Source organism: Vipera ursinii (genome assembly GCF_947247035.1).
Source record: "Vipera ursinii genome assembly, chromosome: 6".
Taxonomy (NCBI): domain Eukaryota; kingdom Metazoa; phylum Chordata; class Lepidosauria; order Squamata; family Viperidae; genus Vipera; species Vipera ursinii.
This window is the reverse complement of record NC_139515.1, coordinates 25,147,448-25,402,865: the sequence shown is the minus strand read 5'-3', so window position 1 is coordinate 25,402,865 and position 255,418 is coordinate 25,147,448. Positions and strand designations below refer to the sequence as shown.

Below are 255,418 nucleotides of genomic sequence, written 5' to 3'. Positions count from 1 at the left end.
ATTCGACCATCTGAAGTAATCACAGCAACAGTACCTAAAATTCATGTCAAAGAATGACCTTAAGTTGTGTGTCTTTGTGTACATATTTATATTAGCGTGTGTATGCTCCTCTTGTTCCTGCCAAATGAAAAGGTTAAACTCACACTTGCTAATGCTACATATAGAGCCCTTTAAGAGTGTGTGTGTGTGTGTGTGTATGTGTGTGTTGAATGCATCGAAATAATTGGATAGCATTGCAGGTTTTTCCAAAATCTCAGAGTTTAAATTTGGCTGCAAGATGCCATCCTGCATTATATTATTGTTTATGGGACTGAAAAACTTCAGTTCTAAGCAGTTGTAACATAATTTAGGAGGAATGAGTGGCAATTAACTTTATAGGTACATGTATCCAAATAGTTAAATTTTCAAGTGTAGGAAATAAACTCAGGAAGCAATAAGCAGCCTATACTGGCAATGGGCCAAATACAAGTAGTCCTCAACTTACAACTCTAATGGAGCCACCCACATGACCCACCTGATTTTTGCAGTGATCGTTAAGCAAATGTCATAGTCATTACATCAACCAATTGTTTGCTATGGGTCAGTTTTACCAAAAACCGGAAGTAAATGCCAGGCTTTGGCAAAAAAAAAAAAAAAGTTGTAAAACATGGTCACATTATCACAGGACTTTGCAAACAGCCACAAATATGGGCTAGTTGCTGAGCATCTTAAATGTGATCACATGATTGCAGGGAGCCGTTGGAACTATAATGTGTCCTAAAGGCCCACCCTATGTAAATCATAGTGTTAATAGAATAAATAGTGCTATTGTCCCTATCCCCAAGGATTTTTGCTAACAAGACCCAGGTGACTGGTGCACTTATTCTCAGTTTTGATATAATGGGAGAAAATGAAGATGGATGTTATATTCATCACTATTAGCTCCTTGACAATAGGTGAGATAGTAAATAAACTAATTGCAGGTTACTTCCTATATTTCCTCAGCAGTTCTGTTTACTCTTCATTATATACACATGCATGTTGATTTTATTGGTCTTTTTGTAATGCTGTGATCTTCAACATTCACTGAAATGTAATAAAAATAATTTAGCAGCTTCTTGGTGAGTTGATCTGTAATGACTTAATCTTACTTATTGCCCTGGAAGCAGAGTTTACAAATTAAATGTTGCTGTCAACTTAAATAAGGAACCCCCAAGTAGCAATTATTTTATAGCACAAGTCTCTGAGGATGACAAGTATATTGATCTGGTGTGCCTGATAACCTGGTGCTGCCAGCATGCATGTTATCTGCCAGCTGTTAGTCAAAATGAATAATCAGGAACCAATGCAATGTCCAGAAGTTGCATTTATGCAAAATAGTCCAATGAGCTTAGAAACCATTGCAAGATGCAATGGTCCTATGATTGCTTTCTGCCAATTGCTTTCTGAAAATAGTTTAAAACATCTTTATTTACATTTTATTCTATATATCTAATTTAGAAACTGTCCATCTCACTCACAGAACAACTCTGTGTGGTATACCATTAAATGCATTTGAGTCAATATAAAAGGGGTGGGGGAATGACACTGCCATAGGTGTATATTATATAGGCCACCCAACCAAACAGAGGAAATAGATGAACTTTTTGCTAGTCGGCTAACTAAAATATGTAGGGAGCACATCACAATAGTAATGGGGGACTTTAATTATCCTGACATCAACTGGGAGACAAACTGCACTAAGTGGAAGATCAAACAGATTCCTGACAAACCTAGCAGACAACTTTGTCTCCCAAAAAGTAGAGAAGGGAACTAGGGGATTAACCATATTGGATCTAATTCTCACTAACAGAGATGAAATGATAGAAGGTGTTGAAGCCACAGGAACCTTAGGGGGACGTGATCGTGCCATATTGGAATTCAACATTATGGAAGCATGAGCATTAGAACAGAGTCAAACTAGAGTCTTGGACTTTAAGAGAGATAATTTCAATAAACTTAGTGAGGGCTTGGGAAGTATTCCATGGATGAGAATCCTCAAGGGGAAAACAACTCAAGAAGCTTGGGAAATTTTGAAAAGTGAGATAATAAAAGCCCAGTCTAGCCCAATACCAGCAAAGAAGAAAAATAACAGCTCTCAAAAGAAACCAGCATGGCTTCATAAAGAACTCTCTGATAAATTGAAAGATAAAAAGTACAAGCATAAAAAGTGGAAAGAGGGGCACATAACTAAGGCCGAATATCAGCAAATGGCCTTAGCCTGCAAAGATGAAGTGAGCAAAGCTAAGGCTCAAAATGAACTAAGGCTTGTGACCAAAGTCAAAAATAACAAAAAAACTTCTTTCAACATGTAAAAAACAAGAAAAAAGTTAAGGAAATGATTGGTCCATTAGTGGAGGAAAGTGGTAAGAAGGTGACAAGCAACAGGGAGAAAGCAGAACTATTTAACTCGTTTTTTGCATCTGTCTTTACACAAAGGGGAAAAAAACAGTCCAACCTATCAAAAACATTGCCATAAAAAACAGAATAGAAACCCAAGTTAAGATAGGCAAGAAAATGGTAAGTGAGCACCTGTCCAGCCTAGATGAGTTCAAATCACCAGGACCAGATGGACTACACCCCAAGGTTCTCAAGGAACTGGCAGATGTGATCTCAGAACCATTGAAATATATTTTTCAAAGATCCTGGAGCACTGGGAAAACCAGAGGACTGGAAAAGAGCTAATGTAGTTCCCATCTTCAAAAAAGGGAAAAAAATGGATCTAGGAAATTACAGACTTATCAGCCTGACCTCAATACCTGGGAAGATTCTGGGAAAGATAATCAAACAACAAATGAGCGAACACCTAGAGGCAAACAAAGTCACTACTAAAAGCCATCATGGATTTGTCAAAAACAGATCATGTCAAACAAATCTTATTGCATTCTTTGACTAAGTGACAAATTAGTGGACCAGAGGAATGCTGTGGATATAATTTACGTGGACTTCAGTAAGGCATTTGATAAAGTAGATCACAACCTACTACTTGATAAGATAGAAAAATGTGGGTTAGACAGCATCACCACCAGATGGATTCGAAGCTGGCTGACTGGCCATACTCAGTGTGTGGTCCTCAATGAAACTGCATCTACATGGAGGAAAGTGTGTAGTGGGGTGCCCCAGGGCTGTGTTCTAGGCCCAGTGCTCTTCAACATCTTCATCAACGATTTGGACGAGTGGGTAGATGGGGAACTCATCAAATTTGCAGATGACACCAAGCTAGCAGGAATAGCCAACACTCTAGAAGACAGGCTTAAGATACAGGAGGATCTGGACAGACTTGAACACTGGGCGCTACGTAACAAAATGAAATTCAATGGTGAAAAAAAGTAAGGTTCTACACTTAGGCAAGAAAAACCAAATGGACAGGTATCGTATAGGTGGTACCTTGCTCAATAGTAGTAACTGTGAGAGGGATCTCGGAGTCCTAGTGGACAATCAGTTAAATATAAGCCAGCAATGTGCTGCAGCTGCCAAAAAAGCCAACACAGTGCTAGGCTGCATTAACAGAGGGATAGAATCAAGATCACGTGAAGTATTAATACCAATTTATAATGCCTTGGTAAGGTCACACTTGGAATACTGCATCCAGTGTTGGTCACCACAATGTAAAAAAGATGTTGAGACTCTAGAAAGAATACCGAGAAGAGCAACAAAGATGATTAAGGGACTGAAGTTAAAACATATAAGGTGTCAACGCTGCAAAATTGGATGTTTTTGCTCTGACAATATAAGAGGCAGCCTTTTCTTTAAACTGTTTTGCTCTGAATAAAATGAAGCTGGGGGGAGGAGAATGCTAACCCGGTTGTTTAAATAAGATAAGGAATGGCGCATATAACAGAAGTGAAGCTTGCATATTAAGCTAATTGGAGAATGTGATTTATGACGTTTAAATTAAGGGAGGGAATTGTGTTTGATACAATGTGTTCAGGGGAGGAGAAATCAGATTTTGGCATCCATCCATGAGTGCCGATGCTTCGTTCTCATTATTACAGACTTTTTAGAACAAACAATGCCTGAATGTTCTTTGAACTATCTCATTAGCCGGAACCATGACATAAGAAACGGTTGCTGGAATTGGGTATGTCTAGTTTAATATCTCAGAGGCTGTCACAAAGAAGAGGGAGTCAAGCTATTCTCCAAAGCACCTGAAGGCAGGACAAGAAGCAATCTATGGGGGAAAAAATCAAGGAGAGAAGCAACCTGGAACTAAAGACAAACCTCCTGACTGTTAGAACAGTTAACCAGTGGAACAACCTGCCTCCAGAAGCAGTGAATGCTCCAACACTGGAAGTTTTTAAGAAGAGGCTGGACAGCCATTTGTCTGAAATGGTATAGGGTTTCGTGCCTGAGCAGGGGGTTGGGCTAGATGACCTCCAAGGTCCCTTCCAACTTTATTGTTGTTGTTGTTGTTGTTGTTGTTGTTAAAAATATAAAAAACCATATAAAATATTGTATTTCAGAAAAAAGAAGGCAGTTAAAACGAGGATAGAATAAAGTTAAAAAGGGAGGGCAGGTCCTTCAAGGCACTAATCAGTCCTGAAGTTGTGTGTTCCTCTGCCCCATGAAGCCTTCAAAATTGTCCAGAAGGCCAGGAGAGTGAATCTTTAATGCTCTGAATATGCTCTGTCCGAGGGACTTTTCTCCTATTACTTGTCTGACCATTAAGGTCTTTAAGAAAAAGAATTCGGTCTCTGAGGTCTATTTATCCAGCAGTAGAAAATAGCCTTGCACATTGTTGCCCTTGGAGGGTTGTGTTTAAATCTTACTTCCTCTGCATTTAGAATAGTAGCCAAGATGCACAGCTTTGGGCGGATTTTAAATGTAATGTTTGCATTTGATTTACTATTTAAAATGTTTTCATATTTGCTGCTGTAAATACTTGACTAAGTATTGGTGGTAAGTTTTGGTGGTAGACCAAATAAAATCGTCACTGTCATCATATTGTCGTCGTCATCATCATCATCATCATCATCATCATCATCATCATCATCATCATCATCATCTACTTATGCTTCTCAGTGCCAAAAGGCTGTTTTACATCTTTGTTGTGGACGATTGAAAGTAATGTCCTCACAAATTAAAACTACATAAGAAAGCAAGTAAATAATCTGAACTGTATTTATAGCTGTTGGCTATTCATTAAAATAACTATACCCTTGCAGTATTGATCAATACTCCAGATGCTGTTATTCAGTTATGTGTCATGGTTCCAACAGACAGAGACAAATAAAGCAGAACTCTGAGGCTTGCAAAGTCCTCAAAGAACTTTGTACTAAGTTTATTAGTAGAAAGTATCAGCACAATCAAGAGTGAAACCAAGTCTGGATACACAAGTAACAATTTTCCAATACATATTTCCAATACAATTTTCCACCCATAAAAGCTATGCAAGCAATTATGTTCCCCAATATGATTATTTGACGGCCTTTTTATGCAACGCCCAGTCCCTAGTCTCGGGAGCAGAAATGACCTTGGATCCCATGGGACAAAAGATTATTTTGACTAGCGAAGCACTTGGGCAACCCCCCTCCCTCCATTCTCTGTGGCAACCTAGAATGAGAAGGAAAATGGCTGCAGCCATGCTCATTTGTAGAGTTGACATTATCTATGTTAGTTATGTTTTCCCTACCCTTCCATTGCTTGTTTTAAATTATTTTGACAATAATGATATAATAAACAGAAAAAATGAGTTTGCCAATCCTGCTTTTTTTTAAAAAAATGTAACTGATTAAAACTTAGTTTGTTATTTTAAATTCCAATCATAGTTCCACTATAACTACAGAATAAAATAGAATTTGCTTTTACTGCCCTGGGAATGCAGAACATTTAACTAGGAATAAGGATTTTTTAGCAGTACAAGGAAATATGTTTTTAAAATCACAATATTGATGAGTATTTATATTCCTTGCTGGATGTGATGACTCCCTCAGACACTTCCCCAGATACCTCTTCAGATGTCAGATCAGGGGAGGATGAACCAGCTCCTGGCACTTCAGGAGGGGAGTTGGCCAATGGTTCCAAGCAGCTGTCTGAGAGTGATTTGGCTAAAGTGCAGCTGCAGCAGGACAGCCCTGAGGATGTCTGATGGGGAAAGCATGCAGCTGCAGCCAGTCAGGGATGAGAAAGAGGAACCATCTTCTGCACTTGATCCAAGAGCATGTAGGGCAGAGAAAAGGCAGGAGCAGCAAAGGACAGCCAGATTACCATGAGGAGAAAGCCTCACCCTTCTTGATGGGCTACACCAGAAGCTGGCTATTTAGCACAGCAGACAGACGGAGGTGATGCTGGGAATGTGTTCATTTCCTAGCTGTGTGTTTTCTGGTTGTTGTGATTCCTGCCTTGTTTTGGATTGACACCGTGGCTTGACTTGGACCATGCCTCGTGAACACTCTTGTATTGTGGATTTAATTTTGCATGGTAGATTTATTTTGATTGGGAAACTTTCAAGTGCCTTCTTTATCTTTATCTTTATTAGACATATACCGCCCTTCTCCCGTAGGACTCAGGGCGGTTCACAAGGTTTTTAAAATAACAATACAACAATTACAAAAATTAAGAACAGTTAAAATGATTACATTTAGACCTTGAATAAATATAAAACCCCAATTAAAATCCAATTAAAACCCCAATTAATACTCTCAGTCCAGGCCAGAAATCTCAAAGAGCCAAGTCTTCAGGTCCCGGCGGAATGAGCAAAGGTCAGGGGCAGTCCTAAGCTCTACGGGCAGCTGGTTCCAAAGGGCAGGCGCACCCACAGAGAAGGCCCTCCCCTTGGGTATTATCCGCCAGCAATCTTTTACCGGCGGTACCCTGAGAAGACCCTCCCTGTGGGAGCGCACAGGACAAAGGAAGCTTGATGCCGGCAGCAGGTGTTCCCTCAGATATCCCGGACCCAAGCCATTTAGGGCTTTATAGGTCATCACCAGCACCTTGAATCTCACCCGGAGAGCAACCGGAAGCCAGTGCAGCTCGCAGAACAGAGGTGTTACATGGGAGTATCGGGAAACCCCCATCACAACCTGCGTGGCTGCATTCTGCACCAGCTGAAGCCTCCGAGTGGTCCTCAAGGGCAGCCCCATGTAGAGAGCGTTGCAGTAGTCCAATCGGGAGGTCACGAGCGCATGAGTGACTGTGTGCAGGGCATCTCGGTCTAAGTAGGGCCGCAACTGGCGCACCAGGCAAACCTGGGCAAAGGCCCCCGTGGTCACGGCTCCTATATGGTCTTCAAAATTGAGCCGTGAATCCAGGAGGACGCCCAAGTTGCGAGCCCTATTGACGGGGGGTAACACCTCACCCCCCATCATTAAAGGTGGAATGAACTGGTTAGTCCGAGATGCCGGTATGCACAGCCACTCAGTCTTGGCAGGATTGAAACGAAGCCTGTTTCTCCCCATCCAGACCCGGACCGCCTCCAGGCAACGGGACATCACGGCAAGGGGATCACTGGGTTGGTTCGGGGTGGAGAAAAAAAGTTGGGTATCATCAGCGTACTGATGATACCCCACCCCGAAACCACGAATGATCTCGCCCAGCGGCTTCATATAGATGTTGAACAGGAGGGGAGAGAGAACCGACCCCTGAGGAACTCCACAAACGACAGGCCTCGGGGCGGACCTCTGCCCTCCCATCAACACCGACTGCGAGCGGCCCAGGAGATAGGAGGAGAACCACTGCAAAACAGTGCCTCCCACTCCCAACCCCCTGAGACACCGCAGTAGGATACCATGGTCGATGGTATCAAAAGCCGCTGAGAGATCTAATAGAACTAGGACAGAGGAACAACCCCTGTCCCGAGCCCGCCAGAGATCATTCACCAGCGCGACCAATGCCGTCTCCGTGCTGTACCCGGGCCTGAAACCCGATTGGTACGGATCCAGATAATCAGTTTCCTCCAGGAACAGAGGAAGCTGATGCGCCACCACACTCTCAACAACCTTTGCCAAAAAGCAAAGGTTGGAGACCAGACTATAGTTGTTTAAAATCGCTGGGTCCAAGGCAGGCTTCTTGAGATGGGGCCTCACCACCACCTCCTTCAAAGCGGCGGGGAAGACACCCTCACTCAAAAAGGCAGATATTACTGCCTGGAACCAGCTCCGTGTCTCCTCCCGAGCCGCATAAATCAACCAGGAGGGACACGGGTCCAATAAACAGGTGGTGGAACTCAGCCTCCCCATAATCCTGTCCACATCATCAGGGGAAACAGGATCGAACTCAGTCCAGATAACATACTCAAGACCGTCCGATTCCTCCACATCAGACTCTGCTCAGTTAGAGTCCAAACCGTCCTGGATCTGAGCAATTTTGTCCGTCAGATGATGACTAAACTCCTCGGTCCACCCCTGCAAGGGCTCCTCCCTCACCTCCTGATTAAGGAGGGAGCGAGTCACCCTAAACAGGGCGGCCGGGCAGTTATCTGCGGACGTGATGAGGGCAACGAAGTAATTAGCCTTCACTGTCCTCATTGCTGCAAGATAAGACCTTATAAAGGTTCTTAACTGCAATCGGTCAGATTCGGAATGGCTGGACCTCCAACCGCTCTCTAGACCCCATCTCCGATGCTTCATCTCCCGGAGCTCCACAGAAAACCATGGAGCCCAACGGGATCTGCACCGGGTCAGGGGTCGCAAGGGTACAACACGGTTGAGTGCCTCAGTGGCCCCCCTTTCCCAGGCACTCACCAAGGCATCAACTGGGCTGTGAGTGAGGGCGATGGATATAGACCCAAGTGCCATCTGGAACCGTTCTGGGTCCATTAGGCGCCTGGGGCGGAACCACCTGGTCGGTTCCACAGCCCAGCGGTGGGGGGTGGCATAATGGAAGACCAGCCACAGGAGATGATGATTGGACCATGACAGGGGAACAATGACTGGCGAACCCCCTCCCAGATCATCCAACCACTGTCCAGACAGGAACACCAGGTCGAGAGTGTGACCCCCCCACATGAGTCAGGCCTTGAATTACCTGAGTCAGGTCCATTGCCATCATGGAAGCCATGAACTCCCGGGCTAACTCTGACGACCCTCCCAGGGAAGGCAAGTTGAAGTCACCCAGAACTATAAGCCTGGGGAACTCCACCGCCAACCCTGAGAGGGTGTCGAGCAGCCCAGGCAGGGCTGTTGCCACACAGCTGGGCACCAGGTATGTGAGCAACAAGCCCATCTGAGCCCAGGGGCCGCATCTCAGGAGGAGGGACTCACTCCCGCCAATCTGGACAATGGTAGTCTCCCGCGGACATAAAGTCTCCCGAATAACCACCGCCACTCCTCCACCCCTACGCTGAGCCTGTGGCCGGTGTAGCACACGGAATCCTGGGGGGTATAACTCGGTCAGAGGGACCCCTACTTCCGAGCCCAACCAAGTTTCCGTAATGCATGCCAGATCCGCACATGCATGCCTTGTGGAATCATTGGCCATTACTCTTTGGACTAGCATTGATCTGCTTGTGACTGGACTTAATTGAGACAGTTCTGAGTTTTTGATGAAGGGAATTGCTGGGGAATATTAATAAACCCACTAAACCACAGTTACTTGTGTGAGTGAGTAGGACAGCACACTGGATATCCCTCTTTCTTTCAATCTGTGTGTGTGTGTGTGTATGTGTGTCAAACCAAATTATTCCTAATCTGGCATGCCTGAACCAGCCCAAAGTATGGAAGCCATTCCTATCCCTTTAATGCTGGTCTCAGGTGTTTATATAATCTCCTGGAACATAAACCCAGAAAGTGAGATTTGCTTCCATCTTGAGTAAAATATCAATGCTGCCCATTGTAATTAGTAACAGTACTTTTTTAAAAAAACCAAAATGCTGTATTAAAAATATTCTCTAATAATGGAGATTGTTTGCAAAGGCTGCTATGGGGGTTAGTAAATCTTTATTTGTTCTATTTTGAGTGCTAATTTCACACCTTTGCTCCATTTTAAATGAGGATTCAATTATAAGAATTAAACAAAAAATAAATGAGCAGGCACATGTACTTGTAACAAAACAAGTAATTTCTGAAATGGTTTCTATATAATATATTAAGAAAATATTTTCTCTCTTGTCCTTGTTGAAATAGGATAAATAAACCTGGGATGAGTATAGATTGGATATACCAGAACCTCTGGCCTAACATTTGAAATCTCATGAAATTAAATTCAGTCCCAACATCTACTAGTCATATTTGAGCAGCAAACTATGTCCTTAAGCCCAGTGGGAATCTGAAGCAGTCTCTGCAATTTTGTTCAGATCCAGTAACAGCTAGATGGTAGCTGCTAATGCACAGAAAATACTCCAAACTTTCTTTCTCAGCAATGTTTTTTTTTCTTTTTAACAATTGGCTCAGTAATTAGAAACCCCTACGCAACAGCAGGACTACTATGCACCAACAAAAATGTGTTCAATATAAATTGACTTTTTTAAAATGGTAGTCTTACTCTTTTTTTAAAACTACAATGATTTCTGAAGGTTTTAATTGCCTACCATATGAGGTTGGCGGTGACTGCATTGTAGCTGTTAAATTGCATCTATAAACCCATTCATATGTGTTAATGTCCTTCATTATCTTGCTTATCCTCACAACAGTAGTCTTATTTTTAAAGGACCATGCCAAGAACTAGTAATTGATCAAAATCAGAAAATGGTAGAATACCAGATAAAAAAGTTAGCTCATTTATGTAACATTCCATTTTAATCTTTGCCATCTTTTGTTTCATCAAGATCTAATAGCGAAACTGCGCCTACCCCATTGCTGGCAGCGGCAAAAAAGTTGTGATGCGTTGTGACACTTCACGTGACGTTGGAGTTTGACACCCCTGATCTACCTCCTCAGTGGATATTGCAATCAATCAATCAGTCAAACCTTTATTATGACCATAAAGCCACCAAAGTAAAACAGATAAAAAGAAACAAACAGGCTAAAAATAAATAGAACAAATTTCAGACCCAAGGAGAAGTGGAGAATCCCTATAGTGGTGCAGACCTGAGCAAAACAAAAAGATCTTCCAGAACGATATTTAATCGGAAGAAGTCACATTCTCTGCCAGGGAATTTTTTTCATGATAGGATAAATAAAAGTTATCCAAAATTGTCAGACCCATGCCAAGAGAAGAGACAATGAGATCCAATGGAATCTAATTATTTGCTTACAGCTAATAACATCTTGACAAACTAAACCTGTAAGTTTATATTGAAACAAACTTGGAGAACAAACTACAGCCTAAACCTTTAAGTTTCTAAACTAGTAGATATACCTTGAGAGATTCTAGGGTGTGGTTACCCTGAACATCTTCCCCCTTCTTTCCTTACCCCTTAGTTTGCAATTGTGCAGTCTCTTGATTCAGGTCTCTTTCTGAGAAAACTCTGGAGTTGGTCCCCTCCTGCTGCTGCAAGTGCATTTTCCATCCCATAAATTCCCTGCAGAGAAGGCATCAAAAGAACATTTAAAGTCTGTGAGCAAGTCTCCTTAAGGCGTGTATGCTGGTATAGTGAAATATTACTGGAGCACTCCAAAAGGACAATGGAAGGCAATCCAAGCTGAACAAACTGAAAGGCCTGGTAGAATTTCAGAACTGTGAGATAGAAGAGTTAAAAGGCTAGCACGTACTTATTTACAAAAATCCCACATGCTTCAAGGTTATGAACCAGACTGATTTGAAAAACCAATGTCCTTGATATGTTGTCTAAAATTGCTTCTCATGTTTCCAAGGCCTAATGAGCAAGAAGAATCCAACATATCCTACAGAATGATGCTTGCCAATGTATTTTTTTAATCGTGGACTTAATGTGGTCTTTAAGAACTTGTAGGCCTAGTTGCTTTCAGAAAAAAGATAACTCTTGCTTTGATAAGCCTCTATTTCAGAATGGGAACAAAAGCAGCAGACAACAGAAAATTGAATTAATCCTATTTTCTTTCTGTGTTAAATACTCCTGAATTTACTTAAATAATTTTCCTCATGTAATTTTGAGTTAAGAATGGATACATGTGGACTGAGGTATTATGGCAGTTAATTTCATTTTACAGTTTTATGAATGAGATTATTTATGCAAATATATTCCAGTATTATAGCAGTATATTAACAAATTAAGGCAAAGCATATACATGTTTAAAACAAAAGCCAAAGCCGAAAGGACGCTCAGCTGTGGATGTGTCTGGTGGTGAAAGGAAAGTCCGATGCTAAAGATTTTTTCTCCATAGGAACCTGGAATGTAAGATCCATGAATCAAGGAAAGCTGGACGTGGTCAAACAAGAGATGACAAGACTGAACATCGATATCTTAGGTATCAGCGAACTAAAATGGACAGGAATGGGTGAATTTAATTCAGATGACCATCAGGTATACTACTGCGGGCAAGAATCCCTCAGAAGAAATGGAGTAGCCTTCATAGTCAACAGTAGGAAAAGCAATACTGGGATACAATCCTCAAAATGACAGAATGATCTCAGTTCGAATCCGAGGCAAACCATTCAATATTACAGTAGTCCAGGTCTATGCCCCAACCACCAGTGCTGAAGAGGATGAAATGGACCAGTTCTATGAAGCCCTACACCACCTTATAGAACTAACACCAAAAATGATGTCCTTATCATCATGGGGGATTGGAATGCTAAAGTAGGAAGCCAAAAGATAACTGGAATAACAGGCAAGTTTGGCCTTGGAATACAAAATGAAGCAGGGCACAGGCTGATAGAATTTTGTCAAGAGAATGGTCATAGCAAACACTCTTTTCCAACAACCCAAGAGACGGCTCTACACATGGACATCACCAGACGGTCAACACAGAAATCAGATTGACTATGTGCTCTGCAGCCAAAGATGGAGAAGCTCTATACAGTCAGTAAAAACAAGACCAGGAGCTGACTGTGGCTCAGACCATGAGCTTCTCATTGCAAAGTTTAGGGTTAAACTGAAGAAAGTAGGGAAAAGCACTAGGCCACTCAGGTATGAATTAAATCATATCCCTGTTGAATATACAGTAGAGGTGACAAATAGATTTAAGGAATTAGATTTGATATTCAGAGTGCCTGATGAACTATGGACAGAGGTTCGCAATATTGTACAACAGGTAGCATCCAAAACCATCCGAAAGAAAAAGAAATGTAAGAAAGCAAAATGGCTGTCTGAGGAAGCTTTGCAAATAGCTGAGGACAGGAGGGAAATGAAAGGCAAAAAGAAAAAGAAATATACTCCCAATTGAATGCAGAATTCCAGAGAATAGCTAGAAGAGATAAGAATGCCTTCTTAAATGAACAGTGCAAAGAAATAGAAGAAAACAATAAAATAGGGAGGACCAGAGATCTTTTTAAGAAAATTGGAGATGAAGGGAACGTTTAATGCAAAAATGGGCATGATAAAGGACCAAACCGGCAGGGACCTAACAGAGGCAGAAGAGATTAAGAAGAGGTGACAAAATTGCACAGAAGAACTATACAAGAATGAGCTTAACGTCCTTGATAATCACAATGAGGTTGTCACTGACCTCGGGCCAGACATCCTAGAATGTGAAGTGAAGTGGGTCTTAGAAAAGCTGAGCAACAACAAAGCTAGTGGAGGTGACAGTATTCCAGCTGAGCTATTCAAAATCTTAAAAGACAGTGCAGTAAAAGTGCTACACTCAATTTGCCAGCAAATTTGGAAAACTCAACAGTGGCCACAGGATTGGAAAAGATCAGTTTACATTCCAATTCCAAAGAAAGGCAGTGCCAAAGAATGTTCAAACTATCGCACCATTGCACTCATTTCTCATGCTAGTAAAGTTATGCTTAAAATTCTACAAGCTAGACTCCAGCAGTATGTGGATCGAGAACTACCAGAAGTACAGGCAGGATTTTGAAGAGGCAGAGGAACTAGAGATCAAATTGCCAACATACGCTGGATCATGGAGAAAGCTAGGGAGTTCCAGAAAAACATCTACTTCTGCTTCATTGACTATGCTAAAGCCTTTGATTGTGTGGATCATAACAAACTGTGGCAAGTTCTTAAAGAGATGGGAGTACCAGACCATCTTATTTGTCTCTTGAGAAACCTATATGCGGGTCAAGAAGCAACAGTGAGAACTGGACATGGAACCACTGATTGGTTCAAAATTGGGAAAGGAGTCCGGCAAGGCTGTATACTGTTGCCCTGCCTATTTAACTTATATGCAGAGCACATCATGAGAAAGGCAGGGCTAGATGAATCAAAAGTTGGAATTAAGATTGCCGGAAGAAATATCAACAACCTAAGATATGCAGATGATACCACAATTCTTATTTTCAACTAAGTAGAAACATCTTTGTTACATTTATGAATATTTTTAGCCTATACATATCTTAATTGCATTTGCACTTAATATCCTTGTATGAACAATGTCCTGTTATTGATTTTTTTCTCCCCCCCAAACTTTAATTTCCCATCAATATTCAAGAAAACACTATTATTTATGATTTCCGAGTATTTTATGTTTAGGTGACTAAAAGCTTCCCTTATCTCAACTTCTCCCTTTTCCCCTTTTCATACCAAAGTCTAATATTCTAGTTACACATCTTATCTATTTAATTATAATGATACTCTATTTTCTAAAAATTATCTATTTTCCACCATATTCAACCATCTAATTGGTGATATAATATCCCCTCTAATAAGTCAAACCATTATTTTCTTACTCTGCCTTTCTTCCTTTGCCAGCTAACCTTCCTGGTGTTTGAATCATCAAATAGTTCTCCATGGTTTTTTGGAAGAATAAGCCCATTGGTATTCCTTAAACCACTTCCCTGTTACTCCAATTTCCCACAATTGTCCTAATAGCTTTATCTTCCATTCAATCTGTTCTTCTTCCTTTTCCTCAAATATATTCTGTTTTTTTTATTATTTGTGCAAAGTCTTTTCCATTTTCAATGTTGTCACTCCATTTTCTGATTTTTCAGTTGCCTGGGTCTGTTGGTCAGTTGGGTCCTTTGTCTTAGCATTTAGTTGTTCCAATTTTCCTTTTGTTTTCTGCATTTTAATTCTTCATTTATAATCAAGATCTGGGTTTGTATATTTAAGCTAGAACATTGTTCCTGTGTGTTGCTTCTTATTTTATCACAAGCTGAAAGAATAGTTTCATGTATTGATTTCAATATGGAAAGGATTTTTCCTGATCTTCATCCATCTTTTCTTTTTTTTATTGAAAAGTTTTACAGTACATTTTATTTTTAACAAAACAAAACAAAACCCCTCCCAACCCCCTCCCCTCTTCCCAACCCTCCCCAACACCTCCCTCCCTCCCCCTCCCCCCTCCCCGACTTCCCAGAGCTAAATACAAGGTATAAAAGTAAAAACAATCATAGTCTACCATATGCAAACAACAATAAACTATTAAATCTATCGCACTTTAACTCTTATAAAATAACTACAAGCAATATAAATATCACATCAATACTTATTCAAATGCTAAGTGAAACTTTTTAGTCCCATATTTATTTTGGTTATAATCAATCCATTTTTTCCACTCCACAATATATCTCTGTTGCGAATGGTCTTTCAAGTACGCTGAGATCTTTGCCATTTCCGCCAGGTTGGAAACTTTTAAAGTCCATTCTTCTATAGTCGGCAGTTCTTCCTTCTTCCAATATTGCCCTACTAAAAGTCTTGCTGCCGTAATTAAATTCAACATCAACTTAGTGTCCACAACAGTAGTGTCAGTAATAATACCCAGTAAAAACAATTGCGGACAAAACTTTATCCTTTTCTTCAATATCTTCTGCATATTCCACCAAATTTTAATCCAAAATGCTTTAACCTTTTTACAGGTCCACCATATATGAAAATACGTTGCATCTTCACCACCACACCTCCAACATTTAGGCTGGCAGTTCCGATACATACTTGCTAATTTTTTAGGATCTAAATGCCACCTATAAAACATTTTATAAAAGTTCTCTCTTAAATTTTGAGCTTGCGTAAATTTTACATTTCTCACCCAAATCTTTTCCCAAGTATCCATTGTAATGACTTTTTGAAAATTCTGAGCCCTCTTTATCATAGTCTTTAACAAGTTCTGTCTCTGAATCAATTTCTATCAGTGCAAGATATATCCGTTTGATATGTGCTTGACCTTGATCTCTAATTTGCTTTACCAAATTCATATTTTCTTGATAATATGTTAAGTTGAAGACTTTAGAATCAAACATTAAATTTTTTTTTCCTTTTGTAACTAGGTATGGGACATCTATTTCATGTTTTATAATATAAATTGTTTCTCAAGTAAGAGTTTATAATCCAAGGTGTTCCAGCATCTCATGTAATAATATTTGGTTCTCATACAGTTCCCTAAGCATGGCTCTGAGAGTCAATAAAAGTTTAGATTCATAGTTCAAGCAGGCCAGCTTCCAAAACAGTACATCATCCCTGCCGCACAGATAAACTGCCCAGAAATCCCTTCTTTGCAGCTGGGTTTTTCAAAGGTGGCAGCTGTCATGACCAAACAAGTGCCAATGCCATTTTATAGCTTAATATGGCTGGTCATTCCCCCACCAGTTTGGAGGACTTCCCCAGATCAAACAGAAGGGCCACCACCCTCCTGTGATCAAACAGGGGTCCCCTCCTTGCTTATTGCCTCTATGGGGTGACTTTCGACCCTTTCCAGGGTCCCCCAACAGAGTAAATTCAGACGTGAAAAATGGAGCCCTGTCTTCCTGCGTTTGTGGCTCCACAATGTCAAGCCGGAAGTCTATCTGTTTTCTTTTAATAGAGTTTACACAGCTTTTGCTACACAAGAGGCAGCTTTAACTTAGATCATAAGATTTCTGATAACTTGTTTCCATATGATTTATTAAAGATTCCATCCATTAATTTCTCTCACTAATGAAGATGCTTTTATCACCAGAACAAAGGAGTATCTTTAGAAAGAGTGGGAGATCCATTGGAGCAAATTGTGTTTATTTGTTAGATTTATATGCAACTTGTTGTAAAGGTGTTCAGGGTGGCATAGCATTCCCACTTCTAATTTTTCTGCACAACAGCCTTGTGAAGTATTGTAGACTGAGTCTGGCCCAAAGTCATCCAGTTAGCTTCTGTGACTGAAGATGGACACTAACGCTCAGAAACTTTTAGATGCCTGTAATGATAGAGAGAGGTGTATGTACAATTCACTTAGACAAGAGATTTTAAAACATTTTCATGCCATAGAAAAAAAAAGGGGAAGAAGGAGAGGGAGAATGAGTCTTTGAAATCAGAAAATTGGCTATTTGGGTGAACTTTATCTATCACAAAGCCCAATGTATGGAATTCCAACAATTTGAAAAACCCAGACTTAGATTAAAGTGATTTGACTACAAGTTTGCTTCTTATCTTAAGTGATTATGTAAATTAAAAGCAGGCAGTATCTGGGAAAATACTGGAAAAGATAATAAAAAAACAGATCTGTGAACATTTAGAAACAAACTTATAGATAGAAGCCAGCATGGGTTTGTTAAAAACAGGTCATGCCAAACCAATCTTATTTCATTCTTTGACAAAATAACTAAATTAGTAGACCAGTGGAATGCTGTGGAATACAGTAATATACTTAGATTTCAATAAGGCATTCGACAAAGTAGACCACTACCTGCTTCCTGGTAAGCTAGAAGAATGTGGGATAGACAGCATCACCACCAGATGGATTTGTAATTGGCTGACAAACTGTACTCAACAAGTAGTTCTTAATGGTACTATATCCACATGGAGAATACTGCAGCCAATTTTGGTCACCATACTACAAAAAAGATGTTGAGACCTTGGAAAAAGTTCAGCGAAGAGCAACTAAGATGATTAAAGGCCTGGAGACTAAAAGAGGAAGAATGGTTGCAGGAATTGGGTATGGCTAGTCTACAGAAAAGAAGGACTAGAGATGGCATGATAGCAGTATTCCAGTATTTGAGGGGCTGCCACAAAAAGAGGAGGTCAACTTATTTTCCAAAGCACCGAAGACAAGAAACAAGAGAAGAAACAATGGATGGAAACTAATCAAGAAGAGAAGCAATCAGGAATTAAGGAGAAACTTCCTAACAGTGAGAATAATCAACCAGTGGAATAGCTTGCCTTTGGAAGTTGTGGGTGCTTCATCACTGGAGGTTTTAAAGAAGAGACTGGACCGCCACTTGTCTCAGATGGTATAGGGTCTCCTGCTTGAGCAGGGAGCTGGACTAGAAGACCTCCAATGTCTCTTCCAGCTCTATTCTATTTTGATGACTTGAATGAAGCCATATATCACCTGTAGCAAGCCTGTTTTTAAAGATTGTAGACAAATTAAACCACTATACTTTGTGATCTTTCTCCCCTTAGAGGGCAATTGGGCTGAATAAAATAGGTTATAGTCACTATGTCCTCAAAAAGTAAGCAGATAATTAAAGGATTAATTCCTAGATCAGTTCTGAAGAAAGGCATTAATGATCTAAAAACGAATTTCAGGTTTGAGAAAGACGTAGACAGATCTTTGGCTAATTCTCTTGTTTCAATGCTGGAGACTAAGATGGAGGAAGGGTTTAACAAATCCTATGGATAGTGTATTCTGTTAAAATATAACACAGAAATCACAAATAAAAATGCTTGCCAATTCTCTTAGGAATAAAAAAAGGCTCAATAATATTTAAAACTTAAAATTAAAGGGCTTCTTAATCCAGTGTATTGCCAGAGGAGGATGCTGTCTGTCTATGACTGCTCATCACTCTTTTTACATTCATATATTCAACCCTATCAGGCCACAACCTGTTCAATCTGCAAAGCATCCCCAGGACACTATAAATTCAGCCTCTTCACTTTGTTTTATCCTCACCAATGTCAGATTGCAGATGCTTTCAAGAACTCCCTGAAGCTACCTGAGGGAGAGTGAAATGTGAGCTGCCAAGACAGTGTGTACAGTGAACCTTCTCTGACAAATAGAAAAGCTAAACAGGAAAAACATGTCGGCTTGTTACATTTATAAGTAGTCCTTGACTTAAAACTAGTCATTTAACAACCACTAGAACAGGCATGTCAAACTGCCGGCCCACGGGCTGGATGCATCATACTGAAACCGCGCCCATCCCATTGCTGGCAATGGGGAAAAAGTCACGATACGTTGCGCTACGTCACATGACTTTGCGAGTTTGACATGCCTACACTAGAAGTTACAAAAACTGTTATTTCAGAGCCATCCTTGAAGTTACAACTGTGAAACTACTCCTGCAGTCTCATGGTTGTATTTTGGATGCTTGGTAATCATCTCACATTTATGACCAGTTTTAGTGTCCTACAGACATATGATGACGTTTTGCAATATTTTTTGCCATTTTCCAGCAAAAAATTGCAAAGATGCCCTTTGGATAAGCTGGATTTGGACTTACAATCATGATACATTTAATGACCACATAATTCACTTAACAATTGCAGTAGCTCACTTAATGGCTGTTGTAGAAACAGTTGATAGTTTGCTTAACAATTGCACGATTCACTTAATGACTGTCATAAAAATGATCATAAAACTGGATTCTGGACTCTTGGTAAATTGACTTATAATCACAACAACTTACAAATAAAATTCTGGACTCAGTTGTGGTCAGAAGTAGAGGACCAGAAGGAAAAGAAGGTGAAGAAAAAAACAAACAAAGATGGTGTTCTGAGTTGCAGACAAACTTTTTTCCTGTTTTCAAAAACACAACGCTAATTTACCATAGGTGTCATGTATTGAAAAGGATGCAAAATGTGTGATGGTTTATAGACCTGACATTGAGAAGGAGGAAGAGAACAGTTAAGGGAGGAAAAAGATTACTCAGTCCTGAGAAAGTGTTAAGCATGAGAAAGACAATAATTCCAACTTAGTTTTGTATGGTATAAAATAGAGCAGAGAAACTTCAGCAACCTTTCAAAATTTTGTTTCTGTATCCAATAAGAAGCATTCCTGCTGTGCCCCTTTCTTATCATTTTGTACAAGGGCTGACAAGATGTGAGGTACTCTCTTCCCTAGTAACCTTCAGAGTACAATTCAAAATGCTAGTTTCAACTTTTATAGCCTGGTGCCTAGGTATTTTCAAGGCCTAAGTGCAACAGCCCATTGAATATTTTCAGCCTGGGTGGAGATGTTGAGAATTTACCCCCTAAGTGAAATCAGAACAGAGAAGACTGAAGGATAATGCTTCTTTCTTAGGCTTTGCCTCTGCTCTATAGAACATATTATCTCAAGAAGACTGGATGAAATGCAAGTCAGAACTTTTTTTAATAGAGCTTTTCACTGTTCAAGACTGTTGTAGTTCCTTGGAATTTGTTTTGCTGGAGGGGTGGAACTGTTTTATGTTTTTATGGAATTAATATGGTTGTAAAGTGCTCAAAGATTGTATGTGATGTCAGAAGTACAGGAATGCTATAAATAAATCATGCCATAGATGTCATGGGATGATTAAAACAAATAGTGTAGCATTAGTGCTATGTCATGTTAAATCATCTTTCTAATTCTGTTTCTGACAACACAAAACATACTAAATGGAAATATGACAAGGCTTCCATTTTTGTAAATTAAAATATGCAGTTTCCAGCCAGTGGATTGAATAAGATGTGGGCTCAGTTCCCCAAGTCTTATCCTTCCCCATAGTGAGCTTGGCAGTAGCTCATTTGCAAAGAACCGTTTTTCATGGGGAAGAAGGACTAAGAATATTGTAGCTCCTCTGAATTTACTGTCTTTGTTAGCAATCCCCTCTCCCCAAAATGAAAAAACAACAACATAGCAATCTATTGTCTATCAATGGACAGAAGAAAAGAGCAGATTTAATCATGACGCTGGTCTCTGTTTTGCAGTGAAGTAATGTGTAGGTGGACAGGGGTTCTGTGGTCTCCATGTGTATGTATTAAGCGGCAAGAAGATTTGTATATGTGTTTGTACAAGCATGGCTCTTTGCAGATTTTCCGCATGTGTGTTAGTATTTCCTTTTTTATCTACACATTTTATTGATTTTCTAATATTACATTCACATATTTGAAAAGCAACATGGTGACTGAGTAGTAGTGATTCAATTACATATAGATATCTTTAATACAGATTTCAGTTTGCTACCATAAACATTTCCTCTTTTTCCCTTCATATATACTGTCTATTTGTAAATTAAAAGACAAATTTTATCTTATCAATCACATAGAAAATAGCTTTCTTACATATATCCAAAGTTTTTAGTTTACACATATTCTAGATGTTTTAACATACAATCTTTTAGACAGTGCTTTTTTTGTAAAAGAAAAAGGTGCCGGAACTCACACATGCCTACCCTACAAGGTTCCATTCAAAAAAAGGTGCTGGAACTTTGTTCTGAGCGTTCTATGAGAAAAAAAGCCTTGCTTTTAGACAATCAATGACCTAATAGATTTTTCAGTTTTAATTTCCACTAACATTTAGATTTAACGTTTGATATTTATCATTCCCAAAATTTTTAATATACTCCCAATTCATCTATCATCATTCCTCACAAAGTCTAATATTCAAAATACTCATCCTGTCTACTTAACTTCTCACCCTCTATGTCAACAAATTAAGGATACAATATGATATCCTTCCTTTTTGGTAGTTTTCAGTTTTGTTTTGTTTTTTGAGTAATAATCAAAATTGCTTTTTCTTTCAGTATTTAACCCTTCCTCTCTCTTCCTCTTTGTATCTGCTATCTCTTGCTTAAACTAATAATTTTCATTTTTAATGTTCCATATAGACCTATTTATTACTTTTAACAATACGTTTTTAGCTTATCTACATTGTTCACACTTACATGACCTTTATACACAAATCAATATTCAAATTAGCTATTAGTATTTATACTGCTAAATTTTAATGACCAAAATTTTTTCTTTATCTCAGTTCATAACAATGTCTTGTGTTCAACATGCACATCTTATCTATTTAAGTACGTTCTGTTTTAGATTTCAATAAGATGGTCAAAAATCTATTCTTCTTGAGTCTTATTCTGGCTTTTTTCCTTTGCCAAATCATCTTCCATGTCCTTGTTTTTGGGTCATCAAACCAGTCTCCTTGTTATATCATGTATATTAATTGATATTGGCAAAACCATTCAATCACTATTTTTTTGGAGGACTTGTAGCTGTAGTGGATCATCTCTTTATTCTTCCATGTCGACATGGTTGTTCTGAATTGTTTATCTTCTCATCGAACTGTTCTTTTTCTAGATTCTCTTGTTCCTTCTGAGTTGTATAACAAACCTTTTCCTTTTTCCAAGTTGTCAATGTCTTCTGAAATTTCAAATGTCAATATTTGTTGAATAGTATATTCTTCTTCTGTCATAGTATTTGAATGTTTCATTTTTTCTGTTGTATTTTGTACAGATGGTTCTTTAGTTGTAGTCAAAGTTTGGGCTTTCATATCTGGGCTGTCTTCTTGTTCCTTCACTTAGCCTCTTAGTATTTCATTGGTTGTGGTAAGATTTTGAATTAGTGTTTTCAACATACAGAGAGTTTGTTGATCTTCATCCATAAATAAATTTTGTTCCTGGTCTTCTTCCATATTGGTATTTTAAACTAAAGGCTTTATGTTTAGAAAATGCAAAAGAGAGAATTTTTTTTCTCTAGGTAGGGAACACAAAGCCTTTCACAGCTGTAGTTTCAAAGTTCTCAAGGTTATGTATCTTATCTATTTCCCTGGGCAGTCAGCCAGGCCCCTTTTAAAGTTTCCCTTCGAGTCCCAAAGTTATCTTAATCTTTTCAGTTTTTCTTTTCTTTTTTTGATAAGAAGAAACCCAGATTTCCAACAGAAGTAAATAATGAAAAATAAAAAATAAAAAAATCTTTCAGGCCACATGCTTTAAGAAATAAAGTTCCAATTGGGATTCAGTTACTTTTACAACATTTAAAACGCCCCTGGGTATTTAGTTGTCACTCTTTCTGGAGGGAGGGCAAATGTCCCCCTTCCCTCACCACAGGGTGGAAAATGCTTAGCAGCTTAAGGAGGTACAGAAAGTAATTAGGGTGTAAAAGAGGTAGATCTCACCCAGTTTCCATGCTACTTTAAGAGTTGCCTAGTGGAAAATGTGACTTGGCTGTTCACAGCCTAGGGACGAGCCATAATGGCCAGTCCTTTCGTCTGCTAGTTTGGAGGGATTGCCAGGTCCTCCTGTGATCCAGCGAGCACACCTCCTTGCTGGTCACCTCTTCGGGGCAACTTTTGGCCCTTTTCAGGGCCCTCCAGTGATGCAAAACTGGATGGAAGAGAGAGAGCAAGTCTCCCAGCTATCCATAGAGGCTGTGTGGCAAACCAGAAGTCTCAGTGTGTCAGTATTTCCTTGAAGAGGTTTGTATATTGTTGGGAGATGCAGACTCAGAACCACAGTTTAGCATCTTTGTTGCTTAAAAGTCCATATAGGAGCTAAAAGCAACAAAAAAGAATCATGAAGGACTAGACAATCTTAATATTGCTCCTTATGCCAAGCCTTCTATCTGTGTAAAAGGTAACTTTTTAATTATGTATCTAAGAAATTATCTCTAAAATATCTCTTACAGTTTTAGGTATATTGGTTTTAGCAAGATCTTATTTGCTGTTGTTGAAGATTTACCCTGACAAAACTCTCATATTTTCATCCCTATTGTGTCAAGCCCTGTGGGCTCAACATCGTGAGGGGTGTCCAGGGAAGGCCACGCAAACCGCCTGCCCACACACCCCCATTGCTGTACTCACCTGGGACCAGCAGCCGGCTGAACGCCAGACGCCATGGGCAGCTGCGCAGGAGCCGCAGCCATTTCTCCGATGAGCAGCTGCTTCGGGGCCTTCAGGCGCGCCTGCAGCGATGGGACTACCAAAACGACCCGCAGGCAGTCAGGAGGGCAGCCACCGGGCCTTCTACGTCTCCCAAGCTGCCTGTTCCTCGGCAGAGATGCCGGGCAGGCCAGGATTCAGTCCGGATAACAGACTGTCGTGGGAGTCTGCTATGGCACCTCCGCGCTGGGTGGTGGAGGGAAGCACATTAGGGGGGCTGGGAAGCACGTCAGGTGGGTTAGGGACATACACTTACCAGATGCTCGGCAAGAAGTCATTGTGGGAGCTCAGGTGCAGGGAGACAGGAAACGCGCAAGGAGACGGAAAGAGGGTGGGATTTATTCAGAGCCAGGCGGATGCTGGTTTGCATGGGGAAGGGTGGGGCTAATTACCCACACTGTATTAAAGACGTGTTGGGGCGGCTAGCTCCCAACGCTGACTTTGTAGATACCTGGAGTTCTCATGAGTCAAGAAATCCTCGTTGTCGACCGTACCACGTTTTGTCGTCTGTTTCTTTCAGCGTGGACAGCTTTGACATATTGGAGAGAACTCCTTGCCCGGCCCCTGATGGGATTAACTCCCAAAATAGAAACTGGACAAAAGCAATATCTCTTAAGACAAGAAGGGGAACTCCGGACCACCATTAAAACACAAAAGAAGGAACCATTAAACCCCATAGCCCAAGGGTAGAAAAAGCCTATAAAAATCACAACTCAGCACCTGAAAACCACCTTGCAAGGCAGGAATGCTGAAGCCATTTCTCTGTCACTCTACTGCCTTCCTGTAATAAAGATCTGCTTTGCGATGGCTGCTGTCCTCAAATTTCTTCATCGTTGGCTTTTCCTAGCTGGAAATGAACTGGGAAATTCTTCTGACACTGTGGTTGTTATTACTGTAATTCTTATTATATTTTGATGTTTTATTACGGATTACAGTTGTTGTTGTATTGTTATATATTCTAATATTGCATTCTGGAAGTTATATTGCATTTTATGGTTTAGTTAACATGGATGTGCTGTGCAAAACCTAAGAACCAAAATAAATCAATATAAAAAATGTCAGCTTATATATTATGTTGGCTGAATATAGAACAGTAGAAACCAGAATGGCCATCTATATGCCATTTTGTGGATGGAGCCTGTAATTAAGAGTACATAATCATGGGAAGTCTGAATTTTATTAATGCTGATTAGAAGTGAAATTCTTTAGGTTTCATTAATGTTGGCAATTTTTTTCTTAAAAAAGAAGCTGTTTTTGTGATTTCATGCCTGTTTCCAATTTGAACAGTCAACAAACCTGAGCATAGTTAGATCTGGGGTTCATATATTATGTGGTTTATGCCCAACATCTTAGAACTAAGCCATCTACTTCACTTTTCTCCATTTATTGGATAATGTCAACGCTGCTAACATAGGATGTTCTTGCTTTGCTAACATAGGATGTTCTTGCTTTGGCCATGGACCTAACGCAAGTAATTCTTGGACCGACTCATGAGGGAGGCCACACCCTTGACTTGGTTTTCTTATCTGGACGGTGGTTAGATGATCTTGGTGGGGGCTTCCCAATTGTTATACCCCTGTCATGGTCCGATCATCACCTCCTGTGGCTGGTCTTCCGTTTTGCCACTCCCCACCGTGGGGTTGTTGAGCCAACTAGATGGTTCTGCCCCAGGCGCTTAATGGACCCTGAGAGGTTCCAGGCAGCACTGGGGTCCCCACCTGCCTCCTCAGCTCACAGCTCGGCAGATGCCTTAGTGGAAGCCTGGGAAAGGACGGCCACGGAGGCACTTGACCGAGTTGTACCCTTGCGGCCCCTGACCCGGTGCAGATCCCAGCGAGCTCCATGGTTCTCCGTGGAGCTTCGGGAGATGAAGCGTCGGAGACAGGGCCTAGAGAGCTGTTGGAGGTCCACCCGATCCGAATCCGACCGATTGCGACTAAGAACCCACATTAGGTCTTATCTCGCAGCAATGAGGGCGGCGAGGTCTAATTACTTCTCCGCCCTTATCACGTCCGCAGATAACCACCCGGCCGCCCTGTTTAGGGTGACTCGCTCCCTCCTTAATCAGGAGGTGAGGGAGGAACCCTTGCATTGTCGTGCTGAGGAGTTTAGTCAACATCTGTCGGACAAAATCGCTCGGATTCGGACCTGTCTGGACTCCAACTGGGCAGAGTCTGACGATCAGGACACGGGCGGTCTTGTCGATGTTATCTGGGAGGAGTTTGATTCTGTGACCCCTGAGGAAGTGGACAGGATTATGGGGAGGTTGAGCTCCACCACATGTTTATTGGACCCGTGCCCTTCCTGGCTGGTTTATGCAGCTCGGGAGGGGACGCGAGGCTGGTTCCAGGCGGTTATATCTGCCTCTTTAAGTGAGGGTAGTTTCCCCGCCATCTTGAAGGAGGCGGTGGTGAGACCTCTCCTCAAGAAGCCTGCCTTGGACCCAGCTGTGTTAAATAACTTTCGTCCGGTCTCCAACCTTCGCTTTCTTGCGAAGGTTGTTGAGAGTGTGGTGGCGCATCAGCTCCCTCTGGTCCTGGATGAAGCGGATTATCTAGACCTGTGCCAATCGGGTTTCAGGCCCCGGTACAGCACGGAGACGGCATTGGTCGCTCTGGTGAATGATCTCTGGAGGGCCCGGGACAGGGGATATTCCTCTGTCCTAGTCCTATTAGACCTCTCAGCGGCTTTCGATACCATCGACCATGGTATCCTGCTGCGGCGTCTCAGGGGATTGGGAGTGGGAGGCACAGTTCTTCAGTGGTTCTCCTCCTATCTCCTGGGACGTTCACAGTCAGTGTTGGCAGGGGGGCAGAGGTTGACCCCGAGGTCTCTCGTTTGTGGAGTTCCTCAGGGGTCGGTCCTCTCGCCTCTCCTGTTCAACTTCTACATGAAACCGCTGGGTGAGATCATTTGTGGTTTTGGAGTTGGGTATCATCAATATGCTGATGATACCCAGCTTTTCATTTCAACCCCAAACCACCCCAGTGATGCCCTCGATGTGATGTCCCGTTGCCTGGAGGCGGTTCGGGTCTGGATGGGGAGGAACAGACTTCAACTCAACCCCGACAAGACTGAGTGGCTGTGCATACCAGCATCCTGGGATATTCAGAATATTCCACCTCTTTCCATGGGGGGTGAGCTTTTGCCCCCCGTAGATAGGGATCGCAACGTGGGAGTCCTCCTAGATTTGCGGCTTACTTTGGAAGATCATATAGTAGCTGTGACTAGGGGGGCTTTCGCCCAGGTTCGCCTGGTGTGCCAGTTGCGGCCCTATCTAGACCAGGATGCCCTGTGTACGGTCACTCATGCACTCGTGACCTCTCGTCTGGACTACTGCAATGCTCTCTACATGGGGCTTTCCTTGAAGACCACTCGGAGGCTCCAGCTGGTACAGAATGCAGCTGCGAGAGTTGTCCTGGGAGTTTCCCGATATTCCCATGTTACACCTTTGCTCCGCGAGCTGCATTGGTTACCAGTTGTCTTCCGGGTGAGATTCAAGGTTTTGGTAATGGCTTTCAAGGCCCTACATGGCATGGGTCAGGAGTACCTGGGGGATCACCTGCTGCCGGTGTCAACTTCCCTCCGCCCTATGCGTTCCCACAGAGAGGGCCTCCTCAGGGTGCCACCGGTCAGAGAATGTTGGCTGGTGGCCCCCAGGGAGAGGGCCTTCTCTGTGGGCGCCCTGGCCTTATGGAATCAGTTGCCGGTTGAGCTCCGGACAGCGCCTGACCTTCGCTCCTTCCGACCTATCTATTTGAACAAGCCGGCCTTGCCTGATGGGGGATGTGTTGGGGTTTTTATTGTGGATTTTTATACTATTATCTATTGTTTTAGTTCGGGCTCCTATTTAATTCTCTTTTAATTTTTGTACTCTGTATTTTTATATGTGCCCTGTTCACCGCTCTGAGTCCTTCGGGAGAAGGGCGGTATACAAATATAATAAACTTAAACTTAAACTTAATATATGAAGATGCAGCCATTTTCTATTATTTGAGTAGCATAGCGGATGCTATGCTACTCAAATAAAGACTCTTTAAGGTAAACAGTGCCTCAGAGTTCTTTAAAGAGTTCATCTGTCGGAACCCTGACAAATAAATCCTATGCTATATATTGTAATAATAATCCTTTTTCTTACCATAGAAATCAGATACCAGTTTGAACTTAGTTCTACCTTTGATGTCAGTCAGAAAGGGTTTTTTTTTAAAAAAAAAGTCTCTAAACATATTTGGCATGTATATTATATACAGTTTTTTGTGCTTTATAGTTTAATTTAAGGGGATTAATAAAAATATCTAGCTTGAAATCTATTGTAGACCCAAACTGTGTTGACAAAATACATGTAAAGCTATTAGTCTGCACAAATCCACATGGTCACTAGATGGCAGCACAACATCAAGACTTTTCAGCATATTTTTGCTGCCATTGAATGGCCATCTGGGTTTTTGTAATCCAGATTAGAGAGCTCTGCTGAAACAATGGTCCTGAATTGGTGTTCTTCAAATATAATGTCCCAAAGGTGCTTTTCAAAAGGCAACTGGACGTTCTTTGTTTTTTCTTGAAGATATTTCACTTCTCATCCAAGAAGCATCCTCAGTTCTGACTGAATGCTGGGGAATGAAAGGATTTATATTCCATGCAGTCATCTGGTTAGACATTGAGGCTCCTTGGGGGTTTATCTGTGCCCTCAAGGTCACCTGAATCATGCTTCTTGGATGAAAAGAATAAAGTCTTCAAGAAAAAACAAAGTCCAGTTACCTTTTGAAAAAGCAGCTTTGGGACAACCATGACCTAGATGACTGAGAATCTCTGTAAACATTCAAATATTGTGCAGGCTGAGGTTTTGGGGAGCCCACTATATTTGGAAAGAATCAAATTGGAAACAGCTGGTATTGTTGGGGAGGCAGTACGAAGTAAGCTAACTAGAAATAACTAGAAATTAACCAGTGGAATAGCTTGCCTTCAGAAATCATGGGTGCTCCATCACTGGAAGTTTTTAAGAAGAGACTGGACAGTCACTTGTCTGAGATGGTATAGGTTCTCCTGCTTGAGCGGGGGGCTGGACTATAAGGCCTTCAAGATCCCTTCCAGCTCTATTCTATTCTGTTCTGTTCTGTACTATTCTAAACTACTTAGTTCCATTGTGCTAAATGGCAACTAAGTAGCTAGCCACACCCATGGTGGCAACTATTTTGTGAAATGGGAGCATTAAGGTGAAGTCATGTCATGTAACCCACAATCTACTCTTAATATTCTGTAACTGCTCATTAGCCACAAATCATTGCCTACTTCTGGGCTAAAATTCGCCATGTATCATACATGCAGCAAAACAAATCATTTCGTTGGATGGCCCATTCAGTAACCTGAGAATATTCTTGGTACTAATATTTTTAATATCTAATTAGAACAAAAGTATTAGAAACCATGGCTTGGTGCCTGTACATATGGCAGATAGATGGCTGTACTTAGGGACAGGATAATCCCCCTTTTTAAAAAAAAGTACTAGGGAGTTGTAAGGTTATTCTAAACACTTTATGGAATGTATAATGCTTAAAAAAACAAGTTAGGAGAAGGTTTCAGATAACAGAACTTACCATTTGAGCTTCCTTTGTATGCCTGAAGCTTGAAAATATACTAATTTATCTTCTTTATATATACATACATATTATACATACATATAATACAAATCTTATTTCCTGTTTCAGCCTAGCCCACCCTAGCTTTGTTAGCAAGCCAAAAAAAACATAGATACATACATACACACACACACACACACACACATATATTGAAAAGTTTTAACATACAATTTTTCCCTTAAAAAAAAAAATCCCTTCTCCCTCCCCCCCTTCCTCTCCCCCCTCCCCCCCTCCCCCCCTCCCCCCCCCGACTTCCCAGAGCTAAATACAAGGTATATAAAAAAAAGAACAATCATAAACAACCATATACTAACAATCATAAACTCTAAAATCTATCACTCTCTAGCTTATATAGGATAAAACAAACCTTAGTAGTATTAAATATATATAAAATAATAATAATAATAATAATATAGAAAAAGAAACAAAGAAAGAAGACTTATTCAAATATGAAACTTCTTAACCCTATACCTATTCTGGATAAACTCAAGCCATTTTCTCCCTTCCATAATATAACATTCTTGCAAGTAATCTTTCAAATAGGCCGAAATCTTCGCCATTTCAACCAGGTCGGAAACCTTTAAAGTCCACTCTTCTATAGTCGGCAGTTCCTCTTTCCAGTACTAACCTATCAAAAGTCTTACTGCCGTAGTTAAATTCAACAACAACTTAGTGTGTTCCACCAGACTTTTATCCAAAAAGCCTTAGCCTTTTTACAAGTCCACCATATATGAAAATATATTGCGTCTTCATCACTGCACCTCCAACTTTTAGGCTAATAATTCAAATACATACTTAGCTTTTTAAAATCTAAATACCATCTATAAAACATTTTATAAAAATTCTCTCTTAGATTTCAAACTTGTGTAAATTTTACATTCCTCACCCAAATCTTTTCCCACCTCCCACTACTTGACTGTAAGTACGTTGTGAAAGTTCCATAGACTTCTGCTGATCTTGTTCTTTTATCTTTTTTGATCGTTTTAAAGCAGTACGCGTCACCCTCTGTTCTCTGGGATCATCCAAAGGTGTTATATCTTGATCTCCTCCAGCACCATTCTCCTCTGTCTGTCCATCTTCAGCCTCTTGATGTTCTCCTTCTCCAGATCCCTTTGCAGCTTCCAGAAGTGTTAATGGGGTTGCTTTTAAAACATTATTGTAAAAATCACGTGCTTGCATCACAGTAACCAGACGGTACCTTTTACCTTCATACATCACCATCAACCCAGCTGGGATCTCCCATCTGAACCTTATATCTCGTTGTTTGAGCTCTTGCACAAGAAATGTAAAATCCTTCCTTCTCCTTAAAATCTTTGGAGGAATTTCTTTTAGAACCAGAACTTCTTGACCAGCAATCACGACTTTAGTATCATAGGCAGCTCGTATAACTTCATCTCTAATTTCCCTTTTTGCAAAATAAACCACCACATCTCTAGGCAACTTTCTCTGTCTAGCAATCCATGAGTTCACATGAAACACTTTATCCATGCCTCCTTTTATTTCAGATGCTGGCTGGTTCAATACCACTTCAAGAGCCTCAGAAACCAGCTGCTTTAGATCTTCTTTAATATTCTCCTTTAAACCTCTGATTCTAATGGCAAACTGCATCTGGAAATATTGAGCAAGACTCAGTTCTCTATCCAATTTGTCTCTTAAATCTTCATTCTCCAATACTTTTGCTTCTAATATAGCATTCTTTTGAGTCAAATCTTCCACTTTTTCCTCCAGATCTTCCACACATTCAGCCACTTTATACACTGAAGACAAAATGTCTACCTTCATCACACTGAACTTCTGTTCCATCCTCTCCTCCATTCTCTCCTCCAACTTCTTCAATTTCTCCTCCATCTGTGCAAATTTATCACCCATTGCTTCCAAAATTACCTGGGCAAGTTTTTCCAGAGCATCTCGTAAGTCCTTCGGTGTCAATACATCAGGAGGATGCAACGCCTGTAATGAAGATTGTTGCACCGGAGAAGTTCCAGCACTCTGAAGAGTTTTAGGGGGAGGTTTAGCCGCCATCTTTTACTTTCAATTGTGACGCACTTTCACTTTAAGTTTAAAAAAACCATCAAGCTCGAGAGTAAAATAAAATAATCCTCTTCACCTTTTCCTCTTGTACCGCTCTGCCTGCTCTTATTGCTCCATAGTCCTTCCTTCAGGCAGGGGTGGTCGCAGACGCCTGGCTCCGCTCCATGAAGTCAGGAGCAGAGGCGCTGGCCAGCTGGGAGCGACCCAGGCTACGGGGGAGTTCGATCCTTCGGCCGCCCAAGCTGCAAGCTCAGGCGGCCCCGGAGAACTCGACCCCTACCTGGGGCCTCACCCCCTCCTCTTCTCCCGAGGAGGGGGCTTCAAATTCGCCCGAACAGCTGATCGGCGCTGTTTCGGGCGAAAGTCACACAGCTGAGCCGCGGGCAGCCCGGGAAGGCTGTCTCTGGCGCCGCGGAGCCACCGGAAGTCCACACATATATATATATTTACAGTCAAATAGTCATAATAGTACTTCTATTTCTAGCAATTATCTATTCTCCACCATATTCAGACATCTAGTTAATAATATAATATCCCATCTAATGGATCAAAACCTCTATTTTCTTCAGTCCTAATCTAGCTTTCTTCCTTTGTCAACTAACTTTCCAAGTCAATGCATTTGAATCATCAAGTAATTTTTCCTCTGTTTAGTGTATATTGTGTGGACTAAGAAAGACCATTTGATTAAAGTATTTTTGGAAGAACGAACCCATTGATATTCATTAATTTAATTTAATTTAATTTAATAACATTTATATACCGCCCTTCTCCCTGAGGACTCAGGGCGGTTCACAGCCTCCCTCCTTCTCCAGTACCCCAAAGTTCTCCTAACAACTCTATCTTCCATTGAGTCAGTTGTTCTTCCTTTTCTTCAAATGTGTTCTGAATTCTTGATTAGTAAGATGTCTTTTCCATTTCTGATATTATCGCTCCATCTTCTAGTTCTTCAGTTGTCTGAATCTGTCTGTTAGTTCCTTCTTTTAGATCCTCCATCTTTAGATCTGCTTCTTCTAGATTTCCTTCTATTTTCTGGGTTGCTAGTTCCTTCTTTGTAGTCATCTTCTGGGTTTGTAAATTTAGATTGGAAATTGTTCTTTTATCTCCTTTATCTTATTTCTAATCTCATCATGAGCTAAAACAATAGTCTCTTGTATTGATTTCAACATGGAGAGAATTTCTTTCTGATCTTCATATTTTGTTGGTGGTATATCAAACTGAAGATTTAGAGATGGTTTTTTTACCATTTAAAGCTGAGTATGGGACATCCATTTCATTTTTTGTAGGTGATCTTTATAATAAAAATTGTTCATTAATCAAAGATTTGTAATCCAAAATATTCCATCATCTCAAGCAATGATGTGTGTTTCTCCTGCAGGGAAATAGTTCCACAACACAGCTTTGAAAGTCAGTTAATATTTATATTTGTAGTTCAGGCAGACCAGTTTCAAAGTAGTTCATCATCTCTGCCACCCAATAAGCAGCCCAAAAGTGTTTTTCCCCCTTTTCCCAGCTGCAGTCTTCAAAAGTGAAAGTTTCCAAGGACAGTAAGAGACTTATTTAAGCTTCAAGCTAAATGTCCTTTAGGCATAACAAATTGTAGTGCCATAACTCACCACTAGATGTCAGCGCCATTTTCCAGCTTTTAAAATCCAAACTTATATTACAAGCTTTTGAAATCTTTTTTTTAAAAAAGTCTCAAAAGTACTTTTAGCCCCCAAATTTCAAAACCATATATGTGTATTAATTCCAAATTAATCTTGTAATTTTCTCTGTTTCTCACAAGTAATTAGTTCGCCGCTTTTCTTTTCCTAAGGGAGGGTGGGAGGGTGCTTTGGGCAATTTTTTCCAGGAAGAAGTCTTAATGTCATAAAGAGAGGATAGAGTCTCACCCAGTTTCATTCAACATTGCTTATAAGTGCTTATTGTCTTCCTTTGTCAGCAGCTTCTTTTTTTTTTTTTTTTTTTTATTGAAAAGTTTTATAAAATACAATTTTCCTTTAAAAAAACCCACCTTCCCCCTCCCTCCTCCCCTCCCTACCTCCCCCCTATCTCCCCCCCTCCCCCACCCCCTCCTCCCTCCCCTACCTCCCCCCCTCCACTTCCCCTCCTCCTTTGTCAGCAGCTTCTGACTGGCTACATGAATGTGGCCAGTCTTTACCCCGTCGGTTTGGAAAGCTTCCTCGGATCAAACATAAGGGTTGCTGCCTTCCCACAATCAACGAGGGTCCCGTCCTTGCTTACTGTCAACCCTTTCCAGAGTCCCCAGCAGGGTGAAATCGAACACAAAAGATGAAACCCCATCTTCCTGCATCTGCCTTGCTGCGACATCAAACTGGATTCCAAAACATGCTAATTTATCTTCTCTTTCATTGTCTCTGCTAAATTTGCTCAGATACCAATGCAGTGGCTGCCTGTACTAGCTTTTTATGACTTCTAGAAATGGCATTTGTATTGATTTAGGCATTGGTTGTTAAGGAAGGATGGAGAGGTATTGTTGAGTCCTAGTGGATGATCACTTAACCATGAGCCAGCAATGTGCAGCAGCAGCCAAAAAAGCCAATACAATCCTGGATTGTATAAACAAAGGTATAGAATCAAGATTACGTGAGGTATTAGTACTGCTTTATAAAACCTTAGTAAGACCACACCTGGAATACTGCAGCCAATTTTGGTCACTATGTCATAAAAAAGTTGTTGAGAGTTTGGAAAAAATTCAGAGAATAGCAACTAAGATGATCAAAGACCTGGAAACTAAAACATATGAAGAACGGCTGCAGGACTTGGTTTGACTAGTCTAAAGAAAAGAAGAAATAGGGGAGACATGATAGCAGTATTCCAGTATTTGAGAGGCTGCCACAAAGAAGAGGGGGTCAAGTTATTCACCAAAGCACCAGAGGGCAAGACAAGAAACAATGGTTGGAAACTGATCAAAGAGACAAGCAACCTAGAATTAAGGAGGAACTTCCTGACAGTGAGGACAATTAACCAATGGAACAGCTTGCCTCCAGAAATCATGAGCGCTCCATCACTGGAGATTTTTAAGATGATGCTAGACAGTCATTTGTCTGAGATGGTATAGATTCTCCTGCTTGAGCAGGGGGCTGGACTAGAAGGTTCCTTCCAGCTCTATTCTATTCTAAATCTTCCTCCCTCCCCCTCCTTTATAATGAATTGGGTGCACTGAAATTAACTGAGGACTTTTGCAGGAAAAAGATATTAACTAAATGGTCTAGCTAATAATATCACTTAGACTTGTATACTGCTTCGAAGTACTTCACAGCCCTCTCTAAGCAGTTTACAGTGTCAGCATATTGCCCCCCCCCCAAACAATCTGGGTCCTCATTTTACTGACCTTGGAAGGATGGAAGGCTGAATCAACCCTAAGCTAGTGAGAATCAAACTGCTGGCATTCAGCAGAATTAGCCTGCAATACTGCATTCTAACCACTGCACCACCACAGTTCATTAAATGGACTATTTAGTAAAGTAGGTAGATTGAATGCTGTAAATTTCATTGCTAAAACTTCGTGAGTTGAGTTTTAATAAGATGGGTTAAAGAACTGAGCAACAAAAACCCATATGATCATTGGATGGCAGCAAAAATAGTATTTGTGAATATCTTCAACTTCATCTAATTGTTGCTTTGATTCTTGAAGGCTGAAGAGAAGACAGAGAGGGTGGGAGGGAGGAAGGAAGGAGTTTTTTCTGAGAGATCAGAATATTTTTTCTAATGTTGATGCTGCAGTGGAATATTGTTCTCTCTCTCTCTCTCTCTCTCTCTCTCTCTCTCTCTGTGTGTGTGTGTGTGTGTGTGTGCGTACATAAATTTAAATTTAAAACTAACCTAGCTATACCACTGTATTTATTTAATAGAAAGTTGAGTTGATTTTCTTGAACTGCTGAACTTTGGATAAACAACATAAAGCTATACAGAAATCAATCTAGCATAATTTATGGATGCTTGAATCATCTGTTCAACCAGTGAGTATTAACACAGCAACTTCTTTTACTTAGTTCCACTCCTTAAATTTCCATTAGTGTACTGCATTATCTTAATGTTCCTGATATGTGAGTTGTTGGATGTAGCAGGCCTTTCCATTTTATTAGAAATACAAATGTATTTTCTTATATCATGTTATATTTTATAATTGCTATTTGTTTTTCCTTAGTGGTGTTGCTTGCTTTTTTACTAATTTGCATAATTTAATAAAATCCTATAAATCATCCCATCATTAGCACAGATAGATAAGCTTCAATACTAATAAGGAAATTATTTAGTTTCCTGTTGGGACTAATTTGGATAAATGAATTACTAGGGAGATTCAATGTTCATCTATTTCTTTTCCTGTTAATTAATGCATGAAAGTTCCCAATGTAGATTTTCTTTATACTAGATTTTTAAAACCATCATATTTAATTTTTGCCCCAGTAAGTAGTGTTACAAATATTATATAGTTTGGGACTCTAGAGTTTATTATGTAAAGTAGATGAATATTGTGTGTTTGCTGACTTATTTATTGTTTTTTTTAATTCTTATTCCACCTTATTTCCCAGAACTTTGTTGTTTTTACAGTAATTTAACAATTAAAAATAGCCCTCCTGTTTAAATAAAATGCAGAAACAAAACAGCTAAAAAACAGCAATAATCAAACTGACAAGATGTAAAAAAAAATCAGTTCTACACTTGTGTGTTTAAATATGTGCTGGCCACAAATAAGCAGGCCCTGACACAGTTTTCTGAGTTAATCTAGCACAGTGTTTCTCAACCTGTGTAACTTTAAGATATGTGGATTTCAACTCTCAAAATACCCTGGGAATTCTGGGAGATGTAGTCCACTCATCTTAAAACTGCCAACACTGAAGAACCTTAATCTAGTCCACTGTCTATCAGCATGGTATAAATAGTTCCTTCCTTAAAAAAAAAAGAGAGAGAGAGAGAGAGAGAGAGAGAAAGAATATTTCCAGGTGATTAAACAAAAATTGTTTTTAGTGCTGTCACATGTATCACTTTGTAAGATGTGTACTACTAAACCACCTTGCCAGAGTTTCTATGGAACAGCATCTTCCTATACCATTTGGATCTAATGTCATGTGGAAAGAAGAATCTTCACCAGGGTCCAATCCAGCCGGGAATAATCAAAATGGAGACTGCTTTAGAAAGAAGGTTGTACTTTATTGAAGAGAAGAGCCAGATAGAAAGATGGATCTGGAAAAAGTGACTACATGTAGTATGGAATGGTGGTTTTTTACACCTTCTGGGGCTCTTGAGGTTGTTTCCTGTTCCTGTTTGAGGCTTTGTATTTCCTGTGTCATGTACTTTGACCTGAGTCTGAGTGTGCCCTTTTGGTAGTGGTGGGTTAATCTTATTATGTCTCCTGTCCTTAGAATTTGGGGGCGGGGGTGGTGTATGTAGATTTTAGGTGTCTTGGTCTTCCTAATAGCTTCCTGGCTCCAGCCTTCCTGAATGGATTATTACATCTGTATTTCTAAAAGCTGGCCTCTGCCTAGTGTCTGCTTGGGGGAGAAGGGCTGGGGCTAGTTTCTGGGGCTGGTTTCTGTCTTTTTAAAAGATCTTCTCCATTATTCCTTTGGGGAAATATATTCTGCCTTTTTAATATTTCACAAAATATTTCTTTCTCTGGATTCTTCCCACAGTCGTTTTCCTTGGGTGCCTGCCGTCTTCCTATTTTCATCACATGACACTGAATCACTGATAGGGATCTGCACTTTAGAAAGGATTGATCAGGCTCCAGCTTGCAATCAATCAGTTCTTCATTAATTTGATTAATGGGTGTTCATGAAAAATCATGCTGTGAAATTCTATCAAGAACCAAGAGTATTTCCTTATTGCCACTTCCTAGCAGTCAATCCATCAGAAATTTCCTATTTGAAATGTGGCAGTGTGTATGTATTTGCCACTTGTTTCAAATGAAGAACACATCTAAGAATTGGGTAATTAGTAAGCATTAATGCATGGAAAAAAACAGATATAAAATGCCCACCTGTTTTTTTAAAAGAGCTACATAATGCTGTGTAATGTAGGGTGGTCTGAATAGTAAGGTGGTTCTTTATGTTTCAGGCCTCTATTTCTGGTGTTTGGAAGATGCATAAATCACCCCTGTAAATTCTGTAATATAAGCAAGCTATGGTTGCTCTTTTGAAATCTAATCTTGAAGATATTCAATTATCAGTCCCATTGAACTCTAATCTTTTATGTACATATGCACAGAGAGATAAACATGGGAGAATTTAAATTGGTTGGCCATGACAATAGCTAGAAGAAGATACTAATTCTTAGAATATCCATTTGTGATGTTTTGATTATGCCTAATAGAGTTATTATCTTTTTAAAAACAAGCATGCTTCTTTTCAGTAAAAATATATCAAATGTATGAATGTTCATGCCAATAAATTTTCTATGTTATAAATATTGCACACACCTTCAGAGACAATGAGCATAACAAAGATAGTCAAATGTAGGTAAAAATATTAAGGAAGGTAAAAGTGGAAAATTAAATCAATTAATATTTAAAAGGTGAACATGGGAAAAATTAAACACCCACCTGCTCATAATTGCCAAGCAACTTGAAACAAAAACCTGTCCAAGTAAGGTTTTTGTTCTAAATATGATGGGTTTAGAACAGCAATCTGTTGTAAATTTTCAGCCTTAAGGAAAGTTGACACTCCCACATTGGAATAGCAATTTTGAGGGTTTTTTTCCCCTATAAATAAAGCTTTTCAGGGAGAACAAAAAAAGACCTCCTACCCTGGCTTAAACAATAGGACATTTGTACCCAGATCAATAAATCAATGTGCACCACCTTGAATTTGGAAGAACTTTTCACTGATGGCACAATCTATGTGGAATAGTCTCTTTAGAGAAGTCCAGCTAGATCTAACTCCAATTTTAGATGTCAGTTGAAAAAAACACATATGGGCCTTTTTTAACATAAAAAATTAAGGAGTTAAAGTCATGTAGGTTAGGTGAATGGATAAATATGAATGAAAGAAAACAGTAGAGAAATATTAATGCCATGACCATTTTGAGACATAGCAAACAATAAGAATGGTGATTGCTAAGTATTGCATTGAAAAATGTCTGCTTGATCCAGAGATGTGACTTAAATATAAGTTTGATCATGGATACTCATAGCAAAAAAAAGGATTTAAAATTATTGTTGATTTTATTTTTTGTGAAAGTTATATCCATGTCTTTTCCTTCTGGTATGAGATGATTTTGGAGATTGGCAATGTTATAAATCAAAGAATTAATATGTGTCCGCAACTTGTTTTGGTGAATATATTAATACAAATATATACTCCAAAGAATTAGTAATATTTTTGGTGACTGCTGCTAGAATATCCATACCTAAACACTGAAAAGATGATGTTCTGGTGCCAAAATGTGATCTGCACTCTTCACCTGGGTTCTAGTCAAGCTAAAATTAAAGCCTTCTCAGAGGCTTTAATTTTGATTTTATTTTTATGGTAATCAGGGGAACCATAAATGGTTTGCCCTATTGTCCTCCGTTTTTCCTTTCCCCCTGGGTTGTGGAAGGTGCCGGGTGTATAACCACTGTGAGAGAGTGGTTAAAAGTTAAGAGTTTCCATCTGTTCCGTCTTAGAGGTGAGAGCTCTAGGCGGTATCTCTCTCCCCTGCTGTATATCTCAGGCTGCTCCCGGGTTCTGACCGTTGTGAGAGAACGGGGATTGTCCCGGGGTTACCCAGCTCTAGTGGCAGAAGAGCTGGGTTTGCAGTCTGGATATTCTCCTTCCATTTTAAGATCCTCCCATTTTATTTATTTATTTTGATCTGGGTCTGTTTTTGCTGTATTACCCAATTATTATCATGGTTTTGAGGTACTCCAGCACGGTTTTACTCGCCCTCAGGGGTGCCCCCCCATCCTGGGTGCGACCCGCCTTACCTTTTAATTTGCCTCTTGATGACGGGCCCGATTGCTGGGACCCTGAGAGATGGCCGGGCAGGAACAGGGGCCTAAGATATAAATTTAATAAGAGGCCCCTGATTACTTTTTTAGCCAAATTTTTTGTAGGGTTAGGGAGGGGGGAGGGTTGTGGTTGGTTGGAGATGGGGGGTAATCCGCCAACTGTTGTTCAGGCCAGGCCCAGGATAGATCGCGTTGAGGGGGAGCCGGGGTCGGTCATCTCCGGAGCTCTGGAGCGGGTCGTGGGATTACCAATTCCCACGACGATAGGGAATGGCAGCAGGTGTAAGATCAGAGGGCCGTATCGACCTCTGGGAGGGCTTCTCCGCTATTTACAAGCGGTGAGGCGCTCCGACCCTCTGTCTTCGACCCAAGGTTCTGGGAGCGGGGATGTGCAGCCACCTGAGCTCCGGCTGGTGTACCTGAATGCCAGGTCCGTTGCTAACAAGGCTCCTCTCGTCCGGGATCTGGTCGAGGCTGAGCATGCGGACCTGGCCTGCATCACGGAAACCTGGTTGGGCCCAGAGGGTGGTATCCCCCTGGTTGATCTTTGCCCACCAGGCTTCCGGGTGCTACACCGGCCTCGGACTCAGGGTAGGGGTGGGGGAGTGGCTGTGGTTATGAGGGAGACCTTATGTCCGCAGGAGGCCACCGTTCCTCAGATAGTCGGGTGTGAATCTCTCTTATTGAGGTTTGGTCCTAGGGCGCAGTTGGGCTTGCTGCTGGTGTACCTTTCGCCTAGTCGCGCAGCAGCAGCCCTGCCTGAGCTTCTCGATATCCTCTCAGGGCTGGTGATTGAGTTTCCCAAACTTATGGTTTTGGGAGACTTCAATCTACCATCCCTGGGAGGAGCATCTGAGTTAGCTCGGGAGTTCATGGCTTCCATGACGGCCATGGACCTGACGCAGGTAATTCATGGACTGACTCATGAGGGAGGCCACACCTTTGACTTGGTTTTCTTATCTGGTCGGTGGTTAGATGATCTTGGTGGGGGCTCCCCAATTGTTATGCCCCTGTCATGGACCGATCATCATCTTCTGCGGCTGGTCTTCCGTTTTGCCACTCCCCACCGTGGGGTTGTTGAGCCAACTAGATGGTTCCGCCCCAGGCACTTAATGGACCCTGAGAGGTTCCAGGCAGCACTGGGGTCCCCACCTGCCTCCTCAGCTCACAGCTCGGCAGATGCCTTAGTGGAAGCCTGGGAAAGGACGGCCACGGAGGCACTTGACCGAGTTGTACCCTTGCGGCCCCTGACCCGGCGCAGATCCCAATGGGCTCCATGGTTCTCCGCGGAGCTCTGGGAGATGAAGCGTCGGAGACGGGGCCTAGAGAGCGTTTGGAGGTCCAGCCGATCTGAATCCGACCGATTGTGACTAAGAACCCATATTAGGTCTTATCTCGCAGCGATGAGGGTAGCGAGGTCTAACTGCTTCGCTGCCCTCATCGCGTCCGCAGATAATCGCCCGGCCGCCCTGTTTAGGGTGACCCGCTCCCTCCTTAATCAGGAGGTGAGGGAGGAACCCTTGCAGGGTCGTGCCAAGGAATTTGGTCAACATCTGTCGGACAAAATCGCTCGGATTCGGACCGGTTTGGACTCCGACTGGGCAGTATCGGACGATCAGGACACGAGCGGTCTTGTCAATGTCACCTGGGAGGAGTTCGATCCTGTAACTCCGGAGGAAGTGGACAGGATCATGGGGAGGCTGAGCTCCACCACATGTTTATTGGACCCGTGCCCTTCCTGGCTGGTTTATGCAGCTCGGGAGGGGACACGAGGCTGGTTCCAGGCGGTTATATCTGCCTCTCTGAGTGAGGGTAGTTTTCCCGCCGCCTTGAAAGAGGCGGTGGTAAGACCTCTCCTCAAGAAGCCTGCCTTGGACCCGGCTGTTTTGAATAACTTTCGTCCGGTCTCCAACCTTCGCTTTCTTGCGAAGGTTGTTGAGAGTGTGGTGGCGCATCAGCTCCCTCTGGTCCTGGATGAAGCGGATTATCTACACCCGTACCAATCGGGCTTCAGGCCCGGGTACAGCACGGAGATGGCATTGGTCGCGCTGGTGAATGATCTCTGGAGGGCTCGGGACAGGGGATATTCCTCTGTTCTAGTCCTATTAAACCTCTCAGCGGCTTTCTATACCATCGACCATGGTATCCTGCTGCGGCGTCTCAGGGGATTGGGAGTGGGAGGCACGGTTCTTCAGTGGTTCTCCTCCTATCTCCTGGGACGCTCGCAGTCGGTGTTGGCAGGGGGGCAGAGGTCGACCGCAAGGCCTCTCGCTTGTGGAGTTCCTCAGGGGTCGATCCTCTCGCCTCTCCTGTTCAACATCTACATGAAACCGCTGGGTGAGATCATTCGTGGTTTTGGAGTTGGGTATCATCAATATGCTGATGATACCCAACTTTTCATTTCGACCCCAAACCACCCCAGTGATGCCCTCGACGTGATGTCCCGGTGCCTGGAGGCGGTCCGGGTCTGGATGGGGAGGAACAGGCTTCGACTCAACCCTGACAAGACTGAGTGGCTGTGTGTACCGGCATCTCGGGATATTCAGGATATCCCACCCCTCATTATGGGGGGTGAGTCATTGCCTCCTGTAGATAGGGCTCGCAACTTGGGAGTCCTCCTAGATTCACAACTCTCCTTAGAAGACCATATTGTAGCTGTGACTAGGGGGTCCTTCGCCCAAGTTCGCCTGGTGCGCCAGTTGCGGCCCTATCTAGACCAGGATGCCTTACGTACGGTCACTCATGTGCTCGTGACCTCTCGTCTTGATTACTGCAATGCTCTCTACATGGGGCTACCCTTGAGGACCACTCGGAGGCTCCAACTGGTACAGAATGCAGCCGCAAGAGTTGTACTGGGAGTTTCCCGATACTCCCATGTCACACCTTTGCTCCGCGAGCTGCATTGGTTGCCAGTTGTCTTCCGGGTGAGGTTCAAGGTGTTGGTAATGACCTACAAAGCCCTTCATGGCATGGGTCCATAATACCTTGGGGAGCACCTGCAGCCGGCATCAACTTCCCTCCGCCCAGTACGCTCCCACAGAGAGGGCCTCCTCAGGGTGCCACCGGTCAAAGAATGCCGACTGGTGGCCCCCAGGGGGAGAGCGTTCTCTGTGGGTGCACCGGATTTATGGAACCATCTTCCGGTTGAGCTCCGGATGGCGCCCGATCTCCGCTCCTTCCGGCGCGATCTTAAAACCCATCTCTTTAAACAAGCTGGCCTGGCCTGATGGGACGGGGTGGGATTTTTATAAACGATTTTAATTTTAAATTTGTATTAATTTTATGGACATTGTTTAATCATGTTTTAATAATTTTAATTTTTGTACCTAGTTTTTATGTATTGCCCTGTTCACCGCCCTGAGTCCCCCGGGAGAAGGGCGGTATATAAATTAAATAAATAAATAAATAAATAAATAATTGTTCATAATTATTAAAATATTAATACACTGGGAAGTATTGAACAATTATTATTATTAGTAGTAGTAGTTTTATTTTTTTTTCTTCCCCCTTGTTCACCCATATATTTGTGCCTTGAATTTTATTGCATTGCTTATTATATTTCTTTGTAGAAATTAGAAAACAATAAATAAAAAGTATAGATTTAAAATAAAGTTGATGGAATTATTTGAGATGAAACCATCATGGAAGAATGCTGGAAGGAATATTTTAGAGAATTGGATAGGAATAACATCAATATATTGAAGAGTGAGTCCAGGAAAACTTTCAGTTCATGTGCTTATTCCTTCAAGGGGAAGGAATAATGACCCAACTGTATTAAAAACGGGCTGAACTCAGAAATGTTTTTTTTCAGGAGCAGATGCATCATTGCCACTTTAAGGTGATATCTATTGACTCTAATCTAAAAAAAAAAGATCACCTCTGAAATCCAGCCTGACCCCCTAAATGAGTTGGTTATGGGATGTAGGTGGTAGAATTCATGGTGCAGAAATCCTTTTCAGTAACATACAGTTCTTCAATAAAATAGATGTGACTTTGTAAGTGTTGCCCAGATCGTAACCATTTCCTAGAGATTGAACGTAAAGGTAATTCAACAAAACAATGGCTTCAACAGAACAGAATACGCCTTCTGGAGTGGCCCAGTCAGAGTCCTGACCTCAACCCGATTGAAATGCTGTGGCATGACCTTAAGAGAGCGATTCACACCAGACATCCCAAGAATATTGCTACACTGAAACAGTTTTGTGCAGAGGAGTGGTCCAAAATTACTCCAGATAGTTGTGCAGGTCTGATCTGCAACTACAGGAAATCTTTGGTTGAGGTTATTGCTGCCAAAGGAGGGTCAACCAGTTATTAAGTCCAAAGGTTCACATACTTTTTCCACCCTGCACTGTGAATGTTTCCATCTTATCTTCAATTAAAACATGACAACAGCTAATGTTTGTGTAGTATTATTTTAAGCAGACTGTGTTTTTCTATTGTTGTGACTTACATGATGTTTAGAGCGCATTTTATGGCCAATTCATGCAACACTCCACGTAATCCCAAAGGGTTCACATACTTTTTCTTGCAACTGTATATTGTGGATGTCTGGAGGCTGCCCTTGCACTATGGTAGATTGATATATGATTTAATACAGATGCAGCTAAAGATCGTTGAAGCCTATTTCCATTCATGGCTGGGGATGAGACAATGTTTCTGGAAGATGGAAAAAGGCCACGTTTTGCCATGGTTAGGTGCAAGTCAAGAAGAACTTCATCATTTCTGGTACCCAACTAAATGGACCTCTGGCCCAGTTATTTTCTGATTAGGTGATTGTGTAAGCCAAAAATGTCATATTTTATGAAACCCTTTAAAATGGCCAAGTAAAGATACTGAGTGAAATTTTGACAATTAAGAAATTATGTCTCTTATACTGTAGTGGCCAATATCATTTCTTAAAAATTAATTTTTGCATTTTAGCATCTTTCTACATTAACCTGCTTCATTACAATCCCACATCCATTTTGTTGTTTTTAAAAATTTGTATTATTGAAATAGAAATATTAAATATATTTGTCCTCAAGTGTATTATTGTGTATTTTAATACTGCTGTACTTTGAGGCTTTGACACATTGAACTTTTTACAAATGCATCTTATATATTTGTTTTTCATTGTTACTGAAACTAGAAAAAAGGCTAACAGTTTCAAAGGTATTTTATCTCACTGATCATGCTGTTTCTTGATTTAATAAGTGGCACTTCCAAGATAGTTTTTTTTTTTTGTTGATAAAAAAAATTGGCCATGTCCCATGTTTTTCAGGCACTGCACACTCCTTATTTCTGTCTTCTTTTCTTCTTTGTTTAAGTAGTCACAAACATCTTGTTGGTGGCTGATTCAAGGAAATAATCCTCACAGCCATTAGCTCTTTTCAAACAGGCATGAAGAGCTGACCAGATTAATAAAGGAATACTGCAGTTAGGCAAAAACCAATGATACGTTTGGACTTCACAGTAGATCTAGCTGTCCAAGAACTGCTAAAGGCCAGCTTTCCCCGCTATTATTCCTAAAGTCAACATCTGCTTCAACTGTTTTACATCTCTATGTCAATCCAGATGGAAGATATTAAGAAATTCTGATTATGACATAGCTCATTGTTAACTTCAGGTTATTACCAAATGATGGTGGAATTTCTATCAGCTGGCTTCTATCCTTTGGCACAGAAGTATTTTAAGGAGAAAACAAGACTAGTATCCTGAAGAACATTTAACATAAAGAACAATGATCAAATTACAAGCATCATCTGGTGACTTTCGATATTATTGCTCAGGAGCCTTGATCTTCTTTCCTACCTCTAGCTGCATTGTGCCATTCTCTCCTTTATACCAAAATCTAATAGCAACACATGGATTACGTGTTCAGTGCATGCTGTAGAATTGAGTCCCTGGAATAGAACAGTATAATCCTATGTAAATGTTGTTGGTTTTTATTAAGATGATTTTGTGCTACTTCAGTGCCGCTACTTTGAGTAGTATACAGCAATTCATACCTTGGGGCCGGGTTGTTCATGGTACTGTCTCTCCCAAGTGATGTCTACCTATTTTGTTAGATTCAGCAGTTCCAGGTCCTCTCTGACTAGAGAAGTTCCAGGAAGAGAGTTTTTTCTGTTGTAGTACCCTTCCTCTGGAATATCATCCCCCTGAGATTAGGCTTGTCCCAAATCTGCTGGCCTTTCATAAGGTATTAAAAACCTGGCTTTGCTTTCTAGCCTGGGATCCTATCAGTACGATCTGCCCATCTTGGATAGTTAATTTCAATGCAGGATGTTGTGAACATTCTAGACAACTATTCTATGCTATTGATGTTGTTTTTTTAGCTACCCAGAAACATGTATATGAGATGGGCAGCCATATGAATGTATTAAATAAGTATTATATACATCTGTACATTATAATATTTCAAAACTTATCAACATTATCAAATGATAGTAATAAATACCATCAAGATAAAGTCAATATTCGTAACTATAGAGCCATAACATTACTCCAGTGCATCCAGACTCACCCCAGTTCAAGTACATCTCTCATTATCATCTCAGTCTCCACATTTAAGAAGCCATGTTTCTAAATACTACAAGTGAGGGTGCCGTTTTTATATCTGGTGGAAAGACATTCCAGAGGAGCCCAGTTTTTGCAAATGTAAAACCAAAGATGACTGTGTCTGTTCCACAATAAATGATTGAGGGGTTACTTCACAGAAAGTAAAAAAAATGAATTCTAGCTATCATGGAATCTCAAGAGCTTGCAAAAAGAATTTGTCAAGAAAAACCAAATACTTTCCAGGAGGAAATGCTCACTATGTTGCAACTAATCCAAGCAACAATGGCTCTAAACCACAATGAAATTAAAAACAACTTTGATGACATAAATGGATATATTTTTATGTTAACCTCACAACATAAGAATTTTCAGAAAATGAAAGAATCTACCAATGGAAGGGATTGTGATTTAACGCAGATGGAGGAAAACACACAAGACATGACTGATGCACTGGAACTGGAAGAGATAGCCCACACCCTAGAATCACAAAATAAAGCCGAAGATAAGAAGAAAAGCCTGACAAAATGGATTACAGAGATACCAAAAAAATCTATGACTTGAGAGACAAAAAAAGATAAAAGAAATCAACATTTTACCTAATTTGTCTCTCCCATCCTTAACAACATCCACAAGAAAATGGCAAGACTTTTTAACTAAGTGGAATAGATGGATGAGAAAAGCCATTTGGTGAAAGAAAAAGACTAAAATCAGATTCAAGGGATTAGAAGATTGGATCTGTTAGAAGCAATTTTTAAAGATTAAGCATTTGTTTGAATATGGTTAAAATATAATGTGGTCTGCTCAACTAGTAACGATAGATAGATAGATAGATAGATAGATAGATAGATAGATAGATAGATGAGTGAAATGTAACTTTTATCAGATGCAATTTTTAAAGTTTAAGTATTTGTTTGAATATGATTAAAATATAACATGGATTACTTAATTAGTAAATATCAAATGGAATAGTGTTAAAAATGGGGAATATAAATGAATTTTAGTTTCAGAGAGATATGTTTTTCTTTTTCTTCTTTATTATTCTGAGCAGTATTGTATTTTTTATTATATGAGAATTGTAATTGTTGGGAGGATTATTGTGAGGGAAACAGCTTAGTTATTTACCTGTAAATTAACTTTGAGAAAATCTTAACAGATAAAAATTATTTCAATTTTGTGGGGGAAAAGTCTAAATGAGAATGTTGAAAACAGGACACATAATGCAACCAAGAGGAGTAACTAGAAAAGAAGTTCTATATTGATGCTATTACTAATTGGATAAATGTTAGAAAAAATGTTTATATTTAACCTCTTTGTTACTAAAATACTAAGAACTGTATTAACCTAATGTCTGCAGAAAAGAACAATATGGCAAGAAGAGAAAATCAAGGAAAGCTGTTATGTAGAGTATGATAGGATAGAAATGGACTATTATTGATTGTTGTGAAATCTGAACCCAGACAACATGCTGTTTACTAAGCACCAGGTTGTTAGTTTTTTTAAAAAAATAAATAAAATATATATTAAATATCTTTTAATCTCATTATCATTTACTTCCAACAGTTTTATAAAATTCAGTAGAATAAAGAAAATACAGCTATAATGTAATAGTTAGTGATAGAAGTCTTAAGTGAGGTTTCCATAACAATCCTGCTTGGACACCAGAAGCTTTGAAAACTTTCCTGAAATAGAAAAGTACTAAAGCATTGATAGATTGTATTTTATGGGGAGATTTTCAAGTTAGAAGACAGACATATTTATGCATTTAGCTCCCAAGAACTTTTGAAGCAGTTCCATTGGGATGTTTTTGATCACTCCCCCTATAGCCCAGATTTGGTGCCGAGCAACTATTACTAAGGAATTTCAAACCTTGTAAGATGTTATAACGTGCCTCAATTTGAATGGCGATTATGTCAAAAACTAATGTAATGTTGTAGTTGTCTAATGTGTATAATAAAAGTTCTGTATCTGTGAGTGTCTGTCATTGATAACCAAACAGAGGTTTATTTCCCAACTGCCATCATATTATATAATGGGGTTAAAACTTTCCATCTTGAATCGTTGCACTTCATATAACTATCCGGGAGCTCCAGAGCTCAAAGGTCCAGGAAGGGATATCTTAGAAGCATCAGAATAGTATCTACAGTTCACTTTAAGCTGTCAGAGCAGAGAGATGCAAATGTTATACAGCTAGTCCTTGACTTACAACAGTTCAGTGCTGATCAGAATTACAACAGCACTGAAAAAAGTGACTTAGAACCAGTTTTCACACTTATAACTGTTGTAGCATCCCCATGGTCATGGGTTCAAAATTCAGATGCTTGGCAATTTACTCATATTTATGACTGTTGCAGTGTCCCAGGTTCACATGATCCTCTTTTGCAACCTTCTGACAAGCAAAGTCAATGAGGAAGCCAGATTCATTTAACAGGAGTTTGATTAATTTAATAACTGCAGTGATTCACTTAACAACTGCACCAAGAAAGGTTGTAAAATGGGGTAAACTCACTTAAAAAATGCTTCACTTAGCAACAGAAATTCTGGACTCAATTTTGGTCATAAGTCAAGGACTACCTGTATTGTGTTATTCCTTCATGTATGGAATTTTGCATGACTTCCCCTCCTACTCTTCTTGGAGATGGAGAAATTTTCTTTTATTATACAATGTCTATTCTGTGTGGTGTTTTCATTTGCAGTGACCCCCAGGAGTCATTGTATTAGTGGGAACTGAACTTAGGGATCTTTGCACTTAGATGTTGTGATTCAGGGTCAGCCTGTGGGTTCGGCAGTTGGGTCGGACGACTCAGAGGAGGAGGAGGAGGGGGGTGTTGAAGAGCTTGCTGAGGGGATTGGACAGCTTGATGAGAGTTCTCAGCCAGGCCCCTCTCATCTGGTCATGATGCAGACCCAGCTGTGTGAGCCTGACAGCGTGGATGAAGATGACCCACAGCTGGCCCTGTTCAAGGATGCCCAACGCAGGAGGCAGTCAATCAGGAGTAAACAGAGGAAGGCAATGGGGCTCCTCGGAAGGAGGCAGAGAGAAGCCACGCCCTGAACTGTATTTAAGGGGGAATGCGTGGGAGGGCTGGTTTGCTGAAGGCAACCGCTTGAAAAGCTCCTGTTTCTTGGTTCGTGTCTTGTTCTATTTGTTTTTGTAGCAATAAATTTGGCAGGCGTAATTCCAGCCTCTTGCCTTCTTGTAAAAGGGGTTGTCCCTGCCTTTTCTGCAGGGCCGGTAGCAGGCTGGTACAGAACATTAGATGATTATATATGGTATATTAGATGTAGGCGTTTTCTAGGTCCTGGCACTCAGCAGTTGCGGGAAGGCTGCCAGCATCAAGATTCCCAATAAGTTGCATCTTTCACACCTCTTATCATTACAGATAATCCTCAACTTACAACAGTTTGTTTAGTGAACGTTCAAAGTTGTAACAGCATTGAAAAATGTGACTTATGACCATTTTTCAGAGTTACAACCCAGAATCATGTGATCAAAATTCAGATGCTTGGCAACTGGTTCATATTTATGACCTTTGCTGTGTCCTGGGGTCTTGTGATCCCCTTCTGACAGGCAAAGTCAATGGGGAGGCCAGATTCACTTAACAACCAGGTTACTAATCAACTGCAGTCATTCACTTAACAACTATGGCAAGAAAAGTCGTTAAATGGGGCAAAACTCACTTAACAAATGTCTCACTTAACAACAAAAATTTTGGGCTCATAAGTCTAAGGCTACCTGTATCTACATTACTTTCATATCATCTGTCTTACAAGCAGTCAAAGAGAATGCTCCAGCTCTACAATTATTAGTTAGCTCTATGAGTCCTGTGCTATTTGTTAAAATCAATTCAGTGGTTACTATGTTGCCCCAAACTATTTCTATCACATTGAGCAGAAATATTGTCAGTGAGAAAGCAATATGGCAAATTAATGTTTTGTAACAGGCCAGTCATGGGTAGGAGGTGGCAAAAGCAGGCAATGTTGTACAGCATGCAGAGTCACTTTCTGTGAGAAATGGCAGCCATATAAATTTGATAGATAGATAGATAGATAGATAGATAGATAGATAGATAGATAGATAGATAGATAGATAGATAGGAGTGATGAAATATGTTTTATGATGTCACTACATGCATATCTCCATATTGGTGTCATTATAGTTTGTTGTGGATGCCACTGAACAGAATGTTTACTGGTTCCTCTTATTGGGCCTATTTCTCAGGAGAAATATATTATACTGCAGAAAAGAAGCAAGACTGGTGAACCACAAGAAGAAGAAAAAAACAGCTTTTGGTAAAACATCTGAGGCAACTAATGCTCATATTAGCTATTTATAGCAAAACCTGAACATGATTCAGACACTACCAGGATTCATGTTTAAAATGGCACAAAAAGACTGAAATCAGAATAAAATAAAAAAATAATTAAAAAATCAATACCTATTTAGTCCTGAGGATTGTTTTATATTTAAGAAAGGTAACATTACAATGAGAGTAGGGTTACAATATGTCTGGATTTTCTCAGATGTATCTTACTTTTCAGGTGTTAAATTTCCATCAACTGGGGATTTTAAAAAAATCTAAACATTTCAGAGACAGCTTGGTAAGAGCATTGATGCCTCACTGGCTTCACTAGTGATAGGAGAAGGGATGATAAAAGGACAGTAGTGGTATGATTGTATCAGTCTGTTTTAAGTTTTTAAATCCTACCTTCTTTTATTGTGAAGCTTCACTGATTAAGTCAGAGATAGTCTGACACAGAACAGAGTTTCTCCTCACAATATTTTACTCTTGCAGGATCTATAAACAGAAAGAGCCTTGGTGGAGCAGTGGGCTAATGCCTCCTTAAGTAACACCAGCTGCCTGCAATTAGTGCAGGTTCGCATCCCACCAGGCTCAAGGTTGACTCAGCCTTCCATCCTTCCGAGGTAGGTAAAATGAGGACCCAGATTGTTGGGGGCAATTAAGCTGACTTTGTAATAATGCCGCTTGGGGGGGGGGCAAAAGCCCTAATAAGCAGGCATATACATAGAATGAAGGCTATTGCTAAGCACATTGATTTGTGCTTAGATTGTAAGCCGCCCTGAGTCTTCGGAGAAGGGCGGGATATAAATGGGATTAAAAAAAAAATCCAGCAAAAACACAAAATATTTTATTTATTTACAGGTAGTCCTCAACTTTCAACAGTGCATTTAGTGACTGTTTGAAGTTACCACAGCATTGGAAAAAGTGACTTATGATCATTTTTCATACTTATAACTATTGCAGCATCCCCATGCTCATCTGATCAAAATTCAGGCTCTTGGCAACTGACTCATATTTATGATGGTTGCGGTGTCTCAGGGTCAGGTGAGCAACTTTTGTGACTTTCTGTCAAGCAAAGTCAATGGGGAAACCAGATTCACTTAACAACCATATTACTAACTTAATAACTTCAATGATTCACTTAACAACTATGGCAAGAAAGGTCGTAAAATGGGGCAAAACTCACTTAACAATTGCCTTTCTTAGCAATGGAAATTTTGAGCACACTTGTGGTTGTAAGTCGAAAACTAACTGTATTTGTTTCTTTCTTTATTAAATTATATACTGTCCATCTCCCTGATAATGCAACCCTGGGCATGAATGCTACTGAAATAACATTTGCTTCCTCATAACTGGCCTATCCCTATACAGAAATCCCAGTAAAAACAAAAAATAATGTCTTAATATCTGGCATAGAGCAGTGGTTTCTAAGTCTTTCCTGAAAAATAAAATGGTTTCTGTGAAATATATGCCTCTGTCTCTGTCTTTTATCATGCCCATTTTTGCATTAACCGTTCCCTTCATCTCTCCAATTTTCTTGAAGAGATCTCTGGTCCTCCCTATTCTATTGTTTTCTTCTATTTCTTTACACTGTTCATTTAAGAAGGCATTCTTATCTCTTCTAGCTATTCTCTGGAATTCTGCATTCAATTGGGAGTATCTTTCTTTTTCTCCCTTGCCTTTCATTTCCCTCCTGTCCTCAGCTATTTGCAAAGCTTCCTCAGACATCCATTTTGTTTTCTTGCATTTCTTTTTCTTTGGGATGGTTTTAGTTGCTACCTCTTGTACAACGTTGCAAACCTCTGTCCATAGTTCTTCAGGAACTCTATCTATCAGATCTAATTCCTTAAATCTATTTGTCACCTCTACTGTATATTCGTCAGGGATATGATTTAGTTCATACCTGAGTGGCCTAGTGCTTTCCCCTACTTTCTTCAGTTTAAGCCAAAACTTTGCAATGAGAAGGTCATGGTCTGAGCCACAGTCAGCTCCTGGTCTTGTTTTTACTGACTGTATAGAGCACAGGTCGGCAACCCGCGGCTCCGGAGCCGCATGCGGCTCTTTGAGCCATCCCATGCGGCTCCCAGGCCTCCTCCCTCTTGAAAAAAAAGTGGCACTAAAAAAACTTAATCAATTTAAACTTCTCACAAAAAAACTTGAAAAGTTTAAATTGATTGGTTGGTTTGTGGGACCGCCCACAAACCGTTTGTGGGCTACCCACAAACCTCTTTTGTTTTTTTACTGCACTTGGCAGAGTGGAGGAAGAGACGGGAGAACTAAAATGTAAGTAGATCTGCTTCCTTCTGCTTCCTTACCCCCCCCCCCCGTTCCCTCTCGTCGCCGGGGCTAGCAGCCAGAAGGCGCGCTTCGCCCCCCCGTTCCCTCTCGTCGCGGGGCTAGCAGCAAGAAGGCACGCTTTGCCCCCCCGTTCCCTCTCGTCGCCGGGGCTAGCAGCCAGAAGGCGCGCTTCGCCCCCCCGTTCCCTCTCGTCGCCGGGGCTAGCAGCCAGAAGGCGCGCTTCGCCCCCCCGTTCCCTCTCGTCGCCGGGGCTAGCAGCAAGAAGGCGCGCTTTGCCCCCCCGTTCCCTCTCGTCGCCGGGGCTAGCAGCAAGAAGGCCCGCTTTGCCCCCCCGTTCCCTCTCGTCGCCGGGGCTAGCAGCAAGAAGGCGCGCTTTGCCCCCCCGTTCCCTCTCGTCGCCGGGGCTAGCAGCCAGAAGGCGCGCTTCGCCCCCCCGTTCCCTCTCGTCGCCGGGGCTAGCAGCAAGAAGGCACGCTTCGCCCCCCCGTTCCCTCTCGTCGCCGGGGCTAGCAGCAAGAAGGCGCGCTTTGCCCCCCCCGTTCCCTCTCGTCGCCGGGGCTAGCAGCCAGAAGGCGCGCTTCGCCCCCCCGTTCCCTCTCGTCGCGGGGCTAGCAGCAAGAAGGCACGCTTTGCCCCCCCGTTCCCTCTCGTCGCCGGGGCTAGCAGCCAGAAGGCGCGCTTCGCCCCCCCGTTCCCTCTCGTCGCCGGGGCTAGCAGCCAGAAGGCGCGCTTCGCCCCCCCGTTCCCTCTCGTCGCCGGGGCTAGCAGCAAGAAGGCGCGCTTTGCCCCCCCGTTCCCTCTCGTCGCCGGGGCTAGCAGCAAGAAGGCCCGCTTTGCCCCCCCGTTCCCTCTCGTCGCCGGGGCTAGCAGCAAGAAGGCGCGCTTTGCCCCCCCGTTCCCTCTCGTCGCCGGGGCTAGCAGCCAGAAGGCGCGCTTCGCCCCCCCGTTCCCTCTCGTCGCCGGGGCTAGCAGCAAGAAGGCACGCTTCGCCCCCCCGTTCCCTCTCGTCGCCGGGGCTAGCAGCAAGAAGGCGCGCTTTGCCCCCCCCGTTCCCTCTCGTCGCCGGGGCTAGCAGCCAGAAGGCGCGCTTCGCCCCCCCGTTCCCTCTCGTCGCCGGTAGCAATGTGATAAATTCAGAGTATTTGCAGTCTGCAATCATTGCAATGCAAACATCGTTTGGGAAGCGATTTTGTGAGTTCAGAGAGGAAAAAAATACATTATCTTTATGACTGCATTATGACTGCATTTGCAGGTGTAAGTCAACCTGATCTGGAGATGGAACTTGCAGACATAGCCGACAAAGAGATATGGGCATCAAAGTTCCAATGCTTGACAGATGCTCTTGAAGATGTTGCCCGTCAGAAGGCCAGTCTTGCACTGAATCACAAATGGAGTGATATTGAAAACCTTCCCAAACAGGACAAGCTTATATTTGATACATGGAATGCCCTCCCCAGCACGTACAGAAATATGAAGAAATATGCATTTGGAGTCCTGTCAATCTTCGGATCCACGTATGTATGTGAACAGGTCTTCTCCAATATGAACTACATTAAAAACAAATATCGCTCACGCCTCACAGACAACAGCCTGCAATCTTTTTTAAAAATGAAGGTGACGTCTTACAGCCCTGATATGCAGGTGCTGTGTGCTGATGTTGAGGAGCAAAAATCACATTAACCATGTAAAATAATTATTTTAATTTGCTATTATTTTGCAAATATATATTTGATGTTCTTCAGTGAAAGAGTGCTTTTTTTATTCCTTGCCAGCTGACTGCACACTCCACTACAGATGGACTGGCAGATGGGCACATGGACTGGTGGACAAGCAGACAGACGGACAAGCGGACGCATGGGCAGATGGACTGGCAGACGGGCACGGACTGGTGGACAAGCAGACGGACGGACAAGCGGACGCATGGGCAGATGGACTGGCAGACGGGCACGGACTGGTGGACAAGCAGACGGACGGACAAGCGGACACATGGGTAGATGGACTGGCAGACGGGCACATGGACTGGTGGACGAGCAGACGGACAGAGAAGCGGACACATGGGTAGATGGACTGGCAGATGGGCACATGGACTGGTGGACGAGCAGACGGACAGACAAGCAGACGCATGGGCAGATGGACTGGCAGGCAGACGGGTGGACAGATGGACAAAACGACAGAAGCAGACAGCATTTTGGGTTTGCTGCAGGTGGATAAGTTAAGTTTGGATTTTTATTTCATAAATATGAGGACTCAAATAGACATTGAGTATTATATTTGAAATTAACATTTAACCCAGTGTCTTTTTTTGGAGTTCAAAATCTTTCTGTTGCATGCTGAAATAAAAATTGGCTATTATTTTGCAAATATTTATTTGATGTTCACTGAAACAGACCTTTTTTATTCATTGTCAGCTGACTGGACACTACAGTACAGACATATGGACTGGCAGATGGGCAGATGGACAGGTGGATGGGCAGACGGATGGACAGATGGACGGACGGGCAGATGGACGGATGAGCAGGCAGATGGACTGGTGGACAGATGGCAGATGGACTGGCGGGCGGATGCGCGGATGGACAGACAAGAGCACGATGGGCAGATGGACTGGCAGACAGGCAGATGGGTGGGTGGACAGATGGGCGGATGGACAGAATGACAAGCAGACAGCATTTTGGGTTTGCTGCATGGGGAAAAGTTAAGTTTGTCTTTTTATTTAATAAATATGAGGAGGACTCAAATGGACATTGAGTATTTTATTTGAAAGTAAACCTTCGACCCAGCGACTTTTTTTGGAAGTTCAAAATGTTTTTGATGTATACAGAAATAAAAAAAATTCTTTGTAGAAGTTCATTGATTTCATAAATTTTGCAGCTCCCAATGTTTTGTTTTTGGTGAGAAACGGGGACGCCAGGGTGTTCAAATCTGGGTGGGCTCCCAGCAAACACGCACCAAAGAAGTGATGGGAAAAGGGGGGGAGCGCCCCGTTTCTTCTTCAGGCAAAAACTCTGTGCTGAAGCCAGATTGGGGATGTCACTGCGTTTTTTTAGTTTTGCCAGCTTCGCTCATTCCTAAGTGTACATCTTTTTCTGCTCTGCAACTGTGTATTATCTTATCTTGTAACCATAGTAACTCCAGCTATGTCCAGCCAATGTTTTGGTTTTAAACTGTTTTGTGCGCAGGCCTAAAAAAGTTCAGTTTCAGTTTTATTTTCTTCTTCTGCCTGATGAAAGAATGTGGTCAGTCTAGGTCTTTTGTTTTCTCATTAAAAGTTTTACTATAGAATATGCCTTGGATTTCTTTCTTTGATATTGACCATGCAAATGAACCACGGTCCATCCACCTCTGGTCGGACTGTTAATTGTTCCGTGACATTTGGTCCCCGAGGATGGTTTATTTTTATTTTCAAGATTTATTAACCAGGCAGTCCAGCACTGAGGAGGCTGTGATTAATATGCCAAGGAACAGGAGAAAGAAAAAGGCCGTTTATCCCTCTGCTGAGGAGGAGGCAGCCGTTCCACAGAGAGATCTTCCTTCAAGTTTACAGACTCCGTTGGCATCGGCTACACGTCTTGGAGAAGCAGCCTCTGAGCCAAGGTCAGTTTCACCATTTTCTGTTTTTACAGACTCTCAAGCTGATGCCCCAGTTGTAACCTCTGCTCATGGGGATCAGGCTGATTATGAGAGATTTGGTGCTAGACCTAAGGCTTCACTAGGGAAGGAGGTGAGCCATTATCCTTCAAGCCCTGAGCAAACTGTGCATGAGAAGACTTTGCACAGTTAAGGTAAAGGTAAAGGTTCCCCCGCACATGCGTGCTAGTCGTTTCCGACTCTAGGGGCCGGTGCTCATCTCCGTTTCAAAGCCGAAGAGCCAGCGCTTGTCCGAGGACGTCTCCGTGGTCATGTGGCCAGCATGACTAGACGCCAAAGGCGCACGGAACGCTGTTACCTTCCCACCATAGTGGTCCCTATTTTTCTACTTGCATTTTTACGTGCTTTCGAACTGCTAGGTGAGCAGAAGCTGGGACGAGTAACAGGCGCTCACTCTGTTACGCGGCACTCGGGATTCGACCCGCCAAACTGCCGACCTTCTGATCAACAAGCTCAGCGTCCTAACCCACTGAGCCACCGCGTCCCTCTTTGCACAGTTATTATGAACAAATTGAAATTTTAGAGAAGGATCTGCTAAACGCAAGGTTGTGTGCAGCATGGTATTGTTCTGAACCAGCCCTCTTCTAGCAAGCCCCTATTCAAAAGAAGAGACTGGAGAGCGTCCAAGGCTAAAAGGCTTCTGCCAAGATTTAATTACGCAGTTAACAAAAACACTAGAGCTTGTCTTCTCAAGCGGAAAAGTTGCTTTCAGCAACCAGCCCCTCCCCAAACACTCCTTTTATAGAGAGCTCAGGGCGTGGTCTCCCTGTGCCTCCTCCCGAGGAGTCCCATAGCCTTTCTTTGTTTGTTCCTGCTCGACTGCCTCCTGCGTCGGGCGTCCTTGAACAGGGCCAGCTGTGGGTCATCATCCTCCGCACTCTCGGGCTCACGCAGCTGAGAAGAGGTCCCCGGCTGAGGACTCTGCAAAGCCTCCAAACCATCATCAGCCGGTTCGTCTCCCTCCTCCCCCTCATCTGAGTCCTCCGATACATCGGACCCGGCTGTCGGACCCACAGGCTGGCCCTGAGTCACAACAGGTATGAAAAGCATGGGAGAGCCTCTGCTGGCATTCAGTTTACAGAATCGGCCATTTTGCCTCCCTCTTCAGAAGCAAAGCCACACCCACAAGGGATCGCCATTTTGCCTTCTCCCTCAAAGACAGAGGCACGCCCACAGTGGAATCTTGTGTCAGACGAATGGGAGCCTGACTGTTTTCTGTTTCAAAGAATGCAGAATGCAGTTTCACAGATATCCCTTCAGCAGGCATCGCTCCAAGCTGCCACACCTCCTCATTCATTGGGAGCTTCAGTTAGAATGCCTATTAATACTGCTACTATTAAAGTTCCTGTCTCAGATGGAGCACAGCAGCCTTTACCCCAACTGCAGCCTCCACTGGTTCCTCAAATACAAAGGCCAGTGCTAACTGCAGGCCAACTTAATGTAGCATCTCATGCACCAGCATCTTCTGCTGGCCAGGGTGGCATTGCAACTCAAGTACAGCCACCCCCAGCACCAGTACCTGTAGCAGCTTCAATGCAACTGCCACAGGCCTTGGCACAGGTGCCACTGGTGCCCCCTGCTGGTTATGTCCGGATGGCACAGCCTGCACAACCAGCGCCTCCGGCAGGCCAAGTCCCAATTGCACAACCTGCACAGCCAGTACCCCAATTGCATGTTCCTCAACAGGCACCCTCTATTGTACCACTGGCTGGTGATTTAAAACTGAAGCAGTCAGGACAGAATTACAGGGCATGGGTCAGTCAAGTTGGACTTTTGCTTCGTAGAGAAGGTACCCATGTGATGGTTTTTAATCCTCCTGCCCAGCCATGGCCTCCTGACATATGGGACTTGAATAATAGAGCATGCACAACGTTATTGATGTCCATGGACACTGAATTGCAGCTCACATTTTCACAAGATGCAACTGCCCAACAAATTTGGGCTCAATTAGAAGCATGCTACCGGCCTACGTCCATTGAGTCTACATGTTTGCTTTTGTCTGAGTTCCATGGTTCTAGATTAAAACCTGGTGAGCATATTGGAGAACACTTAACTAAAATGAAAGGAATAAGAAAAGAACTGAGTGAAAGAGGCTATCCTATTGATGACTTTCAAATGATCAGCATTATCATTAACTCTTTTAATTATGACTGGAAAGATGCTATTTCTAAGATTAATCAAGTGCCTATTGCTCAACGCACAGTGGATCATGTATGCAGAATTTTAACTGAAGAAGAGGCACTTATGCAAGCCGCGCCACATTTAAGGGAACCACCTGCATCAAAAGCTTCAGCGAGGCGTTCTTTCCATGGAAGGGCCTACGTTCCAAGGATGCCAAGATGCTACAACTGCAATCGTGTGGGACATGCCACCCGGGATTGTCCCCAACGGTTTCCAGCGCCCGCCATGTACCAGCCCAGAGGAACAGATTCCAGAGAAGGCAGAGGTAGAGGCGGATGACAAGGTCGTGGTCGTGGTCCCAGGCATGATCCTCAAGCTCCACTTGCCACATTGGTTGTAACCAACGATCCACAGCCTCAACCAGAGTATGACAGACGCCTACTTTGGACTTTGGACAGCGGAGCAGCATTACATGTTACCTACAGAAAAGAGCTTTACACAGAGATGCACGAGCCTGAACCTGAACTTCGTGAACTGTACTCTTTTTCAAATCATCCTGTTCAGGTCATGGGAAAAGGAACTGTCTACATTGAAGAGCTCGGTGCATTCATTCCTGATGTTTACTACGTACCATCAGCTAATAATAGTTTGCTTAGTCAGAGTCACTTGTCTAGGGTGTCAAAATTCCAGGTACACCATCTCGAAAAAGCAAGTTATGTCGTTAAAGATGGAGATATTGTTGCTGAAACCATGTTGATTGGTGGTGTTTATTACTTAAAACCAAAGTCTAAGCCGCAAGAGCAGGCAAGTATACAAGCTCCAAAAAGGGAGAGCACAGGCCCAGTGAAAGATGTCCCAGAGAGAGATCCTGTTGCTAATTCAAAGGCTCCTAAGGCCAATAAAAGGACAAATAATACACAGGTTGCTCACAGCAAGCCTGAGGTTCCTAATAAAAATGCTAATGTTGAGAATTCACTAACAGGTAAACCTTTGCATTCTAGGTGTATCCATAAGTGGCATAGAAGATTGGGTCATGCCAGTTTCCGTGTTCTGAAGAAGATGCCTGAGTTCGCAAGAGGTTTGGATCTAAAGGGGTGTAAGGTGTTCTTGGACTGTGCTGTCTGCAAGAAAGCCAAATCCAAAGCAGCAGCAATTCCAAAATGCGCTACAAGCCTGTCAACACGCATTTTTGATTTGGTACACACCAACATAGTGGGTCCTTTTGCATCAACAATTGGTGGTAAAAGATATTTCTTGACAATTGTTGATAATTACTCTAGATATGGTTATGTATTTCCTATGAGAGAAAAATCTGAGACCTTTCAGATCTTTAAAGACTTTGCCAATCTTGTCTATACCCAATTCGAAGTCAGCATTGCCAGAATTCAGAGTGATCGTGGTGCTGAATTCATGTCTCAGCGTTTCCAGGACTGGATGCGTAAGAGTGGGATACTACACCAGACCTCAGCTCCTTACACTCCAGCTCAGAATGGAGTGGCAGAACGCAGAAATGGAGTTCTGCAAACCATGATACGTTTGCCTTCTTGAAGATGCTAACCTCAGTCTTCCATACTGGGGTGAAGCTATCAAATATGCTAACCATATCATCAACCGCACTTGGAGTAGTGTGATAAATCAGACCCCTTATTTCATGTTATATGGACACAAGCCTGACCTCTCACGTCTCCATATTTTTGGTTCCTATGCTATGGTCAATATTCCTTTAGCCCAAAGAAAGAAAGGGGGTCCTGCAGCAAAAAGGATGAGATTTATGGGCATTGATGATAATTCAAAATGGAGCAAATATATTGACTCTCATCACGTCGTAGTGATTTCACAATCTGCTATTTTTGAGGAAGATGCTGACTGGTCCAGGATTCATTCTAACGATCCTGGAGTTTATTTTCCTAGAGATGATGCTGCTGATGCCACGCAGCCTGATGGTCAAGATGTACAGGCGAATGTTCCTTCCACGAGTTCTTCTCAACCTACTGTTCCGTCTCCGCAAGACGCCAATGCTGCTGGCGATGAAGACGAGGACGAAACGGAAGAAGAATGGACGGTTGGTCCGAGACGTTCCAAGAGGACAACAAAGGGAATTCCACCAAAACGGTATTCGTGGCAAGTAACGAAAGCACCTTTACCTTTGATCTGTAATGTTACACTTCCTCCTGAGACGTTCACACAAATCAAACATCTTCCTGAAGCAGAGCAAGATAAATGGTTTGAGGCAATGCAGGCTGAAATGGACAGTCTAAAGAAACTTCAGGTGTTTACGCCTGCAAGCCCTCCAGCAAACAAGAAAGTTATTGGCTCTCGATGGGTCTACAGAATTAAAAAGAAGCCGAATGGTGAATCGCTGTAGAAGGCCAGACTTTTAGCCCAGGGTTTCGCTCAACGTTATCCTGAGGACTATACAAATACCTATTCACCCACAGTGCGGACTGAGAGTGTGAAAGTTGCCTTAGCCACTGCAACTATCCTTGGCCTAGAAGTTTTCCAGTTTGATGTTGAAACAGCTTATCTACACACTGATCTTGATGAAGAAATTTATGTCAAAGGTCCTCCAGGTTTCCGACAGCAAGAAGGGGATACTTGGTTTCTACACAAAAGTCTTTATGGTCTGAAACAGTCTGGTTTAATGTGGTATTTATGTCTTTCTGACAAACTAAATTCAATGGGCTTTATTAAGTCCGAAACAGATGAATGCGTGTTTACAAAAAGATCCGATAATAGGTATGAGATAATTCTTGTTTATGTTGATGATATTGTTTATATTGGTCCAAATAAGCAGATGAGTGAATGTTTTGCTAACGCTTTACAACAGTTTTTCACATTGAGGTTTTTAGGACATATTAACACTTATTTAGGTGTTCAAGTTACCAAAACTCAGAAGGGGTTCAGTCTTACACAGGAAGATAAAATTGAACAACTATTGCATCACTGCAACATGAAGGATGCTAAACCTGTGAGTATACCCATGAAAACTGACTTTCACAAATTGACACATGAACCGAGTCCTGAGTTCGAGGATCAAACACTTTATCGCTCAGTCATTGGGTCGCTGCTATATATTAGTAGTTGGACTAGACCTGACATTGCACTTAGTGTTAATCTCCTATCATGACATGTAGGAAAGGCAAAACAGTTTCATTGGACATGTGTTAAGAAATTATTGAGATATCTAAAACACACCAAAGACATGAAGTTATTGTTAGAACCCACACATACTGACTGCAGAGTTATGTTGTTATGCAGATTCAGATTGGGCAAGTGATAAGAAATCACGTAAAAGTACTTCAGGTTATATGATGTTTTTGAATGGATGTCCTGTTTACTGGCATGTGCATAAACAGAATTTTGTTTCTTGTTCTTCTACAGAAGCTGAGTATGCTTGTGTTTCAGATGCATGTAATTCTCTAACGTGGTTTGATGCTTTAGTCACAGATATCTGGACACCTCCGGTTCAACCAATCACTGTGATGGAGGACAACGAATCTGTGGTCTATGTACCTGAGAATCGCTTTACAGGTTCCAGGTCTAGACACATTGACATCCGTTACCAAAATATAAGACAAGCAGTCAAACAAGGTTTTGTCAAATTGCAGTATGTGCCTACACATGGCCAAATTGCTGATATGCTGAACAAACCACTTCCTACAGCCCAACACGAGTATCTGCGCAAGAAGATGTGTCTTATCTGATTTTCTGCTTCGCTGACAAAAGAAGGGGATGTCACTGCGTGTTTTTTTTAGTTTTGCCAGCTTCGCTCATTCCTAAGTGTACATCTTTTTCTGCTCTGCAACTGTGTATTATCTTATCTTGTAACCATAGTAACTCCAGCTATGTCCAGCCAATGTTTTGGTTTTAAACTGTTTTGTGCGCAGGCCTAAAAAAGTTCAGTTTCAGTTTTATTTTCTTCTTCTGCCTGATGAAAGAATGTGGTCAGTCTAGGTCTTTTGTTTTCTCATTAAAAGTTTTACTATAGAATATGCCTTGAATTTCTTTCTTTGATATTGACCATGCAAATGAACCACGGTCCATCCACCTCTGGTCGGACTGTTAATTGTTCCGTGATAGGGGAGGGGGATGATGAGGAGGAAGAGCTGTGATTGACAAACTGCCAGCCAAACTCTTTGGGAGTGGGGGCGCAGGATGGAGAGGAGGGCAGCTTGCCTTGGAGAAGGAGGGAGGAGCCAATTTTAAAGGTTGTCCAGCTAAAAGGGAGCAAAGAATCTGGGCTGGAGTGCCTTGGAAAGGCAAGCAGGCAGCGCATCTGCACGGGCTGGTTGGGCTTTCTGCAGGTTTTCCCTGCAATTAAGGCAGGGTGAGTTTTCTGGCTCAGGGGAGGCTGGGGGGAGGGGGAGCTGCTTGTGGGGGGGACATGCCTGCTCACATAAGTGCAAATGTGTTTCTTCTGCATGGAAGCTGCTTTGCTGAAGGTTATATCTTCTTTCCTTCCTTTCCTTCCACATTCTTTGCCTCTCTGCTTTGTTCCGCCTCTGGGGATGGAGGGGGAAATTTACTCTGCACCTTTTCCTCGTGTTTGTGTGTGTGTGTGTGTCTGTGTGTGTGTGTTTGAAGCCTCCGTTTGCCTGCCTGGCAAGGCAGGGGAAATTTGCTCGGCCTCCTCTCTGGTGTATGTCTTGCTTAGGTAAGCTCCACTTTAATCAAATCCTGTTCTGCACACGTGCGTGCACGTGCGCATGCGCATGCGTATTTTGCGGCTCCCAGGGTTTTTTTTAGTGAGAGAACCGGTTCCAAGTGGCTCTTTCACCGATTCAGATTGCCTACCCCTGGTATAGAGCTTCTCCATCTTTGACTGCAGAGCACATCGTCAATCTGATTTCTGTGTTGACTGTCTGGTGATGTCCATGTGTAGAGCCGTCTCTTGGGTTGTTGGAAAAGAGTGTTTGCTATGACCATCGTATTCTCTTGACAAAATTCTATCAGCCTGTGCCCTGCTTCATTTTGTACTCCAAGGCCAAACTTGCCTGTTATTCCGGTTATCTTTTGGCTTCCTACTTTAGCATTCCAATCCCCCAAGATGAAAAGGACATCATTTTTTGCTGTTAGTTCTATAAGGTGCTGTAGGGCTTCATAGAACCGGTATGGTCTGCCCATCTTGGATAGTTGATTTGAATGCAGGATGTTGTGAAAATTCTAGACAACTATTCTATGCTATTGATGTTGTTTTTTAGCTACCCAGAAACATATATATGACATGGGAAGCCATATGAATGTATTAAATAGGTAACATATACATCTGTACATTATAATATTTCAAAACCTATCAACATTACCAAATGATAGTAATAAATTTGTTGTTGTTGTTGTTAGTTGCAAAGTCGTGTCCGACCGATCGCGACCCTATGGACAACATTCCTCCAGGCCTTCCTGTCCTCTACCATCTTCTGGAGTCCATTTAAGCTCACGCCTACTGCTTCAGTGACTCCATCCAGCCACCTCATTCTCTGTCGTCCCCTTCTTCTATTGCCCTCAATCTTTCCCAGCATTAGGCTCTTCTCCAGTGAGTCCTTCCTTCTCATTAGGTGGCCAAAGTATTTGAGTTTTAGCTTCAGGATCTGGCCTTCTAAAGAGCAGTCAGGGTTGATCTCCTCTAGGACTGACCGGTTTGATCGCCTTGCATTCCAAGGGACTTGCAGGAGTCTTCTCCAGCACCACAGTTCAAAGGCTTCAATTCTTTGGCGCTCAGCCTTTCTTATGGTCCAACTTTCACTGCCATACATTGCAACTGGGAAGACCATAGCCTTGACTATACGCACTTTTGTTGACAGGTTGATGTCTCTGCTATTTAGTGTGCTGTCTGGATTTGCCATTGCTTTCCTCCCGAGGAGCAAGTGTCTTTTAATTTCTTGGCTACAGTCCCCATCTGTAGTGATCTTGGAGCCCAGGAAAATAAAATCTGTCACTACCTCCATTTCTTCCCCATCTATTTGCCAGGAATTGAGAGGGCCAGATGCCATGATCTTGGTTTTCTTAATGTTTAGTTTCAACCCAAGTTTTGCACTCTCCTTCTTCACTCGCAACAAGAGGCTCTTTAGTTCCTCTTCACTTTCTGCCATTAGAGTGGTATCATCTGCATATCTTAGGTTGTTGATGTTTCTTCCGGCAATCTTAATTCCAACTTTGGATTCATCTAGCCCTGCCTTTCTCATGATGTGCTCTGCATATAAGTTAAATAGGCAAGGCGACACCAATCAGTGGTTCCGTGTCCAGTTCTCACTGTTGCTTCTTGGTCCGCATATAGGTTTTTCAAGAGACAAATAAGATGGTCTGGTACGCCCATCTCTTTAAGGACTTGCCACAGTTTGTTATGATCCACACAATCAAAGGCTTTAGCATAGTCAATGAAGCAGAAGTAGATGTTTTTCTGGAACTCTCTAGCTTTCTCCATGATCCAGCGTATGTTAGCAATTTGATCTCTAGTTCCTCTGCCTCTTCGAAATCCTGCCTGTACTTCTGGTAGTTCTCGATCCACATACTGCTGGAGTCTAGCTTGTAGAATTTTAAGCATAACTTTACTAGCATGTGAAATGAGCACAATGGTGCCATAGTTTGAACATTCTTTGGCACTCCCTTTCTTTGGAATTGGAATGTAAACTGATCTTTTCCAATCCTGTGGCCACTGTTGAGTTTTCCAAATTTGCTGGCAAATTGAGTGTAGCACTTTTACTGCATCGTCTTTTAAGATTTTGAATAGCTCAGCTGGAATACTGTCACCTCCACTAGCTTTGTTGTTGCTCAGCTTTTCTAAGGCGCACTTCACTTCACATTCTAGGATGTCTGGCTCGAGGTCAGTGACCACCTCATTGTGATTATCAGGGATCTTAAGCTCATTCTTGTATAGTTCTTCTGTGTAATTTTGCCACCTCTTCTTAATCTCTTCTGCCTCTGTTAGGTCCCGGCCATTTTGGTCCTTTATCATGCCCATTTTTGCATGAAACGTTCCTTTCACCTCTCCAATTTTCTTGAAAAGATCTCTGGTCCTCCCTATTCTATTGTTTTCTTCTATTTCTTTGCATTGTTCATTTAATAAGGCATTCTTATCTCTTCTAGCTATTCTTTGGAATTCTGCATTCAATTGGGCATATCTTTCTTTTTCTCCCTTGCCTTTCGCTTCCCTCCTTTCCTCAGCTATTTGCAAAGCTTCCTCAGACAGCCATTTTGCTTTCTTGCATTTCTTTTTCTTTGGGATGGTTTTGGTTGCTACCTGTTGTACAATGTTGCGAACCTCTGTCCATAGTTCTTCAGGCACTCTTGTCTATCAGATCTAATTCCTTAAATCTATTTGTCACCTCTACTGTATATTGAACAGGGATATGATTTAATTCATACCTGACTGGCCTAGCGCTTTTCCCTACTTTCTTCAGTTTAAGCCTAAACTTTGCAATGAGAAGCTCATGGTCTGAGCCACAGTCAGCTCCTGGTCTTGTTTTTACTGACTGTATAGAGCAGGGGTGTCAACCTCAATTTCATTGAGGGCCGCATCAGCATTGCGGTTGCCCTCAGGGGGCCGGGTGGGTATGGCCAGGGTGGGTGTGGCCTACTGGGTGGGCGTGGCTAGAGTGCGTATGGCCTACTAGGTGGGCATGGCCAGCTCTACATCATTCACATCAAGGGTGCCTATGGGGCCCTGGGCAGGAGTGGGACAGATCTGAGGGTCTCTGGCAGAAGGAGGGTCTCTGGGCCAGGGCCAAGGCAGTGGGGGCCGTTCCCTCACTGTTTGCAGGATGGCTTTGCGGGCCACATGAAACTACTTCGCGGGCCGGATCTGGCCCCCGGGCCTTGTGTTTGACATGTCTGGTATAGAGCTTCTCCATAGTCAATCTGATTTCTGTGTTGACCGTCTGGTGATGTCCATGTGTAGAGCCGTCTCTTGGGTTGTTGGAAAAGAGTGTTTGCTATGACCATCGTATTCTCTTGACAAAATTCAATCAGCCTGTGCCCTGCTTCATTCTGTACTCCAAGGCCAAACTTGCCTGTTATTCCGCTTATCTTTTGGCTTCCTACTTTAGCATTCCAATCCCCCATGATGATAAGGACATCATTTTTTGGTTTTAGTGCTATAAGGTGCTGTAGAGCTTCATAGAACTGGTCAATTTTCGTAAAGTCAATATTCGTAACTAAAGAACCATAACATTAGTCCAGTGCATCCAGACTCAGCCCAATTCAAGTACATCTCTCATTATCATCTCAGTCTCCACATTTAAGAAGCCATGTTTCTAAATACTACAAGTGAGGGGGCAGTTTTTATATCTGATGGAAAGACATTCCAGAGGAGCCCAGTTTTTGCAAATGTAAAACCAAAGATGACTGTGTCTGTTCCACAATAAATGATTGAGGGGTTACTTCACAGAAAGTAAAATAAAATGAATTCTAGCTATCATGGAGTCTCAAGAGCTTGCAAAAAGAATTTGTCAAGAAAAACCAAATACTTTCCAGGAGGAAATGCTCACTATGTTGCAACTAATCCAAACAACAATGGCTCTAAACCACAATGAAATTAAAAACAACTTTGATGACATAAATGGATATATTTTTATGTTAACCTCACAACATAAGAATTTTCAGAAAATGAAAGAATCTACCATGGAAGGGATTGTGATTTAACGCAGATGGAGGAAAACACACAAGACATGACTGATGCACCGGAACTGGAAGAGATAGCCCACACCCTAGAATCACAAAATAAAGCCGAAGATAAGAAGAAAAGCCTGACAAAATGGATTACAGAGATACCAAAATAATCTATGACTTGAGAGACAAAAAAAGATAAAAGAAATCAACATTTTACCTAATTTGTCTCTCCCATCCTTAACAACATCCACAAGAAAATGGCAAGACTTTTTAACTAAGTGGAATAGATGGATGAGTAAAGCCATTTGGTGAAAGAAAAAGACTAAAATCAGATTCAAGGGATTAGAAGATTGGATCTATCAGAAGCAATTTTTAAAGATTAAGCATTTGTTTGAATATGGTTAAAATATAATGTGGTCTGCTCAACTAGTAACGATAGATAGATAGATAGATAGATAGATAGATAGATAGATAGATAGATAGGTGAAATGTAACTGTTTTATCAGATGCAATTTTTAAAGTTTAAGTATTTGTTTGAATATGATTAAAATATAACATGGATTACTTAATTAGTAAATATCAAATGGAATAGTGTTAAAAATGGGGAATATAAATGAATTTTAGTTTCAGAGAGATATTTTCTTCTTTTTCTTCTTTATTATTCTGAGTAGTATTGTATTTTTTATTATATGAGAATTGTAATTGTTGGGAGGATTATTGTGAGGGAAACCGCTTAGTTATTTAACTGTAAATTAACTTTGAGAAAATCTTAACAGATAAAAATTATTTCAATTTTGTGGGGAATAAGTCTAAATGAGAATGTTGAAAAAAGGACACATAACGCAGCCAAGAGGAGTAACTAGAAAAGAAGTTCTATATTGATGCTATTACTAATTGGATAAATGTTAGAAAAATGTTTATATTTAACCTCTTTGTTACTAAAATATTAAAAATTGTATTAACCTAATGTCTGCAAAAGAGAACAATATGGCAAGAAGAGAAAATCAAGGAAAGCTGTTATGTAGAGTATGATAGGATAGAAATGGACTATTATTGATTGTTGTGAAATCTGAACCCAGACAACATGCTGTTTACTAAGCACCAGGTTGTTAGTTTTTTAAAAGAAATCAATAAAATATATATTAAATATTTTTTAATCTCATTATCATTTACTTCCAACAGTTTTATAAAATTCAGTAGAATAAAGAAAATACAGCTATGGAACCATAATGTAATATTTAGTGATAGAAGTCTTAAGTGAGGTTTCCATAACAGCCCTAGTTGGACACCAGAAGCTTTGAAAACTTTCCTGAAATAGAAAAGTACCAAAGCATTGACTGATTGTATTTTATGGGGAGGTTTTCAAGTTAGAAGACAGACATATTTATGCATTTAGCTCCCAAGAACTTTTGAAGCAGTTCCATTGGGATGTTTTTGATCACTCCCCCTATAGCCCAGATTTGGTGCCGAGCAACTATTACTAAGGAATTTCAAACCTTGTAAGATGTTATGACGTGCCTCAATTTGAATGGCGATTATGTCAAAAACTAATGTAATGTTGTAGTTGTCTAATGTGTATAATAAAAGTTCTGTATCTGCGAGTGTCTGTCATTGATAACCAAACAAAGGTTTATTTCCCAATTGCCATCATATTATATAATGGGGTTAAAACTTTCCATCATGAATCGTTGCACTTCACATAACTATCCGGGAGCTCCAGAGCTCAAAAGTCCAGGAAGGGATATCTTAGAAGCATCAGAATAGTATCTACAGTTCACTTTAAGCTGTCAGAGCAGAGAGATGCAAATGTTATACAGCTAGTCCTTGACTTACAACAGTTCAGTGCTGATCAGAATTACAACAGCACTGAAAAAAGTGACTTAGAACCAGTTTTCACACTTATAACTGTTGTAGCATCCCCATGGTCATGGGTTCAAAATTCAGATGCTTGGCAATTTACTCATATTTATGACTGTTGCAGTGTCCCAGGTTCACATGATCCTCTTTTGCAACCTTCTGACAAAGTCAATGAGGAAGCCAGATTCATTTAACAGCAGTTTGATTAATTTAATAACTGCAGTGATTCACTTAACAACTGCACCAAGAAAGGTTGTAAAATGGGGTAAACTCACTTAAAAATGCTTCACTTAGCAACAGAAATTCTGGGCTCAATTATGGTCATAAGTCAAGGACTACCTGTATTGTGTTATTCCTTCATGTATGGAATTTTGCATGACTTCCCCTCCTACTCTTCTTGGAGATGGAGAAATTTTCTTTTATTATACAATGTCTATTCTGTGTGGTGTTTTCATTTGCAGTGACCCCCAGGAGTCATTTTATTAGTGGGAACTGAACTTAGGGATCTTTGCACTTAGATGATTATATATGGTATATTAGATGTAGGCGCTTTCTAGGTCCTGGCACTCAGCAGTTGCGGGAAGGCTGCCAGCATCAAGATTCCCAATAAGTTGCATCTTTCACACCTCTTATCATTACAGATAATCCTCAACTTACAACAGTTTGTTTAGTGAACGTTCAAAGTTGTAACAGCATTGAAAAATGTGACTTATGACCATTTTTCAGAGTTACAACCCAGAATCATGTGATCAAAATTCAGATGCTTGGCAACTGGTTCATATTTATGACCTTTGCTGTGTCCTGGGGTCTTGTGATCCCCTTCTGACAGGCAAAGTCAATGGGGAGGCCAGATTCACTTAACAACCAGGTTACTAATCAACTGCAGTCATTCACTTAACAACTATGGCAAGAAAAGTCGTTAAATGGGGCAAAACTCACTTAACAAATGTCTCACTTAACAACAAAAATTTTGGGCTCAATTGTGCTCATAAGTCTAAGGCTACCTGTATCTACATTACTTACATATCATCTGTCTTACAAGCAGTCAAAGAGAATGCTCCAGCTCTACAATTATTAGTTAGCTCTATGAGTCCTGTGCTATTCAGTGGTTACCATGTTGCCCCAAACCATTTCTATCACATTGAGCAGAAATATTGTCAGTGAGAAAGCAATATGGCAAATTAATGTTTGTAACAGGCCAGTCATGGGTAGGAGGTGGCAAAAGCAGGCAATGTTGTACACCATGCAGAGTCACTTTCTGTGAGAAATGGCAGCCATATAAATTTGATAGATAGATAGATAGATAGATAGATAGATAGATAGATAGATAGATAGATAGATAGATAGAGTGATGAAATATGTTTTATGATGTCACTACATGCATATCTCCATATTGGTGTCATTATAGTTTGTTGTGGATGCCACTGAACAGAATGTTTACTGGTTCCTCTTATTGGGCCTATTTCTCAGGAGAAATATATTATACTGCAGAAAAGAAGCAAGACTGGTGAACCACAAGAAAAAAAAACAGCTTTTGGTAAAACATCTGAGGCAACCAATGCTCATATTAACTATTTATAGCAAAACCTGAACATGATTCAGACACCACCAGGATTCATGTTTAAAATGGCACAAAGACTGAAATCAGAATAAAATAAAAAAAATAATTAAAAAATCAATACCTATTTAGTCCTGAGGATTGTTTTATATTTAAGAAAGGCAACATTACAATGAGAGTAGGGTTACAATATTTCTGGATTTTCTCAGATGTATTTTACTTTTTAGGTGTTAAATTTCCATCAACTGGGGATTTTAAAAAAATCTAAACATTTCAGAGACAGCTTGGTAAGAGCATTGATGCCTCACTGGCTTCACTAGTGATAGGAGAAGGGATGATAAAAGGACAGTAGTGGTATGATTGTATCAGTCTGTTTTAAGTTTTTAAATCCTACCTTCTTTTATTGTGAAGCTTCACTGATTAAGTCAGAGATAGTCTGACACAGAACAGAGTTTCTCCTCACAATATTTTACTCTTGCAGGATCTATAAACAGAAATTCCAGCAAAAACACAAAACATTTTATTTATTTACAGGTAGTCCTCAACTTTCAACAGTGCATTTAGTGACTGTTTGAAGTTACCACAGCATTGGAAAAAGTGACTTATGATCATTTTTCATACTTATAACTATTGCAGCATCCCCATGCTCATCTGATCAAAATTCAGGCTCTTGGCAACTGACTCATATTTATGATGGTTGCAGTGTCTCGGGGTCAGGTGAGCAACTTTTGTGACTTTCTGTCAAGCAAAGTCAATGGGGAAACCAGATTCACTTAACAACCATATTACTAACTTAATAACTTCAATGATTCACTTAACAACTATGGCAAGAAAGATCGTAAAATGGGGCAAAACTCACTTAACAATTGCCTTTCTTAGCAATGGAAATTTTGAGCTCAATTGTGGTTGTAAGTCAAAAACTAACTGTATTTGTTTCTTTGTTTATTAAATTATATACTGTCCATCTCCCTGATAATGCAACCCTGGGCATGAATGCTACTGAAATAACATTTGCTTCCTCATAACTGGCCTATCCCTATACAGAAATCCCAGTAAAAACAAAAAATAATATCTGGCATAGAGCAGTGATTTCTAAGTCTTTCCTGAAAAATAAAATGGTTTCTGTGAAATATATGCCTCTGTCTCTCAATCCCACAATGGGATTCATCAAATAAAAACTGTCAGAGACACTGCAAAGAATAGGAAAATAGATGCATTTGGGTTCTATCTTTTCTAACTGCAGCATTATCATGTGTTTTTTAGCTTAAAAATAAACTGGTAGTCATTAGTTGGCACTATGCAGAAGTATATTTTGGTCTATAAACAGGAGCTGAGTGGCAAATAGTGCCTTAGTTTAATTCATATTTTGTTACATAGGACTTTAGGATTGCCAGACATAATGCATGCTGTGGGAAGAATACAAGAAGGGCAATGCATTCCATACTGGGGGTGGCACTTCCCATTGGATCTGTTTTGGTCTTGCCTCATAGATTAAATAGTAAACTGACAATGCTCTAAGAATTGTAGAATTACAATCCCCAGTGCTTTTCCTCAGTTGCCCTGGCCATGCTGGCTGGAATTGTAGTTCACTGGTATCTGGAGACCACAGATTTTACTTCCCTAATTTAGGGAAATTGTTGTAAAATTCCAGAATGCTTTGTAAGAGATATATATTTTTTAAGTTGCGCAAAGTCATGTTGAGTAGGATAATCATATAAAATAATGTTCTTAATAAATAAATAAAATTAAAAATATTATGCTGTAAATATCTTCCACAATTATTAGCAGAATTAATGCTCACATAGACAGACAGACACACATACACACACAGAGAGAGAGAGAGACAGAGAGAGACAGAGAGAGGAAGAAGGAGAGAGAGACAGACTAATACATATATAGTATGTACATGCACATATACATACATGAGAGCCTGTTTGGTGTAGTGGTTAAGGCACCAGACCAAAACCTAGGAGACCATGAGTTCTAGTCCTGTCCTGAGTATGAAGCCAGTTGGGCAACCTTGTACCAGTCCCTCTCTCTCAGCCTTAGGAAGGAGGCAAAGGCAAACTACTTTTCAAAAACTTGTCAAGAAAACTGTAGGGATTTGTCCTTATAGTTTTTAACATTTGAAAAGAACAGAATACATACATACATACATGCATGCATACATACATACATGCATACATATAAACATACATTTGTTGTTGTTAGCTGCAAAGTTATGTCCGACCGAACGCGACCCAATGGACAATGTTCCTCCAGGCCTCCCTGTCCTCTACCATCTTCTGGAGTCCATTTAGGCTCACGCCTACTGGTTCAGTGACTCCATCCAGCCACCTCATTCTCTGTCGTCCCCTTCTTCTATTGCCCTCAATCTTTCCCAGCATTAGGCTCTTCTCCAGTGAGTCCTTCCTTCTCATTAGGTGGCCAAAGTATTTGAGTTTTAGCTTCAGGATCTGGCCTTCTAAAGAGCAGTCAGGGTTGATCTCCTCTAGGACTGACCAGTTTGATCACCTTGCAATCCAAGGGACTTGCAGGAGTCTTCTCCAGCACTATAGTTCAAAGGCTTCAATTCTTTGGCGCTCAGCCTTTCTTATGGTCCAGCTTTCACAGCCATACATTGCAACTGGGAAGACCATAGTCTTGATTATATGCACTTTTGTTGGCAAGATGATGTCTCTGCTTTTTAGTGTGCTATATAGATTTGCCATTGCTTTCCTCCCCAGGAGCAAACATCTTTTAATTTCTTGGCTATAGTCCCCATCTGCAGTGATCTTGGAGCCCAGGAAAATAAAATCTGTCACTACCTCCATTTCTTTCCCATCTAATGTATTTGCCAGGAATTGAGAGGGCCAGATGCCATGATCTTGGTTTTCTTAATGTTCAGTTTCAACCCAAGTTTTGCACTCTCCTTCTTCACCCGAAGCAAGAGGCTCTTTAGTTCTTCTTCACTTTCTGCCATTAGAGTGGTATCATCTGCATATCTTAGGTTGTTGATATTTCTCCCGGCAATCTTAATTCCAACTTTGGATTCATCTAGCGCTGCCTTTCTCATGATGTGCTCTGCATATATGTTAAAAAGGCAGGGCGACAATATACAGCCTTGCCGGACATGTTTCCCAATTTTGAACCAATCAGTGGTTCCGTGTCGCGTTCTCACTGTTGATTCTTGGCCCTCATATAGGTTTCTCAAGAGACAAATAAGATGGTCTGGTACGCCCATCTCTTTAAGAACTTGCCACAGTTTGTTGTGATCCACACAATCAAAGGCTTTAGCATAGTCAATGAAGCAGAAGTAGATATTTTTCTGGAACTCCCTAGCTTTCTCCATGATCCAGCGTATGTTGGCAATTTGATCTGTAATTCCTCTGCCTCTTCGAAATCCTGCATGTACTTCTGGTAGTTCTCGATCTACGTACTGCTGGAGTCCAGCTTGTAGGATTTTAAGCATAACTTTACTAGCATGTGAAATGAGCACAATGGTGCGATAGTTTGAACATTCTTTGGCACTGCCTTTCTTTGGAATTGGAAAATAAACTGATCTTTTCCAATCCTGTGGCCACTGTTGTTTTTTCCAAATTTGCTGGCAAATTAAGTGTAGCACTTTTACTGCATCATCTTTTAAGATTTTGAATAGCTCAGCTGGAATACTATCACCTCCACTAGCTTTGTTGTTGCTCAGCTTTTCTAAGGCCCACTTCACTTCATATTCTAGGGTGTCTGGCTCAAGGTCAGTGACCACCTCATTGTGATTATCAGGGATGTTAAGCTCATTCTTGTATAGTTCTTCTGTGTATTTTTGCCATCTCTTCTTAATCTCTTCTGCCTCTGTTAGGTCCTGGCCATTTTGGTCCTTTATCATGCCTATTTTTGCATGAAATGTTCCCTTCATCTCTCCAATTTTCTTGAAGAGATCTCTGATCCTTTCTATTCTATTGTTTTCTTCTATTTCTTTGCACTGTTCATTTAAGAAGGCATTCTTATCTCTTCTAGCTATTCTCTGGAATTCTGCATTCAATTGGGAGTATCTTTCTTTTTCTCCCTTGCCTTTCATTTCCCTCCTGTCCTCAGCTATTTGCAAAGCTTCCTCAGACAGCCATTTTGCTTTCTTGCATTTCTTTTTCTTTGGGATGGTTTTAGTTGCTACCTCTTGTACAATGTTGCAAACCTCTGTCCATAGTTCTTCAGGCACTCTGTCTATCAGATCTAATTCCTTAAATCTATTTGTCACCTCTACTGTATATTGAACAGGGATATGATTTAATTCATACCTGACTGGCCTAGTGCTTTTCCCTACTTTCTTTAATTTAAGCCTAAACTTTGCAACAAGAAGCTCATGGTCTGAGCCACAGTCAGCTCCTGGTCTTGTTTTTACTGACTGTATAGAGCTTCTCCATCTTTGGCTGCAGAGCATATAGTCAATCTGATTTCTGTGTTGACCATCTTTAGCATTCCAATCCCCCATGATGATAAGGACATCATTTTTTGCTGTTAGTTCTATAAGGTGCTGTAGGGCTTCATAGAACTGGTCAATTTCATCCTCTTCAGCACCGGTGGTTGGGGCATAGACTTGGGCTACTGTAATATTGAATGGTTTGCCTTGGATTCAAACTGAGATCATTCTGTCATTTTGGGGATTGTATCCCAGTATTGCTTTTCCTACTCTTTTATTGACTATGAAGGCTACTCCATTTCTTCTGAGGGATTCTTGCCCGCAGTAGTATACCTGATGGACATCTGAATTAAATTCACCCATTCCTGTCCATTTTAGTTCGCTGATTCCTAAGATGTCGATGTTCAGTCTTGTCATTTCTTGTTTGACCACGTCCAGCTTGCCTTGATTCATGGATCTTACATTCCAGGTTCCTATGGAGAAAAAATCTTTACAGCATTGGACTTTCCTTTCACCACCAGATACATCCACAGCTGAGCTTCTTTTCGGCTTTGGCCCAGTCGCTTCATTTTTTCTAGCGCTACTAGTACTAGCCCTCTGCTCTTCCCCAGTAGCATATTGGACACCTTCCGACCTGAGGGGCTCATCTTCCAGCATCATATCGTTTTGCCTTTTGGTACTGTCCATAGGGTTTTCATGGCAAAGATACTGGAGTGGGTTGCCATTTCCTTCTCCAGTGATCACGTTTTGTTAGAACTCTCTGGTATGATCTGTCCGTCTTGGGTGGCCCTGCATGGCATAGCTCATAGCTTTACTGAATTAAGCAAGCCCCTTCGCCACGACAAGGCAGTAATCCATGAAGGGGGCCTAACCAGTACACCAGTCTAAATTTCTTTTTCCTTCCTTCCTTCTTTCCTCCCTCGCTCCCTCCCTCCCTCCCTTCCCCTTGACATTAAGCAAGTAATTTCTATATTTTTTCCGTTATGAGATGAATCATTTGGTAGCAACATCTTCAGGGAAGAAACTGTGTCCATATCTGATGGTATACATTTACATCTGAAACTTATTTTTTTCTATAGATTTTGTGAAATTCCAATATTGTTTTATGTCAAAGATCAGAACATTATATCTGCTGTCAAGATTATAGAATATTTGTGTACATAATCAAAAGTTCATCAACCAAGGATTTTTTAATCATGTTATAAATCAGTTCTATAAACTTACAGCTTTTCTACTTATATATAATTCTAATAAACTCTTTTGCTATCCGTATTTCAAAAGCAATTGAGAAAGCATTTGTCACAAGCATTGACTCATACACTCAAAAATAGCTTTGAGTAGGACGATTCAGCACCTACATCACTTTAGCATACTTGATTCATTACTAGTTGTTCTTTGAAACATCAGCACAATGGAGAACTAATGGATTCTAGTACTTTGTGTTTCATTTTAATTCACAGCATTTTAAAAGACCATGGATTTGAATATATAGCATGATGTGTTCTTGAAGTTCTGTGAAATAATGTTTCAGTTATCTCTGCTTGATTCTTAAACAAATATCTTTTTATATGATTTATGGTGATGTTCAAACTAAGAAGTCAGTAATTCCAAGAAACCAGAAATGTTAACAGAAAAACAAAGTGTAACTTAAAGCTGTGATTTAAGAGTAGAACAAGCTAGAATTGCATGGTTTGAGTGTTCCTATTGACAGTTGACATCAAACAAGAAAATATGTGATCTATGGATCTTTCTATCTATTAATAGTAATTCAGGAATCTGAAAATGCTTTTGTTTTAAACATGTATATGCTTTGCCTTAATTTGTTGAATATACTGCTATAATACTGGAATATATTTGCATAATCTCATTCATAAAACTGTAAAATGAAATTAACTGCCATAATACCTCAGTCCACATGTATCCATTCTTAACTCAAAATCACATGAGGAAAATTATTTAAGTAAATTCAGGAGTATTTAACACAGAAAGAAAATAGGATTAATTCAATTTTCTGTTGTCTGCTGCTTTTGTTCCCATTCTGAAATAGAGGCTTATCAAAGCAAGAGTTATCTTTTTTCTGAAAGCAACTAGGCCTGCAAGTTCTTAAAGACCACATTAAGTCCACGATTAAAAAAATACATTGGCAAGCATCATTCTGTAGGATATGTTGGATTCTTCTTGCTCATTAGGCCTTGGAAACATGAGAAGCAATTTTAGACAACATATCGAGGACATTGGTTTTTCAAATCAGTCTGGTTCATAACCTTGAAGCATGTGGGATTTTTGTAAATAAGTACGTGCTAGCCTTTTAACTCTTCTATCTCACAGTTCTGAAATTCTACCAGGCCTTTCAGTTTGTTCAGCTTGGATTGCCTTCCATTGTCCTTTTGGAGTGCTCCAGTAATATTTCACTATACCAGCATACATGCCCTTATGGAGACTTGCTCACAGACTTTAAATGTTCTTTTGATGCCTTCTCTGCAGGGAATTTATGGGATGGAAAATGCACTTGCAGCAGCAGGAGGGGACCAACTCCAGAGTTTTCTCAGAAAGAGACCTGAATCAAGAAACTGCACAATCGCAAACTAAGGGGTAAGGAAAGAAGGGGGAAGATGTTCAGGGTAACCACACCCTAGAATCTCTCAAGGTATATCTACTAGTTTAGAAACTTAAAGGTTTAGGCTGTGGTTTGTTCTCCAAGTTTGTTTCAATTTAAACTTACAGGTTTAGTTTGTCAAGATGTTATTAGCTGTAAGCAAATAATTAGATTCCATTGGATCTCATTGTCTCTTCTCTTGGCATGGGTCTGACAATTTTGGATGACTTTTTATTTATCCTATCATGAAACAAATTCCCTGGCAGAGAATGTGACTTCTTCCAATTAAATATCGTTCTGGAAGATCTTTTTGTTTTGCTCAGCTCTGCACCACTATAGGGATTCTCCACTTCTCCTTGGGTCTGAAATGTGTTCTATATATTTTTAGCCTGTTTGTTTCTTTTTATCTGTTTTACTTTGGTGGCTTTATGGTCATAATAAAGGTTTGACTGATTGATTGATTGCAATATCCACTGAGGAGGTAGATCAGGGGTGTCAAACTCCAACGTCACGTGAAGTGTCACAACGTATCACGACTTTTTTGCCACTGCCAGCAATGGGGTGGGCGCAGTTTCGCTATTAGATCTTGATGAAACAAAAGATGGCAAAGATTAAAATGGAATGTTACATAAATGAGCTAACTTTTTTATCTGGTATTCTACCATTTTCTGATTTTGATCAATTACTAGTTCTTGGCATGGTCCTTTAAAAATAAGACTACTGTTGTGAGGATAAGCAAGATAATGAAGGACATTAACACATATGAATGGGTTTATAGATGCAATTTAACAGCTACAATGCAGTCACCGCCAAACTCATATGGTAGGCAATTAAAACCTTCAGAAATCATTGTAGTTTTAAAAAAAGAGTAAGACTACCATTTTAAAAAAGTCAATTTATATTGAACACATTTTTGTTGGTGCATAGTAGTCCTGCTGTTGCGTAGGGGTTTCTCATTACTGAGCCAATTGTTAAAAAGAAAAAAAAAACATTGCTGAGAAAGAAAGTTTTGAGTATTTTCTGTGCATTAGCAGCTACCATCTAGCTGTTACTGGATCTGAACAGAATTGCAGAGACTGCTTTAGATTCCCACTGGGCTAAAGGACATAGTTTGCTGCTCAAATATGACTAGTAGATGTTGGGACTGAATTTAATTTCATGAGATTTCAAATGTTAGGCCAGAGGTTCTGGTATATCCAATCTATACTCATCCCAGGTTTATTTATCCTATTTCAACAAGGACAAGAGAGAAAATATTTTCTTAATATATTATATAGAAACCATTTCAGAAATTACTTGTTTTGTTACAAGTACATATGCCTGCTCATTTATTTTTTGTTTAATTCTTATAATTGAATCCTCATTTAAAATGGAACAAAGGTGTGAAATTAGCACTCAAAATAGAACAAATAAAGATTTACTAACCCCCATAGCAGCCTTTGCAAACAATCTCCATTATTAGAGAATATTTTTAATACAGCATTTTGTTTTTTTTTAAAAAAAGTACTGTTACTAATTACAATGGGCAGCAGTGATATTTTACTCAAGATGGAAGCAAATCTCACTTTCTGGGTTTATGTTCCAGGAGATTATATAAACACCTGAGACCAGCATTAAAGGGATAGGGATGGCTTCCATACTTTGGGCTGGTTCAGGCATGCCAGATTAGGAATAATTTGGTTTGACACACACACACACACACACACACACACACACACACACACACAGAGAGAGAGAGAGAGAGAGAGAGAGAGAGAGAGAGAGAGAGAGAGAGAGAGAGAGAGAGAGAGAGAGAGAGATTGAAAGAGGGATATCCAGTGTGCTGTCCTACTCACTCACACAAGTAACTGTGGTTTAGTGGGTTTATTAATATTCCCCAGCAATTCCCTTCATCAAAAACTCAGAACTGTCCCAATTAAGTCCAGTCACAAGCAGATCAATGCTAGTCCACAGAGTAATGGCCAATGATTCCACAAGGCACTTCAAAGTTTCCCAATCAAAATAAATCTACCATGCAAAATTAAATCCACAATACAAGAGTGTTCACAAGGCATGGTCCAAGTCAAGCCACGGTGTCAATCCAAAACAAGGCAGGAATCACAACAACCAGAAAACACACAGCTAGGAAATGAACACATTCCCAGCATCACCTCCGTTTGTCTGCTGTGCTAAATAGCCAGCTTCTGGTGTAACCCATCAAGAAGGGTGAGGCTTTCTCCTCATGGTAATCTGGCTGTCCTTTGCTGCTCCTGCCTTTTCTCTGCCCTACATGCTCTTGGATCAAGTGCAGAAGATGGTTCCTCTTTCTCATCCCTGACTGGCTGCAGCTGCATGCTTTCCCCATCAGACATCCTCAGGGCTCTCCTGCTGCAGCTGCACTTTAGCCAAATCACTCTCAGACAGCTGCTTGGAACCATTGGCCAACTCCCCTCCTGACGTGCTAGGAGCTGGTTCATCCTCCCCTGATCTGACATCTGAAGAGGTATCTGGGGAAGTGTCTGAGGGAGTCATCACATCCAGCAAGGAATATAAATACTCATCAATATTGTGATTTTAAAAACATATTTCCTTGTACTGCTAAAAAATCCTTATTCCCAGTTAAATGTTCTGCATTCCCAGGGCAGTAAAAGCAAATTCTATTTTATTCTGTAGTTATAGTGGAACTATGATCGGAATTTAAAATAACAAACTAAGTTTTAATCAGTTACATTTTTTTAAAAAAACCAGGATTGGCAAAGTCATTTTTTCTGTTTATTATATAATTATTGTCAAAATAATTTAAAACAAGCAATGGAAGCGTAGGGAAAACATAACTAACAAACATAATGTCAACTGTCAACTCTACAAATGAGCATGGCTGCAGCCATTTTCCTTCTTATTCTAGGTTGCCACAGAGAATGGAGGGAGGGGGGGTGCCCAAGTGCTTCGCTAGTCAAAATAATCTTTTGTCCCATGGGATCCAAGGTCATTTCTGCTCCCGAGACTAGGGACTGGGCGTTGCATAAAAAGGCCGTCAAATAATCATGTTGGGGAACATAATTGCTTGCATAGCTTTTATGGGTGGAAAATTGTGTTAAAAATATGTATTGGAAAATTGTTACTTGTGTATCCAGACTTGGTTTCACTCTTGATTGTGCTGATACTTTGTACTAATAAACTTAGTACAAAGTTCTTTGAGGACTTTGCAAGCCTCAGAGTTCTGCTTTATTTGTCTCTGTCTGTTGGAACCATGACACATAACTGAATAACAGCATCTGGAGTATTAATCAATACTGCAAGAGTATAATTATTTTAATGAATAGCCAACAGCTATAAATACAGTTCAGATTATTTACTTGCTTTCTTATGTAGTTTTAATTTGTGAGGACATTATTTTCAATCGTCCACAACAAAGATGTAAAACAGCCTTTTGGCACTGAGAAGCATAGGTAGATGATGATGATGATGATGATGATGATGATGATGATTGTGATGATGATGATGATGATGATGATGAAGACAATATGATGGTGACAGTGACGATTTTATTTGGTCTACCACCAACTTTCAACTTAGTCAAGTATTTACAGCAGCAAATATGAAAACATTTTAAATAGTAAATCAAATGCAAACATTACATTTAAAATCCACCCAAAGCTGTGCATCTTGGCTAATATTCTAAATGCAGAGGAAGTAAGATTTAAACACAACCCTCCAAGGGCAACAATGTGCAAGGTTATTTTCTACTGCTGGATAAATAGACCTCAGAGACCGAATTGTTTTTCTTAAAGACCTTAATGGTCAGACAAGTAATAGGAGAAAAGTCCCTCAGACAGAGCATATTCAGAGCATTAAAGATTCACTCTCCTGGCCTTCTGGACAATTTTGAAGGCTTCATGGGGCAGAGGAACACACAACTTCAGGACTGATTAGAGCCTTGAAGGAACTGCCCTCCCTTTTAAATTTTATTCTATCCTCGTTTTAACTGCCTTCTTTTTTCTGAAATACAATATTTTATATGGTTTTTTATATTTTTAACAACAATAAAGTTGGAAGGGACCTTGGAGGTCATCTAGCCCAACCCCCTGCTCAGGCACGAAACCCTATACCATTTCAGACAAATGGCTGTCCAGCCTCTTCTTAAAAACTTCCAGTGTTGGAGCATTCACTGCTTCTGGAGGCAGGTTGTTCCACTGGTTAACTGTTCTAACAGTCAGGAGGTTTGTCTTTAGTTCCAGGTTGCTTCTCTCCTTGATTTTTTTCCCATCCATTGCTTCTTGTCCTGCCTTCAGGTGCTTTGGAGAATAGCTTGACTCCCTCTTCTTTGTGGCAGCCTCTGATATATTGGAACACTGCTATCATGTCACCCCTCGCACCTCTCTTCATTAAACTAGACATACCCAATTCCAGCAACCGTTTCTTATGTCATGGTTCCGGCTAATGAGACAGTTCAAAGAACATTCAGGCATTGTTTGTTCTAAAAGGTCTGTAATAATGAGAACGAAGCATCGGCACTCATGGATGGATGCCACAATCTGATTTCTCCTCCCCTGAACACATTCTATCAAACACAATTCCCTCCCTTAATTTAAACGTCATAAATCACACTCTCCAATTAGCTTAATATGCAAGCTTCGCTTCTGTTATATGCGCCATTCCTTATCTTATTTAAACAACCGGGTTAGCATTCTCCTCCCCCCAGCTTCATTTTATTCAGAGCAAAACAGTTTAAAGAAAAGGCTGCCTCTTATATTGTCAGAGCAAAAACATCCAATTTTGCAGCGTTGACACCTTATATGTTTTAACTCCAGTCCCTTAATCATCTTTGTTGCTCCTCTGTATTCTTTCTATAGTCTCAACATCTTTTTTACATTGTGGTGACCAACACTGGATGAAGTATTCCAAGTGTGACCTTACCAAGGCATTGTAAAGTGGTATTAATACTTCACGTGATCTTGATTCTATCCCTCTGTTAATGTAGCCTAGCACTGTGTTGGCTTTTTTGGCAGCTGCAACACACTGCTGGCTTATATTTAACTGATTGTCCACTAGGACTCCGAGATCCCTCTCACAGTTACTACTATTGAGCAAGGTACCACCTATACTATACCTGTCCATTTGGTTTTTCTTGCCTAAGTGTAGAACCTTACTTTTTTTCACCATTGAATTTCATTTTGTTAGGTAGCGCCCAGTGTTCAAGTCTGTCCAGATCCTCCTGTATCTTAAGCCTGTCTTCTGGAGTGTTGGCTATTCCTGCTAGCTTGTTGTCATCTGCAAATTTGATGAGTTCCTCATCTACCCACTCGTCCAAATCATTGATGAAGATGTTGAAGAGCACTGGGCCTAGAACAGAGCCCTGGGGCACCCCACTACACACTTTCCTCCATGTAGATGCAGTTTCATTGAGGACCACACACTGAGTATGGCCAGTCAGCCAGCTTCGAATCCATCTGGTGGTGATGCTGTCTAACCCACATTTTTCTATCTTATCAAGTAGTAGGTTGTGATCTACTTTATCAAATGCCTTACTGAAGTCCATGTAAATTATATCCACAGTATTCCTCTGGTCCACTAATTTTGTCACTTAGTCAAAGAACGCAATAAGATTTGTCTGACATGATCTGTTTCTGACAAATCCATGTTGGCTTTTAGTAGTGACTTTGTTTGCCTCTAGGTGTTCACTCATTTGTTGTTTGATTATCTTTCCCAGAATCTTCCCAGGTATTGAAGTCAGGCTGATAAGTCTGTAATTTCCTGGATCCATTTTTTTTTCTTTTTTGAAGATGGGAACTACATCAGCTCTTTTCCAGTCCTCTGGTTTTCCCAGTGCTCCAGGATCTTTGAAAAATATATTTCAATGGTTCTGAGATCACATCTGCCAGTTCCTTGAGAACCTTGGGGTGTAGTCCATCTGGTCCTGGTGATTTGAACTCGTCTAGGCTGGACAGGTGCTCACTTACCATTTTCTTGCCTATGTTAACTTGGGTTTCTATTCTGTTTTTATGGCAATGTTTTTGATAGGTTGGACTGTTGTCTCCCTTTGTGTAAAGACAGATGCAAAAAAATGAGTTAAATAGTTCTGCTTTCTCCCTGTTGCTTGTCACCTTCTTACCACTTTCCTCCACTAATGGACCAATCATTTCCTTAACTTTTTTCTTGTTTTTTACATGTTGAAAGAAGCTTTGTTATTTTTGACTTTGGTCACAAGACTTAGTTCATTTTGAGCCTTAGCTTTGCTCACTTCATCTTTGCAGGCTAAGGCCATTTGCTGATATTCTGCCTTAGTTATGTGCCCCTCTTTCCACTTTTTATGCTTGTACTTTTTATCTTTCAATTTATCAGAGAGTTCTTTATGAAGCCATGCTGGTTTCTTTTGAGAGCTGTTATTTTTCCTCTTTGGTGGTATTGTGCTAGACTGGGCTTTTATTATCTCACTTTTCAAAATTTCCCAAGCTTCTTGAGTTGTTTTCTCCTTGAGGATTCTCATCCATGGAATACTTCCCAAGCCCTCACTAAGTTTATTGAAATTATCTCTCTTAAAGTCCAAGACTCTAGTTTGACTCTGTTCTAATGGTCATGCTTCCATAATGTTGAATTCCAACATTGCACGATCACTTCCCCCCCTAAGGTTCCTGTGGCTTCAACACCTTCTATCATTTCATCTCTGTTAGTGAGAATTAGATCCAATATGGTTAATCCCCTAGTTCCCTTCTCTACTTTTTGGGAGACAAAGTTTTCTGCTAGGTTTGTCAGGAATCTGTTTGATCTTCCACTTAGTGCACTAGGTCTCCCAGTTGATGTCAGGGTAATTAAAGTCCCCCATTACTATTGTCATGTGCTTCCTACATACCTTAGTTAACTGACTAAGAAAAAGTTCATCTATTACCTCTGTTTGGTTGGGTGGCCTATAGTATACACCTATGGCAATGTCATTTCCCCCCCCTTTTATATTGACCCAAATGCATTCAAGATAGTTTTCATCATTGTTATGCTCTATTTCTGCAGAGATGTGCTTATTTCCCCCCCTTTTATATTGACCCAAATGCATTCAAGATAGTTTTCATCATTGTTATGCTCTATTTCTGCAGAGATGTGGTTATTTCTTATATAGAGAGCAACTCCATCTCCTCTTTTATTTGGACTGATTTTTTAAAATAATTTAAATCCCTCTAGCTGTGAGTTCCATTTATGGGTTTAATCCCACCAAGTTTCCATAATGGCAACAATATCGTATCTGCTCTCATTTACCGGAATTTCTAATTCACCCTGTTTGTTGCTTAAGCTCTATACATTGGTGTATAGACATTTGAGTCCTTTATGACTAACACTGTGTTTACTTTCTACATAACTTGTGTGGTGCCTGAGTTCCCCTATTTTCTTACCACCTGTTTGATTAGTGTACTTTGTGTGGCACTCACTATTAACAGCTTGATTTTGCTTGACAGCAAGGTTGATATTCTTGTCCACACACACACCTATGTTACATGTACTGATAACCCTGTAATTTTTAGATTGCAAGGGACAGGAATATGTCAATTAACTCACTGTCCCCATTGTTCATTGTTGTTTCTTGAATCCAACTGAGTACTCACAAATTAATTACTCAAATGAGCCCGATAGAATATGGGTCAGGTGGAAGATTCACCTTCAGAATCTACAACAGAAGCATAATTCTATTATTCTGGTAAGTTATTATCAGTTACCCCATTTGTTTCTGCCAATATGGAACTTAAATGGGAGCAATATGTTGATTTTGAAGCATATATTTTTGGAAGAATGTCACAGCAGCCTGGACAAAGATTGTTGTATTATTCATCAACAATAGTGTATGGGGCACCTTAAACAATGTCATCCCCTTCCTGGATTACTGCCTTGTCGTGGCGAAGGGGCTTGCGTAATTCAATGAAGCTATGAGCTATGTCATGCAGGGCCACCCAAGACGGACAGGTCATAGCCTAGAGTTCTGACAAAACGTGATCCACTGGAGAAGGAAATTGCAACCCACTCCAGTATCTTTGCCATGAAAACCCTATGGACAGTACCAAAAGGCAAAACGATATGACGCTGGAAGATGAGCCCCTCAGGTCGGAAGGCGTCCAATATGCTACTGGGGAAGAGCAGAGGGCTAGTACTAGTAGCGCCAGAAAGAATGAAGCGACTGGGCCAAAGCCAAAAAGACGCTCAGCTGTGGATGTGTCTGGTGGTGAAAGGAAAGTCCGATGCTGTAAAGATTTTTTCTCCATAGGAACCTGGAATGTAAGATCCATGAATCAAGGAAAGCTGGACGTGGTCAAACAAGAGATGACAAGACTGAACATCGACAGCTTAGGTATCAGCGAACTAAAATGGACAGGAATGGGTGAATTTAATTCAGATGACCATCAGGTATACTACTGCGGGCAAGAATCCCTCAGAAGAAATGGAGTAGCCTTCATAGTCAATAAAAGAGTAGGAAAAGCAATACTGGGATACAATCCTCAAAATGACAGAATGATCTCAGTTCGAATCCAAGGCAAACCATTCAATATCACAGTAGTCCAAGTCTATGCCCCAACCACCAGTGCTGAAGAGGATGAAATTGACCGGTTCTATGAAGCCCTACAACACCTTATAGAACTAACAGCAAAAAATGATGTCCTTTTCATCATGGGGGATTGGAATGCTAAAGTAGGAAGCCAAAACATAACTGGAATAACAGGCAAGTTTGGCCTTGGAGTACAAAATGAAGCAGGGCACAGGCTGATAGAATTTTGTCAAGAGAATACGATGGTCATAGCAAACACTCTTTTCCAACAACCCAAGAGACGGCTCTACACATGGACATCACCAGACAGTCAACACAGAAATCAGATTGACTATATGCTCTGCAGCCAAAGATGGAGAAGTTCTATACAGTCAGTAAAAACAAGACCAGGAGCTGACTGTGGCTCAGACCATGAGCTTCTCCTTGCAAAGTTTAGGCTTAAACTGAAGAAAGTAGGGAAAAGCACTAGGCCACTCAGGTATGAATTAAATCATATCCCTGTTGAATATACAGTAGAGGTGACAAATAGATTTGTAGCAGACACTGGTGAGCAGGGCATCCTGTCATAGGCATTTGTGTAGAAAGGATAGTTGTTCCTTGGAAGAAGTTTGCCTACATGCAAATTTCTCTCATTGTGTGCTTTCTGAAGTGTTTGGTGCCCATAGGTGTTTCCAATAGAAACGAAGAGTGATGGATGAAAAGCAGTGACCCCATCCTCCCTCACTCTATGGATAGCTCAAAATATGCCAGCCCAACATATCTCTTAGCCAACTGTATTGTTACCAGGGCCCCCACGTACAATGTAGCCAAAGAACTTACAAAAAAGCTAAGACATCTCACAGAGGGGAGTGAATCAACTCCCCACTACAATGCTTCAAGAAGATGGAATTATGATTTCATTCAATGTCACAACACACTTTTACATTCCTAAATGGAGAAGTAGTGGTAGAATTCATGGTAGAAATACTGCACAACATAGCTGACCTAGCCAAATATACTAAGGTTGAAAGGTTGATGATGGGCCTCATCAACCTCTGCCTCACTGCCTACTTTATGTTTGATGGATAAACATACCAACAACCATGTGATTACCACTTTCAGGACTCAAAGCAGAGTAATGTAGCATTTAGATATAGCACTCCTACACACAGAACTAAGTGTATGGATTCAGTAGGCAGATGATACTTTCATACTAATAAAAAAGGAACTATAGAAGACACCTGAAACAATCAACAACATCTTTTAAGGCACAAAAATCACAAGGGAAAAAGAAAATGACACACTGCTTTTCCTAGACATCATCATCATGAGAAACAATGGCAAATTAGAAATGCCAGTGTATAGAAAACCAACCCACACTAATCAAGTGCTCCATTGCCAAAGTAACAAGCCAATCTCCCATAAGAGGAGTTGTGTAAGAGCATTATTCAAATGAATTGCAGTAACCCAGAACAACAGAAAAAAGAAACAGCCTACATAATCCTTCCATACTAATAAAAAAGGAACATCTATAGAAGACATGTGAAACAATCAACATTTTTAAAAGAAAAAAATTTACAAGGGAAAAAGAGAATGACACACTGCTCTTCCCAGACATCAAAAACTGCCTCAGTACTCAATCCACTAATAATCAGAAAACTCCCTAATTTCACAATGGAGAGACTCAACCTGATTCAAATGGGATACTGTGAGCATCCAAGACCAAATTCAATGTTAATATCCTAGACCAAAATGTTAGTGAATTCCTGAAAGCTTGACATTCAGTCAAATCAGCCATCAATAAATACACAGAAATAAATTATATTTGTAAACCATTTAAACAACAAGCTAAAAAGGAAACAAAAAAGACTACAGCACCTCCCCTCCAGCAGTCAAGGACCCAGATAAGCCAGGATTAACACCAAACAATTAAGTAGAAAACAATATCCTAATCAAAGAAATACGAAAGAGAAAACCTCATCTCCACCAAAACTGGCAGGGCAAGCTACAACAAACCCCACACTTATCTGCACTGATATTACATAGTTAGATAATGAAACATCTGCAAGCAAGCAACGAAGCTCAGAGAGCACCAATGACTCTTCAGCAATTTTGAAATACAAGTATCCTCAATTTAGGACTACAAATGAGCCCCAAATTTATATTGTTAAGCAAGACATCTGTTATTTGAGTTTTGCCCCATTTTACAAGCTTTCTTACCACAGTTGTTAAGTGAATCGCTGTAGTTAAGTTAGTAATATGGTTAAGTAAATCTGGCTTCACCAATGACTTTGCTTGACACTGCAACTGCCATAAATGCCTTACGTAGGATGCCTTACGTATGGTCACTCACGCGCTCGTGACCTCTCCTCTGGACTACTGCAACGCTCTCTACATGGGGCTACCCTTGAAGACCACTCGGAGGCTCCAACTGGTACAGAATGCAGCCGCGAGAGCTGTGTCGGGAGTTTCCCGACTCCCATGTTACACCTCTGCTCCGCGAGCTGCATTGGCTTCCAGTTGTCTTCCGGGTGAGGTTCAAGGTGTTAGTAATGACCTACAAAGCCCTACATGGCATGGGTCCGGAATACCTTGGGGAGCACCTGCGGCCGGCGTCAACTTCCCTCCGCCCAGTACGCTCCCACAGAGAGGGCCTCCTCAGGGTGCCACCGGTCAAAGAATGCCAACTGGTGGCCCCCAGGGGGAGGGCGTTCTCTGTGGGCGTGCCGGAGTTATGGAACCATCTTCCGGCCAAGCTCCGGATGGCGCCTGACCTCCGCTCCTTCCGGCGCAATCTCAAAACCTACCTTTTTGAACAAGCTGGCCTGGCCTGATGGGATGGGGTTGGGTTTTATAAATTGATTTTAACTTTTTAATGTGTACTAATTTATTCATGGGCATTGTTGTTTAATCGTTTTTAATTTTTGTATCTTGTTTTTTAATATGTATTGCCCTGTTCACCACCCTGAGTCCTTCGGGAGAAGGGCGGTATACAAATTAAATTAATAAATAATAAATAATAATAAATAAATACATGGCAGTTGAACAAATGTCTGAATTTTGATCACATGACTGTGTGGATGTCACAATGTTTTTAAGAGTGGAAATGGTTATAAGTTCCTTTTTGCAGTGGCATTGTAACTTCAAACAGTCACTAAATAATAATAAACCTTTATTGTCAAAGTACAACATGTGTACATTGAGATTAGCTGAGCCTCCCCCCCCCGTGCTCTCTCCCCCCAACACACAGTGACAACAAACCCTCCATCCTACCACACCATGTGAACCAACTACACCACACACCGGCCTCCCAAGTCAATTCTGCATACGTTCACAGAGATTATGTCCCATTTAAAAGCCTAACAGCCCACGGATAAAAGCTATTTTTCAGCCTGTTGGTACGGCTGGCTATATTCCTATATCTCCTACCGGATGGTAGGAGAGTAAAGAGATACCGTCCAGGGTATGAGTCATCCCTGAGAATCTTCCTCACTCTTCCAAGGCAACGAGCCCTGGTGATGTCATCCAGTGGTGTCAGGGAACAGCCCACAATGTCTTGTGCTGTGCTCACTACCCTCTGTAATACTTTCCTGTCCGCAGCTGTCAGACCAGCATAAATGAATGGCTGTAAGACCAAGGAAACTCTATGGACTGTGGGAACCTTGGTGCTCTCTGAATTTGGTTGCTAACTTGCAGATGTTTTCTATTTGGATAATCAAACATCTGCAAGCAAACAACCAAGCTCAGAAGCACCAATGACTCCAAAACAATTGGAAATAAGACTAACAAAACTCTATGGCAGGGGTCTTCAAACTTTGCCCTTTTATGACTCATGGACTTCAACTCCCAGAATTCCTCAGCCAGGCATGCTGTTGTTTATTTGCTGACAATTCCTTGTTGGGTAATGAAGCATCTGCAAGAAAACAATAAAGCTTAGAGAGCACCAAGGTCCCCACAGTTCATCCTTGAGCTACAAATATTTTCTTCTATTGAAACTCTAGGAATTTCTTTCTAAATTTCACATACGTATGCTGATATTCACGCATTTCTTCCTGTCTACATTACACACTTTCCAGATAAGCATGTATTTTGGATTATATACTCTCTATTTCCAGTGTGCCAAAATATTTAAAGTCTTTTAAAGTATTTATTGAATATTGCTGATCAAGAAAAGACTTCAAGGAGCTGTGTTTAGAACATGAACAACTGTAACCAGATCCCCAGAGTAACCCTTGCAGGGATCAAAACACCAACAGATCTTCTTAACATTCTGCTTTGTCACTTTTAATTTGTGACTAAAATCTGCCTCCCCATGGCAGTCAAAGCATTTGCAATTTACTTTCAAAATTCCACGTGTCTATTGGCCAAAATTTTGGTGATCTGACAAATTCCTAGTTGGAGTATGGCAACAAGATGTCCCTTGAAGCAACATATTTATCTCATGGACATGTGCACAGTACTGTTTTGGACAGTTTTCTAAAACTATCCTGGTCAGTAAATGAGGAAATGTTTCTTAGCTTCCCAGTGTCACATTCAGATTTCTGTCAAACCATAGCTCCTAATACAAATTTATGCAGTAGCAAATATTGCTTTAGCCTCAAATACCTGTTTTATTCTGGTGAGCGCTTTTCAGCTCAATGCAGACGCATTCATATATTCCTTGCATACTGAATAAGTGTACTTTCTGCATTTCCACGATAAACTGTAAAATAATGGACCAGGTCTATTGAATATGGTACACCACAAAAACAAACTGGTCCCAAATCCCCACCCGGCAAGGTTATAATCAAGCAAACTTTATCATACTGTAAAATGCATCTGGGAATGGAGGTGTGCGCACCGCCAAAAAACGTTTTTCCTTTGCGTCTTGTAATACACGGACTTTATTGTATTTCTGTGTCAGCCAGACTGTGAAAACAAACCTATTACTTCTGATACTAAAATGCAACTGCGAAAATAAATTTACGTTGGATTTGATTCGGTGCATAATCCTTCAGCGACAGATTCTTCCACCGAACCGTGTCTCCCCACTCAAACAGACCACCATACCCTGCAATTGGGAAGAGAGTGAGGCAAAGGATCCAAGCTGGAAAAATCCGGCCAAGCACTGAATAGTGGCAGACCAGCTCCCGCTACCATCGATAGCCCGGAATTTTGCAGCCTGGTCGGGCGTCAGTCTTCTTCTGAACAACACAGAACCCGTCATCAGAGCGCTCGGACTCCCGCAGTCCTGTTTCGCCCCGCGTATGATCGCGAGAAAGACTGATAATCCGGCCACCATAGACTCGTCCGAAGGCTAAGCCTTTCTTGAACTCTATAACTTTAACCGTGAAGGAATGCGGCTTCCAGATATCCTTGGCGCCAGTTTTAAATAAACTCCGTATTAAATTAACATTCTAAGGCTACCTTTCTTTTCAAGTTGAAGAAAGGTGTATAAAACATATAGGTTGGCTAACCAACCATTTTTGTGTGTGCAGCGAACCGTGACTTCCCTGAAGAAAAATGGAACCTGAAGAGCCTTTTCCTAGCGAATATGTGACTACTCTACATCTTTTCTACATCTTAAGAACCCACATAACGCATGCTCTGCAGAACGTTGCCCCCCCCCCCTCTCTCTCTCTCTCTCTCTCTCTCTCTCTCTCTCTCTCTCTCTCTCTCTCTCTCTCTGTCTCGCGCGCGCGCGCGCGCGCAGTGAACAAAATCCATGCCCGGATGCCACGTGAGAGGATTTTACTGTAATTTCTTGCTTGAGATCGGGAAACCTCGCGATAGCTTATCCTGTGCGACCGCGCGTAGGATTTAATTGGAACCGTCGCTATGACCTCGGCTTTGGAAAACTACATCAACCGTATCCTTCCGTTGCACGAACACTACAAAAGCGGTGAAAAATACGCGAGTGCTAAAGAGTCGAAGCTAAAGGGGAATGGGGTGGGAAAATAAGTCTTTGAGGGGCTTCCGTCCAATTTCGCATTTCGTTACTCTTTGCCTTTGTTCCGCGCGCGAGCGGGGATGTTCGGCGGCCTGCAGTTGGCCATTCTGCCCTTCTCTTTTTTTCAGAATCGGCTCCGTTTGGATGGCTTGATTTCGTGCGAGGGGGCGGGCTTTGCTATAGAATGAAAGCGACGCCCTGCTGAGGGCTGCAAAAGACTCGGGAGGTTTTCTTGAAAATGTATCAGTAAGGTATATGCATATACAGACGTCAAATCTCCATGTGAGGAAGATGGTATAATTGTTGGTTTTGAATGGGGAGAGATCTAGTTTCTTAAAAGACTCTATATGTAGCATTAGCAAGTGTGAGCTTATCCTTTTCATTTGGCAGGAACAAGAGGAGCATACACACGCTAATATAAATATGTACACAAAGACACACAACTTAAGGTCATTCCTTGACATGAATTTTAGGTACTGTTGCTGTGATTACTTCAGATGGTCGAATGATTGTGGTGAGATTTCCTCATAAACTCATTTATTTTCTAAAATGTTTGACTTGAATCAAAAGTGGGCTGTTGTGCTGTTTTGCCTGCCACTAGTGTTAAAGTCTTATTCAGGAATTTTTTGTCCACTGTGGAAATAATCGGGTGTGACGTCCTTGTTATCACAGCATGGATATCTAGATTTGCAGAGTTGGTGGGAGAAATAAGTGGATATAATTGATTGGTCATGGTGGCCTAGCAGGTAAGACATTGGGTTTGTTGACTAGAATGTTGGCAGCTTGAGACCCAAGTACCAGGTAGTGCTGTGAGCTTCTGTTCTTGATCCAGCACCCGCCCAACCTAGCAGTTTGAAAGCATATAAATGCAGGTACCATTTCAAAGGGAAGGTAACAGTGTTCCGTGTGCCTCACTGTATAGTCAGGCTGGCCACATGATCATGGAAGTGTCTTCAGACAATGCTGGCTCCCTTCGCTAGGAAACGAGGTGAGCGCTGTCCTCTAGAGTCAGACTTGACTGGATAGGAGAAATCTTTTACCTTTTAAATTGATTGGTGCAGAAAAACTCACTGGTGAGGGGGGGAAAAGAACAGTAGTCCAGACCTGGTTTGATGTCAATGTATAATTTATTGTTATCCATATCATTTAAATATGAATTGCTGTTCAGATTTTAAAAAGTTAAGAAATAAAGAAATGTAACAAATATACTTTACGAATGAAAATTTGATTGCACTTATGTATTTATTTTAGGGAACTCTCAAGGGCTTTGATCAGACAATCAATTTGATTTTGGATGAGAGCCATGAAAGAGTATTCAGTTCTTCACAAGGAGTGGAACAAGTAGTTTTAGGATTATACATTGTAAGAGGAGATAATGTGTAAGTTTTATCATTTTGAAGATAATCCCAGATGCAGTTAACATGAAATCACCTGTTTTTTGAGAGCCTATCTGGAAACAAGGTTATTGGTGTCCCTCTAAGCCAGACATGTCAAACTCGCAACATCACGCGACATTGTGCGATGTATCGGAGCTTTTTCCCCATTGCCGGCAATAGGGTGGGCGCGGTTTCCTGGTGATGCGTCCGGTCCACGGGTCGGCAGTTTGACACCTGCTCTAAGCTGTGGTTCTTAAAAGTTTTTTCCCCCATCACATCTCCCTTTAGTATAAGCTTAAGGTATACACCATTTCTTAAAAATCTAAACACCAAATTATTCATCAAATGAACAATTAACACAGTACATTGAAACTTTGGAAAAGGTCGATATATTGTAGCAATGTAATTAAAAGGCCTTCACACCTCCCCTGGACTCTGTCGACACCTCCCCAAGAAAGGTACCTCACAGTTTGAAAAGTCTGCTTTAAAACTTTTCATGCTATTACTCATTAATGAAAATTCACTTTCCTTTGCCTCTTCCAACTATTTGATACGAATATTTATATAGAATTTCTTTTATAACCCAACCCATATGCTTTCTTTATTCCTGTGTTCATTAATAGCATATCTTATCTAACATTCATAACCAGGTATTATTTCTTAAGCAGCCAGGTTATGCCAAAATTTGATATTCCCTCTGAACCTTCTGTACGTTTTCTTGAACTTATTTTTCTGTACATGTATATGACTGCATTCTAAGAGAGAAAAATAATTGCTTATTTTCTTTTTAAAATTATTTTTGCATAAAATACTTTTCTATATTGTTGGGGCAAGGGTTTTTTATGTGGTAACTTTCAGTACAATCCACACCCTTGGGCTAGATATTATATCCTTTTGTAGAATTTCATTAATACTTTTCAGTTTGCTGTGAAGTATGAAAAGAATGTTAAGTAGAAATAACTTATTTTTGTAATAAAATGGCACGCAGGTTCTGTTGGTATTTAATTTAAAATATATGTTTAGAGCAATCAAAAATTTCTTTTTCAGAGCTGTAATTGGAGAAATAGATGAAGAAACAGATTCAGCCCTTGACTTGGGAAATATTCGAGCAGAACCTTTGAACTCAGTTGTACATTGAAAGACAAAATAATGACTGCTGTACAATTATTTCTACAATGGCATGACTTCTTTTTAAAAATTATATAATTTGGATCATTTATACTTATTTTTACTGTTATAGCTTTATGTAAATTAAAGTATACATTTTATTACTGACTCATGTATTTAGAACCCCAACATAGCAATGGGAAAAAGCAACTTTAAAAGCTGTTATCTAAGTGTTATAGCTTACAACATAGGGAAAAGAAAATTCTAAATGTTGACACAAAAGGAATATTTTCCTGGGAAAAACAATTCAGAAATAGCAATGATTTTTAAATTTTATTAAATAAATCACATTAAATACACTGCATAAATAATAAAAATATTTTTAATTTCTTTAAAAGTGGTTGGGTGATTTATGCCATTGTAATTTATTATATGCCATTTTAAATCATTGAATGTATTAGGATGCATAATAATAAAAATATTTTATTTTTTATTTTACAGCATAATAATGAAAAATATTTTTAATTTCCTAATAAATGACTGGGCAGTTGTAATTTACTATGCTATTTTAAGTAACTGAATGTATTCATGTTAGTAGGGATGATTTGCAACATTATGAATGAAACTTCCCTTTCCATCCCCAACCTGTAGTTCAGGGTGCAAGATCCTTCTAATCTTCCAGCTGAGATTAGGAAACAGAATACCACTACCAGCTACCATTCTTCTAATGAATGGAGTCGCTAAAAGTTGTGATACATCTTAGGGCTTTTGTATATGTGTGGAAGCTTCCTATGTGCTAACATTCAAAATTAATAGAATTTCCAGAAATTATAAATTTAGGACACACTATCACTTGAACATATGCTATCTCAATGGCACCTGATACCCTTGAAAAACTAAAAAATAAACAATACCCTGAACCATTAGTTCAAGATATAGAAAATGCTTAAGATTTTGTTATAATCAAATCTTCAGTGCATTTTCAGCACTACTTAAAAATACAGATCAGAAGTCTCTTGGCACTACTGCAGGAATAGCGTATTATCAGTATGGGATGCCTAATGCTGTACCTATGCAAAAGTGATTAATAACACGAGTAGAAATTGCATGTATATGGAATGCATTTGAAGGCATAAAGTAAATGCATCAGCAAAACAGTAACTTAACTGACAACATACAAATTAAAAGGCAAGAGTGGATCTAGGAAAGACATGTTTATACTGTACATATAACTACAAACTTAACAGGCAGTTTTATAAGTCATAGGCTAGTGTGAATTTATTAAAGAAAAATGGGGGTAGTGAAGAGAACATAAAAGTAAGGGGGGGCCACAGGACTATGAACTATTTTCTCTACATATAAGTGCACAGTGCTGGATATGCATTCTATTGAAAAGTTATGTAATCAAGGCACATCTACAAGTTTGCAGACTATTCAAATCATATAGTTTTTCTTTAAAACATCTCGATACTCCTGTCTTGCCTTGGAAACTTCATCTTGGTCTATATTTGATTTTTTTGAAGATCCATCAACTGATCCTACAGGGGAGACTCTAACAGATTCAGCATCAAATTCAGCTTTAGCTGAAAAACAAGAAGTATTTTTCACAGGTTTCATAATATCTGAGGATAGTGACAATGGTATCAGAATACCAATTTTGTTGGATATCAACACTTTTTAAAAGTTTGTTTTGCTATGAAAGAAAAAAACAACTTTCTAGCCACGGTATATACCTTTGCAAACATGCACATTTTAGAAATAAGGATAACAGTTTTACTCCAAATTACCAATGTGTTCTATGCAGAATAAATCATAATGGAACAGCCAAAGGAAATCCTTTGAGGTTATATATAGCAGAAATCAGGCTACAAACTGCAATAAACCCAATAATGTAGGCTTGCTTGAATGCTTTTAATTGAGGCATTCCAATAGAAGAGAATATATGTAGCTCAGGATTGAATTGTGGAATTCTTAGTGCCTGTTTACTTGCAAACATTTCATCAACCAACAAGGGAACAACATCACTGCTAGTGAGTGATTTGCTACATTTATATACAGGCAGGGTGTGTGTGTGTGCGCGCGCACACACACACACACACACACACACACACACACACACACAGAGAGAGAGAGAGAACAAAGCTCCACACTCAATAGCACTGGTCTTACATAGTTGGGTAATGAAATGTCTACAAGCAAACAAACAAGCCCAGAGAACAAACACCACAGACTCCACAATGGAGAATTTTCTGTGGTCCAAAAATCAGCATGGTTATTTGATGAAAGTACTAACATTTACATGCCTTGTAGGAATGTATCATTAAAGTATCATTTAAAGTATCATTTTCACATTTTTAGTTTAATTCTATATGTTATTTTTTCTATTTCATTTGGATAATCCAAAATGAAATGTGCATACTGTATAGATTTAGAAAATCTTTCCAATATGCAATAAAGTACATAATGTGAGTAATATAAGCAATTTGTAACTTTGGTTCAAATTCCATCTCAAAATTGAGTCTGTATGACTTTATTAAAGCAATTCATCCATTATAAATTGGCATGCTACCATGTTTAAAATCAATGGAATAAGTTACACCTCACTTAAATTTCATTAGTCTCAGTGGAGCTTTACTTTTCATCTATTGAATACATAGTTCTGATTGTTTGAGGCTCTAAAGCAATTGCTTATAATATTTCTATGATCTAATAGTATATCTATTAGATATTAGACTCCTTATTTACATTTTTATATTATACATTAGAACTATATTTCTATGATGTAGATTATTTTCAACAAGTAATAATGGGTTTTATATTTTTATATTCTAAAAATAAGTCGCTAAAGTTTTACTGTGGCCACATTTACGTTCTAAAATGTAATTGATGAGGTGCAGTGTCTCAAAATTGCAGTATTAGTATCACTTTCTTTGGGGGAGGGAAATGATGCAAACAGCAGAATGCATATGAGATTTGTCAGCCTATAATTTTTGTATCTTGTTTTTATTATGTATTGCCCTGTTCACCGCCCTGAGTCCTTCGGGAGAAGGGCGGTATACAAATTAAATTAATAAATAAATAATAATAAATAATTTGCTATTTACCTTGGTCCAGTTCTTTGGTGATACTTTTTTCTAATTCCATCTGCATCTGAAATTATATTTAGATTATGATTGAAACACTAAGTATAAAATAAAAATATATTAACACAGTATCACTTAAGATATTTTAGCAAATTTCACATAGCCTAATATTTTAGTTTTTTAAAAAATATATCCCAGTTTTCAACTATCATTGATCAAAACTATATATTATCATGAATTAGCATTGATAATATGATAATATCCAATCAAAAGTACTTCATAGATCGCTTAAAATGCAAAATCAAAATGTTTTAACTAAACAACTCCAGATCTTTAGCTATAAATATTGATGGACGTATAATGTAGCAAGCATTGTCTGTGTTTCAAAGGGAAAAACAAATTAGGCAAATGGACGTTTTCAAGAAGACATGGCTAAAGTTCGTACAGTGTTTTGGACACACATCTTGTAAATAATGATAGTCTTCTTTTAATAGCCAATCGAATCTCAAAAAGAATCAAGCAAACAAAAAACAAGGGGTGACATGATAGCAGTGTTCCAATATCTCAGGGGCTTTCCACAAAGAAGAGGGAGTCAAGCTATTCTCCAAAGCACCTGAAGGCAGGACAAGGACCAACGGATGGAAACTAACCAAAGAGAGAAGCAACCTAGAACTAAGGAGAAATTTTCTCATAGTTAGAACAATTAATCAGTGAAACAACCTGCCTCCAGAAGCTGTGAATGTTCCAACACTGGAAGTTTTTAAGAAGATACTAGACAGCCATTTGTCTGAAATGGTATAGGATTTCCTCCCTTAGCAGGGATTGGACTAGATGACCTCCAATGTCCCTTCAACTATATTATTGTTATTATTTTATTGTTAATAATAATAATAATAATAATAATAATAATAATAATAATAATAATAATAATAATATCATTAAATACTTTCCCTGTCTTTTCTCCAATTTAATTTTTATTTTTATTTATTTGTATCCTGCCTTTATTATTTTTACAAATAACTGAAGGTGGCAAACATCCAGCACTTCTCAGAAAGACTGTCCAGAAAGAGAAAGAAACCAAAATTTGTAATCTAACTTGTGTTACCTACAATTCTGCTTCAGTTCTTAATAAATTCATCTGCTCAGTGTTGTCTACTCAGTCATTATGCTTACTTTCTGAAATATATCTATAAAAAGGAACTTTACAAATAATAATAATATATTACATTTATATGCCACCCAATTCCCAAAAACTTTGAACTATTTGGAAAGTAAAAATAAAAATCTTTATGATCCTTTATAGTTATTTCTCCCCTTCATAGATTACTGCCTTGTCGTGGCGAAGGGGCTTGCGTAATTCAGTGAAGCTATGAGCTATGCTGTGCAGGGCCACCCAAGACGGACAGGTCATAGCAGAGAGTTCTGACAAAACGTGATCCACTGGAAAAGGAAATGGCAACCCACTCCAGTATTTTTGCCATGAAAACCCTATGGACAGTACCAAAAGGCAAAACGATATGACGCTGAAAGATGAGCCACTCAGGTCGGAAGGTGTCCAATATGCTACTGGGGAAGAGCAGAAGGCTAGTACCAGTAGCGCCAGAAAAAAATGAAGCAACTGGGCCAAAGCTAAAAGGACGCTCAGCTGTGGATGTATCTGGTGGTGAAAGGAAGGTCCGATTTTTTCTCCATAGGAACCTGAAATGTAAGATCCATGAATCAAGGAAAGCTGGACGTGGTCAAACAAGAGATGACAAGACTGAACATTGACATCTTAGGAATTAGCAAACTAAAATGGACAGGAATGGGTGAATTTAATTCAGATGTCCATCACGTATGCTACTGCGGGCAAGAATCCCTCAGAAGAAATGGAGTAGCCTTCATAGTCAATAAAAGAGTAGGAAAAGCAATACTGGGATACAATCCTCAAAATGACAGAATGATCTCAGTTCGAATCCAAGGCAAACCATTCAATATCACAGTAGTCCAAGTCTATGCCCCAACCACCAGTGCTGAAGAGGATGAAATTGACCGGTTCTATGAAGCCCTACAGTACCTGATAGAACTAACACCAAAAAATGATGTCCTTATCATCATGGGGGATTGGAATGATAAAGTAGGAAGCCAAAAGATAACCGGAATAACAGGCAAGTTTGGCCTTGGAATACAAAATGAAGCAGGGCACAGGTTGATAGAATTTTGTCAAGAGAATATGATGGTCATAGCAAACACTCTTTTCCAACAACCCAAGAGACGGCTCTACACATGGACATCACCAGACGGTCAACACAAAAATCAGATTGACTATGTGCTCTGCAGCCAAAGATGGAGAAGCTCTATACAGTCAGCAAAAACAAGACCAGGAGCTGACTGTGGCTCAGACCATGACCTTCTCGTTGCAAAGTTTAGCCTTAAACTGAAGAAAGTAGGGAAAAGCACTAGGCCACTCAGGTATGAATTATATCATATCCCTGACGAATATACAGTAGAGGTGACAAATAGATTTAAGGAATTAGATCTGATAGACAGAGTGCCTGAAGAACTATGGACAGAGGTTCGCAACACTGTACAAGAGGTAGCAACTAAAACCATCCCAAAGAAAAAGAAATGCAAGAAAGCAAAATGGCTGTCTGAGGAAGCTTTGCAAATAGCTGAGGAAAGGAGGGAAGCGAAAGGCAAGGGAGAAAAAGAAAGATACACCCAATTGAATGCAGAATTCCAGAGAATAGCTAGAGAAGATAAGAATGCCTTCTTAAATAAACAGTGCAAAGAAATTTAATTTTTTAATTTTTTAATTTTTTAATTTTAATTCCATTTATATCCCGCCCTTCTCCGAAGACTCAGGGCGGCTTACAAGCTTAGCAGTAGCCTTCATTCTATGTATATGCCTGCTTGTTAGGGCTTTCACACACACACACCAGCGGCATTATTACAAAGTCAGCTTATTGCCCCCAACAATCTGGGTCCTCATTTTACCTACCTCGGAAGGATGGAAGGCTGAGTCAACCTTGAGCCTGGTGGGATGCGAACCTGCACTAGTTGCAGGCAGCTGGTGTTACTTAAGGAGGCATTAGCCCACTGCTCCACCAAGGCTCTTTTAATAGAAGAAAACAATAGAATAGGGAGGACGAGAGATCACTTCAAGAAAATTGGAGATGAAGGGAACGTTTCATGCAAAAATGGGCATGATAAAGGACCAAAAGGGACGCGGTGGCTCAGTGGGTTAGGATGCTGAGCTTGTCGATCAGAAGGTCGGCAGTTTGGCGGGTCGAATCCCGAGTGCCGCGTAACAGAGTGAGTGCTTCTTACTCGTCCCAGCTTCTGCCAACCTAGCAGTTCAAAAGCACATAACAATGCAAGTAGAAAAATAGGGACCACTACGGTGGGAAGGTAACAGTGTTCCATGCACCTTTGGCGTCTAGTCATGCCGGCCACATGACCACTGAGATGTCCTCGAACAAGCGCTGGCTCTTTGAAACGGAGAAGAGTACCGGCCCCTAGAGTCGGAAACGACTAGCACGCATGTGCGGGGGAACCTTTACCTTTTAAAGGACCAAAATGGCAGGGACGTAACAGAGGCTGAAGAGATTAAGAAGAGGTGGCAAAATTACACAGAAGAACTATACAAGAATGAGCTTAACTGCTCGTCCCTGATAACCACGATGAGGTGGTCACTGACCTCGAGCCAGACATCCTAGAATGTGAAGTGAAGTGGGCCTTAGAAAAACTGAGCAACAACAAAGCTAGTGGAGGTGACAGTATTCCAACTGAGCTATTCAAAATCTTAAAAGATGCAGTAAAAGTGCTACACTCAATTTGCCAGCAAATTTGGAAAACTCAACAGTGGCCACAGGATTGGAAAAGATCAGTATACATTCCAATTCCAAAGAAAGGCAGTGCCAAAGAATGTTCAAACTATCGCACCATTGCACTCATTTCTCATGCTAGTAAAGTTATGCTTAAAATCCTACAAGCTAGACTCCAGCAGTATGTGGATTGAGAACTACCAGAAGTACAGGCAGGATTTCGAAGAGGCAGAGGAACTAGAGATCAAGTTCCCAACATACGCTGGATCATGGATAAAGCTAGAGAGTTCCAGAAAAACATCTACTTCTGCTTCATTGACTATGCTAAAGCTTTTGACTGTGTGGATCACAACAAACTGTGGCAAGTTCTTAAAGAGATGGGAGTACCAGACCATATTATTTGTCTCGTGAGAAACCTATATGCGTGTCAAGAAGCAACAGTGAGAACTGGACACGGAACCACTGATTGGTTCAAAATTGGGAAAGGAGTCCAGCAAGGCTGTATACTGTTGCCCTGCCTTTTTAACGTATATGCAGAGCAGATCATGAGAAAGGCAGGGCTAGATGAATGAAAAGTTGGAATTAAGATTGCCGGGAGAAATGTCAACAACCTAAGGTATGCTGATGATACCACTCTAATGGCAGAAAATGAAGAAGAACTAAAGAGCCCCTTGTTGCGGGTAAAGAAGGAGAGTGCAAAAGTTGGCTTGAAACTTAACATTAAGAAAACCAAGATCATGGCATCCGGCCCTCTCAATTCCTGGCAAATAGATGGGGGAAAAATGGAGGTAGTGACAGATTTTATTTTCCTGGGTTCCAAGATCACCGCAGATGGGAACTGTAGCCAAGAAATTAAAAGACGCTCCTGGGGAGGAAAGCAATGGCAAATCTACACAGTACACTAAAAAGCAGAGACATCACCCTGTCAACAAAAGTGTGTATAATCAAGGCTATGGTCTTCCCAGTTGCAATGTATGGCTGTGAAAGTTCGACCATAAGAAAGGCTGAGCTCCAAAGAATTGAAGCCTTTGAACTATGGTGCTGGAGAAGACTCTTGAGAGTCCCTTGGACTGCAAGGCGATCAGTCCTAGAGGAGATCAACCCTGACTACTCTTTAGAAGGCCAGATCCTGAAGTTGAAACTCAAATACTTTGGCCATCTAATGAGAAGGAAGGACTCACTGGAGAACAGCCTAATGCTGGGAAAGATTGAGGGCAATAGAAGAATGGGACAACAGAGAATGAGGTGGCTGGATGGATTCATTGAAGCAGTAGGCATGAGCTTAAATGGACTCCAGAAGATGGTAGAGGACCGGAAGGCCTGGAGGAATGTTGTCCATGGGGTCGTGATGGGTCAGACATGACTTCACAACTAACAACAACATAGTTATTTCTATGAGGATAGCGAGAACAGAACATAGTAGAGGAAGCATAGCAAACATGCTAATTGTGCTGTTACATCTCTATTAAAATCCTTCCTAGAATCCTAATTTTGAGTCATTGTTTTTTGCTAAGTTTTTAAAAAACTTTTACCTAGAATGAAAATAAATGGAAAGTTGTAAATCTGGGAAAATTGCTATCTGTGCTTCAAGGGAGATAAAAGAGTATAACTGCTTGCCCTGTAGATGCTCATGATTAAAATAAAGCTGCTGAGTCATAAGACAAAGTCAAAGTTATTTAATTGCTCTGAAATTTGTAAGTGTGGCAGAGAAAACTGAATTATGGAAAAAGCTGAAAGTCCATAAAGGTTGAAGTTGTCCGTGATATTTCTATAACAGAGATTATTTCACTAAACTAATTTTAGTTTTGGTTAATTTGCATAGGAAATTAGCCATGAAAATTAATCAGGAACATAGTTCTATAGATCTCCACCCAGAACAGCCATATTCTCAAATCAGATTGATTTGCAATTTAGATTACTGTGGAACTATGAACAAGGGAATTTCTAATTAGAAAGTTAAATATGAACCATATTGAATTACTAAAATGACTGTAATTTTCAATAATCTTTAAATACAATAAAACACATTAAATACATAAATATGTTGTAATGGGTTATTTATTATTATTTTCCTCATATCTGTAATTTTCAGTGTTATTTTCTTATCATGTAATGTGCATATTTAACGAATCAGACACAGAACAAATAATAGCTCAGCACAAGAAATTACATGGTATTCAGCAATACTGACTACACACCTTGTTAAGTCTCTGGTTGCAGAGAAGAGAAGGGAGAATTAGATTTTTGATCAAGGAGCTGAAGAAGTAAAGGGCAAGCCCTAAGTGTATGGTTTTTGATGACAGAAATTAAAGTGACTAATCTACAAAGGAGTATCGGAAAAGAAAAACATTCTCTACTATATGAACAGAAATGGTAAACTACTTTGGAGGAGGCAATCATGCACATTTAATTAAGTCCAACAGAATTCAATTTGACTTATTTCTAAATAAATACATAAAGTATATCATCTGTCTGGTCTACCTAGAAAGCTGACTTCACAAGACATTATTCATACTGGTCCTAATTAAAATTAATCAGATATGTTAGTCAAGATCATTGCTAACTATTTGAAACTTCAATGAGATTAAAACATGGCTAACCTCTTCTAGATTCTAGCAAGAATTTCTACCTAGAAATATGCAACAATAAACTAGATAACTCTAAACTCTGATTGAATATTTTGTTATCTTTCAAATGGCAAGAGTTCAGCAATAATTTGCTATAAGTTGATACAAGGTTACAGTTAGGAAAAGAGGAAAAAAACAAAACTTTTTCTAAATTATTATTTAAATGGTATAAAAAGCAAAATAACTTATATAAGTAATACATAGTTTGCAATGTATTAATGTTTATGGTAGTTTTTCATTATTTATTAAGATCTGCATTCTGACAAAAATGTTATGGATAAACCAGGAAATGAAACCTATAAGAAAATTGGAAATATAATTTGTTGTTGTTAGTTGCGAAGCCGTGTCCGACCCATCACGACCCTATGGACAACGTTCCTCCAGGCCTTCCTGTCCTCTACCATCTTCTGGAGTCCATCTAGGCTCACGCCTACTGCTTCAGTGACTCCATCCAGCCACCTCATTCTCTGTCGTCCCCTTCTTCTATTGCTCTCAATCTTTCCCAGCATTAGGCTCTTCTCCAGTGAGTCCTTCCTTCTCATTAGGTGGCCAAAGTATTTGAGTTTTAGTTTCAGGATCTGACCTTCTAAAGAGCAGTCAGGGTTGATCTCCTCTAGGACTGACCGGTTTGATCGCCTTGCAGTCCAAGGAACTCGCAGGAGTCTTCTCCAGCACCATAGTTCAAAGGCTTCAATTCTTTGGCGCTCAGCCTTCTTATATAATTTATAGTGAGGGGAAAAATTATTTGATCCCTTGCTGATTTTGTATGTTTGCCCACTGACAAAGAAATGATCAGTCTATAATTTTAATGGTAGGTTTATTTTAACAGTGAGAGACAGAATAACAACAAAAAAAATCCAGAAAAACGCTTTTCAAAAAACCTGTAACTAGATTGTTTACACTGGAATGATCATAAATCTCAAAGGATATATTGCATTATGCTGCTCAATAATCATCACATGGATTTTTATTTGATTTCTTATCTATGGGAAGTGATGGACATTAACTATATGTTGAGAAGCTTAGTTTAAGAATCTATTTATATTAAAAATATGCAACTGTATTATGAAGTATATATCAGAAAACTGTATGTAAATTTCAGACATATTCTATAATATTTATTTCTATATTTATTATATTTAAAAGATTACAAGTATTTATATTTATTATATAACCCCACATAACATGTGACACTGGGTCGTTTATAATAAAGTAGATTAAAAAAAACCCAGCCACACCAGGCATCATCCAACTAATTAACTACAAGGCCAGCAAATGGGCTCTGTTTATAAGTCCAGAGCTCCAGGCCCAGGCGCCAAACTAAATTCTTAGCAAATTCAAGATGGAACTGAAAAAACCTCTACTATCTTTGAATTACATTAATGTATCTGTGATCATTTTCAGAGATCACTGAATCTAAAATATAATTTAATATAATTTTCCTTCCCCATAAACAATAAACATTGATAAAGTATATTTATTTTTGAATTACTTTTGTTGGTTTTGTTTGAACACATATATCCTTTCATTGGCTACTTACATTTTATTCATAAAATGATATAATTACCAGATTACATTATGGTAATAAATTATTTTTATGCTATAGGAAGAAACTCATACATGATGTAATTTTACTCTATACCACTTCCGGAATCTTTTCCAGTACACAGTATTTTCCTTTTTTCTCAACTGGAAATCCTACCAAATTAGCCTGGCATCCCAAATGTAGACATCTTCTCCAAGAGTATAATATAGGTAGTTCTTGACATGATTTAGTCCTTAGCAGCTGTTCAAAGTTAAAGTGGCCGACCAAAAGCTATTTTCAGCTTGGTCCTGAGGTTATAGCCGCTGCAGCATCTTTGTAATTGTTCCCCTTTATGACCAACTGCAGGGACATTGTGGCTTCCCCCACCTATCTCCCCTCTAGAGCTCTACAGGTCTTAGGCCGGCTTCCCACCCCACTGGGCCCACGCCTTCTTCCCCACTTACCTTTCAAAGATCTCTGGAAGGACAGGCTGCCTTGTTTCTGGACCATGTGACGCAATCCCATTTTCTGAGCAACTGCACTGAATTGTGGAAAATTGAAGACACTTCTGGGATCATGCCACATAGCCCAGCAACTAAGTGGCTTGTCATGTTTTCCTAATGCGAGCTCCACAATATTCCACATCCTTCCCTAACTTGGGTTACGGAAGCATAGCAAGCTGCTTTGTTGCTGAGCTGCACAGAGGGATTCCAGAAGCAGCCATTTTACAAATAGACATGTTGAACTGTGGACTTTGGGAAAGTGGTGGCCACTTCTAGGATCACACTCCATGGCTCAGCAACAAAGCAGCTGCCTTTTTCCCCTAATCAAATTCTGGAGCTCTGGAGATCATTGATGTGATTGGAGGAGCGTGTGGGGTTTGGTGGGTGGGAGGCAGACACAAGGCCTATAGGACCCCAAAGAGTACTGAGTGATCCAGAGGGTGGTGAAGGCCTTGGGAGATCCAGGGCAGAGCTGTATTCAGCTTCCCATAGCTTCCCCTGGGGCTCAAGGCATCCCATGCTACGCTTAATGACTCACAAGTTAATTTAATGACCGCACTGGGAAACCAGGGATGGAGGGCTTTAAATGAGTTGATCACAGGGGTGCTTCACTTAACAGCCATCACAACTTCTGACCGTAATGAGCGGGCTCCATGTGATTCGAGGACTACCTGTATTATTTCTGTTCTTCAGAAAGATTTGACACTGGAAAAAATTAAAAACTATTCCTTGATATTCAAGAGATCATCTGATATAATTTAAAAATTCTAGCACAATAATTGAAAAGAATTGTTGTTCAAAACTACCATAACAATAGCTTAATAATCTATTTTATTATTTAAGTAGTCCTCAATTTACAACAGTTCATTTCGTGACCATTCGAAGGTACAACATCACTGAAAAAAGTGACTTATGGCCATTTTTCACATTTACAGCCATTACAGCATCCCCATGGTCCTATGATCAAATTCAGATGCTTGGCAACTGACTCGCATTAATGGCAGTTGCAGTGTCCCAGGATTATGTGATCATCTTTTGCAATCTTGTGACAAGCAATGTCAGTGAGAATCCAGATTCACTTAACAGCCATGTTACTAATTTAACAAGTGCAATGATGCACTTAACAATTGTGGCAAGAAAGGTTGTAAAATGGAGCAAAACTCATTTAACAAATGTCTCACTTAGCAACAGAAATTTTGGGCTCAATTGTAGTTTTAAGTCAAGGACTGCCTGTATTTTAATTAATTAGTATTCAACCAATCTGTAACAAACTTCATCTCTTGTCACATAACTATTAAACAGGTACTAAAAAAATTCATCTGAAGCACTCAGTAACATATGGTTATCAACTGAAGGTTGCTTTGAAATAAAAAATACCCTCTTGCAAAATGTTCTGAAAAATCCACCTATATTTTGAAAGGCTGTTTTTAATTTGAAAAAGGAGTAGTTTGAATCTGAAATAATCTGTTTACAATCTGAATAAAATATATTTTAACATTATTATGATATACCCACATATGCTAAATGGTAGTGGGAATCTGAAATATAAGATTTTCTTTCCTTGTACAAATGGTGAAAAACATATAATGCTGGTCTTTGACCATAATAAAAATTGATTGATTGACATAATGCATGCTATACAGTAACTGTTACTTAGTAGTATCATGAGAAATTTATAAAACAATAATAATCCAAAAATTAAGTAATTCTTGCAGCAACCTAGTATTTTGCTAAATGTTTCATTACAAATCACCTTTGTAAACAAATGTTTCCTTGTATATTATGAAGTGAACAGAAAAATACTAACTATCAATACTACAAGAAAGGGAAGCCAAATAGGGACCTTCCAAAGGATAAAATATCTTCAACAACTGGGCAACTTAATTCTAGGAAAGGCCCTCAGATAATGATGCCTAAGTCTAAGCCATTTAAGGTTTTAATGGTCAACACCAACATCTTCATTTGTAATCAGTGTGGAGCACAATGGAGATGGAAATGTATACTGCCTTTGAAGCTGGTATTAAACTGTTTTACTAAATGCAACGGAAGCAAAACTTTTAACAATATAAGTAAAGTTCAGAACAGAACAGAGAAAAATGCTTCTTTCTGCCATCCTGTGAGCATATGGGTGGCAGAAATTTGAAGAAGGAAATCCACAGATTTTCCCAAAAGTCAGAGGAAAATTCTTCAGAGGAATTTTTTTCAGAGAAAAAATTATAACATATGCAATTACAAAAATAAAAGTCTGAATTTTTCCTATTTTCTTGCAACCTAAAAATCATGGTTTGACATTCCAGATCAGATGAAATAGAAAACTGTGGCTATAGATGTTTTCATCCAATTATCTCCTAACCTAAAGAGGAAAGTAAGTTAAGGCAAGGTTAGTTGAATACACCTTGGTATTTACAGGCACACAATTGTATTCACCTACTGAACACAATCTTCCTAATACATCAGTTTGAGAATTACTATGTTCCTTTATTGATTTGCCTGAATGCCCTGAATCTCAAGGCACTTTACTGGCAGAAACTTGGGAACTTTACATTAAACAATCATTGTATTTTTAAGAATTTCTTTCAGCCAAAACTGCAGTTTGGTAATACGATAAATTCAGCAAACATGGATTTAACCTCCTTTTAAAATATATATGTAATGAAATTTTAAAAAAAATACTAACCTACTTGTCTTTTCTCTCCCTCTTTACATGCCTTATTCTCATTCTGCCTCCTTCCACATCGTTTCTTCCTCACTCATGTCTAGTTTTTCTTTACCTTCTCTGTCTCTCTTTGCCAGTTTCTTTAAAACAAAGCAAGAAGCTTATCTATTTTGTCTATCCTAATAGCAAGTATTCTTTCCATCATCTACTTCTTTTGCATTATTTACTCTTTTCCCTATTAGCTCATTTGGAGTACCTTTCTTTTATGACAGATTGCTTACCTGTAATGAACATTGTCAAGTGATCAAATGACTTCATAGAATATGTTGAAAAGGTCTAGAACTTTACAACAGACAGCGAGATATTCCACTTTCTTTGTGTATAGATACCTACACTATGCATATATATCTTAATGTCTTCCTGTCCAAATTTTATAGTTTGAAAATTAATAGGTGACTACTTATAACTACAGGGAGTGCAGAATTATTAGGCAAATGAGTATTTTGACCACATCATCCTCTTTATGCATGTTGTCTTACTCCAAGCTGTATAGGCTCGAAAGCCTACTACCAATTAAGCATATTAGGTGATGTGCATCTCTGTAATGAGAAGGGGTGTGGTCTAATGACATCAACACCCTGTATCAGGTGTGCATAATTATTAGGCAACTTCCTTTCCTTTGGCAAAATGGGTCAAAAGAAGGACTTGACAGGCTCAGAAAAGTCAAAAATAGTGAGATATCTTGCAGAGGGATGCAGCACTCTTAAAATTGCAAAGCTTCTGAAGCGTGATCATCGAACAATCAAGCGTTTCATTCAAAATAGTCAACAGGGTCGCAAGAAGCGTGTGGAGAAACCAAGGCGCAAAATAACTGCCCATGAACTGAGAAAAGTCAAGCGTGCAGCTGCCAAGATGCCACTTGCCACCAGTTTGGCCATATTTCAGAGCTGCAACATCACTGGAGTGCCCAAAAGCACAAGGTGTGCAATACTCAGAGACATGGCCAAGGTAAGAAAGGCTGAAAGACGACCACCACTGAACAAGACACACAAGCTGAAACGTCAAGACTGGGCCAAGAAATATCTCAAGACTGATTTTTCTAAGGTTTTATGGACTGATGAAATGAGAGTGAGTCTTGATGGGCCAGATGGATGGGCCCGTGGCTGGATTGGTAAAGGGCAGAGAGCTCCAGTCCGACTCAGACGCCAGCAAGGTGGAGGTGGAGTACTGGTTTGGGCTGGAATCATCAAAGATGAGCTTGTGGGGCCTTTTCGGGTTGAGGATGGAGTCAAGCTCAATTCCCAGTCCTACTGCCAGTTTCTGGAAGACACCTTCTTCAAGCAGTGGTACAGGAAGAAGTCTGCATCCTTCAAGAAAAACATGATTTTCATGCAGGACAATGCTCCATCACACGCGTCCAAGTACTCCACAGCGTGGCTGGCAAGAAAGGGTATAAAAGAAGGAAATCTAATGACATGGCCTCCTTGTTCACCTGATCTGAACCCCATTGAGAACCTGTGGTCCATCATCAAATGTGAGATTTACAAGGAGGGAAAACAGTACACCTCTCTGAACAGTGTCTGGGAGGCTGTGGTTGCTGCTGCACGCAATGTTGATGGTGAACAGATCAAAACACTGACAGAATCCATGGATGGCAGGCTTTTGAGTGTCCTTGCAAAGAAAGGTGGCTATATTGGTCACTGATTTGTTTTTGTTATGTTTTTGAATGTCAGAAATGTATATTTGTGAATGTTGAGATGTTATATTGGTTTCACTGGTAAAAATAAATAATTGAAATGGGTATATATTTGTTTTTTGTTAAGTTGCCTAATAATTATGCACAGTAATAGTCACCTGCACACACAGATATCCCCCTAAAATAGCTATAACTAAAAACAAACTAAAAACTACTTCCAAAAATATTCAGCTTTGATATTAATGAGTTTTTTGGGTTCATTGAGAACATGGTTGTTGTTCAATAATAAAATTAATCCTCAAAAATACAACTTGCCTAATAATTCTGCACTCCCTGTAGGTTAATATTTTTGAAGCTTGTTCCAAGTTAAAAAATAGAAAAATGCTTTCCATAAAATAATTAACTTGGCTGAATTACCATAAATAAGCAGTTGCTTGGCTATCTGAAGCAATATGTTACCATTACCAAATTAAGATTTTATTGTATTGGGGTGGTTACTTCCAAATACCTGGGGAAAAATATTGCTAGATATCCTTATATAGAACTATATCGTTCTTTCAGTCAGGGCAGCTTCTGAGAAGAGAAATGCCCATCCCTGAAGAATACAAAAATGTCCTATTGAAGTAACAGATAGGGTTGTGCTCCATTTTTCTTCATTTTACCAAGAAAGCATGAATTAAATGGCTCCAATTTGAATGTAATAATTTAACAAAAATTAAGAACTAATTCTAGAAAATGCCAGAATATTTATTTGTGCAAAACTATGCAAAGTAGTAATACAACTTTAATTTTTGTAGTGTCTGCCACTAAGTAGGCAATATTTTAACTTTCTGAGGAAAGTAATGTCAATAATTCCTGAAACCTCCTTTCTATCAGGTGTAAACAACTGGATCCACATGTGTTGTGGTCAAACTACTTTATTATATTCTGCCTATAAAATAGGAATCTCCCCAGATTGCTTGATAAATAAAGCTATGGAGCTGCGGAAGGAGGGATGAGATCTGGATGTTTTGCAGCTGTGCAACGATTCAAGGCAAATCCCCCACTTAAGTCCTCCTCACTGCTTGGCTGGGCATTTTTCAACACTTTTTACCATACCTTCTGCAGGATTTTCTTCAGACTGGTGAACATGTTGCACAGAGGATTGAAGAATAGAAAGTATCCCTACCTGATGAGCAGGGGAAGGGGAAGGGGATGCCTAAGCAGCAATCCATTACATTTAAAATCTCCTAACATTCTATACTGGATTTTGTGGGAAAGGAGCTGAATAGGAACCTTTAAGAAGAAGCAGAAAAATTGCCCATATCAATCCAGCATCACAGACCCAAATTTGAATCCATCATCATCAGCATCATCATTAGCCATTGTCTGTGCACTGCAGGATGAAGGCCTCTTCCACGTTTCCAACCAATACGGTCGTGAGTTTTCTTTTGCCAATTGGGTCTGCAATACTTGTTGATGGACGCTTTTTATCAAGTGGGATTCATTCTATGACTGCCTTGGTCCACCTGCCACCAGTTCTTTTTGCTACATGACCAGTCCATTTTGATTTCAATTCTTTTACTCTCTTGATGATATACTTTCGTTTGTTCTCTAATCCATGTGCAGGTCTTTTTATCTTACCTTGTAATGCCAAGCATGTATCTTTCCATGGCTCTTTGCGCCGCTCATAGCTTTTATCTCGATTGTGAAGTTAATTTCCAGGTTTCACTGGCTTATGTTAGAGCAGACAGCACACATGGATTGAAAACTTTTCTCTTAAGGCATAGGGGGAAGTTGTTCTTGAAAATTATGCTTAGCTTGCTGAATGCCTGCCAACCACATTTAACATGCCATTCAATTTCCTTTATTGTATCACTTTCATTGAGATCCATTGACCAAGGTATATGTAGCGGTTTGCTACATCTAGTTTCAGTTATATATATTTTTCTTTCTTTAGTGAATTTATTAAACAAGACCTGGCTCTTTTTCAGGGTTACTTTTAAGCCAAATGGTTCTCCTGCTTTGTGCAGCTTTTGTATGCATCTTTGTAGCTCTTCTGGGTCTTGTGAGATGAGAACAATAGCATCTGCAAATCTTAAGTGATTTAAATAAGCTACACTGATTTTTATTCCATCTTTTGCCCAATCTAGTTCGCCGTTTTGATTCCAATCCAGTGTTTATAAAACAATGCAGTATTGCTCAATTTTATAGAACTATTCATTTTTAAAACTGATAATACAGATTAAGAAGGAGAAGAGATGATTAAAAAAACAGAAATAGGAAAGGTCCACTAGGAGAATAGGACCTAAATGTAAGTAAAGAAGATGGAGAAAGAAAGTGGAATTCTTTCAATGAATATAAATGGATTGAACTCCCCATCAAAAAGAAAAAAAGGTTTTTGCATGATTACAGAAATTAAAGATAGATACAATTTGTCTCCAAGAAACACATACAAAAAAACCACACTATAAATTGCTAGAATGCCCCCAAATTGGGAAACTTTATTTCACATTAGCACATCAAAAGAAAAGAGGAGTCGCTCTATATATAAACGAGACATTGGAATCCAAACAGGTCTATTCAGATGACAAAGGAAGAATCCTAATGGTAGAAATAATGATAAATCAAAAACAGATACTGATGGTAGCAATATATGCACCAAATAATAAACAAGAAGAATTTTACCAAAATATTGGAAATGGAACATCAAAACATTTGCTTAATAGGAGATTTTAATGCAATTGTAGATAGAAAATTAGATTATAGAAGCAGCAAGGAAGGGAAAAAGGGAAGAAAGACATTCCCTAAGGCATTTTTAGAATGACAGAAGTAATTTCCATACAAGATATTTGGAGAGAAAGAAACCCATAAAAGATCCAGTACACATTTTATTTGAACAGACATAAATCTTGGTCTAGAATTGATATGATATGGATGTCCCCTGAGCTAAGTACTAATATATATGAGATTGAGGTAGAACCTAACATTTGGGTAGATCACAATCCCGATAAAGCTGTTCTGGAAATTGGTGAAGAAGAAATCAAGATGGACTTTGAATCAATCTTTGTTAAAAGAGAAACAATTTGTAGAACTAGCAATAAAGGAAATGGAGTTTTTCTTTAAGGAAAATAAAAAGGAGGAGACATCAATTCAGAATGTATGGGACACAGCCAAAGCATATTTTAGAGGGTTAGCTGTAACATATATGGCTAAAAGGAACAAAAAAAAACAATTTACAACATTAAGAGAAGAATTTAAAAAATTGGAACTAGAACTACAAATACATCCACAAAAGAAAATTGTGAAGAGACAAATGGAGACAATAAAATATAAATTAAATCTAATAGAGTCAGAAGAACTGGCTCAACAAATAAAAAGGGTAAAACAAAACTTTTTTGAAAATGCAAACAAGCTGGGAAGATGGTTGGCATGGAAACTGAACAAAGAAAGAGAGAAAAAAAATGATAAATAAACTACAAGATGAGAAGGGTGATCTATAATTTCAAACTGAGGCAATAAAAAATAGTTAAAAGAATTTTATGAAAAATTATATGTAGAAGGAATTTCTCGGGGGAAAAATGATATCATACTTGGAAAACGCAAATCTACCAAAAACCTGAAAAATATACTAAATGAAAAAATTACAATGATGGAATTGACAGAAGCTACAAAAAACATAAAAATGATAAAACCCCAGGATGTTTATAAATGTCTACAAGATACATTAAGCCTACCAATGAAGGAAGTGGGTAATGAGGTATTACAGGTAATCTCCAAGTTACAAGCATTCACTTAACGCTTGTTCAAAGATACGTGATGAGTGCCCCCTAGTGCTTATGAGCAAGTCCCGAAGTTACAAATACTGCAGCACCACGGCAGTCATTCGCCTTTATGAGCGACTGCAGTGGCTCTGCAACATTCACCCTGGTTATTCCCTCCCTCCTCACCCCTGCCCGGGTCTCCCTAGGCACCAGGCCTTCAATACTCACTTGGCGAAAATTGTGATTCTTTGCTTTCTTGGCTGCTCCACGCCTTCTTTGTATTCACAAAGAATGGAGGCCTAAAGTAATGCAAGATCACGTGAGATCAGTGGGGCAAGGTTTCACACTACTGATCTCGTGTGATCTCATGGTACTTTAGGTCTCTGTTCTCTGCAACAGAAAATGGAACCAAAGCTAGGGGACATTTCCACATGCCTCTGGAAGCTGAATTAAGAATTAGCTAAAATTTAAAACAGAATCTGGCTGTGTATAAATAGTTGTAGATTGATAAACATAGGTTGTGGTCCTGTCAGTAACGTGTGATGTATTAGGATGTGAAACAGACAGTGTTTATTAGGTAGAACATAGCCACTCAGCCACTATGTACATGTTAGATGCTATAGTTTTTGCTGTAATGGAATAAGGGAAATTTGGGTTGTGAATATTATTTGGGATGTTAAAGGCTAAATTTGAATAATATAATTAAAATCAAAATTAGGTAAAATTTAATAACAGGACATAGATATATCTCAATGAAATTGAATTGACAAATTTTTTAATTGACCATGCTATTTCTAGAAATGTATTAGTTTGAACTGGTTGTATGAAATGTTAAGGGAAATTGAGAAGGACATTTTGATAATGTAACCTGAATTATGTACTGAAAACTCTGTTATTGAATTTCCGATTACCCAGTCACCATGATGCTTTCTAAATATGTAGATTTTAATTGAAAAACCAATAAAACTTGTTTAAAAAAGAAAAGAAAAAGCAAGATAGAGAGTAATAACTTAATCTTTTGTTGTTGTTAGCTGCGAAGTCATGTCCGACTCATCGCGACCCTATGGACAACGTTCCTCCAGGCCTTCCTGTCCTCTACCATCTTCTGGAGTCCATTTAAGCTCACGCCTACTGCTTCAGTGACTCCATCCAGCCACCTCATTCTCTGTCGTCCCCTTCTTCTATTGCCCTCAATCTTTCCCAGCATTAGGCTCTTCTCCAGTGAGTCCTTCCTTCTCATTAGGTGGCCAAAGTATTTGAGTTTTAGCTTCAGGATCTGGCCTTCTAAAGAGCAGTCAGGGTTGATCTCCTCTAGGACTGATCGCCTTGCAGTCCAAGGGACTCGCAGTAGTCTTCTCCAGCACCATAGTTCAAAGGCTTCAATTCTTTGGCGCTCAGCCTTTTTTATGGTCCAGCTTTCACTGCCATACATTGCAACTGGGAAGACCATAGTCTTGACTATAAACACTTTTGTTGACAGGGTGATGTCTCTGCTTTTTAGTGTGCTGTCTAGATTTGCCATTGCTTTCCTCCCCAGGAGCAAGCGTCTTTTAATTTCTTGGCTACAGTCCCCATCTGCAGTGATCTTGGAGCCCAGGAAAATAAAATCTGTCACTACCTCCATTTCTTCCCCATCTATTTGCCAGGAATTGAGAGGGCCGGATGCCATGATCTTGGTTTTCTTAATGTTTAGTTTCAACCCAAGTTTTGCACTCTCCTTCTTCACCCAAAACAAGAGGCTCTTTAGTTCTTCTTCACTTTCTGCCATTAGAGTGGTATCGTCTGCATATCTTAGGTTGTTGATGTTTCTTCCGGCAATCTTAATTCCAACTTTTGATTCATCTAGCCCTGCCTTTCTCATGATGTACTCTGCATATAAGTTAAATAGGCAGGGCGACAATATACAGCCTTGCCGGACACCTTTCACAACTTTGAACCCATCATTGGTTCCATGTCCAGTTCTCACTGTTGCTTCTTGGCCCTCATATAGGTTTCTCAAGAGACAAATAAGATGGTCTGGTACGCCCATCTCTTTAAGAACTTGCCACAGTTTGTTATGATCCACACAATCAAAGGCTTTAGCATAGTCAATGAAGCAGAAGTAGATGTTTTACTGGAACTCCCTAGCTTTCTCCATGATCCAACATATGTTGGCAATTTGATCTCTAGTTCCTCTGCCTCTTCGAAATCCTGCTTGTACTTCTGGTACTTTATTACTTTTATTAAATTTGTATACCGCCCTTCTCCCGAAGGACTCAGGGCGGTTAACAGGGCATATATAAATAACAATACAAAAATTAAAAAGGAATTAAACAAGTGCCCAAATAAAAATTACAATAATAAAAGACCCATTAAAAACCCTAAGGTTCCCCATCAGGCCAGACCAGCTAGTTCAAATAAGTGGGTTTTCAGACCGCGCCGGAAGGAGCGAAGGTCCGATGCCATCCGGAGCTCAACCGGCAGTTGGTTCCATAGCGCCGGAGGGCCCACAGAGAAGGCCCTCCCCCTGGGGGCCAACAGTCGACATTCCCTGACCGGAGGCACCCTGAGGAGGCCCTCTCTGTGGGAACGCACAGGGCGGAGGGGAGTTGACGCCGGCAGCAGGTGGTCCTCGAGGTACCCAGACCCATGCCATGTAAGGACTTGAAGATCATAACCAAAACCTTGAATCTCACCCAGAAGACAACTGCTAACCAATGTAGCTCGCGGAGCAAAGGTGTAACATGGGAGTACCGGGAAACTCCCAAGACAACTCTTGCGGCCGCATTCTGTACCAGTTGGAGCCTCCGAGTGGTCTTCAAGGGAAGCCCCATGTAAAGAGCATTGCAGTAGTCCAGGCAAGAGGTCACGAGCGCATGAGTGACCGTACACAGGGCATCCCGGTCCAGATAGGGCCGCAACTGGCGCACCAGGCGAACCTGGGCGAAAGCCCCCCTAGCCACGGCTACTATATGGTCTTCCAGAGTAAGCCGTGAATCTAGGAGGACTCCCAAGTTACGAGCCCTATCCACGGGGGGTAAGGACTCACCCCCCCATAAGAAGAGGTGGAATATTTTGAATGTCCCGGGATGCCGGAATGCACAGCCACTCAGTCTTGTCAGGGTTGAGCTGAAGTCTGTTCCTCCCCATCCAGGCCCGAACCGCCTCCAGGCAACGGGACATCACATCGAGGGCATCACTGGGGTGGTTTGGGGTCGAAATGAAAAGTTGGGTATCATCGGCATACTGATGATACCCAACTCCAAAACCACGAATGATCTCACCCAGCGGTTTCATGTAGATGTTGAACAGGAGAGGCGAGAGGACCGAACCCTGAGGAACTCCACAAACGAGAATCCTAGGGGTCGACCTCTGCCCCCCTGCCAACACCAACTGCGAGCGTCCCAGGAGTTAGGAGGAGAACCACTGAAGAACTGTGCCTCCCACTCCCAATCCCCTGAGACGCCGCAGCAGGATACCATGGTCGATGGTATCGAAAGCTGCCAAGAGGTCTAATAGGACAAGGACAGAGGAATGCCCTCTGTCCCGAGCCCTCCAGAGATCATTCACCAGAGCGACCAATGCCGTCTCCGTGCTGTACCGGGGCCTGAAACCCGATTGGCACAGGTCTAGATAATCCGCTTCATCCAGGACCAGGGGAAGCTGATGCGCCACCACACTCTCAACAACCTTCGCAAGAAAGCGAAGGTTGGAGACTTGATGAAAGTTATTCAAAACAGCTGGGTCCAGAGCAGGCTTCTTGAGGAGAGGTCTCACCACCGCCTCCTTCAAGACGGCGGGGAAATTACCCTCACTCAAAGAAGCAGACATAACTGCCTGGAACCAGCCTCATGTCCTCTCCCGAGCTGCATAAACCAGCCAAGAAGGGCACGGGTCCAATAAACATGTGGTGGAGCTCAGCCACCCCATAATCCTGTCACTTCCTCAGGGGTTACAGAATCAAACTCCTCCCAGATAACATCGACAAGACCGTCCGTGTCCTGGTCGTCGGACTCTGCCCAGTTGGAGTCCAGACCGGTCCGAATCCGAGCGATTTTATCCAGCAGATGTTGACCAAACTCCTCGGCACGACCCTGCAAGGGTTCCTCCCTCACCTCCTGATTAAGGAGGGAGCGGGTCACCCTAAACAGGGCGGCCGGGCGATTATCTGCGGACGCGATGAGGGCAGAGAAGTAATTACACCTCGCTGTCCTCATCACTGCGAGATAAGACCTGATAAAGGTTCTTAGTCGCAACCGGTCGGATTCGGATCGGCTGGACCTCCAACAGCTCTCTAGGTCCCGTTTCCGACGCTTCATCTCCCGGAGCTCTGTGGAGAACCATGGAGCTCGTTGGGATCTGCACCGGGTCAGGGGCCGCAAGGGTACAACTCGGTCAAGTGCCCCAGTGGCCGCCCTTTCCCAGGCTTCCACTAGGGCATCCGCCGAGTTGTGAGCAACCGAGGCAGGTGGGGACCCCAGCGCTGCCTGGAACCTATCAGGATCCATTAAGCGTCTGGGGCGGTACCATCTAATTGGCTCCGTACCCCCACGGCAGGGGGTGGCAAAACGGAAGACCAGCCGCAGGAGGTGATGATCGGTCCATGACAGGGGCATAATGAATGGAGAACCCCCACGAAGATCATCAAACCACCGTCCAGATAAGAAAACCAGGTCAAGGGTGTGGCCTCCCTCATGAGTTGGTTCAGAAATTACTTGCGTCAGGTCCTTGGCCGTCATGGAAGCCATGAACTCCCGAGCTAGCTCAGATGAACCTGCCAGGGATGGTAGATTGAAGTCACCCAAAACTATAAGTTTGGGGAACTCAATCACCAACCCAGAGAGGACATCAAGTAGCTCGGGCAGGGCTGCCGCTGCGCGACTAGGCGAAAAGTACACCAGCAGCAAGCCCAACTGCTCCCCCGGACCAAATCTCAAAAAGAGAGACTCACACCCGACTATCTGAGGAACGGTGGTCTCCCGCGGACATAAGGTCTCCCTAATAGCTACCGCCACCCCCCCACCCCTACCTTGAGCTCGAGGCCGGTGTAGCACCCGGAAACCTGGTGGGCAGAGGTCAACCAAAGGGACCCCACCCTCTGGGCCCAACCAAGTCTCTGTGATGCAAGCCAGGTCCGCATGCTCACCCTCAACTAAATCCCGAACAAGGGGAGCTTTATTAACCACGGACCTGGCATTCAGGTACACCAGCTGGAGCTCAGGAGGCTGCACATCCTCGCCGCTTGCAAGTAGCGGAGACGACCCCCCCCGGTAACGATACGGCCCTCTGTTTATGCACCTACTGCCATTCCCCAACGTCGTGGGAATCGGTAGTCCCACGACCCACTCCAGAGCCCCGGAGGCAACCACACCCTGTTCTCCCCCCGCGCGGCCAGACCCAGGCCTGGCCTGAACCACGGTTGATTGACCACCCCCATAGCCAAACAACCCCCACCCACTCCCACCCCTCTCCCTAACCCCATAAAAAAATTTGCTAAAAAATTAACCAGGGGCCTCCTATTAAATTTATATTGAAGGCCCCTGCCCCTGCCCGGCCATCTCTCAGGGTCCCAACAATCGGGCCCTTCATCGAGATTGGAGGTATTAGAAAAGGCGGGTCGCACCCAGGAGAGGGGGGCACCCCTGAGGGCGAACAAGTCTGTGCTGGTATATCGATGCATATAAGTTCGGCAAGTCCAGGAAAGGCAGTCCCATAGTTGTTAATTTCCATAGGAGGATCGAAACAAAAGGAATGAATATCTGGACCCTCACCCAACTTCACTGCCACTCAGTTGGGTGCACTTGGTCCATGTACTGCTGGAGTCTAGCTTGTAGGATTTTAAGTATAACTTTACTAGCATGAGAAATGAGTGCAATGGTGCGGTAGTTTGAACATTCTTTGGCACTGCCTTTCTTTGGAATTGGAATGTAAACTGATCTTTTCCAATCCTGTGGCCACTGTTGAGTTTTCCAAATTTGCTGGCAAATTGAGTGTAGCACTTCTACTGCATCGTCTTTTAAGATTTTGAATAGCTCAGCTGGAATACTGTCACCTCCACTAGCTTTGTTGTTGCTCAGGTTTTCTAAGGTCCACTTCACTTCACATTCTAGGATGTCTGGCTCGAGGTCAGTGACCACCTCATCGTGATTATCAGGGACGAGCAGTTAAGCTCATTCTTGTATAGTTGTTCTGTGTAATTTTGCCACCTCTTCTTAATCTCTTCTGCCTCTGTTAGGTCCCTGCCATTTTGGTCCTTTATCATGCCCATTTTTGCATGAAACATTCCCTTCATCTCTCCAATTTTCTTGAAAAGATCTCTGGTCCTCCCTATTCTATTGTTTTCTGCTATTTCTTTGCATTGTTCATTTAAGAAGGCATTCTTATCTCTTCTAGCTATTCTCTGGAATTCTGCATTCAATTGGGCGTATCTTTCTTTTTCTCCCTTGCCTTTCGCTTCCCTCCTTTCCTCAGCTATTTGCAAAGCTTCCTCAGACAGCCATTTTGCTTTCTTGCATTTCTTTTTCTTTGGGATGATTTTGGTTGCTACCTCTTGTACAATGTTGCGAACCTCTGTCCATAGTTCTTCAGGCACTCTGTCTATCAGATCTAATTCCTTAAATCTATTTGTCACCTCTACTGTATATTCAACAGGGATATGATTTAATTCATACCTGAGTGGCCTAGTGATTTTTCCTACTTTCTTCAGTTTAAACCTAAACTTTGCAACAAGAAGCTCATGATCTGAGGCACAGTCAGCTCCTGGTCTTGTTTTTACTGACTGTATAGAACTTCTCCATCTTTGGCTGCAGAGCATATAGTCAATCTGATTTCTGTGTTGATCGTCTGGTGATGTCCATGTGTAGAGCCGTCTCTTGGGTTGTTGGAAAAGAGTGTTTGCTATGACCATCCTATTCTCTTGACAAAATTCTATCAGCCTGTGCCCTGCTTCATTTTGTACTCCAAGGCCAAACTTGCCTGTTATTCCGCTTATCTTTTGGCTTCCTACTTTAGCATTCCAATCCCCCCATGATGATAAGGACATCATTTTTTGTGTTAGTTATATAAGGTGCTGTAGGGCTTCATAGAACTGGTCAATTTCATCCTCTTCAGCACTGGTGGTTGGAGCATAGACTTGGACTACTGTGATATTGAATGGTTTGCCTTGGATTCGAACTGAGATCATTCTGTCATTTTGATGATTGTATCCCAGTATTGCTTTTCCTACTCTTTTATTGACTATGAAGGCTTTTAATATGGCAAAATAGGCATGAAAATCTCAGAGATGGTGTCATGCCTCCGTCTGAGCCTGAATCTGAGGAGGAAATGGAGCTTGAACAGGACCCTATGGAGGCCGAGGGAGAGGTGTCTATGGCTTCAGAGGACTGTGGGGAAGAGCAGGCTGAGGCAGGCCAGGGCCCTTCAGGATTGGAACAGGGGAGACAAGAGTTCAGCTGGTGAGCAAGAGATGTCAGCTACGAGCCTGCCCCACGAAAATAACCTCATCTGTTGGGAAACACCCCAAGCACGACCTAAAAGACATTTGCGATCGGGCCTCCCCCAACACCGAGTGACATCTTTCAGATGCTGCACTTGGACCTCCATGGCATTTGATACTGGAGGCATGCTTGATCCTCCCCAGGAAGCCACAGTTGATTCCAGTACATGCTTTGGTTGACTCTGGGGCTACCACAAACTTTATGGACGCAGCATTTGTGGCCAAGTGGGCTGTTCCCCAATGCCCGGTGGAACCACCTCTGTTAGTGGAGACTATTGATGGATGAATGCTCCTGTCTGGGCCAATTAAGGCCGTCACACAACCGTTATGTATGGCCATCAGCTCACATGAGGAGGCTATTCAGTTTTATATAACCTACGACCTGCATTTCCCAGTGGTCTTGGGACTGGCATGGCTCTGGACGCTTGACCCGCAGATTTATTGGTCCCAGAACTTGGTCACCTTTCCAAGTTTACAGTGTAGATCACACCCACCAAGTGTGTGCCAGCCAGGTGGTGAGTCCCCCAGGGGTCTTCCTGCCCTCCAAACTGGTGACTTATGCTGATGTGTTCAGTGAGACTAAGATCGATCAATTGCCTCCACATAGGCCACATGACTGCCCCATCGAATTAGTCCCTGATGCGCCTCTCCCAGTGGAGCATTTGTATTCCATGTTGGACCCTGAGTTGGTCGCGTTGTTGGACTTTCTGGACAAAAATTTGGCTCGGGGCTTTATTCAGCTCTTGTCTTCCCCAGTGTCTGCACCAGTGCTCTTTGTCAAAAAGAAGTCTGGAGAATTGACGCTTTGCTGTGACTATCAGAAAATAAATGCCATTATGGTGCGTAATTGATATCCGCCGCCCCTCATCCCCGAACTCCTGGAATGGCTCCAGGAGGCAAAGATCTTCACAAATTTGGACTTGAGAGGAGCCTACAACCTCGTCAGGGCACCCAGTATGGGCACTTCAAGGATACAGTGATGCTGTTTGGGCTGACCAACGCCCCTGCAGTGTTTCAACACTTCATGAACAACATCCTCCGGGACCTGTTAGATCAGTTTGTCATGATCTACTTAGATGACATTCTGATCTACTCGTTGCGGGAGGTGCACCACCAGCATCTCCATCAGGTCCTGTAGTGGCTCCGAGATCATCATTTGTATGCCAAACTGGAGAAGTGCCAGTTCTATCAAATGACCATCGATTTCCTAGGTCACCGCATTTCTCCTGAGGGCATTGCCATGTAGCCGAGGAAGGTCAAGTCTCTGTGTAGTTGGCAACCCCCACATCGCGTTAAAGATGTCCAGCGACTCCTTGGGTTCACCAACTTCTATAGAACCTTCATCCCTGGTTTTGCTTCCATGACAGCGCCCCTCACTCAGTTCCTACAGAAAAAGACCAAGTTTCATTGGGACGCCCCAGAACAAGCTTTCCAGGCTTTAAAGGAAACCTTCACGAAGGAGCCCATCTTGAAACATCCTGACCCACAATGGCCATTTGTCATGGAGGCGGATGCCTCCAACATTGCCATTGGAGTGGTGTTACTCCAGGCTACGGCGCCCAGCGGTGACCTCTTCCCTTGTGTGTACTATTCGCGGAAACTGAATCTGGCCGAGCGCAACTACACCATCTGGGAGAAGGAGCTACTGGCTATCAAAGTGGCATTCGAGGCCTGGAGGCATCATCTGGAAGGGGTGCAGCATCAAATTGATATCCGGATGGACCATAAGAATTTGGAAAGCTTGCAGACTGCCCGGAAATTGAACTGACAGATTTGGTGGTTTCTCTTCTTCGCTAGGTTCAATTTCCACGTTACCTACATACCCAGCAGTTGCAACCAAAGAGCAGATGCTCTGTCAAGGAAGCCAGAATATTCCTGTGAAGAAAACAAGCTTCTGCCCAGGACAGTTCTCCCTGTTGAGTCTTTCTCTGCAGTGTGGGAGCTGATACATATATGGGCTCAGATTTGGGAGGCCCAAGTGCATGATGCGTGAGTTGCTCAGCGAAAGGAGGAGTTGGGGCCAAACTCCCCATGGACCGTAACGGATGGACTCCTCAACTATCGTGATTGGCTCTATGTTCTGGGAAAGGCCACTCAGAGGGCTCATTCTCAGCCAATGTCACGATAATCTGGCGGCAGGGCATTTTGGCCTGTTGAAGACCCTGAACGTGGTCTCCCGTACATTCTGGTGGCCCCGAGTCCAACACGACGTCCAGGCCTATGTCACATCTTGTATCCAGTGTAGGCAGGCCAAGTCAGTGACGGGGCCCCCACCCGGTCTACTTCAGCCCTTGCTGATGCCCAAAAGACCCTGGGGGGCTGTGTCCATGGACTTCCTGACAGACTTGCCCCCGTCTTCTGGCTTCACAATGGTGTTTGTGGTGGTGGAAATGCTGACCAAGATGGCGCATTTCATTCCTTGCTGTGGCTTGCTGTCAGCCCGTGCCACCAGTTGCATGTTCATCCGGCAGGTTTTCCAGCTGCACGGCCTCCCAGATAGGGTCATGTCAGATAGAGGGGCCCAATTTACAGCCCATTTCTGGAAGGGGTTGATGGAAGGCGCTGGACATAAAAATCTGCCTATCATCAGCACATCATCCTCAAACCGCTTACCGGCTGAACTCCGGATGGCCCCCGACCTTCGCTCCTTCCGGCGTGATCTAAAAACTTATCTATTCGAACAAGCCGGCCTGGCCTGATGGGTTTGGGGTTTTAACTAACCTACTACATTGGGCACAATCGTTTAACTTTAAATCTTGTATCCTGTATTCTTATTTTTATTGCCCTGTACGCCGCCCTGAGTCCTTCGGGAGAAGGGCGGTATATAAATCAAATAAATAAATAAATAAATAAATAAATAAATAAATAAATAAATAAACTGACGATGGGACCGAGAAAGTCATCGGAATCTTCGAGCAATACCTGCTCTGTTATGTAAATCAGCAGCAGAACGATTAGGCAGACTATCTTGCGGTAGCCGAGTTCGTGTTTAACAACTCGCAGTACACCTCAACACAGATGACACCATTCCTGGCCAATGTGGGATATCATCCCCAGCTTTTTCCCCTCTCGCAGCTCAACTCGCCAGTTACTGCAGCAAACAACTACCTGACCAAGTTATGGGCAATCCATCAATTGGTGCGGCAACAATTAGATAAGGCTAAGGCAATTACAAAAAGGTTGCTGATCAGTTGGGGCAAGATACACCTACATTAACAGTGGGAGATCAGGTGTGGTTGTCCATCAGGAACCTGCCGTCCACCCGGCCAACCAAGAAACTAGACCACCGGTACCTAGGACCGTTCCCTATCAAAGCTCTCATCAACTCGGTCGCTTATCAATTAACTTTGCCACAGTCATTACGGGTACATCTGGTCTTTCAACGATCTCTGTTAGTCCCCAAGCAACCGGTGTGTCCACTCTGACGAGCAGAACATTCCCCCACTGGAACAACATGATGGAGACAGCACTCCCAAGTATGAGTTCTCCAGTATTTGAGACTCCCTTTGGCTGAAAGGTCACTTTCAGTACTTGATCAAGTGGAAGGGCTACAGACTGGAGGTGTTCACCTGAGAGGATGCAACCACCATCCATCCTCCTGCCTTGGTGACAGTGTTCCATAAACAGTTCCCGTCATGACTGCATCTGCCCGACAGACCCAAGGGAAGGGTCCTGCAGTGCGGGATAGTGTTGTGATTCCTCGCGGCTCCAAAGGCAAAAAAAAGGCGTTAGGAAAGCCATGCCTTAGCTGCATAATAAAAGGGAAGGTGTGGGAGGTGCTGGTTGCCAAAGGCAACCATTCGTGTTGAGGATCGAGTTTCTGTGAACTGTGTGTGTTTGCCTTGGACATTGACTCAGGTCTGTGAATAATAAAAAGGGCTTGGGTTTTTCCTGCGGTTCCTGCCTGCTTGATTGGAAGAGGGGTTTCTCCTTTTGAGCATAACAAAGACTCACGTGGGCTGGGACAGAACAGTGGCTACCTGTCAAGCCTCGCAGAGTGACCAGGCTGGTCCAGACATAATTGCTTCGTATCTTGCCAAGACCTTAAGGGGAGGGGAAAAGATTGGAATGTGAGCTGTTAGCACTTACTGGCTACTTCAGGAGAAGCAAGGACACATGGAGATATGTTTATTGAAGATTGTGGATTCTCTCATAACAATTACCTAATTTGCAATTGGGCAATGTGACCTGCGCAAAGAGGGGAGGGAGGCTTCTATTCTTTTACTATAGCAAAATAGGCAGGAAAACCTCAGAGCTGGTTTTCACTTTCATCAGTGCCCAAATGGTGCACTCAGTAAAGTTTTGCATTAGATTTAATCGTCTCAGCTGTGTTTACTTTGTTGGGTTCATCAGTTGGAACCTTGACAATAACAAAACATACAATATTGAGAAGTCAATGTATCAGTCCCTTTAAGTAGCAAACTTGGCTTAGGAATAAGGAAGAATATTGCCCCCACAATCTAGGTCCTCATTTTACTGACCTCAAGAAGGATGGAAGCTGAGTCAACCTCACTTCTGATAAAAGCATATTATGCCATGTACTAAGGAAGCAATCCCCAACCTTTCTGGTTCTGTGGATCAGCGGTAGTGGGGGGCGGTGAGGGGATAATTTCCAGTGTGCGCATGCCATTTGCACATATACAGCTTCACATGCATGCACTCACTGCTTGCGTGGCCTGGTTCCCAACAAGCCATGGCCTGGCACTGGGCTGTGGCCTGGGGGTTTGGGACCCTTGTTCTAAGGACATAGACAAATTGGAAAATGTTTCTCTTACTATAATTAAGGCATCGATCAGATATCTTAGTTCTTAAATTTTAGATGGTCCACATACAGGAACTGAGTTTATGTGATCTTCAAATATCTTTCCCTGAATTATTCCAAGCTAGCTTTATATATTATATCAAAATATAATATATAAAGCTTTCTTCCTTCATCCCTCCTCCCTCCCTACCTTATTGTGCTAAATCTTCTAGACTCACAATGGCTTAGAACATACTATGCACAATAAAAACATTTCCATAATGTAATAAAATGTTAAAAGCTGTGTTATTATCTCTTCTATTTTTTGTTTAAATTATATTATGTGGCAGAAGTTCCATTCTTAAGGCACAAATTAGCATAATTTAAATGTCAGTGTCAAGGTTTCATACATTTATCAAGGTAGTAACTGTGCTATAACAAAAAATAGAAAAAATTGTACTTTACAGCCACATAATTTACTGAACATCACATTAAAGTCATGATTTAAAAGTAAGTAGCTTTTTAGGATACTAATACACCTTTCTCAAGTTTTCATCTTTAAATGATTATTAAACAGATATGTTCTCAATTTATAAAAGGTTTAATAATTTATTTTTAAGGAAAAATGAATAGAAGGCATGCATAATCAACTGAAAGAAAAATAATAAAAAAATAAGGAAGAAGCAAAATCATAAAACAAAATATTTTGAAAAGCATCACATAGAAATTATACGTCTACAAGAATAACCACATAGAATAGGTGGTCATTATGGTCTTTAGTATCCTTAACATCTTGATTTAAGAGGCAACATCATTCGAAAATTTCAATGCATTTGTCCAGTCTGCTCCAAAAGCCCCACATTTTTAAATAAAGTTTGTTTTAGTGGTGTTGTGTAATATTTTTGTATATTGGGTGAGGGAAGAGGGAGAGCAGGGAAGGGTAATTAATTCAGCAGTCACTTTTAACACAAATAGACCTTAGATAGCAACAGGCTAATAACATCAATGTGTGTGCTTTGGAGAGATTTTGTGAGTTCATAACACATAAACTAGAACTGAATTCAGACTTATATGAAATAATTTGAGAAACTGAATGCTTGAGAAGACTGCAGAAAACAACTTGCAAAAGCCCCTATTCTTTTTTTTAATTTGAAAGTATCATGGTCAGAAAGATCAATACTTTACTTAGGGGTTTCTGATTAGAATGCTTTTGGGAAAAACGCTTTATAAAATGCGTTGTGTTGTTTTCTGCTATTATTTCTATTTTAATTAAACAGTAATATTTAAAAAACACCATGGGAATGAAAAAGCTGTGATTTGCATACAATTCCCTTGTTCCCTTACCTTTTCAACCACTCTTATTCAACTTCCCAGTTCTTTTTATGCTATCTTTCATTTTTTCTTGAAATTCCATTAATTTACATTCAGATTCCTTTTTAGACTTTTTATTACTGCTACTTCCTTTTCTTCCCCTTTCATTTTGGACTAATTTGTTCACTACTGAACTTGTTGTAGGAAGTTTCAAACTCACATATTCTGTTCATTCTTTAATTCATTATGTCTTAGCAATTTATTATACACTTCTCTATTTTGTTTCATTGTTCCTTTCTTATTGTTAAATGAAGTGTTAAATTACAGTACAACTTATTACCAGTTTCTAGTGATGGCAAACCAATGGAGAGAATTGTTGCTGCTATAATCATCATCATCATCATCACCATCCAGCATCATTAAAGTACAATTGTATAACTGTGAAACATCTCTCCCTATCTGCCCATCCCAACAGAAGGAATAGGGTAGGCTCATTTCATGTCCTATTCCTTAAGCATTGCCATCTTGGAGTCTTTGGAAGTACACCTTTTATGCTGAAGCCTCTGCCCTATGGTATGGCTTTTCCCATGAAACTTGACAGGTCCCACGCCTTCTGTCTTTCAGGAAAGCCCTTAAAACTTGACTGTTCTCCCAAACATTGGAATAGGGCAAGATAAAGCTAGGATGAGAATGTGGCTATGGCGCCAGCTTTTTTTTGTTTTTATATTGTTTAACTTGTTGTAAGCCTCCCATAATTGATTTATGATGGGAGGTTATCTAAATATTTTAAACAAACAAACTGAAAAGCAACATAGGCTACAAAAGTCAGAATGTAGTATTTATAGGAAGAAGCAGCAGCAAACACTGAACTTTCACAGAAATGTTTGTATCAAAGTTGGAGTCTTTATTTCTATCAAAAGTGCTATTATATATGCAAACATAAGAATTCCATGCTTTTTTAAAAAGGCAGGCATTTTGTGCCTTTGTGATGGACTTTAGATATCATCTGGTCTATTAAGTTGCAAACCTTACTTTTTTGCAGCTATTTGTAAATTCTCTAAAGCTGGGGCGAGTACTGTATTTTTCCATGTATAAGATGCTATTTTTTTCCTGCAAACACCCTGTTCAAAAATCAAGTGCATTGTCTTATACACGAAATAATAATGGTAACCTCCGCAGCCCAGGACATGCCTGTGTGGGTTCTTTACATGCCGCTGCCATGCGACCTGGTGCAGGAGGATATCGCTGGCCCGAGATGCTGCCTGGATGGGGAGAAAGCCGGTCCGAGATGCCGCCTGGTGCTAGAGGATTGTGCTGCCCTAAGGATGCCGCCAGTCCCACTGAAGCCACCTTCTATGACCCGTTTTTCACTGGCAAAGCTCGGGCTGAAGCTGCAAAAGGCCCTGGGAAGCCGCCTCAGTACAGTGATTGACAGCCGAGGGGGTGAGCGGGACTAAGCCCACAGAGCGCCATCTGATTGGAGAAAGTCGCCTCCCTTGTGTGATGGCATGGCCACTTGTTTTATTGCCACTAAAAATGTGTTCTGTTTTCATTGTTTTGATTACCAATAAAATAGAAAATATGCGCAAAACTAAAGGTGTGGTTTGTTTAATATTTAAAATGTTGATTTCTGAATTTTTGTTTAGAAAATTGGGGGCCGTCTTATACAAGGGTGCATCTTATAGACGGAAAAATATGGTATCATGTTTCTAAAATTTGCTACACATTTGGCTCTAAATTTAACTGGTTAACCACAAAACAATCAAATTTGACTTTTAAATAATATTCAAAATTTCAACCAGTATTTTAAGCATTCCATAGAGCCTATCTATGCATAATTTTATTGTTAAACTTCCATAAAAGAACAATAGAAATTAAGTTGTCAAGTATTTGGGGCTTTCATTGTTTTTCTCAGAAAAGCGCTATGCCTAAGACAAGGTAAGGAGTTAAAGATTGTTTGCAAAATGAAATAACTATTCACTTAAATATAACCTAAAGTTTGAACAGAAATTACAGTTTAGAATGACATTCGCAATTACTAACCTTTGCTAAGTAAGCTTCCACTCTGTTTTTTGATGCTAACGCAGTTCCATTTGTGTTCAGAAATCCTCCTCCAAGGTTAAGAGATTTATTTAATGCTAAATTGTTGCCAAGATTTCCTATGTGAACTGTTTCCAGGACAGGACTTGAAGAAAGGCTTCCACTTAAAAAGCTGTTGGCGAGTAAAGATTTCTTTTTCTGACGCTCATGATAGAGTTGAGTGTTGGCTTCTGCTAGTTTTGCATTAGCTCTGCAAAAGGTTTGAAACAAATCAGTAGTTAAACAAGATATCATCTTAGAATAATGATACACTTTATTTCATAAAAAGTCAGAACTCCAGGCAAAATGTAATGTATCTCTAACCTGTTCCAGAAATGTATCTATCCAGGGCCTTAACAAGTCTAAATAGAGGCCTCATTATTCTGTTCCGAGTTCTGGAATGGTAATTAAAAATCAATATTTGTTTTTTCCCTCAATTCTCCTGACAGTTTTCTCTATCCTCCTGTACTAAAGTAAGCTGTATGTCCAGGCATAGTTAGCACCCTGTAACACTTAAAATCATCGTTGGAGGATTTTGGAAAGCAGAATATGAAGTCTTTCTTTTCCTTGATTTGAAGCCTCAATAGGATGATTGGACTGGACACATCCCAAAAGACTGGAGTTGGGCTGACTTGGTAAAGATGCTTAAAAGCACCCTGAAACTTTGTCAAGGACACCAGAACAGGTGTGGATTTGAAGAAGACAGTTCCAATAACAAAGTGAACTTGTTGATATGAATTATGTAAGACGTTGGGGGTTTGGCTGGGAAAATTGTTTAAGTCTACAAATTGGTGTTGGAACCTCAGGGTTAGTTTTGCTTTGACATAACCATGCTGTCAGGACCAACCTCAATCCACATCTTAGGAAATAAGAACTCTTGGATGCAAGTTTAGTCCAAAAGGAAAATGTTTACTAGGAAGGAATCGATTGTGGGAATACAAGACGGAATCTGACAAAGGTTACATTTCAATCATATATAAACCATTCCCATTTCAGCCCCTCCCCTCATCCATTTGGTCAGGCTGTCGTCAGTTGCTAGGTGTCAGGTCCTTCCATGGGAAAGGGAACTCTCCTTGGTTTTATGGTTATTGCTTTCCTTTTCAGTAGTAAATGAAGATACAAACCAGATCTGTCTGTCTCCCTCCCTTCCCCCGTTAAAACATCCCCTGTTGTTTGGAAATCGCTTTAGTAACCATCCTCTCCCCCCCACCTCGGAGAGATGGCAGAATCCCCAGTAATAGCACGTTGTTCTACCTATACAATTATGAAATGTGATATAAATGGATTCTGACATTCGGCTCTCCTTTCAGAAAAAAGATGAGTCCATCTGTGGGGAAAGAAAACATATAAATGTTAGCCTGGTTTGTTTGGATATTCTGTATGAAACCTCTTAAGCAACTTAGGTGCTTTAACATGGAGTTTGTTAACCCACTCATTTTCTGAGGAGGGGAGGTGTTTCCATGCCACTAAATATTGTATCGTTCCATGGTGTTTTCTGGAATCTAAGATTTCTTTCACTTCAAAATGTTGTTCTCCTTCCACCATGATGGGGGGGGTGGTGGTGGGATTTTTTCTCGTAGTGGAGATTGTTGTTCTCTCTTTAATAGACTGCAGAGGAAGGTTGGGTGTATTCGTCTAAGATTTTTGGGTAGTTCTAATTCAACTGTTACTGGGTTTATGATTCTTTTAATTGGAAAGGGTCCAATATATTTTGGTCCTAGTTTTTTACAGGGTTGGAGTGATTTCAGGTATTTTGTGGATAAATATACCATCTCTCCTACCCTAAATGGTGTGGGATCGGTTCTTTTTTTTGTCTGCCTGTGTATTGTATGCTTTTCTGGCATCTTCCAACGCTTTCCTAACGATTGGCCATGTATTTTGTAATTGAGCCATCCATTCCTTCAGATCAGGGATAACCGGTTCTTTTGGGGTTAGTTCTGGTATTGGGTTGAAACTCTGGCCTGTAGCTACTTGAAAAGGAGTGTAACCTGTGCTTGAGTGGACTGCATTATTATATGCTACTTCTGCAAAAGGCAGTAGGTCCGTCCAGTCGGACTGCTGAAAATTAATATAGCATCTCAGATATTGTTCAAGTATATTATTAAGTCTTTCAGAAGCTCCGTCTGTCTGAGGATGGTGACTAGATGACAGTCCTTGGGTGGTTCCTAAGAGGGATAAAAATTCCAAAATGCCGACGTAAATTGCACCCCTCTGTCAGATATGATGCGTTGTGGTACCCCGTGCAATCTGTAAATATGCTGTACAAAAAGTTTTGCTAATGCTTTTGCAGTCGGGATTTTTTGGCAAGGTATGAAGTGTACTTGCTTAGAGAACAGATCTGTGACAGTCCAGACTACGGTGTTTCCATTACTTTCTGGCAGTTCTACGATAAAATCCATGGCTATTTCTTTCCATGGGGCTGAGGGGTTTGCCACCGGTTGTAACAGACCTGGCGGTTTCCCTTGCAGTCTTTTGGCCATCGCGCAAATTTGACAGCTACCCACATAGCTTTCTATGTCCTTTTTCATAGATGGCCACCAAAATTGCCTTTTAGTTAAGTGTAAGGTTTTTACAAAGCCAAAGTGTCCTGCTGATTTTGTATCATGGCACAGTTGCATGAAATTGATTCTCTGTGTGGCAGGTATATATAGCTTCTCCCCCACCCACGGCAGTCCATCTTTAATTGTGCACACATGTTTATTTTTCTGGAACCATTCATCACTTTCCAAAGATTTCCTGAATTCTATTCCAGTTTGGCTATCTACCTTCGGCTTCATTTTTTCTTGTGCCCTGGTGGTGACTGGTGCTGCCAGTTGTTGTTCCGGTACAAGTGGTTTAAAGTCAGTAACTCTTGTGCTGTTATATTGGGGCATGCGGGATAATGCATCTGCAAGGAAGTTCTTTCCCCCCGGTAAGTGTTTGAGAGTGAAATTGAATCGGTGAAAATGTTGGGACCAGCGGGCTTGCTTAGGAGTGAACTTCCTGGGCGTTTTTAGTGCTTCCAAATTTTTGTGGTCTGTCCAGACCTGGAAAGGTATTTTATTTCCTTCTAAAAATTGGTGCCATGTTAGTAATGCCCACCTCAACGAGAATGCCTCTTTTTCCCATATTGGCCAGCGTTGTACTGTTTCTGTGAGTTTTCTGGATGTGTATGCGCATGGTTGCAATGTCCCCCCATCATTTTCTTGTAATAGTACGGCTCCTACCGCTACATCACTCGCATCTGCCTGTATTACAAAAGGTTTGTCGGGATCTGGGTGTTTTAGGACAGCTTCAGCAGAAAAAAGTCTCTTTAGCCTCTCAAATGCTGCTTGACATTCCATTGACCATTTCAGAGGCTGGCTGGGTTTCACGGGTGACCCCCCCTTCGTTTTCAACAAATTTGTGAGGGGCATGGCTATTTGGCCAAATGCGGGGATGAATTGGCGGTAGAAGTTTGCAAACCCCAGGAAACTTTGCAATTGCTTCCGTGTGCGGGGGGGTGCCCACTCTAGTACTGCCCTGACCTTCTCAGGGTCCATTTTGATGCCCTCTGGAGATATGCGATATCCCAGGTAGTCGATTTTTTCCTGATGGAATTCACACTTCGATAATTTAGCATATAAGTGGGCAGCTCGCAACTTCTTCAGGACTGCTCTGACTAGTTTGATATGTTCCTCTTTGGTTTCTGTGAAGATAAGGATGTCATCGAGGTAAACCAGGACCCCCTTATATGGGTGCTCTCTCAGCACGTCATTAATTAATTGCATAAAGACTGCGGGGGGCCCTTGCAGTCCGAATGGCAATACTTTGAATTGATAGCACCCCATTGGGCAGTTGAATGCAGTCTTCCATTCGTCTCCTTCCTTAATCCTAATACGGTAGTATGCTTCCCTCAGGTCTAGTTTGGTAAAAATCTTTCCTTTCGATAGGTGGGATAACATATCCTTCATTAGGGGAAGGGGGTACAGATTACATTCACTAATTGTGTTCAAATTTCTATAGTCCACAACCAAACGAAAGGACCCATCCTTCTTCTCCCTGAACAGAACCGGGGCGGCCACTTTGGGTTTGGCAGGCTCAATAAATCCTCTTTCTAAGTTTTTCTTTATGAATCTCTCCATTTCTGCCATTTCCCTTGGGCTCATGGCATACATCCTGGGTTTTGGGAGTTTTGCCCCAGGTTTGAATTCTATGGTGCAGTCTGTGGGGCGGTGGGGGGGAAGCTCATCTGCTCTTTCCTCACTGAAAACCTCAGCCAGGTCCCTGTATTCCTCCGGTATCTCTGGTAATCCCTTCTCTTTCCCCACTGCTGCTGTCTCCTCCCTCTGGGTTGGGGGGGTGCTTTTGGAGTCTAAGTTCTTCTGCCCCCCCTTTGGGAAGTTGAGTTCTGCTGTCCTCCAGTTTATCCCGGGGTTCCATTTCTTCAGCCATTCCAGTCCTAGGATCATTGGGCATTCCATGCCTGGGGCCACTATAAACGTTATGTCCTCCTCATGGGGCCCCAGTGATAGGTGGATTGGTAAAGTGGCTAGGGTGGCTGGTCCTCCCCCTGCTATTGTCCCATCTAATTGACTAAAAGAGATTGGATGTTTTAGCCTCCTCACTGGGATGCTTAATCTCTCCACCAGCGTTGGGCTGATAAGGCAGCGGATGCACCCAGAGTCTATCAGAGCTTTTATTTTGGCTGCTTCAGGCATAGGGGAAGCTAATATAGTCACTGTCTTAAGTATGGGTGGAAGGGGTCCACTTACCAATGGTTCTCCCTCTGAGCTGTCTTCCGAGTTGTCCACCGTCCCTGCGGTGCAGGCCGGAGTCCAGTCCCAGTTCCTGGCAGGAATTGTGGACTCTACAGCCTCTGTCCCCTTCATGGAAGATTCTTTTGTGTTGCCTTGGGGCTTCCCCGGCTTCTTGGAGGATGATGCCTCTGGTTTTCGTGGGGGGGGCTTTTGAACGACATTCTGCAGCACGGTGGCCCTCTCTCCCGCAGTTGAAGCAACTTGTTGATTTTTTGGCTGTGGCTGGTGGTTTTTCCCCCTCGCGTGTTTGCTCGGGTGGCAGGCGGCCCCATGGTTTTCCTCTGCGGTGTCTCTTCAGTAGGTCTATTTCCACTTCCTCCGCCAGGATGTACCAGTCGTCGAGGTGGGGTGGGTCTCCTCGAGGCAGGCAAGCATCATACAGGTCGTAGTTCAGACCGTCTTTGAAGTGGCTAAGGAGGATGTCTTCTGGCCAGTTCAGCTTGCTGGCAATGGCTCGGAATTCTTGGGTATAATCAGCCACTGCTCGCCTGCCCTGCCTCACCGTTTTGATTCTCTCCCGGGCCTTACGGTCAGCCAAAGGATCCTCAAACCGCCACCTCAAAGATAACATGAATCGGTTGAAGTCGTTGAGTTCTGGGGCGTTGGAGTCATGCAAGCTCACCACCCAGTCTGCACCCGTCCCGTCCAGGGCAGATTGCACAATTCGGATGCGTGTTTTGTCAGTGGGGATGTCCCGTCCGTACTCTTCCATGTAGCTGAGGACTTGGGTTAGGAAAAATCCCAGTCGTGATGGCTCCCCCTTGAATTTGACTTCCAGGGGCGGGAGTCTTTGGCTGGAGCGTTGTCTGCGCGGTGGCCGGTATCGCTCCTCATCCTGGTCCCCATCTGTGGTTCTGGGGGGGGTGGGTACTGCTGAGGCAGCAATTCCTGTTCCATTGGATGGCCCCGGGGTTTCAGGTGTTGGATCCCTTCCGTTACCTTTCCAGTTGCGTCCCCAGGCGCTGCCTCGGTTGCGATTTTCAGCTCTCTCCTCCCTCAGTGAACTCAGGGTTGCTTTCATCAGATCAATGGCCTTTTCCAGGATCCGCTCCTCCTCGCTGGCGTGCAGGGAACTCTCCATCTCTTGCCTCCATTCCGGTTGGTGGTTACTACGCCTCAGGGTCTTTCCTCCCGAAGCTTTTTCCCACTCACTTTTCCTTCCAACGCCCATCGACCACCGGGGTTTTCGGTCGTACTGCTCCACCGCTTCTTCCCTGGGGGAATATGCTGCTTCAGCTTCCCATTGTCTCTGGGATTCCATTTGGGGGGAAGACTCCCCCTCCATGGGGCTTCCCTCCTCTCTTGTTTCGTCGCCAGACATTTGTATTTGTTGCAAAGTCCCCCGGTAAGGTTTTCCCTTCCAGGTTGACTCTTAAAGCAGATTCCGTCTACTGTCAGGACCCACCTCAATCCACATCTTACGAAATAAGAACTCTTGGATGCAAGTTTAGTCCAAAAGGAAAATGTTTACTAGGAAGGAATCGATTGTGGGAATACAAGACAGAATCTGACAAAGGTTACATTTCAATCCTATATAAACCATTCCCATTTCAGCCCCTCCCCTCATCCATTTGGTCAGGCTGTCGTCAGTTGCTAGGTGTCAGGTCCTTCCATGGGAAAGGGAACTCTCCTTGGTTTTATGGTTATTGCTTTCCTTTTCAGTAGTAAATGAAGATACAAACCAGATCTGTCTGTCCCCCTCCCTTCCCCCGTTAAAACATCCCCTGTTGTTTGGAAATCGCTTTAGTAACCATCCTCTCCCTCCCCCCCTCGGAGAGATGGCAGAATCCCCAGTAATAGCACGTTGTTCTACCTATACAATTATGAAATGTGATATAAATGGATTCTGACACATGCAGTGTATTGAATAAAGAATAAGATTTTTGGAAATGGAATGAACCTGGAGTTTTATTTGGATTCTCGAGCTGGATGTTGACAGGGCATCACTCTCAAACAGCTCAATCTATCCCAAAATCATGGAGAGAAAAAAAAAGAGAGAGAGAGAGTGATATGTACATTGCCTTTTGAGTTCCTGGAGAAAAGGCAGGATATATATTTAAAAATATATATCAATAAAGACAAGGAGAGACATTTTTATTCTTAATGGAATGTATCTCCTGCCACAAAATATTAATCAAAATGTATTGGGAGTCCTTAACATAGTAATTGTTTTTCCTTCTAATTTTTTCTTTTTCAATTAATGTTCAATTTTTCATGTTACATTTAATTTGCAAAACAAAATACTCTGTGCAAATTTTAAGTATGCACTAATCAATAATTTATGTAATGGTACAAAATCAAGTGGAAATGGAAACAAAGTTAGCAGAAGATTACTTGGGAGGGTGGGTGATATAATTTATACTAAATCAAACCTAACCATCACTTTATACGGTAGATGAAATCTATTTACCTTTCTCTCATTCACAGCAAGAAAGCAGCAAGGTTCTGTTCATTTCATACATTAATTAGGATTAGCAAAAATACCTTATCTCTAATTCTAATTTTATCAACCCCTTCTCCCTCAAAGCTGTCAGGAGTTTAAAAGAATTACCCTTGCTTTGGAGAAAACAGTACATCTGAAAGATACAAGCCTGATAGAGTGCATCCCCAAGTTCTAATCCAGTATGTGGGTAAAATCCATCTGAACAATGATACAATATTAGGGACTCATTTAGCCAATCTATCCCAGTTCAATTTTCTTTTATATTTCTATAAATATTTATATTTATATTTATATTCTATAAATATCTTCATGATATTTGTTTTCTTTTCATAAGCTTAGACACATTATACATATTTTTGTATGTAACTGGAAAATCTTCCTTCACTCTGTTATTCAGATGATAATTCAGAACCACCAATTTAGTATTAAAATGGGTAACACAAATGACAGGCTTATTGGAATTCATAATTTTAGGAATATGAAATATGTGAAAAAGAACTTTATTTGCAGAATTATATTCTCAGAATACAAACATAAGTATAAACAGAAAGGTTATTTTCTTAATGTATTTAAACACTAATCTGAAAAAATATTTTCCCCTTTACTGTTATATTTAATATTAAATATTAAATATTATATTTAATTATAAATTCTATTTTAATATTACCGTATATACTTGAGTATAAGCCGAATTTTTCAGCCCACTTTTTGGGCTGAAAAATTCCACTTCGGCTTATACTCCAGTCAACAAAAAAACTTACCGAGGACTTGTGCGCGGCCGAGGCTTTGGTGCTTCCGGGATCGCGCGCACCTCTCCCAAGCCACCGCCGTCCGAGACCTGCCGAAGTTTGGGGAGGTTTGGGGAGGTGCGCGCGCACCTCCCCAAACCTCCCCAAACGTCGGCAGGTCTCCGTTCCTCCGCGCCCTGCCTGCCTGCTTCTTTCCGCAGCGGAAAGAAGCAGGCAGGCAGGGCGCGGAGGAACGGAGACCTGCCGTTTGGGGAGGTTTGGGCGCCTCCCCAAACCTCCCCAGGTCTCCGTTCCTCCGTGCAGACCTGCCGACGTTTGGGGAGGCCATTTAGCTGCCATTCAAAACAACCAACACCCCAAAACTACAAATAACCTCTTTCAAATTTATAACAAATGCAGCACTCCAGTGGTCATTCACACTTACCACAGACCCTGGGGATGTTGCGCTGTCCTCCCCTGCCCGTCTTCCCCTGCAGCACTTAGGCCTGCTCCCCAGGACTCCTGGAAGCAGCTGCGAACAATTCCTTGCTAAAATGGCGGCTACTTTCAGAGCCTTCTCCGCTAATCAGCTGTCTGCCCATCAGCTGTCCATAGGGATGCTGCAAAGCTCTCCTTCTCTAGGCCTTGGACTCCCTCCTGGCTGAAGAGTAGATGAACCAAGCCAGCAAGGAGACAAAATGTTTCTGCAGCTGTTTTTCCTCTGAAGTTTTTTTTTTTTTTTAAAGTAATCTCCGAAGGTTATGCCAGAAAATGGAGGACGCTGGGTCTTTGCAAGCTTTAGCTGTCCGCCTGGCTGCCTGAAGGCCACCCTTTTCAGGCAGTCTGACAGACAGCTAAAACTTGCAAAGACCCAGCGTCCTCCATTTTCTGGCACAACTTTTAGGGATTTATTATTATTATTCCTACTACTACTATTACTACTACTACTACTTCAGGAGTAAAAAGTTGCAGAAAAAATTTCTCTCCTTACTAGCTTAGTTCCTCTACTCTTCCATCTGGAGCCAAGGTAAGATTTTAAAAAGGGATATTGGTTGGAAGGCAGAGGGAGAGTTTAGTTTTAGCATCTAAAAAAAAGGGGGGTGAAATCAGCGAGTACATCCCAACCAGCTTTTTATGTTTTTGTTATTGAAGAAATATGGGGGAGGGGGAGGGGTTCTGGGGTGGGTTGGGGAGGGGATAATATTGTAACTTCAATAAAAATTTTCAATAAAAAAAAAGAAATATGGCTTTCTGGGGGAAGGTGGGGAGGGCGTTAAGGAAGGAAAGGGTTTTTGGAAGCTCGTCCTGAAGCTGCCTTTTGTGCAAGGGGCCTTTTCTCAAAGCCTAGAGAGGCAGCTTTGTTGCCTCCCCGTAGACAGCTGATGGGCGAACACCAAAAGCTCCAAAAGGCTAGGGAACTAGTCCCAGAACAAAACGGAGACCTGCCGTTTGGTTTGGGAGGCGCCCAAACCTCCCCAAACGTCGGCAGGTCTGCGCGGAGGAACAGGCGTGTTTCCTCGCCTGCTGGGCGCCGCGATTTGCCCGGGGAACGCGCGGGCCCCGAATGGCAGCGTGGAGTGAGGAAGCGGACAGCCAGGGCTTCCCCGAGAGCCGCGGCCACACAGGGTATTCCTGTGTATTCAGGCTTGCAAAATGGCGGATCGAGCCTCTGCTGGCGGCAGAGGCTTGCAGAGCGCCGATCCAGCCTCCGAGGCATGCAGAACAGCGGATCGGCTTATACTCGAGTCAACAACTTTTCCCAGTTTTTGGGGGTGAAATTGGGGGTCTCGGCTTATACTCGAGTCGGCTTATACTCAAGTATATACGGTAATTGTAATAATTCAATTTTTAATGCCCAGTGTTATAATTTATTTTATTCTGTTATTTATGGGATTGTAAGCCACCCAGAGTTGCTTGGTAGTAAAATGGGTAGCAAATTTACTAAGAAAAAATACAAGTTTACAAGAATTGAAACTTTTTTACTTACCTATCCAATTTGCTCCCCAAAGATTTCCGTATTTTTAGTTCTTCTGAATACAATCCTTTATATCTTTCCAATTCTGTATGTGTAGATTCTTTTTGTAATATACTATCTTGCTGGTTGTTTTTAAGTTTGGCCAACTCTGATTCTAATTCTTTAATTCTATTTTCCAATTGATTTCTCAAAGAAGCATTATTAGTAGCTCTTATCTGTTCCAAAGTTTCTTGAGAAGCAGCCTGTGTCTAAGACACAAAATGTATTAATTTAGAAGAAAAGTCCTTTCTGTACACTTAATTAAATCATTAATATATTGTCTGAGTATAGCAACCTGATTTAATGAAAATATTAAGCAATTTTGTCAACAAAATAACTTAGTTAATACTTGTCAATTATTTAAAAGAACCAGTCTGGTCTAATGATTAATTCACCAAACTAGAAACCAGGAGACTGTGAATTATAGCCCTGCCTTAGGTATGTCAAAGCCAGCTAGGTGAGTTTGGGCCAGTGATTTGTGGTTGTGGAGAAAATAGGAGGAAAAAGGAATAGCAGATATGTTGTCTGTCTTGAATTATTTATAACAATAATAAAGACAGGAAATAAGTAAGTAACCTGCAAAAAGAAATTGACTTCTTCCAATTTTTGTCTTATGTCGTTTCTAGCTCGTTCTTCGATCTCTCTCTTGTATTGTTCCACTTGGCTGAGATCTATTAAGTTACCCTGTACTTGGCGTTTGAGGTTAGCTAATTCTTCTTCTAGTTGCAATTTGCTTTTTTCTAATTTTGCATGATTCTTTTGGAGTGATGCTAATTGTTCACGCAGTTCACCATTGGTAGATTCCAGCTGGGTACATCTTGTTGACTCAACCTCCAAATGGCGAGAAAGTTCATCAACCTGAACAAGCAAGTAACATTTAAAGAAAAAGACTACCAACTTTTCAAAATAAAGAAAAAGGCTACAAACTTTTCAAAATAAAATAGTTATGTATCTGCTCATAGATATGAAGAATCATATTTGGTGGTAGATATAGAGAGGTAAGAGCTAAGTGCACCAAAAACATTTTAACTAACACTTTATTTATTAAATTCACATGCCTCCCCACCTCATCAACAAAGTTACTCAAACAGCATATACATTTAATAAGTAAATAATAAAGTTTTAGTTAACATATTCTATGTTCAGATGATTAAAACAATCCAAAAAAATTCCAAATGGAATACCAAATACTAACACAAAAGTATAGAGACATGTATAAACAGTTGCCAGGGGTCAACACTGATTCGAAGGCACAGAATAAATAGATAAATAAATACTTCTATCTCAGGTAGAATAAATTTAAACATTATATAAAGCAGTCAACAGGGCACCAAATGAAAGTCTAAAAAAGGCAGCCCAAATTACCACTACCCACTTAAATGAAAGATTTGTTCTATTATAGAGGGCCAAGAAGAAAGGGACCCAGTTGTTCAAAAGCCTTGAGATTTCCATAGAAAGAGACTGCCCCCAGGTCCAAGCCTAAGCAGCATCTCACATAAGAAGCAATTTAAAGAGGAAAGTCAAATAACCCATTTCCCACTGTACTGTTTTATTTATAAATGATGACCAATACTCTTGGCTTGGAGCTTATCATTCATTAGTAAAAGGACTATGTAAGTATTATCATGTAACCGTGAAATTTAAATGAATTAAAGTAATAACTGGTACATACCCTTTTTCTTAGTTTTCCAACTTCATTATCAATTTCTGAATATTTATTCTTTATTTCTCCATGTAAGCTGATTTGAGATGAACTTTCTCCACTCTCATAGCCTTTTAACTTCTTTTTGGTTATTTTTAGAAGTTTTTTCATACTGTAAAGAAAAATAAATTTTACTGCAATTGCTTAAAGTATTCTATAGATGCTATTTTGCTGCACAAAGAAAGAATTCTACTAGGCTGAAAGAGTACAAAGAATGTGAAAAATAAAGATTTTTTATTTCTCAAACCTTGTTCATTATTCTACAAATAGCCATTTTAAAATGACCAAAACTTCAATTTAACATTGTTTTCCGATTTTGTACATTAATAATTCACATAGTCTGCACTGCTAAAGCAAACAACATTCTCTTCATGTTTCTACTCAACAAGTAGTCCTCAACGGCACTACATCCACATGGAGAGTAGTAAGCAGTGTGATACCACAAGGTTCCGTCTTAGGCCCAGTACTCTTCAATATCTTCATCAATGACTTAGATGAGGGAATTGAAGGGGAACTCATCAAATTTGCAGATGACACCAAACTGGCAGGAATAGCCAACACCCCAGGAGACAAACTCAGGATCCAAAATGATCTTGACAAACTTGAACAATGGGCCCTATCCAACAAAATGAGTTTCAATGTGGAGAAAAACAGTTTTACATTTAGGCAGGAATAATCAAAGGTACAAGTACAGATTGGGCAACACCTGGCTTAAAAACAGTAACTGTGAGAGGGACCTTGGAGTCCTAGTGGACGATCACTTAACCATGAACCAGCAGTGTGCAGCAGCAGCCAAAAAAACTGATACAATCCTGGGTTGTATAAACAGAGGCATAGAATCAAGATCACACGAGGTATTAGTACCACTTTATAAGATCCTGGTAAGACCACACCTGGAATACTGTAGCCCATTTTGGTCACCATATCACAAAAAAGATATTGAGAGTTTGGAAAAAGTTCAGAGAAGAGCAGCTAAAATGATCAAAGGCCTGGAAACTAAAACATACGAAGAACAACTATGGGACTTGGGTTTGGCTAGTCTAAAGAAAAGAAGAAATAGGGGAGACATGATAGCAATATTCTAGTATTTGAAAGGCTGCCACAAAGAAGAGAAGTCACATTATTCACTAAAGCACCAGAGGGCAGGACAGGAAACAATGGTTGGAAACTGATCAAAGAGAGAATCAACCTGGAATTAAGGAGAAACTCTCTGACAGTGAGGACAATTAACTAGTGGCATTGCTTGCCCCCAGAAATCGTGAGTGCTCCATCACTGGAGATTTTTAAAAAGAGGCTAGACAGTCACTTGTCTGAGATGGTATAGGTTCTCCTGCTTGAGCAAGGGGCTGGACTAGAAGACCTCCAAGGTCCCTTCCAGATTCTATTCTATTCTATTCTATTCTATTCTATTCTATTCTATTCTATTCTATTCTATTCTATTCTATTCTATTCTATTCTATTCTATTCTATTCTATTCTGTTATATTCTTTTATCTGTTTTGCAGCAAAACTGTTGTTACTGCCATTGTAGTTAATTCCTTTGGGTATTGTAATTCTATTAATGTATAATTCAATATATATTCTTTTTTTTAACTGTGCATTTGTTGCTCCTTGTTTAACAACTAGTTGAAGTTACAAAGAAGTTCCAAAAAGTTACTTATGACCAGTGCTTTTTTTCTAAAAAAAAAAGTGACGGAACTCAGAGGTGCTGTCACTGGGAGCGATGCTGGTGTCTTGCTATGGTGTCGCCGCCTGTCCTTTGCATCCCTGCCCCTGTGGTTTGGAGCCACATGCCGCGGGGATTCTCCTCCCCACAGCCACTGTGGGGATTCCCCTCCCCGCAGTTGCCACGCCACAGCCCGTGCTAATCCCCCACCCGAAGCTGCTCCGAACCCCGACCCAGAGCTGTGTTCCTTGTGGCAGTGGTCTCTGGAACCAAACAGCTTCTTTCCAACCACATCCAGAAAAAATTGTAACAAACATTGGAATTCTCAAGGCCATGTTTGGTATTTCCTAGCAATCTGTTACTGGAAGGAAAAAGCAATCCCTGCTGCGTTACTGATCCCAGAGAAGCATTTGCATGTATGCAGATATCCTTAGGGTGCCATAGTTATGGATGTGAAATATTGGTTGCAAAGTTGGCAAAATACAGATATTTTGGACTTATTTTTGTTTCTTTGCATGTTTGATATTTTTAAAAAGGCATATGCTACTGACTACACTTATGCACATATGTAACATCTTTTGCTAGGATACATGACCACTGCTTGTCCAGAATGTGAAAAGTGAAAGATTGTGACTAAACAAAATTTTAATGTACAGATAATACCACCAGAAATTATTTTAGCCTTTTTAATAAATGTTGTTATTGATGTTAAGCTCACCATGGAAAACATTATATATTGTTATGTATATACTAGGCTAATTATTTAAAGACTGAAGTGCAATATAACTAGATTCTAAATAATCTATTTTTCAAAACACACAACAGTCCAAACAGTAAAAGTAAAGTCCAAATTAAGAATATTTCATTCTTAAGAATTGTTTAATTTGAAGTGGTTTTGTTGTAATGGTTATAGATTCAAAATAGTTTTCAAGAGTGTACAAAAGATAATATTTTTTTCTAGCATCAGCTAAATTAGACATATTACATTGAGAAAAATGTTTCTCATTTCTTTCCTGTTACCTTTATTGATTTCATTCCAGAGATGTTAACATAGGAAATAGATTATTTTGTTATCTAATTTTACCTTCCAAAAGACAGAAGCAGATGAAAAATGTGAGGTTCTTTCCTGTTGACTTTTTTGAATTAGCTGTTTTAGATTCTAAAAGTTTAGTTCCTAAAGAAGTAACCTTGTAAATAATTTTAATGTCCTCCTCTAGTGCAGGGTAGGCAACCCTGGCTCTTTTATGACTCAAGGACTTCAACTCCCAGAATTCCTGAGCCAGCATGGCTCAGCTTGGAAACCTCTTTCCCCTCAGCGTGGCTGGCTCTGGGAGCTGAAGTCCACGAGTCATAAAAAAGGGCCAAGATTGCCTACTCCTAAAGCCAATAGAGGGAGCTTTCCCCCCCCCCCCAAAAAGGTGCCGGAACGTCGTTCTGAACATTCTATGAGGAAAAAAAGCCCTGCTTATGACCCCTACTCAATGTTATGATTGGCACACCCTGTTGCAATCACGTGATTGCATTTTGGGTATTTGACAAACTGCTCAACCTGCTATTAAATGAGGACTATGGGTAGTTCTTGACTTATAACCACAATTGAGACTGGAACTGTCATTAAGTGAGTTGTGTCCAGTTTTAAACTGTTTTGCTATGATCTTTAAGCAAATTCACTGATTTAATTTGCTTTTCAGAAGTCCCCTGGGAAAGTCATAAATGGTGATCACATGACCCATGGCCCCTGCAACTACTGTAAATGCATGTTGGTTGCCAAGCACCCAAGTTGATCACATAAGCATAGGAACATTGCCAAAGTTGAAAATGCCAAGAACTACTAGTAAGTCACTGCTTTCGGGTCTCTCGTAACCTTGAACAGTTGTTAAACAAATGGTTATAACACGAAGACTACCTGTTCCTATATTATAAATCAAGAGATAGTGCATAACATGCAGAAAAAATAGGTCACGGAAACAGGGATATTAGCTGTTATATGTAAGATTTTTTCATTATAGCAATGTTAAATATATTCAAAATAAAATTCTATAAACAGAAAGCAGCTAATGTCTTCACAACAATAAGTTACCCATGATATTCTTTTTGTAATTCACTGTTCCTTTTCATTTCTTGATCCAGTCGTAGTTCCACTGATCGTTTCAATTCTAGTGCTTTCTTTACTCTTTTCTTTTCATTCTCAAACTGTAAAAGAATAAGAACATAATTTCCAGACTTGACAACATTTCAAACAGCATACATTATAATGCACAGATAAATCTGTGATGGTATTCCACCTTCACTTTGAGCTTTGTGAAAAAAATGATTATATTGAAATATATTTTATTTCTTCACATTCATATTTATTTCCTTAATTTTCAAAATTACAGTTTTATTAAGACCCTGCTGCTCTGCCCAGATTTTAAATGAGCTTCCTGATGCTATAATGCAGCAGCAATCTCTAAGAAAATTCCAGTGTTGGTAAAACTCTCTGGAAAATATCAGCTCTGCTAAGAAGCTGAAGCTTGTACCATGGAATGAATAAGATAATTTGGAACAATGTTTTGGGTTTTCATGAGCTTTTCAAAGGAAAAGTCTTCATCATGGTTCAGTCCAAGCTGGGAATAAACAACATGGTGACTGCTTTAGAAGAAGGTTGCAGTTTATGGAAGGAGAGCCAGATAGAAAGATGGCTCTGGAAGAAAAGAGAGCGAGCACATGTAGGGAGTGGGTTTTTATACCCTCTGGGCTCTTGAGGTTGTTTCCAGTTCCTGTTTGAGGCTTTGCATTTCCTGTGTCATGTATTTTGACCTGTGTCCCTTTGGCATCTGTGGGTTAATCCTATTATGTCCTCTCTTAGAGTTTGGGTGGGGTATGTAGATTTTAGGTGTCTGTCTTCTTTATCTTCTAGCTGGGGGCCGCTAACCTTCCTGAATGGATTGCAGTATTTACATCTGCATTTCTATAGAGCTGGTTTCTGCTTGGGGGAGGGAGACTTGGGGCTATTAAGAAAACTAGGCATGCTTTTCTGCCTCTTTAAAATCCTTTGAGGAAATATATTTTTCTAACCTTTTAATATTTCCTTCTCTGGGAGGCTGACTTCCCACAGAACACTCATCTGTGAAGACTAACAGATACCAAACCACGTAAAAAAGGATTGAAATCTCTTTCACTGTCAATCAGTAACCCATGAGATCAAATTATTAATGATTGCTGCAATCACAGAATTTTAGGAAATACAGGTATCTTGAGAATTGAAAAATTCTTAATTTTATTTTTGCTTCATCTAGCTGTTGCCCTAAATAATTTTGTGACCTTTTTTGCAAGCTGCAATAGCTAAATGTCTTGGTCAGGTGATTGAAATATATTATGTCAAAGGCACTTAGACAGCTTTCTCAAGTCCAGCAATTTCTTTTACACTTATTTATAAAATTCATAAAGAAGTATAATTTATCACTTTTGTACAAAAATGTAGATTTCATCATTCTCTCTCAAAACTGAAAAATTCAGGCATCTTGACCTTTATTTATTTTATTTGATTTAAAGTTAAGAATTTAAAGGAGTCTAGTTCAAAAGCCCTTGTATTAACAGTTTCCTGTGCTTTGTCAGCATCTTTGTCTTTGGGAGAATTCAAAAAGGATAAGGAGTAAAAAGAACTTTACTCAATTTTTTTTCAGTTTTTATACTGTATTTATCTGAACCTTATGATGTATTGTTTTATTTATTTATGATCTTTCAAAATTCTCAGTACAAACTTATTATTTAAATAGCTAGTAGGATTTAAAAATGCTGCTTCCTAAAAGCATTGTGAATCTATCAGTTAGATAGATCAATCAGGCAGGATAAGCAGATAATATAAAAACATTAAAAAATCCTCATCTGCCACATTAAAATCCATGCCCACGATAAAATCTATGAGATAAAAGACATATCACACTTTTACAGCATGTTGTTCCATATCTGAATCAGTTACGACTGCTTCTCTCATCCAGATAACTTCTAGTTCTGATCTTATACTTAATGAAATCCTTAAGGAATTCTGAATCCAAGATATTTAAGGCTTATTTATTGTTTATTGATTTCAGGAGCTCATATGAATACTTTCTTTCTCCAATTTTCCCTACCACAACGGTCCTGTGAGCTAGTTTGAACTGAGTGACTTAGTGACTGGACTAAAGCACCCAGATTCAGTGAGTTTCCCATGGCTGAATGTGGACTTAAAGTTGCTCTTCCTAATCCGAGTCTGATACCTGAACCATAATACCAACTGTTTCTTCATCATTTCCAATACAATGAATTGTTGATACTGAACCTACCTGAGATATTATTTCTGTCTTTTCCTTATCAAGCTCAGAAAGGCGAATCCCAAGTTTTGATTTTAATTTCAGTTCTTCTTCCCACATATTCTGAGCACCTTGTGCAGTTACTGAAAGCATATTTTCCTTCTGGACCTGAGGAGAAATTGAATTCCTTCTGAATAAGAATCACTACAAAGGAGCCCTTGAAATAGCCAGGACACCTTTATGTAAAGATAGAATTTAATTCAGATAACAAAGATCAGATTTCTGTGTGGAAATGGCGAATTGAAGACAGTTCCAATGATCATGGTAAATGGAGAGCCAATAAGGATACTTGCTCTGTAATTCTTCTCTAGACAAGCAGAAAATTTGAGATTATCCACAAGCACTTCAGACAGATGGATTTACAGCTCTGGGAGACAAGGTTATAGCCGTCTTGCTGAAATCACAATCAGACCCTTTAAAAGGAGACTGGGTTGGTATACTTTCTTTCCTAAATTTTATATTTCTAATATAAGAACAGGATTCACACCCGTAGAAGTTTAGTCTATGTTTGAAATCTATTTCAAATGCTATTATTCATATTTCCTTTAAATCTTTATTGCTAATTTGACATATCAATGTATAAATGATTTTTTTGAAATTTTTTTATTAGTTTTTATAGGGTTAAAAAGTGGGGTAATAGGATGGGAGTTTGGGATAGGGTACAGGAAAGGTTGGGGGTGGGGTTTGGGGTTTCCCCTAATAACATTCAATATTTGGCAAACAGCATATTGTCTGCGTAAATATATATATAAATAAAAGTAGTAAAGCTAATAACAACAATGGTAGTTATAGTAGATTACCATAAACAATACTAAGTTTTCAATGTATAGTATTTTTCTTACTCAAATAAATTCAAAACTGCATATCGCATTCCTTTCTCACTAACTCACTTATCTAGCCATTGATAGAATTTGTTCCAAGTTCTATAGTAAACTGAAAGTTTTTTCTTTAATCTCTAGCCATTGATAGAATTTGTTCCAAGTTCTATAGTAAATTGAAAGTTCTTTCTCTTTAATCTCTAAATCTCTATCCATTTCTGCACAATCCAATATTTTCTTGATTAATACTTCTTCAGTTGGTAACTTTTCATTTTTCCAATATTCAGCATACATAATTCTCGCTGCTGTCAATACATGTAACATTAAGTATCCACTCTCCTTGTCATAGTTGGGGCCTATCATTCCTAACAGAAACACTTCTGGTTTAAATTCTATTTTTTTTAATCATCTTCTCCAACCATAGATGTATCTTAAGCCAAAACCTTTTTGCTTTAGGACATGACCACCATACATGATAATAAGTACCTGGTCTTTGATTACATTTCCATCAGACATTTGAAGTATTTTTAAACATTTTGGCTAGTCTCACTGGTGTCATGTGCCATCTATAAAACATTTTATACAAATTTTCTTTATATGGCACAGCTTTGGTTAATCTAATATTTCTGTCTCATAACTTTTCCCATTCTTCAAGCTCTATGGTATGTCCAACATTTTTTGCCCATATTATCATTGTTCCTTTAACTTGTTCCTCCTCCATCTTAAGTTAAGCAGTAATCTATAAAGTTTTTTAATCAGCTTTTCATCTGTGTTTAGCAATGTAAGATCAAGTTCTGTCTGTTATTTATAGAGCCCCGTCGTTTTCACATCTTTTTCATATCTTGATTGGATTTGTAGGTATGGCCACCATGATAGGTCAATACCTTGTTGTTGTAAGTCTTGTCTAGATTTCAATCTTCCTTCATTGTCCAGTAAGTCTTTATATGTTACAAGTTTATCATAGTTAATTAAGTTTGGGTAAGCAAAGGCTTTCATTGTTGTAAGCCATTCAGGTATCTTAATATAATTTTTTTCTTTTAGTTTTTCCCATTCTAAGAGAAGTGAGTTTCTTATAGCATGGTTCTGGAAATATCTATGCGCTTTATTCTTACCATACCACAGAAAGGCATGCCAGCCAATCTGCAGGTCATGCCCCTCTAGGTAGAGTATAAATGATTGAGTGTTTTTATTTGAAATAGATTCCTATTCTCAGAAGAGAACAATATTAAGCAGATATAACAATAGGCTCTTAAGAAAATCCATACATTAAGCATGCATTCGTATCCAAAGACATCCACAGAATCATACTTTCATTAAAACAATAAAAGCAATATCATATCATAAACTCTGCTTCTTTTGTATCCCCACAAGGTCACAACACATACTAAAGTGACAGACCTTGTCTTATAACAGGGTAACACCAAAAGTCATTTGTCATTTTGTCATTTTCACCATCTTTGTGCCTGACTTCAATATTATTTTTTTAGCAATTCATTTAATGTTCTCACAGACTTTTTAGGTTCTGTTTCAAATTCTAGCATATGTCTAACATTTTAATTCTTGTACTTAGCTTTAGTTCTCGATGAGCATTAATCTTTCTAGTTTTTATATATTTTTATTTTATATATTACTGTTACATTTCTGTAAATATTATCATAAAGTTTATATATAATTTTATAAAATGTGTCCACAAAGCACAGTACAAGGCTGTGTTTGAGTATAATTAATATTAAACCCTGCTTAGAATTAATCTTTATGCAGTACCAACTCCCATTTAAAGTCATTAGAAAGTAATTCACACTTTTTGGCAAATTCACATTTTTGACAAAACTACAAGTCTTAAATGTGGCTGACAAGATCATGGTCTCTTCTGACATAGTATCCCTATTTACATCTATCTCTCCTCACTTAGCATACAAAGTAATGATAAAAAACTAGAAGAATTCAACACAGATTAGCACAACCTAATCAGGACACAAATCATGAAGCTACTCCAGAGTACTGCCAACATACCTACTTCACATTCAAAAGTGAACTATAAGACTGTACATTTCAAAACTACACACCTAAATTTTGGCGCTGCTATGTGGACAACACATTTGTCATCATCAAAAGAAATGCAATGAAAGACTTTCATATCCTATTAAACTCCATCTTCCCAGCCATACAATTCACAGTGGAGGAAGAAACGGCTGAATATTTACCGTTTTTGGATGTGCTTGTCAACAGACAGAAAAATGGAAGCCTAGAAATCACCGTTTATTGCAAGGCCACAACACTTCACGCCTTCTTAGTAACCATCCACTGTCACCCCAAAAAAAGTTGCGCGAGAACACTATTTGACAGGGTGAGAACCCACTATAGTACCCAGCAAACTAAGCAACTGGAGAGAAGATATCTATATGAACAATTCAGGCAAAAAGGGTACCCACAACCACCTATTACAAGATGCATGTGCAACATGCAAGGAAATGAAGAAAGAAGGTATAGGACCAACTATATGGCACACCCTGCCTTACATCAGAAACATTATGGAAGCAGTAGAATGCAGCTTCCGACATCTGCAAGTGGGCAATTGCACACCACCCAGAGGCTACCATACAAGGGCAAATCATGCATTGCAAAGATTACTTAGAAGTGGTAATACTTCTAGTGTAATCTACTGGACCCCTGCATGGATTGCCAATGTGACTATGTAGGACAGATTGGGAGGAAGCACCAGACTGCAAGAACACAAGCAAGTGGTCAGACAAGGAGACCAAACTCATTGGTAGTTTCATATTGCAACAAATAAGGCCATACATTCAATTTCATAGCTACTAAGATTGTTGGCCGTGCAGGTACAAAGATAGCCAGGGAAATGATTGAAGCTTGGGAAATGGGCACCTTGTCAGTCAACAGAAGTGCTGATTTACCACCAGCTTATCAGGGACTTAGGAGCTGAGGACATGGCAGCACAAGAAAACAATAGCCAGTCGCCGGCTATCCACACACCCATCAACCAATAGGAAGGCACCACATAAATATGATGCATCAAATAGCCCAAAGCATACATTCTGGCAGAAAGAAGTTCTCTGAAGATGGGCTCTAGCACAAGTCCGAAGCTCGGAAGACTAAACCTCTGGTCCCAGATTGGATCTTGCAGCAATTCACACTGCTTAAAATTTTTCATTTGGCTATGCTACAGTCTAGTTATGATAAAAAACAAAGTACTTTCTCAAAGATTTATGATTTTTAACCCTGTTTTTACAGCTGATAAATGTATATCTAATAGTAACAATTATATTCTAATTTTGCAAAATATTCTATTAGTCACAACTAGGTTCAGAACACTAATAACCCTCAAAGTGAATACATTTTGGCAAATTATCAATAATACTACCAAGCCTCCACTCATATTTTTTTTTTTGGCCATCAACTAAATAGGGTCAGACCTCGTTAGTGTTTGGGATGGGAGTTCACAGAAAAATCCCTGAATTACAGGTAGTCCTTGATTTATGACTGGTTGTTTAATGACCATTCAGAGTGATGACAGCCTCAGAATAGGCGCTAGTTTGGTGGTTCTAGCAGGAGAGTGCAGCTATCATACAATTTTCACCAAAGATTGGTATACTTGTTTTATCTGGGATGGCTGTCCTCTTCTACCAAGCTCAGGAGGGATGCACATGGAGCAGTGAGGGAGGAAGAGGATACTTGACTATCCAGACAGATCAGCCAAATCAACACTAGTGATCAGATATCGCACCCAGATTGCTCTCACATCCAGAATGGGTGTTTATGGCCCAATGATTTGTGATGTCTTTTGCCAGTTTCCATACAGTACAATGAATTCGGACTTCCAACTGCATGACTTGCTTAATGACCCAATGATTTGCTTAATGAATGCCATAAAAATGGTTGTAAAATTGGGTCTGGGCACATGGTAACTTGACTTATGACCATCAAGACTTAAACCCAAAATTCCAATCTAAACTGCATTCATAATTCAAGGACTATCTGTACTGGTGGTCTTTAACTTAGAAAAGTTCATTTAGTGTCCGTTCAAAGTTACAATGGCACTGAAAAAAATGACTCATGACCATTTTTCACACTTATGACCATTGCAACATCCCCATACTCATGTGTTTTACATTCGGATGCTTGACAACTAACTCACATTTATGATGGTTGGAGTGTCCCAGAGTAACATGATTCCCTTTTGCAACCTTTGGACAAGCAAAGTCAAGGGAGAAACCAAGTTCACTTAACAACCATGTTACTAATTTAAGAACTGCAGTGATTCATTTAACAAATGTGGGGAGAAAAGTTGTAAAATGGGGCAAAACCTACTTAACAAATTTCTCACTTAGTAACATAAATTTTGGGCTCAATTGTGGTCGTAGGTTGAGGACTACCTGTGTAGGCTAGAATACGAAACTGAAAAACATCCTGAAAGAAGGCAATGACAAACTGTATTTTAATGCCGCAAACATTTATATGGACATACCCATAAAATCTCCAAAGCTAATAACAATTTAAAAGAGAATTTACATCTCAATATTCCTAGGCTATAAGTCTTAGTGAATACAAAATAAAACAATTAAGAAACTGTTTCACATGTCACTATTTTTCCACTTTAAGACTTGCTTTTAAAAGTAAAAAATGAAATGAAAAATAAAATTTAAAAGTTGGCAAGAATGTTTAAAAAGTTTAAAAAGTCCTAAAAAGATTTTTAAAAGGTTCAAATAGTAAAGCAAGTCTAAGAAGAATATTTAATTAATAATCACAATTAAAACAATAATAATAAAATAACTGTCAACTCTACAATGAGTGTAGCTGCAGCCATTTTCCCCTCTCATTCTAGGTTGCCACATAGAACGGAGGGAGGGGAGTTGCCCAGGTGCTGTTAGTCAAAATAATATTTTGTCCTGTGGGAACCAAGGTCATCTATTGCTCCCGCGACTAGGAATTGGGTGTTTCATAAAAAAGCCTGCCAGATGAAAACATTGGGGAACGTAGTTGCTTGCATAGTTTTGTGGGTGGGAGATTATACTAATTGGGTAATTGTTACTTGTGTATTCAGACTTGGTTTCACTTTTGACCGTGCCGATATTTGTAACTAATAAACATGTACTTTGAGGAATTTTCAAGCCTCGGAGTTCTGCTTTCTTTGACTCTTGTCTGTCAGAACCATAACATTAAACTAAATCTCCTAAAACTTTTGTTTTTTGGGGGTGCTGGGCCCCGCCTGCCTACCCATCATTTGGGAGAGTGGTAAAGACTTGGTGAAGATTTGAAGATTGAGGAAAAGAATGGAGCCATTGCTGGCTGCAAGGGAACTCCAGCTGACGGAGCGCAAGCAGCCACTCCAGCTGAGGAGGCGTCACTGGCAGGGGTTCAGCCAAAGTCCAGGTTGATCCAACCTGGAAAGCTGGTACTGGAGGGGGAAGCCTTGGTGGAGCAGTGGGCTAATGCCTCCTTAAGTAACACCAGCTGCCTGCAATTAGAGCAGGTTCGCGTCCCACCAGGCTCAAGGTTGACTCAGCCTTCCATCCTTCCGAGGTATGTAAAATGAGGACCCAGATTGTTGGGGGCAATAAGCTGACTTTGTAATAATGCCGCTGGGGGGGGGGGCGAAAGCCCTAATAAGCAGGCATATACATAGAATGAAGGCTATTGCTAAGCACATTGATTTGTGCTTCTTAGATTGTAAGCCGCCCTGAGTCTTCGGAGAAAGGCGGGATATAAATGGGATTAAAATAAAAAATAAAAAACTACAATCCTGGCGGACATCTATCAAGCCAAGGCTGCCCCTCAGTGCAGGAGCACTCCTGTAGCCGCTGAAAAGGAACTCCTGTTGCTGCCGTCCCAGGGGTTTTCATCCGCGGCATACCATAAGGCAGGGGTCGACAACCTGAATGGGTCAAAGAGCCACTCGGAACCAGTTCTTTCACAAAAGCAAAAAAACGGGAGCCATAAAAAGCACACACGCACTCGCGCATGCGCAGAACAGGGGACTGAATTGAAGAATGAAAGAAGCAAAGATTGGGAACTGCCGCGCTTGCTCTCTTTGGCGACAGGAGCAGTGGTGTGTCCGGGTAGCACCGCCTGCCTGCCAGGCAGTAACAACAGGAAGGTGGCAGCGGCAGCGGCGGCTATAGTTGGGGCGGCCTAGTGCCCTCGTCGAGAAATGCTGCAGGTGCTCCAGGCCCAGTGTGGGAGCATCCGTGCTTGCTGTCTTTGGCAGCTGCGCCAGCAGGAGCAGCAAGTGTGTCTGGGCAGCACTGCTGAGCGGATGATTAAGGAAAGCGAGGGCTTGCCATCTTTGGCAGCTGTGGCGGCAGGAGCAGCGGTGTGTCCAGGCACCACCGCCTGATACTTGGAGGGGCGGGAGCTGCCGGCGCATCACCCACGCCCGCTTACCGAGTACTGCCTACCGAGCACAGGAAGGGCACTAGGCTGCCCCAACAGTAGCTGCCACCGCCTTCCTGTTGCTGCTCCTGCTGGCGCAGCTGCCAAAGACAGCAAGCCCTCATTTTCCTTAATCATCCCTTCCACTTCCAACTTTTCCAACGAACAGCTCCCTGCCACACCCTAAAAACAAGCTCTACACCTAGGTTCTGGCGCTTCAATGCTTCCGAACTCCCCCCCCCCCCACTTCGCCCTATGCCGGCTACTTTCCATATTAGGAAGGCGAAGCCTACCAGCTCCAAGGATGGCTTTTCCAGGGAAAGCTGCGCACGGTCGAACCATCGGGCCAGGCATCCCTCCCCACCCCTTTAAGTGGGTGTAAGCTGGGGAAAGCTGATTCAACCTGGGACTTGATGGGAGACCGGACTCGTCACTCTGCCTTCTGGGCTGGGAGGGAAAGGACTCTGAGGAGAGGCTTCAGCCTACAAAGTTCAGCCAAGGAAAGGCGTGGATGCAAGAGCCCTTCGTCCCGGACCGTGCGCCGCACTTGCCCAGATGGCATCAGCTTACCTATCTCTCGCACCTCAGCTCCCGGCTCCGCCAGTCCCACACAAACTCCCGAGCCAAGTGGGAACTGCATGGCGCAGCCATCCCTCCCGGCTTGCTTAGCCCAGCGTCCGCCGCAGGAGAAGCCAATGGCAGGCACGGCCTCCCTTGGTGGCAGCAGGCAGGTGCTTCTCGCTTCCCTGTCCAGTTTACTTCGTGAGGAGGCGGCAGGTGGGACTGGTAGCACCGTGCTTGCATGTTATTATGTCCAACTGCCAAGAGATCACGGAATATGGGAACCCCCCCCAGCGGGGAGCCACCGCACTTGCCATCTTTGTCGGCTGTGTCAGTAGGAGCAGCGGTATGTCCGGGCAAAGTAAACAAAATTCTGGCGGCATGCCGGAGCTTGCCCAGCCTCGGCTGTTGGGCCACGGTCCGCTCATTGGGCAGCCTGGCTTCCTGGCGGCATGTCCTGCAGGGGAGGTCTGCTAGGGAGGCGGCAGTCCGGCATTGTTTACCTCCCTCCTGTGTGTGTGTGTCAGACCCGCGGGGAATGGCTAGTAGAGGCGGCGGCAGTCTGGTGTTTGCGTCTCTCTGTGTGTCGAGCCCCATGGGCCCGACACAAACACACACAGGAGGGGGGAAGCGCTGGACTGCCGCCTCCCTACCTGCCGTTCCCCACGGGTCCGACAGACACAAACTAGAGGGGGGAAAAAGGCCAGACTCCCGCCTCCCTACCAGTTGTTCCCTGTGGGTCACACACACACACACACACACACACACACACACACACACACAAACAAGGGGGGGTAATGCCGGACTGCCGCCTCCCTACCAGCCGTTCCCCACGGGTCTGACACACACACACACATACACACACACACACATAAACGAGAGGGGGGGAAAATGCCAGACTGCCGCCTCTCTTCCAGCCATTCCCCGCGGGTCCAACACACACACACAAACGAGGGGGAAAAAATGCCAGACTGCTGCCTCCCTACCAGCCATTCCCCACGGGTCCGACACACACACAGACATAAAGGGGAAGAGAGAGAGAGAGTGGGAAGGGGGAAAAGAAGGAGGGGGTCTGACAGCACCTGACACTCCATATGCTGTCAGAAACACCATCACCACACCCGCACAAACTAGAGGGGGAAAAAAGGCCAGACTCCCGCCTCCCTAAAAGCTGTTCCCGTGGGTCCGACACGCACACACACACACACACGAACAAGAGGGGGAAAAATGCCGGACTCCCGCCTCCCTACCAGCCATTTCCTGTGGGTCTGACAGACACACACACACACACACAGACACACACACAGACACACACAAAGGAGGGGGGGGAAATGCCGGACTGCTGCCTCCCTACCAGCCGTTCCCCACGGGTCTGACACACACACACACACACACACATAAACGAGGGGAAAAACATGTCAGACTGCCGCCTCTCTACCAGCCATTCCCCGCGGGTCCAACACACAAACACACACAAACGAGGGGGGGAAAAATGCCAGACTGCTGCCTCCCTACCAGCCATTCCCCACAGGTACAACACACACACACAGACATAAAGGGAGTGAGAGACAGAGAGTGGGAAGGGGGAAAAGAAGGAGGGGGTCTGGCAGCACCTGAGACTCCATATGCTGCTCAGAAACACCATCACCACACCCGCACGCCCCATTTGACCGACCCACTAACTTTTCCAGCAGTCCTCCTGTCTCTTCCTCTGCTGCCGCCATGTGTAGTCTGAAGAAGAAGAGATTTGTGGGCAGTCCCACAAACCAAAGAACTTCAACCAATCAATTCAAACTTCACAAGTTTTTTCCCCCCTGAGAAGTTTGAATTGATTGGTTGAACGTTTTTCGTCCCACTTTTTTTTGGGACTGCACATGGTGGAGCATGAGGCTCCGGAGCCGTGGGTTGCTGACCCCTGCCATAAGGGAAAGGGATCGATCGGAGGGGATGACTCTGATGACTGGAAGTTCCAGTCTGCAGTCCACAGCCTCTCACTCAAGCAGCTGAAGAAGTTAGGCAGGTTGCAGGTAAAAGAGATGGGTCCCGTCGCCAGGATGTGTGTGCTGTGGGGAGGGGAATGCCAAGGGCTACCCATATCTTCCCCCCCTCACATGTTCCCCAGCCAGCTGTGCTGTCAAGCCCTGTATTCCAGCCAAGCCCACTGTCGCAACCTCAGGCTGCCAGTCCAGGAGCCTGGCAAAGGGAAATGCAGAGTGGTTCGCCCCGTCCCCAAGACCAACAAGCAGCCCAGCAGCAGGTGCAGGCAGCCCTGACGAGGTTTGAGCCGCCTCCCATCAAGCCCACCTTTGATGGGGACCCCAAGAATCTAACCTTCCTAAATCAGGTCTGGACTCATCTAGATCGCTATGCTTATGCCTACCAGGATGATGCCATGATAGTGAATGCTGTGGCGGCCAATTTAGAGGGGGAAGCAGCCGACTGGGTAACCATGATGAAAGGCCTCCTGAACTGCAGGATGCTAACCTATACATGGAGCAACTGAGAGGCCATTTTGAAGATGAACCTCAAACCCTGCTGGCCGAGAAGGAGATCCATTGTCTGAAGCAAAAAGGCTGCTCCGCTAAGGAACAAGTTCGTGAATTCAGAAGAGTTGCTGGTTGGCTGGGGCAGTGGCCGGAATGATTGTTGATCAATTACTTCAATCAGGCGCTAGACCACAACTTACTCCAAGCCTGCATCTATCGGGGCTTTCCCAACCAATTGCGTGAGTGGTACAGCATGGCGGTTATGCTCGACATCAAATTGGAACGTCCCAGAAAGCCAGGCACAGCCGAACCCAAGCCGCCGTGCATCCAGGAAAAACATCTCTTTGGCTGATGTTCCTAAGCCCCTACGACCAACAGTGTCCCCCAAGCGCCAGCCAGGGCTTCTATCAAGTGCTACCAATGCGGTCAAATGCGTCACTGTCCTGTGGAGTGCGTGGCTCCCAAAACCCAACCCAGAAGCACGCCAGTTGCCACCACACACCCGCAAAAAGCTCCCAGAGGAGGAGGAGAGAAGACAAACTGGGCACGTTAAGACCCAGTCGTCGAGACCTCCCCCCCAATCGAGCTCGAGGCGAAAGCCTGGTCTGAGCCACAGCAGATGCCGGCACCCTACAACAGGGATGAGGAAGATGAGGAGGATCTGATAGTAAATCAGCCCATCCCACCTTTTGCCTCCCCAAGATAGTAGTACCCAAAACCGGGACCCAAATGGACTTAAACGTTTTAATAGACTCAAGTTGCACTAGGTGCCTAATTAATTTGCCCACAGTGCTCAAGTTGGGAATTCAGGCAAGGCTGTTACCCCTAGCCATGAGATTTAAACAAGCTGACAGATCCTTTATTGGTGGTGCACCTGCCACGCACCTGACAGAACCAGTGCGACTGGAATTGGGTCAGCACTTGGAAATCATCCATTTTGGCGTAGTCCCAAAAATGACTGAGACTGTGATTTTGGGTCTGGCCTGGCTCAACAAATGGCACCCAAACATCTGGTGGGAGAACCGAGTGAGGAATTTAAGATTGGGAATAGGCCCTTTTCCCACCTGCCACCACCAATGATACAAAGGACTATACCATAAATGAGGATCAGGAAAAGCACCCTGAGACACTAAAGGCTGTTGTAGAAAAGCTGCCAGGAATCCAGTTTGTCCCAACTGAATACCGTCATTTAGCTGAGGCATTTAGTGAGAGAATGTGACGTCCTTCCCCTCCACCGGGCTACGAACTGTGCCACTGAAATCTTACCCAGGGCCAAGCTCTCGAAGCCAAAAATGTATTCAATGACGCCCAGAGAGGTGAAGGAGTCAAGAGAGTACATTGATAGGAAACTGGCTCAGGGTTTTATTTATTGATTGATTGATGGGATTTATATCCCGCCCTATCTCCCGAAGGACTCAGGGCGGCTAACAACAAAACATATAATAAGTACAGAAATCAAGATAAAAATAAAATTGAAATCATCTGTGCAATAAATTAAAATTAAAAAATAAATTAAAAATTCTAAATACAAATTAATTAAAATGCCTGTCAGTCCAGGTCAGCCTGGTGGAACAGGAGTGTTTTGAGGCCGCGGCGAAAGGATTGGAGGTTTTGGGCCATCCGAAGCTCAGGGGGGAGCTGATTCCATAGGGCTGGCGCTCCCACAGAGAAGGCCCTCCCCCTGGGGGTCGCCAGCCGACATTGCCTAGCTGACGGTACCCTGAGGAGGCCTTCTCTGTGTGAGCGTACTGGACGATGGGAATTTGTTTTATCCAATCAGAAAAATCATGTGTAGTAGCCCCTGTATTGTTCAAAGAAAAGATGGGTCGTTGAGATTATGTTTGGATTTTAAAAGATTAAACACTGTCAGCATAGAGAAAATGTACCCCCTTCCCTTAATGAAGGACATGTTGGCCCACCTAGCAAAAGGGAAAGTTTTTACAAAGTTGGATTTAAGAGAGGCTTCTAACCGTGTCCAGATTGAGGGGGGGGGGACTAATGGAAAATCACCTTCAATTGCCCCCTGGGAAGCTCCCAATTTAAAGTGATGCCTTTTGGACTACAAGGAGTCCCTACCGTATTTATGCAGTTAATCAACCAGGTGCTCCATGATCACTTGTATAAGGGGGTTTTAGTTTATCTTGATGACATTCTCATTTATACTGAGACTATGGAAAAGCACATTAAATTGGTCCGCAAAGTGCTGAGGAAACTACTGAAGGTTAAACTATACACAAAGCTATCTAAATGTGAGTTTCACCAGACACATCTTGACTATTTAGGGTACCGAATTTCAAATTAGGGAATAGAAATGGATCCCGCAAAAGTGAAAGCTGTATTGGAATGGCAACCCCCTCGCACCCATAAACAACTTCAAAGCTTTCAGGGGGTTGCTAACTTTTACCGCCAATTTATCCCCTCTTTCACAAAGATAGCCATGCCAATAACCAACACTGAAAAAGGGGGGGGAGAACCCCGACTTGTCAGCCGTTGCCATGGTCCCTAGAATGTCAAACTGCATTCAAGAAGCTGAACCTGTTCTCAAGCACCCTGACCCTTGCATTCAAGCCGATGCAAGTGATGTGGCTGTCCTCTTACAAAAAAATCACCGGGGGAAATTACAACCCTGTGCTTACACTTTCTGAAAGCTGACTGACACAGAGAGAAGTGCCGTTTGGGAGGAGGAGGCTTTTGCAGTGCGATGGGCATTACTAACGTGGCGCCACTTCTTCAAAGGGGGGAGATACCTTTTGAAGTGTGGACTGATCACAAAAATCTGGAAGCTCTGAAACACCCCCCCCGCGTAAATTATCCCCGAAACAAGTTCAGTAGGCTCAATACTTGAACCGTTTCAATTTCATCTTAAAGTATCTTCCAGGGGAATAATTTTTTTGGCTAACGCTTTGTCTAGGATGCCTCAGTTCAAATGCCACCATTAGAAAATCATTAATTCTATCATTTCTCTACAGCTTGGGTGTCAAACTCGCTGCGTCACATAATGTTATGCAATGTATCAATTTCTTCATATTGCTGGAGCTGGGGTGGGCACGGCCTCCATATGATGCAACTGGCCTGTGGGCCGGCAGTTTGACACCTCTGCTCTACTACAATCTGCCTCTGAGATAACCACTAGAGCTCAATTGCGAAACCAATCCATCGGTCCTGATGACTGCTTACTGAAAAGACTTAAAGAGCAATTAGAGACTGACACCTGATTCAAGGACAATAAATCTCTATTAACCCTTCGGGGAGGGCTAGCCTGAAAGGGTTTGAAGCTATACCTCTGAAGTGTCCTCAGGATCAAAGTCCTTCAGTGGTCATGATGCAAAGCAGGCTGGTCACTTTGGGTTCCTGAAAACATTGCATTTGGTACAAAGACAGTTTTGGTGGCCAGGCATGAAAAAAGACATTGAGAGTTATGTGAAAATCTGCACCACCTGTGCTGCTAGAAAAAGACGTCCTGGAAGGTCTCCAGGGCTCCTGCAACAAGTAGCGGACCCTTACCAGCCTTTTGAAGAAATAGCTATGGATTTTTTAGTGGACCTGTCTGAGAGCAAGGTACATACCGTCATATGGACTGTGATTGATCTATTTTCCAAACAAGCTCATTTCACTGCTTGTTCAGGGCTCCCCTCTGCTCAGAAACTGACCAAGGTATTTTTGAAGTACATCTACTGTCTCCACAGAGCTCCTAAGCGGATTATTTCAGACAGAGGGGTTCAATTCACTGTGTAGTTCTGGAGGGAATTTGTTAAGCTTACTGGGTGTACTCAGGGCCTTTCATCAGCTTTTCATCTGAGTACTAATGGGGCAGTTGAACGTGTGAACTCAATGGTGGAGCGGTACCCCAGATGCTATGTTATTTACCAGCAGACTAATTGGGCCAATCTTCTGCCTTTCACTGAAGTAGCTTATAATAATACTGTACACAGTAGCACTGGTCTTACACCGTTTAAGATAGTTACCGGGAGGGATTTTGTGCCTATGCCTGAGTATCACCAGGCGCCACCTGCCTCTCAAATTTTGGATTAATGGGTGACCTCCTTCCAAAGTGTTTGGGCGAATGTAAAAAAAGCCTTAAACCAAGCAGCTAAGGTTTACAAGGAGCAGGCTGATAAGAAACGCTCCCCTCAAAGACCATTTTATATTGGGGAAAAGGTTTATCTTTCAACTAAGTATTTGAGATTGAGGTTACCCAGCAAAAAATTGGGGCCAAAATTTCTGGATCCTTTTCCTATTATCAAAATCATAAATCCTGTTAATGTGGAGTTAAAGCTTCCACGGCTTTTGGGCAAAGTCCATCCTGTGTTCCATTGTAGTTTGTTGAAACCTGTGTCTGAATCGTCTTTAAGACCTATTCCAAAGAAGCCGCTGGGTCCAATAGTGGTAGAGGGGGAAACACATTATGAAATAAAACAAATACTTGATTCTAGGTTGTACAAGGGGAAGTTACAATTCCTCATTCAGTGGAAAGGCTATCCACTGTCAGAAGCTACATGGGTGAAGTGTACAGATGTGAAAGAAGAAAGGTTAATAAACAAATTTTACAACAAACATCCTCACAAGTCTCAAGGAAATACCTAATGTGCTTTTTATTTCCCCTATAGGAGACTCTTTCCTTTTAAGAGGGGCCGACTGTCAACTCTACAATGAGCGTGGCTGCAGCCATTTTTATCTTTCATTCTAGGTTGCCACATAGAATGGAGGGAGAGGGGTTGCCCAGGTGCTTCGTTAGTCAAAATAAACTTTTGTCCCGTGGAAACCAAAGTCATCTACTGCTCCTGCAACCAGGGACTGGGTGTTGTATAAAAAAGCCTGCCAGATAAAAACATTGGGCAACATAGTTGCTTGCATAGTTTTGTGGGTGGGACATTATACTTTCTATTGTATTACTTGTGTATTCAGACTTGGTTTCACTTTTGACGATGCTGATACTTTATAACTAATAAAAATGTTCTTTGAGGAATTTTCAAACCTCAAAGTTCTGCTTTATTCGTCTCTGTCTGTAGGAAACATGACAATAACACTGATTGACTGTTTTCTTCCATATATGTGATTACATTCAAAATTAACTAGTTCTGAATATGCTACACTAGCTATATTACTCTCTCAGAAATAATTGATAATAACTATATGAACACCTTTGTTCTCCCTTTATTCTGCAATGTCCTTATAGAAAAAGTGCTAGCAAGAGCATTGAAGCGCTCGAGTCCAAATATCACTAGCTTTTGTTTCCTGCACTCATTCACACATTATGAATTACTGTAAGATCATGTTTCAGTTTATTTTAGTTCCCTGTATTTGTGAATAAAACTGAGTATACTTTATATCCACGAGACACCCAAGCTGCACAGCCAGTGCAGTTCTCTTAATCAAACTGCCTAATATCTATGATTCCAGTACCAATCTTTCTTGTGCAATATATAAAGATCAACAGAAGTCAAAGGGAATGATCTACAAGTGAAATGTGTCAAATTTTTGTGAATTATCCTTGTCTTGAAAATACTGTTGCTTGTTTCATTTTTATGAAAATATTCAGAATACCTGGTGGTTTAGTTGCTCCTCTAGATTGATTTTTGCTGCCTGTAAACTGGTTATCAATTCCTCAAGACGATTATGAACCTAGATTTCCACAAAAGAAATCGAGAGTTATTATGCAAGTTACAAATGTCTTCAGTCTTCAAAAATTCTCTAAAAATATTTTTTTATTTATATTCCTTACTATTGTTATTCATGATTTCAATAATTTTAATTAATTTATGACTTCTGAAAATAAGAAAACTAATTCACTATGCTAATTAGTTGTCTGAAATATTACATTTTTAAAAATTATAAAATACAGCAAAGCAATTAAACATGAAATCTTATTTCCCCAAAATATTATGGTTGACTTACAGAAACACTATCCTGTAGGTCTTTTTGAAGTATCTCAATTCTATTACTTTGCTGGCTTGTCGTAGCTTCCAATCTGGCATTTTCTATTTCAAGTCTTAAAAGAAAAACACATAGTCTCAAAACAGAATACAAATTAACTATATTTCTCCCTCTTTATGTGTTTCAATGATTCTAAACCATATGAAAGTATAAATTGCAGAGGAATTTTTTTATGAGTTCTCATAATTTAGTACATTTAAATTTCAGCACGTTTTACCTCTGTATGTGCTCTTCTAATTGTTTTATAGCATTATTTGTTCCCGATGATGCTACCAGAAAATCCTGTAGTTTCTGAGATGCCGCACTTGCTTCACGCTCCTTAATATCCAAAGCATGTCTTAATTCATGAGTAGATCTTTCACACTGGATAGTCTGTACTTCTGAATCTTGCAACTGTAAAATTTGAGAGCCAATGTGGCTTAGCTAAAAATAGGTGCAATGTGCTCCTGCTATGATAAAACCTACCATGCACAGCCTAGTCCCCTCATCCTAGACTCTTGTAGTTTCTAAATCTCCTCAAAGGGATCTCTATACAGTGCATTGAAGTAATTTTACTGGGAAATAACTAGTGGGTAGATCACAGAAATAAGATAATCTCATTTCATGCACAATGAAACATCATGAACAAATGGCAAATAGGCACTTTTTATCAAAGAGCATATCCACAACTGATCCTTTGAAGAAAGAACAAAACAGGAAAAGTCCATTCCCATTTGCATTATCTTCAATCTGGTTCAAGTAGCAACTCAATAATCTTAGCATACTTGATCACAATGGAAAGAAGAATCCTGAATATTATCTGCATAGAGGGCACCCAGACCTATAATTCCTGATAATCACTATTGCACTGATTACATACAGAGGTTGAGTAGCCTGGGGGACACCATAACCTCTATGCATCCCACAGTATAAATGCCAGAGAGCTGAATGGTATTCTATTTTCTGGAAGGTATTCTCAATGTAGGAACAGAATCATGGCAAAACTATTTTAAAACCTAATGCATCAGAAAGTGTTAGATGTCATCTCTTCTGCTCCCACAGTAGAAGATATAAAGCATTTAATAAACTGTTGCAAGCATACCTTACATTTCATCCTTTCTATTTCCTTCAGAAGTTGCTGTTTATCCTCCTCCAAGTCAATACGATAACGTGTTGAAACTTCCAATGAAGCTTCTGTCATGGATTGCTTTTTGAGGGAATCTGCAAGCTCTTGCTGCAATTGCCTTATTGTACTCTAAAAAGATTTTTAATGAAATAATTAATACAAAATAGACTGAAAGGATTGCATTTTAATTCATCTAATATTTATACTAGGTACAAGAATGTTCAATTACATATATTTTTGAGTTTGTGTGTGTATGTATGTCTATGTTTATATGTACTCAATATGCAAGTATAGTTTTCCTTCCTGACCAATATCAACCGAAGCAATGAACAACCATTTACTAGCAGAAGGAAGGCAAATATAAATTATTTAAAATAAAGTCCATCATTACCATATTCAAATAATATAGTGTCTCTGAAGGAAAATCAAGCTTAATTTAGAAATCTGTATCCTGAAAAATGATTGTATTTATGAAATTGACAGAACATAAATCATGCTTACCTCTCTATCTATTTTCTCAGATTCATATTTAATGACTTGGTCCTTTAAATTATTACATTTTGTGATTAATTCTTTATTTCTCTCTTCCATCATCTGAACTTGCTTTTCAGTATCAGCTCTAAGTTTATTAAAAATATCACAGAATTTATCTTGAACATCAGTCACTGCTTTTTCTTTGATAATGCCTTTGTTCTGAAAATCTTCAAGCTGTTGTCGAAGTAAGAGATTTTCACTTTGGACCTGTGCTAAACGTTCTTGCAAAGATTCCTGTTTTATTACAAATTTGCTTATTTGATCCTTTGCAACTTGTTGTGCATTTTCAAGTTCTTTCACTTGGCACTGTGACTGGTTTACATCTCTTTGAATACTATCTAACAGCAAATTCTTTTCCCGGAGATTGTGAGTTGCATGGTGAAGCTCATTTTCTAGACTATTAGCTTTACTTTCAGCTTTCCCTAACTGTTGAGACAAGCTACTGTTTGTTTCTCGTAGAGTACATACATCATGATTCAATTTGTCTTTTAAGTGGAGCCATTCATCCCTCTCTCGCTGAAGCAATCGTTCAAGATCACTTTTTGATACCTGACAACGATCAAGTTCCTGAAGAGCAGAAGTCAAACGAGAGCGTAGTGAATCAAGTTCTATTTCCAATCTTTCTTTATTTTCCTTGATATGTTCCAATTTGGATGCTACCATTGCAACCTCAGTTTTTGATACATTTATTTGTCCATTGTATTGAAAAACTGTTTGAGTCAAAGTGTCTTCATTTAGTTTCAGTTCTTTTTTAAGTTCTTCATTTTTTTCTTTCAAACTTTCATTTTCTTCCAAATATTTGCTTTCATCCTCCTGATGCTGAATCCTGATGCGATCAAGTTCTAATTTTAATGCACCAAGTTCATCTTGGAGTATTTGATTTCTGTGTAATAATTCTTTTTCATGGTCATGATTATCAATCATCTGAATATTTAATAAGCAGAAGGATAACAAATAAATAAACTGATAGAATCCAGAGATATAAGCTACATTCTAGGAGATCAGACAAATTTATGTTGGATAAAAAATATCAATCAACAAGTAACACTCAGAATGTCTAAATATTACCTCCAAAATGGACACATTATGTCTCTCATGAGTTCCTAAAAGAAATGATGTGGAAGGTGCTGCTACACACACATTCTGCTTGTGGCTTTCTAACCCATTCATCAAACACTTTGGGAACAGAAATCTGGATAGTTTTTGTCTGAACAATAATTATTTTTCATTCTTATAGGGCATAACAGATGTGTCATTGTATGGCAACTATGTATTTTCTTTTCAAAATAGTATAGTCTTTTCAAATTTTCTTAATTTTGGTCTACCATAGAGATCAGTTAAAGAGAAAAAGGTTGTAGAATCCTCTTAGTTCCTTAACCAAAATTTTATTAGAAATTACATTTATTAAGTTTATTTATAAACCACACTTCTAAAGCCATCCACCTCATAGTCTGTCTATAGAACTTGAGAGACAACTGAACTAACAAAAGTAAAAAAACAAATTCCACACTGTGCCTTTTTCTTTAACAATTATGTAAAAATGTGTTCCTTGCAGATTATACTCACAAAGTTTTAAATACAGGTAGATCACAATTTATGACCATGCATTCAGCAATGGTATGATGTTACCCTGGTGCTAAATGAAAGGTCTGATAACTCATGACTGAATGCAGTGCCCTACATAATTGTAATTTGGGCACTTGACAAACTATTCATAGAGGAAGCTGGCAGGGAAAGTTGTAAGCCATCACCACCTGCCAGGATGACTTTTGCTAATCTGTGAAGGCTGGTTGAAAAAGATCCAGGCTAAAATCCAAGTAGGATTTTGAGCCACAGAGCAAAGAGGCTTCCAAAATCTCTCCACTTTCTGGCTGAAAATCCTGCTTGGATTTTGGCATGAAGGATTTTCAGTCCTAACTGAAAGAGACTTGCTTCTCTGCTTAAGGGCTGAAAATCCTCCATGCTAAAATAAAAGCAGGATTTTCAGTCATGGAGGATTTTAAGCTCCAGAACGGAGAGGTTTCAGAAACCTTTCAATTCAGTGCTGAAAATCCAAGCGGCTTTTAGGTTCAAATTCCTGTCTCAATAGTCAATAGTCGAGGACTACAATGAATATTTTTTAAATTAGAAAATGACTAAAATGAACTGTAACATAAGAAAAAGTCTCCTTTGGGCCACTGAATTCCTAGTAAATTCATGGTGTCATCCATGAGTTATCTTTGCAGTAATGTGAAAAAATGTTTGCCACTTTTGTTTACTAAGATGTTTTACAATTTACTAATCTACTCTATTGTTAATATTCCCTGAGAATCTCCCATACAAAGATTCATCAAATTTGACTCAGTTTGTGTTCCAAGATTAAACAAATTCAACCATCTCTTCTATCTAATGAGGCCAAAAAAGGAATAGCTACTCTCTTAAATAATTGAAAAATATTTTTCTTAAAAATATTGTTTTCTAAATTACATCATCATTAAAAAAGCTAAAGGAAGACTTTATGTCTAAACAAATAATTAATTTGAAACACTAGTCATTAATGCTGATTCTTCCTGAATCACAGGTTTTAAATATACACAATAATTTAAGATTTAATTACTGATTTATAAAAATATGTCCTTCTTACTTAAGATATTGAAGATAATTTATCATTTTCCCTGTTCCATACTTGCATGCAAATATATATAATATAAGGGTAAAATCCCTAAATAATTATCAATTAATAGAAGCTATCAATAATGCAGTCCTATCTCTCTTAGGGTCCATACATTTTGTGGTGAAAAAATTATGGGCCTTCATAAAAGTCAATAAATTGGAAGGATCACATACTTCAAGCAGTAAGATGCTCCAGAGTATGGAACAGGCACTTTGAAGGCCTCCAACCTCTTCCCCTCACATAGAATGACAATCCTTACCATCTGTTCCCTGGACATACAAACAGGATGGGTTGAAACTGACAGAGAGAATTAATTCCATCCTATGCAATATCTAGCAGCTAAACCACACACCGAACTTTACAGATAATGATCAGAATTTTGATTTGTAGTCACTGAAACTGAAAACATTTGATATGCAGTTCTATATTTTTAAAATATTTGGCAAAGTGGATACCTCTGAGTGTTTGGTTGCTACTTTTTTTGATTCTTCTTCCAATTCCTTCTGCCTCCAGAAATGAGTATTTAAAATATCTTCTTGTATGGCTCTGGCATTTTGTTTTTGACAAAGTTGTCTCTGTGTTTCATTACGTTCTTCCTCAACCTATAAAATGTCAGTCTTATAGTAAACTAACAAACTGGCCAGTTTGTTATGGTATATATTTTCATGGACTAGAAACCATTTAATTAAATTCACAGCTTATGCTGATCTGACATATTGTGCCTGTGTATACAGTCACAAATATGAGGAATTGAAGTTGTATTAAATCAGAGAATACAATATACTGTATGTAATATAGATACTGACAATTGAGCAACTAAATAAAAAGATCCCTAACACTAATAGTTAAACATATGTAGAATAATTACTAAGAATATTAGAAACTGTTAATAAACAGTCATTTTGCAAAATGTTAGTCATTATCTGCAGCTTAAGAAAATATGGATTTCTCTTTAGACCTGGTGCTGCTTTATACATGTTCCTTATGAACAGACAGTTTTCTTAACCATCGAAGTAATTGAGAAAATATTTATTCATGCTAAAAATTTGGGTAAAACTAAGTAATTGAGTAACTGATAAGGACTATTACATTTTCTGAAATATGTTTCAATTTATGTAGCATTTAGAAGAAAAAACACAAGCTTGTGAGATTCTTTTCAGAATGTATTTATTCTACTGAATAAATATAAAAACATCATATACTGCTTTTAGAACAAGCTTACCATTTGTCGAACAGCATTCACAAGGCTTAGTCATTCTTGAGGGGTTTTAGTAAAACCTACATCTGTTGTACTTGGTGGGAAATTAATCTTCTTTAAATTATTTTCTTTCACAGGAGGAAAAGAAAAGGAAAAGCTAGGAAGCAAGCTTCCCTGATAACTAGTAGGTATGTTTCTTCTGACCAAAGGATTATAAGTATTAGAGCTTCCCAAAGAAGGGCTGGAGAATGAAGAGATCAATTCCTGATTAGGCTGATCAGAATTTTTTGTTATATAAAAATCAGGATATCCTTGGTAGTTTACCTCATCCTCCATAGCTCCACAATTATGATATTTCTATATATAATCTGAACAATTCATCATTTTTAGTAATTTGATTTGGTGTTGACCATATGATTTTTGAGCCTCCTGCATATTCATAATGCCACCCTATTAAGGCAGTTATTGCTCTCTTTAACAGACAGGATATTTAGCAAAAGATCCTCAAATTTGCTGCTTCCTCAATATCAAAAGAAGAAACTGACAAAAAAATTATTAAATTTGAATTTGTGCAGATTACGCCCCTGCTATTGTTTGAGCAAAAACATTAGAACAATACTTTAATAAATATTGGCATATCCAATCTCCTTGTTTCAGCTGACATCATAAACAACATAATGTCTCTATGTAATTATGAGGTCACTAAAATTCTTTTAAGTCTACCGTATTTTCTTTTTGCTCTCAAAGCTTTTTATTTATTTATTTATTTTATTTTATTTTTATTACATTTATATCCCGCCCTTCTCCGAAGACTCAGGGCGGCTTACAAGCTTAGCAGTAGCCTTCATTCTATGTATATGGCTGCTTGATTATAAGCAAAATGCATAAGAAAGATCTGTATTTTCAAATTAAAAATGTTTAATTTTCAATTCTAATTTTTCTAAAAAGAAAAAAAGAATTAAAATGAAGTACCTACTTAATTTTCAGCTACTGGATATCTGATTGATCAAAGAAATGTGGCTAAGTAGCAGATCAAAATTTTTATATAATGGGTGAGTACTAATTTGTAACAAACTCAGAAGTATGCAATATGTTATTTTTTCCACATAATTTTCCTCGTACCTGGTCACCACCCTAATATTGTGGCCTACCCAGTGCCCCAGTTCCCAAAGTCCAGTACCTCGCATAGCAGTCAATGACATCCTTCCCAGGGAGAAGCCAGGAACAGTGAGGCACTTCGGGTCTATTAGTTCTGAGAGCCATCAGGGTACCCAGTAACCATCTCCCCCACTCACCTAACAAATGTTCACACACATACACAAACACATGCGGAGTAACACCAACAGGGACCCACCACCACTACCACTTTCACCCACTTTCCTTCTTATTCACCCAACCCAATCAGCCCCCTCATCAGGAACCCAACTCAAGGGAGGAACTCACCTTAGGAATTTCATGATGTAGTTGCTTTTAAAGACAGATTAATGAATTCAATAGGCAATTGATAATTATATCATATTTCAAAATATGACAGAATGGGTATGGGGTGATAATAAGTCCCATAATCCCATTCTGGCTTAATTTGTCCTACTTTTAGCTCTTCTAATGTTTCTCTTAAATAAAACTTGTAATTCTCAACAGTATTATATTTTTGCCACATACTAAGCAAACCACAAAAGCCTCTTATCTTACTATCATGGTTATATCATGATAGTAAGTTATACATGGTGTAAGTCCCTAACTAGGTCATATTAGATCTATCAAACAGAATATCTTCCAGAATAAGAGTTTCAATGAGAATACAGTATTATTATAGAACGGGTATCATAGAGCAGCTGGGATAAAAAGAGGAATATTTTCTTTACTATTCATATTCTTTGGCTGATTAAATCTCTGCACTGGTTGTCCCAAGGTGCTAAGAAAACTTTCAACAAAAGGTTCACTTTTGTTCTGGGAACATTCTGCCATATCCCTGATGTATCCATCCAGGATGCTTGATTGTATGCTTTTATTTATTTTATTCTAAGCCTTACTGACAAATTGAACACCTGACATCACCTGACCTTGATGGCATTCACCCAAGAATTATTAAGGACCTTAATACTGAGACTGTAGACCTTCTAACTAAAATTTGCAACCTATCTCTATACTTAGCCTTTGCTCCTTGAAAACTGGAAGGTGGCCAACATAACTCCATTTTTTTAAGAATGGCTCATTCAGGAAATTATAAGCCTGTCATCTTAACATCTGTTCTGTTAGTGGAAGCTACTATTAAAGATAAAATTAGCAAGCATTGTTGACACAGGCTTTGCTCAAGGATCACTAAGGAAAGGTTTTATCTTCTAAAGTTTTTTTTAAAGATGTTAATACAAATATCGATAAGACTGAGACAGCAATATTATTTAGTTTATTATTTAAAAAAACCTTTGATAAAATCTGTCATCAAAGTTTTCTCAGCAAGCTTAACAGGCATGGAATATAAAGGACAATCTTTTTTGGATAATAACTGGGTAAAGAATAGGAAATAATAATAGGAGTAAATGGGCATTTCTCACAATGGATGGATATAACTAACAGCACTTCCCAGGGTTCTGTCATAGGACTGGTACTTTTTAAAATATTTAACATACTTATAAATAATCTGGAAATGGAAGTGACTAGTGGAACAGCAAAATTTGCTGATTAAATTAAATTGTTTAGAATGATAAAAACAATAATGGGCTGTAAAAAGGTTCAAACAATTATCTGCACATCAGGAAACTGGGGACTGAGCCGCCAATTAGCAGTTATCATTCAACACGAATGATAAAGAAAAGAGATCCTGAAGTAATTGAAAACATTTCATTATAGTTGTTGACACAAGTATATCTCTTGTAAAAAAGGCCACACCATGCTGTGAATAAGAAATAACACTGAAAGAGTGATGCCAATATAACATTCTTGTGTAAATCAATTATGCAATCACAGCTGGAATACTGCGTGCAGTTCTGGCTGCTGCACCTCAAAACAGATAATAGTGGACAAGAAAAGGTTCAAATAAGGGGAACTAAGATGATCACAACAGCTTTCCTATGCGGAAAGGCTGTAATGGGACTTTTTAGTCTACAAAGTAGACAAAGGAGAAGAGATGCGATTGAATTGTTTAAAATTACACATAATGTGGAATAAAGTGGACAAGGAGAAGCTAATTTCCGCTTCCCAAAGTACTAGAAACAGAGATTATCCAATGAACCTGAAAAGATCAGGACAAATAAAAGAAAATACTATTTTTACACAACAGAGAATTAAACTTAGTAATTTGCAGCCATATGATAGGTGCCAGCTACAATGCTCAAAAGAATTCTGTCCAAGGCTTAGGAATATAGCAAAGAAAATATGCTACATTCAATCCTGGACAGCTAGCAATTTTGGTATCACTATTACAAGAAATCAATAGATGATATTGATGATGATACCTAAATTTAAAGCAGGAGACATATATGAATATTACATGTTCTGGGGGTACCTATTTTTATCTGAAGACAAGGTGATGGAGACAATATCACTCTGATTGATCAGGGAAGAGAAAGAACTCTCTTTTTAAAAATAATATTTAAGCTGCAACTGTATTCCTTAATTCTGTTCACTTCTGTACTATAATTGTATATTATAATTTTTTAAATCAATTCTGGTATTAATTATATTGCACCTTGGTTTTGTGAATCAGTCTGACAATCTCTGTTACAGATATTTACCAATAAACATTAGGAATGAGGCAGAGATTGTGGTGGAGAGTTTAGAGGGATAAAGTTGGCTTATTTAAAAAAAAATAGTGAAAATTTATTCAAAAGTCTATTTGTAGACTTTTTAGTACTTGTGACAGTGGAGATACAACATCTTACTGATCTTCATTTTGTAGTTAATCAAACTATACATTCCATAGTTTTGGTAAGTAGTTGATAAGAATACCGAGAACTCACGATTTATCTGTCTTACCAAAGCATTGCTAAAAATCAAATCTAAATTGACCTACTATGCTTTTCACTTAAAAGCTTTAAAAATATGAGTATAGTTGATGGCAACATTTTGCAAGCTTGTTTTATCCTACCTTATTTTTTCCACTCACAGATTTGGCTGGATATCTGAAAATAAGTATAAAAACTATATTAAGATTTTAATGTATTTTTATCCTGAAATTCTGAAAATGTAGGTCTGCTAATCCTACCTAGACCATCCATTCTGAATCTAATGAGCTTAACAGGGCAGCAGAAGTGCAGCCTAGAGATCTATGAATTTCTATGGGTCTTCCCACTATCAAGCAGACTTCCAGCATGATTCCTTTAAGAAACAGTTTGGTCAGTTTCGTCTTAATAATAATAATAATAATAATAATAATAATAATAATAATAATAATAATAATAATAATAATAATAATAATAATAGTAATAATTTAATTTGTATACCGCCCTTCTCCCGAAGGACTCAGGGCGGTGAACAGGGCAATACATAATAAAAAACAAGATACAAAAATTAAAAAGTGATTAAACAACTATGCCCGTAGTAATTAATACATATTAAAAGTTAAAACTAATTATAAAAAAATCCAACCCCATCCCGTCAGACCAGGCCAGCTTGTTCAAAAAAGAAGGTTTTGAGATCGCGCCGGAAGGAGCGAAGGTCGGGGGCCATCCGGAGCTCGACCGGTAAGCGGTTCCATAGGTCTGGCGCACCCACAGAGAATGCTCTCCCCCTGGGGGCCACCAATCGGCATTCTTTGATCGGAGGCACCCTGAGGAGGCCCTCTCTGTGGGAGCGCACTGGACGCTTGCAGCTTATGATGATGTGTAGGCTTCCTTTAGGTTCAAAAAGTTGATTTGTAAGTTTGGGAGCATAGCTACTGTACAGTGCCCTCAAGGGTGCATTCTTATATAATTTTAATATGTTTTGGAAGTATCACAGGCCTAATTCCAAATGAGACAGAATTTTACCTTTATTCTAAAAAAAGATACCCATACCTTTCTTCAAGAGATGCTTCACTCAGACTGCTCTCATCTTGTGGCTGATGTAGATTATTAGAAAGCTGTTGACTGACCTTCTGTTTAGAATTCAGCCTTTTATTTTCACTTTTTCTTGTAGATTTTAAACTGGAGGATTTTTTTCAAAATAATAATAATAATAATTAAACACTATATTTAAAGATAATTTTATTTACAAAAAGTTAAAATATAAAATATAAATATAAAATATAAAAATGAAGACATATAACTAAGAATCAAAGAATGGCAAAAGTTTCTAATCTCTGACCGCATACTGGATTTAGGAATCAAAGTTCTACTGAATAAAGTGTTAATTGTATCAGTGTAATAACATATAGGTGTACGCATCTGGGGAAAATCTGAAATGAAGCCCCAAAGCATCTATCATAATGCTTCTCATTGAATCAAAGGAATTTTGGTCCTCACTTGTGTCTAAACTGAAATACTTCTGTATCAATACATGAATACCATATATAAAATCAAGTTAAGAGTCCTGAAGGGCAGATAACAATTATTATTTCATTATTAGATTTTTACCCCATTTACCGTATATACATTTAATACTCAAGGCAGCAAGCATACCTAATATTCCTGCCTCCTATTTTCCCCATAACAGCAACCCTGTGAAGTGGATTAAACTGAGAAAGAATAACTGGCCCACAGTCACCAAACTGACTTTCATGCCTAAAGGAGGCATGGAACTCACAGTCTCCTGGTTTTTAGGCTAGCACTTTAACCATTATAATAGACTGCTCTCTGAGTCAAATGGTGTTATTGATCACACTTGTTCAGGCAATTTTGTTCTCTGCATCCTTAATAACGTGTCCCAAATACTAAAATTGGAATCTATGGTCATCATCACTCTCATCACTTTCTATAAAGAGTGGAAGATTTCTGTCACAAGAGAGCTTTCACTACCAAGGAGAGGAAAAGCCAGAACAGCTACTGCATACAATTACACTTTCAAGTCTTAGGCCCTTCGTGTTGAAAATATCTCAAGCAGACACCACCAGTGTGAATTTGAACTAACTGTGATTATGCTAACAAGCAAAATGAGTGCTTTTCATAGTTGGGGAAAAGGAGAATGTATAAAGAAGTTTCTGACAAGTCTATAAAAGAAACAGGATGGAATCCTGTCACCCTTCACAAGCTCCTAATCTGATCTCCAATAGAGGTAGTCCTCAATTTACAACAGTTCGTTTAGTGACTGTTATAGAGCCACTGAAAAAAGTGATTGATGACCATTTCTATTTATGACAGTTACAGTGTCTCAGGGTCACGTGATTACTTTTCGCAATCTTGACAAGCAAAGTCAATGGGGAAGCCAATTCACTTAACAACCATGTTACTAACTTAACAACTTCAGTGATTCACTTAACAACTGTGGCAAGAAAGGTCATAAAATGGGGCAAAGCTCACTTAACAACTGTATCACTTAGCAGTAGAAATGTTCAGCTCAACTGTCGTCATAAGTCGAGGACTATCTGTACTTAATCAGTTTTAGCTATTCTGATAGCATTAGTAGCTCCCATTAGTAGCTTATCAGTAAAAATATTTTCAATCACACAAAAGGTAAATATTTTGATGCACGATGCTTTCATTTTGGTTACTTTAGTTGTTTATATTTATTTTAAAAATATAAAATATTGCATCTGATTGATCCTGACTGACTTCAGAAGCTAAGCAGAATAGACCCTAGTTCAGAGGCCCCCAACATTTTGGGCAGCAGGGACCGGTTCCGTGGAGAGAGGTTTTTCCGTCAACCAGAAGGGGCGTGGTTTTGTGTGCTGCCTGCATCTTGTGGATGGGGCTTTGCTTGTTTACGCGGCCTGGTTTCTGGAATCCTGCGGCCTGGTACCGCTCCATGGACCAGGGGTTGGGGACCGCTGCCCTAATTAATGCTTGGATGACTATATCAAGTTAAAGAAAAAATCCTATAAAGTATCAGTGATAAACTACATTGATAATACTGCAAAGAAAATTGTGTGGAAATAGTGACAGGAATCAAGCCTGTCTTGAAATTGACTTCACCTTTATTCTAATTGTTACTTAAAAATTGGAAGAAAAACTATAATTTAATGATGGATGAAAAACTTTGGAAGCAAAAGATCTCAATTTTAGTCACGACACCAGAGGAACGGCTTGGGACAATATTTTAAGTGAACTTATTTCCTGATCGTAGAACTTTTAAGGCAACTTAGTGTAATAACAATACTTGAGAAAACAATGATTTTAAACAATGACCATCCAGTTAAACTAACAGTCTGTGTTAAGATAACTATCTATGCTTTGCTTATATTTGTAATATTGTCTGTCTTAAGTAGCTGAAAACAACGCAACAAAGTTTCAAAGGAAGTTAATACGTTGCAACAGTGCATAAAAATTACTCAAGTCAGTTCACATAAGAGAATCAACTTAATGTTATTACAATACTCACCCTAGACAAATTACTTCCTTTTTATCTGCTGGGAAAATACTTTCTGCTGCAATATACTGGATTTCACTTATTGAATGCTTTTGTTCTATTTTCTCATCATTATTCACAGGCAGCTTTTCAGCATTAGCATTTTTTTTTCCTTTGGATTCCAATTCTTTTTTTATTTTTTCCTCTTCAATCTAAAACGGTGATGTTGCAATATTGATTTAAGAACAGCAATAAAAATATCAATAAAAATTATTTGCTCTATTATAGATTTCTGCTTATGATTTCAGAACAGCTCTAGAAAAGAAAATACTCAACACTGATTGCAAATTAATAATAATTAGTATGGTCTAATCAGAAATAGTGGAAAAATCATATAACTGATAGGCAAAATGCATTAGAAACACACATTTGATTATATACAGAAATTATTTTAAAAAGTGATCAACAATATTGTACTACAGAAACTAAATCAAAGATAGTAATATTTCACACAGAGTGTTAGGCAAGTATGATAAGAAATGGAAAGATCAATTAAGAACCTGTTCAAAAGCCGGTTTCACATTTTGGATCAAATTTATAATTAGTATTAAAGTGGTGCAGTTCGTTAATGAAGTTGCACCTATGTAAACTGAGCTATTTGAGTCTTTGTTATGACAGTATTATACTTCAATTTCTGAATGTTCTTAAAATAAAAAGAAAATGCATGAAAAAGGTGTAATTTCTTCCCACATTCACATTAGCGTTGTTATGTGAAGCCAACACATAAAGGCTTTTTTATATAGTGCTGGAGAGCTGAAATGAACAGAATGGCTGAAATGCAAGAAAGATGAAAGAATGAAAAGCAGCAGGCACTTCTCTACCTCTTTTTGCAGTTGGGTCTTTTCTTTCTCCAAAGCGAGGAAAGCTGAATGCAGTATTCCTACCTGATTTTTAAATCTTGCAACATCACCTTCTAATTCTTCATCCAGACGTTTTTTGGATACTTGAGGACATACTTGTTTATGATTTGTCACTTTATTTCCGATTTCAATATCAGTACCTTTACAACTATTGATACTGTTATTAAAATGGTATTCAGTTTCTTCACCTGGATTTTTTGTTACACTAATATGTTTAAGTAAGTTGTTGGAGGCAATTGGTTGATTAGCATCTATAGTTTTATCTTTGGTAATGTCCTCATGACTTTGCAATGAATATTCAAGACATTTTTTTGCAGCTTTAGTTTCACCTACATTTGCTTGCAGTTGTATAATTGTATTGTTACTCTTTTCTTCACTGTTTACTTTTGTTCCTTTTGCATTATTAGATAATGTGTTCCTATTTGTGTTCCAGTCATCAGTATTTAATTCCCTTTCTCCAATGACAGATCTTACATCTTTAATGTCACCCTTTCCTTGAATATCCATTTTTATGTTTTGTAGATGAAGTGATGTTTCTTTTATGCCTTCTACTGCACAACAGAAACCATCCTGTGATGTTGCTTTGCTTGGAGTGATACTTGTTTTCTCATAAACTTTAATTTCACCAAACATCTGTTTTAGTTCTGCAGTAATACTCTTAAAATTTGCCTTAACTTCTTTTTTTTCATTTGCAACCCACATTTTTTCATATTTTTCTTCCCAGTGTATTGAATCAAAATGATTGCAGTCATTATGGGCTTCTTCACTATGCATGAGTGCTTCGGTTACATTTTCATCATGAGTATATTCGATTTCAGTCTTGTCACTCTGTTTTTCATGTGTTGATTTTTCTACAGAGCTGGATGTGTTTAACAGGCATTTTTCCTTATGCAAGCAAGTATGGATAGAAAAAAATTAACAAACAAAAACCAATGTGTTAAATTTGTTTTAAATGTCATAAAGGGTTTGATTTTGAGAATATTTTAAGAGTAACAAAAAATTTTGGTTTACAAAATATTTTTTCAATTATATATTTTTATTAAATACACAATTTAACTGTTTGGAAAAGAATTTCATGGCAGCACAGTATAATAATTAAACTTAAAATAGCTTTCCTTTTTTGTCATGACATATTCATAATTAATTGCTTGTCAATCCTATGCTAGCAGAGTCCCTCTAATTGAGTAGTTGGAAAAAAGCAGAGCCAGATTCTTCACTATCTATTGGAGGTCATAATCTTCAAATCAATAATAAGCATTCTTCACATCTGGTATCCTCTATGGGATAGGAGTGTCCAATAATACGTAGCCTCTTCTCAACTCAGTCAATATCTCACTGATGGCCCTCCCAAACTGAAAACAATCCTGTGCAAATGGTCTAGAAGTGGTACCAATTACTAGAACTTTATGAGTCATCTTTTGCAACTGCAGAACATATCTCTCATAGAAATTTTATTACATTTATATTTAAAAGTTATTTTGATATGACCTATCAGGTACACATTATTATTTCTTGCCAGTGTGTAACAAAACCGCTATCACCAATATGGACCATAAATACCAAGCATAATCATGTGTCATAATCAGCATTACTGATTAAAAGGACCATAATTGTACCAAATATTTAAATACAGATGCAAATAAAAATTCTATTTTGAGACTGAATAAGGTACAGCACATATGAAGTGGGGTAGGAAGGTACTCCAGAGAATGGATGACAATTTTTTTTCCAAAGCTGGTATCAAATTAATGTCCATAGTAGTGACCCGATCAAGCAGAAACAATGATTTTCTTTCAATTACCATTCTCAAGTATCAATGCAATAAGTTATTTAAATTTTTGAATTTGGAATTGTTAATTTCTGATTCTAGTCTGGTGTCAAATTGATACCTACGGTACACTTCTTTTAGCAGTGCTGTTATACAGCACAACAAAGCACAACTTAATCTAATATAATTTCATAGTATTTGTAAAAACCTTACAAGGTGCCAATTTCACAATTCTGTTGTTCTGCTGGAAGAGAAATTAGTTCAGTTGAATTGCACAGTTGCAAAGTTACCCAATGGAAACAGCTCCAGTGGAAACTCCTAAATTTAATCTGCAAGCTACAATCTGCCTGGTTTAAGTAGGGTATTTTCAGGTCACGTGACTAACAGGTCCTCTCCAGGAACATCATTATGAATAAAGCTCCCAGAGGTATCTGTTAGCTCAAGAATATGTGTACATGATTAAAAGCAATTCATTGGTTCTAATAGATTCTATAATTTCTAAACAAGTAACAGTTCATCATAATATTTCCTAATTTGAATACACTACAGATGTATAGACTTTCACTCTCAGGATTTTACCAATTCCCCATTGCTAAGGAATCTAAGAATTAAGTCCATGAATTTGGAATATTAAGACTGAGGAAGGCAACCTATCATGCTAGGAAGGAATTTTTAATATTAAAATTGGGTGTGGACAGACAAAGGACAGGAGAGATATATAATCTTATACTTATTTGTATAATAAATTTTATTAAATTTGTTTTTATATAATGAATCATAGATTGGAAAAAACAGATTAGAATAAGAAAATTAAAACTTTGTGCTTTGGTGCCAACGTATATGTCAGGAAACATGTAAGAAAATAGTATGTCTTGATGGTTTAACTTACAGGGAATCATATAAATGTGAATTAAAGCTCCATAAATTTAATTACTACACAGAAACAGAAAGCCATCCTGGTACCATTTTTGTCCCAAAAGCAGAGCGTTTAGTTTTTCCTTTTGTATATACACCATTGAGTTCCATAATTCACAACTACAAAATAAAAAGTTAATGATACAGGATAAATATTCCTTCATTTCATTTTAATGATAGCTAGCTAGTATTAAATGTGCCTTTAATTTCAGAACTAAATGTTAAAATTTGTTTCAGCCATATAATACAAAGAAATATCAATATTAAAATGAACTTTGCATACTTACCTTGCCTTTACTTTTAAATTCTTTGATGATTTTGTGTTCACTATATTGCTGACCTATAATAAAAATGTTGGATAACATACTTGTAATTATTATAATTTGTTAGTTGCACTGCACTCTGAAAACCTTTCCGAGATATGTTTGTCTTAAGATGAGGTTGAATATAGATAATTGTTTCACAGTGAAGGTGAATTTTGAATATTACCAAATAAAAAATTCCAGGCATAGCAAGTGAACCTTGTACATAAAGAATAAAGTTGTACTCAATAGCTTTTATCTGTTAATTTCCTACTCAAATTTGTTTGTTCTATAAAGAAAAGCATAAAATCTAGTACAACTTATTTTTGCCTAATTCTGCTATTCCATGTTGTCCTCATATACCATGAGCATACGGTATATATTTATAAGAAATGAGTAGCTTCTCATATATACAGTGTATTCAGAAAGTTTCAGACCCCCTTCACTTTTGTCAATTTGTTATACTGCAACCAGATTCTACAGTTGTTGAAATTCATTTTTTACTCATTAAACTCAATACCCCATAATGACAAAGTGAAAACAGAATTTTAGAAATGCCGGTAAATTTATTAAAAAGAAAAAAACCTGAAAGATTACATTGGCATAAGTATTCAGACCCTTTGCAACAACTCTTGATCATTGCTGACATGTTCCTACACCTTGCTTGGAGTCGACCTAAGGTAAATTAAATTGATTGGATATGATTTGGAAAGGCACACAACTCTCTATAGAAGGCCTCCCAGCTGACAAGGCATAGTGTAGCAGAGCAAAAGCCATGAGGTCAAAGGAACTGCCTGTAGAGCTCAGAGTCAGGATTATTGCAAGGCATGGATCTAGGGAAGGCTACAATAAAATTTCTGCTGCACTGAAGATTCCTAAAAGCACAGTGGCCTACATAATTCTCAAATGGAAGAAATTTGGCACAACCAGGACTTTTCTAACAGATTGCCTGGTCAAACTGAGCAATCATGGGAGAAGGGTCTTGGTAAGAGAGGTGACCAAAAAACCTGATAGTCACTCTGACTGAGCTCCAAAGATCCTGTGTGGAGATGGGACAGAGTTCTAGAAGAACCACCATCACTGCAGCCCTCCACCAATCTGGCTTTATGGCAGAATGGCTAGAATTCTTCAGTGCAAAACACACAAAAATCTGCTTGGAGCTTGCAAAAAAGCACCTGAAGGATTTTCAGACTACAAGGAGCAAAATTCTCTGGTCTGATTAAACCAAGATTGAACTGTTTGGCCTCAATTCTTGACGTTATGTCTGAAAGAAACCAGGCATCGCTCAACTCCTGCCTAATATCATCCCAACAGCGAAGCATGGTGGTGGCAGCATCATACTGTGAGGGTATTTTTCAGCAATAGGGACTGGGAGACTGGTCAGGGTTGAGGGAAAGCTGAATGGAGCAAAGTACAGGGATATCCTCAATGAAAACCTGTTCCACAGCACTCAGGAGCTCAGACTGGGCTGAAGGTTCACTTTTCAACATGACAATGATCCTAGCACATAGCCAAGACAACACAGGAGTAGCTGAGGAACAACTCTGTGAATGTCCTAGAGTGGCCCTGCCAGAGCCCTGGCTTGAACCCTATTGAACATCTCTAGAGGGACCTGAAAATGGCTGTCCACCAACAGTCAGCATCCAACCTGACAGAGCATGAGAAGATTTGCAAGGAAGAATGGCAGAAAATCCCCCAAACCAGGTGTGCAAAGCTTGTTGTGTGTTATCCAAAAAGACTCCAGACTGTAATTGCTACCAAAGCTGCTTCAACAAAGTAATGAGTGAAGAGTCTGAATACGTACACCAATGTGATATTTCAGTTCTTTTTAATAAATTTCCAGACATTTCTAAAATTTTGTTTTTACTTTGTCATTATAGGGTACTCAGTGCGGATTAAAAAAAGAATTGAATTTCAACAACTGTGGAATCAAGCTGCAGCATAACAAAATTGACAAAAGTGAAGAGGGTCTGAATACTTTCTGAATACACTGTACTTCTGAATATAATTTTAGGATACTGAAAAATAGATACCGTATATACTTGAGTATAAGCCGAATTTTTCAGCCCACTTTTTGGGCTGAAAAATTCCACTTCGGCTTATACTCCAGTCAACAAAAAAAACTTACCGAGGACTTGTGCGCGGCCGAGGCTTTGGTGCTTCCGGGATCGCCCGCACCTCTCCCAAGCCACCGCCGTCCGAGACCTGCCGAAGTTTGGGGAGGTTTGGGGAGGTGCGCGCGCACCTCCCCAAACTCCGCGCCTTGCCTGCCTGCTTCTTTCCGCAGCGGAAAGAAGCAGGCAGGCAGGGCGCGGAGGAACGGAGACTTGCCGACGTTTGGGGAGGTTTGGGCGTCTCCCCAAACCTCGGCAGGTCTCCGTTCCTCCGCGCAGACCTGCCGACGTTTGGGGAGGTTTGGGCGCCTCCCCAAACCTCCCCAAACCTCGGCAGGTCTCCGTTCCTCCTGCCGACCTTTGGGGAGGTTTGGGCGCCTCCCCAAACCTCCCCAAACCTCGGCAGGTCTCCGTTCCTCCTGCCGACCTTTGGGGAGGTTTGGGCGCCTCCCCAAACCTCCCCAAACCTCGGCAGGTCTCCGTTCCTCCTGCCGACCTTTGGGGAGGTTTGGGCGCCTCCCCAAACCTCGGCAGGTCTCCGTTCCTCCGCGCAGACCTGCCGACGTTTGGGAAGGTTTGGGCGCCTCCCCAAACCTCCCCAGGTCTCCGTTCCTGTTTGGGGAGGTTTGGGCGCCTCCCCAAACCTCCCCAAACCTCGGCAGGTCTCCGTTCCTGTTTGGGGAGGTTTGGGCGCCTCCCCAAACCTCCCCAAACCTCGGCAGGTCTCCGTTCCTCCGCGCAGACCTGCCGACCTTTGGGGAGGTTTGGGCGCCTCCCCAAACGTCCCCAAACCTCGGCAGGTCTCCGTTCCTGTTTGGGGAGGTTTCGGCGCCTCCCCAAACCTCCCCAAACCTCGGCAGGTCTCCGTTCCTCCGCGCAGACCTGCCGACGTTTGGGGAGGTTTGGGCGCCTCCCCAAACCTCCCCAGGTCTCCGTTCCTGTTTGGGGAGGTTTGGGCGCCTCCCCAAACCTCGGCAGGTCTCCGTTCCTGTTTGGGGAGGTTTGGGCGCCTCCCCAAACCTCCCCAAACCTCGGCAGGTCTCCGTTCCTCCGCGCAGACCTGCCGACCTTTGGGGAGGTTTGGGCGCCTCCCCAAACGTCCCCAAACCTCGGCAGGTCTCCGTTCCTGTTTGGGGAGGTTTGGGCGCCTCCCCAAACCTCCCCAAACCTCGGCAGGTCTCCGTTCCTCCGCGCAGACCTGCCGACGTTTGGGGAGGTTTGGGCGCCTCCCCAAACGTCCCCAAACCTCGGCAGGTCTCCGTTCCTCCGCGCAGACCTGCCGACCTTTGGGGAGGTTTGGGCGCCTCCCCAAACGTCCCCAAACCTCGGCAGGTCTCCGTTCCTGTTTGGGGAGCTTTGGGCGCCTCCCCAAACCTCCCCAAACCTCGGCAGGTCTCCGTTCCTCCGCGCAGACCTGCCGACCTTTGGGGAGGTTTGGGCGCCTCCCCAAACCTCCCCAAACCTCGGCAGGTCTCCGTTCCTGTTTGGGGAGGTTTGGGCGCCTCCCCAAACCTCCCCAAACCTCGGCAGGTCTCCGTTCCTCCGCGCAGACCTGCCGACCTTTGGGGAGGTTTGGGCGCCTCCCCAAACGTCCCCAAACCTCGGCAGGTCTCCGTTCCTGTTTGGGGAGGTTTGGGCGCCTCCCCAAACGTCCCCAAACCTCGGCAGGTCTCCGTTCCTCCGCGCAGACCTGCCGACCTTTGGGGAGGTTTGGGCGCCTCCCCAAACGTCCCCAAACCTCGGCAGGTCTCCGTTCCTGTTTGGGGAGGTTTGGGCGCCTCCCCAAACCTCCCCAAACCTCGGCAGGTCTCCGTTCCTCCGTGCAGACCTGCCGACCTTTGGGGAGGTTTGGGCGCCTCCCCAAACGTCCCCAAACCTCGGCAGGTCTCCGTTCCTGTTTGGGGAGGTTTGGGCGCCTCCCCAAACGTCCCCAAACCTCGGCAGGTCTCCGTTCCTCCGCGCAGACCTGCCGACCTTTGGGGAGGTTTGGGCGCCTCCCCAAACCTCCCCAAACCTCGGCAGGTCTCCGTTCTTCCTGCCGACCTTTGGGGAGGTTTGGGCGCCTCCCCAAACCTCCCCAAACCTCGGCAGGTCTGCGCGGAGGAACGGAGACCTGCCGAGGTTTGGGGAGGTTTGGGGAGGCGCCCAAACCTCCCCAAACAGGAACGGAGACCTGCCGAGGTTTGGGGAGGTGCCCAAACCTCCCCAAAGGTCGGCAGGTCTGCGCGGAGGAACGGAGACCTGCCGAGGTTTGGGGAGGTTTGGGGAGGCGCCCAAACCTCCCCAAACAGGAACGGAGACCTGCTGAGGTTTGGGGACGTTTGGGGAGGCGCCCAAACCTCCCCAAAGGTCGGCAGGTCTGCGCGGAGGAACGGAGACCTGCCGAGGTTTGGGGAGGTTTGGGGAGGCGCCCAAACCTCCCCAAACAGGAACGGAGACCTGCCGAGGTTTGGGGACGTTTGGGGAGGCGCCCAAACCTCCCCAAACAGGAACGGAGACCTGGGGAGGTTTGGGGAGGCGCCCAAACCTTCCCAAACGTCGGCAGGTCTGCGCGGAGGAACGGAGACCTGCCGAGGTTTGGGGAGGTTTGGGGAGGCGCCCAAACCTCCCCAAACAGGAACGGAGACCTGCCGAGGTTTGGGGAGGCGCCCAAACCTCCCCAAAGGTCGGCAGGTCTGCGCGGAGGAACGGAGACCTGCCGAGGTTTGGGGAGGTTTGGGGAGGCGCCCAAACCTCCCCAAACAGGAACGGAGACCTGCTGAGGTTTGGGGACGTTTGGGGAGGCGCCCAAACCTCCCCAAAGGTCGGCAGGTCTGCGCGGAGGAACGGAGACCTGCCGAGGTTTGGGGACGTTTGGGGAGGCGCCCAAACCTCCCCAAACAGGAACGGAGACCTGCCGAGGTTTGGGGACGTTTGGGGAGGCGCCCAAACCTCCCCAAACAGGAACGGAGACCTGGGGAGGTTTGGGGAGGCGCCCAAACCTTCCCAAACGTCGGCAGGTCTGCGCGGAGGAACGGAGACCTGCCGAGGTTTGGGGAGGTTTGGGGAGGCGCCCAAACCTCCCCAAACAGGAACGGAGACCTGGGGAGGTTTGGGGAGGCGCCCAAACCTTCCCAAACGTCGGCAGGTCTGCGCGGAGGAACGGAGACCTGCCGAGGTTTGGGGAGGCGCCCAAACCTCCCCAAAGGTCGGCAGGAGGAACGGAGACCTGCCGAGGTTTGGGGAGGTTTGGGGAGGCGCCCAAACCTCCCCAAAGGTCGGCAGGAGGAACGGAGACCTGCCGAGGTTTGGGGAGGTTTGGGGAGGCGCCCAAACCTCCCCAAAGGTCGGCAGGTCTGTGCGGAGGAACGGAGACCTGCAGAGGTTTGGGGAGGTTTGGGGAGGCGCCCAAACCTCCCCAAAGGTCGGCAGGAGGAACGGAGACCTGCCGAGGTTTGGGGAGGCGCCCAAACCTCCCCAAAGGTCAGCAGGAGGAACGGAGACCTGCCGAGGTTTGGGGATGTTTGGGGAGGCGCCCAAACCTCCCCAAAGGTCGGCAGGAGGAACGGAGACCTGCCGAGGTTTGGGGAGGTTTGGGGAGGCGCCCAAACCTCCCCAAAGGTCGGCAGGAGGAACGGAGACCTGCCGAGGTTTGGGGAGGTTTGGGGAGGCGCCCAAACCTCCCCAAAGGTCGGCAGGAGGAACAGAGACCTGCCGAGGTTTGGGGAGGTTTGGGGAGGCGCCCAAACCTCCCCAAAGGTCGGCAGGTCTGCGCGGAGGAACGGAGGCCTGCTGAGGTTTGGGGAGGCGCCCAAACCTCCCCAAAGGTCGGCAGGAGGAACGGAGACCTGCCGAGGTTTGGGGAGGTTTGGGGAGGCGCCCAAACCTCCCCAAAGGTCGGCAGGAGGAACGGAGACCTGCCGACGAGCCGCGGCCACACAGGGTATTCCTGTGTATTCAGGCTTGCAAAATGGCGGATCGAGCCTCTGCTGGCGGCAGAGGCTTGCAGAACGGCGGATCGGCTTATACTCGAGTCAATAACTTTTTCCAGTTTTTGGGGGTGAAATTGGGGGTCTCGGCTTATACTCGAGTCGGCTTATACTCAAGTATATACGGTATGTAAAAAGGCAGAAACGACAGTTTCACCAACTTAGTTTCATGTATGTAGCTCCTGATATGCATTTTCAGTCTGAGGTCTTGTAGTTCATTCTATTTGGGTCCATTCTTTTGTACACATAAGGGAATTTAATATGGAGTATTTTAAATATTATTGCAGTTTTTTTCAGTCAAAGTATCTATAACTTAGAATATAATTACGAGCAATTCAAAACTCCAAATTTTGATTTCTCTATTTCTTAATGGAGCACAAGGTCCGATTTCATTTTTAGACAGCTTCCAGGTTTACATGGTTATCCATTAGGTTTATGCAAAGCAATTCAGATTAATCTTCACAAACAGATTTGTGAATGAAGACAAATGTTGAATCTTCCCATCAAAGGAAAAATGCAATGGAATTTGCTTTGTATTGTTTTAAAACAAAAGTATCCCTGTAACAAGCCAAAGTCAGAAGAATCTTATTCACAAGAATTTTGGGTAAGAAAAACCCAAAGTGGCTTTTTGTGAGAGTATGCGATAGTAAACAGAAAGGTATATTCTTGGGCACAAGTTCCCAAAATTTTGGTGAGCTTACTGGAGGAAGTGTCTTCCAGTAACATATGCCAAATCTGACTGGTACATCTGAACAAAAATTAGAGGATATGCAGAGGTGATCACTTGATTTGGAAAGCAGCTTCAAAGGAAACCTGCACTTAAACCTTTATTGAAATTAAATTCAAATATAAATATTTTGTCACTAGATTTTAGCTATACAATCTTATGGATGCTGGGTTATCCATTCACTATGGAATGAAGAAACAAATGACTGAAACAACTGCAGAATTCTACCCAGGAAAGGACATACTGCTTTGTTTTTTTCTTTCAGTTACTATTGCCTGTGGACTAATGTATTAATGAAATATAAGAAGAAAAAATCAATAAAATTTCATCCTCTATCTGTAGGCAATGGAAGGCTTTATTAGATTTCAATTTTCTCTAGGAAAGAATTTTTTTCTACAGAAAAAGAAAAAAACTTGCTTTCTAATTAGCAAAACATTAGAATAAACTATCATTCTGAGTCACTTCGGGATGTCAGAATGTTTCCAGTAGAAGAGTGGAAGAAACAATGAATTATTTGTTTCGGATTAGGGTTATCTAAATTGTGATCAGAATTATTCTCCCTCCTCTTGCACAAAATTTTGATTTTTGCTACCTTTTGAAGAAATTATGTTTTGAGTATCTGAGTCTTCCTTCACAGGGGCAGAGATTTCAGGTGCAACGTTTGTTTCTATGAATTGTTTAGGAGCTACATGATCTTCTAACATAATCCTGTCAGATGGTTTAACACATGGAGTGCTTTTAAGAGAAATGCTGGTAGAATCCCAGTCAGATGTATCTAACAACAAAAAAGAAAAAAAGGTCAAAGCAGTAATACTACAATAGTTTTGCAAATGTTAATCCAATATATTATAAAATCAAGTAATATAAAGATCTATTAGGTTTCCAATGTTAACAAGAAAAAAGTATATGGCTGAAACATTCCTACATTTGTAATATATCAGCATTTGGTTCTTAAAATACTGATAGGTACTGGAAAAAAATTGACTTAACAATTACATTTAGCCCAAATGAAAAGAATTCAATCTTTTATAGTTTAAGAGAAAACTATCTGTGGTTTGTCTTTTTTTAAGAGGATGCCACATTTAGTTTCATAAGAAAATTTTTATTTTATTTTTTTGCAATACATGGCAAAAATTGATGTTCTCAAATACTTTCAAATTTATGATACATAAATATGCATAAAGTATTTGAGGACCTTCAATATCGTCCGCTTCATCCAAACCAAGTTCTTCCATTAAATCTGAAAGAAGAAATTAATTATATTAGAATATAAAATATGCAACAATATGTAAGACATAATATTTTAAGCCCCATATACTCTACTATAGCAAAAATTACCTGATTTTTGCTTTTCTATGATTGCCTTCTTTAAAACAGGAGCAGGAGATACCAAGTTTTCTTTTGTGATCTTTTGCTATAAAGATAATTTGGCAAAGAATGAAATAAGAAACCACAATGTAGTAATAGCAATATTTAAATAAAGTTCATTTTATGCAACAAAAGTAGTACTGACCTGCAAACCTGGTTTACCTAGGAAAAAAGAGGGAAACAAGTTAGCTAGATAATATACCGTAACTTTTAAATTTGTGTGAACCCCAAACTTGTATTATGTTATATTTTTTGTTACAAACAAAACTTCCAGGGAAAAATGACAAATTGGAGACAGCTCCAAAAAAGCAGAGCCAATAACCAGAGCAGAATGAAGAGCTGGCAAGTAGACCTGCTCTTTGTAAGTCCTGTTCAGAGAAGGAGACTTGAGATCGTCCCCAGGTGCTTCAGACAGTTGCTTCTTGCAAGACAACAGGTCTTTGATGGGTCTAGAGCTGTGGGAGACAAGGTAATAGTCATCTTGCTCAAACAGCAGTAAGTGCATTAAAAGGAACCAGATTGACACTAATCACTTTCAGAAATTGTGATAAATTGTGATAATTCTTTATATTTTCTTTTCTTTTTCTGTACTATATTCTTTTCTTTTCCTTTTATTCTTTTGTCCATTTATTAGTTTTTATTATTGTAAGTCGTAGCCTTTAATAAAATTACTATAAAAATCTATCAAACAAGAACACAATATGACATATTTTAATGGATTAAAAATATTCTATTGAAAGATATCTGGAAGTAAGAAACACTGACAAAATGATATTTTGGGATAAATTTCCATGACAATACTGGCCTCTTCAGTAACAAAATTACAAATGTTTCAATCATACATAGCATTTCAATCATACATAGCAGTCCATCAATCTATTTTACTCTCACAATAATGCTGTGAATTAAGTTTGGCTGATGGAGATTAATAGATAAATACTGCCATATATATATATGTGTGTGTGTGTAAATTTTTTGGCTTGCTAACAAAGAATAAAGGGAGAATAAAGCCAAAAAATTTACACAAATATGAGCTGCCACTGCTGTGGCTACTGCCTATAGATGGCCTTGGGTTAGGCCAGGGGTGTCAAACTCAATTTCATTGAGGGCTGCATCAGCATTGTAGTTGCCCTTGGCAGGCTGGGTGGGTGTGGCCAGGGTGGGCGTGGCCTACTGAGTGGGCATGGCCAGCTCTACATCATTCGCATCAAAGGTGCCAATGGGGGCACGGGTAGGAGTGGGACAGATCTGAGGGTCTCTGGCAGAAGATGGGACCGGGGCCAAGGCATGGTCCACTGGAGGAGCCTCACTGTTCCTCTCAGGCCTTGGGGGGGGGTTGGATGGTGGCGTGGAGGTCAAATGCCCAGCCCAGCCGTCAAGCACCCATGGCACTAAGCCTAGCTCCACTTCCCCAAGGTGGCGGCCAGCTGCACCTACCTCCTCCTCAAGGCTGCTGCTGCTGTGCTTGCTCTCCTTAGCCAGGTTGCTCATGATGGGTATGAGGGCAAAGTCAAAAGGGAGGCCCACTCCCTCTCCATGTGAGGAGACCTGGCTTTGTATCCAAACCTTCCTTAGCAATAGGATTGGAGACCCCCCAGGATAGGCCAGGAGGAGGGGGCAAGGGGATGGTGAAAGGGCAGCAGGGAAGGACTAAGGCAGGACTTCCCTCAGACCCTCCCTCACCTTCCTTCCTTCCTTCGAGTGGTGGGAAAATATTTGAGATGAGGCAGGGAGAAAAACAGGCAAGAAACGCAGCTGGGGAAGTGTCATCCTTCGTGAGGAATGAAGAAATGCACCATTGCCTGGAAGTGGCCAGCACATGGCCCTCGCCTACTTCACATATCCGGCTTGGTGGGTTCTGGGGGAGGGGATGCCATGAGCAGCATAAGAGTCGATGTTACCTGCACAATGCTGCCCAGGCCCTAGCCTGCCCAAAGTAGGCAGGGTCACATGCTGGCCACTTCCAGGCGATGGTGCATTTCTTCATTCCTCACAAAGGGTGATACCTCCCCAACCTGCGCCCAGAGGGCAGTGCCAACGTGGCATGGGCCTGTCCCTCACTGTTTCCAGACAGCCTTGTGAAGCTAAGACTGAATGTATTTCAGCATAGATGACCACCACGAAATTGTACATTGGCTCCCAGCTGGCCTGGGCCAGGGCCAAGGCAGCAGGGGCTGTTCCCTTATTGTTTCCAGGATGGCTTCGCGGGCCACATGAAACCACTTCGCAGGCCGGATATATACACACACACACACACACACACACACACACACACACACACACACACACACACACACATATATATATATATATATATATATATATATATATATATATATATATATATATATAAATTTATTTATTTATTCAAGGCGGTTTACAGGGCAGCATTTAAAAACAATACAATATAAAATTAAAATTAAAATTAAATTAAGTATAGCCCCCAAAAGTCAAAATCACAATTTAAAATCATTAAAAGCCCTCAGTCCAGGCCAGATAGCCAGGTTTTTAGGTCCCGGCGAAACGAACAAAGGTCGTTACACACACACAAATATACACATACATACATATATATATATATATACACACACACTTATTGCAGAAGTTATACACACACACACACACACACACACACACATATACACACACTCATTTGTGTGTGTGTGTGTGTGTGTGTGTGTGTGTGTGTATAAAACCTGTGCAATAAGGCATAACTTGAATCAGGCAGACCCAGGATAAAGTTTTACTCAGTTATGGAAATTTGCTGGCAATATATCCATTATATTTTCTATATCTAAATGACTGAAAAACATTTACAATATTTATATATGTTAATATAACAAAAAAGATAATTTATGACAAATTTACCATTAAATGGTTCTTCTATAATACTGTGCATGTGTATTCCAGTTTTGGCAGGAGATGTAGGCAAAGAATTAATAGTTAGTTTCCTGGGGCTTTCTGAAGTACACTATTGGAAACACACATATGTGAGAAACATACATACAAATATAGTCATATACGCATTTTATTTATCTTTATATTTTTACAGAAAAGAAAGATATTTCTGAACATATTATGAAAGCTTTTAGTTACAGAGAACATAAAAGCAATTTAAGGTTTAAGTTTAGCTTTTAAGAAATGTTTGAACAGACATTCATATTATAGATTGTAAATGTTCTCATTTCAAATTATTAGAGTAGAAAAGTAGAAAAGATAACTGGAAAGTCATTTTTAACAAAATTCAAAAAATATGATCTGTGCAACGCACTAAATTTCAAATCTCCCTTCTGAACTACCTCACACCTAGTTTAACGAAGAATGCATTCTAGAATGAGTTGGTTACAATTCAGGATCAAAAGCAAAGTGAACTACTAGTATTCCAAAATTATCAGTATCAATTATCACTATTCTTATGTGCCATATAAGAGAAGCCATTATAGTCTCATACAAGAAAAACATTTTAATAAATATAAAAAGAATGTATTTATAACTAAAGTAACCTTTAACCATAAAGACAATTCATAATGCAAAATTATAGAATGTTAGATCAAGCCTTCAATATTAACACAGCTCCAACTATGGACCCTATACCATATTGATTTATATTTCATATAATTAGAAACTTACTCCTTTATTTAACTCTGTGGGCAGGATTTCAACTAAGCAATATTAAACACCATTGGTAACTTCTATGACCACACTTGTACCTACTGTGCCTTGTGGGGCAGCTTTAATTCAACTCAGCAATGAAATGTCATGGAGGTGGCAAAGAGATAGAATTATGCGTCTCAAGGAGGCACTTTAAGCTGATTTATCTAAATCAACCAGCACTTGCAGGAAAGCGAAGTAGTAAGTTCACGTTGCTTTTAATAATAAGGGTGCTATAGAGCTATGCATACAGGTTTAAGCGATAATTTACTTAAATCCTTATTGAAGTGAAGGACTTCATTTCATTTTGATTTTAAGAATCAAATGTATACAGGGAGTGCAGAATTATTAGGCAAGTTGTATTTTTGAGGATTAATTTTATTATTGAACAACAACCATGTTCTCAATGAACCCAAAAAACTCATTAATATCAAAGCTGAATATTTTTGGAAGTAGTTTTTAGTTTGTTTTTAGTTATAGCTATTTTAGGGGGATATCTGTGTGTGCAGGTGACTATTACTGTGCATTATTATTAGGCAACTTAACAAAAAACAAATATATACCCATTTCAATTATTTATTTTTACCAGTGAAACCAATATAACATCTCAACATTCACAAATATACATTTCTGACATTCAAAAACATAACAAAAACAAATCAGTGACCAATATAGCCACCTTTCTTTGCAAGGACACTCAAAAGCCTGCCATCCATGGATTCTGTCAGTGTTTTGATCTGTTCACCATCAACATTGCGTGCAGCAGCAACCACAGCCTCCCAGACACTGTTCAGAGAGGTGTACTGTTTTCCCTCCTTGTAAATCTCACATTTGATGATGGACCACAGGTTCTCAATGGGGTTCAGATCAGGTGAACAAGGAGGCCATGTCATTAGATTTCCTTCTTTTATACCCTTTCTTGCCAGCCACGCTGTGGAGTACTTGGACCCGTGTGATGGAGCATTGTCCTGCATGCAAATCATGTTTTTCTTGAAGGATGCAGACTTCTTCCTGTACCACTGCTTGAAGAAGGTGTCTTCCAGAAACTGGCAGTAGGACTGGGAGTTGAGCTTGACTCCATCCTCAACCCGAAAAGGCCCCACAAGCTCATCTTTGATGATTCCAGCCCAAACCAGTACTCCACCTCCACCTTGCTGGCGTCTGAGTCGGACTGGAGCTCTCTGCCCTTTACCAATCCAGCCACGGGCCCATCCATCTGGCCCATCAAGACTCACTCTCATTTCATCAGTCCATAAAACCTTAGGAAAATCAGTCTTGAGATATTTCTTGGCCCAGTCTTGACGTTTCAGCTTGTGTGTCTTGTTCAGTGGTGGTCGTCTTTCAGCCTTTCTTACCTTGGCCATGTCTCTGAGTATTGCACACCTTGTGCTTTTGGGCACTCCAGTGATGTTGCAGCTCTGAAATATGGCCAAACTGGTGGCAAGTGGCATCTTGGCAGCTGCACGCTTGACTTTTCTCAGTTCATGGGCAGTTATTTTGCGCCTTGGTTTCTCCACACGCTTCTTGCGACCCTGTTGACTATTTTGAATGAAACGCTTGATTGTTCGATGATCACGCTTCAGAAGCTTTGCAATTTTAAGAGTGCTGCATCCCTCTGCAAGACATCTCACTATTTTTGACTTTTCTGAGCCTGTCAAGTCCTTCTTTTGACCCATTTTGCCAAAGGAAAGGAAGTTGCCTAATAATTATGCACACCTGATACAGGGTGTTGATGTCATTAGACCACACCCCTTCTCATTACAGAGATGCACATCACCTAATATGCTTAATTGGTAGTAGGCTTTCGAGCCTATACAGCTTGGAGTAAGACAACATGCATAAAGAGGATGATGTGGTCAAAATACTCATTTGCCTAATAATTCTGCACTCCCTGTAGACAGAGCATGTCTATATGTTTCCTCAAACATAACGTATTTCAAAAAAGTGGCTTATTCTCATTACCTATTGTAAATTATATTATTATTATTGATCATCGCACAGTCAGCCAGATGTTCAGACTGGATTTGGCATTTTTGTCTACCTATCGAGTCCTTACCAAGTACCTGGGATAGGCAGATGTGGATGTTTGATGGTATTACAAATATTGTCGCAGGATGGAAGCAGTTCCCAGTAAGGCTGCCTTTTGCAATCGACTAATGGGGAATTTGTCAATGCCAATGGTGTTCTACTTTGTCATGCTGCTGCTTGTAGTCAGTCTGTGCGATCTTCTTGCAGCAGCTTACCAAGTGGCCCACTGTTTCTTCAGCTTCTTTGCATAGGCGGCACTTACTGTGTGTTGCTGTCTTCTCAATTTAGACTTTGTATGCATTTGTCCTTAAGGCTTGGTCTTGTGCAGCCAGAATTAGTCCCTCGGTCTCTTTCTTCAACTTTCCTGCTCTTAGCCATTGCCAAGTCTTGTTATTATCTGCTTTCCCAGCTATTTTTTTAATGTACTGGCCATGTAGTGCTTTGTCTTCCCATGCCTCTATTCTGTTCTTCATTTAGTCTTTCTCGTAGGCCAGTTTGATCTCTCCAGTAGTCAGTAAGCCTTCCTGATATAATAATTTCAGTGCATCTTCATCATTGTCCTTCAGATATTCTTCCAAAGCCATTTTTTCTTCTTCAACCATCTGATGTACTTGCAGCATTCCACGTCCACCTATTTGCCTTGGTAGAAAGTGTCTGTCAATGTCACTGCGTGGATGAAAGGCATGATTCATTGTCATTATTTTTCTGGTCTTCCTATTCATTGCTTTTAGTTCTGGTTGAGTCCAGTCCATTGTTCCAGCTGTGTATCTAATGACTGGAATTGCCCAGGTGTTAATTTCCTTCACGGTATTTCCCCCATTGTGTTTGGACTTTCAAGATCTTCTTTACTCTCTTGATGTATTCACGTCTAATCTTTTTCTTGACTTCAGTGTGCTTGATGTTGTCAGCTTGAAGGATACCAAAGTATTTGTAGTAATCTTCCTCATACAGACTCTTAATGTTATTTTCGTGGGGCATCTTGATTCCTTCAATTTTCACTATTTTTTCTTGTTTGATAGTAAGTGTGGCACATTTGTCCAAGCCAAACTCCATTGCAATATCTTGGCTATATATCCGGACAGTGTTCAGCAGCGATTCTATTTCAGATGATTTTTTTCCATACAGCTTCAGATCATCCATGTAAAGGAGGTGGGATATAGTCTGGCATATGTTTTTGATGTTTGATAGCCATGTCCTGAGTTATACAGTATTGTTGACAGAGGAAACAGTGCAGTAACAAATAGTAGTGGTGATAATGAACCTCCTTGAAATATTCCTCTCGATATTAACCTCTCCCAGTCTTTCACCATTGACCGGCAACTGTGTCTTCCATTGTGCCATCAATTTTTGCACAAATTTTCTGATGTTTATACTGACTCCTGTTATTTCTAGGCATTTGTTTATGGAGTCATGTGGCAGAGTCAAATGCCTTTTTGTAGTCAATCCATGCCACATTCAGGTTGGTCTTCCTTTTCTTGCAGTTTTCCAAGATCATTTTGTCTATTAGGAGTTGATCTTTTGTTCCTCTGCTATTGGGGCGGTTTCCTCTCTATTCGGGTGGAAAGAGATTGTTTTCAACTAGATGCTGTTGTACTGCATCAGCTACCACACCAGTTAGCAATTTGAAAGTTGTTGATAAGCAGGTAATTGGCCTGCAGTTGCCTGGCGTTGCCCCTTTTGCTGGATTTTTCATTATTAGGTAGGTTTTCCCAGTTGTTAGCCACTTTTCAATTTCTCCTCCTTGTACTATATTGTTGAACTGCTTGGCAATGAGTGGGTATATAATCATAATCATAATAGTAAAGTTGGAAGGGACCTTGGAGGTCATCTAGTCCAACCCCCTGCTCAGGCAGGAAACCCTTGGTGGAGCAGTGGGCTAATGCCTCCTTAAGTAACACCAGCTGCCTGCAATTAGTGCAGGTTCGCGTCCCACCAGGCTCAAGGTTGACTCAGCCTTCCATCCTTCCGAGGTAGGTAAAATGAGGACCCAGATTGTTGGGGGTAATAAGCTGACTTTGTAAAAATGCCGCTTGGGGGGGAGGGGGGGGCGAAAGCCCTAATAAGCAGGTATATACTCAGAATGAAGGCTATTGCTAAGCACATTGTGCTTTAGATTGTAAGCCGCCCTGAGTCTTCGGAGAAGGGTGGGATATAAATGGGATTTTAAAAAAATTCAGGCAAATGGCTGTCCAGTCTCTTCTTAAAAACTTCCAGTGTTGGAGCATTCAGAGCTTCTGGAGGCAGGTTGCTCCACTGGTTAATTGTTCTAACTCTCATGAAGTTTCTCCTTAGTTCTAGGTTGCTTCTCTCCTTGATTAGTTTCCATCTGTTGCTTCTTCTCCTGCCTTCGGGCGCTTTGAAGAATAGCTTGCCTCCCTCTTCTTTGTGGCAGCCCGAGATATTGGACACTGCTATCATGTCTCCCCTAGTCCTTCTCTTCATTAAACTAGACATACCCAATTCCAGCAGCCGTTCCTTATATGTTTTAGCCTCCAAACCTCTAATCATTTTTTTATTAAAGAGTTTTACAAAAAAAATTTACAATACATATCCCCAAAACCCACCCACCCCAAACCACCCCCTTCCCCCCCACTTCCCAGAGGTTATAGACATAATAATATTAATAATAATAATAATCATATTCTAAATAAAAGTGTCCATTATAAAATTAACCAAATTCATAATGTGCTTTAACTCCCCTTTAACATAGATACATTCAAATTATTAAAAACATAATAACTTAAACAAAAATATAAACAATACTAATACTAAAATTAATAACAATATCCCTCTAAAATCTACTCATAAGCTAAGTGGAACTTTTTAGTCCCATATTTATTCTGAATATAATCTATCCATCTTCTCCAAACTGAAATATATCTTTCTTGTGAGTGATCCTTCAAATAAGCAGAAATCTTAGACATTTCTGCAAGATTCGATACTTTAAGTACCCATTCTTCTATAGTAGGCAAACTATCCTTCTTCCAGTATGGTCCCACCAGTAACCGTGCTCTAATCATTTTTGTTGCTCTTCTCTGTACTCTTTCCAGAGTCTCAACATCTTTTTTACATTGTGGTGACCAAAACTGGATGGAGTATTCCAAGTGTGGCCTTATCAAGGCATTGTAAAGTGGTATTAATACTTCACATGATTTTGATTCTATTCCTGTTACTGCAGCCTAGCACTGTGTTGGCTTTTTTGGCAGCTGCAGCACACTGCTGGCTCATATTTAAGTGATTGTCCACTAGGACTCCGAGATCCCTCTCAGTTACTATTATTGAGCAAGGTACCACCTATACTATATCTGTACATTTGGTTTTTCTTGCCTAAATGTAGAACCTTACTTTTTTCACCACTGAATTTCATTTTGTTAGGTAGCGTCCAGTGTTCAAGTCTGTCCAGATCCTCCTGTATCTTAAGCCTGTCTTCTGGAGTGTTGGCTATTCCTGCCAGCTTGGTGCTGTCTGCAAATTTGATGAGTTCCCCATCTATCCCTTTGTCCAAATCGTTGATGAAGATGTTGAAGAGCACTGGGCCCAGAACAGAGCCCTGGGGCACCCCACTACACACTTTCCTCCATGTAAATGGGGTTCCATTGAGGACCACACGCTGGGTACGGCCGGTCAGCCAGCTACAAATCCATCTGGGGTTGATGCTGTTTAACCCACATTTTTCTATCTTATCAAGTAGTATGTTGTGATCTACTTTATCAAATGCCTTACTGAAGTCCAAGTAAATTATATCCACAGCATTCCTCTGATCCACTAATTTTGTCACTTGGTCAAAGAATGCAATAAGATTTGTCTGTCATGATCTGTTTTTGCCAAACCCATATTGACTTTTAGTAATGACTTTGTTTCAGCCAAAACCCACGCAGTTCATTTTCACCTGGTGCTGACCAATTTTTGATATTCCTTGCTCTTTTTTCTACCATTTTTGTCGTTATTACTAGTTCTTTCATTTCAACTTCTGTTTTATTTGCATCCACCTCTTTTAACAAAGCCGCATCCTTGTTGTGTTTCTTTGGGTTATCCCATATCTGCTTCCAGAACTGCACTGTTTCTTCCTTGTCAGGTACTGACTGATTCATTGCAGATTATTATTATTATTATTATTATTATTATTATTATTATTATTATTATTATTATTATTATTATTATTAAATTTCTATCTATATTTCTCCATCTATTGAGAGAGAGAGAGATCAATACATGGAAAATTTTACCTATATAATATCTATATAGAGAGATGAATTCCTAGAATTCTGTATATAAATAAATGGTTTGAAATTAAAAAAAATATTTTTGTCACTGGCCACTTTGAGAATGCAAAATACAAAATGGGTAAACCTTATGAGTAATTGTGTGGAAAAGAACTCAAACTAAACTCCTTGGAGCTTCAAAAATTATTCTGATTTAATAAGAAATGTTCTGTGCTTAGGAAAATAACTACGGTATATATATCCATAGACACTAGAACAGACATGTCAAACTCGCGATGTTACGTGATGTCACGTGATGTATTGGAGCTTTTTCTCCATTTCCGGAAATGGGGTGGGCGCAGTTTCTTGATGACGCGTCCGGCCTGTGGGACGGCAGTTTGACACCCTTACACTAGAAGCTAAAACTGATTAATAGAAACAATTAATAGAAACAAGAAACAATATATCAAAACAGATTTTAAAATGGAAGTATTTCTTTGAACTCATAGAGCACAGAAAATTTTTAAAACCTACTTCTGAATCCCATGGAGATTCTGTACAGTTCTCCTTTTCATCTTTGTCCATGCCCAAAGTTGATTTAGCTGTAAAATAAAATAGTAAATTCTTTACAAAATAATTAGTATTCATTATTCAAAAACTGAGATTGTGGCAATTCAGATTTGAAAAGTATTGTCAGACGCTATTCATTCCTCCACCTCCATATTTGTTTGGTTGTGCCAATTTATCATTCCTCAGTCCTATTCTTATAGTCACACCTTGGTAAAGCAAGACAAAAGAGTTAACTAAATTATAGTGCAATTATTTAATTTAAATAATTAAATGCTTTTCATAGCTATGTCATTCTGACATTAGCTATGCACACTACTTTTACTAAATATTGCTGAGGAATTAAAGCAAAATTAATTGTATTCTTGGTCAGCCCCCAAATTAAAAAGAAGTTTCCACAAAAGAAAACAACCTTCTCCTGACACAGATTTTTAGAAACCAGCCACAGCATTTTTTAAACATAGAGCATGAAAAATGAAATGTAACATGATAGCATCCCAACAGATGTCCAGTTCATAATAAAGCATTTATTTACAAACAGGCTATTTCCAAAAACAATTTTGTTCATATATTTTAATCTTTTAATATTAAACTGTATTAAAAATAATGGCAATAACCAATTAATTATTTGTTTTATGAATTTTAATTATTAAACTATTAGCTTAATGAAACTGTAATGGATAAACATATAAAGTGACTTTATTAGATCTAATTTGCATGTGATGCAGATTACTTAATATAACTAAAACTTATACCTTTTGGTGAGAGACTCCAAGACTGCCTACAAACAATACTTTTTTTATTGGCAATATCCTGTTCACCACGTTCATCATCTTTTGAAGATTTCTCCTAACAGAAAGAACAACATTCAGTATTTATTGTACATATCAGTTGGAAATTGTAATGTTCTTTTATTACTTTAAATAAGTATTTAGAATTTATGAATAAAATTTTAATCTATGTGATTTTATCAGGGAGTCATAAACTGTCTGGGATATTGCCAAGAATATATACGGTAATCACAAATGTACTGACTCTCCCAGGACTCCAAAATATTAAAATTATTTAACAGCCTATGCTTAAAAATACAATATTAAATTCCTATCAAACAATCATGAGAAGTAAATGCATCAATTTAATTTTTAATATGATAAATATAGATATGTATAGCCCATGCAAACAAAAGCTCTTTTGGGGACCTCCATAATTTTTACAAATGGGAAAGGGTCCTGAGAGAAAAAAGTTTAAGAAACACTGAACTACTAAAGCAGGGGTGTCAAACTGCCGGCTCACAGGCCGGACACGTCAACCAGAAGCCACGCCCACCGCTGCCGGCAATGGCAAAACTGTTCCGATACATCTTGAGACGTCACGTGATATCGTGAGTTTGACATGTCTATAAAGTATCCTCAGTGTAATGTAAAGTATGACATGTTATAATAGCAGAAAAAAATGTTATAATACCAAGACCATAACTTATACGTTTATTTATTTATTGTGTATATTATGTAGTTATTACCATCAACAAAATAATGGTTATTACTATCATTTTATTAATCAATAAAACAATTACAGTATTAATCAAATTAATCTATAAAAATATAATTGTGTTATAGTATGAATCTGTATGCCTTATTTTCTTTGTACCATCTTCCAAAAAATTTACAATTAAAATTATAAAATTAATTTTGAGAAAAAATTAGAAGCCATTCTTAAAGACTGATATGCAGTATGGGGTGTGTGTAAGTGTACTAACATGCCTATTGTCCGTCACATTTGGCCCAAGCCTAGCATGGGGGGGGCTGTGAATGGCAGGCACATGCACAGCTCCATTTGTGTCAGTGGTGTATATCCGTGCCCTCCACTTGCACAAATGGATTGTGCACAAGCGGAGGTTGCTTGCACTTACCTGCAAAGCTCCACTTGTGTGAGCAGCAAACACTTGTGCTTGTGAGTAAAGCTCTACTTACGTGAGTGGAGAGTACTTGCGCTCATGAAGCTCCACTCCTGCAAATGGAGCTTCACATGTGAGCCCAAGCGCCCTCTGCTCAAAAGTGGAACTTCATGCGTGTGCTTGCCCATTCTCCTATGGTTCGGTTTCGAACAGGCTGCAGCCCGGGGGCTAGGGTGCCCTAGTCTAAATGATTAGGAATGGATTTTATTTCTGCTGTGCCATTAAAGTATCATTAATGAACAAACTTGTTAAAGTACAGTTTTTTATTTATGAAATCCAATTTTATTAAAAACATTTTCCCTTTGCAATAGATTCATTTACTTTCAAATCAGATTGGAAAGTTTTCAGATTTTCATCCTCACTATGTTTATATATTGTTGGCTCCTATATTGCTTCTTCCAGTTTTTTTGAATCCATACATTCCTTTTCTCCAGGTTTCTGATATCCTGCAAAATCAGGATTCCTAATATTCTGTTGTGTATTCGTGGTTTTTCCAAGTTCTGCTTCTGATCCACAATTACGACTTTCAATATCATCCAAAGGGAATCCATGCCATTTTCATGGGAGTTAGTAGAGAACGTAAAGAGTGTAGTTTTTCCAACATTCTCCAAAGAAAAAACATTTTTGCAATACCGTTTTTGATTCTCATATGACAATTTATTATTATTATCAGTGTCCTGGGGTTTTTGCAACTTCTGAATTTGATTTTCATAACTAGATTTTTTTTCAATTGAATGTTCAGGCAGTTTCCTATTTACCTTGTTAGTAACTGCATGGACATGTGAAGATTCAGAATGACCAGAAATAAAAGCTTCACAAATATTAGTACCATCTTGCATCTTTTCATTTTGTACATTGCATACTTCATTATTACACTTTAAAACAGACATGTCAAACACAAGGCCCGGGGGCCAGATCCGGCCCGCGAAGTGGTTTCATGCGGCCCGTGAAGCCATCCTGGAAACAGTGAGGGAACGGCCCCCACTGCCTTGGCCCTGGCCCAGAGACCTTCCTTCTGCCAGAGACCCTCAGATCTGTCCCACTCCTGCTCGGGCCCCCATAGGCACCCTTGATGCGAACGATGTAGAGCTGGCCACGCCCACCCAGTAGGCCATACGCACTCTAGCCACGCCTACTCAGTAGGCCACGCCCACCCTGGCCATACCCACCCGGCCCCTTGAGGGCAACCGCAATGCTGATGCGGCCCTCAATGAAATTGAGTTTGACACCCCTGCTTTAAAAGATTTGCTTCCCTCTCGTGTTCATTTTCTCTGGAATGTTCTTTCCCTCCTGATTTGTCAACATATTCTTCTTCCTTATTTTCTGCCTTGCTCCAAATTTGTTTTATGTTTTCTTCCTCCCCTTCTGTATTGCAGTGCTCCTCCATTTCTTTTACTTTTTCCTCCTCCTCTTCTTCGTTCTCCTCCTCCTTTTTCATTTTTCTTCTCTTCTTCCCTCTTCCCATTAAATTCTTCTTCCTCACTGCTTGCAAAAGAACTGTCAGAATCATTTAATTCTTGCTTATTGGGATTAATCTTTTTTTGCATATTTTTTTAATAATTTCTTTTGACTGATTTTTGTTTTCATTGTCTTCACAAAATCACATGTGGGTATAAAAATATACAATAAATAATACAATACAATGGATGAATTTAAACTTATTACCTGTTTAGAATGCAAGGTTCTCTGGGAACATTTAGAAAAGGAGCCAGGAGAGGAATGGATAGAATGAGGAAAGGTTTTGACTTGGAACAAAGGCTTAGGAAGGGATTCATTGCATTCTTCAAATTCACAATCTGCTTTATTTTGCTGTGAACTGCCTAAGACTTCTGTTTGGATGGTGCAATCTTTCTCATCTACTGCATCAAAATACAAATACACACAGAGATTAAAAAAATAATGTTTTCTGTAGATAGGCAGTATAATCATAACTTATTTTTCCAAGCAACTTACAATTTTTCAAGAAGTCCCGTGCACCTTTCATTAGCTGAGCCAAACTTGTTTTTTCTGGTTTCTAAGAATGAAAGTTGAAGCAGACAGAAGTTTTCACTGTAACAAGCATTTCTATACTATCTTTACATTTTGCTCTTCTTCCAAAAAACCTTGATTGATAAATGTTATCAACCCTCCCCTTTCCTACTTTATTCTGTAACCAACGTATGAGCTAAGTGAAACTTAACAGTGTGTCTTCCTGGTCTAGTCCAAACTTCTACCCACACTGACAAAATCATATTATTTTAATTTTAACCACCTGGCTAGGGTGCTTTAATTTGGAATACAGCATTAAGCAGGAGATAGAATTGATGAATAAATGGCCCCTTTCAATTCTGATTCTATGCATATTTTTCAAATGACAGTCATCCAAATACTAGTACAAAACCATACTCACTCCTGAGCTCAACACAGCTTTTTCAAATGGCTTCAGCTTAGAAAATCCTGTTCCAATATTTTTGTTCCAAATTCAGAACCAAACTTTTTGTTCTAAGCTTGGGGTATTTTGTTCTATATCAGGGGTCCCCACCCCGGTCCGTAGACTAGTACCGGGCTGCGGCATGCCAGCAACTGGTCCACACAAACAAGCAAACCCCCATCCATGAGATGTAGGCAGCACACAAAACCACGCACCCTCTGGTCTGCAAAAAAACCTTTCTCCATGGAAATGGTCCCTGGTGCCCAAAAAGTTGGGGACCTCTGTTCTATATGATTTTAGGTCCAGTGACTGGCTAGTTTTAAATACTTACACATAATGAAGACTTTTAGAATTATCAATCAATAAAATAGCAAGTTCATCCTATTCTTGCTACTATTCATTGGAAGTAAAGGGCAGGTATGCTGAAGAACAATTAAATTTAGAGAATAGAAACAATTGCAGAATTATTGATTATAGGGAAGTCCCAGTTAATGGATGGTAATGTAATGTTATCTTTATGAGATTTGTGTCCTTTTTTTCCAGCAATTTCCCAACTGCAAAAGTATGAAATTGCATTATAAATATTGCTGTGATGTTTAGCTTTCAAGGTTGCAAATGCAACCTTTGGTTTTTTAATTGAACTTAGCAAGTGAGTAAGTAAGTTTTTGCTATTGAACCCAGTCTACCATCTGTTGTCTATTTCTTCTCTGGGCTCAGTTCTGTGGCTGCTTCCACAGGTCTACCAAGATGCAAAATATGGACTTAATTGCTGTTTAGATTGTTTGCTATAGGAATTATTTTTAATGTTTTAATCTGTTTTCCTGTAGAATGGGTATTGGTGGAGTTCGAATGGCCTGCTCTGCCTCCTATTTTTGTGAAACTAGAACAAAAATCAAAGCATTTGATTTAAATTCTCATTATTCTCCACAGTGGAACATCATGAATTATTTTCTTTGACATGAAATAGTTAAAAGTATTTTGAATGTTGCTGTATCATAAACAAGGCACATGAATCTTTCTGATGGAACCATCCCAAAAGGATCTGTTTTGTTCTGATTGCAGGTCAAAATACGTTTTCTGATTCAGGTGCTCCCTTATTGGGCGTTTTTCAGTAGTATCCACATTCTTGAAACTAGGATAGCATACTGTATTCAAACTGCTCTACTTGTTCCCTTATTCTATGGCTGCACTCACTCTTCAGATTAAAACCTTTTGCTTTAGTTTTTCAATAATTTCATTTAGGATCTCATCTGTAAAGTCTGAATACTGATTAGCTATAACAATCAATAGCAATAGCACTTAGATTTATATACCGTTTCATAGTGCTTTACAGCCCTTTCTAAGCGGTTCACAAAATCAGCATATTGCTTCCGACAATCTGGGTCCTCATTTTACCGACCTCAAAAGGATGGAAGGCTGAGTCAACCTTGAGCTGGTAAGAATCAAACTGCCAAACTGAAGGCAGTCGGCCGTCAGCAGAAGTAGCCTGTAGTCCTGCATTCTAACCACTGCGTCACCACGGCTCAAGCTGTATGTATTGCATTAAACTTAGGATCTGAATTGTAGTTCATATTTTCTTTCCATCCAAACAAGTATTAATTAGTATCATAACAAGACTGTCATTGTTAGTGGTTTTGAGTATTCATTGTACAAAATCCTACCTTGGGACTGCAGCCTAGATCCTCTTCTTCTGAAGAAAGCCAGCTATCATCATCTGCTTTTTCAGAATTGCTTAAACAGAAATGCATATATATACAAAAATAAGAATCTACCTCTTTCTGGAACTTCCTGAATTTAAATCGAAATTTAAATCCTACCTTACTGAATCTCCAGAAGAGTAGTTGTCAATAACTGTAAAAAACCCAAACAAAGAAAAATAAAAATGCAGAAAATAAAGTGACAAAATTATAAAAACTTTTTATATTAAGGTACTTCAAACTACATCAGTTTAAATGAAGAAAAATACCTTAAAAATAAAACACAACTTCCTCAGTTAGCAAACATTATTTAATTAGATTTTTGTATCTATTGTGAGGCCTTCCAATTTTTAAACTGGAAGTTATATTTGGTATAAATATTTGTATTCCGTTGCATCTTAGATTGTATAGAAGTTCATGATTTAACAGTTTTACTGCTTGTTTTATGGAATTTCCATTTCAATATTAATTTTTTATTTGGTTCAATAAAAGAATGACATTCTAAGAGTGAAATATGAAAAAAGGCTTGTATGCACAAAAAACCCATAAGCATTCAGCAATCTCATATAGAATGAGACCAATTTTTATACTAATAAGACCTAAGCATATGATTAGATTAACAAACTGCATAAAGTTACTATGGTGATCCAAGAGCATCCAATTTGATAAATAAATAAAAAATAAATAACAAGTTCACTCTTACAATAAAACCAATAGGGTTCCCGAGGCTTGGGATCAAAAACTATATGCAGCCATTGCTATAAATTTTCACCCAAACTCTATAAAGTCTATATACAACTTTATTACTATATGTCTGTACTCTCTGCTGACTTGTGATAATAACTGAGGCACAAATGTTTGACTATCTTGTAATGGCTTATAAAATCACATGCTTAAATTTATGTAAAACTGCTCAAAAAGAGGGTCCTAGGATTGGATGCAATTTGTGACTGAATGAAATTTAGGCAGTGGTTTGCTCTCCAAGCTTCTTTCAATTTAGTTCTAACTTCTTCAGATTATAGAGAAAATGAAAAATTCTGAACTAACATCTGTATAGTTATGAAGTAGATTTTGAGAAGAAAGCTGACATTTGATATATTTAATTCAGAATCATTTTCTGCTTCAATAGTGGTTATTATTTGTTTTTAATATTTTATTTCTGTAAACATATGTCTAGGGTTATACATGAGCATAGAATTATTTTATTGAGAATTTGTTAAAAAGACTTAAATATTAGGAACTTAGAAATAGAAGGAACATTATAATAGTTTTCAAATCATTCTTAGCAGCTGTCTTTGCGTACTAATCCCCAATACCTGTCTCTTTTCACACAAAATGGTAATATTATGCACAAGATAAATCTGTGCAAGGCCTTCTTAGCCACAGCTGCCATAACTAAAAAACACCCTAGAACCTGTTGGACCCTGAATTTATAGTCACTTGATTCTATTAATGTTTAAGGTTGTTCCTCTCATCCAGGCCTTGACAGCTCTAGGCACTGGGACAAGCCCTTAACAGTATCACTCGTTCAGTCACTGGTTTATATATACAGCTGAGTATGATTCATCTACTGATTATACCTGACCTGAAGCTGATAGTGATCTTTCCCAACAGCTTCATATAAATGTTAAACTGAAGGGGCAAGAATACTGAGCTCTATGGCCCCATGCAAACTAGAGGCTTCAGACTCAACCCCTCTCTTTGCATCAGCAGGTCATGGAGAAAAGAGTATCACTAGAACATAGGCTTCACAGTCCCTGTTATCAATCCTGAACTATATCGCTATCAATGGCATTGAAAGCTACTAAGAAACCAAGGAGCACTTAGGATGGTTGCACAACCACCAATCAGAGGTTATCAAGAAAGATCATGCCTCAATAAACAAATTCAGGCCTGCCCAGCCAGAGTTCACCTCAAAGCAAATCCAAGATACTTTATTTGTCAGATGCCTAAAATATTCCTCACAGTAGCCCTATGAATATTCTTGCGTGAGGGAACTGATCATTTTAAAACAAGCTGCTGGTTTGTATCTGTGGATGCCCAAAAGTAGAAAAATTGTTATATTTTGCTGCTTTTATCACCATGATATAATTGCTAATATGGTTATTAAATGTGTTCGGTCAGATTTACTCTCCGTCATTCTTCAATGGTGGGCTAAGCAATTCTTCTGTCATTTCATCCCCCAGATCTTATTTCATCCCATAGGATGAAAAACACCAAGATACTCCATAGGAACAATTCAAAGACCCTCGTCACAAGCCAATTCCAAGTGGAGTTAAGGGTTTCACTCAAACTAACAGATTCATGCCCCCTCCCCAAATTCCTTTCTCTGAAATCAGTCCAGCTTCATCAGTCACCTTCTGATCTAACAGGGCCATGTTAAATATAGTAAAGTCCTCGAAAGAAGAATTACTAGTTGTTGTTTTTAATTATATCACTAGATGGAGCAGCTCTGTTAGGGCTGTGGAATAAAGAAATTCTGCATCTAGAATTTTTAGTCCTCACACACTGATTCAATATTATGCTGGTTCTCATTTTCAAATTAGCCTTGCTAGATACTAAAAATTGCTATAGATCTGCAACTAAGCCTTTTCTAAAATGAGGGGTCCTTGGTGCTCTCTCAGTGGAGTTGTTTTCTTGCAGACATTTAACTAGGTAACATCATCAGTGTTAGTAGGAAGCCCTAGTGGCTTGCCCTGCCATTGTGGGTGGGAAAGTCTTGATGGTTCTTTGATTGGGCTGTTTACTTTTAGCATCAGTTCTGTCATGAACTTAGTGCTTTTCTGGCAGCCTGCTATAAATTGTTAGGGAGCTGGGGAGGACGAGGAAATAGGCAACTGGCATGTAAACTGTATGTCTCAGAGAGTCAACAGGTAATGGTCCTACAAAAAATTCCCGACTTAAAATTGGCTGGGCATTTTGGCTTCATAAAAACCCTACACCTTGTGAAGCACCAATTCTGGTTGCCTTCACAAAAAAAGGACATAGAGAGCTGTGAAGCCAGCTGCCCCATTTATGCCTCCACAAAAAGGTGCCAAGGGAAAACCCTGGGATTCCTCCAGCCACTGTCTAAAGCTAGTGTCTAAAGCTCCATGGAAAGAAATTTAAATGGACTTTAATTCAGGGAAATCCATAATTTGGGTGATAACTGACCTCTTCTCTAAACAGGTGCACTTTGTGCTGTGCCAAAAGGTGTCCCCTGAGCTCACTCCTTAGCTAAACTATTCGTACAGCATATTTAGAGACTTCACGGGGTGCCAGAGAGAATCATATCAGATTGCAGGACTTAATTTACTTTGTGGTTCTGGCAAGAGTTCTTGAAACTGTTGGGGATCACCTAGGGACTTACAGTTGCAAAAAAAAGTATGTGAACCCTTTGGGATTACGTGGAGTTTTGCATGAATTGGCCATAAAATGCGCTCTAAACGTCATGTAAGTCACAACAATAGAAAAACACAGTCTGCTTAAAATAATACTACACAAACATTAGCTGTTGTCATGTTTTAATTGAACATAAGATGGAAATATTCACATAATAACTGGCTGACCCTCCTTTGGCAGCAATAACCTCAACCAAATGTTTCCTGTAGTTGCAGATCAGACCTGCACAACGATCTGGAGTAATTTTGGACCACTCCTCTGCACAAAACTGTTTCAGTGTAGCAATATTCTTGGGATGTCTGGTGTGAATCGCTCTCTTAAGGTCATGCCACAGCATTTCAATCGGGTTGAGGTCAGGACTCTGACTGGGCCACTCCAGAAGGCGTATTCTGTTCTGTTGAAGCCACTGTTTTGTTGAATTACTTGTACGCTTTGGGTCATTGTCCTGTTGCATCACCCATCCTCTGCGGAGCTTCAGTTGGCGGACAGATAGTCGTACGTTTTCCTGCAAAATGTCCTGATAAACTCTGGAATTCATTTTCCCATCAATGACAACAATCCGTCCAGGCCCTGAGGCAGCAAAGCAGCCCCAAACCATGATGCTCCCTCCGCCATGTTTTACAGTGGGGATGAGGTTTTGATGTTGGTGTGCTGTGCCTTTTTTTCTCCACACATAGTGTTGTGTGTTTTTCCCAAACAACTCAATTTTGGTTTCATCTGTCCACAGTATATTTTGCCAGTAATTTAATTTCATTTAATTTATTAATATTTCTATACCGCCCTTCTCCCGGAGGACTCAGGGCGGTGTACAGGGCAAGAATAAAACACAGAAATTTACAAAAACTAAAAGATAATTAAATACATGCCCGATTAAAATACAATTGATACATAGTAAAAACCCCAATACAAATGATAAAAACCCCACCAATCCCCCCTCAGGCCAGGCCGGCTTGCTCGAACAAGTATGTTTTCAGATCGCGGCGAAAGGAGCACAGATCGGGCGCCGTCCGGAGCTCAACCGGTAACTGGTTCCATAGCTCTGGTGCTGTGGAACATCCAGGTGCTCTTTTGCAAACTTCAAACGTGCTGCAATATTTTTTTTTGGACAGCAATGGCTTCCTCCGTGGTGTCCTCCCATGTACTCCATTCTTGTTTAATGTTTTCCTTATTGTAGATGTGTCAACAAAAATGTTAGCATGTGCCAGAGATTTATGTAGGTCTTTAGCTGACACTCTAGGATTCTTCTTTACCTCATTAAGCATTATGCGCTGTGCTCTTGCAGTCATTTTTACAGGACGACCACGCCTAGGGAGAGTAGCAACAGTGCTAAACTTTCTCCATTTGTAGACAGTCTGTCTTACCGTGGACACATGAACATCAAGGCTTTTGGAGATACTTTTGTAACCCTTTCCAGCTTCATGCAAGTCAACAATTCTTGATCGTAGGTCTTCTGAGAGCACTTTTCTGCGAGGCATGGTTCACATCAGACAGTGCTTCTTGAGACCAGTAAACCCAAAACAGGTGTGTGTTTTTAAAGGGCAGGACAGCTGTCAGCAAGATATCCAATATCATCACACTGGTTGGAGTCAAGGTTGGCTCACTCCTGGCTCCAATTAGCTCTTGGAGAAGTCATTAGGCTAGGGGTTCACATACATTTTCCACCCTGCACTGTGAATGTTTACATGTTATGTTCAATTAAAACATGACAAAAGCTAATGTTTGTATAGTATTATTTTAAGCAGACTGTGTTTTTCTATTGTTGTGACTTACATGATGTTTAGAGCGCTTTTTATGGCCAATTCATGCAAAACTCCACGTAATCCCAAAGGGTTTACATACTTTTTCTTGGAACTATAGCTCCTCCCACAATCCGGAAACGAATGGGGGGTGAATGTGTGAATGGAGTCCTGGAACAATACATCAGATGCTATTTTAATTACCAGCAAAACGATTGGCACACCTCTTCCCTTTTGCTATGGCTTATAACATTGTGGTACATAATAGCACTGGATTAACCCCATTCAAAGTGGCTACAGGCAGCCACTCCTCAAACAGCTTCTTTAAAAGAATGGAATACACAATTGCAAAATTCCTGAACTGCAATTAGTAAGCACTCGAGGAGGTAAAGGAATCATACAAAAAAACAACAACAACAAGCTGACAAGAAATGCTCCAAACCAAAAGAATTCAAAATTGGAGACAAAGTCTATCTATCCACCAAATATTTATAGTCCAGACAACCTTCAAAAAAGTTGGGTCCAAAATATATTGGCCCATCAAACCAGTAACTGTTGAACTTGAATTGCCAAAAACTTTCAGACATGTTCATCGAATGTTCCACTGCAGTTTGCTAAAGTCGGCCATCACCTCTATTAAATGCCCAGCAATTAAACTGATCTCATTATGATTGAGGGGGAGCAACATTTCAGGTCAAAGACATTCTGGATTCACATACCACTGGGGGAAAACCCAATACTTAGTGGCGTGGAAGGACTTCCCACCCTCCGAAACAGAATGGGCAGATTCACAACATATAAGGGCTACCAAATTACTTAAAAAGTTCCATGAACAATACCTGGACAAACCTCATTGAATATCAATTAATTTAGCATTTGTATTTCTCTCTCTCTCTCTCCCCTCGTTTGCTTTCCTCTACACAACTGACATCTCTGAAAAGGGGGGGGGAATGTCAGATCTGCCATCTTCAGCTTAGCGCTTTGCTGGCATCCTGCTATAAATTGTTAGGGGGCTGGGGGGGAAGAGGAAATAGATAATTGGCATGTAATTGGCATGGTCGAGATGAGGTAAAGAGGAGTGGGTAACAGGTTTGGCAGAAGCCAGAAATGTGAGAACCAGCCTGTTCCAGTCTTCAAATCCACGAAGACTGGGAAAGGAATACGAAGTGCACCAAGTGGCAGCAAACATCCAAGCAGTTCCCAAAACACCTAGTAGCACGCCAGTGGACAAAGACAGACCGGCTAAGGGGGAGGACAGGGAGAAGGGGGAATACTGTAACTTTTTGTGAAGGAACTTTAGTTCTAGCCTGCTTTCACTGCAATCACTAATCCTTAGTAAAAGAACCTATCACATCAACCAAATGGAGTCGAGGACCTTTCTTTCCTAGGGACCTAGCTAGGGCAAGTCTGACAGTTTGTTTTGGCAGTTCCTTGATTGGGGTATTGTTTACTTCTTCATTGTTGATATTAATCATTTTTGGACTTGGTTTGGTCTAGAATAGTCACAGTCTCTCCAGTTGAAACTATGGTTAAGTCTGTCGATGTTTTTATATAGTTTATATAGTTTTTATCTTTTATTTATTGTAAGTCTCCCAGAATTACTTTGAGGTAAGATGGGCAGCCTATAAATTTAACAAAGAAGCAAACAAACACTATTTGGACAAACACAATCACACTACAGCAACCCTGAACATCTGAAAAAGGAAACTTATCATCTATACAATATCTTTTAACATAATGGATATCCACACAACTGACAACTCAACTCAATGTAGCACAACCCAAGTTGTAAAAAAGATAAATTACATCAAAAATATCTCAGAAACCACCAACAGAATATTACAACTACGTGGCATCCACATAGCATAGTAATCAACTAAAGTCCTCCAAAACATCCTAAGTAAAGCAAAAGATCCAGCAGCCTCAGAAGAAAAAACAGGTGTCATCTGTAACATACAATATACAGTAAACAGGCAGAAGACTAGCAGAACGAATCCATGAACACTAACTAGCAGTCAGAAGACATGAGTAAAACTCCTTAATTTCACAACACATGGACAGACTTAACTATAGTTTTAATTGGGAAATTGTGACCATTCTAGACCAAGCCAAGTCCAAAAAATGCTAAAGAATTTCTGGAAGCTTGACACTAACAAATCGACCATCAGTACACATATAGACATAAACAACATATACATACCATTCAAGGGACAATCGACAAGCCAAAAAGACAACAAAAAGACCAATGTTCCACCAGCATTCAACACCCAAATGAGCAGAGATTAACACCAAGATTAACATCAGATCAAAAATCAAGAAGTAAACAATATCCCAATCGAGGACTTGCCAAACAAGCTAATAGTAAACAACCTAACCAAATACTGTAACTACAAATATCACTCCCACCTACATTAACAGGGCAAGCCACATATATATTGAGAGCAAACCCACTCCCTACCAGTACTGATGATGTTATCTAGTCTGGGTAATGAAACATCTGCAAGAAAACAACCAAGCGGAAAGAGTACCCACCTCTCATTTCAACCCTGGTTACAAATATTCTTCTGCTCTATCAGTACCTTTTCTAAAAGCAGCAAGAACAGAACAAGCAGGCTATCCAGATTATAAACTAAACATTTAAATAAATTATTACAAATTTGACCTGTAGAGACTGTTACTCCTTTTCTCGAATCCCTTCCTGACTTGTTGAGCAATTCCTGCACTTCTCTATCTATTTTTCTATTTAGCACAAAGCCTGTAAGGGATAATAAAAATTCAGAATGTAAACATGCATCAGCTTATAAAGTACTACCATATTTTCCGGCGTATAAGACGACCCGGCGTATAAGACGACCCCTGACTTTTGAGAAGATGTTCAAGATTTTTCGTCTTATACACTGGAAAATACTTACATGCCAGTTGCCAAGTGTCCGACACAAGCCCGATTCAGATTCAGCCCCATCTGATGCAAACGGTGCAAAGCCACGTGCTCTTCCAGGCCAGACTCTGCAAACAGCACGCCAGAAGCCGCAACCACCGCGGGAACTCTGAGTCCCCACCTTTCGGCAGCCTGCACAGCCAAGCGCGATTCGGCTTTGAGATAGTATTTGCAGACGGAGCAGCCGCCGCGTCTGGAGCCAAGCCCTGCCCAGGAGACGGTTGGCCAGGCGGGCCTGAAAGACGTGCTAGAGAGCCGGGCTTGGGGCGGCCATGCCAAGGCCGGCTGGCGAGGGCCGCTGCATGGTCTGCGGGCAAGAGGGGCACCAAGTAAACTTTTTTAGTTTATTTCATACAAAGCTTACCCAGTTGGATTATAAATCTTTTATTTTTATGGGGGATTGGAATGGTGTTTTGGATGTACAGATGGACAAGGCTGGAGCTTTTAAGCGCGTCCCAAGTCATGCTAGACTGCCTAAATCCTTTTTTGAAATGAAGGATGACTTGGAACTGCGAGATATTTGGCGTGAAAGACATTCGCATGAAAAGGATTATACTTTTTTTTTCTGACAGACATCAATCTTTTTCCAGGATCGATTTTATTTTGTTGACTAATGACTTTTTTTCAAGGATTAAGAAGGTGAAGATATGTGCAAGAACTATTTCTGATCATAGCCCAGTCTGGCTAGAGATTAATAAGGAGAATAGAGATAGGCGCTCGTGGCGCGTAAATGAGAATTTGTTTAGAAATCAGAGAAATGTGGAAGAATGTAAACAGCGGATGAAGGATTTTTTTGAAATTAATATGAATAAGGGCACCTCTATGGACATGGTTTGGGATGCTAGCAAGGCCTATATGAGAGGGGTGTTGATATATATGAACAATAAACATAGACGTGCTGTGGAAGCTAGGAGGAAAGAATTGGAGAATGAAATAAAGGAAAAAGAAAAGGCTTTGATTTTGAATCCAGAGGATGTGAAGACTAAGGAGGCTATTAAACTGTTAAGAGGAATGGATTGAGTATATCCAGAACAAGTATGGGACTGGGAAGTTTCATGTAGCATTTGAATGAGTCTTCCTTTCTTTTTTTTCTGTTTTTTTATATATTCTATATTAATAGTGTTTGTAGTTATCCTATATGAGCTAGAGAGTGATAGATTTTAGAGTTTATGGTTGTTAGCATATGGTTGTTTATGATTCTTTTTTTGTTTTTTATACCTTGTACTTAGCTCTGGGAAGTCGGGGGGTGGGGGGTGGGGAGGGGGGGAGGGGTAAGGAGGGAGGGACAGGGGAGGGGTAGGGGGGACTGTCAAAGATAAAATGTATGATAAAACTTTTCAATAAAAAAAAAAAGAGGGGCACCAAGTACCGCTGTTCCACCCCCGCCATCCCTGCACGCCACAGACGCAGGCCCACCTCGACTCATCGTGAGCCTGCCTTCCGCGCGTCGGCTGCTTCTTCTGACCGTCCGACGCCGCGTCCGTCCCTCCAGCGATCGCCGGCCTGCCTCGGAGGCAGGGGAGGCTCGCGAAGAGGTTTCTCCCTCCCGTCCGAACCCCAGTGGCGACGGCGACAGCGGCAGCTCAGCTCCAAGCCGTTCCGTCCCCTCCCCTGATCCGATGAGTGATTGACACACCAACGCCCGGCAGCTGGCCAGCGCGCACACGCGCAAGACAACTCTGCCAGGTCTCGCCCGGTGCCAGCGGGCTCCGCGGCGCCCTTGACCGGGATCAGACCCATCCGGGCTGCAGTGCCTAGACGCGGTGTGGGCTGGGAAGTTTGGTGGCGACATGCTGGCTGGGAGGCGGCTTCGGAGCGCGTTGCCGGGGACTGCAGATCAGAGAGGTGAATAGTATTTTCCGAGGTATAAGACGACCCCCAACTTTTGAGACCATTTTCATGGGTTAAAAAGTCGTCTTATACGCCGGAAAATACGGTAATTGTAGCAATCACATTAAAAAGAATAATACATTTAAATTTTCTATCCAGTGGTATTTTCCCCTTGTTCTTTGAAAATTAAGAACTATAACAAATAGATCTCCAAATCCAGTCTTACATGGAATATCATTATTTGTTTGACTTTTGATTCAAACTAATTTTTTGAATCAAATTTGATTCAACACATTTTTATGCCCAAACTGGCTACCTACAGATATTCAGAATTGCCATAGAAAATAAAAATTTTCTGTGAATTCCTAGACTTATTACAAATATGTAAACCATACATTTTTTGGTTTCTAATATTTGCAATAGAGATATGTAAAAAGCAAAACAGTTTTATTCTGTGTATAGTCCACCTGGAACATTCTATAGAAATATTTCAAACTGTTTCCTTCCAATCCCCCCCCTCCAATTTTGATTTTTAAAATTCAAGGAAAAATTTATGACGTCTCTTGCTCCCTCATTTTTTTCTTCCTTGAATCAGCAAAAAAGTACTATTTTGTATATTCAGCCATTCAGTCCCTACAAAAACAGGCCACCAAATATTAAAAACAACAACAATAATAATCAGTCAATTGTAAAAGGCAGCTTTACTTGGAATAGCTTATATCTTTTGACAATCAAACAACATCTCCCTATCCCACATCCCTGAGAAGCATTCAATAGGTGGATAAAAATGCCATATCCAGTTTAAACATCTGACTGACTGTGAAATGAACCATAATAATCCCTAACAACAAAAGTAATAATTACACTTCTTGTTTGCAAACTTTGTCTATAAAACTGAATCCATAGCTGGGAGCATACTGATTCAAAAATTCAACTCACATAGATTTTAGAATTTTCAACTTAAAATTCAAAGAATACTTTATCAATGATTCTCAGCCAATTTTTGTATTTAGCAGCCTCCCTATAAAAGAAAGCTCACAGACCATAAAGTATATATACAATTCAAGACATTTAATTTTCTCTTAGCAAAACATTAAAAACAGCAACAATTCCAGACCAAGTAGATAGCAGACTTTTTCTAAATCCAGCCAACTGATTGCGGAGAGTAGGCCAACTCAACATCAAATCAAGCTTTCTTGTCTATGCCCATTCCTCAGGATAGATGAGGAGTAGCAACTTTATCAACAATAAAATGTTTGTTAGGGGAATAGCCTTGAAAAGGAAGAAATGGGCATTCAACTCCTAAGAACAAGCTGAGAAACTGATTATGGGGACATTAGTCTTGAAAAATACCACGGCTCCATCAAGAAATGAAGAAAAAATAAACAGCAGGATGTCAGTACATTAGCTATCCTAGGTAATATCCTGTTTCTCAGAAGACTGACTAGAATACAAATGTGACAAATCACCATTAGTAGGTCTGACCAAAAGTGGTTATTGGCTTCCCCCCAAAAGGAGCAAATCTATCTTTGTTTGCCTTGCTGGTAGAATTTCTCAGTATTATTTAAGCTATTTCCTTGACAAAATTCCTCAAGTGGAGACTGGCATCCCTGTTGCCAAGGAAAATCTATGGCTGGAATTGGACTCCAGTTGCTACTGGTTGACATTCCACCCTCTTTTTCCTGGCTGTGACCTGTTACTTCTCCTATGCCAAGACTAACTTGCAACCAGCAAGTTTATTCACAATAGATATATCAGTGCTGATGATGCTTCCCTTAGAAGCATACAAGCTCTTAATACATATGTGCTTCAATTAGAATGTGCATTATGCTAACTTTACATTACTCTGCCAAAATTTAACCTTCATTAAAATCCTCTCCTGAGTATTTTCCAGTTTTCTAAGAAAATAGCTTGTTCAATATGATTTCCTTGGTGTTCATAAGGTTTAGCTTAGATTCCAAAACTGCTTTGGACATGAGCTTCCAACAATCAAGGAAATGCATCTGTTTGCTTTGCTATGTCATACACCAGCAACTCCGTTCAATCAGTTTCTTAAATAACAAGCCACTAGAATTTCACTACAGTGTGGCAACTTCCATGGAATTTACTTTTGGGACAGCGTAAATTCAACCTGCTTCTTACCCTTGTCACCTTTCTGTTGGGTTGGAAATATTCTGCAAACCTATAGCACAAAAGAAACATTTTTACAAACAACAGCAATAATGTCTACTTCCATTTGGGAAGAGCTAGAGTTGTACTAATTGACCAGCCATTTGTACTATATAAAACTGTACCTTCTTTATTTTTAGCAGGAGCACCAAGTATAATACCAGTATCTCCATCTTTTTCTGGACTGCTTAATATAGACAAAACTTTTTGACCATCAAATGAGCCATCTTGTCTATTTTTGTAGCTGGAATATTTAGCAACATACTGCTTAAGGCTATGAGGAAAAAAATATTTTATTCAATATTGAGATGATACTTTAATAAAGCAAAATTAATCTCAACCTGGAAGAACAGTGTCAACTAAAAAGCAATAACTTAGTTGTTTGCCTGCTACTTTAACGCCCTGCTAATATATTATCTAATCCTAATCCAGTTTTACGGTTTTTATTTTTATATAGGATAGCTTTGTTTCTTGGTTATGTGACAATGGAAAGACAAAAGTTTCAGCTTACATGGAATCATCACTAATCATAGCATAATCTTTTGCTGACCATCCACAACAGCATTAAAGTGACTTATGACAGCTGTCACACAACCATTGCAATATCACCGTGATCAGGTGATCAACATTCAGACATTTGGTAACTTATATTTACGATGGTTGCAGTCTCCAGGGGTCATGTGATCAGCTTCTGCAACCTTCTGATAAAGTCAGTGGGAAGCCAGATTCACTTAACAACTGTGTTACTAACTTAACAACTGCAGCGGTTCACTTAATACATGTGGCAAGAAAGATCGTAAAATGGGGCAAAATTCACTTAACAATTGTTTCACTTATAGCAACAGAAATTTTGGACTCAATTGTGATCATAACTCAAGGAATACTTATACAGGAACTAGCTGCAGAGTTCAACATATAAAAAAGTGATATATGAAAAATGATACTTCAACAGTAGAGTTAACAGGAAGTATGACATTCTATTAGCGATACATTATAAGATAGGCATTTGAAGGTACAGTATTAGGCATAATATGCTTCTAGTTACAGGTAGTACTCGAGTTATGGCCACAACTAAGACAAAATTTATGTTGCTAAGTGAGACATTTGTTAAGTGAGTTTTGCCCCATTTTACTACCTTTCTTGCCACAGTTAAGTGAATTACTGCAGTTAATAACAGTTGTTAAGTGAATCTGGTTTCCCCGTTGATTTTGGTTGTCAGAAGGTCTCAAAAGGTGATCTAATGATACCAGGACACTGCAACCATCATAAATATGAGTCAGTTGCCAAGCATCTGAATTTTGATCACGTGATTATTGGGGTGCTGCAACAGTTGTAAGTGTGAAAAATGGTCATGTCATTTTTTTTCATTGACATAAATTGAATGGTCACTAAATGAACTGTTGTAAGTCAAGGACTACCTCTACAGTGAGTCCTAATTACAGTGTCTGGTATAAGTGGGAAAAGAAACTAAATTATTTCCAGGAGCCTATTCCCATGTATGGTTTATACCAGAACTGAAAACTTCAGCATTTTACACATTGCAAGCTTCCAACCATCGGATGGTATTTGTTTGGGCCTCACTGGGGGAAATGCCACCCTCGGAACCCCGTGGAGGGAGAGGGTGCTCCAAGTAGTCAGGGATGGGCGACGAGGAGAAGTGGTGTTCGCGTGAACACGAGGCCAGAATCTAGCCCTGCCCTGCTCCTTCCCACCTGCCAGCTTTATCCTGTTCTTTGAGGTCGTGTTGCTGCAGGAGGTGTCGAGTTCCCCGAGGTCTCCTTCGGCCTCCGCTCGGTGCAGTTGCGACGGAGATTCTTGCTCCTTCTTCTTCTTCCTCCCCACTCCCAGGATTTTCTTCAGGGTCTTCATCCTGCTGATCGAGGAGGTGGAAGGAGAGGAAGACTTGGGACTCACGACGTGCGTCGCGGCAGTTGCCGCCACCAAGTCACTCCTCCTGCGCTCGGGAGCTCGCTGGGGAGTAGCAGCCGTGCCTGATGCAGCCAGTCAGCCGCGCTCTCCAGCCGGGCGACGACGGTTGAAACGGGGCGTCCCACGCAAGCAGTCGCGGGCATCGATTCGACGACGTCAGAGCATGGAAAGAGCAGACGGCAAGCTGGAGCTCGGTAGCCAAGGCAACGGCTTCCCGGGGCGGCATTGCGCATGCGTGCTCAAACATATTTGCTTGGCGGGACTATGTTGCTTAAGAAGGCGCAGGCGCAGTCTTCCGTCATTTCTGCTTCCTGGAATTTCATTTTCCGGGAAAGTTGGCAGCGACGGAGGTCTGAAACACAGATGAAATTTGGTGAAAGTAATTATGGCAGTTGTAAAGTCAGCAAGAAACTACTAGGCCGTGAAACTAGTGAAGAGAATTTAAAATAGATTGCGCCCGAGAGTTTGGCCCGTGGCGTTCTTGTCCTCGAGCTTATTTACATGCAGCTCAGAAAACTAAGCTTGTAGAGATCAGTGCCAAAAGTTTATTTCTCAGAGCCCGATTGTCCGTGGGGAGAGTTGCAGCATAGCATTCAATGTTCTATCAATCGCTTTTATCCAAATCCAGTTTTGCAAGTACTGTATAAAACTAACATTTTCCTTAATAATTGTTGAATTAATAATCAAATTAGCATCATAAAGTTTGCAAATTTGAATTGTTCTCCAAAACGAATAGTCCAATTCTCCAAAACATACCTTTGTTTACTTTGCTTTTGGAAGGTTCTTCCTACCCTTTCTAACCTAAAAACATTACATATATTGTTAAATTTGATAGAAAATACCATCCCTAACTACTAACATAAAAAGTAAATAAAAATTTAAACTTTTATTTTAAACTGGTTTGGCTTGGGTACTGCTGCCTTCAACTCTGAAATAAAGATATAAAAACTATGCTAGTGTAGTAGAGCCAGATTAGTGCAGAGGTTAAGGCATCAGGCTAGATACCAGGAGATTGTAAGTTCGTGTCTCAGGCATAAGGCTAATTTGGATGACCTTGGGCTAGTCTTTCTCAGCCCTAGAAAGAAGGCAGTGGCAAACCACTTTTGAAAAATCTCGCCAAGAAAACTGCAGGGATTTGTCCAGGCAGTGTCTCAGACTCAGACATAATTGTGTGGGAAGTCAGCTCCCCCAGAGAAGGAAATAGTTTGGGGGATATATATATATAAAAGAATATATTTCCCCACAGGAATAATAGAAAATCTTAGGCAGAGCCCCCAATCGCAAATCTCTCTGCCCCAAGCAGAAGCAGGTCTGTAGAAGACTGCTAAGCTTGTAAGCCGCCCTGAGTCTTCGGAGAAGGGCGGGATATAAGTGGAATTAAAAAAAAAGTGCAGATTTTATAATCCTATCAGAAAGAGTCAGGAAACTTGGAGCTGATGGGATTAGAAAGACAAAGACCCCTAGAACCAGCAACCCCTCACCCCAAAAATCCAACACAGGACATAGTCCCCAGCCCCAGGGAAGAAGGACATGACCTTTAGGGCATAATAGGATTAGCCCACCACCATTAGGATAGCAAAAGGGCACGTTGAAACTCAGGTCAAAGTTCATGCCACAGGAATAGGAATACCTCGAAACACAAAAGCTCAAGAAGGTATAAAAACCCATCACTCCCATCTCCATGTGGTCAGCTGCCCCAGAACCATTTCTCTCTGGTTCTGCAACTAAATAAACCAGATTCTTCTTTCCAAACAGCCTCCATTTTGCTTATTCCCAGCTTGTACTGGACCCTGAAGTTTTTTTCTTTCAACAATTGAACAGAAGAAAAACAAAATAGAGATTATCACATGAAACAAAAAGAAAAAAAATGCAAGATAGAGCCTCTCATTCTGTAGCATCAGAAGGGTCTATGAATCCTTTGATCTGTTCAAGAGAAAGGTAGATGATTACTGAATTCGTAAAAAATAGCTTCCTTGTTCCATTTTTTCAGTATTTTAAGATTTTTAGAAAGAACAATAAAAGGAAAAAGGAAAAAAATGCAAGAAAATAAAAATATAAAAAGAAATCCCCCTTTAAGAAGATGAATTCCCACTCTCATTGTAACAAGTATAAATAATTTCATAATCTCTTCACCTTTTAATTAACAAATTATAAAACTTTTCATCCATAACTCATCTCTTATAAATAGGCAAATCAAAGAAATAATATCTTCTCCTTATCTAATTAGCAGTAAAAGTCCAAACAGAACTCTAAAATATTAACATTAACTAACATCTAAAACTCAATTGTCCACACAGAATTCTTAGCTGTAAACCAGGTGTGTCAAACTGCTGGCCCGCGGGCTGGATGCATCATACTGAAAACGCAAAAAGTCATGATACGTTGCGTGATGTCATGTGACATCGTACGTTTAACATGCCTGCTCTAAACCAAGCCCCTTTTAGATTTAGATTTTATTAGATTTATATACCGCCCTTTTCCTGTAGGACTCAGGGCGGTTTACAAGGTGTTTAAAACATCAATACAAAAATTAAAAAAACAATTAAAAATGATTAAATTCAGTCCCTGAAGTAGAAATATAAAAACCCCAATTAAAACTCTCAGCCTGGGCCAGAAAGCTCGAAGAGCCAGGTCTTCAGGTCCCAGCGAAATGAGCGAAGGTCGGGGGCAGTCCTAAGCTCCACGGGCAGCTGGTTCCAAAGGGCAGGCGCACCCACAGAGAAGGCCCTCTCCCTGGGTGTTATCTGCCGGCAGTCTTTTACCGGCGGCACCCTGAGAAGGCCCTCCCTGTGGGAGCGCACAGGACGAAGAGAACTTGATGCCGGCAGCAGGTGTTCCCTCAAATATCCCGGACCCAAGCCATTTAGGGCTTTATAGGTCATCACCAGCACCTTGAATCTCACCTGGAGGGCAACCGGAAGCCAATGCAGCTCACGGAGCAGAGGTGTTACATGGGAGTATCGGGAAACCCCCATCACAACTTGCGCAGCTGCATTCTGCACCAGCTGAAGCCTCCGAGTGGTCCTCAAGGGCAGCCCCATGTAGAGAGCATTGCAGTAGTCTAACCGGGAGGTCACCAGTGCATGAGTGACTGTGCGTAGGGCATCTCGGTCCAGGTAGGGTCGCAACTGGCACACCAGGCGAACCTGGGCAAAAGCCTCTCTGGTCACGGCTCCTATGTGGTCTTCAAAACTGAGCCGTGAATCCAGGAGGACGCCCAAGTTGCGAGCCCTATCAACGGGGGGTAACACCCCACCCCCCATCGTTAACGATGGAATAGATTGGTTAACCCGAGATGCCGGTATGCACAGCCACTCAGTTGGCAGGATTGAGACGAAGCATAAAAAGGTTCCAATATCCTACTGTTAATAAACAAAATTTATTTTATTTTATTTTATTTTTATTACATTTATATCCCGCCCTTCTCCGAAGACTCAGGGCGGCTTACAAGCTTAGCAGTAGCCTTCATTCTATGTATATGCCTGCTTGTTAGGGCTTTCACACACACCCCAAGCGGCATTATTACAAAGTCAGCTTTGTAATGTAAACTATACACATTTCTTCCATTCCTAATGGTAGCAATTTCAGAGAGAACCACTTTATCCCACTCTATATCTCAACTCTAAAATATTCACATTTATAAAGTAATCATGGCATCTGAATATAAATAAAAACTAAAGTTTAATATATAAAAAAGAGTTTCTCTTTAAAAATGGCCTAGTTCCCAGAATTGGATACAAATCATTAGATGTTAAAAAATTGGGGCACATAAAATAGTTTGGACTTTTACTGATAATTGGATAAGGAAAAGATGTTACTTCTTTGATTTGCCTATTTATAACAGATGAGTTATGGGTGAAAAGTTTATAATTTATTAATTAAAATGAGGTGAAGAGATTGAAATTGTTTATACTTGTCACAGTGAGTGTGGGAATTCATCTTCTTAAAGGGGAATTCTTATATTTTTATTTTCTTGCAGTTTTTCTTTCTTTTACCTTTTATTGTTTCTGGTGAGTTGCCTATGTACTTTAATTTGCAGATCTGTAATACTGTAAGTTTTTCATGAGATTATTTATTTTCTTTTAAAGTCTTAGTTTAGGTTTCACAGGATATAATAATTGTCTTCAGTATTTTGAAATCATTATCAATTAAGAACTCAGATTTTCATATTTTTAACTTCTACGGATCCCAGGTACATAGTCCTTGACTTATAGCCATTCACATAGTTACCATTTTTCACACGACCATTGCGTGACTCCTGTGGTCACATGATCAAAATTCAGATGCTGGGCAACTGGATCATATTTATGACAGTTGCAGTGTCCCAGGGTCATGTGATCAGCTGGTTCTGAAGGGCTACCATATTATCTGTTCGCTTGGATTTATCAGTAGAGTCCATAAGTAGGTCCAGCTTGTTCCTTCTCATTATTGAACTATGGCTCTTTACAAAAAAATAAAGAGATATTTTATGAGATATATAATTGAATATTGTATCCAAGCTGTTAAACTAAACAATAAGAGTTTGGACACTCATCCTTCACTTGTCTGTCTAGCATTTTTTCCCATAGGACTGAAGTGAGGCAAAGAACGAAAATTGCCTAGGTAGCTTTTTCTATAACATTCCTCACAGCAGATCATGTACTATTTTTCTTCCAGCATTGGTACATCTTAAAAAAATATATATTTTCCCCCTTTTAACTAAACATTCTGCTAGGGTACCCAAATTCATCAGCTCTTTTATTTATTTTTTTATCATTTGTGTAATTTACAGTCAGTGATTCACAGACATGGAATCATTAAAGATATAAAAGTAGTTGATAGTTGATTAACCAGCAGTGGTAAAGGAACAAGCAGTTAAAAAATTTGCTACTTGATAAAACAGCCATGAATGCCTTGGAAAAGAGATTCAAATGCCATAATGTCTGTATATCAATCAGAATCATGCAAGCCATAGTATTTCCTGTGACTTACTATGGAAGTAAAAGTTGGACTTTGAAGAGCCTGCTTTCATAAGTTGAAGAACAGTTGTGGGTGCTCTATCACTGAAGGATTTCAGAAAGAAGCTCGACAATCATTTATCTGAAATGATATAGGATCTCCTGCTCAAGCAGGTGCTTGGACTGGAAGACTTCCAACATCCTTTCCGACTCTATTAAGAAGCAGGATAAGAAAAGTAATGACACTTTTTAACTTTGGTATTGGAGAAGCCTCCAATACCAGACAAGAAAACAAAGCTAATGGATCATCAAACAAATAAACCTAGACTAACCGGCTCAAATAATCAAACTATCAAACCAACCTTGGCTCAAATTATCCTGTTGGTATATTATGTGGACACCTAGGTCTCTGGAAAACTAATACTGGACATGAAAAGTGACCAGTAGCAAGATGGGTGGACTAAGTTAAAATGGTGATGGAAGATCTGAATGGATTGTCATGGAGAAAATCTATGTGATTATTTATAGTCAAAAATGGCTTGATGCCATTTTTGACTATAAGTCAGTCAATCAATCAATCAATCAGTCAATCATATTTAATCTAGAAAGATAAAAAAATATTGATATTGGTGTCAATAATTATTCTAAAACTATTTGATAACCAAGTGACAAAAAATAAGCTGACATTGGCTGGAAATGAAAATTAGACCATTAATTTGATCAGCAAATTAAACTGGTATTTTAGACTAACGTGATCATAGATGATACTTATTAGCACAGAACTCTTTAATAGTATAGATTCATATGAGCTCTATACTGAATATTGAGTAGAATGACTAGTTAGTTATAATGTGAAGCTAGTCAGGTTTTTTATGTAATTTGATTTGCTATTTAAAGGATATTTATTATTATAGATAACTTGTATTCTGCAGTTTGATAAAATTCCTGCTTTTCTCACATATGGGTTCCAGATTGCAATCAGACTCAAGAGCTGATCTTTCTGGGCTACTTGCCACCATAGTGAAAGGGTATTTTAGAGGTCAGCAGTGAATAGACTATTTGGATCAAGATAGGTGTGCAATAATAAGTTTTACCTTTATCACTGCTAGGAGAGTGGAGTAGAAAGGGGAGGGGGAAGGGCTTGGACATATTTTGTGTTATTCCTTTAGATGAATTCCAATATAATGTTAAAATGAGCAAGGTTTGTCATCTGCAAGCAATTCAAAATAAACCAAGTACAATAATTTTATATAATATAGAACTATGAAATGATTAGTTATACTTCTGCCATTATACTAATAGTATCTGAGCTTTCTTAAGAAACTTCTCATGTTTTATTTTTTAGATAAATGGGAATTCATGTACACATCTATTAAATAGAATTAGTTTCATAAATTACATGCAGGTATCATAGTAGACCAACTTTTCTCAGCTGCTCCAGAAGTGAAAAAAAGAACAAGATTTTGTTATTCAGCTTAACAAGGGCTATATTTCAGTGGATACTTTTTATTAACTTCCTGAGTTATAACTAGCTTTTTTTTCTTGGTCTGGTTTATAGAAATTCTAAATAAAAGGTAAACAGCCATTGGGGGAGGCACAGGACTACGCTCAACCATGCCAGGGATTGTCAGGGACAATTCAAAAAGCAGGCAAGGTTTCCAGACAGCCTTCTCTCAGCAAACTTTTGTTTCTGTAACTAACCCAGTTGAAAGCATCATCTCTCTGCCCCCCCTTATTCTAATGGCAAGATAAAAACAAAGAGGCGCGTAGCTGCCAATTTTTCACTCTTAACACCTGAGACTGTTCATATTACTATGTGTGTTTTATTTCACATTATTTACTTGTGCAAACAATAGTTGGTCCTGTCCCTTAGCCCTTCTAGATGATAGTTACAACAGGAATAAAGAATTCTTATCCCTGCATGTCAGTAACAGTCCTATTTAGCATGTCTCTATTCACTTCTTTAAAAATCAGTAATTGCACGAGTGACGTATGCTAATCTGATTAATCTTTATACAGGAACACTTTTTGCACTGGAAATATATGGCACATTACTGCATGTGATAATGAGTACCAATGCATAAACAAGGAGGTTGAATTTAGTTACTAAATTCCATCAGAGAGCAGCATATGTGTAAAAGGAAGGGACCGCACATGCAGAATAGCATGTATATCTAACTGAAGGAAATCATTTCCTTTTCTAGGTCAGCATTGTGACTCAGGATGCACACTAGGAACACATGACTATTATTTACGTGAACGTCCTCCTGTGTCAGAGAATACAAATGTGCCCTTGAGCAAAGGGAGAAGGAAGTTGAATGAGCTTAAAGTTAAATCAAGTAAATTTCTACAATATGGTGGGCGTTGTTAACGTGGTGACATTTCCTAGAGGGAGTGAAAGAGCCGTTCGAGGTTTGTACGGACCATAAAAATCTTGAGCCTTTGCAGACACTGCAGCGCCTGTCCCAAAACATGGTGGGCGTAATACTTTCAGCACTTTTGCTTTCGATTGAAGTATGTTCCGGGGGTAAGAACTTTTTGGCAGATATGCTGTCACGCATGCCCCAATATAAGAGCAAGTGGGAGGAGGTGGTACAAGCCATTATGCCTCCCTTCAGGCAAGCGTTGGCGCAGCTGGTTGCATGCCACCCGGAAAGCAACCTGGTCCAGGACCTGCATAAAGCAACCCAGGACAATCCCTGGCTATGGGACCACCAAGCCCTGCTAACAAAGAGGGATGGGCTGGCATGGAAGGGCGACAAGCTATATGTCCCACAGGCAGTAAGACTAAGGGCATTACAACAGTGCCATGATGTGAAGCAGGCAGGGCACTTCGGGTTTCTTAAAACCCTGCACCTAGCAAGACGCCAATTCTGGTGGCCACAGATGAAAGTGGATACAGAGGCCTACATACAGGGCTGCCCTCTGTGTGCCGCCGCAAAGCCTCGTACGGGAGGCCATCAGGGTTGCTGCAGAAAGTGGCGAATCTGACCCTGCTGTGGGAGGATATAGCAATGGACTTTGTTGTGGAGCTGCCAGAGAGCCATGGTTATATGGTGATCTGGACAATAATCGACCTCTTTTCCAAGCAGGCCCCCGTGTAAGAGGTTGCCATCTGCTTGGATGCTGGCCATACTGTTGATCACGCAGGTGTACCGCCTGCATGGGGTGCCCCAATGGATCATCTCAGATCAGGGTGTGCAGTTCATGGCCCGCTTCTGGCATGAGTTCGTCCGTTCCATCAGGTCGTCCCAAGGACTCAGCTCGGCGTATCATCCCAGTAGCAAAGGGGCAGCAGAACGGGCCAATGCGATGGTGGAGCGATACCTAGGATGTTACGTCTCTTATCAGCAGACCGACTGGGTTAAACTACCATTCGCAGAAGTAGCGTACAATAATGCAGCACACAGCAGCACCGGTTTCACCCCCCTTCGGGTGGTACATGGCCTGGATTTCATCCTGATCCCTGAGTATTCTCAGCGGGACCCCTCCCCTGTCAACCCCATGATTGGATAGCCCACATTGGGGGGGTTTGAGGAAATGTGAAGAAAGCCTTAGTAAGAGCAGAGGTGTTATGACTCAGGGCCAGCCGGTGGGTCCGGCAGCCGGTTCAGATGTATCGGATGACTCAGATGAGGGGGAGGAGGAGGGTGTGGAAGACGAACCGGCTGATGATGGCTTGGAGGCTTTGCAGAGCCCTCAGCCGGGGACCTCTTCTCAGCTGCGTGAGCCCGATAGTGCGGAGGATGATGACCCACAGCTGGCCCTGTTCAAGGACGCCCGACGCAGGAGGCAGTCGAGCAGGAACAAACAAAGAAAGGCTGTGGGACTCCTCGGGAGGAGGCACAGGGAGACCACGCCCTGAACTCTAAATAAAAGGAGTGTTTGGGGAGGGGCTGGTTGCTGAAAGCAACCCTTCCGCTTGAGGATTCAAGTTCCTGTGTTTCTTGTTCTGTTGTTTTGCTTGTGAATAAAACTTGGCAAACGCTTTGCAACCTCAGACGCTCTCCAGTCTCTACTGCTTGAACAGGGGTTTGCTTTATTACAAGGCCGGTAGTGGCTGGTTCAGAACAAGAGGAGGCTGCAAAGCACAGGCAGACAAGAAAAGGAAGCCCCAAAAGCCTTTTAGGGTGGAGGACATGGTATACATATCGACCAAATACATACGCTTGCGGGTGCCCTGCAAAAAGCTGGGACCAAAATATCTAGGGCCGTTCCAGATCACGCAGGTCATCAATCCAGTAGCCGTACAACTACAACTACCCCAGTTCCTGGGGAAGATACACCCAGTCTTCCATTGTAGCCTACTGAAACTGGTAGAGGGGACCTCCTTTAGGTGTGTAAAAAAGGTACCGTGTCCTGTCATAGGGGACCATTACGAGGTGCAGGAGATACTGGACTCCTGGCTCTGACAGGGCCGGCTGCAGTACCTAGTATGGTGGAAGGGATACCCTGTCATGGAGACCTCGTGGGTGGGGGAAGCGGACATCCAAGCCCCCTGATTGGTGAGGAGGTTCCACCAACAGTGTCCCAGTAAGCTGGAAGGGAGGTCAGCTGAACCGTCCAATCTCTGAAAAGCTTCTGGTGTTGGAGCATTCACAACTTCTGGAGGCAAGTTGTTTCACTGATAAATTGTTCTAACTGTCAGGAAACTTCTTCTTAGTTATAGGTTGCTTCTCTCCTTGATTAGTTTCCATTCATTGCTTCTTCTCCTCCCCTCAGATGCTTTGGAGAATAGCTTGACTCCCTCTTCTTTGTGCCAACCCCTGAGACACTTGCCATCTGCCGTGTTTCCCCGAAAGTAAGCCCTACCCCCCAAATAAGCCTGCATTTCACCATCAGAGGTCTTCCAGAAAGGCCTCTGCAACCAAGAACCTAGTTAAAGAGGACTTACTGGAAGGCCTCTGATGGTGAAATGCAGGGCAGGGGGCACTGCACATGTCAATCTGGAGCTTCATTCTCAGCTGCAGAGGCATTTCTTGAAGGCCTCTGATGGCAAAATGGAAGCCAGGGAGATGAGCGTGAGCAGTGGCAAGCGGCCGAAGAAGTGGGCCACCTGGGCAGGGCTATTGATACCAGTGCCATAACGTGAGACCATAGAAAAGACACAAAAAATAATAAAAAAATAAAACAAGGTCTTATTTTCAGGAAAATACAATATTGTCTTCTTTTTATACCTTTTTATGCCTGGGTGAAATATTAAACTGACCAAATCTTATAAAATGTTTTTTTTTTTAAGAAAAAGCGAATAGAAAAATTCTAACAAAAATTTGGATGGTGGAAGTGTGTCCTCAAACATGCTCTTTTTATGACAAAATGTACACATTTTGAAATCCTGCAGTAAAAAATACAGTGGAAAGAGAAAACATGAAAGGCACATTCCTGGAAGTTTTTTATCTTGATGAACTAACTTTATTAGCTACATCTGCGCCCAGAACATGACATTAGTGAGAGGTAGTTTTGTTTTGGGAAAAACAATACTATAGAACTCTGACATCTAGTGGAGAAAGTGATGTCATACATTTGCAGATGTACAGTATTTGTTTTCTGCAGTAGCATAAATTTACCATTATTTAAAAATTTAAAAAATCGTTAAAATGGGTTTTTTGATTGGTATTTTCAGTAGGAAGGAAATTTTTATTTGCCTTCATGTATAAGTAATCAGTAATAAACATAACATACTTTCTCAATTTGCCTTCATTAATTCACTATTCATTTGTAAGAAACTGACCTCTTCAGGCATAGATTTGCCAATATACTTAGAACTTAATGAAGTAATCCTTCTATCAGTAATTAACTTTTTCTTTGAGAAGTAAGAGTGAATAATTTAAGGTTGACACAAAGTAGCCAAATATATTCAAGTGACAGATATAATGAAGGCTCTTGTCATGAAATTCTACTTTCTATTTTATTCTTGTATTATTATTTAGGGTATTATGGAAAGCCAAAATCATTTATAGAATATGGACATGAATATTTTAGACAGTCAATCCATGCTTTAGCTGATCAAACAGCCTGATTAGTTTTTAACACATAATATGTGTTACAGCTTATCCGTATTTGCATCTGCTATTTTGGTTGGCATCAAGGCTCATTATCATTTACTGAAGATTTATGTAATTTTAGTTGGATTTAGATGATTATGCCATTTAATTTGTACTGTTGTTTTATTATATTTTATCAAGTTTGTTAATATATTTTGTGAATTTATTTTATTGCCTTTCATTTTGGAATTATTTTGAATGAAAGTGGCAGTTTTATAAATAATTTGTTATAAAGAGAGATAACACACCAGAGATAGGTAATCCTGAAGTACAAGCATTATTTAAAAAGAAGAGATATCAAACTGCACAGATGTAGACATGTCAAGGCATGTAGGCATGCTAAGGAAGAACATGTGGAACTTGTGAAACAACTAGCAAATGATATTTAAGTATAAGGAACAAATTTAAACTCATGGATAAACTCATTTTGAATTTTCAGTTCAAAGATCATCATTTTTACAGGGAAGAAGCCAAAGGGCACTTGAAAATAAAAAATAAGGTAGCAATGATTCCTATTCTAGAGAATTTTCTTACATCAGAAAATAAAAACTAGAAGGCTTTGACAACTGCCTACATAAGCAACATTTTATTTTGAGTCCTCAGCTTGTACGTATTGCTGATACTCCTCTTTTGACAGCCACATTTGGGATCTACAAGTCAGTCATGTTGCTAAGTGAAACCATGACTATGCTTATGATCTTGCTTCAGCTTTCCTATGCTTTACAGACCTGAAAAGATTGTAAATTCAAGGACTGGTTGCAAATTACTTTTTCATCATTGTTATAACTGCAAACAGTTGTTGAATGAGGCAGTTGCTAACACAGGGGTAGGCAACCTCGGCTCTTTTATGACTCATGGACTCCAACTCCCAGAATTCCTGAGTCAGCTGACTCAGGCATTCTGGGATTTGAAGTCCATGAGTCATAAAAGAGCCGAGGTTGCCTACCCGTGCTAACAGAATATTGCCTGTAATAAAAAAAAAGCGAATGATTCATTCAATTCAATACATTTAATCTTAGCATGATAGAGTGATAAATGAGCGTCCAGATTTCCTATGAACATATCCAGAGAAAGAAACTCCACCACCTCCCTTGGTAATTAGCTCTATGGCTGAAATACTATACAAAATATATCCTATTATGCTACTTTAAAATTTAAATCCATTATTCTCTGTCCAGTACTCTGGGATGATAGAAGAGATCATGATCTGTGTGAGATCCTTACAGGTATTTGAAGAGTGTAATCATATTCCCCCCTCAACATTTTCTTCTTTGAGGATAAAGGCTCAATATTCCTTCTTTTCAATATTTCTTTGGAAGAATTAATTTCTAGTTTTCTAACCCCATGTCCCATGTTTCTGAACCTCTTTTAGTTTGTTTGAATCATTCAAATCCAATCATAATATTGAAGGTAGGGTCAGACCAATATAAAATAAAATAGAATGATTTTTTCCTTTTATTAAGAGGTGATATTTTGGATGATATAATTAGTATAAAGTCACATTTGCTTTCCCCCCATCACATCACACTGCTGATTAATATTCTGTTTATAATCAACTACTATTCTTAGATTTTTTTTCACAAGTGTTAATGTCAAGACATCTGCTCCTTCTATGTTTATATATTTGATTACTTTTTTGAAAACTATTTTTAATTTATTCAAAAAAGTTAAAATACAAACCACTAAAATATTTTTAAAAAAAGAAAAACACAACAAGACATAAAAAGAAAAAGATATATTAAAAAGGGACTAACACATATACATATATTGTCCTCCCTAGTTGAATGCTGATTAATATCAGCATTTCACCATCAGAGCTTGTCGATCAGAAGGTCGGCAGTTTGGCAGGTCGAATCCTGAGTGCTGCGTAACAGAGTGAGCGCCTGTTACTCGTCCCAGCTTCTGCCAACCTAGCAGTTCGAAAGCATGTAAAAATGCAAGTAGAAAAATAGGGACCACTACGGTGGGAAGTTAACAGTGTTCCGTGCACCTTTGGCGTCTAGTCATGCTGGCCACATGACCACGGAGACATCCTTGGACAAGCGCTGGTTCTTCAGCTTTGAAACAGAGATGAGCACCGGCCCCTGGAGTTGGAAACAACTAGCACACATGTGCGGGGGAACCTTTAGCTTTATCTTTACCTTTAAGGGCCATTAAATATTCTTCCAGATCTAGCTCTTTATACGTGTTCATTGCCAGGTCTTAAAGGGGGGAAAAATGAAACTACAGGTTCATAATCTGTGCTCTTATAGATCTAATGATTTTATGTCATCCCCGTACTCAAGCAAAATATTTGATGTTTTTCATCTAAGAAGAGTAGTAGGTCAGTCTTTTTGTAAATTAAATCTAGCGGCTAAAAATACTATCAATTATATGATTCATTATCCCTGAAGAGAAAGGAGATGCATCTATTCATGTGGAACTGGTAATCTGCCTTATTGAATGCATAGAGGAAAATGCATACAATTTCGGAGATGTGGGATTTTTCTATATTGTTCCTTAACACTGTAAATGACATCCTCTGTTCTTTATGCCATAGCCCATAGAACACTTTGCTTTTTATTGTGTAGTGGGTCCGACGCAAGAGAGACGCCAGCCGGTGTGTGAGTTCAGCTCTTTATTGGAAGGGGAAGTGAACTGAGGAATGAGGGCTACCTGGCCTCCTTATATACCTGGCCAGGTAAGCTAACAGCCAATGGGGTTGGCCCTAGGTTTCCCGCCGAAACTGTCCAGGCCAATGCCCCCTGATGGCTGTTGCTATGCTGATGCCTGCATACATAACACCCCTCCCGCCTTAGAGAAGACCCACATAACAACAACAACATGCAACTACTATAACTATGAGTATATATATAAAAAAAACAGTGGTGTCCTTGTGTATGGGTCACTTGCACACATAGTCCGACAGGTAGGCTGGTGTCCTGTGTGGACGGGTGGATTGTCTGGGTGTGCTTGGACCCTGGGCTGGGACCGTGGGTTCCTGAGGCCTTTGTGCAGGGCTGCAAGGAGCCGGCATCAGGAAGTCCTCCTCCTCTGGTCCCTGCCCTGTGACGTCCTCAGCTGGGTTGACCCCTCCTGGAGTGTGGTCCTCCTGTTGATCGTGTGCGTTGAGTTCAGGGATGTGTGTGACGTGCTCAGGGGCCTATGTGACGTGCTCAGGGACTCTTCCTCTGAGCTGATCGATGTGTCGCCTTATGCGTCTGTCCCCCTCCACCCCTACAATGTACGAAAGGGGTCCTGTTTTCCCGACCACTGTCCCCGGAACCCAAGGATGTCCAGCCCCATAGTTCCTTGCCCAGACCAGGTCCTCCAGGTTGAGGACCCTGTGTGTGGGTGATGATGGCAATGGTGATAGTAGTGATGCTGGTGGTGATGGTGATGATGGTGATGTTGCCCTTCCGGTTTCGGCTGCTACCCTGTCTGGGTGCAGGCGGTCCAGCTTGGTGATGAGGCGCCGTCCCCATCACAGTTCTGCTGGGCTCTTGCCGGTAGCCACGCATGGTGTTGTGTGTTGGGCTAGTAAAAACTTGGCCAGTCTGTGGTGCCAGCGCTGATGATGCGCCAGAGTGCGTCTTTGGTCGTCCTTACCATCCGTTCGGCCTGCCCGTTGGTAGATGGATGAAAAGGCGCGGAGGTGGCGTGCCTAATCCAGTTCGCCTTCAAGAACGCCTGGAAATCAGCAGCAGTAAACTGAGGCCCATTATCAGACACAATTACGTCGGGGAGGCCGTGTGTGGCAAAGAGAGCTCTGAGCACCTGGATTGTCCTCCCCGAGGTCATGTTGGGGACAGGGACTACCTCTAACCACTTGGAGTGACTGTCCACCACTACTAAAAATAGTTGACCCTGGAATGGCCCCGCATAGTCAATGTGAATGCGGGACCATGGCGTGTGTGTGGTCTCCCACCGGTGTACTGGTGCATGTGGCACTTCTGGCCTGGATCTCTGGCACGTATAACAGGCCTTGACCCGATCCTCAATCTCCTTGTCCAACCCGGGCCACCAGAGGTAGCTCCTAGCCAGTGCCTTCATCCTGACCACCCCCGGGTGCCCTTCATGTAAGGAGTCCTATACCCTGGCGCGTAGTGCGGGTGGAATGATGACCCTGCTACCCCAAAGGAGGCACCCTTTGTGTGTGGAGATTTCATTGCGTCTAATGAAATAGGGCTGAAACTCTGGTCCCGGGGATTTGTCCTGCCACCCTGTGCAAAACCATGAGTGCACCCTGCCCATGATGTTGTCTGTGGCTGTGTGGCTGGCAATGTCCTTGGCAAGAACTGGGCACTCGGGTAGTTCCTGCAGGGCTAGGATCTGTGTGGCTGGTGCTGGGTCTGGGTCGTGTGTGTCTAGGGGGAGCCTACTTAGATCGTCTGCGTGGCCCATCTCCTTCCCTGGCTTGTGTACCAGCTTGCAATTGTATGCTGCAAGGAAGATGGACCACCGGAGCATCCTGGGGGACAGAATCTGGGGGGGTTTGCCTGTCTGTGGTGAACAGGCCCAGGAGTGGTTTGTGGTCCGTGAAGACAGTGAACTCCCTGCCATATAAGTAATCGTGGAATTTCTTGATTCCTGCCACGATTCCCAGGGCTTCTTTGTCTATTAGGGCATAGTTTCTTTCTGCTCCAGACAGTGTCCTAGAATAGTATGCTATGGGGACTTGTGCCCCGTTGGGCTCAAGGTGGCTTAGGACAGCGCCCACACCATAAGGGGATGCATCGCAGGTGATACAAATGGGCTTGGACTCGATGAAATGGGTTACTGTGGACTTGTCCGACAGCAATGCCTTCAGGGCCTTGAAGCTCTGATCATGGGTGGCCGTCCAGGCCCATGTTGCCTGTTTGTCTAGCAGCCTGTGGAGCGGTTCAGCGATGGCTGCCTTGTGTGGGAGGAATGTATGGTAGAAATTCAGCAGACCCAGGAATGCCTGAAGCTCTGCTTTGTTCTTGGGTGTGGGTGCTAGTTTGATGGCCCTCACCTTGGATTCTGTGGGGTGGATTCCCCTGGCGTCTACTCTGAACCCCAAAAATTCTGTGGAAGGAACGCCTATGCTGCATTTTTCCTTTTTGAGTTTGAGGCCAGCTGTGCGCAGCCTTGCCAGCACTTCCCTAAGCCCCCCTGCCAGTTCCTCTGCTGATGCTACTGCGATCAGGATGTCATCAAAATAGGGGCAGACTCCTGGAATGCCCTTGAGTGTCTTTTCCATAACCTCCTGGAAAATGCCGGGAGCAACGCTGACTCCAAACTGCAGCCTGTTCACCCGGAACGCCCCCCTATGGGTTACTATGGTTTGGATGTCAGCTGTTTCCCTAGTGACCGTGAGTTGCTGGTACGCCTGTGCAAGATCGAGCCTTGCAAAAATGGCGCCGCCTTGGAGGGAAGCGAGAACGTGGCTGACCGCGGGAACCGGGTAAGCGTGCGGGTTTAGGGCGGTGTACTTGCCTAATGACCCGTCGAAGACGTCGGCGAACTCCCGGCAAACGGCCTCAACGGAGTCCCCCTGGATCCGATGGATCCCGGATACTGAGATTCCCAGGGCCTCAAACCAGTCCAGCCCGACCAGGCTGGCTCTGCGGCCCTCTACCACTACAACGTCCAGGTGCCCTTCGCGACCCTTAAACCCCATTGAAATGGTGGCCTCCCCCTTCACCTTGACCGGCGAATTCTGAAAATTGGTCAGGGTTAATTTAGTAGGCCGTAATTTAATCCGTTGCTTGCTCCGGCTAATTATGTGGTTAAGGGTCTCGTCCGAAATAATCGAGAACGCTGATCCGGAGTCAAGCTCCATGCTGCAAGGGACACCTTGCAAACGGATTGTTAATCTAATTTTGGGTTTGAGCAGCCGGCGGCTACCCGTGTGGTTAATGGCCAGCCGGCTCTCGACATAGCCAATTTTTGTTTTGGTGGGGGCCCCAGTACCTTCGAACGGCAGTTCCTCTGGCTGCAGCTCGTGGATCTCCTCTCGGGGGCGGCGGCTATGGAAGATGGCGGCTATGTGACCTGTTTTCTTGCAGGCCCGGCACATGGCGGACCGGAACTTGCAGAGGCTGCGCATGTGGTTCCCACCACACCCTGCGCACCTCTGGGGAACGGCAGTGTTGCTGGGAGGCCTGGGCCTGTCTGGGCGTCTGGCTCGCTGGTCGGGGGTCGACTTCCGCTGGAGGAGGTCGATGCTCAGGTCATCCTCCTCTGTGGCCCCTTGCCGGTGGACGCTGGTTGCCTGGTTGCCGGGCCGGGTTCCCTGGCAGGCTTGGATGGCCCCGCAGGCCGCTTTGTGGGCTAGGATGGCGTCCTCGGCTTCCTGGAGAGAGACCTCCTCTCTTTCGAACAGGCGCTCCTGCAACCGCCTGTCGCGTAGGCCGCAAATCAGCCAGTCCCGTAGTCGCTCCTCCAAATTTGTGAACCTGCAAGCGACGGCAGCTTCCCGTAGGGCGGCGAGGAAGTCGGCGCCAGTCTCGTCAGGGCGCTGGTCCCTTTTCTCGAATTGTGACCGTGCGGCCACCTTGGAGTGCCGGGGCCTGAAATGTGCGTTGAGCCTGGCCACGAGGTCTCGGTACGCGACGGTGTTGATGGCCTCCTGGGGGAACAGGTTCGCGGCGACTTCCAGCAGCGCAGGTCCCCCAAGGCAGAGCAGGGCAGCCGCCTTTGCACCGTCCTCCGATATCTGATTGAACCGCATGTACAGTTCAACGTGAGCCAGGTAACGGGTCCAGGTTTCGGGGCGGCGGGTCTCGAATTCGCGGGGTTGTCCGGCTCTAGCCATGGCGGCAGTTGGTCGTGGATGTGGCGCTTGGCGTTGCCGGTTTGGCTGGCGGTCGTGGGGGGAAGAAGGAAAAATGCCTTTCCCTTCAGCTCATGGAGCGTTTCCCCAGTGACTTCAGCTCTTGGTCGGCAGCAATCCCACCTTCGTCGCCACTATTGTGTAGTGGGTCCGACGCAAGAGAGACGCCAGCCGGTGTGTGAGTTCAGCTCTTTATTGGAAGGGGAAGTGAACTGAGGAATGAGGGCTACCTGGCCTCCTTATATACCTGGCCAGGTAAGCTAACAGCCAATGGGGTTGGCCCTAGGTTTCCCACCGAAACTGTCCAGGCCAACGCCCCCTGATGGCTGTTGCTATGCAGATGCCTGCATACATAACACTTTTGATGTATGATTTAACATATTCTTGTAAACAATAAAACAAATGAAAACATATATGGATTTGTTTGGGAGCAACGCTGCCAAAGAACCAGCTTTGGCAATAAAAATAGCAGATCACTGGCAGGGGAGAAAAATTTCCCTACCAGGCAGCAGCTATCTCGATGGAGGAATCCAATTTATATATTTGATTTTTGTTTATTTTGTTACATTATTTCCAAATTTAGAGGTTGCCCTATTTCTTGACAACTCTGACTGCTTGTGTGTGTGTGTGTGTGTGTGTGTGTGTGTATTACCCTCTCACCTGTCATCGCAAACCTCTACATGGAACACTTTGAAACCCTCGCTCTAGAAAAATCCAACCACAAACCCAAACTCTGGCTCAGATACGTAGATGACACCTTCGTAATCTGGCCACACGGCAAAGAAAAACTGGATGACTTCCTCATACACCTCAGTAGCCTACACCCCAAAATACAATTCACCATGGAAACAGAAGCTAACAATCAACTTCCCTTCCTTGATGTCTTAGTCTACAAGAAATCCAACGGCTCCCTAGGACACACTATCTACCATAAAAAAACACACACAAACCGCTATCTGAACGCACTCTCATACCACCACCCAGCACAGATCAACTCCGTAGCCAAAACACTCATCTCCAGAACAAAACACCTAGCTGACGAGCAACACCTAAAAACCGAACTACACACTCTCACTAATGTACTAACAGCCAATGGATTCCAAAGAAACACGATTACCAACTTAATCCGAAGAGAGACACCCACAAAAACCCAAGACAGAGAACAAGAAAATGGCAAAGCCCTCCTCCCATACTTAAAAGGGACCACAGACAGAATCAGCAAGGTCCTCCAAAAACACAACATCAAAACAGCATTCTACACAGACAGAAAAATATCCACCATCCTAAGAAACCCCAAGGACATAATTGGGTTAGAAAACCAAGGAGTATACGAAATCCCATGCACCACCTGCCCCACCACATACATCGGACAGACCAACAGAAGAATAAGTGCACGCATTGAAGAGCACAAAAACTCACTCAGAAAGGGAGAACAAACTTCATCCCTGGTCCAACACTTTGAAGCCACGGGACATGAAATTGATTTTAAAAAAACCAAAACTATCACCAAAATTGAACATTTTAACAACAGAATAATCAGAGAAGCCATTGAGATAGAAAAACGCCCCCACAGCATGAATAAACGAGATGATACCTCTCGCCTACCAGTCATTTGGAAACCCGCCTTGATTGACAGACGAGGCCCAACCACCAAGAATGATACCAGACCCAAACTCATGATAACATCACATGACATCCCCACCACACAACCATTCAAAAAGCAAATCCGAACCCACAATGATAACGAGGCACAACCACAAAACAGAAACCTAACTACAGCTGCAACATCAGCCACTTTAAACCCCTCCAAACCACACAATAAGCAAACTGACACCCACTATAAAAACATGGCACCACCACAAACACGAAGCCGAACAAAAGCAGCACAACTCACCAGCTCAGGTCTGGAGCTGGCAGCTGAGACCAGCCCATCCACTCAGAACACCCCCCCCACCCAATCAGAACACACCCACCATTCAAAACACACTCCCACCCAATCAGAACACACTTGGTCCCCCACCCAATCAGAGCACACCTCCACAGAACACACCCCCTCTGGCAGTTTAAAAAAGAGGAACAAACAGCCACATGCTTCTCCCAGAAGAAGGAAGCTAAAGCCACCAGCCTGATGATGACGGATGGGATTCCGTCGAAACGTTGCGGCTACACCTTTAGTTCTACGCGGGGAAAAACCCAAAAAACCAAGTATCCATATATATATATATATATATGGATACTTGGAGGTGTGCTCTGATTGGGTCCCCCACCCAATCAGAGCACACCTCCACCCACAGAACACACGAACACACCCTCTCTGGCAGTTTAAAAAAGAGGAACAAACAGCCACATGCTTCTCCCAGAAGAAGGAAGCAGAAGCCACTAGCCTGATGATGACGGATGGGATTCCGTCGAAACGTCGCCCCTACACCTTTAATTCTACGCGGGGAAAAACCTGAATAACCAAAGATCCACATACGAACACCCGCGAAAACCTCAGAAAACATATATATATATATATATATATATATATATATATATATATATATATATATATATATATATATATATATATATATATATATCCTGAGTGTTGTGATTTGGTGTCCTGAGGAGTGGGCTGTGTAGTGGCCTGCAGAGCTTTGGTTTGGCTCCGAGTTCGGGGACCTGCTATGTATCTCTGGTATGGGTCAGTCAGGTTCGTGTGTGTGTTCTTCTGCTTGGGTGATGGCACTTTTGCTTGACTTGTTCTGTCTTCTGTGTGGGAGAGTTTTTGTTCTGGGTGTGGATGAGTCTTGCTGGGGCTGGTGGCATTTGGGGTTGTTTGTTGGTTTTTTACATCCTTGTTTGCTGAAATTCGTTTCTCTATCAATGCTGGTTTCCAAACGGCATGTAGGCGGGAGGTGTCGTCTCGCTTGTTCATACTGTCTGGGTGTTTTTCTATTTCAATGGCTTCTCTGATTATTCTGCTATTGAGATGTTCTATTTTGGCGATTGTTTTTGTACCTTTAAAATTGATGTTGTGTCCCGTAGTGTTTATGTGTTGTACTAGTGAAGATGTGTGATCTTTCTTCTGTACTGAGTTCTTATGTTCTTCTACACGTACCTCTATTCTTCTGTTAGTCTGTCCGATGTATGTTGCTGGACAGGAGGCGCATGGGATTTGGTATATGCCCTGGTTTTCCAGTTCTATTTTGTCTTTGGGATTTCTCAGGATGGTTGATATCTTTCTGTCAGTGTTAAATGCGGTTTTGATGTTATGTTTGCGTAGTACTTTACTGATTTTGTCAGTTGTTCCTTTTATGTAGGGCAAGATGGCTCGTCCGTTGTTCTGTTCTTCTTCTTGGATGTTTTTCTGTTTCGGAGTCCCCTGCTGAATTATATTGGTGATTTTGTTTTTTTGGAACTTGTTTGCTGTCAATATGTCTGTCAGGGTGTGTAGTTCTGTTTGTAACCGTTACCTCAATGCGCAATCACATCATCACCCAGCACAAATAAATTCAGTAGCCAAAACACTAATAACAAGAACCAGACGCCTTGCAGATGAAACACATATACAAACAGAACTACACACCCTGACAGACATATTGACAGCAAACAAGTTCCAAAAAAACAAAATCACCAATATGATTCAGCAGGGGACTCCGAAACAGAAAAACATCCAAGAAGAAGAACAGAACAACGGACGAGCCATCTTGCCCTACATAAAAGGAACAACCGACAAAATCAGTAAAGTACTACGCAAACATAACATCAAAACCGCATTTAACACTGACAGAAAGATATCAACCATCCTGAGAAATCCCAAAGACAAAATAGAACTGGAAAACCAGGGCATATACCAAATCCCATGCGCCTCCTGTCCAGCAACATACATCGGACAGACTAACAGAAGAATAGAGGTACGTGTAGAAGAACATAAGAACTCAGTACAGAAGAAAGATCACACATCTTCACTAGTACAACACATAAACACTACGGGACACAACATCAATTTTAAAGGTACAAAAACAATCGCCAAAATAGAACATCTCAATAGCAGAATAATCAGAGAAGCCATTGAAATAGAAAAACACCCAGACAGTATGAACAAGCGAGACGACACCTCCCGCCTACATGCCGTTTGGAAACCAGCATTGATAGAGAAACGAATTTCAGCAAACAAGGATGTAAAAAACCAACAAACAACCCCAAATGCCACCAGCCCCAGCAAGACTCATCCACACCCAGAACAAAAACTCTCCCACACAGAAGACAGAACAAGTCAAGCAAAAGTGCCATCACCCAAGCAGAAGAACGCACACACGAACCTGACTGACCCATACCAGAGATACATAGCAGGTCCCCGAACTCGGAGCCAAACCAAAGCTCTGCAGGCCACTACACAGCCCACTCCTCAGGACACCAAATCACAACACTCAGGATATTACAACACGAGACTCTAGATCTACACATACAGACACCCGCGAGAATCTACGAAAACATATATATATATATATATATATATATATATATATATATATATATATATATATATATATATATATATATATATATATATATATGTTTTCTGAGGTTTTCGCGGGTGTTCGTATGTGGATCTTTGGTTATTCGGGTTTTTCCCCGCGTAGAACTAAAGGTGTAGGGGCGACGTTTCGACGGAATCCCATCCGTCATCATCAGGCTAGTGGCTTCTGCTTCCTTCTTCTGGGAGAAGCATGTGGCTGTTTGTTCCTCTTTTTTAAACTGCCAGAGAGGGTGTGTTCGTGTGTTCTGAGGTGTGCTCTGATTGGGTGGGGGACCCAATCAGAGCACACCTCCAAGTATCCATATATATATATATGGATACTTGGTTTTTTGGGTTTTTCCCCGCGTAGAACTAAAGGTGTAGCCGCAACGTTTCGACGGAATCCCATCCGTCATCATCAGGCTGGTGGCTTTAGCTTCCTTCTTCTGGGAGAAGCATGTGGCTGTTTGTTCCTCTTTTTTAAACTGCCAGAGGGGGTGTGTTCTGTGGAGGTGTGCTCTGATTGGGTGGGGGACCAAGTGTGTTCTGATTGGGTGGGAGTGTGTTTTGAATGGTGGGTGTGTTCTGATTGGGTGGGGGGGGTGTTCTGAGTGGATGGGCTGGTCTCAGCTGCCAGCTCCAGACCTGAGCTGGTGAGTTGTGCTGCTTTTGTTCGGCTTCGTGTTTGTGGTGGTGCCATGTTTTTATAGTGGGTGTCAGTTTGCTTATTGTGTGGTTTGGAGGGGTTTAAAGTGGCTGATGTTGCAGCTGTAGTTAGGTTTCTGTTTTGTGGTTGTGCCTCGTTATCATTGTGGGTTCGGATTTGCTTTTTGAATGGTTGTGTGGTGGGGATGTCATGTGATGTTATCATGAGTTTGGGTCTGGTATCATTCTTGGTGGTTGGGCCTCGTCTGTCAATCAAGGCGGGTTTCCAAATGACTGGTAGGCGAGAGGTATCATCTCGTTTATTCATGCTGTGGGGGCGTTTTTCTATCTCAATGGCTTCTCTGATTATTCTGTTGTTAAAATGTTCAATTTTGGTGATAGTTTTGGTTTTTTTAAAATCAATTTCATGTCCCGTGGCTTCAAAGTGTTGGACCAGGGATGAAGTTTGTTCTCCCTTTCTGAGTGAGTTTTTGTGCTCTTCAATGCGTGCACTTATTCTTCTGTTGGTCTGTCCGATGTATGTGGTGGGGCAGGTGGTGCATGGGATTTCGTATACTCCTTGGTTTTCTAACCCAATTATGTCCTTGGGGTTTCTTAGGATGGTGGATATTTTTCTGTCTGTGTAGAATGCTGTTATGATGTTGTGTTTTTGGAGGACCTTGCTGATTCTGTCTGTGGTCCCTTTTAAGTATGGGAGGAGGGCTTTGCCATTTTCTTGTTCTCTGTCTTGGGTTTTTGTGGGTGTCTCTCTTCGGATTAAGTTGGTAATCGTGTTTCTTTGGAATCCATTGGCTGTTAGTACATTAGTGAGAGTGTGTAGTTCGGTTTTTAGGTGTTGTTCGTCAGCTAGGTGTTTTGTTCTGGAGATGAGTGTCTTGGCTACGGAGTTGATCTGTGCTGGGTGGTGGTATGAGAGTGCGTTCAGATAGCGGTTTGTGTGTGTTTTTTTATGGTAGATAGTGTGTCCTAGGGAGCCGTTGGATTTCTTGTAGACTAAGACATCAAGGAAGGGAAGTTGATTGTTAGCTTCTGTTTCCATGGTGAATTGTATTTTGGGGTGTAGGCTACTGAGGTGTATGAGGAAGTCATCCAGTTTTTCTTTGCCGTGTGGCCAGATTACGAAGGTGTCATCTACGTATCTGAGCCAGAGTTTGGGTTTGTGGTTGGATTTTTCTAGAGCGAGGGTTTCAAAGTGTTCCATGTAGAGGTTTGCGATGACAGGTGAGAGGGTAATACACACACACACACACACACACACACAAGCAGTCAGAGTTGTCAAGAAATAGGGCAACCTCTAAATTTGGAAATAATGTAACAAAATAAACAAAAATCAAATATATAAATTGGATTCCTCCATCGAGATAGCTGCTGCCTGGTAGGGAAATTTTTCTCCCCTGCCAGTGATCTGCTATTTTTATTGCCAAAGCTGGTTCTTTGGCAGCGTTGCTCCCAAACAAATCCATATATGTTTTCATTTGTTTTATTGTTTACAAGAATATGTTAAATCATACATCAAAAGTGTTATGTATGCAGGCATCTGCATAGCAACAGCCATCAGGGGGCGTTGGCCTGGACAGTTTCGGTGGGAAACCTAGGGCCAACCCCATTGGCTGTTAGCTTACCTGGCCAGGTATATAAGGAGGCCAGGTAGCCCTCATTCCTCAGTTCACTTCCCCTTCCAATAAAGAGCTGAACTCACACACCGGCTGGCGTCTCTCTTGCGTCGGACCCACTACACAATAGTGGCGACGAAGGTGGGATTGCTGCCGACCAAGAGCTGAAGTCACTGGGGAAACGCTCCATGAGCTGAAGGGAAAGGCATTTTTCCTTCTTCCCCCCACGACCGCCAGCCAAACCGGCAACGCCAAGCGCCACATCCACGACCAACTGCCGCCATGGCTAGAGCCGGACAACCCCGCGAATTCGAGACCCGCCGCCCCGAAACCTGGACCCGTTACCTGGCTCACGTTGAACTGTACATGCGGTTCAATCAGATATCGGAGGACGGTGCAAAGGCGGCTGCCCTGCTCTGCCTTGGGGGACCTGCGCTGCTGGAAGTCGCCGCGAACCTGTTCCCCCAGGAGGCCATCAACACCGTCGCGTACCGAGACCTCGTGGCCAGGCTCAACGCACATTTCAGGCCCCGGCACTCCAAGGTGGCCGCACGGTCACAATTCGAGAAAAGGGACCAGCGCCCTGACGAGACTGGCGCCGACTTCCTCGCCGCCCTACGGGAAGCTGCCGTCGCTTGCAGGTTCACAAATTTGGAGGAGCGACTACGGGACTGGCTGATTTGCGGCCTACGCGACAGGCGGTTGCAGGAGCGCCTGTTCGAAAGAGAGGAGGTCTCTCTCCAGGAAGCCGAGGACGCCATCCTAGCCCACAAAGCGGCCTGCGGGGCCATCCAAGCCTGCCAGGGAACCCGGCCCGGCAACCAGGCAACCAGCGTCCACCGGCAAGGGGCCACAGAGGAGGATGACCTGAGCATCGACCTCCTCCAGCGGAAGTCGACCCCCGACCAGCGAGCCAGACGCCCAGACAGGCCCAGGCCTCCCAGCAACACTGCCGTTCCCCAGAGGTGCGCAGGGTGTGGTGGGAACCACATGCGCAGCCTCTGCAAGTTCCGGTCCGCCATGTGCCGGGCCTGCAAGAAAACAGGTCACATAGCCGCCATCTTCCATAGCCGCCGCCCCCGAGAGGAGATCCACGAGCTGCAGCCAGAGGAACTGCCGTTCGAAGGTACTGGGGCCCCCACCAAAACAAAAATTGGCTATGTCGAGAGCCGGCTGGCCATTAACCACACGGGTAGCCGCCGGCTGCTCAAACCCAAAATTAGATTAACAATCCGTTTGCAAGGTGTCCCTTGCAGCATGGAGCTTGACTCCGGATCAGCGTTCTCGATTATTTCGGACGAGACCCTTAACCACATAATTAGCCGGAGCAAGCAACGGATTAAATTACGGCCTACTAAATTAACCCTGACCAATTTTCAGAATTCGCCGGTCAAGGTGAAGGGGGAGGCCACCATTTCAATGGGGTTTAAGGGTCGCGAAGGGCACCTGGACGTTGTAGTGGTAGAGGGCCGCAGAGCCAGCCTGGTCGGGCTGGACTGGTTTGAGGCCCTGGGAATCTCAGTATCCGGGATCCATCGGATCCAGGGGGACTCCGTTGAGGCCGTTTGCCGGGAGTTCGCCGACGTCTTCGACGGGTCATTAGGCAAGTACACCGCCCTAAACCCGCACGCTTACCCGGTTCCCGCGGTCAGCCACGTTCTCGCTTCCCTCCAAGGCGGCGCCATTTTTGCAAGGCTCGATCTTGCACAGGCGTACCAGCAACTCACGGTCACTAGGGAAACAGCTGACATCCAAACCATAGTAACCCATAGGGGGGCGTTCCGGGTGAACAGGCTGCAGTTTGGAGTCAGCGTTGCTCCCGGCATTTTCCAGGAGGTTATGGAAAAGACACTCAAGGGCATTCCAGGAGTCTGCCCCTATTTTGATGACATCCTGATCGCAGTAGCATCAGCAGAGGAACTGGCAGGGGGGCTTAGGGAAGTGCTGGCAAGGCTGCGCACAGCTGGCCTCAAACTCAAAAAGGAAAAATGCAGCATAGGCGTTCCTTCCACAGAATTTTTGGGGTTCAGAGTAGACGCCAGGGGAATCCACCCCACAGAATCCAAGGTGAGGGCCATCAAACTAGCACCCACACCCAAGAACAAAGCAGAGCTTCAGGCATTCCTGGGTCTGCTGAATTTCTACCATACATTCCTCCCACACAAGGCAGCCATCGCTGAACCGCTCCACAGGCTGCTAGACAAACAGGCAACATGGGCCTGGACGGCCACCCATGATCAGAGCTTCAAGGCCCTGAAGGCATTGCTGTCGGACAAGTCCACAGTAACCCATTTCATCGAGTCCAAGCCCATTTGTATCACCTGCGATGCATCCCCTTATGGTGTGGGCGCTGTCCTAAGCCACCTTGAGCCCAACGGGGCACAAGTCCCCATAGCATACTATTCTAGGACACTGTCTGGAGCAGAAAGAAACTATGCCCTAATAGACAAAGAAGCCCTGGGAATCGTGGCAGGAATCAAGAAATTCCACGATTACTTATATGGCAGGGAGTTCACTGTCTTCACGGACCACAAACCACTCCTGGGCCTGTTCACCACAGACAGGCAACCCCCCCCCCAGATTCTGTCCCCCAGGATGCTCCGGTGGTCCATCTTCCTTGCAGCATACAATTGCAAGCTGGTACACAAGCCAGGGAAGGAGATGGGCCACGCAGACGATCTAAGTAGGCTCCCCCTAGACACACACGACCCAGACCCAGCACCAGCCACACAGATCCTAGCCCTGCAGGAACTACCCGAGTGCCCAGTTCTTGCCAAGGACATTGCCAGCCACACAGCCACAGACAACATCATGGGCAGGGTGCACTCATGGTTTTGCACAGGGTGGCAGGACAAATCCCCGGGACCAGAGTTTCAGCCCTATTTCATTAGACGCGATGAAATCTCCACACACAAAGGGTGCCTCCTTTGGGGTAGCAGGGTCATCATTCCACCCGCACTACGCGCCAGGGTATAGGACTCCTTACACGAAGGGCACCCGGGGGTGGTCAGGATGAAGGCACTGGCTAGGAGCTACCTCTGGTGGCCCGGGTTGGACAAGGAGGTTGAGGATCGGGTCAAGGCCTGTTATACGTGCCAGAGATCCAGGCCAGAAGTGCCACATGCACCAGTACACCGGTGGGAGACCACACACACACACACGCCATGGTCCCGCATTCACATTGACTATGCGGGGCCATTCCAGGGTCAACTATTTTTAGTAGTGGTGGACAGTCACTCCAAGTGGTTAGAGGTAGTCCCTGTCCCCAACATGACCTCGGGGAGGACAATCCAGGTGCTCAGAGCTCTCTTTGCCACACACGGCCTCCCCGACGTAATTGTGTCTGATAATGGGCCTCAGTTTACTGCTGCTGATTTCCAGGCGTTCTTGAAGGCGAACTGGATTAGGCACGCCACCTCCGCGCCTTTTCATCCATCTACCAACGGGCAGGCCGAACGGATGGTAAGGACGACCAAAGACGCACTCTGGCGCATCATCAGCGGAGACTGGCACCACAGACTGGCCAAATTTTTACTAGCCCAACACACAACACCATGCGTGGCTACCGGCAAGAGCCCAGCAGAACTGTGATGGGGACAGCGCCTCATCACCAAGCTGGACCGCCTGCACCCAGACAGGGTAGCAGCCGAAACCGGAAGGGCAACATCACCATCATCACCATCACCACCAGCATCACTACTATCACCATTGCCATCATCACCCACACACAGGGTCCTCAACCTGGAGGACCTGGTCTGGGCAAGGAACTATGGGGCTGGACATCCTTGGGTTCCGGGGACAGTGGTCGGGAAAACAGGACCCCTTTCGTACATTGTAGGGGTGGAGGGGGACAGACGCATAAGGCGACACATCGATCAGCTCAGAGGAAGAGTCCCTGAGCACGTCACACAGGCCCCTGAGCACGTCACACACATCCCTGAACTCAACGCACACGATCAACAGGAGGACCACACTCCAGGAGGGGTCAACCCAGCTGAGGACGTCACAGGGCAGGGACCAGAGGAGGAGGACTTCCTGATGCCGGCTCCTTGCAGCCCTGCACAAAGGCCTCAGGAACCCACGGTCCCAGCCCAGGGTCCAAGCACACCCAGACAATCCACCCGTCCACACAGGACACCAGCCTACCTGTCGGACTATGTGTGCAAGTGACCCTCACACAAGGACACCACTGTTTTTTTTATATATATACTCATAGTTATAGTAGTTGCATGTTGTTGTTGTTATGTGGGTCTTCTCTAAGGCGGGAGGGGTGTTATGTATGCAGGCATCAGCATAGCAACAGCCATCAGGGGGCATTGGCCTGGACAGTTTCGGCGGGAAACCTAGGGCCAACCCCATTGGCTGTTAGCTTACCTGGCCAGGTATATAAGGAGGCCAGGTAGCCCTCATTCCTCAGTTCACTTCCCCTTCCAATAAAGAGCTGAACTCACACACCGGCTGGCGTCTCTCTTGCGTCGGACCCACTACACAATAAAAAGCAAAGTGTTCTATGGGCTATGGCATAAAGAACAGAGGATGTCATTTACAGTGTTAAGGAACAATATAGAAAAATCCCACATCTCCGAAATTGTATGCATTTTCCTCTATGCATTCAATAAGGCAGATTACCAGTTCCACATGAATAGATGCATCTCCTTTCTCTTCAGGGATAATGAATCATATAATTGATAGTATTTTTAGCCGCTAGATTTAATTTACAAAAAGACTGACCTACTACTCTTCTTAGATGAAAAACATCAAATATTTTGCTTGAGTACGGGGATGACATAAAATCATTAGATCTATAAGAGCACAGATTATGAACCTGTAGTTTCATTTTTCCCCCCTTTAAGACCTGGCAATGAACACGTATAAAGAGCTAGATCTGGAAGAATATTTAATGGCCCTTAAAGGTAAAGATAAAGCTAAAGGTTCCCCCGCACATGTGTGCTAGTTGTTTCCAACTCCAGGGGCCGGTGCTCATCTCTGTTTCAAAGCTGAAGAACCAGCGCTTGTCCAAGGATGTCTCCGTGGTCATGTGGCCAGCATGACTAGACGCCAAAGGTGCACGGAACACTGTTAACTTCCCACCGTAGTGGTCCCTATTTTTCTACTTGCATTTTTACATGCTTTCGAACTGCTAGGTTGGCAGAAGCTGGGACGAGTAACAGGCGCTCACTCTGTTACGCTGCACTCAGGATTCGACCTGCCAAACTGCCGACCTTCTGATCGACAAGCTCTGATGGTGAAATGCTGATATTAATCAGCATTCAACTAGGGAGGACAATATATGTATATGTGTTAGTCCCTTTTTAATATATCTTTTTCTTTTTATGTCTTGTTGTGTTTTTCTTTTTTTAAAAATATTTTAGTGGTTTGTATTTTAACTTTTTTGAATAAATTAAAAAATAGTTTTCAAAAAAGTAATCAAATATATAAACATAGAGGGAGCAGATGTCTTGACATTAACACTTGTGAAAAAAATATCTAAGAATAGTAGTTGATTATAAACAGAATATTAATCAGCAGTGTGATGTGATGGGGGGAAAGCAAATGTGACTTTATACTAATTATATCATCCAAAAATATCACCTCTTAATAAAAGGAAAAAATCATTCTATTTTATTTTATATTGGTCTGACCCTACCTTCAATATTATGATTGGATTTGAATGATTCAAACAAACTAAAAGAGGTTCAGAAACATGGGACATAGGGTTAGAAAACTAGAAATTAATTCTTCCAAAGAAATATTGAAAAGAAGGAATATTGAGCCTTTATCCTCAAAGAAGAAAATGTTGAGGGGGGAATATGATTACACTCTTCAAATACCTGTAAGGATCTCACACAGATCATGATCTCTTCTATCATCCCAGAGTACTGGACAGAGAATAATGGATTTAAATTTTAAAGTAGCATAATAGGATATATTTTGTATAGTATTTCAGCCATAGAGCTAATTACCAAGGGAGGTGGTGGAGTTTCTTTCTCTGGATATGTTCATAGGAAATCTGGACGCTCATTTATCACTCTATCATGCTAAGATTAAATGTATTGAATTGAATGAATCATTCACTTTTTTTTATTACAGGCAGTATTCTGTTAGCACGGGTAGGCAACCTCGGCTCTTTTATGACTCATGGACTTCAAATCCCAGAATGCCTGAGTCAGCTGACTCAGGAATTCTGGGAGTTGGAGTCCATGAGTCATAAAAGAGCCGAGGTTGCCTACCCCTGTGTTAGCAACTGCCTCATTCAACAACTGTTTGCAGTTATAACAATGATGAAAAAGTAATTTGCAACCAGTCCTTGAATTTACAATCTTTTCAGGTCTGTAAAGCAAAGGAAAGCTGAAGCAAGATCATAAGCATAGTCATGGTTTCACTTAGCAACATGACTGACTTGTAGATCCCAAATGTGGCTGTCAAAAGAGGAGTACCAGCAATACGTATAAGCTGAGGACTCAAAATAAAATGTTGCTTATGTAGGCAATTGTCAAAGCCTTCTAGTTTTTATTTTCTGATGTAAGAAAATTCTCTAGAATAGGAATCATTGCTACCTTATTTTTTATTTTCAAGTGCCCTTTGGCTTCTTCCCTGTAAAAATGATGATCTTTGAACTGAAAATTCAAAATGAGCTTATCCATGAGTTTAAATTTGTTCCTTATACTTAAATATCACTTGCTAGTTGTTTCACAAGTTCCACATGTTCTTCCTTAGCATGCCTACATGCCTTGACATGTCTACATCTGTGCAGTTTGATATCTCTTCTTTTTAAATAATGCTTGTACTTCAGGATTACCTATCTCTGGTGTGTTATCTCTCTTTATAACAAATTATTTATAAAACTGCCACTTTCATTCAAAATAATTCCAAAATGAAAGGCAATAAAATAAATTCACAAAATATATTAACAAACTTGATAAAATATAATAAAACAACAGTACAAATTAAATGGCATAATCATCTAAATCCAACTAAAATTACATAAATCTTCAGTAAATGATAATGAGCCTTGATGCCAACCAAAATAGCATAAACAGATGCAAATACGGATAAGCTGTAACACATATTATGTGTTAAAAACTAATCAGGCTGTTTGATCAGCTAAAGCATGGATTGACTGTCTAAAATATTCATGTCCATATTCTATAAATGATTTTGGCTTTCCATAATACCCTAAATAATAATACAAGAATAAAATAGAAAGTAGAATTTCATGACAAGAGCCTTCATTATATCTGTCACTTGAATATATTTGGCTACTTTGTGTCAACCTTAAATTATTCACTCTTACTTCTCAAAGAAAAAGTTAATTACTGATAGAAGGATTACTTCATTAAGTTCTAAGTATATTGGCAAATCTATGCCTGAAGAGGTCAGTTTCTTACAAATGAATAGTGAATTAATGAAGGCAAATTGAGAAAGTATGTTATGTTTATTACTGATTACTTATACATGAAGGCAAATAAAAATTTCCTTCCTACTGAAAATACCAATCAAAAAACCCATTTTAACGATTTTTTAAATTTTTAAATAATGGTAAATTTATGCTACTGCAGAAAACAAATACTGTACATCTGCAAATGTATGACATCACTTTCTCCACTAGATGTCAGAGTTCTATAGTATTTTTTTTCCCAAAACAAAACTACCTCTCACTAATGTCATGTTCTGGGCGCAGATGTAGCTAATAAAGTTAGTTCATCAAGATAAAAAACTTCCAGGAATGTGCCTTTCATGTTTTCTCTTTCCACTGTATTTTTTACTGCAGGATTTCAAAATGTGTACATTTTGTCATAAAAAGAGCATGTTTGAGGACACACTTCCACCATCCAAATTTTTGTTAGAATTTTTCTATTCGCTTTTTCTTAAAAAAAAACATTTTATAAGATTTGGTCAGTTTAATATTTCACCCAGGCATAAAAAGGTATAAAAAGAAGACAATATTGTATTTTCCTGAAAATAAGACCTTGTTTTATTTTTTTATTATTTTTTGTGTCTTTTCTATGGTCTCACGTTATGGCACTGGCATCAATAGCCCTGCCCAGGTGGCCCACTTCTGCGGCCGCTTGCCACTGCTCACGCTGGCTTCCATTTTGCCATCAGAGGCCTTCAAGAAATGCCTCTGCAGCTGAGAATGAAGCTCCAGATTGACATGTGCAGTGCCCCCTGCCCTGCATTTCACCATCAGAGGCCTTCCAGTAAGTCCTCTTTAACTAGGTTCTTGGTTGCAGAGGCCTTTCTGGAAGACCTCTGATGGTGAAATGCAGGCTTATTTGGGGGATAGGGCTTACTTTCAGGGAAACACGGCAGATGGCAAGTGTCTCAGGGGTTGGCACAAAGAAGAGGGAGTCAAGCTATTCTCCAAAGCATCTGAGGGGAGGAGAAGAAGCAATGAATGGAAACTAATCAAGGAGAGAAGCAACCTATAACTAAGAAGAAGTTTGACAGTTAGAACAATTTATCAGTGAAACAACTTGCCTCCAGAAGTTGTGAATGCTCCAACACCAGAAGCTTTTAAGAGATTGGACGGTTCAGCTGACCTCCCTTCCAGCTTACTGGGACACTGTTGGTGGAACCTCCTCACCAATCAGGGGGCTTGGATGTCCGCTTCCCCCACCCACGAGGTCTCCATGACAGGGTATCCCTTCCACCATACTAGGTACTGCAGCCGGCCCTGTCAGAGCCAGGAGTCCAGTATCTCCTGCACCTCGTAATGGTCCCCTATGACAGGACACGGTACCTTTTTTACACACCTAAAGGAGGTCTCCTCTACCAGTTTCAGTAGGCTACAATGGAAGACTGGGTGTATCTTCCCCAGGAACTGGGGTAGTTGTAGTTGTACGGCTACTGGATTGATGACCTGCGTGATCTGGAACAGCCCTAGATATTTTGGTCCCAGCTTTTTGCAGGGCACCCGCAAGCGTATGTATTTGGTCGATATGTATACCATGTCCTCCACCCTAAAAGGCTTTTGGGGCTTCCTTTTCTTGTCTGCCTGTGCTTTGCAGCCTCCTCTGCTCTTACTAAGGCTTTCTTCACATTTCCTCAAACCCCCCAATGTGGGCTATCCAATCATGGGGTTGACAGGGGAGGGGTCCCGCTGAGAATACTCAGGGATCAGGATGAAATCCAGGCCATGTACCACTCGAAGGGGGGTGAAACCGGTGCTGCTGTGTGCCGCATTATTGTACGCTACTTCTGCGAATGGTAGTTCAACCCAGTCGGTCTGCTGATAAGAGACGTAGCATCCTAGGTATCGCTCCACCATCGCATTGGCCCGTTCTGCTGCCCCTTTGGTACTGGGATGATACGCCAAGCTGAGTCCTTGGGACGACCTGATGGAACGGACGAACTCATGCCAGAAGCGGGCCATGAACTGCACACCCTGATCCGAGATGATCCATTGGGGCACCCCATGCAGGCGGTACACCTGCGTGATCAACAGTATGGCCAGCATCCAAGCAGATGGCAACCTCTTACACGGGGGCCTGCTTGGAAAAGAGGTCGATTATTGTCCAGATCACCATATAACCATGGCTCTCTGGCAGCTCCACAACAAAGTCCATTGCTATATCCTCCCACAGCAGGGTCAGATTCGCCACTTTCTGCAGCAACCCTGATGGCCTCCCGTACGAGGCTTTGCGGCGGCACACAGAGGGCAGCCCTGTATGTAGGCCTCTGTATCCACTTTCATCTGTGGCCACCAGAATTGGCGTCTTGCTAGGTGCAGGGTTTTAAGAAACCCGAAGTGCCCTGCCTGCTTCACATCATGGCACTGTTGTAATGCCCTTAGTCTTACTGCCTGTGTGACATATAGCTTGTCGCCCTTCCATGCCAGCCCATCCCTCTTTGTTAGCAGGGCTTGGTGGTCCCATAGCCAGGGATTGTCCTGGGTTGCTTTATGCAGGTCCTGGACCAGGTTGCTTTCCGGGTGGCATGCAACCAGCTGCGCCAACGCTTGCCTGAAGGGAGGCATAATGGCTTGTACCACCTCCTCCCACTTGCTCTTATATTGGGGCATGCGTGACAGCATATCTGCCAAAAAGTTCTTACCCCCGGAACATACTTCAATCGAAAGCAAAAGTGCTGAAAGTATTACGCCCACCATGTTTTGGGACAGGCGCTGCAGTGTCTGCAAAGGCTCAAGATTTTTATGGTCCGTACAAACCTCGAACGGCTCTTTCACTCCCTCTAGGAAATGTCACCACGTTAACAACGCCCACCATATTGTAGAAATTTACTTGATTTAACTTTAAGCTCATTCAACTTCCTTCTCCCTTTGCTCAAGGGCACATTTGCATTCTCTGACACAGGAGGACGTTCACGTAAATAATAGTCATGTGTTCCTAGTGTGCATCCTGAGTCACAATGCTGACCTAGAAAAGGAAATGATTTCCTTCAGTTAGATATACATGCTATTCTGCATGTGCGGTCCCTTCCTTTTACACATATGCTGCTCTCTGATGGAATTTAGTAACTAAATTCAACCTCCTTGTTTATGCATTGGTACTCATTATCACATGCAGTAATGTGCCATATATTTCCAGTGCAAAAAGTGTTCCTGTATAAAGATTAATCAGATTAGCATACGTCACTCGTGCAATTACTGATTTTTAAAGAAGTGAATAGAGACATGCTAAATAGGACTGTTACTGACATGCAGGGATAAGAATTCTTTATTCCTGTTGTAACTATCATCTAGAAGGGCTAAGGGACAGGACCAACTATTGTTTGCACAAGTAAATAATGTGAAATAAAACACACATAGTAATATGAACAGTCTCAGGTGTTAAGAGTGAAAAATTGGCAGCTACGTGCCTCTTTGTTTTTATCTTGCCATTAGAATAAGGGGGGGCAGAGAGATGATGCTTTCAACTGGGTTAGTTACAGAAACAAAAGTTTGCTGAGAGAAGGCTGTCTGGAAACCTTGCCTGCTTTTTGAATTGTCCCTGACAATCCCTGGCATGGTTGAGCGTAGTCCTGTGCCTCCCCCAATGGCTGTTTACCTTTTATTTAGAATTTCTATAAACCAGACCAAGAAAAAAAAAGCTAGTTATAACTCAGGAAGTTAATAAAAAGTATCCACTGAAATATAGCCCTTGTTAAGCTGAATAACAAAATCTTTCACTTCTGGAGCAGCTGAGAAAAGTTGGTCTACTATGATACCTGCATGTAATTTATGAAACTAATTCTATTTAATAGATGTGTACATGAATTCCCATTTATCTAAAAAATAAAACATGAGAAGTTTCTTAAGAAAGCTCAGATACTATTAGTATAATGGCAGAAGTATAACTAATCATTTCATAGTTCTATATTATATAAAATTATTGTACTTGGTTTATTTTGAATTGCTTGCAGATGACAAACCTTGCTCATTTTAACATTATATTGGAATTCATCTAAAGGAATAACACAAAATATGTCCAAGCCCTTCCCCCTCCCCTTTCTACTCCACTCTCCTAGCAGTGATAAAGGTAAAACTTATTATTGCACACCTATCTTGATCCAAATAGTCTATTCACTGCTGACCTCTAAAATACCCTTTCACTATGGTGGCAAGTAGCCCAGAAAGATCAGCTCTTGAGTCTGATTGCAATCTGGAACCCATATGTGAGAAAAGCAGGAATTTTATCAAACTGCAGAATACAAGTTATCTATAATAATAAATATCCTTTAAATAGCAAATCAAATTACATAAAAAACCTGACTAGCTTCACATTATAACTAACTAGTCATTCTACTCAATATTCAGTATAGAGCTCATATGAATCTATACTATTAAAGAGTTCTGTGCTAATAAGTATCATCTATGATCACGTTAGTCTAAAATACCAGTTTAATTTGCTGATCAAATTAATGGTCTAATTTTCATTTCCAGCAAATGTCAGCTTATTTTTTGTCACTTGGTTATCAAATAGTTTTAGAATAATTATTGACACCAATATCAATATTTTTTTATCTTTCTAGATTAAATATGATTGACTGATTGATTGATTGATTGACTGACTTATAGTCAAAAATGGCATCAAGCCATTTTTGACTATAAATAATCACATAGATTTTCTCCATGACAATCCATTCAGATCTTCCATCACCATTTTAACTTAGTCCACCCATCTTGCTACTGGTCACTTTTCATGTCCAGTATTAGTTTTCC

The 255,418-nt window shown here is 41.1% G+C and overlaps 2 protein-coding genes across 2 annotated transcripts; one reads left to right on the top strand and one right to left on the bottom strand.

Annotated features, from left to right (window-relative positions):
• The first annotated feature begins 91,495 nt into the window (after window positions 1–91,495).
• On the top strand, window positions 91,496–94,297 carry LSM8 (LSM8 homolog, U6 small nuclear RNA associated). Its single transcript, XM_083366726.1, has 4 exons — window positions 91,496–91,572; window positions 92,127–92,167; window positions 92,905–93,032; window positions 94,077–94,297. Exons 1-4 carry the CDS (start codon window positions 91,542–91,544, stop codon window positions 94,165–94,167), a joined length of 291 nt encoding a protein of 96 aa, XP_083222852.1. The 5' UTR covers window positions 91,496–91,541; the 3' UTR covers window positions 94,168–94,297.
• Window positions 94,218–218,967, bottom strand: LOC310642775 (ankyrin repeat domain-containing protein 26-like). Its single transcript, XM_083366678.1, has 30 exons — window positions 218,497–218,967; window positions 204,851–204,884; window positions 204,695–204,764; window positions 202,577–202,637; window positions 202,289–202,482; window positions 199,425–199,518; window positions 198,637–198,704; window positions 191,090–191,192; window positions 188,367–188,383; window positions 188,192–188,267; window positions 188,049–188,093; window positions 187,446–187,628; window positions 180,030–180,082; window positions 176,173–176,351; window positions 173,715–173,843; window positions 172,808–172,841; window positions 167,978–168,124; window positions 164,837–165,793; window positions 164,312–164,464; window positions 163,448–163,623; window positions 163,192–163,285; window positions 162,841–162,918; window positions 147,015–147,149; window positions 144,791–144,903; window positions 141,016–141,157; window positions 139,920–140,201; window positions 139,317–139,552; window positions 129,345–129,591; window positions 97,241–97,286; window positions 94,218–95,719 (listed from the first exon to the last, which is right to left on the bottom strand). The coding sequence occupies exons 1-30, from the start codon at window positions 218,651–218,653 to the stop codon at window positions 95,571–95,573; spliced, it is 4,452 nt and encodes a 1,483-aa protein (XP_083222804.1). The 5' UTR covers window positions 218,654–218,967; the 3' UTR covers window positions 94,218–95,570.
• Window positions 218,968–255,418: the final 36,451 nt, after the last annotated feature.

Coding starts and splice junctions, on each gene's coding strand:
- LSM8 (XM_083366726.1), top strand. CDS start 91,542: ATGACCTCGGCTTTGGAAAACTACATCAACC. Junction 91,573..92,126: donor TTTGGAAAACTACATCAACC/GTATCCTTCCGT, acceptor CATGAATTTTAG/GTACTGTTGCTGTGATTACT. Junction 92,168..92,904: donor CAGATGGTCGAATGATTGTG/GTGAGATTTCCT, acceptor TATTTATTTTAG/GGAACTCTCAAGGGCTTTGA.
- LOC310642775 (XM_083366678.1), bottom strand. CDS start 218,653: ATGAAGACCCTGAAGAAAATCCTGGGAGTGGGGAGGAAGAAGAAGAAG. Junction 191,193..198,636: donor AATCTCCATGGGATTCAGAA/GTAGGTTTTAAA, acceptor TGTTTCCAATAG/TGTACTTCAGAAAGCCCCAG. Junction 188,094..188,191: donor CATAGAAAAGCAAAAATCAG/GTAATTTTTGCT, acceptor TTCTTCTTTCAG/ATTTAATGGAAGAACTTGGT.